The 280615-nt window shown below is 42.3% G+C and overlaps 1 protein-coding gene across 3 annotated transcripts; it reads right to left on the bottom strand.

Moving 5' to 3' along the window:
• Positions 1-39146: 39146 nt before the first annotated feature.
• ctdp1 (CTD (carboxy-terminal domain, RNA polymerase II, polypeptide A) phosphatase, subunit 1) lies at positions 39147-271272 on the bottom strand. 3 transcript variants are annotated; one of them, XM_078398633.1, is made up of 13 exons: positions 270773-271272; positions 239349-239432; positions 237157-237250; positions 232345-232473; positions 228887-229037; positions 221796-221886; positions 217104-217270; positions 215085-216203; positions 193119-193260; positions 188035-188265; positions 171753-171930; positions 102232-102449; positions 39147-39495 (listed from the first exon to the last, which is right to left on the bottom strand). In XM_078398633.1, the coding sequence occupies exons 1-13, from the start codon at positions 271270-271272 to the stop codon at positions 39360-39362; spliced, it is 3240 nt and encodes a 1079-aa protein (XP_078254759.1). In that variant the 3' UTR covers positions 39147-39359. The 3 variants fall into 3 exon arrangements, with proteins under 3 accessions (XP_078254759.1, XP_078254760.1, XP_078254761.1); XM_078398634.1 differs by lacking the exon at positions 39147-39495 and adding an exon at positions 71577-71754; XM_078398635.1 differs by lacking the exons at positions 39147-39495; positions 102232-102449 and adding an exon at positions 166292-166396 and having other exon boundaries at positions 270773-271209.
• Between the last annotated feature and the right edge of the window lie 9343 nt (positions 271273-280615).

The raw sequence follows: 280615 nt of genomic DNA, 5'->3' as shown, positions 1-280615 counted from the left end.
CACAGTTCCTTTCCTTTACATCTCTCCTGCATTCCACTCTACCACAAACTGTCCCTTTAGTTCTCCTTCTCTCCACTTGCCTTTTCACTTTAATACAAACTAAAGCTAGCTTCATTGTCAAATGTTCCAAGTTACGACAAAAGGTCTTCCATTTGGGACACAAACTCTGTTTCTCTCTCTCCTGGTTTTCTCTCCTTGAAGCACCCTTACTTCTGATTCTGTTCTTCTGATTCAGAAGATGGTTTAAAGTCAAGTGACACATTAACAGCCCATGGCTGCCTCGCAGCTCTTGTGTGATGGGCTCAATCCTGACCTCAAGCATCGTTTGCATGAGTTTGCATGTGTCAGTTTCCTCTGGGTGCTCCAGTTTTCTTCCACGTAGAGGCATAGAAAATTGCATCGGTGAAGATTTTCCAATGTTCTATAGATTCTAGATCAGTTCCTGCGGATTGGAGGGTAGCTAATGTTATCCCACTTTTTTAAGAAAGGCGAGAGAGAGAAAGCAGGGAATTATAGACCAGTTAGCCTGCCATCGGTGGTGGGGAAGATGCTGGAGTCGATTATCAAAGATGTAATAGCGGCGCATTTGGATTACAGTAACAGGATCGATCCAAGTCAGCATGGATTTACGAAGGGGATATTATGCTTGACAAATCTTCTGAACTTTTTTGAGGATGTAACAAGTAAAATGGACAAGGGGGAGCCAGTGGATGTAGTATACCTGGACTTTCAGAAAGCCTTTGATAAAGTCCCACACAGGAGATTAGTGGGCAAAATTAGAGCACAAGGTAGGGTATAGAAATTTGGTTGGCAGACAGGAAACAAAGAGTCGGGATTAACGGGTCCCTTTCAGAATGGCAGGCAGTGACTAGTGAGGTGCCGCAAGGCTCGGTGCTGGGACCGCAGCTATTTACAATATACATTAACGATTTAGATGAAGGAATTAAAAGTAACATTTGCGAATTTGCAGATGACACAAATTTTTGATTGTGAACTGTGAAGAGGATGCTGTGAGGATGCAGAGTGCTGGACAGGTTGGGTGAGTGGGCAGATGAATGGCAGATGCAGTATAATGTGGATAAATGTGAGGCAAGAATGGGAAGGCAGATTATTATCTGAATGGTGTCAGGTTAGGAAAAGGGGAAGTACAACGAGACCTGGGTGTCCTAGTACATCAGTCACTTAAAGTGACCATTCAGGTACAGTAGGCAGTGAAGAAAGTTAATGGCATGTTGGCCTTCATACCGAGAGGAGTTAAGTATAGGAGCAGAGGTCCTGCTGCAGTTTTATAGGGCTCTGGTGAGACCACACCTGGAATATTGTGTGCAGTTTTGGTCTCTTAATTTGAGGAAGTACATTCTTGCTATTGAGGGAGTGCAGCATAGGTTCACAAGGTTAATTCCCGGGATGGTGGGACTTCGTATGATGAACAAATAGAGCGGCTGGGCTTATATTCACTGGAATTTAGAAGGATGAGAGGGCATCTTATAGAAACATATAAAATTATCAAGAGATTGGAAACACTAGATGCAGGAAGCATGTTCCTGATGTTCGGGAAGACAAGAACCAGGGGCCATGGTTTAAGAATAAGGGGTAGGCCATTTAGAAATGAGATGAGGAAAAACTTTTCCACACTGAGAGTTGTGAATTGGTGGAATTCTCTGCCTCGGAAGGCAGTGGAGGCTGATTCACTGGATGCATTCAAAAGAGAGTTAGATACAGCTCTTAAGGCTAGCGGAATCAAGGGGTCTGGGGAGAAGGCAGGAATGGGGTACTGATTGTGGATGTTCACCCATGATCACATTGAATGGTGGTGCTGGCTCGAAGGGCCAAATGACCTACTCCTGCACCTATTGTCTATGTATCTATGTATCATAGAGTGATAGAGTACAGAAACAGGCCCTATGGTGACCAAGATGCCCCATTACGCTCGTCCCACCTGCCCTCATTTGGCCCATATCCCTCTAAACCTTTCCCATCCATGTATCTATCCAAATGCCTTTTAGATGTTGTTATAGTCCCTGCCTCAACTAACTCCTCTGGTAGCTTGTCCATATACTTACCACCCTGAAAAAGATGCTCCTCAAATTCCTATTAAATCTTTCATCCCTCATCTTAAACCCATGTCCTTAAGTTCCTGATTAACCTACTCTGGGTAAAAGAATCTGAGCATCTCTTGGTCATGATTCCCCTCATGATCTTATACACCTCTATAAGATCACCCCCTACCCTCCCGGATCAAAGGAGTAAAGTCCTAGTCTATCCAATCTCTCCCTGTGTCTCAGGCCCTCAGGTCTTGGCAACATCCTTGCACGATAACATGAACATGCTGCTTTGCAGGGCAATTGGCTGCTATAAATTGTCCTTAGTATATGTAGATGACAGGAGAACTGGGCAGTGGAAGTGAGGGGCAGCATGATCATTGATGGGGATGTGAGAGTAAAAATGCGATTTTGCTTGATGAACAGCATCAAAATGAGGTTGTTGAGGCTGGGACTATTCCAACATTTAAGAAAAAGTTGGATAGGTACATGGATAGGACAGGGTTGGAGGGATATGGACCAAGCGCAGGTAGGTGGGACTAGCATAGCTGGAACATGTTGGCCAGTGTGGGCAAGTTGGGCTGAAGGGCCTGTTTCCACACTGTTTCACTCTATGACTCTATAACTCTAAGTGATGAGCTGAAGGGCCTGATTCTGTAAAGCTCTATGACGAAGTGGCAAGGCTATATAAGTACAGTGGACAGACAGAGTTAATGACATAAGCAGGTGCAATAGTGGCATTTAAGAGGGTTTTTTTAGATAGGCACATGGATATGCAGGGCATGGAGGTAAATGAATCATGTGCAGACATTGTGTTCAACACAGATATAATGGGCTGAAGGGCCTGTTCCTGTGTTGTACTATTCTGTTGTATGTAGTCCTAAATCACACAAGAATCAGCTACTTCTACACTTCACTTCCATTAACCACAATGTGGCCGCATTTCAGCAGCATGGTGTAACTTGCCATACTACTTCAGTTCATGATGATGTTGTTGCTGTTTATTGATTCTTGGTCTGTGCATATTGTAGCGTTTTCCATAATACTGGAGACCACAGGCTGTAGGGTACTTTGGATTGCAAAATGCTTCCGAAAGCTGTGCTGTGATTTACCGTACTAACTGATCCCCAATGTAAGCGAACAGAAACAGATTCCTAGATACAAGGAACTGTAGATGTTGGTTTGCAAAAAAGGGTCACAAAGTGTTGGAATAACTCAATGGGTCAGATAGCATCCCTGGAGAAACTGTGTAGGTGACGTTTTGGGCTGGGGCTCTTCTTCAGACTGATTATCGAGGAGGGTAAAGAGAGCTGGAAAAAGTAAGGGGCAGGACGAATAATAGCACGTAATAGGAGAACACAGGCGAGAGGGTTTTACAATAAGCAGATGGTTGGACAAAGGTCAGAGATGTAAAAACAGAAGGAGAGAGTCAAAAGGATTGAAGAGTAGTCAATGGTGAAGCCAGGTGAAGGCATGGAGCTGGAGGGGGAGGGGGAGGGGGAGGGAGAGGGGAGTAACAGGTGCAAAACCAGGTGGGGCACAGAGAAGGGGCGGTGGGGGAAGGAGGGGGAGTTATTAGAGGTTACCTAAATTTGGAGAATTCAATGTTCATACCATTTAGTTGTGTGCTACCCAAGCGGAATATGAGGCGCTGTTCCTCCAGTTTGCATGTGGTCTCACTCTGGCAATGGAGAAGGCCGAGGTCAGAAAGGTCAATATGGGAATGGGAAGGGCAATTAAGATGGTTAGCAACCGGGAGATCCAGTAAGTCTTGGCAGACCGAACGCAAGTATTTGACTAAACAGTTTCCAAGTCTACGCTTAGTCTCGCCGATATAGAGGAGGACATATCTGCAACATAGGATGCAGTAGATGAGGTTAGAGGAGGTGCATGTGAACCTCTATCTCACCTGAAAGGACTGCTAGAATCCCTGGAGGGAGAGGATGGATAGGGATAAGTGTTCCATCTCTTGTGGTTGTAGGGGGATGTCCTTGGGAGAGGATAGTTTGGGTTGGAAGGAATGAGTGAACCAAGGAGTGGAGATGGGTAGATGTGACTGGTGGTTGGATCATGTTGGAGGTGACAGATATGTCGGAGGATGATGTGTTGGCTACGGAGGCTGGTGGGATGAAAGGTGAGGACCAGAGGAATTCTATCCTTGTTCCGTCTGGGGGGAGGGGAAGCAAGAGCAGGGCTACAGGACACAGAGGAGACACAGGTGTGGGATCCATCGATGACAATCACGTTTGGTTAAGAAAGAGGACAGCTTGGATGTGCTAGAATGGAAAGCCTCATCTTGGGAGCCTATACGGCAGAGACAGGGGAATTGAGAGTAGGGTGAAGCGCTTTGGCAAGAAGCAGGTGTAGATAACTGTATGAGTCAGTAGGTTTGTAGTGGACGTCAGTTGATAGTCTGTTCCCTATGATGAAGACTAAGAGATCAAGAAAGGCGGAGAGGTGTCAGAGATAGTCCAAGTGAATTTGAGGCCAGGGTGGAAGTTAATGGTGAAGTTAATGAAATCAATGAGTTCTGCACAGGTGCAGCAGGCAGCCTCAGTGCAATCGTTGATTTAATGGAGAAAGAGTTGGGGGATGGTGCTCCGCGTATGCCTGGAACAAGAGAAGAGTGTGAGACAGGGAGAGAGGTTGGAGAGACAGAGAAAGGCAGGCAGAGAGGAAATTGGAGAAATGAAAGTGAGAAGGAGAGAGGTGGCGAGAGAGAGGTAGGATGGAAGTAGAAAATGAGGTGAAAGTCACAGGAAGAAAGTCAGAAAGTGAGAGATGGGCTGAGAAGGGGAGGCAGGGAGGAGGTTGGTGGGGGAAAGGAGGGAGAGAATTAGGAGAGCCCAAAAGGAAGGCAATTTGAAGGGGAGTGGGAGGAGAGGAGTGCTGGGGAAGTGGGGGAGAAAGAGGGGAGACGGGGAGAAAGAGAGAATGTGGATAGAAAAGGAAGAGGGAATGAGGACGGATGGAGAAGAGGTAGGGGGAAAGGGAGTGATGAAGAGGGAGAGAGATGAAAAAGGGGAGGGGAGGGAAGAGGGGAAGGAGAAGGGATTGGTGTAGGAAGGTAGGAAAAGGTAGGAAGCAGAGATAAATGGGAAAGAGAAGTGGGGTGTAAAGGAAGAAAGAGAGAAAGAAAGGGGCCTGTTGAAACTGGCAGATTGTTCCATAATTTATCCATAAATACTCCAGGCACATTATCGCTGTGCTGAGTCATCCCACAAAGCTGCTTGCAGCAATCCATTTGATAAACTACACGGGGTGCAGTGGAAATTATGAAAGATGATGAGAGTTGATGATTGGGAGAAGGGAGAGGAGTTTTCCTTTGTTGTCTGGAGTCGAAAGCCTACTATTCTGAGGAGGAGGGAAATCAATTGCCAACGGAGTTCTGTAAAGACCAAAGGAAATACAAGGTCAAAGGAAGAAAATGTATTAAAGCAATTAATCACAAATAGTGAATTAAACTTAGCTAATGATGTTGGTTAAGCAACTCATAGAGGAATAAAGTTTAGTTCTGAATGTTCCCCGTTATTATTATCTCACAAATATGATGTGCAGATTGTTTGAATTATAACTCCAATGTTATTGAGCATATACTGCAGGTCATAAAACAATATATTTTTCTCTGCATTCTTAATATGTATGAAAATTGAGATAATGAAAATAGCTTAATATTAGTCATTGAAAGTGGTTGTAGTGGCAACTTTAGTCCATACGATAAAGTCGTTTCCGCTTACCACCTTTTCACGGAGGCTGTAGTGATAGATCTTGACGCAAACCGACAACAGAGAAATCTTCACGATGTTTCCATTTAATTAGTCATTTATTAAAGTAGTAATACAAACAGATTTGTATTTCTCCCGTCACAGATCTGGTAAGAACTGTATCTCGCCATAGTTTCTCCGCGTCTGTCCCTCCTTTCTCTGCGTTCCCAAATATACTCCTAATTCTGGCTCCTCTCAGTCCATTATGCCCATATATGTGCATTATGCACATATATGTATTCATCTCACGGCAATCCCCAAGTGTCCAAAAATAATACAACAAGATACAAAGTAATATAATCTGCTAAGACAGCTAGTAAACCCAAATGGCTCCTACACACCGGCCCCTAATTATTCTACGTATATAACAAAACAATTACTAATAAATGTTAAAAGTAGCCATAAAAACTTCACACATAATCAAAATAAAGCATGCACTATATGTTGGCATCTAATCTACTTTAGTGATTCTTCAATCTTAAAGGCCACCAGTCTTTGCTGTACTCAGATATCAGCTTCTAGAAGCAGACATATCTTCGTTATCGGTCTTTCCAAGATGTTGCTCTTAGTCTGAAGCCGAACTGTGCGCACAAGACCTTGTACATCTGGTATGGTCTCCAATATACTGCTCATTAGCCAGGAAGGGGCAGTGGAATCGGCCACCAGAACAATGTCACCGTTAGCAAAGCTTCTTTTCACCTTCAATCTTCTCCTCTTCCAGCCTAAGAAGCAATTTGCTGTTAGTCCTCTGGAGGCTTCATTTGCAGGATTTTCCTTTGTGCTAACATATCGCCATTGCGATACATCAGTAGCATCCTTTACAAAGGAGATTCTGTTTGCTACAAATGTTTGAAAGCGTTTGGTTTCAGTCAGAGAGTGGTGAAGGTGTGGAATTCTCTGCCTCAGAAGGCAGTGGAGGCCAGTTCGTTGGATGCTTTCAAGAGAGAGCTGGATAGAGCTCTTAAGGATAGCGGAGTGAGGGGGTATGGGGAGAAGGCAGGAACGGGGTACTGATTGAGAGTGATCAGCCATGATCGCATTGAATGGCGGTGCTGGCTCGAAGAGCTGAATGGCCTACTCCTGCACCTATTGTCTATTGTTTCTTTATTGATTTACTTGAGCACCTTTGTGCGATCGGTCCAGAAGATGGATTTGTCCAATTGAAGCTGTAATTCTTTTGGCAGCATTATGTCAACTCTGACAGCTAGGACTGCAGCTGTAAGCTCCATTCTGGGAATCATCATTTGTTTTAATGGAGCCACTCTGGATTTTCCCATTATGAATGCAATATGCACTTCTTTGCTATTGTTTTCCAGTCTTAGATATGAAACAGTACCGTAACCACTCTCGCTGACATCTGAAAAGCAGTGCAGCTGTGCATATCTGATTTAACCAAAGCTAGTGGGCTTCATGCACTGGTCCACTTTAAACTCCACAATCTTGCTGAGATCCGCTAGCCATCATGTCCATTGCTGAGAGTAGATTCGGGGTATGTTTTCATCCCATCCAAGTTTCTCCTTGCAGAGCTCCTGCATAAGCAGCTTGGCCAGCAGAGTAAATGGTGCCAGAAATCCTAAAGGGTCGTATATAGAGCCGACTACTGACAGAATGCCACATCTAGTGTACGGTCGTTCCTGTACAGTAATTCTGAACTTGAACACATCGGTTTCAACGCACCAGCGCAATCCTAGTGCTCTCTCCATTGGCAGATTGCCCTTGAACAAGTCCAATTCCTTGATCTCTTTGGTTCTGCTTTATTGAGGAATGGATGCCAAAACAGCACGGCTGTTGCTGATCCATTTTGACAGCATGAATCCTCCCATTTGGCAGATGGCAGTCAGGTCTTTTATCAACTGAACTGCTTCCTGTTCTGAAGGCATGGATTGTAAACAATCATCTACGTAGAAGTTGTTCTTTACCGTGTTTGTCATCTCTTCAGGAAAGCGTGCTTTGTTGTCCTCAGCAGTTTTTCTTAATGCAAAGTTTGCACAACTTGGTGATGACACGGCTCTGAAAAGATGTACCTTCATCCAGTATTCCACAAGATCTTGCTGCACATCACCATCGGGCCACCACAGAAATTGCAGATAGTCAATATGGCTCTCTGATACCTTGACCTGAAGAAACATTGCTTTGATATCAGCCATCAAAGCAACCGGTTCTTGTCTGAATCTGATGAGAACTCCAATGAGTGAGGTGGTTTGGTCTGGACCCTGCAGCAGTTGGCAGTTGAGTGATGTTCCTTTGAAGACTGTTCAGTTGATAAAAGACACAATCAAAGACCACCCTTAAAGTAGAAAAAAAAACTGCAGGTGCTGGTTTAAATTGAAGGTAGACACAAAATGCTGGAGTAACTCAGCGGGTCAGGCAGCATCTCAGGAGGGAAGGAATGGGTGACGTTTCGGGTCGAGACCCTTCTTCATACTGATGTCAGGGAAGGGGGCGGGCCCCCTCCGCTGACATCAGTCTGAAGAAGGGTCTCGACCCGAACCGTCACCCATTCCTTCTCTCCTGAGATGCTGCCTGACCTGCTGAGTTACTCCAGCATTTTGTGTCTACCACCCTTAAAGTTCCTTTCTTTGAGTGATACACCCTGTGGTGAGGGATGTACCAGAGTTCTCCATCACTTCTATTCAGCTGGACCACTGGTATCCTTTCAGCATAACCGTTGTCAATCATTTCTGTGAGGAAAGATGTCTATTCATCATAAAACTTCTCATTCTACACAAACTTGCGTTTCAAGCTCTGGATACATTGCTCTGCAATGCAACGGTTAATGAGTAGGTCAATGCCAGAGTCTATTTCAGGTCCAAGTTCTTCAAGTAACGCCATTGTTTCAGGTCTTCTTGTCTGGGAATGTTTAACTTTCTCATCAAGCTTTCTGCACTGAAGGTAGATGAACTTCCATGATCCAAAAATGCGTATGTTTGCAACACTGTGCTCCCCTTGCTCTTTGCTTGTTCTGGTACAATGGAGGAGATGCATGTTTCATCACCGGCCCCAATGTGCCCACATGTTTGAATTTGGAGAACAGTATCACTCGCACTTGGCCTTTCCTTCTATTCTGTTTGTTCTGGTTTCTTTTCTTTGTCCTTTTGTTCAATGTGAAGTATTTCAGGTTGATTTTCTTTGCATACATCACAAGCTAAACGACTCTTGCAGTCTTTTCTCATGTGACCTATTTTCAAACATCCAAAACAGATTCCCTTCTCCTTTAAGAAATCTCTCCTTTCTTTATGCTCTTTCCTCTTGGTCTGCCAACACTGCCCCAATGTGTGTCCACCTTTGTTAATGGACAAACAAGAACCTTGTGGCTTGGCAGTAAGTACATCGGCTTTCTTGCACCTGTACTTCGACAGGCCTTGCAGTCATTGCAAAACTGCTTCTGGTCGTTTGCGGCTTTTCTCTTGCCTTAGCGAGGGTAGGGCCATTGACAGTTGCAACTGGCTTAGCTTCCTGGATATTCCCAAAAAGTGGATCTGATAGTATCTTCACTTGTTTCTCTATGAAGTCTACCAGGAAATCTAGCTCGATATCCATGCTTTTCCTGTATCTTACCTGCCTTATCCCTCCACTTGGCTCTGAGCTTATAAGGCAGTTTTAGAAGGGTAGTCATATTGGAGGCGACTTTCATTTCCTGCATATAGGCGAGATGTTTCATTGCATTACAACAACCTCTAAGGCACAGTGAGAATGCTTGCAATGCTTTCACATCTTCCAATCTGATAGCTGGCCAGGCCAATGCCTTGGCTATATAAGCAGTGGCAACCTTGTGCTCATTGCCAAAATGCTCTTCAAGCAGCTTCCTTGCCTCAAGATAGCATCGGGTTGAAGGTAAGTGTTGACAGCTACGGACTAAGTCTCTTGCTTGACCTTTTGTATATTGCTCCAGAAATCTGTTACTGTTAGTCTTTCTTTCCACTCCTCTTTCAAATGCCCTGATGAAAATTTTATACTGCAAAGGATCACCATCATAAACAGGAATGTCTCTTGGTGGCAGAGTAGAAGAAAGATTTTGTTGAGCCAGAAGAACAGAGTTATCATTTTGCCTCTGCATTAGTTATACATATCATCTCGGCTTCCACCGTACTGTCCAGGGGGGGTAATGCCACATACCACCTTGGCTTCTGTCATACTGTCCAGGGAGGGTAAAGCAACCATGTCCCTGCACACCCTTTTGCTCATGAGTCTTTGCCTTTTGCCTTTGAAGAGGGTGTTGAGTTAGATGGATCATATCATAAGCTTTAGCAAACGGTCCCAGAGTTGTTTGTTTCGATCTAACAACCTGTGCCCTTGATCAGGCAAGTATTCAGCTACATGTGGCTCTACTTTAGCTGATGTTTCCTTTTGAGCAGTTCCTTTTCCCACATAAGAGTTCATCCCATCAGATACTATCAAGCTGGGTAAATTTAATCAAGTTCAATCGTACTTAATTTACATTTTTACTTGATTCATTGATGCGGAGAAGCTATGGCAAGATATAGTTCTTACACTATGTAGTGGCAACTTCAGTCCTTATGATAAAGTCCTTTATGTTTATCACCATTTCACGGAATGATAGATCTTGTCGCAAACCAACAGCAGAGAAATCTTCACAACGTTTCCATTTAAATAGTCATTTATTGAAGTAGTAATACAAACGGATTTGTATTTCTCCCGTCATAGATCTGGTAAGAACTGTATTTCGCCGTAGCTTCTCTGCATCTGCCCCTCCTATCTCTGCATTCCCAAATATACGCCTAATTCTGGCTCCTCCCAGTCCATTATGCCCATATATGCCCATATATGTATTCATCTCACGACAACCCCCAAGTGTCCAAAAATAACACAACGATACAAAATAATATTAAGGGCAGCACGGTGGCGCAGCGGTAGAGTTGCTGCCTTACAGCGAATGCAGCACCGGAGACTCAGGTTCGATCCTGACTACGGGCGCCGTCTGTACGGAGTTTGTACGTTCACGTGACCTGCGTGGGTTTTCTCCGAGATCTTCGGTTTCCTCCCACACTCCAAAGACGTACAGGTATGTAGGTTAATTGACTGGGTAAATGTAAAAATTGTCCCTAGTGTGTGTAGGATAGTGTTAATGTGCGGGGATCGCTGGACGGCGCAAAATCGGTGGGCCGAAGGGCCTGTTTCCGCGCTGTATCTCTAAATCTAAATCTAAAATATAATATAATATGCTAAGACAGGTAATAAACACAAATGGCTCCTACAGTAGTAATAAATATTTCATCCATGATTTGTGTTACTTTGGATTTTATGCCATTCTTTAATGAATGTACAGCTAATAGCGGTGGTTAAAAGAAAGTGCTTGTTAATTTAAGAATAATTTGCAAAGATTGTGCAAGGATCGCTCAGAAAAGATTTAAATGAAATGAAGAAACAAAGACCGGCAGATACTGGTTTATACTAACGATAGACACAAATTGCCGGAGAAACTCAATGGGTCAGGCAGCATCTCTGGAGAAAAAGGATGGGAGAAGTTTTGGTCAGTCTGAAGAAAGATCCTGTCCCAAAAGGTCACCCATCCTTTTTCTCCAGAGATGCTGCCTGACCCGCTGAGTTACTCCAGCACTTTGTGCCTATCTTCAAATGTAATGAATCCTGACTGCAGAATAAAATTGTATAATGACCTGTTAAATGAAGTATAATGTGGGAAAATGTGAAATTGTCCATTTTGGCAGAGAACTAAAAAGAAGAAGGTATTATCTAAATGATGAGAGTTTGCAGAGCTCAGAGGTGCAGAGGGATTTGCTAGTCCCAGACAAGATTAGGAAATTTAACAGATGGTTATCATTTATTGCTGGAGGAAATGAACACAAATGTACAGTAATAATGAGGGCATATTTGGAATACTGTGTACAGGCTAAGGTTCCTTATTTTACGGGAGGAATATAATGCATTAGAAGAGGTTCAGAGGAGGTTTACTAGATGCCAGCAATGGGATGTTTGGCTTAGAAGGGAAAGTTGTCTTATGTATTAATTGGAGTTTAGAAGAGTGAGAACCCATTTGATTGAAACATTTAAGGTTCCAGACACTCTTGACAGTGTGGATGAGGAGCAATACAGAATACAGAATACAGAATACAGAGCTTTATTTGTCATTCGGTACCGAGGTACCGAACAAAATTACGTTACCAGCAGTCACACAAAAAAAAAGAAGAAAAAAAAAAGAACACAAGACACATAACCCCAACACAAACATCCATCACAGTGACTCCAAACACCCCCTCACTGTGATGGAGGCAACAAAACTTCCGCTCTCTTCCCCACGCCCAAGTCCCCGCGGCCAAGCCGCACCGGGCGCTGAAACATCCCGCGGCCGAGCCGGGCGATGGAAGGCCCCGCGGCCGTACCGTGCGCAGCTAAGTCCCGCGGCCGAGCCGCACCGGGCGATGGAAGGCCCCGCGGCCGAGCCGCACCAGCGATGTAAAGTCCCGCGGCCGAGCCGTACCGGGCGATGGAAGGCCCCGTGGCCGAGCCGCACCGGGCACTGTTAAGTCCAGCGGCCGAGCCACACCGGGCGATGGAAGGCCCCGCGGGCGATGGAAGGCCCCGCGGCCGAGCCGCGCCCCGCGCCGCGAGGAAGAGACCTAAAAAAGAAAGGTTTCCCCCACCCCACCCCCCACCCCCCCACACCCCACACCCCCCCACACCCCACACCCCCCCCACACCCCCCACCCCCCCCCACACATACACAGCCAAAAAACAAAAACCATCCCAACACCGACACACAACAAAAAAAGGAAAAAAAGACGAACAGACTGCCAGCGAGCCGCAGCCGTTAGGCGCCGCCACAGGAACCACTCCTGCGTTATTGTTAGACGATCCTTTAATTAGCAAATGCTTTCTATTAATTATTTTTTGCTATTTTGCTTTCCATTCATTTAAGAATGGTCGTTAAATTTAAAGTAGTTCAGTATAGTTTATTGTCACATGTACATGTACAGTGAAGAACTTTTGTTACTAACCAGTCAGTGGAAAGACAATACATGATTACAATCAAGCTATTCACAGTGTACATTCACATGATAAGGGAATAACATTTAGCGCAAGATAAAGCCACTAAAGTCCGATCAAAGATAGCTGAGGGTCACCAATGACTGCTCAGGACTGCTCTCTAGCTGCGGTTGGATGGTTCAGTTAACACTAATAACCTAACAACCACAGATCCATCTTGCTAAGCTAACGATGGAGCCACGATCATCAGCTTCATTGTCTACATACCCTAATCCATGCTCCATCAGCATATTTGGTAGTTGTTTCTTCAACTTCAGTGTCCAGTTCTTTATCTTGATAAGAAACAGGCCTGGCATTAGGGTGCTGATGTTACTGGACTGCCAATCTAGAAGTCCGGAAAATTGATTTCTGGTATACACTGGCAATATTTCCTGTTCCCTCTTGATTTTGATGCAGTGTCTTGACCCAAAATGTTTACTTGCACATTTTGTCTCCACATATGCTGCTTGATCCACTGAGTTCTTCCAACATTCTGTTTTTTGTTCTAGATTCCAGCATTTGAAGTCTCCTTTGTCTTCTTGCTATAATCTTTGTCTTCACTCTTTTTAAGCAGATTATTTCCTCAGCAAATTGATTTTGTTTGTTGTACAATAGGCAGTTCTGTGTGTTCTATGTCATGGATCACCTCCAACTTCAGCCCATTGCCTGATGCAGCATACTCAACAAATAATCTATTCAATTAATAATTCTGCAATGAGAACCCTAAAGTGTTAAGCATAAAGTTCCAACTTGCCTTAAAAGTCTATCCGCTTCACTCGTCTCCACAAGGGAAGGAAATCCATTGTCATCACTTGCTCTGCACTGCACGTAACCCTGAAACTGAAAAGGCATTTTGTTCAAGCAGAATCAGAGATATACCATAAATGGTGTCCTTTGCCAGATAGGCACTCTCCCCATCAGGTGAATGAATTGAAAGAAGATAATATGGTCTCACAATATTTATATATTTCTAATAGAAGCGTACAACACAAGAACAGGCCCTTTGGCCCACAATGTCTGTGCCAAACTGGTTGCCAAGACAAACTCTTATATCCCTGCACATAATCCATTTCCCTCCATACCCTGCATATCCATATGCCTATCCAAAGGTTTTTTAAATGCCACCGTCGTATCTGCCTGAACCATTACCCCTGGCAGCGCGGTCCAGGCACCCACTACTCGCTGCATATAAAAACACCAGCCTGGCATGTTGTTAGTCCAACATGGAAAGAAGTTCCTCAGCTTTGTTTGGGGTAAAGATGAGTGGAAGATCTGAAACAATATCCATGATAGAACTAGGTTCAGAATAAGAGCAGGGGAAATAAACATTGGAACTATGTGCACCTGGTTGAAAAAATATATGAACCTTATATATCATCACATTCTTTCTTTTCAGATTCAGAATTTGATACAATCCATACCAGCTGAAATATTATGTAAAATTGCATAGAATTTACAGTACAGTAGTAAATTACATGTTACTGCGGGTGAACATATTCCACACTAACTTCTCTCACCCCCCACCCTCTAAACCTACCAGCAAATTGATTTCTCCTACTTGGTCCTAAATGGCTTTTCCTTAAATGCCATTTGTCTCAGCCGCTCCATGTGGTAAGCAGCTACCACATTCTACCTTCACTCTAAAAACGCCTCCTCATTTTTGGCAAGTACTTTCATCCCCTATTGTGGCCTCTACAATTACAGAAAGATCAAATGGGCAATTATTGGCTAGCATCTCACTCCTTTATCCAAAAGGAATTTTCAGTACAATGCTCATCAATCCTGTGGAACAAATTTTCTTTCTGGTAATTCCATACCTTTTCAAGGTCCCTCGGAAATAAACGATCTTCTCCCGTCCATCATAAATCTGATTAACCCTATGAAAATTGCCAATTAAACATTAGTGACCACATTGTATAGTCAAATATCTTTGTCAAGAGCCTCCGTTTAATATTATTCATTTCTTAAATTACAATATCTCAGATGTGAAAGCCTTGTTAAAGTACATACTTTATATTTTCACCTCCTTTCCTGTTTACCAGTTCTACTGCTACTTTACTATTCAATTAGCTGCATAAATACCTATCATCTTTTGTTAACCCTGTCAACCAGTTCTCTTAACTTTTCTCATCTTAACACTGTCCCTCTTCCATCTCAACATTGTACATTTTCCACAATCTTTAAAATTGGTTCCTTGTCAGTTTCAAATTTGATTTAACCTCTCTCCTAATTTACAGAATTCTACATTTTGGTGCACTTTGGTTTTTTTATTGGAATTTGTTTGATATGTATGCTTATGTTAAATGTTCTGAACCGTGATATATGGTTCGGCTAGACCATTTTACCTGTCCCTACATTAAGGCAAGGTCTCTTTCCATCCCATTGTAATTTGATTCTTTTTTTAACCAGTCTCACCCTTGACCTTTCTTTTCCCTTTTCAGTTATTAAACTCATTCTAATTATATTATAATCATTATACATCAAATCTTCCACTTCTTTAAGTGTCCAACAGCATTACCCTGAGCCAAGTCAAATTGTCCTCTCTGCAAGAACAGACGATAAATATATTGATCGTGTGAATATTCTTAAATACTCACAGAAACACTTCTCATTTCTCTCAAACATTACCTCTCATTTAATGTATTACTGAAAGTGAAAATCTATCATATTACCTTGCTGTTCATTTTCTAATTCTAATTCCTTTACATTACAGGTCAGTTAGTTGTGTTGTTTGATTTTCTTGTTGATCATCAGCAAAATCAATTTAATTCTCCATTCAATTTATGAACCTGTTACTTAACTTTCTATCAATGCAACTGTAAATTAAATGGCATTTGATGTCATTAATGCATAAATCAGTCAGTAGCATTTTTATTTATTTGAGGATGGGGACTTACAGGACAACTAATCATTGATTTCCCAAGCCTAGTTGCCTTTGGAAGGATTGATTGATTGGAGTAGGTACAGGATCAGGTTTAAGCTTATTATTGTCAAGTGTACTGAGATACAGTGAAATGCTTTGTTTCGCATGCTATCCAAACTAATTAGATACTCTATATACTAAAACTCTCGTTTGTTATCTTGTTTGTGACTGAACTTCAGACAAAATGTTACACGATAGCGCGACAATTTTAGGCCCACCTTACTCACCATTGTCACTTTAGTGATAATGCAAGTAGTTTTATTGAAATCGGTCTTATATTTTAAAAGTTATTCACATTTTAAAGTTTAAAGGGAGGGGGAGGGGAGGAGAGAGGGGGGAAGGCGGGAGTGAGGGAGAAGGGAGAGGGGAGGGGGTGGTTGAGGAGAGAGGGGAGGGGGGAGGACAGGGTGCTGCCCCAATGCAGGAGAGGTTTGGGCCCAACGGGTCCACTTTGTCTAGTATTATCTATAAATACAATCAAGCTAAACTCAAGCACAATAGGTAGAGCAAAGGGAGAGATGTGAAGTGCAGAATATAGTTCTCTGCATTATAGCACAACAGTTCCAGAGACAAAGTCCAATGTCCGCAGTGAGGGAGAGGAGAATTGGACTGTCCCCTTGTTTAAGGAAGAAGCATACTTGGAGAGTATATGAGAGTCAATTACATTGCTGTGTGCAAGGTCCATGATAGATAGACTAAGTAAAGGCAGCAGATTTATTTCCCTGAAGAATATTTGTGAACCAGATAGGATTTTACAACAATCCATTACCTTCAAGGTCACCATTACTGTTAGTGGATTTTAATTCCACATTTATTTAGTTAACCCAAACTTCACTTGATGGAATTTGAACTTGTGTATCTAAATCATTATTTCGATGAGTAAGAAGGAACTGCCTTTGGTTTAAACCGAAGATAGTCACAAGAAAACCTGAATAACTCAGCGTGTCAGACAGTATCACTGGAGAAAAGGAATAGGTGACGTTTCAGGTCGAGAAGGGTCTCAATCCGAAGAAGGGTCTCAACCCGAAACGTCACCTATTCCCTTTCTCCAGAGATACTGTCTGACCCGTTGACTTACTCCAGCTTTTGGTGTCTATCTTCATTATTCTATGAGTCAGTCATGAAACAGCTATCTTCTTAATTGCCTTGTCCACAATGGCACCAACAACCTGTGGAGCAGGTATTGCCCAGTGAGCCATGAATTGCCATGTTTTTGACGATAGCCACTGCCTTATCATAAATCCAGGGAAAACTCCAGTTTACCATTCTCCTCCCCCACCCTCATATTTTAAGAATTTGCCAGATTTGCACAGTAACTTTATGTTAAACTGTTTGCAGCATATTTACGTTAGCAAACCAAGTCACAATGTGGTCGTTGATGCTTCCATGCAATAAACTCCCCTCACCCAGAAATGCTTACCTCAGTCCCAGTTTCAAGGACAGGCATGGCCCTTCATAAGAGGAATTTCAAATGACACCCACTGGACACTACCTGAAGTGATTGCTAGATCCCATTGAGAGGTCCAGTTGAATGTTTAATTCTTGTTCCATAGGGTGGTGGTGTAATTGTGGACAGGATATAAGAAGATAGCAGGTACATGACTAACTCAGTTCAATATAAACCTAGATTACCCCAAAACAGCCAATCCCAATTGAAATCAGGCAAAACAGGCTCATTCATGACGAGTTCAGTTTTAGGAATTTACTTACTGTAATGTAGTGGTTGGAGGAACATTGTCTGTCCTCTTTACCACATATTTATAAAACAGGATCAATTCAATCTCTCCCTCATATCCTCCTTTTCCATTTCCTCTTCTACTCTCCCTTGAGCTTTAACCTCTCCTGATCTCACTCCCCCCCCTCAGCATATCCCCCTTCACAAATGTTAATCTCCATCTTCCTTCACCTGGTTCCAAACCCCTCACCCTTCAGCTTCCAATAACAATTCTGGACTTCAACCTAATCACCTTCCTAATGCCTATTTTCTCTCCTGATGAACCCAACTCGCCCACATCACCCAACAATGACCCAGCTACACTAGTCCCACTTGCCTGCGCTTGGTCCACATCCCCCAAAACCTGTCCTATCCATGTACCTGTCTAACTGTTTCTTAAACGATGGGAAAGTCCCAGCTTCAACTACCTCCTCTGGCAGCTTGTTCCATGCACCCACCACCATTTGTGTGAAAAAGTTACCCCTCGGATTCCTATTAAATCATTTTCCCTTCACTTTGTACCTATGTCCTCTGGTCCTCGATTCCCCTACTCTGGGCAAAAGACTCTGTGCATCTACCCGATCTATTCCTCTCAAGATTTTGTATACCTCTATAAGATCACCCCTCATCCTCCTGCGCTCCATAGAATAGAGACTCAGCCTACTCCAGCTCTCCCTATAGCTCAGACCCTCTAGTCCTGGCAATATCCTCGTAAATCTTTTCTGAACCCTTTCAAGCTTGACAATATCTTTCCTATAACATAGTGCCCAGAACTGAACACAATATTCTAAATGCGGTCTCACCAACATCTTATATAACTGCAACATGACCTCCCAACTTCTATACTCAATACTCTGACGGATGAAGGCCAAAGTGCCTTTTTGATCACCTTCTCTACCTGCGACTCGACCTTCAAGGAACCATGCACCTGTACTCCTAGATCCCTATGCTCTACAACACTACCCAGATGCCTACCATTTACTGTGTAGGTCCTGCCCATGTTTAATGTCCCAAAATGCAACACCTCACACTTCTCCGTATTAAATTCCGTCAACCATTTCTCCACCCACCTGGCCAATGGATCCAGATCCTGCTGCAATCGTTCACAACCATCTTCATTATCTGCAAAACCACTAACTTTTGTATCTTTAGCAAACTTGCTAATCTTGCCCTGTAGGCTCTCATCCCTGTGTTGTTTGGGATGAGCTCATTCAACCAGGCAAGGGCATAATGTGGAGCTCTCTCAATCTGCGGAATCAAATACGGCAGATGCCAGAAATCTGAGATAAATACTGTAGATTATGTACACACTCAATCGTTCACACTAGCATCTGTGGGGAAAGAAAATAGGTAACTAGTTCAAGTTCAGTCTGAGGAAGGGTCTCGACCCGAAACGTCACCCATTCCTTCTCTCCCGAGATGCTGCCTGACCTGCTGAGTTACTCCAGCATTTTGTGAATAAATCAACTAGTTCAAGTTGTTGACCATCCATTAGAATCTATCACAGATGGTCATAGACCTGTAACATTAACTGTTCCTTTCTCTCTAGGTACTGCCAGTGCTGTTGAGTTATTGTTTTAGCCCACCAAATCTGTGCGGACAAGTCCCACCAAGGGCAACACATTAAATAACAGAGATAAAATAGATTGCAGATGCAGGAATCTCGAGTAAAAAACAAACTGCTGGAGGGAATTGAGTGGGTCAGGCAGGATGTGTGGACAGAGGATGTTTTGGGTTGGGACTCTTCATCAGACATTTAATAACAGAATCATCAAGTGGACTAAAATATATACTGTCTGATGTGGTTCTAAGGTACCAATGCCTTTTAATGAATCATACTCTGTGTCAAGGACATAGTGTTTGAGATCAATACAAAGCTCCACTAATAATATGCATTAGAAAAGTACCAGGAAGCTGTCAATCATGAATCATAAATTAATTTTAGAGTTTATATTTTGTCTATAATCCAGTTAAATGTAATTCTCGTTGTTTATTGGATAGTGTGAATTTCTTAATCGCAGTCTCAAAACACATTAATAAATCTATAGTCAAAACTGATGGATTAGTTTATCTCATAGTCAAATGTTATCTTGCAGTCAAGGAAGTCAATTTATCAAGCTACATTGCAAAAGCTTCTTTGAAATTCACCTTGATGTCTTCAAAACATGTCATATATATACATATACATATACATATACATATACATATACATATACATATACATATACATATACATATATATATATATATATGTCAATTCTCTTCATAAATAGTAAGTGTGACCAGACCTGGGTTATAGAGGAGAAATCGTTAGTACCTTCACAGACACAATGAAGTCAGTGGTCTATAAATTGCCCAGGGGCAAATTTCCTTGTACTAAAACAAGGTTGCAGGGTTGCTTTAACATTGCATGTTAAAGTTTCATTAAGAGGGAGGGAGAATTTCAATTGTCAGAGATGTGATGGGTGGAAGGGGGATTGGGGCCAATGCTCCTGTTGGAGTTGGTGGGGCAGGGTGGGAAAGTAGGATTGGTTGGGGGAGGGAAGAGGGATCAAGATTAATGTTTGACTCAGAGGGCAAGAGGACGTGGGGGGTGGGGGGGAAAGGGATCAGAGTTGGTGCTACAGTCATTGTCAGTGGGGACGGGCTAGAGGCATTGGGGCTCAGGTTGAAATGTGACAGTGGTCTAGGGAACTATTTAGGGATGGATGTCCTCATTGGAAGCCTTCATGGATTATAGGGCCCCGAATTCAAAGGGTTGAACTGTTGCTGGGTAGGGGGTTGGGATCGATATTGGTAGGTGTGGGAACAGAGATATATTACTGCTGTGTGAGATAAGGATGGCGCAGTGGAGCAACGGTAGAGTTGCTGCCTTACAGCACCAGATACACGGGTTCGATACAGATTATGGGTGCTGTCTGTACGGAGTTAGCACCTTCTCCGGTGACCACGTGGGTTTTTTCCGGGTACTTCGTTTCCTTCCACACTCAAAAGATGTACAGGTTTGTAGGTTAATTGGCTTCTGTAAGTTGTAAAAAAATTGTCCCTAGTGTGTATAGGTTAGTGTACAGGTGATTGCCGGTCGGTGCGGACTCGATGGGTAGAAGGGCCTGTTTCTGCGCTGCATCTTTAAAGTCTAAAGTCTAATGAGATGGGGCTAGAGAAAGGTTCTAGACGTGTATAGCAGTTGGGAGGTCATGTTGCAGTTGTATAAGACATTGGTGAGGTCACATTCAGAGTACTGTGTTCAGTTCTGGGGACCATGTTATAGGAAAGATGTTGTCAAGTTGGAAAGTGTATAGAAAAGACTTACGAGGATGTTGCCAGGACTCAAGGGTCTGAGCTATAGGGCAAGGTTGAGCAGGTTGGGACTCTATTCCTTGGAGAGGATGAGTGATCTTATAGAGGTGTATAAAATCATATGAAAGAACCAGAGGACATAGGTTTAAGGTGAAGGGGAAAAGATTTATTTGGAATCTGAGAGGTGACTTATTCACACAAAGGGTAGTGGGTAAATGGAATGAGCTGCCAGAGGAGGTAGTTGAGGCAGGGACTCACAATGTTTAAAAAACAATTAGACTGGTACATGGATAGGACAGGTTTAGAGAGATTATGTGTCAAAGGTAGGCAGGTGGGACTAGTGTAGATGGGACATGTTGTGGTGTGGGTAAGATGGGCCAAAGAGCCTATTTCCACGCTGTATGACTCTATGAAACTATGACTATGAGTATGAGACTTAACTCATGGGGGAGGTGGTTTCATCTACTGATTAGATAAGTGAGACAACAAACAAAAAGAGGCGATTTGGCCCGCCGTCGATGTCTGCCTTTTTGAAGGATCTATCCAGTTATTTCAATATCATTCCAATATAATCAACTAAGCTATATCTTTTCCAATTGCTCTAATGTGAATTGGGAAAAAGAAAAGTAATTTTTAAATGTAGTTTATCCACTTCTAATGGTCCCGAACTGACTGACTTGCTAGGCTATTTTCAGAGGCTAATAAGACTTAATGGATCTGGAGATACAAGCAAAACCTAGTAAAGACATTTGATTTATTCTTCCAAAGAACACTGATGAACTAGATGGACTTATATGACAATCTGGTAGCTTCCTGGCCAACATTACTGATACTATTATTGCAGAGTTATTTAGTTAAATGAATTTAAATTCCCTAGGGGATGTGTGGGATTTGAACACATCTGCAGATGGATAGACCAGTTATTAACTTAATAATAGTGCAATCATACTATTCACAACTGTATATCTGGAACAGGCCAACATAACTTTGACTCCAATCGCTAAAATCAAAAGCAAGAGAAAGAAACCCAGAAGGGCGCGACTATTCCAGACATTGGGGTAGAACGCATAGAAAGGTGAACATCTAATTATTTGTATTATTAGATTGAAAGTCTGGAGCATGTAGATGATTGGGAACTTAAGAGCAAGAGAACTCCAATAACAATGGTTTTAGAGGTACATAAAAACAAACGGACTTGGTTATCCCCCTTATCCTAGATCCTGGTTTTGGTAGTCAGGAAAGATAGACACAACATTCTGGAGTAACAGCGGGCCAGGCAGCATCTCTGGAGAAAAGGAATAGATGACGTTTCAGGTTGAGACCCTTCTTCAGACTGGAATCAGCACCCACGTCTACCATTGAATAGACAATAGAGAATAGAAAATAGACAATAGGTGCAGGAGGAGGCCATTCGGTCCTTAGCGCCAGCACTGCCATTCACTGTGATCATGGCTGATCATCCACAATCAGCACCCCATTCATGCTTTCTCCCCATATCCCATGACTCTGCTATCTTTAAGAGCTCTATTTAACTCTCTCTTGAAAGCATCCAGGGAATTGCCCTCCACTGCCTTCTGATGTAGAGAATTCCACAGATTCACAACTCTCTGAGTGAAAATGTTCTTCCTTATCTCTGTTCTAAATGGCCTACCCCTTATTCTTAAACTGTGGCCCCTGGTTCTGGACTCCGCCAACACCGGGAACATGTTTCCTGGCTCTAGCATGTCCAATCCCTTAATAATCTCATATGTTTCAATAAGATCCCCTCTCATCCTTCTAAATTCCAGTGTATACAAGCCCAGTCGCTCCATTCTTTCGACATATGACAGTCCCACCATCCCGGGAATTAACCTCGTGAACCTACGCTGCACTCCCTCAATAGCAAGAATATCCTTCCTCAAATTTGGAGACCAAAACTGCACACAATACTTCAGATGCGGTCTCACTAGGGCCCTGTACAACTGCAGAAGGACCTCTTTGCTCTTACACTCAACTCCTCTTGTTATAAAGGCCAACATGCCATTAGCTTTCTTCACTGCCTGCTGTACCTGTATGCTTACTTTCAGTGACTGATGGACAAGGACACCCAGATCTCATTGTACTTCCCCTTTTCCTAACTTGACACCATTCAGATAATAATCTATCTTCCTGTTCTTGCCACCAAAGTGGATAACCTCACATTTATCCACATTGAATTAATAATCCTTGAATTACAGTCCCATAGACTGCAATCAGCGAAGATAGGAGACGAAACATCCTCCGGAATAATTCTCAACACCGGTGACCCGCATGGCTGCAATCTCCACCCCTTACTATGTCCTAGATACATATATATGGCCAATTTCAGCTCTAACTCCATTTACAAGTTTGCAATGATCTGTAGTGCACCAGATCTCAGAAATGGTGAGATGGGGTACAGGAAGGAGATAGAGAGCTTAGTAACATGCTGCAAGCCAACATCCCGTCAATGTCAGCAAAATGAAGGAGTTTGTCATTGATCTCAGGAAGTGGGGTGATGTACAGAAAGAGACCCTTTAGCCCACTGCCTCCCATTATCAAGCACTCATTTACACTGATCTTACTCCATTTTCCCCACATTTCAATCAAGTCATCCTAAAATTCTACCACTAACCTGCACACTAAAAGCAATTTACAGTGGCCGATAGATGCATCAATCTGCACCTATTTGTGAGGAAACAGAATATCCAACAGAAATCCATGTGGTCACAGGAGAACATGCAAACTCCACACAGAAAGGTCTGGATCAAATCAAGGTCACTGGATCTGTGTAAAGAATGGCTTTACTATTATATTACCTGACTCCACCACTGTGCTGTTCTATACATGCATGCAGTAATTCAAGGATTCAGGTGACTGGAGGAGACTCACTGTGATGGATGTTTCTTTTTTTTTGTTTTGTATTGGTTTGTGATTGTGTGTGTAATTGCTTATTTTTATTGCTCTTATTGTTGGACTGTAGGTGACAAAATCTCGTCCAAAAGACTTGTTTTTTTGGATGACAATAAAGGTTATTCTGATTCTGATTCTGATTCTGAGGTGCTGACTCCAGTCCGAAGAAGGGTCTTGACCCAAAACGTCATCTATTCCTTTTCTCCAGAGATTGGCAATGTTACACAAAATAAGTCATCTTGCTTTGCCCTTGCTTCTCGGGTGTTTATATTTCCCTCTCATTTGAAAATGATTTGCCTTCATGTATTTGAACAGCATGCTCCAAGAGTAATTAAAATCTTCAACAAGGCAACAAAGATATATGGAGGCTATGTGTTTGCACCTATGCTGGAAATGGGAAGCAATTGGTGGAGATGTATGTCAGGAGCTGAGAAATTTATGCAGGGAATATTAACACCTCACTAAAGCAGGAGCTAGTGCTGTTTAACTGCTTTTAGTGCTTCTTGATAACCTGCCTATGCAACTTCCTCGGGTGCCTAGATTGTTGAGACTGCAGTCGCAAATTTTCTTCCTCGTGGAGGTTTTTGATCAATTTCAATATCATTCCTTCTAACACCATATGTCATTCCGGCACATGGAACCTGGCCTTCATTTTGCGTCGTTGCCAAGAGCAATGCTAGATTTATTAGTGTCATTAGCACAAATTAGCATCCAAATAATATATGCTAAAAATGATCTGAATAATTGCAGCTGATTAAGCCTTGCCATTCATTCCCAGCAGGAAGTTAAGATATGGTTTATTAGAAACTGATCATAGTTGCAATTAGCTCAAAAGATGAAAATAAAAATTTGCCCAGAAGAGCATAGAGGTCTGTATCACATTTCAGATTTTACACTTGTGTGGGGAAAGATGACAAGCCAAGATAGCAGTTGCCAAGATGCTGGTGCATCTGGTTGTCTGCTCAGTTGCTAGCCCTGGGTTATGTTTTTTTTTATTTTTTAATATTTTTATTAAAAGTACGGTAAATTACAATAATACAACAGATATATCTTAATACATTTTTTATACCGCTTCATTTTTTTGAGCTTTAAGAAAAAGATAGAAGTAAAGAAGTAAAGAAAGAAAGTGCGCAAGAGTCGTGAAGTGCAAGAGAGTGTTGGGAAAAGAAAGCCCCTTGGAAAAGAAGTTAGAGAAGGAAGTAAAGTAAGAAAGTAAAAAAGAAAAAAAAAAAAGGGGTAGAAACAATCGCTCTATTATAACATTAAACTCCGCAGGAAGGGGACTACCAACCAAGTCTGTTTTGTTGTTTTACCTCCCGTTACCAGGTCCTGATACCATTTATTTATTTATTTCTTTGTAAAATTACTATTGCACCTCATGCTTGTAATAGGTCCAAAAACGTAGACCAGCCCTGGGTTATGTTAAAGGTAGTACACCAGCACAGAAGAACAATTATTGATGCTCAGCCAGGGCAATTAACAAATGGCTGGGTCAAGAAACGTAGCTTTAAAGTGCATCCAAAGAGGAAAGGGATGTAGTAAGTGCCATTAATACTGAGCCTAATACATAATTTTGACACTTTCATCACATTAGATGATAGAACAACACAGCATAGGAATAAGTGCTTTTGCCCATGATGTCTTTGCCAACCTTGATGCCAATCCCCACCAATCCCATCTGGTTGCACATGGTCCATATCTCTTCATTCTCCACCCATTTAAATGTCCGTCCAAATGCCTCTTAAACGCTGCTATCGTATCTGCTTCCACCCCTTCCCCCAACAGTGCACTCCTGATACTCACCTCCCTATAGGTGTAAAGTGACCTTGCCTCGCAGATCTCTCACAAACTTTCCCACTCTCACCTGAGACCTATGCCTTCTTTTCCATGCCATATTGAGGATGTTTCCACTCGTGGGAGAGTCTGGGACCAATGTCCAGAGCCTCAGAATAAAAGGACGTACCTTTAGAAAGGAGATGAGGAGGAATTTCTTCAGTCAGAAGGAGGCGAATCTGTGGAATTAATTGCCACAGAAGGCTGTGGACGCCAAGTCATTGGGTAATTTTAAGGCGGAGATTGATAGATTCTCGATTAGTAAGGCTATCAAGGGTTGTGGGGACCGTCAAAATAGGCCCTCACCTCTCCTCCACCATTACACTGAGCACCGGCTCACCACAGGGCTGTGTGTTGAGCCCCATCCTTTACTCCCTCTACACTCACGACTGCGCCCCCACCCATCCCACCAACACCATCATCAAGTTCGCGGATGACACGACTGTGGTTGGACTCATCTCAGAAGGAGATGAGACAGCCTATAGGGATGAAATCCAAAGGCTGGCAGCATGGTGTTCAATGAACAATCTGGTCCTGAACTCCTCCAAAACAAAGGAACTTATAATTGACTTTAGAAAAACCAGTGGAGATTACGACCCACTCTACATCAATGGGGTCTGTGTGGAAAGGGTACCAGCTTTCAGGTTCCTGGGTACGCACATCGCAGAGGATCTTACCTGGTCTACCAACACCATCACCACAGTAAAGAAGGCACAGCAGAGACTCCACTTCCTGAGGATCCTCAGGAAAACCAACCTGCAGGAGAAGCTCATGTTGTCCTTCTATCGCTGCTCCATCGAGAGTGTGCTGGCATACTGTATAACCACATGGTATGCCAGCTGCTCAGAAAAGGACAGGAAGGCCCTTCAGAGGGTCATCACGATGGCCCAGAAGATCATCGGCTGCTCACTGCCCTCCCTGGAGCACCTGTTCAGCCTATGCTGCCTCAGTAGAGCAGGCAAAATAATAAAAGATCCATCCCACCCCGGCCACCGTCTGTTTGTTCATCTGCCCTCTGGTCGACGTTTCAGGTCGATCAAATCCCGAACAAACAGACTTAAGAACAGTTTTTACCCCAGGGCCATACGAGAACTGAACACTACCTTTGCACTAGGCAACACCGTTAAAAAATCTTGTACTTAATATAATTGTATTTAATTGTATTTATGTATTTATTTGTTTTTGCATTTATTGCATATATGTTTGTACGCACCGTCAGGATTGGCTATTTTTTAAATTTCGTTGTACTCGTTGCAATGACAATAAATGAATATTATTATTATTATTATAAGGCAGGAGAATAGTGTGAGAAGGATAGATAGATCAGTCTTGATTGAACTTGATGGGCTGAATGGCCTAACTCTGGCTCTAGAACTTATGAACTTGTGAATTTATGAACTAGGTGTAGTGTCAACCTGGCATTGTATTGTTCCCAACACAAAATAATTTCACAAGTAAACCACGGAACAGTTTAAACAATATTAAAACAATTAATGATGATATTAATCTCTTCTATCCTTATGGCACAGAGTGGGGAAGTGATTCAATTAAACTATTTCAGAAACAAATTACTTTTTGAAAATTAAAAAAAAAAATTTAAAAATTGTAAGGAACAACATCATCTCATTAGGGGAACATGCTTACGTACTTTAATATTGGGCAATTTGGAATCTTATAAAGCTTCTTAATTCAAGCAACATGGGATTAATGGGGAAATGATCAACCTGCCCCTGTCAGATAGAATTAGCAGCAAAGGTTAAGTGTATTCTAAGACTCAAACCTTAGATATAAATGCAAATTTCTCACATAAGTATAAAGACATCCTATGGTTACAAATTAGTATCACCACAAAGGAAGACTTGAAGAAGGTTTTACGTGTTAAAAGCGTGTATTGTTGGAACGAGCAAGATGGCTACAGTTGCATTGAAATTGAACATGATCTCTTTAATTGAATCATAGTGAATATTGATGCATGCTTTGTGCCAAATAGTTCTAAGTGCCTCCAGCTGAAGTCAATTTCCGCTGCACCCTTTAGCCATGAAAGAACGTTCCACATTAATCTATGGTCATAAGATCATAAGTGATAAGAGTAGAATTAGGCCATTCGGCCCATCAAGTCTACTCCGCCATTCAATCATGGCTCATCTATCTCTCCCTCCTAACCCTATTCTCCTGCCTTCTCCCCATAACCTCTGACACCCGTACTGATCAAGAATCTATCTTGCCTTTAATATATCCACTGACGTTCCCTCCACAGCTTTCTGTGACAAAGAATTCCACAGATTCACCACCCTCTGACCAAAGATATTTCTCCTCATCTCCTTCCTAAAAGAACATCCTTTAATTCTGAGGCTCTCCCTCTCCCACTCTGGACTCTCCCGCTCCCACTCTGGTCTGGTAACTTGTTCTCTTCTCATACTAGCTGGCCAGTCATTCTGAACGTATCTTGACAATGGACAAGCCATTTGCTTAAGACTACTGCCTGAAGTGGTCTGTGAATGGATATGATTGATTGTCGATCCCTTGGGGTCATTTTATAATGTTAAAGGCATTTTTCTACACTCTTGAAAAGGGCAAGTAACTGATGGCACCATTGATCATCCTGCAGTATACAACAAAAAAACCCCAGTTTACCTAGCCTCAGCAAACCCGCTCCCACCCCACTCCGTCTTGGTGATCTTTGCCATACCCTTGGGAAGATAAACAACAAGCCCCCTAAACCAGACAGCATTCTGCCAAAGAAGTTGAAAACCAGACGAGAGGCCAACATTTCATGGTTAGGGAAATTAAAAAAAAATGGCAGAGACATTGGAAATCAGAAACAAAACCAGAAAATGTCAAGAGTGTTTTATTGTCATATGCCCCGAAATGGAACAATGGATTGCAGCAGGCCAGGCAACTTCCGGGGAAGGAGAATCAAAAGTTTTTTGTTTGCACACCAATGCTTCTACTTCCTTAGAAGACCTAGGAAGTTCGGCATGTTCTCAACAACTCTCACTAACTTCTGCAGATGTACCACAAAAAGCATTTTATCAGATGTATCACAGCGTGCTTTGGGAACAGCTCCGTCCAAGAATGCAAGATATTGCAGGGAATTGTGGATGCAGCACAGACCATCACACAAACCAGCCTCCCTTCTATTGACTCCCTTCCATTGGCTCCATTTATACCTCATGCTGCCTTGGGAAGGTCACCAGCATAATCATGGCCGAGTCGTACCCTAGCCACTCCCTCGTCTCCCCTCTCCTATCGGACAAAAGGTTTAGAAGTGTGAAAAATGAATTGTGAAGTGTAATTCAGGAACAGATTCTTCCCAGCTGTTATCAAACAACTGAACCATCCTACCAACAACTAGAAAGCAGTCCAGAGTTACTACTCTTTTATCAAGAACTCATGGGTATGATCCGGGTTTGTGAAAAAATTCCTGGTGATCCAGGGAATGCTGAAGCAATCTGCACCTTCACTAGGTTGAGGGGTAGGGATAGATCTGTCTGTGGGAATGACCACAGCATATCTATCCTCTCTAATTGAAATCTCCTGGACAGTATCCTTCACCTTTCTGGGGAAGTCCTACTGGAGCCATACAGTGGCTTTAGACCAGCTTGGGAAACTACTGATCGTATCTTGGTGGAGCAATAGACAATAAACAATAGACAATAGGTGCAGGAGTAGGCCATTCAGCCCTTCGAGCCAGCACTGCCATTCAATGCGATCATGGCTGATCACTCTCCATCAGTACCCCGTTCCTGCCTTCTCCCCATACCCCCTCACTCCGCTATCCTTAAGAGCTCTATCCAGCTCTCTCTTGAAAGCATCCAACGAACTGGCCTCCACTGCCTTCTGAGGCAGAGAATTCCACACCTTCACCACTCTCTGACTGAAAAAGTTCTTCCTCATCTCCGTTCTAAATGGCCTACCCCTTATTCTTAAACTGTGGCCCCTTGTTCTGGACTCCCCCAACATTGGGAACATGTTTCCTGCCTCTAATGTGTCCGATCCCCTAATTATCTTATATGTTTCAATAAGATCCCCCCTCATCCTTCTAAATTCCAGTGTATACAAGCCCAATCGCTCCAGCCTTTCAACATACGACAGTCCCGCCATTCCGGGAATTAACCTAGTGAACCTACGCTGCACGCCCTCTATAGCAAGAATATCCTTCCTCAAATTTGGAGACCAAAACTGCACACAGTACTCCAGGTGCGGTCTCACCAGGGCCCGGTACAACTGTAGAAGGACCTCTTTGCTCCTATACTCAACTCCTCTTGTTACGAAGGCCAACATTCCATTGGCTTTCTTCACTGCCTGCTGTACCTGCATGCTTCCTTTCATTGACTGATGCACTAGGACACCCAGATCTCGTTGAACTCCCCCTCCTCCTAACTTGACACCATTCAGATAATAATCTGCCTTTCTATTCTTACTTCCAAAGTGAATAACCTCACACTTATCTACATATCATATCATATCATATCATATCATATATATACAGCCGGAAACAGGCCTTTTCGGCCCTCCAAGTCCGTGCCGCCCAGTGATCCCCGTACATTAACACTATCCTACACCCACTAGGGACAATTTTTACATTTACCCAGCCAATTAACCTACATACCTGTACGTCTTTGGAGTGTGGGAGGAAACCGAAGATCTCGGAGAAAACCCACGCAGGTCACGGGGAGAACGTACAAACTCCTTACAGTGCAGCACCCGTAGTCAGGATCGAACCCGAGTCTCCGGCGCTGCATTCGCTGTAAAGCAGCAACTCTACCGCTGCGATACATTAAACTGCATCTGCCATGTATCCGCCCACTCACACAACCTGTCCAAGTCACCCTGCAGCCTTATTGCATCTTCCTCACAATTCACACTACCCCCCAGCTTAGTATCATCTGCAAATTTGCAGTTTGAGGCCTTCACTGTTCCCTCTTTGGTCTTTGATTCTAGAATCATGGAAACAGGCCCTCTGCCCATTGAGTCATGCATGTTATTCCCTAGAAACCCCAAGGACACTATTAGCCATAAAGTCCTTGGTGCCCGCTGATTGAGTTTGAGGTCACATTGTGATCCTCCTGCCATATGGCAGCCACGGCCCAAGGCAATAGTTCAGTCTTGGAGCCTTTGCCATCAATCTCGTATGTCTTCAGAGAGGTGCTGTGAGGGTATAAACATTTGTTTGGAACTTCAAATCTTCTTTTGCCTTCATTGTGGTGGGAATGGAGATCTTGTTTTGGGAAGAGTTCATCCGACCTGCCGCCAAAACGATCTGCCCAGTTCAGTTGATATTTAATGTCCATGAACCCAACACTGCCTATGGACAGGACACCAGCAATTGTGTGTGTTGGTCTTCCCAGGTGACTCTAGGGATTCAATGAAGACGGTGCTGCTGATAATGTTCCAACACGTCGTGATGTCTTTCTTTCAAAGTCCAGGTTGGGGGTGTGAGCTGACCAGAACATAGTTCATATATGGTGAGGGTGTGAGCAGAACAGGAGATGGTTCATACATGATGGGGTTGGGAGATATCCAGGAGGTTGATATCACACCTTTGTTTTCTCTGCGTTGATAATGTCCCAGGCATTTACAAACATGGTCTGTTTGACTTTCTTTGTGCATGTTACAATGGTACAATCATCAGCATACTCAAGTTTAGTGATTGATGTCCTGTTGGTTTTCAATCTGGACTGAAAACACCGATGCGCTATACAGAAAGGGCCAGAGCAGACTTTATCTGCTAAGGAGATTCAGGTCCTTTGGAGTGCAGGGGGCACTCCTAAGGACCTTCTACAACACGGTGGTTGCATCGGCCATTTTCTATGGAGTGGTCTGCTGGAGCAGCAGCATCTCAGTGGCGGAAGGGAAGAGACTCGACAAGCTGGTCAGGAAGGCCAGCTCTGTCCTGGGTTGCCCCCTCGACTCAGTGCAGGTGGTGGGAGAGAGGAGGATGATGGTAAAGCTAACATCGTTGCTGGACAACGACTCCCACCCCATGCAGGACATTGTCACTGCACTGAGTAGCTCCTTCAGTGACAGACTCCTTCACCCCAAGTGCGTGAAGGAGAGATATAGGAGGTCCTTCCTTCCCGCTGCTGTGAGACTGCACAACCAGCACTGCTCCCAGCAGACGAGTCAACAATAACAGCTAAGAACACACAGGAAACTGATGACAGTTTATGTATCTTTATTTATAATGAATTATCTCTTGCTCTCTTGCTATCCACTGGTCTGCTCACACCCTCACCATATATGGACTATCTCCTGGTCAGCCCACACCCCCAACCTGGACATTGAAAGAAAGACATCACGGCGTGTTGGAGCATTATCAGCAGCACCATCTTCATTGAATCCTTAGAGTCACCTGGGAAGACCAACACACAATTGCTGGTGTCCTGTCCATAGGCAGTGTTGGGTTCATCAACATTAAATACCAACTGAACTGGGCAGATCGTTTTGGCAACAGGTCGGATGAACTCTTCCCAAAACAAGATCTCCATTCCCACCACAATGAAGGCAAAAGAAGATTTGATGTTCCAAACAAATGGTATACCCTCAAAGCACTTCTCTGAAGACATACGAGATTGATATTATAAGTTGGGAAGTTCAAGCAATGAGCAAATCACTTCGGAAACTATGTAGAATTCTCACACTTTGACGAGTTTCACTGCTCTGAGGCACCTAAAGAAAGAGAGAAGATAAAAAAACACCTGACAAGTACATGACCAATGTGTGGTATATTTGTGCATGGATTCGCACCACAAGGATTAGGCCAATAGTGCCTGAAACCATGTTTAATCTGGATAAGAACAACATGGGAGAGAACGTAGTGATCCTCCAGCGCTTTTGCCAAGAACAAGATATATATTGAAGTCATTGCTCTTAATATTCATCAAAATCAACCAATAAAGCAAAAGGTGCTAATATATAACCATGCATTATTTGAATATTGTTTTACCCGGAAACTAGATATCATTAATGACATAAGGTATGTCATAAGCTCTGAATTATGATTAGTAATACATTCATAATGAATTAGTTATATCCTTGTAGCACTATTCCTATGACTAATTGACCAAAAGCACTTTAAACAGAGATACAAAATATGGTTAAGAAGCATTTAATTTATTCCATTGATGTAAGAGCATCTCACTGTTGATCAGATGTCATAGAGTTGGGTGTTTAAGAGCATTATAAAGACTGCATTGACTAAGTCTATAAAAAGGGAATGTGCGAGGAACACTGCTTCAATCAAAGGGTTTTAGAAATCTGGGTGGGAGAGTAAATTAAAGATTTCAAATGAGATTTACAACAAACACATGAGGGAATATACATTTCTTCATGGCCATTGCTTCTCAGATCAATGACATTGGCAGAAGCAAGGAAATGTGCTCACTCTGCTAGACTTTCAGGGATGCATGTCTTGGTTCGGGTCTGGACTTGAATAGGTCCCACAAGTGACAGAAGGTCAGCTGGTATATCCGATCTGGTTATAGATGTGACAACCATGAACCAGGCACTGAGGAAGGGAGCCACACAAGAATATTTGGCGACTCTGCTGCTTGAAGTAAGGGATGGTTGAAGGTCAGCCTCTGGGCCATTATGGGCTCCACCCTTCTGTGGTCATCTGTTGCCGGTCCTGCTTTGTTTTGGCCTTTTCCCACCTCCAGTTCCCTCCCCTCTAATTTCAATCTGAAGAAGGGTCTCGACCGGAAACATCACCCATCCTTTTTCTCCAGAGATGCTGCCTGACTCCCTGAGTTACTGCAGCACTTTGTGTCCATCCCTGGAAGTTTACATATGTCCAGCCTTTCCAATGGAGTTCGGGCAATATGGCAGTGGAGATGTGAAGCACCAGCAATTGATTCTCAGGCAGGGGTGTATCAATGATGACAAGTTTTTGTGGAGCATGGCAGGAACTGGTAGCCGAAGTAGCCACCGTTGAAATGACTCTATGAATCCTACTAATTCTCAACTTTTGCTTGTGCTGTGAAAATGGGTGAGGGAGTGAAATGAGGAGAAGATATCAAAATCATCCTGGTAGCTTGGATGTTTTTTGTTATGCACTACATAGGGCAGGTAATATCATTAATAGTGTTATTAGACTTTATGTGTGTTAGTCAATATTCCTCATCATTAAGTGATTCTTTGGTTGGCTTATTTTGAACTCATTGAAAGCATCACGTCCCATGTACCCACTATCCCTTCTTTGCTGATCTACACAACATTTCCATTTGACAAGGCCTCTATTTTCAAAGTTTTGTCTACATTTTCAGCTGTCTCGAAGGCTTGATCTCCCTCCCCCACAGGACCAGGCCTGCAACCTGCCAAAGTATCTGTACTCAGCCAATTCTGGTACATCCTTGATTTCATTGTCCCAGCCTGGTGACCCAGTAACTAAAGACCTGAATTCCCACCTCAAATCTCTCCGATCTGCTTGTTAAGACTGACCTTAATCCTCTGACCAAGTTTTTGTTGTCCCATGCTAACATCCCTTTGCATGCCTCTGGATCAGATTACTGTTACAATGATATAATTGTAAGTTATTGTCCTTTACCATCAATTTTCAATCTGAATGCATAAAGTGAGGCATCACACAACCGTGCCACAATATTGTTTTATCAAAGAGCTTATGGTGTTGCAAGGTCAAATTATAAAATGATATTTTAAGTCTGACCTGTTGAGTATTTTCAGCATTTTCTGTTTTTATTTCAAATTTGCAGTTTTGGCAATGTTTTCACTTTTCAATAAAATATCATTTACTAATTGTCAGTGTGTTTTGAACTAAATTTATGCTGATTAAATAGCTCATCAAATCTGGGTTCCCCTCAGGCAATCAGCAAGCCCTGCGAGCTTTACAAAGCTCGGCCTGCGTGGAATCCGGTCGAGCGTGGCAAATGTACGCAGACACAATGTCACCAGATTGAAGGCAGAATTGTTTTACATACTTGGAAACTCTGCCCTTGAAATTGAATGTGATATATATTTCATATTTAGCAATGATGGATTTGTCTCATTAATATACTCATTGTAGCATCATCTGTGCACCAATAAAATGCATGAAATGCATTTTGTTCAGGGTTAGATTTACTCTTCATTGTTCATTAGTTCTAATCTCCTGTGACATTGTAGTCCAACAGCGGTGCTATGCATTGGCACAGTTGCAATTCCTTCCCATCTGCGTGATGACACATGATGGCACAAAAACTCAGGATGTCAATTCCTTCCCTCACCCATATTATTATGCTTGTCACTATATCGTCCAACACCGAATTATTACAGGCATTCTTCTATTCCTAAATGTTTAATTTATGGTAATTTTAGCTATAACACCATTGACTCCATGGGGTACGTCTTTGGTTTACAAATCTCTCTCTCTGCCTATAGGAATATATTGTACCAAAATAATTACAATGCATTTTGCCCAGTCTTTTTCCATTCACTAAATCTCGCATGGTAAACCTTCCAGGAATCTTTGTTTATAAATTGAGGAATTATATCTTCTGACTGGGCATGCCTGCAAGCCCAACAGGAGGTGATTTTGCAATGCTATGTTTTTAGATAAACTCACAGCCAGGAATGGAAGAAATGGGAGCAGAAGGAAGTCATTTGGCCCCTTATGCCTGTTCTGTCATTCAATAAAATTGAGGCTGGTCTTTTACCCGAGTCCGATAACCTTCCAGCAGCCCATATACTTAAGGTGATATTGCTCTGACAGACACAACATACTTTTAAAACAAATCAAATTTAAAGCAGAACAGAAAGTTCAGGCCTACCCTGAGCAGTTGACGTTTAAGCATCGACCAATGATCTGACCTCAACCAACCCTCAATGAAGGTAGCGCATGTGGCAATAAATTTAGATTTAGTAACTCCATTGAATGTAAGATTCAGGACATCATGATGCAGCTCCATAGTACTTTGGTTAGGCTGCATTTGGAATATTGCATGCAGTTCTGGTCGCCCCATTACAGGAAGGTTGTGGAGGCTTTGGAGAGAATGCAGAGGAAGTTCACCAGAATTCTGGCTAGATTATTGGGTTTCAGCTACAGGGAGAGGCTGGATAGCCTTGAATTGTTTTCTCTGGAACATGGGAGGTTCAGGGGAGACTTGATATAAGTATAGAAAAATATGAGAGGCATAGGGTAGACAGTCAGTACTTTTTTCCCAGGGTGGAAATGTCCAACACTAGAGGGCATAGCTATAAGGTGAAAGGGGGAAATTTAATGGAGAGATGCGGGGCAAGGTATTTACACAGAGAGTGGTGGGGGCTGCAACGCAGGTGATGGTGAAGGCAGATACCTGTGTTTAAGAGATTTTTAAATCGGTACATGGAAGTGCAGGGAATAGAGGGATAGGGATCATGTACAGGCAGATGAGATCAGTTTATTTTGGCATCATGTTCGGCAGGAACATTGTAGGCCTGTGCTGCACTGTTCTATGTTCCATGTGTGGGGAAGGCCTGGTCTCACACACAATGTCCTGAGAGTCCAGCACTGGGTCAGGGACTTACAATTTCTGTATCCTCATGCCAGCTGTGAAGTGGCAGGAAATATGCAACTTGGCAGCTACCAATGCTTGGATCACTCATTGAAAGTACTGGTATCAGTACAATGGGTTGATTGCCCTCCTCCTCTGCGCTTCATTCAATAATTCTCTGCAAAAATAAAACCAGAATACGCAGATCTTCACAGAAAATGCAGATAAATAATTGGTTGTAAATAACTCCAATGAGGCATATCAAAGGGACCATGTTCACTCTGTGATGAAGAGCAAAAGGTAACTGCTGCAGATGCCAGAAACCTGAAATAAAATCCCAGACCAAGGGACAGCCCTTCTGGGAAATGTGAAGAGCTCTGCAATCGCCACCCTACATGCAGTGAGCTGCAGAATCCCACCACTCAAAATTATTTTCAGAGACAAATAATGTTCCTTTTAAATTCTCTCACATCCTTCCACTGTGAATTCACGATCCCTATGGATTCTGCTCGGGTTAATTAAGTCATTCCTGATTATCCTGTCAACCTCACATAATGTGAAACCTCCCAGCAGAAAACCGTCCAAATATCTGAAAGAATATTGATGAAAGTACAGAAAAAGCTTGCATTAAGAGCTTAGTGGATAAAAAGATGCACTAAGCTCAAGGCACTGGGGGTCTATTCAGCTCTTTTGTGTCTATGCTGGGTCTCAGTACATTCCAATTGCCCTTATTATTTCCCTGTAACTTACTCCGATCCCCTTTAACTCCACGTTGATTCTTCCAAGACCCTTGGGGAAACTTAAATAGCCAATTTTAGCCTACAGTGGATTCAAGGAACTGTAGATGCTGGTTTACAGACCCCTCCCCCTCCCCCAACATACTGGAGTAACTCAGCAGGTCAGGCAGTTCTCTGGAGAGAATAGGTAGGTTATGTTTCAGGTCAGGACCCTTCTTCAGACTGATTGTTACAGGAATAGACACAAAATGCTGGAGTAACTCAATGGGTCAGGCAGCATCGATGGAGAGTTACTCCAGCACTTTGTGCCAATCTTAGCCTACTCTTTGGGACGTTGGAGGAAACTGGAGCTGTACCACAGTGTCAACCTAAATTGACATTGTAAATAGAATAGAATACCAAATGCATCCTACGTATTACTGTAAATCTAATAGTAATCCACACGCGATGAATTGCTTCAATGATCAACAGTGATAACAATCTACAGAATAACGAGATTTGATAAATCTTAACAAGGTGTACCTTGTTAGGCAGAAAAGTTTAACATTATTTACACTTTTGAGTATTAGATGTACTTGAAAAGTACAGCTTTTGTGGACTTTTCAGTATCAATTAATTAATGCCAACATAAGGCTCTGATGACATTGTGAATTATGGACCTTGTAATGAAATATCATGTGGAAAGAAGTATCACGCATTCAGTGCCTGGTAAACAAAACCCTGCAGGTTGTATTTGTTAAATATCTTAAATATAAATTGAGTATATTGGAATCGTTTGTTAGAACCCAAACAACAATTAAAGCATTAGCAAGACTATTATATCTAATTTAAGGTTCATTTAAGACATAATATTCCTGGATGAATTGTGTCTGCATTCAGTTGGTGGTGAAATAACTATCAGAAATGAATGGGCCACCACACTTAAATGAGCAGGCTGTGCAAAGTAATCCCTTCATAATCTTTAGATTTGAAGACATGCCTCGAGAAATTCCCAAACTACAGAGGGTTAGGAAGTTAGCAGATAGTGTTGTTTTAGTTGTAGAGATGTAGCATGGAAACCGGCCCTTCGAGTCTACGCCGACCAACAATCACCTGTACACTGGCTCTACGTTATTCCACATGGCCACAGAATGTTCAAACTCCGTACAGACAGCACCTGTAGTCAGGATCGGATTCTGGTCACTGGCGCTGTAAGGCAGCAAATCTGCCAAGACACTTGGAATTGGAGGCCACCTGCCCCCCTCAGGCCTACCCTGCCATTCTATATGATTATGGCTGGTCTCAATTCCTCTTTTGGGCCAGTGGATGAAGAGTATGGGAGGGAGCTTGAGCAAAGAATTAAAACTGGCAATGGATGTTTGACTTGCATGGCCTGTACTGTAGGTTCTATAACAGTGTGAGTAATTTGCATTCACCAAACAGGTGAGAGTATTGGTCGGATGTATGCACCTCCCAATATTCAACTTTTATGGAATTAGTAACGTGGTTCGTGACATCACCACATCAGCTAACGAGTTGAAAGCAGGACATGTGCCAAACAGCCCTTTGTGTAGCAAACAAAGTCAAATTACTCAGAAAACTGAGTCTAAAGAGTGGAGAAAATCTACAGCAAGTTCCCCGCATAAAAGCAGGATAATTTCCACAGAAAAGTGCGGGAGTGAGAATAATTTCTGGACATAAAATCAATCTCAGTCACTTGCAGTAGTAGAGTGATGATCAAACATGATTAGCTGTGGGATAATCCAATCATCAATGTACTTTCTGGTCGATTGTATAATAACTCAGAAGATTTACTAAATCATCCCAGGAAGAAAGAAAAGTCACCTGCACAACATGTACAAAATAATTTTTTTAAATCTTTATTTAATGAAAGAATTTGTTTCAGTGTGTCAAATATGAAATTGAATATACAAAAACTTTACATTGGTTCTGCAAACAAAGAAAAAATTAAAATAAAATCCTTAACTAGGAAATCCTAGCTGCACTTCTCTGCACGAAACTGATAATGAATGGAGGGGAAAATAAAGCTTACGGTAATTGATGACCGCGTAGCATTCTGCACCAGAACCACTCGTTACACAGAGGTTTAGAATAAAAATCTACACAATGTTCTTCTGAAGAACCCAACTCGTCTGCAACTTAACTTTTCTTGCAAAACCATGAAATGCAACAAACTAGTTACTGAATCCAATCGTAGGTAACCTTTACCCACCCTCCCAGAAAATTGTTAGCTCGCGTTCATAGTTGCAAGTCGATAAACCCTTCACAAGAGGGTCAATGAAGAATTTCCTTGCTGTCAATAGATCACACAGTTTGTACTATCGTACAGAGGCTTTGATGATCCCTACATTCTTTGGCTTATTTCACCAGCCCGCTGTAATAGTACTACATTCCAGAAACATTCCCTCCCCACCCCCCACCAAACCCCTTTACCAGCCCCCCCTCCTATCTGAGCCCAACCCAACGTTTTTACATTTAAAAATGACGAGAAAAACCTATGAATCTTGTTCCCTTGTAAAAAGCATGAAGTTTCAATTTTGAAATCTGGTTACTGGTTCTGGCATAGGATTTTTAAGGGTGGCAACAAATTTTTTTACAACATTCCAGGGTCTTCAGAGTCCAAGACTTGGCGCTTTAAGTAATCTGGCTGCCCAGAGCGGCAACTTCAAATGAAATCGTTCAGCTCCGCTTCAAGCGCTGCTGCCATCTCGTCCGCTTCTGAACTGCTATCGTCTTCGTTGCTGGAGAGCTTGCTGGAATCGCTGGCAGCTCCCTCTTCCTCCAACTTACGTTTGCGGCCCCTTCAACAACAGAAAATATCGTATTACTGAGAGCGCCAAAATAAAATCACACCTGATTCTTTCACAGATAGAACACAAGGTGGTGGGCCATGCAGCTTCTCCAGAGGATACGGATAGGTGACATTTTGGGTCTGGGCACTTCTGTAGATACGGAAAAAAATAAATCTAGATTCTTTCAATGGATTCTTGAAATATGAGAGAGGGAGAGGAAGAATGTGAGGATGTGAGAAATATGGACGAGAGAGAAATGGAGAAGAGAGAGAAAGAGGAAAGAAAAAGAAAGGGAAAAGAGGAATTGAGAAGAGAGAAAGGGGAAGAGCGAGAAATTGAAGTGAGTGAAAGGGGAGGAGGGAGAAAGGGAGGAGTGAAAGGGGGAGAGAGAGAGAGATGTGAGAGAAAGGGGAGGAAAAGGAAAGGGGGGAAGAATGATGAAGAGGGAAGAAGGAGGGGAGAAGTAAGAGTAAGGGGAAGAGAGGGAGGAAGAGGAAATAGAAACACGGAAAAGCCTGTAATTGTTGAACAATAATTACATAACCATCTTACACACATAATAATTAAATGTAGATTATACTGATACTCTGAGGATTTTATTATTTACTTTCTGCATTGTGTTCTCCTTCCTCCCCACTCTCTCTTCATCTCTTATGCATTTACAGAGGAGCAAAAAGGAAGAGGAAAGGATGTAAAGAGGAGGACAGAGCGGGGAGGGGGAGTCTATGAGGAAAGAGAGCAAGAGTAGGGAAAGAGGGAGTGGGGAAAGAGCAAGTGGAGGGGGAGAGTGAGCAAGAGGGGGAAGAAAGGGGGGAGGACAGGGCAAAAGGGGGCGAGGGGGAAAGAGAGTGAGAGGGGTAACAGAACAAGATGGGACGCAGAGAGAGTGCGGTGAAGAGAACACTATGCAGAAAGTACATTATAAAATCCTCAAAGAGCATCAGTATAATCTACATTGAATTATTCTGTGTTTAAGATGATGTTATGCATTTGTAATTATTGCTTAATAAATGTACAACAGTTTTGTGAAAACCAAAGCAGCAGTGCAAGTTAACGAGTTGAATCCTCAGAAGCACGCAATTGGGAGACACCGAAACGTCCAAGATTATGTAACTTGTGTGTTCAATAATAGTTATACAAAATCTCTTCACAAGATCACATAGTTAGCAATTCCAACAGCATATTTCACCTGCAACACTGGTGGCAGGGAAACTGAAATAAATAATCATTTTTAAAGATATGTTTCTTGTATAAATATGCATTTAAATATATTGGATATATTTAAGGCTGAGGTAGATCAATATTTAAAAGACGGGAACTCATCATTATGGGGAACTGGCACAATGAGGCAGGCAAACATCATAATGAATGGCGGTAGAACACGAAGTGCTGGAGTAACTCAGCAGGTCAGGCAGAGGTCATGGATAGACGATGTTATTCAGTCTGAAGAAGGGTTCTGACCCAAAACCTTGCCTATTCATGTCTTCCCGAGATGCTGCCCAGCCCGCGGAGTTACTCCAGCATCTTCTGTTCTATGCAAGATTCCAGCATCTGCATTCCTTGTGTTTCATATTCAATGGTGGGATAGGCTTCAGGGGCCGAGTGGCCTACTCCTGCTGTCTTTCTCTTGTGTTTTATCCAATGCTGGATTTACAATGGGTCAGATTTTCCCGATTGTCTCCGGGTGCTGAGCGCTGCTGGCATTTCAGTGTGTGCCGGCTAGATGCAGGGGCTGTCTGCAGAAACCCTGCTGCACTCACAGAATGCCTTTGACAGGCGGGGAGACCTCCTTCCCTATTCCACCAGTCTCACTGGCTGTCAGCGTAACTGCTTGCACGTGTCTTGGACATTCACAAGCAGGCACGATCTGTTTATAGAAAATGTTTACATTGAGCACAAAAACACACTCACAATTTAAAATTAAAAAAATTGCAGATGCTGGAAATCTGAAATAAAGAAGAAAATGCTGGCTAAATTCAGCATGTCAGGCAACATCTGTGGGAAGAGACACTGCGAATGCGTCACTCAGCAATGAAAAGCTAATGGAAAATATGAAAGTCCACTTAAACAAATAAAAACTTTCTCCTGGGGATCAATCTTTCCTATCCACTTGAACAACCTGGTTATGCCTTGACCAAGTTTAACGTCACAAAGAATGAACAGGCCCTGCCTGAGAGCTGTGGAAGTTCATGTTGCCCTGTTAAGATTCACCAGCACAGCCGACGAGGTTTAGTTTAGTTTAGAGATATAGCATGGAAACAGACCCTACGCCCCCCCAGTCCGCGCCGACCAGCGATCCCCGCACACTAACAATATCCTACAAACATTAGGGACAATTTACAATTATCCTCAAGCCAATAAACCTACAAACCTGTACATCTTTGGTGTGGGAGGAAACCGGAGAACCCAGAGAAAACCCATGCAGGTCACGGGGAGAACCTACAAACTCCATATAGGCACCACCCGTAGCCAGGATCGAACCTGGGTCTCTGGCGCTGTGAGGCAGTAGCTCTACTGCTGCACCATTGTGGCGCTGTGGAAGCTGGGATTTCCATGAGGAAAGGTGGTCAAGTGATGGAGTGAATGCTGGGGTCTTGTTGACAATCTCTCCTACAGTGAGATTGTTACACCAAAGGTACTGGAAGAGAGAAGCAAAGAGTAGGAGTAAACGGGTCCTTTTCAGAATGGCAGGCAGTGGCGAGTGGAGTGCCGCAAGGCTCGGTGTTGGGGGCTCAACTGTTTACCATATATATTAATGATTTGGAAGAGGGAATTAGAAGCAACACTAGCAAGTTTGCGGATAACACAAAGCTGGCTGGCAGTGTGAACTGTGAAGAGGATGTTAGGAGGTTGCAGGGTGACCAGGACAGGTTGAGTGAGTGGGCAGAGGCGTGGCAGATGCAGTATAATATAGATAAATGTGAGGTTATCCTCTTTGGCGGCAAAAACAAGGAGGCAGATTATTATCTCAATGGTGTTAGGTTAGGTAAGGGGGAGGTGCAGCGAGACCTGAGTGTCCTTGTACACCAGTCACTGAAAGTTGGCGTGCAGGTAAAGCAGGCAGTTGCTAACAAGAAAGCTAACGGCATGTTGGCCTTCATAACAAGAGGATTTCAGTATAGGAGTAAAGAGGTTCTTCTGCAGTTGTATAGGGCCCTGGTAAGACCACATCTGGAGTATTGTGTACAGTTTTGGTCTCCTAATTTGAGGAAGGACATCCTTGTAATTGAGACAGTGCAGCGTAGGTTCACGAGATTGATCCCTGGGATGGCGGGACTGTCATATGAGGAAAGATTGAAAAGACTAGGCTTGTATTCACTGGAGTTTAGAAGGATGAGAGGGGATCTTATAGAAACATATAAAATTGTAAAAGGACTGGACAAGCTAGATGCAGGAAAAATTTTCCCAATGTTGAGGGAATCCAGAACCAGGGGCCACAGTCTTAGAATAAAGAGGAGGCCATTTAAAACTGAGGTGAGAAGGAACTTTTTCACCCAGAGAGTTGTGAATTTGTGGAATTCTCTGCCACAGAAGGCAGTGGAAGCCAAATCACTGGATGGATTTAAGAGAGAGAGTTAGATAGAGCTCTAGGGTCTAGTGGAATCAAGGGATATGGGGAGAAGGCAAGCACGGGTTATTGATTGTGGATGATCAGCCATGATCACAATGAATGGCGGTGCTGGCTCAAAGGGCCGAATGGCCTCCTCCTGCACCTATTTTCTATGTTTCTATGTTTTTTGTATGAAAAGATCTGGAAAAGTCAGTTTCTGGCTCAATTGGTTTTAAAGACAAATAGCAGAAAAACTTAGCATGTTAAGCAGCATCAATGGAACAAAAAACAGAGTTAATCTTTTCAGGCCCAGGGCTCCTGGTCACATTTGAACTATTCCTGTTTCCTTAGACCCTGTTTGACCTGCTGAGTGATTCCAGCATTTTCTGCTTTTCTAGTCAATTTGTTCATGCCGACTAAGATGCCCCATCTAAGCTAGTCCTTTTTGCCCAGGTTTAGCCTATATCACTCTCAACATTTCCGAACCATGTACCTATCCAAATGTCTTTTAAATGTTATTGTACTTACTTCACTACTTCCTCTGGCAACCCATTATATATAACCACCACGTTCTGTGTGAAAATGCTGCCCCTCAGGTTTCTATTAACTTTTTTCCCCTCTCACTGTAAACCTACTGTATACCCTCTAGTTCATGATTCCCCCATCCGTGAAAAAAAGACTGCATATTCGTCCTATCTATTCCCCTCATGATTTTATACACTTCTGTGAGATTACCCCTCAGCCTCCTCTTCAAGGAATAACTTCTTCGCCTTCCCAGCCACATCCTAAAGCTCAGGCCCTCAATTCCTGGCAACATCTTTGTTTTTTTAAAAAACTTTAATATCCTTTCTTTGTTAGCTTTTGTCATTGAAAAACAGTAGCAAAGTGGAAACAGAAAGCGGCTCCTACTGTCAATTGCATGTTGGCACGACAATAATTAGCCACATCAGAATCAACTTCTGAATAGATTGGTATCTCAACTCTTCTGCCCTAATCCAAGGGGATAAAATATTGTCCACTTTTCCTGTAAAGAGGAACATTACTTTGAGTTAACAAACACTGCGCACCTTGCTGGCATCACAATGCTACTGAAAATCTACTCATTAATCTCAGTCAAAAAACAAACACTGCCCTCAGCGGTTTGGTTCTGCCCAAAGGAATTCTTGCGGATATCTAGTAAGTACAAGTCTAGTCTATCCTTCAAAATAAAATTAAAGAAATCTGTGATGTTGGCAGTTCTATGGCACACGGAAGTGATTTTACTGCCTACCACAATAAATACAGGGCAAACTTAATGTTTAAAAAAGTTTTACAGAATAAAGATCAGAAACCCTCAACCACAACACATAACTCAGGAATACATCACCTGTCAAATGCCTGCAATTTTGGAAATACTATTTTTGTTATTTTGACATTTTGCAAGTGGTCTCTGGTTAATAACTAGGAGAATGGGAATGGGCTTTTCTGCTATCCAGTGAGATCATGGCTGATTGGTGACCCGAGTCCAAATAGCCACCTTTCCTTATCTCCTCTCACATCCTTGGTTATCAAAAGTCCATAAATGTCAGAAATGACATCAGCTGCTGTATGTGGAACAGATCCAAGCATCACCTACTCACTCAATGTAGAAGTGTTTCCCCATTCATTCCTAAAAAGCTCGACAATGCCACTAATTCCACAGTCCCAAAATAAATAGTTTCCCTCAAATGATCCCTTGAAGACTTCAAGCAAATCACCATTTGGGCTTCTAAACTCCAATAAAAAAAAGCCCTTGTCTGTGTATCATTCCTTGTAAGTTAATTGTTGGCGTCTGCATTTTTCCTGAAGTGTGGGGTCCGGAATGTGAGGTCATTTTATGCCTTGGGCATATAAGTAAAACTTATCCGAATACTTCAAGAGCCTAAGCACATGTATGTTCGAGACTGGACTTCAACACGAAGTGAATCACTGCGTTCTCTCAGGCTTGAGTTGGGTTCCCAAGCTCTGTCCAGAAATGCTCCCCGTTCTCCAGCTGTGGTTTAATCTTGCTGCCAACTTTATCTTTGTATCTGGTCCTCTTGATATAAAGGCCAACACTTCTCAAGGACTGGTGATTATTTCCCTACCTCTGTCCAAAGTCCCTTTGAATCACTGCTGCTTGCTTTTCACCATTTAGAAAGTCCTCTCATCCATCGTTTTTATGTCAGAATTGGGATCCCTCACACATTTAACAATCATTGAATCTATGAAATATTTGTGAAAGACTAAGCAGACTAGGCCTTTACTCGAAAGACACACAAAAGTGCAGATGTTGGAATCTTGATCAAAACATAAGGTGCTGGAGGAACTCAACAGGTCTGGCAGCATCTGGGGAAGGAATGGACATGCGACAGGTTGGGATCCTTCTTCAGTAGAGTTTTAAAGATGTGATTTTATTGGAACATTCAAAACTTTTATGGGGTTTCACCAGATAACATGCTGGAGGATCTTAGCATGTCGAGCCTCCTCTGTGGGTGGAAAGTTATGGCCAACATTTTGGGTCCTAAACAGAGTTTGACAGGTTCGATGAAAGGATGATACTTACCCTACTTGAGTGGAGGAGGGGAGGGGAGAGGGTCCACAATCAAACACTGTATGCAGTTTCAGAAATGTGGTTAACCACTCAGGAGTGAAAGGAAAAAGGGCCTCCACACTTAAGGGGTAAGATCGGCATAGTGGTTGCTGTACACTAACATGAAAGAGGGAACAACTGAATCACTGGATCACCTGGAAGGAATGAGGACAGAGGAAGCAAACAGACAGACAGACATTGCATCTTCGATAGAAGAAACAGGGCCCTTGGCCCAACTTGTCCTTTCCAATGAAGATCTCCCATCTTAGCTATTTCCAATTAACCACACTTGCTCCATATCCCTCTAAACCTCTGTTATCCATGTTTCTGTCCAAGTGTCTTTTAAATGCCGTTCTTCCACAAAGTGTGTGTAGGATATAGTGTTAATATGCGGGGATCGCTGGTCGGCACGGACCTGGTGGGCCGAAGGGCCTGTTTCCGCGCCAGATCTCTAAACTAAACTAAAAGTAGCCCAGAGGAGGCACGGTGGCACAGCGGTAGAGTTGTTGTCTTACAGCTTCAGAAACCCGGGTTCGATCCCGACTCCGGGTGCTGTCTGTATGGAGTTTGTACATTCTCCCCGTGACTGCGTGGGTTTCCTCCGAGATATTCGATTTCCTCCCACACTCCAAAGATGTACAGATGTGTAGTAGGCAGATTGGCTCGGTAGAAAATGTAAAATTGTCCCTAGTGTGTGTAGGGTAGTGTTAGTGTGCGGGGAACGCTGGTCGGCGCAGACTCAGTGGCCTGAAGGGCCTGTTTCCACGCTGTATGTCTAAACTAAACTAAACTAAAAAGTAAGTCTTCACTGCCCTTTTTCCAGCTTAATGGCATCTTTCGTATCAGAGTTACCAAAACTAAAGCAATTTCTCCAGGTGCAGCCTTACTAACGTCTTGCACAACTGTAACATAATGTCCCAACTTTTACACTCAATTCCCTGACCGATGAAGGCCAATGTGTCAAAAGTGTTCTTCACCACCCTTTCTATAGCATCTATTGTGCTTTATTAATTATTGGTTGATTGCCTGAAGGCAAAAAAATATTGTTTTTATAGGTGGCTCTGTTCAGAGATGCTGTCTTGCGGATACAATTACTATTTAAAATTACTATTAATAATCAAGATTGAAGAATGAAAGTTTGCAGGCAATACGTGCCAGAGATCCCTTCATCTCTCCCTGCTCTTTGCAACTTATGACTTTCATTTCTAGGTCCTGAGAAAAAGGTCATCGACTCAAAGCATTAGTTGTTTCTCTCACCACAGACACTACACGACCTGCTGAGTATTTCTGATATTTCCCGATTTTATTTCAGATTTTCAACATCTGCGGCATTTCAATGCTTGAACGTTGGAATTCTCTCCCCACGAGGTTCATGCTAAACTCAATCACTGTGTTCAAGGCAGAGTTTGATAAACTTTTGGAAAATCAGGAAATCTTTGGGATATGGGGTTAGTGCAGGAAAATGGCCATGAGATAAAGGATCAGGCACCTGCTTGATAGTGCCGCAGGCATGATGGGCTGAACGGCCTCCTTCTGTTTCACATTCTCATATTCTTAATGGAGTCAATCATTGTACCATCCACAAACTCTGATTGATGGCTTTTTATCATTAAATTCCTTTATAAGTAGATGTAAGATCATGTACGTGTAGTTCTGATATAATATACGTGTTGCCATAACATGAATTGGATATAAGCGATCAATGAATTAGGGAACACTATCAGCACTAGGCGGGCTGAATTGATTATAATGCAAATTCAATTGAGAACTAGAGAACCACTTAAAAGTTACGTAGGAAATTGACAAGCAGAAAATGAGGGAGAAAAAAACTGTTTCCATGTAACATCCCAGCAGTAATCTGACATCTTTGTCTCTTTAGAACACAGCCACTACTTTAACAACGAGTAAGCGTTGAAACTGACAAGAAATCACGTCTATTGACACTTGTGCAATGATACTCTATTAAAAATGTAACATATACCCTTCGGTATATTTGGCTAACAATAGCAAAACAGGTAATGCTAATGAACAGATCTTTATTTTTGAAAATCCTGCATAAAATATTGTGAGTCTGAAACTTTCTGGCCCCAGCCCCATTTCCCCCAGCCCCTATTCCCCCATTGACACAACTACTTTAAAACCCAATTTTTCTATAACATGAGGTTTCTTAGGAAAGCAAAGCTATCTGCAAATAATTCATAAGAGGTAGGTTTGAGAAGAGGGTGAAATGTAAATGGTCATCTTATACAAAAGACTTCAGAATTAAAATAAATAATAAATGCTTTGAAAAGAGAGGCAGTATTATTTTTTTCTAAAATAGAATAATAGCTATAAATACTAAAAATGCTGGGGATACATTTTCTTCCTGTTTTGATTTCAGAAGTTTTCTGTTTGTGTTTTATTAACTGAAGAAGAGTCTCGACCCGAAACGTCACCCATTCATTCCTTCTTTCCAGAGATGCTGCCTGTCCCGTTGACTTACTCCAGCTTTTTGTGTCTATCTTGTGTTTTATTAAATCTGCTAATCTATGGTAGAAACTCTGTGATGTTTGAGGACGCAGTAACTATGAAAGCATGCACTGTGTACCTGGACAAACTTTGACAGAAGTCAGAAGAAATCTACTTCCGTAACTGAAATGCATATCTCCAACAGACACATTTGTACAGCCCCATTTATAAACTCAGTATGATCCAAAAGTTGGAATTTTAAAATGGAGTTTTCATTGGTTTGTGAGAAATATGAGAGTGGGCACAGCAACTTGCGTACACAATCAGCACTAACAAGGATCACAAGACACTAATACAATCACAAATCTTCAATGAAATAGTACAGCAAAGTTATGTTAAGCCAGAACCCTCGGGACTCTCTCTGGCCAATTTTCCAGACTGTTGGATGTAATTTTAGTTTAGTTTAGAGATATTTACTGATACTCCAACATACTTTTGGCTTATTTAAAAAAAATGTTACCGAGTACCATTTCAGCAAACCTGGGAACACAGTCAACAGAACCAGGTGAGTTTAAAGTGTGTGTGGGAACTGGCGTTCTGGATGGGGTGCATGGTAGACATCACTTGGTGAACCAGATACTGAAAGGATGGATGGCAGATTATCAGAGTTTCACTGTACATTGCATTTTACGCACACCTGGGGCATCAGAGGGGACAGAGTTCTGATTCCGATCTGAGTGTTGGCTCTCTGGAGGTACAGCTCTCCCTCAGATCTGCGCTGAAGCATCGGCCTAGATTACGTACTCAAATCACTGGAATGTGACTTAAACCCACAATGTTCTGATTCAGAGGTGAGGTTCCTACGAGTGATTCAATCTGAAATTGTGGGGCGGTGTAATAAATACAAGTTGAGTTTTATTGTGCTCGAAAAAATCCTCCAACAATCCAGTTTAGGCTTTAGAGATACAGCGCGGAAACAGGCCATTCGACTCACTGAGTCCTTGCTGACCAGTGATCACCCTGTACACTAACACCTGAACACTATCCTACAGACTAGGGACAATCTATAAGCAAATTAACCTACAAATCTTTACGTCTTTGGAGTGTGGGAGGAAACTGGAATACCCTGAGAAAACCAATGCAGTCACAGGGAGAATGTACAAACTCCGTACAGATAGCATCCGTAGTCAGGATCGAACTCGGAACTCTTGCGCTGTAAGGTAGCAACTCGACTGTTATGCCACTGTACAACCCTAGTTCTTCAATATGTAATGCCTTGCAAATTGTGCACAGACGCCCTGATTAATTGTATCACATTTTACTGATTAAATAAGAGAACCATTTTAGGTAACAGTGAAGTTAGTAAAGTTCACTTCTACAAAATAGCAACTAGAATCCTTATGGCAAAGTCTATTACTGAACCCTTCTTACCTTGGAAAACAAGAATAACTTTCATTTGATTCCCAAAGGTATTATTATTTCTTTATTTCTTTAATATATGCTAATAATAGAATTTTCTAAAAATGCTGCAGTTTATTTTCTAGCTTTTGCAAATGCTGCAATGGTGTAAATCTGAAAGTGAGTCAAGGAATAATCCATTTCATACTGGTAATATTTATCCTTAACAAACACCATTGTTGTTTGGTGTTTGGGGACCTTAAGGCAGCACAGCACTGCACAGTAGAGCACTTGCGTTTGACCATTTGGTGTTTGTTTCAAAATGAATGTGTACAAAATGATGGCTGGGAACTAACTCCCAGTTATCTGCGGCAACTGTTTAAGTAACTGCGGCCCCAAACTACAGGTGCTTCACATCTAAAACAAAAACAGAAAATGCTAGAACAACTCAACAGGTTAAGCGGCCTTGGTGGGGAGTGAAATAGATGCTCCAGGCAAGGACGTATACAGCACCGGAACTGGCCCTTCAGCTCAATGGATCCATGCCAACCATCAAGCACTCACTGATAGTAATCACTCTCTATTCTGTTGATATTTGTAATGATTCTTCTTAGGATTCTACCAGTCACTCACGACCTCGACAATTTACAACACCCATTAATCTACCGACATGCATTTATTTGCGATGTGGGAGGAAACTGGAGCACCCAGAGAAAAATATAAGGAAGTGCACACCACAGACCCTGATATTAAGACTGCACCTGGGTCTCTGGAGCTGAGGCAGTAAACCATGATTTAAACAGCTACTTTTTGATGAAGATTCCTTGACGGATGCCGCTTGACTGCTGAGCATGTCTCCCCTTTTTGACTGGTTTGATTACCACCTTACAGTCCCCCTATGGACATAAGGGACTACAGATGCTGGAAACCATAGGAATCCAGCAGGCCAGGCAGCAACAGTGGAGGCAAATGGACACACAGCATTAGTCGGTAGACTGATGTCTGAAGATGGTGTCACGTAGCCTGAGTGAGGTAGAACAGCTTACACCAAAATAAATGGTCAAATGCAAGCTCTCTACAGTGCAGTACTGTGCTGCCTGAAGGTTCCCAATCCAGTAAATTCTGACATAACTCGCAGATGCCACAGGCTTAGTATCCAAAAAGCACATAAAACTGCCAGAAGTATCTCATATTGACAAGCTGCAGCTTCATAATGTTTTTCATTATTACAGACAATATGCACTGCCTTAATCCTTTGGAAAATGAAATACAACAGAATAAACTAGTGTTGCTTCTGATGTCTGAAACCAGCATTTGCCACCACATTTTTCCATAGACGTGCAGTTTAAGCATTATTTTTATCATAGCTCATGAATGCATGTCAACTCTGCCTTCCTATTGATGGAGGCAATTTTCTGAAGGATATCAATATAATGGTCGACACAGAACAATTCTAATTTTGTCTTTACAAAGATTACGGTAAAACTACCACTGAATGGGAGGCACATTCATAGAAAATATAAGGGAAAATGTAAAGAGATGTTAACTATGAACTGTACGCTGAAGGCAGTGAATGGATTCAGACCTGAAAATAACTGATTGTTTGTGAGGTCAAGTTGTTGAAATGGAGATAATTAGATAGTGCATGTTTGTTTATGGGGTCAGGAGTATTAAACAGAAGTGAGACAGATGGCACATTTTAGAACACTGTCACTCCTCTTACTCTGACTTGCAATATTCATTTTGCCAAGTTGCTATGCAACAGGAATATTTCAACCAAGATATCAACAAAGATATTTGTTGCATCTAGCTTGAGGACACCATTATGATAGTCAGGCTCTCTGTTCATTACCTTTATTTTGATTCTCAGCCTCATGGTTGGCAGTGACTTTCTCCCAATATTATTGGTATATTTCCTCCCCCAGCTTCCCTCCTAATGAAAACCAAATAGTTTATCTCTCTTTTCCAGTTTTAACAAAGGGTCATGGACCTGAAACATTGAACCTCTTCTCTTTCCACAGATGCTGCCTGACCTGCTGAGTGTTTCCAACATTTTCAGTTTTTAGCTCCAGGTCGGATTTCGGGCAAGTTCGAGATAACACACGTGCCGTCATCATTCAATTGCCGGCCTTGTCTGAAAATACATTCCATGTGAGAAATCAACTTTCATTTGCAGGCCTTGTCTGAGAATAAGTTCACCAACTCTGAGCCAGGTATCTTACACAGGATTGGAAAATGCTCATTGGCTTTCATTGCTGATGCCAAATATCTAAGCATAATAATCCGTATAAAGATTATAGTATATCATCCAAAATGCATGTTACTTAATGTATTAAGAAAGTAACAGCAAAGATGCAGTGTTTATGATGTTATTTATGATGATGATATTTATGAACTAAATAGTGTTTGGATTTTGATCTTTTGAAGAATTGGCTTATCCGAGACTGAATATAGAAACATGTGAAGTGATGAGCACTGAACCAGGCAGAATTAGTGGAAGTATTCAATCAAGTCAAATTGAGTTTACTGTCATATGCACGCATACAGTGAGGTACAGGCACAATGACAATCTTGCTTCAGTTTAGTTTAGTTTAGAGATACAACTTTGGAAACAGGCCCACCGAGTCCGCACCAACAAGCGATCCCTGTTACTCTAGCACACACTGCACAATAGGAAGAATTCACGATTTTTACCGAAGCCAATTAACCTACAAACCTGTATGTCTTTGGAGTGTGGGAGGAAATCGGAGCACCTGGGGAAAACACACGTGGTTATGGAGAGAACGTACAAACTCTGTACAGACAGATTGAACTGGCACTGTAAGGCAGCAACTCTACCGTTGTGCCACCCCAGCAGCATTGTAGACACATAGACTCAGGCAAACACACAAAAACAAATTATACATACATTATACCTAAAAATCCTAAAAGAAATAAGTGTGCAAAAGAAGCAAGACTTTAGTCAACAAGACAATTAAACAAAATCCATGGAATGCAAGAGGTGGACTTTAGTGTTCTATTGTTGAAATAGGATTAGGGTAGTGCACGTTGGTGCAAGAAAACTGACAGCTGTAGAAATATACTTGTTCCTCTGAATGAGAATTATTAAAAAATAATGGTCAACTAGAATACTGATGGTAAATAAGTTGGACTCTTATCCTAACATCCTGATATATGCAAGAGTAACATACTTTGATTGTTGGGAATCTAAACAGACCTTGCCTGAAATGGTCAGCAGATCAGGCTCCATAGGATGCTGATCCTGTCTGAAACGTAAGGATATTTTAATCCTTTAGATGGTAAGGTAAAGGACACCAAGAATGAGGTCATGAGGAAAGGTTTGTTTATAATCAGAAAAGTGCCATTAAGCTAATTGAAATGTCTTTTTTTAAATCAATTCTGAATGAAATTAATAAAGCAATCGAGACAAATTGCTCACAATGACAGAAGGTTCAAAGAGAAAGGAACACTTAAAATGTATGAGTGAATAGACAATTCAAGAGGAGCTGCTTCACATTAAAGTAAAATATAAGATTTTGAAGTGGTGAGCAATATAAACTGGTTCAATGGACAATGACCATATTAATTACGGGACATTTGAAGAAAAAACATCTTCCTTAGGTATGGAGTACATGAAGATTTTTCTTCATAGATTTAGATTAACAATAAAAAAATAATTGTAGTTCTGAAACCTATTTATTCCACCTCTTAAATGATTTGTATGGAAAGAGTGGAAACGATGAAGGATATTGCTGACTCTGATGCAACTCCATTATCCTAACAATTGCATACTGACGGAGTCAAGTGCTTTGTAAAGACTTCGATGTAGCAATGCTGATCCTTACTTAGTAGGATGTCACCCTGCCAGACCCTGTGCAATGTGTACTTGGACTTTATGTGGGCGCTCAATGAAGGTTGGAACATGCGGCAAAGAATAAATAGTTGGACATTATTAGATACACAACTGACTCCAAGGAAATGGCACCAATGGTAACGTGACATGTACACACAAGTACCAAGGCAATTTTCTGAGAAAATAATCATGAGCATGATTTACCCCGGTCACAGTTGCTCTTATGTGTGATCTGTGTGTGACAACTATATCTGATGGATCCAATTTCCAAGCTATGGACTGTCTCTGCATCACAGCTGTGCATGGGGATTCTGCCTACAATCACTAGCGAGAAATATACTTCACTTCCATCACTGGGCAAATCTTAGATTCAGTTGGGAAAAACCAGCCATGAAAGTACTGAATATTCTGAAGCAGTAGGTTAGCTTGGTGCATCAGGGCTAACAAATGGGCCATGCATGAATAAGTCACTAATCAGTCTGGCAACATAATGAGTTACATAATACCGATGAATTAGGAAATTTAAAAACACATTTCCTCTTTATTGCTAGAATCAATTTTACTTATTTTTTTACATTAATGCGGCTCAAGAGATTAGGATCCACTGGAATATTAGATTTGTTTAGTGAAGTTGATAAATAATTTGATTTACTTGATGTACAGCAAATGAATGTTGCTCAATTCTTTTAAACTAACACAGCCTATTACACACATTTTTAACCGCTGTACAAATCAATATTAATATTTAACAGAATCATTATGAAATTGCATAACATCAAATTTCATTTTACTCTGGTGGCATTCAGCATGAAATTTGTAATATCTTTATAACGATGAAAATGTAATGCTCAAAGGAGAAATTTAAATTAACTTTGCAATGCTGAAGAAATGTGTAACAAGTGTTATTTTTAAAGTATCCCTTTAATGGTCCTGCTTATCTCATGCCAAATCTGTCCTACTTACACTGCGCAGTAAATTTCGCAAACAAAAAAGAGAGAATGTGCCAAATTAGCCAAGTTGGCTGGAATGGAAATGGAATTTAGTGTGAGATGCTGACCTCCAAATGAGACAGCATGGGCATTCGATTGTCCAGGGCCGTCACAGAGCTGGGGGAATCAGGACCCATTGTATAATGAACTATCAGAAGTGGTGCATAGTACGTTAACTGCCTATTAAAGTACTCTGTCACGTCTCCGTGATTCAATGACTGGCTTGTTTTCTTTTCTAATATCCATCTGTAGTCTACTCTTGCGAGTGCTGACACGGAATCTTGGTGCTCCACATAACAAGCAGGGTCCCAACATAGACTACGGCTGCACAGTTTTAAGCCCAGTGCCATGGTATCAGGTCTTCTCTCCTCCATTTTTGCTCACCCCTGTGTTCTGTCCACATACATATTTTACAATGTCATTGTCTGAAAACAATTTGCATCAATGCTGATGATAACCATTGTGCAGCCATTCATCAACGCCACAGCACTAACACCTCCGTCTCTTACTGCACGGCCTCCATGGGGTCTGCTGCCTAATTTTCTTCCTTGTCCCAGTCCTCACCTCTGGAGAGATTTTGGTCCATCATCTTATTGACTGGTTTCACTGCACTCAATACTATGGCCCCTAGAGTCTATGTAATGCCCACCACATTCTGTGCATTGGGCCATGGTACTTTGACCCCTCATAAGCCACATCCACTTAACCTCTTCTGGAAATTTTCAATTTGTTCCACTCATGTGCATGCTTTTGTAAATGTCAAGAATATCTTCTATTGCATGCAATCAATCTGGTCCACTGAACAGGTAAGGAAGACATACTTGAGGGTAAGATTTGAATGCTAAGATCCACGTCAGTAAACATTTATAATACCATTTTATTTCACCTTCTTTGCAAATCTGTTTTTGTTGCAGCTCTTCTTTGTCAATGGTTGCTGTGAATTCTTCTTGGCAACTGAGCTGTCTGCACGTAACTTCACCCCAGCTCTCTCGGATGCCACTGCTTTTGTAAATCAGTCAGCCATTAGGACAATTTGCTTACATTTCCTCCATTCCAGATGTATCAAAGACGGTCACTTTAGCAAAATAACTTTGGATATTGGTGTACCCTCATCTCTTTGCTAATTAAACCCTTCCAGCGTTGCTATGTCCACATCTTCATAATTTGTCTCCCTCACTCATTTTCATCAGTCAAAGAAGCTAACTCCATAAGAAATCAGTACATGTTCTCCCTTTCACGTGGTTACATTCTAACTCTTCCACTCACTTTCTTGACTAATTTATCCCGGTCCCGGGGGTTAGGTTAGCAATCAACATCCAAAGGTCACATCTACCTTGACTATACCTCCTCAAAATCTGCTTCTGACAAGGACTTCATTCAATTCTCCCATTGTCTATGGCTCAGTCCTCTTAGTAAAACGGATACCGCCTTCTACATTGCTGTTTCCAAGATGTCTTCCTTAACCGCAGCTTCCCTGCTATCAAAGCTGAAAGGGATCTGTTACGTCTGTTCCATTTCCCCCACGTGCTCACACTCTCTCTTCACACTCAGCAAGGAGAGGATTTCCCATGTCCTCACCTTCCACCTCACTGGTCTCCACATTGAACAGATTTCTGCCACCTTCACCAAGACACTACTACCAGATACACTCCCCTATTCCCACTAAGCTTTACAAAAGGGCAGTCCCTTCAGCAACTCCCTAGTTCACTAACAAAATCCACATTTGCAAATTGGATGACTTGTTTTGCAGAATAGTCTGACCCTGAGCTTCCAGTTGCCAGTCACATCAATTCTACACCCATTCTGATCTCTTAACTGTTGCAATCAAGCCCAATATAACAGCAATTCATCTTCCAACCAGATGCATTACAGCCACAGCACTTAACACTAAATTCAATAATTCAAAAGCAGCCTTTCTGGTTTGTATCAAAATGATCTGATCTGAGGACATATCATCAACCAGTATTGTTAAATCTATTTTCACCCTCGACAAATGCTGCCTCCCCTTTTGAATATTTTGTTCTTATCTCTAAAATTAAATTGCACACATCCAAGACTTTGCGCTACAATCTCCCAAGGAACAGAAAATCAAGATCACACCACAAACGTTGACTGAGCTACAAAGAATATTTTGTAGCATCTTTAAAGAGCTGTATTTTCAAGGTTTGACCTTTTATCAGCAAGATTTTTGATATTATATCACAAAAAAATGACAGAAAAATATTTACTAAGATAAACCAAAGAACTAAATTCAACACTTAGCACAAGTGTTGGATAAAAAGTAAAACAGTTACACATTACTTCACTGTTTCCCCAAACACAATTACTTACACTACGCAAACTTTAATTACTGAAGAACTCTCTTAGCAGAATTTTTCATCAGCTTGCATGGAAATGTTGCGGGAAGGCAGAGAAAACGGAATATTAATTACACCCACAACAGAACTAATTCCGATGGGCTCTGTTTGATATGCCCACATCAGAATAATGTTGGGACTAACGCCCACGGCAACAAGAATAATACAAACTGCAAAAGCTAGAAAACACATGGCTGTAATTATCTCTGAAGAATAGCACACATTAAAACAAAACCAGTTCATCAATAATGCAGCAGTTAAATTTAAATTCTGCGTTCGGCCAAATGGGAGCCAAATTCAAGGATGCGTTGTGCCTGTTTTATCAAACTTCCACGAGGGCAAGAGGAAAATGTGGGGTGCAATGCTGAGGAGCAGGGCAATTAGCTGTCGTTGCATTTGACGCAAGCTCCATTCACTGACATCCCTTCATCGGCATGCCAAAGATGGATTACGTCATGGAACATGGCCATTTGGTTACAGGCTAGGATGGGTTAAACCCAGGCTGCAGGGTTTATGTGTAGGAAAGAACTGCAGATGCTGGTTTGCACAGGATAGAAACCAAAACGCTGGAGTAATGCAGTGGGACGTTTCAGGTCAAGACCCTTTTTCAGACCGAGAGCCAGAGGAGAGGGAAACTAGATGTATGAAAAGAGCCGGCTCCGATGATCTGATTTATTCCATACCTTTTCATATTTCTAGTTTCCCTCTCCCCAATAGTATTAAGAAGGATCTCGATCCGAAATGTTACCTACTCCTTTTCTCCAGAGATGCTGACTGACCCGCTGATCCAGCATTTTGTGCCTATCTGCAGGGCTTGTTCATTGTTCAATAGAAACCAGCTACAATATCTCAACTGAAGTGGCTGTCACTGGCAAGCCCCACATTTACTGCCTGTGCCAACCTGCCCTAGAGATCATGGTGGTGAATCAATGGCCTTCTTGAGTCATCATAATGCTTCTAGTGAAGATGCCCCCCCCCCCCCCCCCCCAGTGCTGCTGAGGAAAGGCAGCTAGATGAGGTGAAAGTCCAAGGCAAAAGGTTTGAAAGGATCAGGTCCATCAAGCAATTGAAAGATGAGATATTGAAACCGAGTCACTGGTAGGCCATGAGCAATTGTGGAACAACTTGAACCTTGACCAAATACTCAAACTCTCACTAACTGTGCATTAAAGCAGGATTTGCTACATATTTGTTCTTAAACAACTTGGTAGATTTGATTTGGTATTACTTCACCATGATGTCTTTGACTGGATTCGAGAGATATGAAGTTCCTTTCCATTCAAAGAATTTTTGAGCCCAAATCAGCATCAATAGCAAGTACATTGGTTAAAACTTTTCAGAGGTTGGAAAGTTTATCTCAGGAACACTGCTTTGAATAATCATTGTTGCTCTGAATCTTCTACCTGTCAACCTTCATCTTGCTACAGATCTTAGCATTGCACCCTATTTGCTTTCTTAGAAAACACTGCCTTTTTTTTGGTTGGAAATAAAGGCTAGGGTGTCAGCTCTAATATGTAAGGCACAATAATTAACAATATAAAAACTGCAAATAGGGCTACTTCCACGATGGGAATTATGAAGTTAACAAGCAGATCTGTCTTGAACAAAGACACAAATATCAGAGTACAACAAGAATTAGATATGTTTCTTGTAATTAATATAAAATTAATAAAGGCCAACAGCTTTTGGAAGATTAAAATTAATATTTAATAGCATCAAAAGTTGCAACAAAATTAATTTATTTCTGTGGCTTCATTAGTTTAATTGGTCTAGTTTTGTTTTAGATCATCTTTACTACGCGGCATCACAAAACAAGGATGTCCATGGTTACTTGAAGGCAAATGCCGTTTATCAATCTCACAGATTATTTCTCAAACTGGAACAATCGCAACAAAATATTATTTTAAATTAAATCTTGGAAAGATTGTAACTCCTCTTGATCCATTATTAAATTAACACATTCTCTTTACCTACTACAGCTTTTTTTAAACTAGCACAGAGGATCAGCAGCCTAAACGGGGAACCTTTCCATTTTGAGGGAAATTGCAAGTTTATGTACTCTGCTTCAGTTTGTTCATTTATTAATTGAAAGAATACTGGTGAGAGATCGATATAATATTCATTAATGTCAAGACGCTGAGGGGGGTCAGGGCATCTTCATCAACAATATTTAGTTTTGCTCTCGAGCTGTCCGATTAATGCAGTTTTGTCTTAAGCATTCAACATGTTTGCAGAATCCTTCTGATGATTCATCATGGTGCCAGAGATATTGGGTTGTGGCTTAAAATCCACTAGAATGGCTAAATCTGCTCTTCTCCTGCTTGTGTCATTTGAACAGGAGACTCATGCTGTTTGGCAAGGTTATGCTTTAGTTACGTCCCTGAGGATGGTTACAGTGCCACTGCTAAAAGATTGTTTAGGTCAAGAATTTGTGACAATCTGATGGGCGCAACACAATTATACTTGGGGTGTTTCTTTAATTTCCATTTGTGCAGAGTGACCACATCTACCTTGGCCAGTATTCCAGATACGCCAAAGAACCGGGGGGGGGGGGGGGGGGGAGGTGTGCAACATGTCAGGGCAACCAAGACCCAGTCCGTCCTCTCTGCTGGACATAACAGGGCAAGAGGAGCAGCAGAATTTGTTGCATTCCTTGCCAGAAATTGTTTTCAGTCAAAGACCATCTGGCCTTGATCTGACTGGTCTTCGTGAAAGCTTGCTGTGTATGTCGGCTGCTGTGTTTTCTATACTATAAAGATGATTACAATTCAAAAGGTTCTTAACATTGACAAACGATAACTTCCTAAAGTCCTGATGTTATGAAGGGCACTATAGAATTACAAGCCTTCCTTTTCCCAAAGTGCCAACACTCAAAGTAGACTCAATAATGTAAGTGAGAACAAAGTTCAAAACAGTTTCATTCTAAAAGAGAGATTTTGAACAATCTTTCAGTAACCGATGGCCCACTGTGGTTTTCCAGCATTAGCTTGCTATTCCTTTTATCTCCATCATTCAAAGAGAAATGAAGCAATACAACACTTTGTTAGCCACATTTGACAAAACACCGTGCATTCTATGGAATTTATACATATTCTTAAGTCATTCCAAAGAAATAACACTTTCTATATATACACATGCCATTTGGAAATTTTGTTTTCACAGCCTACAATTTAAATCTGGCAATATATATAATGATTGCGGTGCTTTTAATCAGCTAAACCTTTCTTGTTGTATTATCAAGTCCATATTTTGCATCTGATAGTGATGAGCTGCAATAAACCAACACAATCGATATAATTGTTCTGAATTCTTCCTGGTCTGAGCTGAACATCAAGCAGAGCAACTTTTTTTATCTGCCTCATTGCAGAAAGGAGGAAAGTATGGAAAAAGATTTTATAATTTAATTTTAGCTTCAAATATTTTTTCTTACATTAGTGATTGGCTACAATAACAACGCGGGCAAATGGAACATTTTCTCCACGTGACCAATGCTTCTTCTTGGCTGAAACTGCCAATTCTGTGATGAGGTGTTTTGATGATTAATGTCATAGATTTGCATCAAGGAAAAAACTAAGATTAAATTATTCAAATTCAGTTTATTTCAGAAAATCTGTCAGCCAACAAAGATAAGATATTCTCTTCACCTTCTAACAAAAAGTGCTGGCTGTTCACCTTCTCAGGTATAAACTCAGATTCTTCTATCCGTAGATGCTGCCTGACCTGCTGAGTGTTTCCAGCCATTTCTTCTTTTATCTTAAAATTCCAGCATCTGCTGTTTTTTTCTTTGCTCAGGAGGAGAAAAGTCAGTGAAATGAAACCTTGTGATTATCTCTAAACCCCACCAACTCCATGAAAGATGATCTCAACATTTTCTTACATAAACTACTGGAAACTAATCAAGAGGAGTAACAAGTTCTAACAAAGATGGGAATAGGACATTTAGCTTCTGCCATTCTATATGATTTTGGCTACATTATGATGTGGCTCTAAATAAGTGTCTGCACTCTACCTCGTAGTCACTTAACACCCATCAGTTGACAATATTTAGATTAGTTTAGTTTTAGTTTGGTTTATTATTGTCATGTGTACTGAGATACAGATAAAAGCTTCTGTTTGCGTGCAATCCAGTCTATCCACAATATCTATCAGGTTCTGATTTACAATTGATGTTTGACCCAACACCAGGTTCTGTATTATAAGAAAATAACTGCAGATGCTGGTACAAATCGATTTATTCACAAAATGCTGGAGTAACTCAGCAGGTCAGGCAGCATCTCGGGAGAGAAGGAATGGGTGACGTTTCGGGTCGAGACCCTTCTTCAGACTTCTTCTGAAGAAGGGTCTCGACCCGAAACGTCACCCATTCCTTCTCTCCCGAGATGCTGCCTGACCTGCTGAGTTACTCCAGCATTTTGTGAATAAACCAGGTTCTGTATAATTTATATTCAGATTAGTTCATTATAATTTATGCCAGCGTACAGTAATCATACATTCATTAATAAATATAACAATGAGTGCAAAACAGCAGAATGGTGTAAGACTGACGTGCAGTCTGAAAACCCTACAATTTCACAATAACCGAACGAGGTGAAGTTAAGATAGGAGTATCACCTTTGGGAAGGGGGTGTGAAAGAGGTGATTGGTGCAGGAGACTAATGACAGTGGGGAAGAAGCTGTTCTTAAGTCTGGACGTTCGAGCTTACAAGTTCCTGTATCTTCTCCCAAAAGGTAGAAGAGAGAAAAGTGGCCATGGTGATAGGAATCCTTGACAATACTTCCAGCCTTCCTGATGTGAAGATGGACTTGATGGAAGGAAGTGACAAGCTTATGATGGATTGGACTGGTTTACCACTCTCTGCAAGTTCATGTGGTCAGGAGCAGAGTAGGTGCCATATAGAGATGCATCCTATCAGAATAATTCCTATCGTGCATCTGTAAAGGTTCAAGAGAATCCTCGTGGACGTGGCAAATCTTCTCAGAGGCCTAAAGAGACCAGTTTAGCCTGCTCGTGATACGGGTGGCTAGGGGCATGAAGCTTTCCACCATCTCTCCAGTAGCTCGGTTGACGACGACAGAGTTGTGTTCACCCCCTCGCTTCCTTGAGTCAACAACCAACTCTTTCTTCTTGCTGCCATGAAGGGTTAGGCTGTCCTTTGCTCGGGCACTGGAATGTAAAAGAGAGTCTACCATCCTATGTTTTGGAAAATGTAAATTGGATCCCAACACAATAGAAAGTGGAGAAAGTTTATGTGCAAAACATGTATTGCTAATTTACCTCCATGTATGTTATACAATTTGAATTGACATTAATGTCAATGATACAACTCAAAAATTACAACAAATATTCTAGATTGACCACATTCATACTGGATTGATAATCTTATTTCTAGCAAGGTGAAAACATCACTTTCACTGCCCAAAAATACAGGCAAGATAAATTCTTGATTTTACATTTTTTTAATCTAACATTATATATAAAGCCTCAGGAATTAGTTCTCTATGCTGAATGTGCATAACTAAATCATACTGAAATAATTTCTTAGTGGTAACACTAACCTTTCAATTCACTGTCAAAATTGGTATACAATGTTTTCTCATATCAAAATCCCACTATAATATTACTTGAAATGAATTCTTCTTTCTTGACAACTCCTTACACATATAATTAACTATGCAAGGTTCTAATAGCAGGTTAGATGCGCTAAACCAATATGGAGCATAAACTACCATAGGCATAACAGGAGGTATAACCGTGTCTTTAATAAACTTGTGCAATATGGTGTGGTAGCACAATGGTTAAGTTACTGGACTGGCACCTGGAGCCCTGGTCTATTGGTCCGGAAACATGAGTTCAAATCTCACCTAGCAGCTGGAGAATTCAGTTAATTAAATAAAGGGTTATGTCATTTTTTTGTACTTCAGTGACACCTTGATTTATCAGACCAAACCCAATATCAACAGCTTTTTAGAGAGCTTGACTTCTAATAAAAATCTGAAGCTTCATTCTCCAGGTAACTCAGTTCTTTATTAATATTGCAGAAAATATTAATATTGAACATCTGGAGTTTTATCAGGTCCAACATAATCGTATGATTGTAGAAACGTCACTCTGCCTCCACAAACTCGGCATGAGATCAAAATATCAATAAAAAAGCAGTTTAGAAATATTTTGCTTCCAAACATTTTAAAATCAATTTTGGTCAATGACTGAAGTTTTTTTATAACCTTGAAGGGTGAATTTTCGTAGTTCTACCTGGGCTATGGAGTCAGAAAGGATTCTTTTTTTATGGTTAATGTGCAGGCCACAGTTTAAAAGAAATATGGGATATGCGTGCCAATGGTAATGGTTTCTCTTTAATAATTGCATTTGAGAAGGTTCTGATGAGTCGCCATCTTGTCCCGCTGCAGAGCTTCCTGTGAAGGTGTTTCCAAAGTGCTGTTGGGGAGGGCATTCCGGGATTTAGATCCACTGATGATGAAACATTGCAAGATGTTTCCAACTCAGGCTGAACCTGGAGAATGTGTGCTGGTGATGTTCCCTTTCACTTACTGTGCTTGTTACTCTTGGCGGTAGAAGTCATGCGTTTGGGAGGAGGCAATCCATCTGCACTTATTAACATGCAAATATATTGTAGTATAGCCCATAGCACAATCAAGGCAAATCAAGTCAAGTGCAGTTTATTGTCATATACACAAGTATGGTGATGTAGAGGCACAATGAAAATCTTGCTTGCAGAGGCACGGTGGCGCAGCGGTAGAGTTGCTGCTTTACAGCGAATGCAGTGCCGGAGACTCAGGTTCGATCCTGACTATGGGTGCTGCACTGTACGGAGTTTATACGTTCTCTCCGTAACCTGCGTGGGTTTTCTCCGAGATCTTCGGTTTCCTCCCACACTCCAAAGACGTACAGGTTTGTAGGTTAAAATTGGCTGGGCAACCGTAAAAAAATTGTCCCTAGTGGGTGTAGGATAGTGTTAATGTGCGGGGATCGCTGGGCATCGCGGACCCGGTGGGCCGAAGGGCCTGTTTCTGCGCTGTATCTCTAACTCTAACTCATCACAGACGTATAGACTCACATAAACACACAAAAACAAATGATACATAAATGACACATACCATTGTGAAATGAAGGAGACTATGCACAAAAATAAGACATTAGTGCAAAATCATAATTAGAAAAAAACCCAAGTCTGTTGTAAAGCACGAGATGGACCGTGGTGTTGTTCCTTTGTTGGAGCATCTGCCCTGCTTTTTTACAACCTTTACTTCCTTTCATAATTTTAGTGCCATGCCATTAGAAATCACCATGAATCCTCCAACTTTCATCTGCATTCCCTGCCACCCCTCACAAAAAACAAATTCTTAATTGTAGTTTGTTTCAAGGAAAGAAAATCTTGAAGCCATAATGTTGAAAGTTTCAAATGATGGTGTTTGCCATTCTGCTTTGTAAGACACACTGTGCAGCACTACCATACATGTTCTATCACTTTCCTGCCTCATCATGGCTGAAGGATCAAAGCATAGGTCTTTTAATATTAGCATTATGTCTGTAATTACAAACATGTTCGCACATTACTCCAACCTAAATGATCCCTGCAACCTTTTGAATAAATGTTAGTTTGCCTTTATACAGGTGGTGGTGATAATCTGGAATGAGCTGCGAGAGGTGATGGTAGGCAGATAGAATTACAATGTATAAAAGGCATTTGGACAGCTACTTACATCGGAAAGGCATAAAAGATAAGGACCGAATGCAGTCAAATGAAATTAGGGTGTATAGGCACGGCCGTTTTCATGCTGCGTGATCCTATGAAGTAAATGTTCTTAATTTATATCACTTTCTATCGTTTCTAAGATTCTCCTCAATACTTTATCTATTGATATTTATTAATCTTTTTCCAATAAGCGAGCACAATTTCTTATGGATTTTTGGCTTAATGGTTTCATGAAAACTACTTCCAAACAGTATCATCAGTTAGAGTGCTCAATTACTCAAACCCAGGCATGTTTACCTGTGGGATATCTGATATATAATTCTAGCCAGGTATTTATTGTTAATGGGTCTGTAGAGAGTTACTTACACAGGCAACTAGACTCTAATCACTTCCTATTATTTTATGTTAACCGTTTTTGACCAAATAATGCATTAAATTGCTGCAAAATGCATGAGTTAATACCTCATGTAAGTAATTTTCACATTTCGACAGTAACAACCGCACTAATCAGGGAAATAGTTGAAAAGGCTCGGGTACTATTCTAATGACTTTGCATTTTTGAACTTAACTTTTCTTAAATACTAATGTGTTCAGTTGCTACAAGATGGCAGAAGTCAATAGTATCTTTTTGTGGGTATGTTGCACGGTTCTTTATTGATGACCATTCTAATCAGAGCATAGCTGCACATTCAATAACGTGTGAGGTGACCATCAAACATTTCCACTTAAATAACTATAAAGAATCCTTCGGGCTGAGCACATTTGGAGGAAATACAATTGGCATGAAATACAATCGTTTGCCAATTCTGCACTGTCTACTTTACAAGAAGATAGATCGGAGTTGGCCATTCAGCTTCATTAGTTTGCTACACTATTCAATAAAGTTACTGACAATCCTCCAAGGCAGGTATAGTTTTTCACCTAATCCCATTACCACAGTGCTCATTAAAGGATCATTGTAAGTGCGGGATAGGTACAACAACTAAACATCCACAGTCCTCTGGGAGAGAGACTTCAAAGATTCATAACTAATTGAGTACTGACCAGTTACCCTGAAACTAATGGCATCGTGCCACCACCCACAGTCTTCAAATCATCCTAGATGTAGACTTTGCACCAAGAGCCAGTCCCACTGTGTCATTTCCTCTCTGAATCTAACGCATTGCAATGGTATTACTTTTCAAGCTTCTAAATATCTAGAGAGCAGAAACCAATCTTCCTTAGTTTCACTTCCGTGGGAGAACACCCTTGTTTCAGAAAAGAATCCAACAAAATGAGATTTCAAAAAAGACACATTTTGGAAAGAACTCTTCTTCCAGAGAAATCATGAATTGAATTGAATACTTTATTGTCACATGTGACAAGTCACAGTGAAATTCCTTGCTTGCAAGGTATGCAACCGTCGCCACACAAAGAGCGCTGACAAAGTTACAAAGTATCCCGCGCCAGGTCCACCCTTGATCTCTCCTCCCCCCCTCACGGCGGTTCCCCTACGTCGGGCCCTGCTTTGTTCTCCCCCGTTCCTGACCGTCCCCCCTCACCAGGTCCTCATTTGTTTTTCCCCCCTCCCCCTCCCTCACGGCGGTCCCCCCATGCCAGGTCCCCCTTTGATCCCGGCAGCACGTCCTCTGGCTTGATAAAATTCCTGAGTGTTTAATAATATGAACATGATTCTATTCCCAAGACAGTAATGGATATATATGTATGTTCATCATCCAAATCCATTCTCTTTGATAAAGAAAATGAAAAAGGTGCACAAATGAAAATCTTATCTGACCCTGTGAGAAATTTTACTGTGGAGGTGAGGAGATCTTGGAAATTTGGAGCCGAGATAAAACGCAAAATGGTGAAGGGGATTATTCTTTCAACATGCTGCTTTTTCCACACTCAAAGCACAATTTTTAATTATTTCGAATACACAAGTCAGAAAATACATGTGCTGATTGAACAAACATCAGGAATAGCAGAACTGATTATCCAGTCCGATTTTGGAAGGATGTAAATACTTTGGAAAGGGTGCAGAAGAATTTTATCAAATAACATCTGGATTAGAGAGCATTAGCTATAGGAAGAAGTTGGGCAGACTTGGATTGTTTTCTCAGAACAGCAAAGGTTGAAGGTGGAAATATATAAAATTATGTGTGCTGTTAATAGACAGTCAGAACCTTGTTCCAGAATGGAAATATCAAAAACTAGAGGGCATAGTTTTAAGCATAGTTTTAAGATGAGGCAAGGCTGAAAGGAGATGTGCGTGACAGGTTTTTTTACACAGAGGGTAGCGAGTGCCTGGAAGGCATTGCCGGGAGTGGTCTTGGAGGAAGATATGGTAGTGGTATTTAAGTCTTTTGGATAAATAGATGGATTTGCAGGGAATGGAAGCATATGGAATATGTGCAGCAGCCACGATTTGGTCTTGGCATCTTGTTCAGCACAGACATTATGGGCTGACAGGCTTATTTGCGTGCTGTACTATTATTCTATGTTCTTTTACTATTGGGAACTTAGTATCAGAAGTTGAACCACAATTCTTTCCCGATTTTTGTCAATTACTACATTCCAGAATCCTTCAATATTTTGGGGTTATTAAAGCAATATAAAAGCAAATCTAAATTTGAACTGCGGAGTTTTCTGAGTTTTATGGTTAAAATAAACACTATGCCTTTTTATTGGAAATTATTTGAATTGTGATAATACAAACTTAGAGAAAAAAGTCAATTTTAAACCCAGGTTTTTTACATAATAAATTGTGCATTGCTCCAGGAGGAATTATGAAGAACAAGCTATTTTTTTTTACCCTCTAGAGTTGGCATTTTTTAAACTAGAGTCAAATATAATATTTAGAAAAGAGAAAGGTTAGAAATGTGTCTTAAATGGACTCAATTAAACTCTTGAGCATTGCATTAGGTCTTTGTTCAATTGGTCAGGCAATAGGGGATAAATTAGCTCAGTGAATGAGCTAAAAAGAACTCAAAGTTTTCAGCTAACTTCCATGTCTTGTGTCAATAGACAATAGACAATAGGTGCAGGAGTAGGCCATTCAGCCCTTCGAGCCAGCACCGCCATTCAATGCGATCATGGCTGATCACTCTCAATCAGTACCCCGTTCCTGCCTTCTCCCCATACCCCCTCACTCCGCTATCCTTAAGAGCTCTATCCAGCTCTCTCTTGAAAGCATCCAACGAACTGGCCTCCACTGCCTTCTGAGGCAGAGAATTCCACACCTTCACCACTCTCTGACTGATGATGTATTCAAGAAAATCGAGGGGTTATGAGAGTGGGTAGAAAATCTAGCTTTAACAGTAGCATGATGCTGAATAGTAATGAGTGATAGGTGGATAAAGGTGAGGGGGGTTTGACTGGTAGATAGGAGGAAAAGGTGAAAAAGATTAGATATGAAAAGGGTGAAAGGTAAGGAAAGCAGTGAATTATAAAGCAGAGAGAGGGGTGTAGGTGGAAGGGGACAAGAACTGGGGGAAAGAGGTGTGGGATAGTGGGATAAATAGGTGTGCAATAAGGTGGGGGCGGGGGAATTTGGGGCACAGGAAATTGAGAAACTGATGAAGGGATGTTACAAAATTGGAGGATTTAATATTCATATTGTTGGCTTGTTGTTTTAAATCAGATTGTTTGTGCACAGCCAAACTGCAGCTTTTTGGGTAGTATATATATCAGTATTTTGAAATATAAACTGGAATTTATAAAACAGCAGATTATACCTGCAGGGAAATAACGATTTTATATTTATATCCAAAATCGGCATCCAAGATTTCTTCAATCAAAAAAATATTCAATTAGGAATCGCCATGTTCGACCAACATTGTGGTTCAAAAACAATTGCTGCAAACATTAACTTAGCTTCAACTGGAAGAAATTCCATTTCATGCAGAACATTAAGCTTATGTATTTGTCCCATGACTCAGTGTTCTCAGATGGAAGTCTGAATTTACCTTTTCAGTTTAATTTTTGAATCATATCTGAAATGTGCCTGTTCATTAACACATATTCTGTCTCTTCAATGAAAGTATTCACAAAAAAAATCTGAATACCAGAAAATAGCTAGCGATATTTTTCTTTTGAGAGAAGAGAGCCTGCAATAATTAATAAAATGTTTGGCAAGCAGTGTTATATTATTAATATGCACAGAAAGCTGGAGTAACTCAGTAGGACCCAAGAAGTCCGACGAAGGGTCTCGACCCGAAATGTCACCCATTCCTTCTCTCCAGAGATGCTGCCTGTCTCACCGAGTTACTCCAGCACTTTGTGAATATCTATAATTAATTACATGTGCAATAATGAATTTACATTACAAAATTGGAGGTGGAAATATTAAAAGGCACAACATCTCGGATGACCTGTCCTGAGCCCGTAAGGTGCCTCCATGCCTCCAGTGCGCCAGTGCCTCTACTTTCTTGGACATTTAAAGAGATGTCTTTTAACAAATCTCTTAACAAATCTCCACAGATGCACTGTAGACAGTAATCAAGAGGCTACAGAGAGCTCTTGTTGAGTCTCATTGTCTGTACTCGTTCTCACCTAACAAACAGCTAACAATGGCCTGCTTGCTTTATCATTTTTACTTTTTGCATATCTTTCATTCATTTGTTCTATATCTCTCTACATCACCATCTATATCTCTCGTTTCCCTTTCTCCTGACTCTCAGTCTGAAGAAGGGTCTCAACCCGAAACGTCACCCATTCTTCTCCAGAGATGTTGCCTGACCCACTGAGTTACTCCAGCTTTTTGTGTCTATCTTCGGTTTAAACCGGCATCGGCAGTTCCTTCCGACACAATTAGGCTGCAGAGAGTGGTGGACTCAGGCCGGTTCATCCTACAGCAACTTTCCTACAACCATCAGGCTCATGAACTGACCTGCCCTATCCTAATCCTACCCCGACAACGAACACCGCAAACCACCTCTGGCACTGCCATGGACTTTGTTTTCTAATGGTGTATTTTTGCACTATTGTATTTTTGTTTTGAACAGTCTTTTTTTTTTTGACCGTCTTGTAAATTTATGTGGCCTGTGATGATGTTACAAGTAAGATTTTCATTATATTTATACCTCACAATAAATTTGACATGACATGACATCTATTTTTAGTGGACCACATTAGAGCATAAGGAATAAATGCTAGAGTGGGACACATGTCCGCTCAGGCCTGCTCGACCATTCAATAAGATCAAACATCCATCTTTCTGTAAGTCTCTCCATATTAGAGTAATGGAGTGATACAGTGTGGAAACTTGTCCACACCAGCTAACATGTCCCAGCTATACTAGTCCCACCTCTCTGCGCTCGGTCCATATCCCTCCAAACTGGTCATATTCCTCACATTCCCTTTTATTCCAACCTGCTCTTCATCCTCCTTAACCGGTAGCTTTGTGCAGGGGTCATCTGCCAGAAATGTTAACTCTGTTTCTCGCTCGTTCAATACCTTCTGACCAGGTGGACATATCTAGCACATCCTGTCTTTAAACCCTTAAGCACTGACTCTCCAAAAGTCCACAAATGTATCGATCACATCAATGAGGATAATTAAGCAACTGATGATTTACAGCCCTCTGCTTCATGGTTAAAGAAATTTCTCTTCACCTCATCCCAAAGGCAACCAGCACCATCTTTCTTTCTTGCAGTAGAAAGTTATGAAAGAAGCATACAGGCACCTTCACCACCGACAGTCAATGCGATACCTTCCTCTTACATGATGCCTCCTATGCTGCAATGTATACCAAGGTACTTCATACGGTATAATCTAATAAAATTACTGAGTGGGAACAATGTAAGGAGATGTTAGAGCAGATGACCAGTGCTCGGTCAATGAGGTAGGTTTTGAGGAAAGAGAGAGAAATAGAGAAGGACAAAAATATAGAGATGAATAACGAGATGGGGGGGAGAAGAAGAAGAGGGAGTATGAGACAAAGAAAAACACATAGGGAAGGATTTAGGGAGTGAATCCCAGTGCTGAATGCACGGCGGTACAGCAGTAGAGTTGCTGCCTTACACCACTTGCAGCGCCGGAGACCTGGGTTAAATCCTGACTGCGGGTGCTGTATGTACGGAGTTTGTACGTTCTACATGTGACCTGCGTGGAATTTCTCTGAGATCTTTGTTTTCCTCCCACAGTCCAAAAACATACAGGTATGTAGGTAAACTGGCTTGGTAAATGTAAAAATTGTCCCTAGTGTGTGTAGGATAGTGTTAATATGCGGGGATCGCTGGTTGGTGCGGACTCGGTGGTCTGAAGGATCTGTTTCCGTGTTGTATCTCTAAACTAAACTAAACTAAACTGAAGCTCTAGCTAACTGAAAGCATTTTCACCAAAGTCCCCACAGGTTACTCTGCTATTTACGGGTCAGCTAATTTGCTTTAATACAGCCGATGGGATTTCAGCTGAGAAATCAGTGCCATTATGAGGAAATGCTGCCGATATGGAGGCACCTTCATTTTGATGAACTCAAAACAGTAGTATAATATTCCCCTGGGATGATCTGCAGAACAGGGATTTTGATGGAAAACAAATTTTCCGCTCCTGGGTTTATGGAAGTTGGATGCAACAACTTATGCAAGTTGGATGCAACACCTTTTGTACCCTGTGCTCAGTTGCACCATCCACACTCAATTGTACACTGGTCTCCAAAACACGATCAGGAAAGTTGAATCAATTTCCAGCATTTTCAGGAATCTACTTTGCACCCCACCATATCTTCCATTCAATTAAGTCAGGAACTGTGGGAGTAGCGACTTAAGTTTAGCCATGAAGTTTGAAGGCCACTTTGTCTGTCATTAATATAACTAATGGACTTGGAACTTGGACAGGTAAAATTCTTCCACTTCTCCTGGGTGTTTGCAGTGGAAAAGAACGTACTAAAGATAGTTTTGTTTTGGAACAAGTGTTTTATCAATTGTTGGTATCATTCCTGGTCTTATGATGCTGCTGTGATAGATAATTGCTTGATAATTCAACTGATTAGGTCACTTTTTACCTCAGGTTATTGTTGACTCTAAGAATTCCTATTTGATAAATGATAAATGAAAATTTATGAGATATTTCAAAATGTCAATGAAATTATCCCAGGGTTTCATGATTATTAGAAATGGCAGAGCTTCAGGTCATTTGGCTGATCAAAGGCAAAACATTGTCCATATGCATGTCTCTTGTTCATGACTGGTGGTAAAAAATCATGTTGCTTTTAGAAGTTACTGGAAGCAGTTTTTAGGCCGTTATAGTGGCACAACGATTGGTGTTGTTACCTCACAACTTCAGGGACATAGGTTCAACCCTGACATTGGGTGCTGTCTGTGAGGAGCTTGCATCTCCCTGTGATAGCATCGATTTCCCCGGGGTGCTTCAGTTTCCTTCCACATCCTAAAGAGGTAGATTAATAAGGTACAGATGCACCGTAGAAAGCATTTTATCAGTGTAAGAATAACTGCAGATGCTGGTACAAATCGAAGATATTTATTCATCCTGATAAAATGCTTTCACAAAATGCTGGAGTAACTCAGCAGGTCAGGCAGCATCACAGGAGAGAAGGAATGGGTGACGTTTCGGGTCGAGACCCTTCTTCAGTCTGAAGAAAGCATTTTGTCAGGATGCATCACACCTGGTTTGGAAACAGCTCAATCAAAGACCACAAGTAATTGCAGAGACTTGCATACGTAGCTCAATCAGGCAAACCAGCCTTCCTTCCATTGACTCCATCTCCACCACGCTGCCTCGGCACGGCCACCAACATGTTCAAGGAATAGTCTCCATCCCGGTCACTCCCTCTTCTCCCCTTTCCAATCAGGCAAGATGAACAGAAGTTTAAAAAAGCATTCCTCCAGATTTAGCGTCAGCTTCTTACCAGGTGTTATCAGGCAACAGAACTGCTCTCTACAGCTGGAGAGTGGTCCTGACCATCCATTTACCTCATTGGAGACCTATGAACTATCTTTAATCAGACTTTATTGGACTATATATTGCACCAAATATTGTACCCTCTATCCTTTATCTGTGCACCATAGACAGCTTGATTATAATCATGTATAATCTTTTCTTTGACTGGACTGAACACAAACAATAAGCTTTTCACTGTACCTCAGTACAGGTGACAATAATAAACTAAACAAAACTAATCTTAACTTAATCTGTAGGAAGGAATTGCAGATGCCGGTTTATACTGGTCTGAAGGAGGGTTCCGACTCAAAAAATCACCTATTCTTTTCCACCAGAGATGCTGCCTGACCCTCTGAGTTACTCCAGCATTTTGTGTCTATCTTCGGTATAATCAGTCTGAAAAAGGGTTCCGACCCGAAATGTCACCTATTCTTTTTCTCCAGGGAAGCTGACAGACCCTCTGAATTACTCCAGCATTTTGTGTCTCATCTGCATTAAAACATTTTGTAAAAAATCAATGGAAAGTTGATGGGTGTGTGTCGGAGAGAAAGTTGCAGCAAGGATACAGGGAAAACATGGAGAGAGAGATTGAGACTGATGGGATTGGTCTGTACAGTGAACTGCGTGGATCGGCTGGACTTGTTGTAATAAATAAATAACTTGGTTTAAAATACAAAGGAACAACAATGGAAATAAATTCTAACCATGTACTATAGAAGGGGATGGGGGGGGGGGGGGGGCATGAATATGAAATAATCACAAATAAATCCAACAGGGAATTCAGAACAGTCTGCTCTGCCCAGAGAATGTGGAACTGACTCCCACACAAAATAGTTAAAGAGATTAGCACAAACACAGTCAAGAGGAAACAACATGAGAGAGAAATGACAGTAGGATATGCTGATAGGTTTAGGCAAGATAAGTGGGAGCAGGTTTCTGTGGAGCATAAACACAGGCATGCGTCCAGTTTCATTGAATAATCAAGTAACAAAAACAGGCCAAGATTGGTCAATTGAGACTTAAATTATTTACCATTACATTAACCATTCATCATCTTCCTGATTCTGCATTGAAACTTATTTTCATCAATTTAATATTTAAAAGGGGCTGGACCTTTCATATAGACCAAAACTATTGACATTTGGCATAAGGGATGAATTTTGCTGATTCATTTGTTTTCATCAGAAATTGCATTCCTCCCATCTCTCCCTTTCATCTTCACTTGGAGGGAATAACCTCACAGGTTTCTCCATCTCCCAATGAACAAAAACCGTACTTGCTGTAAACTAAAAAAAACCCAAAGAAAAGCTGAAGTACTCAGCAGATCAAACAGCTCTGTGAAGAAAGAGGCAAAGTTCACATTTCAGGACAACTCTGTTTTCCTCTCCACTGATGGACTGTTTTTCCTCCAAAGAAGCACTGTGTTTCCTTTCTACTGAAGCACTGTTTTCCCCTCCACCGTGCACTGTTTTCACCTGTACTGAAGAATTGTTTTCACCTCCACTGAAGTATTGTTTTGGCCTCCACTGACAGACATTTTTCACCTCCACTGAAACAGTTTTTTCAAGCACTGTTTTCCCATCCACTGAAGCACGTTTAATCTCCACTGAAGCAGTTTTCTCTCCACTAATGCTGTTTTCCCCTTCACTGAAGCAGTTTTTCCCTTCACTGAAACACTGTTTTCCCCTCTACCGAAGCACTGTTTTCCTATCCACCAAAGCACTGTTTTAATCTCCACTGAAGCACTGTTTCCCCCTCTACTGAAGCATTGTTTCCCCTCTACTGAAACACTGCTTTCCCCTCCACTGATGGGCTGTTTTCTCCTCCATTAATGGGCTGTTTTCCCCTGCTCTGATGCAGCCTGACCCGCTCAGTACCTCCAACATATTTTTTGTTTCTATGTCCTGCAGCTCTCTTTCAGTTTCTGAACTGGGAGATGGTCCTGCATTTGACAAGCGAGCCTGGCAAACTATTAAGTAACAATGGGTATTTGCTTGCATCATGAATAATATAATTAAAAAACCTATTTGGATAAATGGATTCACTGTGCAATTTTCGGAACTTGCTGACAAGGTGCTGATATGTGAGGAATTCAAAATTTAAAAGCCTTAAAGAGGCTTCGATTGGGCACGACCAAATACCTCACCGCCCTGGCGCAGGGGAAGCAATTGAAATCAGGATGGCTATTCACACCTCTTAATGAATTTCAACTTCTGACTTTTAACAATTAAATATTAAAAGTGGGACAATTGGTTGAAATATTTGAAGGCGTGAGTGGAAAGATAGTGTGATTGCTTAACGTAGATTGCTCAATGACAGCAAATCAACCATTAAAGAAGAGCACCTCATATTTCGCTTGGGCAGCTTACACCTAACCCCATTGACTTCTCTAACTTCAAGTAACCTTTGCTTTCCCTCTCTCTCCATCCCTCCCCCTTCCCGGTTCTCTGACCAGTCTGACTGAACCCGATTACATTTTATCTCTGTTTGGTTTGTTGTCACCTTCTCTGAGCTAACAATGATCTATTCTGCATATTACTTGAGCTTCATCCCCTTTGATGTCTCATTCTCACATCTTATACTTCCTTATCTCTGTGTCTCCCTCTCCCCTGACTTTCAGTCTAAAGAAGGGTCTCGACCCGAAACGTCACCAATTCCTTCTATCCAGATGCTGCCTGTCCTGCTGAGTCACTCCAGCATTTTGTGTCTATCTTTGGTGTAAACCAGCACCTGCAGTTCCTTCCTACACATAAAATGATAGATGCATTAAATGAGCAACAACACACATTGAACATCCATAGGGCTAGAGAAATCACAGATTACATCAGCACACACACATTGCATTGCATACTGCTACGGTTCTATCGTCCCGAACATTACCATTGAACTCACTGTACCCATGACAACAAAACATCTCTATCCACAGTGGCGTCACTGCCTCAAAGCGCCAGACAGCTGGGTTCAATGACATCGCGTGCTCTCCGTGCGGAATTTGCACATTTCCTCCAGGTGCTCTGGTTTCCTCCCACACCCCAAAAATATGCGAGTTTGTAGGTTATTAGTCCTCTGTAAAATTGCCCCTGATGCATTGGAGGGGATGAGAAAGTGGTATAACATAGAACTGGTGTTATCCCACTAGTTGGTGGCCGTGGACTGGGTGGTCTGAAGGGCCTGTTTCCATGCTGTATCTCTAAATTGTCTCTATGGTCCACATGCTATACCCATATCCAGAGGGTTAAAACAGGAATTGCTCATACAACCTGCCAATGGTAGGTACAAAAGTTTCTATTTTATACTCTATGCTTTGCAGGATATGAACACACTCGTAATTCTTGAATAGATATGGAGCCCCGATCAGCTATGATATCACCCAATGGCAAAAAGATAAAGGCTTGAAGAGCTTTAAGCAACCTTCATTGGTTCCCATGTTCATGAGGGACTTAACATTGCAGTAAGACTCTACTCGTCCAAGTTTCATGGGTCAGGATGCTCAACATATTCATAATTTCAGTTGTAGGAAATAACTGCAGATGCTGGTTTAAACCGTAGACACAAAAAGCTGGAGTAACTCAGCGGGACAGGCAGCATCTGTGGAGAGAAGGAATGGGTGACGTTTTGAGTCAAGACCCTTCTTCAGACTTCTTGGGTCCCGCTGAGTTACTCCAGCTTTTTGTGTATATTAATAATATTAACACTGCTTGCCAGACATTTTATTATATAATGAATTGAAAATGTAGTGATGATTTGGATGTAAGCAAAACAACAACAACAAAATACTCCACAATATTTCAATCCATATCACAAACTATGAGAGAAAGAGCAGAAAGGAGGTGAGGGCAGCATAGATCAGATAGGGTCATATTGAATGGTGAGGCAGGCTTCGGGGACTTGGTGCCCTGCTGCTGCTCCTATTTTGAAAATCCTTCCCTCAGCAACTTTCCCTTGCTTTTTCTTTTAGGATGTTCCTTAAACATTGAAAATCCTTCCCTCAGCAACTTCCCCTTGCTTCTTTATTTAGGATGCTCCTTAAAACTCATCACTCAGCAATCTTTTGGTCACGAGTCCTGGTGTGGCTTTTTTCTAACTTGTCTGATGGCGCTTCTGTGAAGAACTTCGGGGATCTTAGCCCTGAATAAAGTAATAGCAGTGAAACGGTTACGCTAAAATGCCACTCAGCAGAACCAAAGAGAGCAATTTTCTTGCTGAATCATTTCAAGAAGAAATTATATTCTGCCCCGAAATGTCCTTTCATTATAAATGCAGGTCATTTATGTCGCCTTTATAAAGTTGCCGTATAAAGTAATGTCTCATTATTAGTCCGAATAAAGAACTAGTACTTTAAATTTGATATTGCAGCTGAACTATTTAAAATGTGATCTTTATGACTTCATGTTATTATTGCAAAGATTTAATGGAAAGTCGACTGTATGTATCCTTGATGATTAAAAATTCCAACTTTTAACATAAAGTAAGAACTGGGAGGAGAGACATTTGTGCCTACTCTGTTAATCGTTCAAGTTCAAGTCTGTTGGCATATGCATTGTATATGGCGTACGGTGAGGTACAGATAGAAAAAAAATCTTGCTTGCAACAGCATCACAGGCATATAGACTGTGAATACACCAAGACAAATTGTACATAACTTCTAAAACAAAGATGGCGCAAAAACAAGATATTCGTGCAAAAACATAATTAAGAAGAAGCACACAACTCCATGCTGGTGCAGTTGTGAAGACCATGGCTGAATACTAGAATTTGAATAATTTTCACTTCCATGTCACAGTCATTTCCCAGCATTATTCCCATATCCCATGATTCCCTTAACATTCCGTTAATGATCACAGCATTCTGCAGCATTCTAGATTGGCGAGTTCCATGGAATCACCATGTGAGGAAACGTTTCCAATCTCATTCTCAAATGACCCACCTTTTATTCTGAGACTGTGACATCTGGCGCTGCACTCCTCAGTTAGCAGAGGCATCCTTCCCGCGTACAGCCTGCAATAATATGGTCAAGTTTCTAAATGCGCTGCAGTTAACAAGAACCTCAATTGTTTTGGGTGTGTGTGCCATTGAAAGGTCAGCATTAATTGGCTGCCCCTAACTGCCCTCGAGAAGGTGAATGTCACACCCTGACCCAAGAAGTCCACATTCTCATTGCTCGGTAGTATTGACGAACTAATGCACAGCAGGAAGTGGAAGCCTTTGCTTTTAGGATCACTTTACATTTTTGCCCTTTCTCTTTATCTGTTGAATGACTTTCCTCACCACCAATGTCAGAGTTGATGGTTTAATCTGTAAATACTGGCAGCTGTGTTTAAATTACCGTAGGATTTGCGAAACGATTCTCCACTGATGCATCTTCGACACCAGTGGACCTCAAGTTTCACAGGATGACCACCATAAATTGCAGGCTTTAATTATATCAAGGTAATTTAATTAAGAAGTTCATTAAACAAAAAGTTCAAGAAAACATAAAATGTACTCTTAAAATGCACGCTACTTCTCTGCAGTCCCCAAGAAATCTAAAACTCTTAAAAGTCTGGCCTGTGATGTACGGGTGTCAGGGGTTATGGGGAGAAAGCAGGAGAATAGGGTTGATGAGCCATGAATGAATGGCAGAGTAGATTTCATAGGCCAAATGGCCTAATCTGCTCCTATAACGTATGAACCTAATCACATTAATGTTTCTGGCAGGGGCAGGGGCAGGGGCAGGGGAGGGGGAGGACCTGAAGTGTCACATGTCCATTCCCCCCAGAGATGCTGCCTGACCCACTGAGGTTATTCCCACACTTAGCATTTTACTCAGGAGAGGGATCACGTCGAGTGTGTGAACAATGGTGCAGCAGTTGGTAGTGTTGCCTCACACCACCAGGTGTCCGCGTTCAATCCTGCCCTTGGGTGCCAACCGTGAGGATTGACACAAAATGCTGGAGCAACTCAGTGGGACAGGCAATCTCCGGAGATGCTGCCTGTCCCGCTGAGTTACTCCAGCATTTTGTGTCTATCTTCGATATAAATCAGCATCTGCAGTTCTTTCCTACATATTTTGTCTGCTATCTGTGAGGAATTTATACTTTTTCTCCAGCGCTGTGTAGGATTCTTCGGGTGTTCTGCTTTCTTCCCACATCCCAAAGACATGTTAGGTGGGGTTACTGGCCATTGTAAATTGCCCCAGAGTATTTTAATAGTAAAAAAAAGGGGGAGTTGATGGTCATGTGTTAGAGAATATATTGTAGGTTGCAATGATGTCAGGAGATGGGGAATGGGACAAGTAGGATTGCTCCCCAGAAAACTGCATGGACTAGTGTTCCATACAACAACGTTGTACTCTGCAGAATAAAAATACCTGGCAAATATACTTCCTTGGTGTAAAGCACTGCCTCTAATGGGTTTGGTGGAATTTGTTCTTGCAACAAACATGTCAGTCATAATGCTGTAATAATAACATAATGCCATGAAAATAAGATAATGCCATGAAAATAACCATGCAATTTTAATCACAACACAGCTATTTACCTGCATCTTCTCTAAAAATATAAAAGTGTATATTTCAGAGGAATAGTTTGTATCCCCTAATGAAATCCTACTTGCCTAGAACAGTTATGGGGTTTCTGATTGGATGTAATGGGTCTGAGTACATCGATCTTTGCTACTAATAATCACACCAATAGCCCCAGAGAAGGGGACAAGGATTTTTCTTTTATCTTTTCTGCAGGATCTGGACATTGCTAGCAAGGGCACCATTTATTACCCATCCTTAAGTGATGAGCTTTGAATGGCTACACTCCTTCAGGTGAAGTCCAACCACAAAATGCATGATCTTGTATTTAGTCATGGAGAAATATACCATGGAAACATGCCCTTCAGTCCACCGAGTAGTCCATGCAAACCATCAGCCCTCCCTTTACATTCATTCTGCTTTAGTCCCTTTTTTCATTCTCCCCACAGTTGGCTGGAGTCTAATATTTTCCACCACTCTCATAATTAATCCCTCAGCAAATAATGACGTCCTCATTTTCATGCGTAACACTGGTTGCATTATTTGCGTGGTTTAAGTACTGAAAATGTGTAACATTATGGAATGGGTAAGCAGGAAATTACCATGCAGGTCAAGAATACCATTGGAGTTTGGAGAGATTTGTCAGGATTTAGGAAATAAATATTTAGTTACAAGAAAAAGTTAAATTGGCATGAAGGTATATCTGAGTAGGCTCCAACGTGAACAGGCTGCAAATATCTATCTGGAAATTTTATAATGGGCATTCAAGTGGCGACATATTACATCAGGATACTCTGATTTCATGTAAATTCAACACTAAAATTAATTTCTATGCAACAGCTGTGAATTTCAAAATGAAGCATCATTGCATGCTTGTCAACAGAAGAGAATCATAGCTGTGTTGCATTGCTTGCTTTTACAGAAAGGATTATGGTTGAATTACTGAAAATCAAATGAGGACTATGCTCAAAATATTTTCCACCTCCACCAAAATGTGCGGGAAATGATAAAACAGAGCTGTTAAAACCGTTTGCATTCACGTAGTTGTCTTAGTGCGATACAGATTGGCTGTTGGCGAGCAAACAAATTATTTTGGCAAACCCATTCCAAAGAAAGAATTACTTGATTGCTCAATATTCAAATCCGATTGATGCACAAGTCAAGGAGCACATGCATTCTTCGTGATTTTATTTAATGTATGAAAAATGTCCAAACCCATCTCTGCACCGTCCAGTATAATAAAAGGAAATTAGAAACATGAAACATACAGCTTGGAAGCAGGCACTTCAGCCCACCGAGTACACACCGACCATCAAGCACCCAATTCTTTTCACCCATTATATTCTCTCCAACCCCCAACTCCCTCTCCATCCCCAATTCTACCCCTCACCAACACTCCTACAATTTTGGGGCAATTTACAATGGTCAATTAACCAAACAACCCATACATCATGGAGTCATACTGCACGGAAAATTGCACTTCGACCCACCAGGTCTGCACCAACTCTCAACCACTCATTTATACTAATTTAACACTAATTCCATTTTATTTTTTTCACCTTCTCATTAACTCCCTCCAGATTCTACCACCCATCCACAGTTTAGGGGCAATTTACAGCGATCAATGAACCTATCAACCTAGGTTATAGGTTTCAGGATGTGGAAGACTGGAGCATGCAACAGTTACAGGGAGAATGTGCAAATGGAGACCAGGGTTGAATCTGGGGTTCCTGAGCTCTACTAGAGTCATAGGCTGACAGCGTGGAAACAGGCCCTTTAGCCCAACCTCCCCACACCAGCTGCACTAGACCCACCTGCCCGTGTTTGGACCATATCCCTCTAAACCAGTCCTATCCATGTGCCTGTCTTAACAGTTTCTTAAATGTTGGGATCGTCCCAGTCTCAACTACCTCCTCTGGCAGCTTGTTCCATACAACCACCACCCTTTGTGTGAAGCAGTTAGCCCTCAGATTCCTATGAAATCTTTTCCCCTTCACCTTAAACCTATGTCCTCTGGTCCTCAATTCATCTACTCTGGGCAAGATGCACTCTGTGCATCTATCCGATCTATTCCTCTCATGATTTTGTACACCTCTATAAGATCACAACTCATCCTCCTGCGATCCAAGGAATAGAGCCCCAGCCTGCTCAACACCTCCCTATAACTCACACCCTCGAATCCTGGCAACATCCTCGTAGATCTTCTCAGTCCCCATTCCAGCTTCACAACAACATGACCTCCCAACTTCCATACTCAATACTCTGACTGATGAAGGCCAATGTACCAAAAGCCTTTTTGACCACCCAATCTACTTGCGACTCTATCTTCAAGGAACCATGCACCTGTAGTCCTAGATCCCTCTGCTCAACAACACTCCCCAGAGCCCCACCATTCACTGTGTAGGTCCTGCCCATTGTTAGACTTCCTAAAATGCAACTCCTCAGATTTCTCTGTATTAAATTCCATCAACTATTCCTCAGCCCCCTGGTCAATCGATCAAGATCCCACTGCAATTTTTCAAAACCATCTTCATGATCTGCAAAACCACCCATTTTTGTATTATCAGCAAACTTGCTAATCTTGCCATGTTCGCATCCAAATCATTGATATAGATGACAAACAGTAACGGGCCCAGAACCAAACCTTGAGACACACCACTGGTCACAGGCCTCCAGTCCGTGAAGCACCCTTCCACCATCACACTCTGCTTCCTTCCATGAAGCCAATTTCTATCCATACTAGCTGCGTCATTATGCTGCTCACTAAATTTTGAAATACTAATGGATTTTCCCTGTTGGGGAATAAACCTCGATATCCTGCCTGATTGGGAATCCCAATTATTATACCAAATACCCTCTTGAGAAACCATTAGACCATTACCAAAATTGTTCAAATCCCAGGAGACCTGTGTAACTTTAAAGAGGGCATTTATCCACAAGACTAGTCATCACACTACTATAATTAGCTGTAGTTGTACAGCACTTGTAACAGAGGTAAAGCATTTATGGCACTTCACAGGAGGGTTGTGGATCAAAATCGAACACCAAGCAACATGAGGTATTAACAAGACAGCATCAGTAATGCCAAGAGATTTAGGGAGGGAATTCCAGGGTTTAGGTGCTTGACAGCCGAAGGCAATTGTGGGGCAATTCAGTTTGGAGGCGAGCACAAGGACAAAACTGGAAAGGTACAAGTACCGGGGCAGCAAAGTTACAGAGATAGAGAGGGGCAGGCTGTGGAGAATTTGAAATCAAAGATTACAATTTTATGACCAAGCCATTGCTCATCCAGGGGCCAGTGTAGATCAATGAATGCAGGGCTGATTGGTGAATAGAGCTTGTGCAAGTTGGGACACAAATATGCTCAATTTAATGAAGGGTTGAACAGGGGTTTCCTACATGAATGGAATCAATTATCAGGGATATAAAAACAGGAACTACATTGGTACATTGGTACATTGTTGAGCCTTTACAAATCTTTGGTGATAGATCGTTCACAAGTAAATAATAATCCAGTAATGTTCACAGAGCATCACATTACCGAAAAGCTCAGTAAAGGAAAAAATAATAATAAATGGCTGACTGAAAAACATGAGTAGAATTCATTATTGGGATTAACAAAAATATCCTACTGACTAAATGCAAAAAAACACTTCTATTTACATTTACCAGCACTCAGCAGCAAGCAATGGCTAAAAGACCAGACAATCACCATGTTCTTCGAATCTAACAGCATCAAATCCATCATCCGCCACAATTCTCACCTTCTTGACTTGAATTTTTTTTTCACTGAAATCAGTCTACTTGCCAATAACACTTCAAACTCAATAATTTGCCACGTCTCGAGAGAAAACTCAACTTATCCATAAAGACAGTCTTTAAAACACCTTAAAGGAGTCATGTGATTTCCCCGCTGTCACAAGGATGCTACCATTCTCGGAAATGCAACAATAACCGTACTTTCAAAGTCAGTGGAGAAGATTCAAAGGTAACTTTAAAAGGCCCACAAAGTGGCAGAGGAACTCAGCGGATCCAGCAGCCTCTGTGGAAAGAATGGATAAGTGATGTTTTAGGTTGAGACCCTTCCTCAGACTTCCACAGATGCTGCCTAACCCACTGAATTACTCCGGCACTTTGCATTTCATTCAAGACCTGCAGCTCCTTGTGTCTCCAGGGAAATACTTGCGGAGGATGTACCTGCAGAACATTGGGGAGAGAACAAGCGGAGCTGCAGTAGTTGAAGAGTCCTCTCAAAGAGCTTCTTGGCAAAATGCTTCCAACCGCATCCTTCAAAATGTTTGTTGAATCCTTCTGCAATCCAAATGGGATCTAATAATGGCAGTAGTTACCAAGGCACATTCCTTGCATATGCACATACTTGGCCAATAAATGTATTCATTCATTCAGTTTTTAATTAGATTTACACTGTACCTATACCTCACCATACTTGTGAACTTGACAATAAACTTGATTCGAGCTGTGCATTGCTTGGGGCTTTGAAAGGTTTCACCAGTTTTCACTTCACGATTGTCTTTGGGCCCCAACACAAATTACAAAGACTAGCAGTGGAACCAAGGAACTGCAGAAGCTAGTTTACACAAATGGACACAAAGTACTGGAGTAACTCAGCGGGTTAAGCAGCATCTCTGGAGTACATGGAAAGACGATGTTTTGGGTTGGGAACCTTCTTTAGACTGAGTCTGAAGAAGAGTCCCGACCCGAAATGTCACCTATTCATGTTGCCTGACCCGCTGAGTTACTCCTGCAAAGACTATCTCCTGATAAAACCATGCAGCAACACTTTTGACAAAGGGGCTTTGACCTGAATCATTACCAGGTTTCTAATTTTACACATGCTGCTTGACGGGATTTATTCTTCCAGCATTTCTATTTACGCAAATCTTTTCAAAGGCAGTTTTCTGGGGCAGCATTCAGCCCAAAGCTGGGAACCCAACCATAAAACTGCAGCAAAATAGTGTAGCCCTTGCCTAAAACCTCACAAAGCCCACACGTGTGCTGATTTGGGGGGGAGGGAGTTGATAAGAATGTTTGAGTGATTCGATTACATCGGAGTGGTATTAAAGGGGTTGCTCCGAGGGCCAGTACAGACTCGATGGACCAAATGACCTCTTAATGTGTTGAAAGAGAAAACGAGAAATAAGCACATGATACCTGTGGCCTCAGGCACACCTGAATTGCACAGTGATGGGTTCAAGAGGGAAATGGCTGTGAGTGGGGTGTGCAACAATTCCTCACTGCGCCATTAAAGGTGTGGATGAATTTCTAACTCACGACTAAGTTCAGGACATAATCAAACTCACCTCAGGACATTGCAGATGAAGAAAGGGATGCTATAAGTGCGAGCTCACATCACGTGGTTTATTTATTTGAGTAACATTTGAGCTATTTTTACATATTCTTATTTGTCACCTCTTTAATTATCAGAGCTTATTTCAATGTCGTCACAAAAGCTGAAAGTGCTGGTCATTAGGGAGTGATGGATTTGGACTACCACTGTCATCCCTTTTCCTATGATTACCAAAAGGTAATTTAGAATGATTGCAGAGCTTCAATCAAACAATCTACATAACCAGAGAAGCCCAGTCACAAGTCAGAAACGGAGAGTCAGGAACAAATCCTGCAATTAATATTAATAAGTAACATCAATGCGACCAGCTTACGATATATTCAGAATTTGAATGTCCCCCCCAAGATGAGACAATGCAAACTACAATTTAGTAAAGCATTCCAAGGCACTTTAAAGGAATATTAGTGGATAACACTTGATGCCAAGCAGACTGAATTCCAGTTCACAATCCATTTCTGCTCACGATCAGCAGCACAAAGGATTGAGATCTTTTTCATCCTATTGACTCCCAGCCAACAAGAGCCCCAGGGAGTCCACCATGCTGCACTTGGGAAAAGGCTCCAGGTTTCTTGACCAAGAAGAACCAGGATTGGATTGATGAGAATGACTGGGAGACTGAGAAATGAATAAACCACAAAAGTAAGGCATGCCAACATTCCAAGCTCCTCACTCGAAGCAAATGAGACAGTCTGACCCACTGAGAGCCAAGGGTGGAGGTGGATTTATCAAGGACAGAGAGACAGTATTTGGTTGCTGGAAAGGGACAATTTGAAGACGTCAAGTGCAATGCTGTCCTTGATCTGACCGTTCACGACTCCAACTCACAGCAGCCTATTTATTTCAGTCGCTGCCATTTCTGGTCCTCAAAAAGACCATGTTACAATTAAAAATACAAATGAGTGCAAACGGTATCCTTGCTGAAATTCTACAAGTTGGCAACAAAGAATTTCAGTCACGAATCCCCAATCACATTGTCCACATCTGGGAAGAGGAAGACATCTTTGAAGACCAGTGGACCTCAGAGATGCTATCACTGGAGAAGTGACCAGTCCGACTATGGTAACCAGAGAGAGGGTCTGTCACAGGAAAGTCATTGCCAGAGTCTACCTTGAACACTTAAAGAGTGGCTGCCCTTACTATAGTGTAGATTCGGCCCATTTAGGGTCACAGTGGACATGATCTTCACCACGCAATAACTCTGAGATAAATGCAGGCCCAGCACCAACTATTCCAAGTGACACTTGCCGACCTTTACAAAAACATTTAACTCCATCAACTGGGAAGGGCTGTTGAGTATTACTCAAATTTTCTGATAAATTCACCTCCATCTTATACCTGCTCCAAGATGGCATGCAGCTATGATATTAACCAAATAGTCTACAATGGGTTTTCAAGGATGTGCTCAAATCCTTGAAAATAATTGCGACATTTCCATTTAACTCCTGGAAATCCCTGACCGATGACTTTTCAATGAGAAAAAGGAGTTTTCCCAAAGGTATTGAGAAGCCCCTGTGTCAGGAGAACACAGAGGCCCTACGTAAGTGGTAGAAATAATCACAAACTAATAACCCAGTGAGCCATCCATGGAACAGTCCACAGTTCCCACATTGGCCTCATCTATCACTTTGGAACTCATAACATGGAGTGGAAGCAAAACATCCTCAATCCCAAATAGCTGCCAAAGAAGAAAAAATCTGTAGTACACGTGTCGTCCAATACAAACCCCAAGGTCCTTTGCACGTATTTCAGTATCTTCTACAAATATCGATTGCTTAATTGTTTTCTGCTCACAACACTGCACCTCCTAGTCAACGTTAATGACCGTCTTTACGCCTCTGCTCCAGCATGATATTTATATTGCACCTGGACCCAACACAAACACTTATACACCTTTTGAAATTTGACCTAAACCAAATCTAATCAAGATAATTTGGATCTGCTGGTCTTGCGTCAGATGGCCCAGTTCTTCCTCTTCCCCACAGTCCTCCATATATACTCATACCATCTGAAAATAACATTTGAAACTACTGGCATAATAGACAACTCTGTTATACAGCAAGGAAACCATTTGGTGCACTGTGCCTGGCCTGACTCTTCAAAGGATTCTCCAATTGGTCCCATTCAGAAGTGTTTCATCATTGCAATTTTCAAGCTCTTATCCCTTTTCAATGTCATTAACTGAATCTGCTTCCACTGTACTTTAAGGCAATGCATGGCGTGACCCCAACTTAGAACAGAAAATGTTGGAAACGCTCAGCAAGTCAGACAACATCTATGGAGAAAGAAATAGAGTTAACATTTCAGGCTGACTAGTTTTTTCGTTATTTTATAAAATCCACCTGACCGGCTTACAACTGTTTTTTTCTGTTTTCATTCCAGAATTCCATATTTTGCTGCTTAAGTATGTTACCCTGATGACCCTCAAATGCATTCACCAATTATTTTTTACATCTGTGTCTCCTGCTAACTGGGCTACCCATCAGCTAAAACTACTTCTCATTATTCATTCTGTCAAAACCTTTGTTCCCTTAGGTTTTCCTGCATGGACAACAACTGGGGTTGTTAATCTCTACAAAAGAAATGTAGCAACATGTCAACAAATTTAGGTTACAGAGTTCTCAAGATGGCAGTGAGCAACTATGCTCCCAACAGAAAACAAAAATCCAAAGACTCCATGATCCGAAAAAGATTGCTTTGTGCATTCCCAATTCCTGAATCCATACTTCATAAAAGATTCCGCATGGCAGTTACACTCAAAGATGTAAAGCAAGACTTCCCTCTCAAGAGAAAGCTGTTAAAACAAAGCTGAGTCAAGTCACAAAGTCAAGTCAAGTCAATTTATTTGTATAGCACATTTAAAAACAACCCACGTTGACCAAAGTGCTGCACATCTGACTAGGAAAAAAAGAAACATACAGTGGCAGGCAGCCAAACACAACGGCGCGGCCATCTTGAACAAAATGTTAATTCAATCACCCACAGTCCAACAATAAAAGCACTAAACAGGCACCCAAATTACCCAACCCCAAAAACACCCCAAAACACAGTCCAACAATAGAAGCATTAAATAGGCATTCAAATCACACACCCCAAAACCCCCAAAAACACAGTCCAACAATAAAAGCATCAAACAGGCACTCAAACCACCCAACCCCAAAAACACACAAAAACAAAGACTACGTCCCCAATTTTAACATATCAAGAGAGAGATCATTCTTACATCTCAGCTACTTCTCACGAACACCAATAGTTCATAAAATCAACTAGGTTATAATCTGGGGATCAGACACAAATCTATAACTTTCTGGCTAATGCATCATTAGAATTGTGGTTTATACTTGTGGCTTTGGAGGATATAAACGATCAGCAATTCTGAAAAGCTGCTTGAATATCTACATTATTAATTCAAACTTGCAATGCAACACTTTTTCTCTCAACAGCTGAAAGGACAATATTGAAAAATCACTTAATCTTTGATAATAAATGGCTTGAAATGAATGTTATTAAAACAAGCTCTTTGCTTTCGAAGTCAAAAGAGTCACATTCATTACAATGGGAGATTTAATACAATAAAACATCCTGTGTTAGTGAACAAAAACAATGCTAAGCCAAATTTTTTTTATTACTGGACGCGAACAAAAGCTTAGTTAAGACAATAGGTTTCAATAGAGTCTTTAAGGAGAGACTGAGAGAGGAGGATTGATTAAAACAGAAACTAGAGAGATGCAGAGAGAGCAAAATGGGGAAGAGAGAGAGAGAGCGGGGAGGGGGAGGGGGAGAGAGAGAGAGAGAGTGGGAGGGTGGGGGGAGAGGCAGAGACAGAGAGAGAGACAGAGACAGAGAGAGAGACAGAGAGAGACAGAGAGAGAGACAGAGAGAGAGACAGAGACAGAGCGAGAGAGAGAGAGAGAGAGAGCGAGAGAGAGAGAGAGAGAGAGAGACAGAGACAGACAGAGGCAGAGAGAGAGAGAGAGAGAGAGAGAGAGAGAGAGAGAGAGAGAGAGAGAGAGAGAGAGAGAGAGAGAGAGAGAGAGAGAGAGAGAGGAGAAACTGAGAAAGATAAAGAGGAAGACAAAGAGAGTGACTGTGAGAGAGGACAAGCGGATGTGATTTCCACAGATCTCAATCTAGACTGGTAGAATTAAAAATTGAATCAAAAGAAATTGGAGATTTCAGGCAAATGGGAGGAACACTGATTTTGCAGAGTGCTATGGGACAGAAAAGATAAAAGGAAAGGAACTAAATTGCTAATGTTGATGTTAATAAAGTGAACACCTCATCCAACAGGGTTGTTTCATTTCTATCAGTCTTTTCCCAGCATTTACTTTTTTCAGATGATATAATGGTCATAGAGACATAGAAAATAGGTGCAGGAGGAGGCCATTTGGCCCTTCGAGCCAGCACCGCCATTCATTGTGATCATCCACAATCTGTTACCCGTGCCTGCCTTCTCCCCATATCCCTTGATCCCGCTAGCCCCTAAAGCTCTGTTTTACTCTCTTTTTAATTCATCCAGTGAATTGGCCTCTATTCCTTCTGTGGCAGAGAATTCCATAAATTCACAACTCTCTGGGTGAAAAAGTTTTTTTCTCATCTCAGTTTTAAATGGCCTCCTCTTTATTCTTAGACTGTGGACCCTGGTTCAGGACTCCCCCAACATTGGGAACATTTTTCCTGCATCTAGCTTGTCTAGTCCTTTAATAATTTTATACATCTCCATATTCATCCTTCTAAACTCCAGTGAATACAAGCCCAGTCTTTTCAATCTTCCCTCATATGACAGTCCCGCCATCCCGGGGATTAACCTCGTGAACATATGCTGCACTGCCTCAATAGCAAGGATGTCCTTCCTCAAATTAGGAGACCAAAACTGCACACAATACTCCAGATATGCCCTCACCAGCACCCTGTACAACTACAGAAGAACCTCTTTACTCCTATGCTCAAATCCTGTCGTTATGAAGGCCAACATGCCATTAGCATAGATAAAATTATGAGAGGCGTAAATAGGGAAGACATTCAGAACATTTTTCTCAGATGGAAAAATCAAATACTAAAGGGCATAGCTATAAGGGGAGAATGGCAAGGTATAAAGGAGTGCGGAGCAAGTTTTTACAGATCGTGGTGAGTGCCTTGAACATGTTGCCGGGGTGGTGGTTGAGGCCCATACAATAGTGGCACTTAAAAGACTTTTGGATAGGCATATGGATATGCAGGGAATGGAGGGAATAGGCTCATGAACAAGTAGATACAGCATGGAAAGAGGCCCTTCAGCCCACCAAGTTCGCACAGACCAGCGATTACCCATACACCAGTTCTATCGTACACACTAGGGACAATTCACAGACGCAATTAACCTACAAATCTGCACGTCTCTGGAATGCGGGAGGAAAGCAGAGCACCTGGAGAATACCCACGCAGTCACAGGGAGGAGGTACAAACTCTGTACAGACAGCACCTGCAGTCAAGATCGAAGCCGGATCTCTGCCGTGGTAAGGCAGCAACTCTACCGCTGCACCACTGTGCCGTCCTTTTGATGGTCTTGACATCACAGACATTGTGGCCGAAGGGCCTGTTCTTGTGCTGTATTATTCTATGTTCTATGTGACGTGGTTGTCAGCAACTTGGAATCAAATGGCTCCTGGTTGACTCCAAGGACTTTAGAATAAGTCAAGGCTAGCACATTCAGTGCAGTACAAAGGGGTTGCTGCACTGTTCGAAGTGCTGTGATTTGTATACCATGTTAAACCTCACTTTCTCAGGTGGACTCAAGATCCATTACCCCATTTTGATGAAACGCAGGAGAGTTTGTCACCAGGGTCCCAAATAATATATGCCTCTCTTTCAAAAGTTAACTGGTGATCACCAGATCACTGGTAGGATTTTGTGCTTTCAAATTGTTTGCCTTGTTTCCTGCAGTTCAATAGATCCACAATGGCAACACAGGTGCTTGTATTCTACAAAAGGAGAATCTTACAGGAAGTTTCAGAAATAGCAAAGGAACAGAACTCTGGGGCAACCCCCCCAAAGAGGAGCAAAGGCAAGACACAAACGGCCTTCTCCCGCACAATGATTCAATAAAGAACACTGAATATGCTGTTTGTTAAAGGCGCTATATGAATTCAAATCCACCTTTCTTACCTTAAGAGAATGCTTTTGCAGAACACTGATTGGCAGTGGAGAATTTAACACACAGGCCTGTTGGTTCAAACCTTTGCTGGTGTAAATGTCAAACTCTAATTTGTTTGTCCGAAATGGTTTGTTTTTGTCTTGTTCAGATTGAATTGAGAAAGGGGATCAAGTGAATAAACAACTGGTATTGACAAAGATATGAAAACATAAGAAACAGGGGCAGGAGGAGAAGATGACCCTTCAATAAGATTTTCCATAAAGTCTGCCATTCAATAAGATATTTGCTGATCTGATCTTGGACTCAGCTTCACAACACGACATTGGAATGCTTTAAAGCGTTAAAACTGCTTTACATACGCCTGCAACTCTTGACATAAGTTACTTTACTTTAAAATGTAATTTCCCCCAATCTTAGACGCCTCTTGAGTTTGAAAATCTGGTTCATGCTTGAAGGTATTTAATGATTCGGCTTCTCAGAGGAAGACCATTCCACAGAATGGTAGCTTTCAGGAAATAGATTCTCCTCATCTCTGTCCCAAATGGGTGACCCAACAAGGAAAACTAACTTCTCAGCATCTTTGTAAAACCTCTCTGAAGTATTTGTACATTTCATAAGATCATTTTTCATGTCATGCATTCGACATAAGGTGGGATCTGCCATGCGTGCGATATTAGTAGTTAAGTCCTACTTAATAACTGAAATGTCTGAAGAAGGGTCTCGACCCGAAACGTCACCAATTCCTTCTCTCCAGAGATGCCTGTCCCGCTGAGTTACTCCAGCATTTTGTGTCTACCTTCAACTGAAATATCACATTTTTCAGCAAAAACGGTTAAAAGACGTTGGCCAAGGTCTCCTGAAACGAGTGAGATGACTCATGTTAGACCATTCCGCACTTGTTTTGAAAATGAAACACTTCTTTCCACTGACTCATTCCACTGCCCATTATTGTAGTGAGTGCACTGTGAATATTTACAAGCTATCGCTTCTGTGATTGACTTAAGCATGAAGAGAATTGCACACAAAGATAGAAACTTCAGCAAATGGGCACTTCATTTCTCAGTCCTATAGTTATTAACTGCATCCAAAGGGCACGATACACATTTGTGATAGTGGCTCAATCATGATATTTCTGTTATTAAGTGGGACTTATCTATTAATGTTGCAACCTGGCAGTTCCCTCCTTATGCTCAATACACGCCATGAAAGGTGATCCTACAGATCATATCAATTCTGAGGAGAGGTTTCACAAAGATGCTGAGAGTTTGGTTCTTCTCGTTGGGTCACCCATTTGGAACAGAGGTGAGGAGAATTTCTTTCCTGAAAGCTACGATTCTGTGGAATAGTCTTCCCCAGAATCATTGAATACCTTCAAGTCTGAACCAGATTTTCAAACTAAAAAGGAGTCTAAGATCAGGGGAAACTGTATTTTAAGTAAAGCCCCGTACTTATTAAATAAAGTGTTGCAGGCTTATGTAAAGCAGTTTTAACAAAATAAAGCAGTCCAATGTCGTGATGTGGAGCTGTGGGCAAGATCAGATCAACACCTCACCTTTGAGACCGAAGATTATGTTTTTAGGTTTTTGCCAGGAACTTGATCACAAAATATAGACATGGCCAACAGTGCAGAGCTGAAAATGTTTAATGACCCATTTAGCAGGAAGCTGATCTCACTTAATCACGTGTACTTTGAATAATGGATTTCTTTCTTAAAGGGATGAACAGTGATAACTGGATTAATAAATCAATGCAAACATTGCTCTCCAAGTTACAATGAAACCAAAGTCCTAAAGAGAAATATTTGGGTTTCAGTGCTTCATGCTAATTGCAATTGCTGAAATACTGCCCGAGTTTATTCATCTCCAACACATCAAAGTTACTGAGCTTTACATGTTGGCCGGTGTGGGCAAGTTGGGCCAAAGGGCCCGTTTCCACACTGTATCACTCTATGACTCCATAACAAGATCCTACCACAGGTGGATAGGACTTATATTTCCAACACACCAGGACTATCTCAATGCAGTTCTAACAGTCTCTCTCAATCTGGATTTGTCAATGACCACTGTCCGCAGAAGACTTCATGAACAGAAATACAGAGGCTACACTGCAAGATGCAAACCACCGGCTTGCCGCAAAAATAGGATGGCTGGGTTACAGTTTGCCAGGAAGTACTTAAAAGAGCAACCACAATTCTGGAAAAAGGTATTGTGGACAGATGAGACGAAGATTAATTTATATCAGAGTGATGGCAAGAGCAAAGTATGGAGGAGAGAAGGAACTGCCCAAGATCCAAAGCATACCACCTCATCTGTGAAACACGGTGGTGGGGGTGTTATGGCCTGGGCATGTATGGCTGCTGAAGGTACTGCCTCACTTATCTTCATTGATGATACAACTGCTGATGGTAGTAGCATCATGAATTCCGAAGTGTATAGACACATCCTATCATACCTTCGATTTGTACCAGCATCTGCAGTTATTTTCTTACACTTTCTGACACATCCTATCTGCTCAAGTTCAAACAAATGCCTCAAAACTCATTGGCCGGCGGTTCACTCTACAGCAAGACAATGATCCCAAACACACTGCGAAAGCAACAAAGCAGTTTTTCAAAGCTAAAAAATGGTCAATTCTTGAATGGCCAAGTCAATCACCCAATCTGAACCCAATTGAGCATGCCTTTTATATGCTGAAGAGAAAACTGAAGGTGGACTAGCCCCCAAAGCAAGCATAAGCTAAAGATGGCTGCAATACAGGCCTGGCAGAGCATCACCAGAGAAGACACCCAGCAACTGGTGATGTCCATGAATCGCAGACTTCAAGCAGTCATTGCATGCAAAGGATATGCAACAAAATAATAAACATGACCACTTTCATTTACATGACATTGCTGTGTCCCAAACATTATGGTGCCATGAAATGGTGGGACTGTTATAAACACTGCTGTAATTTCTACATGGTGAAACCAAAATGTTTCAAAATATCCTTTATTAAAATCTGACAATGTGCACTTTAACCACGTGTGATTTTTTCTATTACAAATCTCAAATTGTGGAGTACAGAGGCAAATAAATAAATGATGGGTCTTTGTCCCAAACATTATGGAGGGCTCTGAATGTATTCTGCCCACAATTGGCTTCCCTTCCCTGTTCAGTTTGCTTTGTATCCCCCAGTTTCTTAACCTTTCTTATAATTTCTATATTTAATCTCAACAGCCAGCCCATTCACTTTCAATTCACTCCTGCATTTCAGTGCAATTTATTCGTGTTTGGAGGTTTTCTGAGAAAAGGTAAGACTGTATTTGAATCAGAGGTTCCAATTCAATAGGATTTCATTGACTGCAAAGCTCTTTGAGACTTCAAGGTTATGAAATATGTTATTTAAGTATTTTCTTCTTCATTGAAAGGCCATGAACTTTTTAATTTGTTCTCTCATGGAAGATATTATTTTTTATTATTTAGATGAATTTTTACTTCCAATTGGATTTTTAATCAAAGCAATATAATTCACTACTTCTGACTTAAAATCATTCGACTGTTCACATTATTTTAAGCAGCAGGGGTTGGCAATTATTCTGCTATGCCACCTTTTCAGAATTTGTTTTATATTTTATTATGTCAGAAACAGAGGCCATTTGGAACATTCATGCAATCCCATGAAGCTACTTACCTCTTTATAACCTATTCACTCACATCTCTATCAGCTCCATCCTGATTCTGCTACTACTCACACACATTAATTTTGGGTCAATTAACCCATGAATCCAAATGACTTTGGGTTGTGGGAGGAAACTAGAATACCTTGGGAAACCCATTGGGTCACAGAAAGAAAGTGCAAACTCCACACATACAGTGCCAGAGGTAAGGATCGAACCTGGGGTGCTGGGGTTGTGAGGCAGAAGCTTTCCCTGCTGGGCCACAGTTACACTTTTGGTTTCTTTAATGTTGTAGGTTGGTCGCGTCCCCCAAGAAACAAATAAAAAAACAGAAAGGGAAAATCTCGCTTTGTTCCTCTGTCTTCTTCAGTGGTACCCGACTTGCCTCTGATCTGCTTTCCTGGTTCAGGGGCAACTAGTGATGGACAATAAATTCCAGCACTGATACAGACATCCTGTGTACAAGTAAATAAAAATAACCAAACAGTCATGCATAAGTGATGCTCAAAAATGAAATCCTCTAATCTACTGCAGTGTTGGATCATGTTGATAGTTGTTTTATGTACAGTAACAAGAGACCCACATGCAGATATTAGTGTGTAGCCCATGTACCAATCTGTTAAGGTGAATACTGCACACAGGAGCACAATTTTGCCCATGGTAACCACTTTGAAAAACAGAATTTTTGGTAACTTGGTATGGAAACAGTCCAGAAGTAGCATCAGAAATTGAGACTGATGAGGAGCGGCAGAGCGGTGGTGGAGGGCACCGCCACATCGTCTGGCCAGGCCGACCCCTGCAACTCTAACCCAGCGCCGTCAGCAAAGACAACAGGCCTTTATGGCCAAGTTAAGACTATAACATTTTTAACAACTCTGTATCTAGGTACGTGTGACAATAAAGTACCATTGTACCATGGTACACTTTCAGGGAGTGATGGACTTAGAAACATAGAAACCTAGAAAAATAGGTGGAGTAGGCCATTCAGCCCTTTGAGCCAGCACCGCCATTCAATATGATCATGGCTGATCATCTAAAATCAGTACCCCGTTCCTGCTTTCTCCCTATATCCCTTGATTCCTTTAGCCCTAAGAGCTAAATCTAACTCTCTTGAAAACATCCAGTGAATTGGCCTCCACTGCCTTCTGTGGCAGAGAATTCCACAGATTCACAATTCACTGGGTGAAAAGGTTTTTCCTCAGTCCTAAATGGCCTACCCCTTATTCTTAAACTGTGACCCCTGGTTCTGGACTCCCCCAACATCTGGACCATTTTTCCTGCATCTAGCCTGTCCAATCCTTTAAGAATTTTATGTTTCAATAAGATCCCCTCTCACCCTTCTAAATTCCAGTGAATACGAGCCCTGTCGATTCACATTTGTCACAGATGTCACATTTAATTCCTTTGTCTAAATCGTTAATATATATTGTAAATAACTGGGGTCCCAGCACCTTGCGGCACCCCACTAGTCACTGCCTGCCATTCTGAAAAGGACTCGTTAATTCCTACTCTTTGCTTCCTGTCTGCCAACCAGTTCTCTATCCATGTCAATACACTACCCCCAATACCATGTGCTCTAATTTTGCCCACTAATCTCCTATGTGGGACCTTATCAAAGGCTTTCTGAAAGTCCAGGTACACTACATCCACTGGCTCTCCCTTGTCCATTTTCCTAGTTACAGCCTCAAAAAATTCCAGAAGATTAGTCAAGCATGATTTCCCCATCATAAATCCATGCTGACTTTGACCAATCCTGTCATTGCTTTCCAAATGCACTACGATAACATCTTTAACAATCGACTCAAGCATCTTCCCCCCTACTGATGTAGGTTAACTGGTCTATAATTCCCCGTTTTCTCTCTCCCTCCTTTCTTAAAAAGTGGGGTTACATTGGATCAGTTCCTGTGTACTGGAGGGTAGCCAGAGTTGAGAGAACATTGGAAAATGATCACCAATGCATCCATGATTTCTATGGCTACCTCCTCGAATACTCTGGGATGAAGACCATTAGGCCCTGGGGATTTATCTGCCTTCAGTCCCAACAGTTTACCTAACACCATTCCCTGACTAATGTGGACTCCCTTCAGTTCCTCCCTCCCACTAGATCCTCCATCCCCTAGTATTTCTGGGAGTTTGTTTGTGTCTTCTTTAATGAAGGCAGAACCAAAGTACTTGTTTAACTGTTCTGCCATTTCTTTGTTTCCCATTATAAATTCACCTGTCTCTGATCGTAAGGGACCTACATTTGTCTTCACTAATCTTTTCCTTTTTACATATCTAAAGAAGCTTTTAGAATCAGTTTTTATATTCCCCACAAGCTTTCTTTCATGACCCCAAGATACCTCTGTACAACAATGCTGTTAAGGATCGTGCCATTAATTGTATATTTTCCCTTACATTGACCTCTTTAAGTGCAACACCTAACACGTGCTCAGATTGAACTCCATCTGATATTTCTCCACCCACTTCTGCAGCTGATCTATATACCTATGTATACCTTGACAGCCTTCCTCACAGTCCATGACCCCAGCAATCTTGGTGACATCTGCAAACCTACTAACCAGTCTGTTTATATGTACATTCAAGTCTTACATACAGTAAACCCTCACTATAATGGACCATGGGGTGGAGGGGGGATGGTGCCCATTACTGCCGATTGTTTGCTGTAAGGGATTATCATTGTATGTAGTAGAAACAAATAACTGAACTGCAGATGCTGATCAATACACAAAAGGACATAAAGTGCTGGAGAAACTCGGCAGGTCAGGCAGCATCTCTGGAGAACATGGATAGATGATGTTTCAGATCAGAACCCTTCTTCAGATTGATTCAGTCTGCTGAATTACTCCGGCTCTTTGTGTCGTTTTGCCTTAAAACTAGGCGCTGATGCCGCGGGTCACACCAGCGAGCTCTTAACCAGCTGTCGCATGGACAGTTTGACACGGCTGTTGTTGTGGCTCACGTTGTAGCCCCCACCGACAGCGCATTCTTCAACCATCACCGCAGACACGACACGGTCGGTCACCGTGGGGGCTCCCTCCCCTCTCACCAGCTGCTGCTTCTTCCTGCCGGCCGTCCCTTTGTCCACTCCCCCTCCACAGTCGCCTCCTCCTGCTTCTCCCTTCGCACCGTCCACTCTGCCGCTCCCTTCTCTAACGCCGCTACCTCCTCCTTGTCTCCTGCAGTTGCCGACATCTTCCAAGGTAGAGTATGTCGGTGACTCTGGGGTAGAAGGCGGAGGAGGTGGCGGTGGTGGTGGGGGGGGGTTTCAATGATCTGAATCCTTTCTAGAGTAAGGGCATAAGAAATGTGAGATGCAATTGGTGATCTGATCTTAGCCTCTGCTCCACTTTCTTGCATGTTCAAAACAACACTTGACACTCCTACTGACCAAAAATCTACCCTTGATTGTTCTCTGAGATTCAGAATTCTCACCTCCATCCTCACCTCAATCCTAAAATGGGTGACATCAGGTTCTGACACTTTTTCTCCTTAAACTCCCCATTAAACTGCTTCAATTTTGTCATCAATTTGTTTTATACTAGTTAATGACATTACAATTAAACGATAAAAAAGAAACCATCAACAACTACTTTCACATCCACATCTCTGAGAGAGCTTATTCGACTTCTCATTAATGTTGCTCATTGGCAATAGTTAATTAAAGTAAAGCCATGGTATTCTGAACACGAGCATAACAATTAAATGCTTGCAACACAAATGGCGTATCTGTCAGTGTTCGCTGTCATTTCGAAGTGGAGGAACGTGCTTCAAAGATCATTGATGAAAGTGGAAGAATTAGAAGTCAGCCATCAGACACTTTGAGTCTGTTCTGCCATGCAAAAAGAGCATGTTCATCTTTTAGTAGAAACAAGAAAATGCAGACGCTGGCTTGCAAAGAAAGAGCTGGATTAACTCAGCGGGTTAGGGAGCACCTCTGCTCATCTCTACCTTAGTGCCATATTCCTGCAGTAATAAAGTCATAAGGAATAGGGCCATTCGGCCCAGCAAGTCTACTTCACCATTCAATCATGGCTGATCTATCTCTCCCTCCTCACCCCATTCTCCTGCCTTCTCCCCATAACCTCTGACACCCGTACTAATCAAAAATCTATCTCTGCCTTAAAAATATCCACTGATCCCACATGACTGTTCCCAGGTATGGCATGATTTGTCTGGAGAGCACGCAAAACAATTTTTTTTGCACATCATAATAATAAATTGCCACCAATACATCCGTAAATTCTTTTAATATCCAAATATCTACCGATCTCTGTCCAGATTACAAGACGTTTATGGGAACCATTGTTCGAGGAAAGCAGCGAATGAGGAGACTTCACTGCTGAAAGCAAAATCTAGGTTAATTAGTTAAAACAGCACACAAAACTGCCAAACTGAATATTAAACAAGGGTAAAAAATTCATTTGTTCATATTCTTTGCCACTAAAATTTATTTCTCTGAAAATCTGAACAAAAACAATCTACTTTTTTTCCAGTCCTAATTATGAAGAGTGAGATATTTTTACCAGCAACAAACACAGTTGGATTATGGAGACACAATAGGCTGCAGATGCAGGAACCTTGAGCAAAACACAAACAGCTGGAGGAACACCAGAGCAAAAACAAACTGTAACTCAATAACTTTGAGTTCCTCCACGAGTTTGATTGTTACAGTTGGATTACTGGATTGGATCATTCTTTTATAAAGAATGAAAGAGACTTCAATGTGAGGATAGAGAGAACATAAAATCTTTGATCATTGCAGTGATACCTCAGTTGATGAGAATGTTTTGAGTACATGTAACTTTATGGGAGTTACTGACAGTGAGAAATCGGAGACAATAAACTTCCATTGTCCTTGTCTAAGAATAGTAAAGTATAGTACAATTTAAGAAGAGTCATAATGATTGAAAACGAGATCTAAAGTACTCACAGTACATCATTAAGTAAACATTTAAATAATATTTGCACAAAATATTCAATTTGCCGTATAACAAAATTCATATCATGTTTCTTTCCAACAAAAATATTGGAAATATTGTATGCAAATACTTTATCAAATATACCTGAAACTATAGCAATATTTTTGCATGCACTATTAAATCTAAGCCTCTTACGGTGCACTTAGAAACATCCCACATGACCAAGATCAAAGAAGAAAATGCTGAGAATGCCAGGCAGTATTAGAATGTGAGGGAGGGGGGGAGAGAAAGTGAGGAGGGGATTCAGTTGGAGAGAGCTGGGGGGGGGGGGAGGGGGGAAGAGCTGAGATTAGGAGAGAGCTGGGGATAGGAGAGAGCTGCAGTAGAAAGCTAGGGGAGGAGAGATTGAGGATGGAGAAGGGAGCAGCGGGGGAGGGAGTGGAGCAAGAGCAAGCTGAGAGGGTGAGGAGTGTGGAGATTTGGGCAGGAGAGAGCAGGGGAGAGGAGGAAGGAAGTGGGGCCTGAGGTAGCAGGGTGGGGAGGAAGGAGTAGGTTGGGGGAGGGGGAAGCAGATTGGGGAGAGGGGAAAGTGAAAGGAAGAAAATGAGAGAAGGATATATTGCTGGGGCATTGACAATCTCGCTGTATTTTTGTTGTAAACCAGTAATGGGCTTAATGGAAGGAAGTAGATGGTGATGGTGGAAGGTTGTTTTCCAGACTGGAGGCCTGTGGTGTGGTGGTGTGGCTCAGGGATCGGTGCTCAGCCCATTGCTGGTTGTGATTCGATGGGAATGTGCAAGGCATGATTAATAAATTTGCAAATGAAAAGTGGGTGGTAACATATAGCGAAGATGCTTATCAAAAATTGCTGCAGGATTTTGATCAGTTGGATAAGTGGGCTGAGGTTAATGAAGTTTAATGCAGATAAGTGTGAGGTATTGCATTTTGGGAAGTCAATCCAGGAGGGACCTTCACAGTGAATGGTAGGGCCCTGTTGTGGAGCAGAAGAATTGAGGAGGGCAGGTACGTACTTCCCTGAGAGTAGCGTCATAGGTAGATGGGGTGGTCAAGAAGGCTTTTGGTACATTGGCCTACATCAGTCAAAGTATCGAGTATGGAAGTTTGGATATAATGTTATACAACAATGTATAAAACGTTTGTTAGGCTGCATTTGGAGTACAGTGTTGTGTTCAGTTTTGGTCACCCAGTTATAGGAAGGATATCGTTAAGTCGGATGGAGTGCAGAGAAGATTTACGAGGATCTTTATAGATTGAGAGCCTGAGCTATAGGGAGAGGGTTGGGAAATCTAGGACATGGGAGTTCCTTGTTCAGAAGGTTGAGGGGTGATATTATAGTGTAGTGGTGATCTTATCGACCTGCCAGATGAGGCAGATACTATAACATCATTTAAAACACATTTGTACAGGTATATGGAAAGGTAGGTTTCAAGGGATATGGGCCAAACACGGGCAGTTGGGACTGGTGTAGATAAGACACCTTGATCGGGCATTGGCAAGGGGTCTGTTTTCCATGCCATATGATTCTAGTTCCCAATTGAAATTGCATGATAAGCAATTCAGCCAACAAGCTGCAAATTATGTTCCCTCAGCCATCAATCGGGTTATATCCAACTTGCAGTATGGAAACATGCCTTATCACAGAACTACCTGCAATGCCTTTTAGTTACACAGGCTAACCGATTGTATTACTAAAATCTCATAGTGTTAGTCAAACCGACATAATAATGGTTCAACAATTAAAACGGCTATTTCCAGTCAACATCAATAAACACAAGCAGGAAGCATTGAACCATTTGGTCCAGGTCCGTGTGGCTTCTCCATCTGTAACCATGGATCGAATGTATTTTGAAAGTGATTCATCTCGAGAAAAAATTAAGCACTTTACAGCCTTGGACTTGGATGCAGGAAGCAGGCCATTCTGTGCGAAGATTCTGAAAGAGCTTTTCATTTAAACTCACTTTAGTGTAATATTAAAAAAGGTCAAATATTTACCCACCATCCAGGTAACCACTACTCCCCTTAAAAATATCCATTCAAAACTGATACTCGATGTTTATGAACTCCAGAAGTAGTGATTTAACAAGCCGCAGATTTAATGACAGAAAATATATTGGCGAGGGAATACGCAATTTTAAAAGTAAATATGTGTTCCAGAAAGTCTCATCCAAGAAAGATTGCTGGATTCTCTGAAGTTTGTTGCCATGGTTTTCTGCTATCTGCTAGGCAACAGCTAAGTATAGGCCTCAAACTCAAAGCTTTCATGTCGAAACTTTGATAATACTTAATCTTTGTGCAATCCAGGAAAGAATGAAATAAAAGCTGAATTCTTATTCCAGCTGCAGCATAACATCATGATTTTTTTCCCTCATTTACTGATTCAAGTCTTGATGTCAAACCCAGACCTGTTGCCCAACCCCAATTCTAATGAATTGAATATAGACTTGCATCATCAGTTTGGTCGGCATGCGTGCCTTTACTTCATGGCTTCCTTCCCACCTTAGTCTCCTGGAACGTTACAGCACAGGAGGCCATCACTTGGGCTATTGTGTTTTTATTGATCCGTTGAAAGCAAATTTCCAAATTACATAGAAAGCCATTCGATCCATTAAGTTTATGCCAGCTCTCAGAGCGTTCCCCCGCTAATTTTCCCTTTACACTATTCCCCCACTTTCCCCATTAACTCTCCCCTAGATTCTACAAATTACCTACAACTAATATCAATTGACAGTAGGCCAAATAACCGACCAACCTGCATGTCATTGAAATATGGGAGAAAAACAGAGCTCCCAAGGAAACCACCTGTCCAAAGAAAGAACGTGTAAATTCCACACAGCGTTGGAGGTCAAATGAATGAATCTCAGCCACTGGAGCGGTGAGACAATTAGTCCCACGTCTCTTTGTTTACAACTCAGCAAATCCCCCTGCCTCAAGTGTGTTTTGATTTTATATGCACGAAACACTGAAAGATGCAATACATGCATGTTCAACAGCATTCTGAAGTCCACTCCCACTGACTTTAAAGAAAAGGGGATCAGTGGGCCAGCGATACCTCGTCATTGGCATCGTACGTATCTCAGGGGATGAATTTCTGCCCTGACAATTCAGGCAGTGCACAGAAATTCCACTCAGCAAACATTTACAGAACAAAAGCTTGGAGCTATTAGTGACTGGAATCAAAACCCTTCAAAGTCAACGTGAAACAAAACCTCTGGGAATTGCTTGAGCGGCAGGTTTGATGGAAGCTTTTAAGGAACTCATGGGAAGCATTGAAGTCCAAAGCAGAACAAAGGCAAATTTAAACTTCCAGCATATGGCTGGATTAGTGGTAATATATGCTTCCAGATGTAAGAACAAGGCACAGCCTACCTGACAGCTCTGCCCGTCAAGCTTCCTTCACTGGACGATGACTTGGGCCTTGTTTCCACTTCGGCCGTCAGATTTTCTGTCACTCTGTGTTCGGCACTCAGCTGCTGTGGCTGCTGCACGTCCACCTCCTCCTGGGGCTGTTCCTGGTGCTCCTTCAACTTCTCTTCTTTCTCACTCTCACTTTCATTATCACTGTCTTCTCCTAAGATGTCGTCAACCTGCCAAACGGGGTTGCATTATTAAATGAAGTCAACTGAAAATCCACACACTTTAAATAGCTACAGATAAGAGGCTGGAGGAACTGCAGACGTTGGAATCTTCTGCGAAAAAGTGCTGGAGAAACAGCAGGTTAGGGAGCATCTGTGGAGGGAATGAATGAGCAATGTTTCAGGTTGGGACCCTTCTCCAGACGAGCTGGAGATGTTGGAAATCTGAGATTAAATTAAAACAGAAAATGCTGGAAACACTCAGCGGGTCATTCAGCATCTGTGGAAAGGGAACTCGAGTTAATATTTTGGGTCTGTGACCCTTTGTTAGAATGTCGCATGTGTTAATGCACCAGCCACCTCCAGTTGTCACCACATATTTTTATATTCCTTTCCCCTTATCTACACATCTAGTTTACCCTTGTATCCATCTGCAATGCGCGCCTCAACCTCTCCAAGTGAAAAGGAAATGGTGACAGGTTGTTAGAGCTCTTCTCATACCTTCACTCTGTCCTAAGATATCTTACACCCGATAAAATACTTTTGTAGCGACTAGAGCAGTGAATTCTATGCTTTCATCACTCTGGGAGAAAATAATTTGATTCTTCTAATTTGCCATTGGGATTATTAATCCTATTCCTCTTATACTTTTGGCCGCTATTTCCAAACTCTCCTCTGCGCTGCAAGCTACTTCTCCATGTACTTCCAATCAAACTGCTTCAGAATTTCTAAAGACCTTCATCAGGTCAACTCTCTTAGAACAGCCTTTCCTCATAGCTGTCCCTTCTGAAACTTGGGTAAAAGGGGTTGTTGCACCTGCAGTGTCAAGCACCAGGCCTCCCTGTTCTGCATGAAGAATAAATTCACTTTGCAACAAACTCAACATGCCAGGATTTGAAGCTGAAACTTTGTGTGGTACGGTGGTGCAGCAGTAGAGTTGCTGCCTTACAGCTCTTGCAGAACCAGAGACCCGGGAACGATCCAGACTACGGGTGATGTCTGTACGGAGTTTGTACATTCTCCCCGTGACCTACGTGGGTTTTCTCTGAGATCTTCGGTTTCCCCCCACATTCCAAAGATACAGGTTGTAGGATAATTGGCTTGGTATAAGTGTAAATTGTCCCTAGTGTGTGTTAATGTGCGGGAATCGTTGGTTGGTGTGGACTAGGTGGGCCAAAGGGACTGTTTCCATGCTGTATCTCTAAACTAAACTAAAATCTCCAAAATTGCAATCAAGAGTCAAGAATCAAGCTGTTTATAGTTTGACATCATTTGAATGCTTTCAATGAGGAATTAATTTCTTCCTGATCTTCCCTTTCCTTGGTGCCAAACAATCATCAATGTCGATCGACCCACATACAGTCAAATTATATCGGGCATATCTTCTGGTGCCCCGATAATTTGTTGGCTTTGGTCTGCATCCCAGGGTACTTAAGGATGTGGCTCTAGAAATCGTGGATGCATTGGTGATCATTTTCCAATGTTCTATAGATTCAGGATCAGTTCCCATGGATTGGAGGGTAGCTAATGTCATCCCACGTTTTAAAAAAGGAGGGAGAGAAAACGGGAAATTATAGACCAGTTAGCCTGACATCAGTGGTGAGGAAGATGCTGGAGTCAATTATAAAAGAAGAAATTGCAGAACATTTGGATAGCAGTAACAGGATCGTTCCGAGTCAGCATGGATTTGCGAAGGGGAAATCATGCTTGACTAATCTTCTGGAATTTTTTGAGGATGTAACTAGGAAAATGGACAAGGGAGAGCCAGTGATGTAGTGTATCTGGACTTTCAGAAAGCCTTTGATAAGTTCCCACATAGGAAATTAGTGGGCAAAATTGGAGCACATGGTATTGGAGGTAGGGTACTGACATGGATAGAAAATTGGTTGGCAGACAGGAAATAAAGAGTAGGGATTAACGGGATCCTTTCAGAATGGCAGGCAGTGACTAGTGGGGTACCGCAAGGTTCGGTGCTGGGACCGCAGCTATTTACAATATATATTAATGACTTAGATGAAGGGATTAAAAGTAACATTAGCAAATTTGCAGATGACACAAAGCTGGGAGGCAGTGTGAACTGTGAGGAGGATGCTATGACGATGCAGGGTGACTTGGACAAGTTGTGTGATTGGGCAGATGCAGTTTAATGTGGATAAATGGGAGGTTATCCACTTTGGTGGTAAGAACAGGAAGGCAGATTATTATCTGAATGGTGTCAAGTTAGGAAATGGGGAAGTACAACGAGATCTGGGTATCCTAGTTCATCAGACACTTAAAATAAGCATGCAGGTACAGCAGGCAATGAAGAAAGCTAATGGCATAGTGGCCTTTATGACAAGAGGAGTTGAGTATAGGAGCAAAGAGGTCCTTCTGCAGTTGTACAGGACCCTAGTGAGACTGCACCTGGAGTACTGTGTGCAGTTTTGGTCTCCAAATTTGAGGAAGGACATGCTTGCTATTGAGGGAGTGCAGCGTAGGTTCACTAGATTAATCCCCGGAATGGCGGGACTGTCATATGTTGAAAGACTGGAGCGACTAGGCTTGTATACACTGGATTTTAGAAGGGTGAGAGGGGATCTCATTGAAACATATAAGATTATGAAGGGATTGGACACGCTAGAGGCAGGAAACATGTTCCCAATGTTGGGGGAGTCCAGAACCAGGAGCCACAGTTTAAGAATAAGGGGTAGGCCATTTAGAACAGAGATGAGGAAAACCTTTTTCACTCAGAGTTGTAAATCTATGGGATTCTCCGCCTCAGAAGGCAGCGGAGGCCAATTCTCTGGATGCTTTCAAGAGAGAGTTAGATAGAGCTCTTAATGATAGCGGAGTCAGGGGGTATGGGGAGAGGGCAGGAATGGGGCACTGATTGTGAATGATCAGCCATGATCACATTGAATGGCGGTGCTGGCTCGAAGAGCTGAATGGCCTACACCTGCACCTATTAGACCACCTTGTTATTCATACGTGATCTGTGGTGCAGCCTTCTGTTGGCAGTCTGTTCCTGGAGGAAAGGCCGGTGCTACTCGGTGCAATGCAGGAGCTCTCTGTACATTACCAACTGTACTCCCAGACTCTCAAAGCTTTTGTTTGACGTGACTATCTGAAAATGCCCATCTTTGACATCCAGTAACATTTGTAGATTGATTGATTGAATTCAATGAAAGACAGCGTGAAAACAGGCCACAACTATCCTTTGGCTCCTTCCTCCAAGATAATTGGTAATAATGTGTAGGCAAAGGAGATTAATTTAACTTGGCTTCATGTTTGGTACAGACATTGTGGACTAAAGGGCTTTTCTCAAAGACATCATCCTTTTATTTTTGTAGTTATTGGAAATCTCCCTTCACATCTGCTCCTCTAATTCTCACTGTTCTTTTCCTGCTTCTAAGTTCCACCCATATGGCTTCACTGGAAGATCCCCAAGTAGATCTTCTCTGAGCACTGTAGTTATGTCCTTCCTGATTATAAAGGAACCTCGCCTCTCCCCTCTTACCTGCATCACGATCATGCCTGTGGCATCTATACCCTGGAATATTGGACTGCCAGCCCTGCCCTTCTCTCAATCATCTTTCTGTTGTGACTATAATATCCTAAGTCCCTCGAGCCAATCCACGCCCTGAGTTCATCCGCCAAACTTGTTAAGCCTCTAGCGTTGAAATAAATAACTTAAACATCTGGTCTTTCCTCTCTCATTACCATGCACCTGACTGCCCTGTCTGCTAATCTTGTTCTCTTTGCCCTCAATCGTTGACCCCAACCTCTCATCTGCTTCCTTTCTGCTCCCCCACATGAATATAGTGTAATCCATCCTGGGTAACGATAGCAAATCTCCCTCCCAGGATATTGATCTCCTCCAGTACAGTTGTGAGAGACTATAATTTATACACTGCTTCTACATTACAACTCAGAATAGATAAGAAAAGCCTCAGTGAAATCTACCACTCAGTAAAGCCAATTAGCTCTTCCATTACTATCTGTAATAACCAGCTGGGCACCAGCTAGCAAATCATCTTAGTTGTTCTTAGAAACATAATAAAAATCTCAGTTGTACCTTAATTGTACCATTACTGAAATTTGTGCCTTAGAAATCCAAAATGTCACACATTGGGGAAAAAAACAGAGGAGTGAAACAGATTATCTGGTGATCATCATATTGTTGCTTGTCAGAGCTTTCCCACTGTTCTCTGCAGGTTTCCTACATGTGTCTAAAATGTTCTTTTCAGCAGAACTAACAAAGTGACATCCTCAAAGGCATTGTTTAACTGCAAGTCACTTCTATTAATTCAAAGGTCACCCTATGTAAGCCCAGAAGTTGACAAAGCCTTCCAAAACTCTGCCGTAACAACTGTAAATCTGGGAATTCCAACTTCGACACGGGCCAGTTTTACCATGTTACTTTATTCTGCAATGCCTGTGCACTAGAGCTGGAAAAAGAGGTGGCTTGGGGCTGTGTCCTGGGTCTAGCCACCTTCACTGTTTCATCAATGTCCCTCCTTCCTTCGCTTACGATTGAACAATGTTCAATTCAATTTTGCAACTCCTCAGCAAATGAAGGAACACATACCTACATGCAGCAAAACCTACACAACCCATCAAGCATAGGCTGATGTCTCCAAGTTAGATATGGGGCAGCTAAGGTGCCAGGCAATGTTGCTCTTCACAAGAGAGAGTAACCAGTTAGCCATTCAATGGCATTACAATTGCTGAGTTCATACCATCTGTGTCCTAGAAGGTCACATCTTTAACCAGGAACTGAAATGTCCAGCCATGTCACCACATTATTTCTGGTCAGAAGCAGGGTATCCTGTAGCGAGTAACTTGTCTCCTACCACTCCAAATTCTTTCCATCATCTACAAAGCACACAAGAGTTGTGGGATGGAACAGCCTCTACCTGCCTGGATGCAAAAAGTTCTAACAACATTCAAGAAGCGTGACACAATCCATGGCAAAACCGGCAATCTGACTGGCTCCTCATCCCTGTTCCCTAAATATCCATTCCCTCCATCAAAACACTCAGCGGCTGCAGTGTGCCCAATCTAAAACAATGCATTAGGCTATTCCAACAACAGCTCCCAAACCGGTGACCTCTATCAAAATTGTACGGCATGGTGGCGCAGGAGGTAGAGTTGCTGCCTTACAGTGACAGAGTTCAATCCTGACTACGGATGCTGTCTGAATGGAGTTTGTATGTTTTCCCTGTGACCACGTGGGTTTTCTCCGGGTGCTCCAGTTTCCTCCCACACATACAGGTTTGTAGTTTGTAATTGGCTTCGGTAAAATTGCCATGCTGATCGGCATGGACTCAGTGGGCCGATGGGCCTATTTCTGCGCTATATCTCTAGAATCTAAAGTCTAAAATGAGGATAATGACAGCACCACCAACTGTATATAGACACAACATGCTGGAGTAACTCAGAGGGACAGGCAGCATCTCTGGATAGAAGGAATGGGTGACGTTTCGAGTCGAGACCCTTCTTCAGAATCTTCAGAAAGGGTCTTGACCCAAAACGTCACCCATTCCTTCTATCCAGAAATGATGCCTGTCCTGCTGAGTTACTCCAGCATTTTGTGTCTATCTTCGGTTTAAACCAGCATCTGCAGTTCCTTCCTACACACCACCAACTTCATGCTCCCCGTCAAATCGTACACCATCCTGACTTGAAAATATTACCAATCTTCATCATCACTGGGTCTAGATCCTGGAGCTCCCTCCTGCACAGCACTGTAGGAGCACCTTCACCAGAAAGACAGCAGTGGTTTAAGGCTCAGGATTACCACCACCGTCTCAGATGGGTCATAAATAGTAGATGTGCCAGTGATGCCCAGATCCCCCAAAATGAATCAATTTTAATAAAAATGTTCTGTATGAAGAACATCATATTATTTCTGGCAAACACTGATAACATTTTTCAGCAAATGAAACCAATTGCCAAGATAGATTATTGCCTTTGTGGTATCTTTATCAAGACCATGCTGGTGAAAAAGGAAGAGAATGGAAAGGTCTCACCCTACCCACTTAATACGCATCTGCACTCCACTGGGCCTGAGGTGCCATCTATTGAAAGAACTGTAGAATCAAGACCCCCATAACATTCTGAAGAGTATAAAATTTTAACCTAGTGCCTTGGGCAATAGTATCCTAGGACATTACTAAAGTGGCCTGGGCCTCCTCCATTGCCAGAGTTAAACTTACCTAATTTTAGGTAAGTTATATGAACACTCCCCCTCCCTCCAATAAAAGTTGGTTAACCAGTTCCACAGTTCGTTAGGATGTATCCCTGTTAGGATTACATCGTCCATAGCCAAAAATTGGCCTATCACCCCGCCTGACCTGTAGCCAGCCCTGATTTGTCCTGGTCTTTTCTTGCTTCAGTCCACCCCCCCCCCCCCCACAATCATTCTGAGGAAGGGTCCCGACCCAAAACATCACCTATCCATTTTCTCCAAAGATGTTGTCTGACCCGCTGAGTTACTCCAGCATTTTGTGTCGATCTCTGGTATAAAGCAGCATCTGCAGTTCCTTTTTATTACATAGTATCCTAGGACATACAGATTACTTGCTTGTTTAGTTTGTTGCTCCTTTTGGGATTATGCTGTCTTCTTCTTGGCTGCTATGTTTCTGACAGGAATTTTGACTTTTTGCTTTGAAAGCCCTTGCAGTAGTGAAAGGTGCCAAATAAATACAAATCAGAAAAATACCACAAAAATCCTGATTTCAACAGCACAGACACACACAAGGACCAAGCATTCTCTGTAGGGAGTTAATTATTGAATGGTTAATTAGATATACCCAATATTAGGTTTACACAACTCAGTGCCTCCAGCATCAATATTTCCTTAGGGTTCTACATTACACTGCAATTACATTGGACTTGTATTGTCCGAGCTGGAGTTGTCCAGAGCACTTATGTTTAAATTAGACATCATGAAGCTTGTACTGATCAAAATAACCAGTCATCTTTTCATTTGAAACCAGCAAGATTCACACAGGAGCAAAGAAGTTTACAGTAAACTAACGAGTACAGGGAGTGTCCTCACAGCTGGCTATCTGACACAGCAGAGAGCAGGAACCGATGTGGAGGTTTAGCAGTGGGCAATGTATTGACTGTTAAAAGTCCATGTCCTACTCACTACAAGTTAGTGTATGGCCATCCAGTCCATTTGTACTGTTTCTGCTGGGGACAAATATAAATATGTTTGCATATCCTCTGAGAAACAGAGGAGAAGACGGCAGGGGAAGGGAAAAGACATTCTGACCTTCCATCACCGTGAGGAGGGGACTGGAGGAGACTCACTGTGATGGATGTATCTTTTTTTAGTGCGTTGGGTGGGGTTGTGTAATTTGTTTGTTTTATTGCTTTTATTATTGGACTGTGGGTGACTAAATTTTGTCCAAAAGGATGACAAATAAAGATATCTTGAATCTTGAATCTTGAAAGTAACCTGACTAGAGTTCTTTTTAAGCACTCGCATGTCATGTTTGAACTGTATAAACTATTATTTAAGGACTTTAGAACATAAGTAATAAAATAAGTAGGCTACACGGCTCCTCAAATCTGCATCACCATTCAACTTCTGATCTTCCATCTCAAGAATCGTTTGGTTCTCATTTGATTACTTTAATAACTAGAAATCTATCAAACTCCATTCTGAATGCAATCACAATTTGAGCCTCAACAACTTCCCCTTCCTGCAACTCCCCACTAGGGCATAGAGTTCCAAAGATTCACTGTCTTCCCTCTCACTTAAGAAGATTCAGTCCTAAATGGCCTATCACCCTTTTTTAGTGTGATCCATAGTTATGACTTCTTAGCCAGAGGAAACATCCTCCTCACTTGCACCCTGTCAAGCCTCCCAAGCATATTGCACGCTTCAAATAAAGTCACCGTTCAAATTGAGTGAATAGTGGTCTACTGACACAAGTTCCTTTCTCCAGGAGTCAGTCCATACTGCTCTACATTCTGTGAGGTTAAGAGGCGAGTATTTCTCTCAGTGGGGATCTGGAACTCAATGATACTTTGTTGTCACATGTACCTAGGTACAGTGGAATGCTTTATTTTACATACAACCTGGTATAATCAGCAGACCTCACCTCGGCCGTAGACAAGTGGGGCCATGTTTTGGTGCCGACAAAGTCACTGAACAGCCCTATCTACTTCCTGCCACTGCATGTGGCAGCAAACCTACTGGTTCCCGTTGAACCTCAGTATCCCCCCCGCCGGGTCCCCCTACGTTCTTGGCGGCCTTCCGCGCATTCCGACGGCCCTCCTCGCTCTCGACAGTCCCCTCCTCGCTCTCCGATGCCCCTTCTCTCTCACTCTGATGGCCCGTATCTCACTCTCTTCGCTGGCCCTCCTCATTCTTCGACGGCCCTCCTCGCTCTTCAATGGCCACCCTTGCTCTCCGAAGGCCACTTCGCTTTCCGACCACCCACCTTGCTTTGTTGGTTGCTCGCAGATCCCTCCCCGCTCTCGCGGCACGGATTCCGTCGACGTCCGCAGTGGGTGAGCCGGGCCTACCCGACGACTGGAGGGCTTGGCCCCGCTCGCCGGGAACTCATTACGTGACTGTATGGTGGAGGCAGAATCTCCCATCATACTAAAAAAGTACCCAGAAGGGAGCACATAAACAGCCATTTTCTGCAAGGCTAGAGACCACGAGCTAGCTCATGTGATTAAACGAAAACCTATAAGTGTGGACCAAATAGCTTCCTTCTGTGGTGTACATTTCTAAGATTTTCAGGTCCCGGATTGGAGTCACAGCTATCCTAGACTCCATAAGTTTTCACTGCCTTGAAGGATATTAATAATGTAGTCATGTGTTTAAAAATATCAGCAATATTTTCAAGGTGATCTGCACCAAGGCAAATCTTTTATACATTCTAGTCGGCAAAAATGAATGGAAAATAATTTTGACTTCAAATCTAAAATCAACTCTGTTATTCTCCCCACTCATAGCCATTCAATTTGGTTGTCTGTTAGAGTTTATTACAATCCAAATTTGACATTTAAAAGCCAGCCTGTGAGATGTGCAAGCTTTATGAGAATCTCTCGGAATAGCAAAGGTGACGTTTTGTGCAGTCACTGAATTTCTCCCTGGAGTCCGACTCAGTTTTAACAGGTTTATTTCAAAAGTTTTCTACATGCAATGTGATTGAACAAAGGAAAATGAATGCCTGTTGCAATATGTTTATTAGTAACACTGAAAATTAGGCTCAGGACAAGGACATTCGGCCCTTCACCATTTATAATGGCTGATCTTCTATCTCAATACCAAATTCAAGCTCTGACCCCATATTGTTTCATATTGTTTGTATCTAGAAATCTATCTCCTTAAATATATTTTGTGACGTTGGCCTCCATAGCCTTCTGTGGTGGAGGATTCCCCAGCTTCACCACCATCGGACGATAGACATTTTACGTTTTACTTCTAAATATTATGCCCTGTCTTCTGAGATGCACTAGTGTAAAGCAAAAAATAAAAATACATAGCATCTATCCAGCACCTTCATACATTCGCAATGTGCCTTGTGGCTAATGGTCAATATTACATTACATTCATTTATATATTACCTTTGAGGCAGCAAACATTTCCTGGGGCTCTTCTAAGAACAGTATCAAACAAAAAATAATTGATACTGGGATACTTAAAAAACAGTTGACCAATGATTTGGGCAAAGATTGGATTTTAATGAGAAATAGTGAAGAAATGGCAGAGAAATGAAGAGGGTTAGAGAATGAATTCCAAGATTTTAAATGTTAAAGGTATTGAAAAACCCCCTGCAGATGCAGGAAATCCGACCCCCCCCCCCTCAGAAAATGCTAAAAATGCTCAACTGGTCATGTAAAAAAACACACAAAGTGCCGGAGTAACTCAGAGGGTCAGGCAGCATCTCTGGAGAACATAGGCAGGCGATGTTTTGCATTGGGACCCTTCTTCAAACACAATCTGGTTATGTAATGCTTCAGGCATGGAACACAGAAACAAGTCCTTCAGTCTACCCCATCTACCACACAACTATTTATACGAATCCTACACTAACCCCATTATAATCAAATTCCTACTAAAATCCCTTCTCAAATACTATCTCATATACATACGTGGGGCAATTACAACAGCCAATGAATTAACCTACCAACCTGAACACCTTTGGGATGTAGGAGGAAACTGGAGAAACTGGAGGAAAGCCAGGTGGTCACAGGAAGAATAAGCCATCTCCACACAAACAGCACCGGAGGTCAGTATTGAACTAAAGTCGCTGGCAACAACTCTACTAGTTGCACCACTCTGCTGTCCCAACTGTGACTCAGTTGTTTGCATTCTTAGCTTCAAGTCAAAGACTTGGACACCACTATTTAAGTTACAGCGCAGCAGAGGACATGTTGTAAAGTCTTTTTAAAGAACTGTTAAATCTTCATTGTTTAATCTGCGCAATCTTCAGCCATTGTAAAATGCACAAATCAAAATGTTTTTTGCAGTCTTATAAGAATAAGACTGCAAAAAACATTTTGATTTGTGCATTTTACAATGGCTGAAGATTGCGCAGATTAAACAATGAAGATTTAACAGTTCTTTAAAAAGACCTTATGTGGGTCTATGTGCTTCTGATGCAAGCACGATTTTCTTTGTACCTGCACCTCACTGTAGTTGTACAGATGGCAATAAAATCGACTTGACGACTTGAAATGCTTCGGTTTCCTCCCATATCCCAAAGGTGAACAGGTTGGTAGGTTAATTGACCACGATAAATTTTCCCTGGTATGTAGATGAGGTGGAATCTGAGGTGAAGTTGGTAGGAAGAAATGGAGATCAAAATGGGCCACTGAAATCTTTTTTAGGGGGGGTAGAGATTCTGACCTCTTGAGGTAAATATTTATAAACGCATGAGAAGTTTTTCCCTGCTTGACAATAAACGATCAATAAAAACGCAACTCTATCTCATTGTACAGCAAAGTACTGCTAACCTTTGTAACCCAACATCAATGTGTATCCGAACTTACAATCTGCAACCAGCTTCCATCAGTGTAATACAACCTGATGTTCCTATGGCTCTCTTGGCTGCACTTTCAAATCTTAGTCAAATCTTAGCCAGAAATCGGGGATGCAAAGGAACTTGGGAGTGTTGGTACAGGATTCCCAAAAAGTTAATTTGCAAGTCAAAGTAAGGAAGGCAAACGCAATGTTAGCATTTATTTCAAGAGGGCTAGAATACAAAAACGGGATGTAATGCTGAGGCTCTATAAGGTGCTGATCAGGCCGCATTTGGTGTATTGTGAGCAATTTTGTGCACCATATCAGAGGAAGGATGTGCTGGTTCTGGAGAGGGACCATAGGAGGTTTACAAGAATTATCCCAGGAATGTGTGGGCTACCATATCGGCCTGTACTCAATGGAGTTTAGTTAGGTTGAGGGGGGAGGGACCTCATTGAAACTTACCAAATTGTGAAAGGCTTGGATAGAGTGGATGTGAAGAGGAAGTTTCAACTGGTGGGAGAGTCTAGGACCAGAGGTCATAGCCTCAGAATTAAAGGACGTTCCTTTAGGAAGGAGATGAGGAGGAATTTCTTTAGTCAGAGGGTGGTGAATCTGTGGAATAATTTGCCACAGAAGGCTGTGGAGACCAAGTCAATGGATATTTTTAAGGCAGAGATAGATTATTGATTAGTACGGGTTAAGGGTTATTAGTACGTTGTCAAGAGTTATGGGAAGAAGGCAGGAGAATGGGGTTAGGGGGGAGAGATAGATAAGCCATGAATGAATGACAAAGTAGACTTGATGGGCCGAATGGCCTAATTCTGCTCCTATCACTTATGACTTAAACAAAGTTTATGCTGACACTCCACTGTTATGCTGAGGATCTGCTGCACTGTCTTCTCAAACCCATTTGCTGATTCTGGCCATGCGGAGATTCACTCTGCTAATTTGCAGTAAAAAATCTTTACAGAACACTATTAACACTTGTACTTCAGTCACCAAGCATTCAGCCGGCGTGTCTTTAAAATAAACAACATTAAAATGTCTTCTCATTCATTTAAACTATTGCCCTGGTGAATTGTCCCATTAAGTAATCTGCTGTGGCGTTTCTTTAGAAGTCTAGCTTCTTAGCTTTAGTTTAATGATCTATAAATAATATGCACTCTTGTAATAAATCAGTTTGCATTCTTTTAACAAATGCAGATAATCATTGCACTTGAGTAAATAAATGGCTTCATAATTTGAAATTAAATCATAATTTAATACTTGGCTTCAATTTTATTCATATGGCATTTAATTATTTCCATAACATTAAACTCCAAATCTAATAAAGCTCATAGATATGTCTTAAGGTTAATTCACAAAATAACCAGGAAAAATATGAGGAGGCAATTGGAATGGAAGCTCCACATTGCACTAACGGAAAGAGATTCAACATTAGGTTTCAAAAAGGACAGAAAAGCATTTGGTCTACCAGGCAATGAATGGGACTAAGAAGCGGAGTAGGACTAAATTGATACCCCTTCAAATAATTGGTGAGCGGCACAGTGGCGCAGCGGTAGAGTTGCTGTCTTACAGTGCTCTCAGCGCGAGACCTGGGTTCGATCGTGACTACGGGTGCTGTCTGTTCGGAGTTTGCACGTTCTCCCCGTGACCTGCGTTGGTTTGTTCCGAGATCTTCGGTTTCCTCCCACATTCCAAAGACGTACAGTAATGAATTAATTAAGACATAGGTTAATTGGCTTGGCATATGTGTAAGTTGTCCCTAGTGTGTGCTGGATAGTGTTAATGTGTAGGGATCATTTGTCGGTGCAGACTCAGTGGGCCGAAGGGCCGGTTTCCACGCTGTATCTCTAAACTGCAAAACTTGCTACAATTCGATAAGTCAGATCAAACTAAAAAAAACAATCTGAAGAAGGGTCTCGACCATTTCTTCTCTCCAGAGATGCTGCCTGTCCCGCTGAGTTACTCTAGCATTTTGTATCTACCTTCAATCAAACTAATAATACAATGAGACAACCCAGCTCTTGACTTACTTATTTTACTCGCACTAATAACAGTTTGCACTTATATAGACTCTTAATGCAGTAAAAACATCACCCAGAAGGGTTAAGAACAAAGTTGAGACTGAACAATAAACAAAGTTTGATCTAAAGTACTAAAGGGAGCTGGGAAAAGTGGAACGATGGAGAGATTGAATGAAAGAGAATTCTCGAACTTGCAGTCATGTCTAATTAATTATGGCATTGATTGTGAACTAACTGTTTACCCTTGCACAAATTCACCAGCTAGATAAAACTTTATTGGTTTGGCATTTCGAGGAAAAATCATACTAAAAAAAAGGAAAATTAATTTCAATGCTGCTAAACCTTGGGTTCACCTACTAAAATATTGCTTCTGAGTCATTCAGAATTATTTGAGCTCTCCCTTTTAAATTATAGCAGAATGAACACATTGGTAGCTATCTAATATTTTCAGCAATACTTTTCTCTGAAGTCCAATAAGAGCAGATTGTCCATATAGGTGACAAGTACAAATTCTATTATTCTGAGATGAGGAATAATATTCCACATTCCACAAGATAAAGGCAAAATGTAAGTATCACCATCCAGATATATTTTTGTCTATAAAATGACAAATCCAAGAATTTCAGTAACAAATCCCACGGAGTTAAAGACGATCTGTTACCCCACTGCTACAGTTGTTGAATCACTGCTGAAAAAATCAGGAGACCAACTGCATTCTTCTGCCAGTTTAAGATTGTGAACAAGGAGTAAATTGCACATTTGAAGGATTTTTTTTGTTGCAAGATCTCAAGATCAAAGGCACAGACAATAGTTGAACTCACATTGAGATGCCAATTTATTTCTCTGAATATTTACAAGCTCTAAGTTGCATGCTTTTAATTAATTAATGTTAAGGGCAAACAGTAGTTCATGGCCCACAAGAAACAATAGCTTTATCAATACTTTCCATTTGTCAGCTGAAACACTCACAGGGAAGTTACCTTTATTGAGAAGTGAGAATGGGATTGCTTCTCTCCATTCAAATTAATATGCAAAAAAAATATTGATTGGATGTGAACACAATTCATAGGCCTCCAATCTGGAAGATAACCCTCCAGCAGCACTCTCTGCTTCCTATCACAAAGCCAATCCTGTATCTAATTAATAAAAAAAGACAAAGGCTGGATAAACTTAGCGGGTCAGTATGGATAGGTGACATTTCAGGTTGAACTGTTCTCTGGTCTGAAGCAGAATCCCATCCTGAAATGTCACCTATCCATGTTTTCCAGAAATGCTACCTGATCTTCTGAGTTACTCCAGCACTTTTTGTCTTTTCTTTTGTAAACCAGCATCTACAGTTCCTTATTTCTGTATCGTTAGGTTGTCCTTGGATTCCATGTGGTTTAACCTTCTAGAGCAGCCCACCAAGTGGAACCTTATCAAAGCCTTGTTGAAGTCCACATAAAGTATATCCACGTGCCTGCCATGGTTAACCTTCTTAAACAAACTCAAGGACATTCATGAGACATGATCTCCCATGCACAATAGCATACAGTTCTTTCCTGCACATCCTTAATCAACCCCTGACTTTCCAATGCACATATATCTTATCCCTCAGAATACTCCTCAGTAACTTTCCAAGTTCCCAGGTTTTTCATTACAGACCTTGTTAAAGAAATACACAACAATAATGTGTAACAGTCATCTGGCAACTCATTTACATCTAACGATGATTCATATATCTCAGCCAGTACTCCTACAATTCCTTATCTAGCCTCTCACAGTGCAATGGATAATTATGATTAGGCTTGGGAGATTTATACATCTTGGGAGAATACAGTTTTTATTCCAGTCAACATCTCCTCGGCAGGAATACAACCTGTCTGCAAGACATCTCCATTAACTTCCCCATGTTCCATAGTCTTTCCAAGTGTCCCTTTGCCCGCAAACACCTGCTACCAACAACTTTAGCAAATTCCTGTCTAAGAGCATCAAACTTGGTAGGCGATTAAAATGAGAACCTCATTTTCTCAAAGCTGTAGCATCAGTTCTTAAATTAAAGCACTGAATGCAAATATCATAATTATGATCATTAAGCCAAATATGAGATAATTAAGGTTTTGTTCATTTTTACCACAGAATAATTTATATAATAGCTTCTTTTAGCGTTAAAATTTAATTGTGTGTCGACACCACAGGATTCTGGCCAACACTGAGGGGACTTCTCCTGCAGCCAACCGATAAATTAGACTAAATTCACCGGGGAAAGATATTTGGATTTTAAAATATGCTGGAAAAACAATATCAATACAGTATTCTATTTCTTGCATAGCCTGAAGTAATAATGGGATATAGAACACTACAGTGCAGGAACAGACCCCCCCCCATCCACAATATCTGAACCAACCATAACGCCAAACTAAACTAATCCGATCTGCCCACACATGGCCCATATACTATCATTCCCTGCCTGTTCTTTGCCTGAATAAAGGCCTCTTAAATGTTGCTATCCTAAATTATTCTGATAATCCGAGTTCTTTACCTTCAGCCTGAATAAAATATGTATACTGGATGAGTACAACAGATTTATTCCACAGTGAGGTTCTTCCTGTGAGAATCTCCAGATACAATGCTAGTGTCTGAAAAGATCTCAACTGGGGAGAGGGAAAGAACAACATTTCACGATTGTTTACTTTTTATACAGAAAGGAAAAAGTGGTGTAACAGACAAAATCAAGGACCAATTACAATTCTAATACAATTCCCATGGTTACACAGAAAACAAAACCATTAATACAAGACACATGCTTAGAAAACAAAACCATTAATATAGGACACATGCTTTCGAGGAAACAAATCAATTTACCTAGAGTGGATTCAAAACTTTTCCTACTTTCACACGCACCCATATAAGGAGTTGTTATTGAGAAAGAAACTTTTCATCTACTACATACGAGCAATCTCGCAGCTGCACGACCTTGCTCTAACTGTTTCAATACACAAGCTATCAGACAAGGGAGTCATTTAAGAACAAAGAACCCCTATGAGCCTGTCTACTCCCTATCACTCCTAAAAGGACAAACACATTCCATCCCAATGATAACATTTCTGCCACAAGCATCCATCTTACTGCTTTCTGCTGAAAATAAGCATTCATTTTATATTAGCTAAAGCAACAACAAAAGAAACCATCTTCAACCATCTACAACAAAATATCAATATCTCTAATTAACTATATCAGCTAACAGCATAGATTCTCATTCCCTCCTTTTATCATTCTATGATAACTATCAAAGCTTAAAACAATAAATCACATTAAACACCTCAAGAGTGAAACAATGCCTTCATATTCCCTCATGTGGATAGAAAACAAACTACGTACAACCAAACTTCTAAGTACAATCAAATCTAAACCTTGTTTATTTCTACAGAAAGAAAACTACATCAATACCAGACCATCATTAACACTTCTAAACAATGACCCCTGACACCAGAAAAACTACTCCCTGCTACAATATCTCTTACATGAACTGCTTCTTGCCTGCATCGCCTTAACCCTTTCAGTTCCAAAACTCCACATAGGCATCATTCTTCTGGTATCGCCCTCCAAAGGCCACATATTCTACTACACCTATTCCATTAAGTTGGTCATCCTCAAACCCACTTCATCTTCCCCTTCATCTCTAACTCCTAATCAAACAACCTTCCTAGTCGTCCAAACTCTTCCTACACACTATCACCATCCTCAGCCTCCTTATCACACAATTCAGTTTGTCTTACGACTAACATTCTTGAAGTACCAATACTCTCTAACACCATCTGCATTCTTTTCAATAGGCATTTCAGAATAGCCAACCCTACAAAAATACAAACAATTAAAATTCCCAGATACAATGCTATATTAATCAACTTGTCCGACCAGCCTCTGAAACCCCAATCACCCCAACTATTCGACTCCTTCATGTTATCCATTTGCTCCCTTATCTTTGCAATAAAACAAGTAATATTCTCTGTCTGATCCCTAACTCCCATCATACACCTACCTTTCACTATAGCACAGACACCACCTTCTCGAGCCAACAAATAATCTAGGGCATATCTGTTCTGCATAGTAAAGAGCCTAAGTTCAGTCAGTCCCTGGGTAATCATGTCGAGGGCCTCTGTGGTTGCATTACCCAAGATAGTGAAACCACAAATGAGGTAATTGCAGCCAAATAAGTGAAGCCGAGACTAAAGAAGCTCGCCCATCCGTATCCCACAGAGCTCCCATGTGTTTCCAGAGATGTGGGATCCTTCCACTTTGAACAAAATTCTTCCGAAACAGCTTTAGGGACACCTTTGACGAGACACCACTGGGAGGGACAGGGTATTATCATAGGAATTAGGGTTCCTATCGCCACCTGTCTCGGGAATGGTGGATTCAGGACATTAGTGGCTGTACCATTAAAGAAAAAGAAGAGATTTGAGTCCGTTAAAAATAAGGTGCCATGACATATCGAATACATGTTTAATTCACCTCCCTCTATTCGCGCATCTCTGCCACCTCTTTCTTTAGTCATCTGGGTAAGTGGGAACGTATAGTTTCCTACCACCACATGCATTCTAGTGCAGACTCCACAGACTAGTTGGATTCCCATAGCAAGAGGAACACAGGTATAGTGGTGACATTTACACTTCCCTTGGCCATCTTTGACCTGACAGGTCCTGTTATCACAAAACGACATCAAGCATGTGATGTTGCTCGGGTTATCAACATATACGCATCCCTCCTTTTCCTGGTAGAAACAATTCCCATATGACCTGAGGTCATCGTTGGGTGTGAATTTGCACGGTTTGGTGATATCTCCGACCAAACATACGTCCTGTGAATGTGAATTATCCTTTGGTAATGGGAGACAAATAGCAGGCGGGGCAGTAAAGGGTTCATAAACGAGGTGGATAGGTTTAGGCGCCTTTATTTTTGCTTTCTCCCTCCAATTATCACATGTAAGGTACTTTAGAGGGTCCCATTCAGTGGACGTTCCAGGTATCCACCAGTCTCTGTGTAAAACAACTTGCCTCATAAATCACCTTTCTACTTTCCCCCTCTTACCTTAATGCTATACCCTCTAGCATTTTGACATTTACAACCTGGAAAAAATGGTCTGACCATCTACTCTATGTCTCTTATAGTTTTATAAACTTCTATCAGCACGCTCCTCTGCCTCCAATGCTCCAAAGAAGACAATCCAAGTTTGTTCAACCTCTTCTTATAATTAATATTATCTAATCTAGGCAACAGCTGGTAAACCTCATCTGCACTCTCTCCAAAACTTCCACATGCTTCCTGAAATGTGGTGACTATAACATTCATGGAGTTAGAATTAGTAGATCATTGTAACATAGAAGGCTCCTCTGCCCAGAAAGTCCGTTAGCTCCCTACAGATTAATCTGTGAAATCCTGTCCTCCCACTCCTTCTCTGAAAGTTATTTTCCCTCAGGTTAATTGGCCAGGCCATTTATCCAGTCTCCCTATTGACCAACCCACTGCATTATTTAACTTATTGCTAAATAAATGTTCACTCTTCAGGTAATTGTGGTTTTCACAAGTCATTTAAAACATTACAGATTGTCCTAAATTAACAACCCCAAAATGTGCTTGGAGTCTTTAAAAGTTGTAATATCAGACCACATCTGCAGAATTTTCTGCCACGTAAACAGCAACACTCAGAGCAAATCTAATGGTTGGTTGAGCATGCTGTTTCTGCCACCTGAACACTTCATCATTCCATCAAGTCCCAGGCTGAGATTTTACCTACTACTCTGTGCAAACATGCTCAGTTAAGACTTGGCTGCATGTGCATTAACGTGCTCCAATCCATAAATACCACCCCCACCTACCCCAAGGCTATCTTTATGCTAACATTGGCTCCTTTAAAAACATCACCCTGGCTTTAAAGTCTTCCCCCACTCCAGCCTAATCCTGATTTTACACCCCAACACACTCTCATCCCTGCCAGGCCTGTTTGCCTCCCAAGATTTCCAATTCCAGCATTTTCTATTTTCATGACAGAAATCAGTATATTTTCTGCAATAAAAGAGCCTTTCTTCAAAAGAAGAAATATCTAAAACCAATGACTTTTTTAATGTGTCCTCCATTCATTTTTTTAGCTTAGTTTATTATTGTCACGTGCACTGAGGTACAGTGAAAAGCTTTCAGTTTGTGTGATATCCAGTCAAAATTAAGATTATTCATAAGGCTATACATATTCAAATCTACTCTGATGGTTAAGAAACTTTATCACCTGTCAGAGCAGGCCCAACTTCAGCTTACAGTTATATCCCTGCTGGTTATTTTGCTAAGAGCAGACACTATGAACTGGCATGTAATTGGAATATGCCAAAAATGATAAATCCCCAAAGTATGGAAATAAGGATGATGGTCCCTCATGAAAAGTTGAATCACAACAAAAAATATAATGACACAGTATTACAAGCAAAGCATCCAAAGAAAATGTGCAAACAAATGAACACTTGCCAATAAAACAAAATATAATCTCGGAGCTTTAAATGGCAGTTGAACTTTCCCAGCATGTATCTGTCATAATCTTAAACAGAAGCGGGATGAGAAATATAATATAGCCTTCTGCAGATCCCACACATGTCATTTGTTGACTAATTTGAAGTAACTATTTGGAGCAGGGGGAAAAAAGGAAGAGAATTTCCTGCAAATCATTATTAGCACAGGCAAAATTAAAACCAACTTGTAATGTAGTTCATTATGGTTGGCATCATGAGAGTTACAAAACGTTGCGTGTGATATGATAAAGCTGTAGGCATTAGGGCAACTGTTTCCAGGCCAAGATCATCACTGGTTATCTTCCCCAGATACCATTTCAATCCAAACTATTGTTCCCTTACAGCAAATAACAATGTACTTTACAAACAGGCTACTTGACAATTGAAAACAATGTTAGTGTAGCCTTTATAAAATTATTTTCACTCAGAAGGAAAGAAATGTTCTCATCTGATTACTTAGAAAATTATTGAAGTGACAAGGGGGAGGGGGGAAGAGATGGTGTATTATTGTTAGAACTGATTATCAGGATGTTGCCATGTGGATGGCAACTGATTATCAGGATGTGGCCATTGCAGGTTAGCATGTAAGACACCCATAACTGACATTGCTTTGGGGTCAATTGCATTTCAACTTGGGTAAGAACTGCAGGTTGGGCGCAACATTCCAAGAAGACTTATGATGCTGTTTTCATTCCCAGTTCCACAGGGTAATCCCCCTGGTGCACTAGTTTCCACCAAAAATGTATTGCCACTGTAAATTACCCACTGTGAGGTGTGAGAATAACGACAGATTTTTGGTGGGTATATGAGGTAGAGGGAGAGTAAATTACAGGGAATTGATGAGCTTCCTGCAAAAGCAGGCATACACTTCATGAGCCGAATGGCCTAAAATATAGTAATAGGCTGGGACAAGGAACCTATGGAAAATTCCTTCCCTGCAAGGACACTTTGGTCATTTGAATGCCAAGATATATACTTTTCTTTCGATAAGCATGCAAAGAAGCATTGCTTCAAATAACAAGAGTTGCAAAGAATAATTTAGTCTAAATATTTAATAATATTGATACCGTCAGTTCAAAGGATAGGCCAAGACGATAGATCTTTTTGCTGATGTATTTTCTTGCAAAAAGAAATAAGCTGCCCAGCTATTGGCCTATTTACTATCAGGTAGCAATCCACAGGAGTTGAGCCCATCTAGTATTGTGTTCACATGAAAGCTCAAGAAACAGGAATAGGAGTAGGCCATTTGGCCTCTTGAGTCTCCTTCACCATTACACAGGAGGTTGATCTTGTCTCATTTGCTATTTTTATGCTCTTTCTTCATATCCCTTGATTCCACTCTGATCAATCTGTTTTGAAAGCAATCAACAACTGAACAGCTACAATCTGCTGGGGTAGATAATTCCAAAAAGCCACCCTTTAGGTGAAGATATTTCTCCGCACCTCAATCTTAAATGGTATAGTCCTCATATTGAATCCGCAAATTCATTCATCTTGTATCTGTACTGTTAAGCCATCAATTAATTTGTTTTTATGTCTCAAGGAGATTACCTCTCTTTCTTCTAAACACTTCTGGTATTGGAGGTAGGGTACTGACATGGATAGAAAGTTGGTTGACAGACAGAAAGCAAAGAGTGGGGATAAATGGGTCCCTTTCAGAATGGCAGGCAGTGACTAGTGGGGTACCGCAAGGTTCGGTGTTGGGACCGCAGCTATTTACAATATACATCAATGACTTGGATGAAGGGATTAAAAGTACCATTAGCAAATTTGCCGATGATACAAAGCTAGGTGGCAGTGTGAACTGTGAGGAAGATGCTATGAGGTTGCAGGGTGACTTGGACAGGTTGTGTGAGTGGGCGGATGCATGGCAGATGCAGTTTAATGTAGATAAGTGTGAGGTTATCCACTTTGGTGGTAAGAATAGGAAGGCAGATTATTATCTGAATGGTGTCAAGTTAGGAAAAGGGGATGTACAACGTGATCTGGGTGTCTTAGTGCATCAGTCACTGAAAGGAAGCATGCAGGTACAGCAGGCAGTGAAGAAAGCCAATGGAATGTTGGCCTTCATAACAAGAGGAGTTGAGTATAGGAGCAAAGAGGTCCTTCTGCAGTTGTACAGGGCCCTAGTGAGACCGCACCTGGAGTACTGTGTGCAGTTTTGGTCTCCAAATTTGAGGAAGGATATTCTTGCTATTGAGGGCGTGCAGCGTAGGTTTACTAGGTTAATTCCCGGAATGGCGGGACTGTCATATGTTGAAAGACTGGAGCGACTAGGTTTGTATACACTGGAATTTAGAAGGATGAGAGGGGATCTTATCGAAACGTATAAAATTATTAAGGGGTTGGACACGTTAGAGGCAGGAAACATGTTCCCAATGTTGGGGGAGTCCAGAACCAGGGGCCACAGTTTAAGAATAAGGGGTAGGCCATTTAGAACAGAGATGAGGAAAAACTTTTTTAGTCAGAGAGTTGTGAATCTGTGGAATTCTCTGCCTCAGAGGGCAGTGGAGGCCAATTCTCTGAATACATTCAAGAGAGAGCTAGATTGTGCTCTTAAGGATAGCGGAGTCAGGGGGTATGGGGAGAAGGCAGGAATGGGGTACTGATTGAGAATGATCAGCCATGATCACATTGAATGGTGGTGCTGGCTCGAAGGGCCGAATGGCCTTCTCCTGCACCTATTTTCTATTGTCTATTGACTACAGCACCAGGCCTGGAACAGGTTCAGTGCATCTTCACTGCATATTCTCTCCAGCAAATACTATGTAACATTTTGGTCTTTTGTTTAGGTACATGACCAAAATTGTACAAAATATTCCAAGTATGGTTCTCACCAAGACCATATATAATTGCAATAAAACAACTAAGAAAGTTCTAGTTATCAACTCCAGGAAGGATGGTGGAGTACATGCCCCAATCAGCATCATTGGTGCAGAAGTGGAAAGTTTCAAATTCTTTGGCACAGAACGCCTCTACTTCTTGAGGAGACTGAAGACATTTGGCATGTCTCCAGTGATTCATACAAAGTTCTACAGATGCACCTTAGAAAGCACACTGCCGGGTTGCATCACAACTTGGTTTGGAAATAGCACTGCCAAGACTGCACAAAATTCCAGTTGTAGATGAAGTCCAGTCTAGCTCATCACAGAGACCAGACATCCCACACTGACTCAATCTACACTTCACGCTGCCTCGGAAAAGAAGCCAACATAATGAAAGACTTGCCCCCCCCCAGAGTCATTCTGTCCTCTCCCTGCTCCAATCTAGCAGAAAGTACAGAAGCTTGAAAGCATGCACCATCAGACTTGGGAACAGCTGCTTCCTCCTTGTAATCAGACTAATGAACGGTCGGTCCTCTCATAGGCCATGGATGCAGTTCCAATATCTCAACCTACCTCATTGCGGCCCTTGCACATTTTTTATTTGTACTTTCTCCGTAATTGTAAAGCTACAACATCATATTCTGCACTCTGGCACTTTTCCCTTTGCACTATCTGTTGTACTTGTGTAATTACGTGTAATGGCTTGTTTGTACTCATGTATAATATGATTTGACTGGTTAAACACAGACAATGTTTCCCATTGTATCTTAGGACACATGACAATAAGAAACCAATACCAAAAATATGTTCTTTTGCTCAAAGCTCTCTTACTCCAAAGGCCAACATATCATTTGCCTTCAAACTGCCTGCAGCACCTGCTTTCAGTGACATGAGCAGAAGAACACTTCACTCCAGTCAAACATGATTCCTTGCAATACCTGGAAAAACAAAGCGTTCATTCCATCTTCATATCTTTCAGCTCAGCTGTCACTCATCCAACAATTCAACTTCCCACTCCTCTTGAACCAATTTTCTGTTACTCTTTCCACAGCTCCTGTGCCCTATAGCACAATCCCAATCTACACACCCACATTTTTACTTTGCTTTGAAGTGTCTATTTATTCTGTGCAGGTATGATATCTGAAGCAAGCCTATGCTTCAACCAAGCCTATGATTGATTTCAGTCCACAAGCTAAAAATGGATTTTGCCCAACAATATTTGTCAGTAAATCGAGAACTACCTCTGAAAACTCACAAGGATCAGTCACCCAAGCAATGCAAATGTATCTCACACACGTAGTGCAGGTCGGTCTCAATGCGGAAGTAATTTTTCATACTTTCAGCTTGCCAAAACCTGTGTGGGTGGTTTCACACTACTTTGAAGTGTTTACCCTATCGTGCTGAGGTGACAGTCAGTCAAATGAATTAGGGCACAAGATGAAAACCATATTCAGAAAACCAGCTGAGCAGATTAACCACCAAAGGTAAGAGAGAGGAGTGGCTAAAGTGGATTTGCAAAGATTAGTATTGGTATTACTTCATTATTGCCATGTGTACCAAGATACAATGAAAATCTTTGTTTGTGCGCTATCCTGTCAAATCATTCTATACACGAGTACAATCAAGCCATTCATAAGTACAACAGGTAGTTCAAACAGAAAAATAACCAGAGTGCAGAATATAGTGTTAAAGCATTATAGTGTTACAGTTACAGAGAAAAAGTTCAACATTTGTAATGAAGTAGGTTGGAAGATCGGAACTACACCCATGTTTATGTGGGAATGGTCCTGTAGTCTGATACAGTGGGGAAGTAGCTCTTCTGAATCTGGGAATACGTACTTCCAAGCTTTTGCAACTTCTGTCCATTGGCAGAGGGGAGAAGCGAGAATGACCCAGGTTGAAAAAGGTTCTTGAGTATGTTGCTGCTGTCCCAAGGCAGCATGAGTTGTAGATGGAGCTGATGGTGGGAAGGATGATCTGTGTGATGGATTGGGCTATATCCATAACTCCCTGTGATTTCTTGTAGTCGTGGGCAGAGCTGTGCCAAACCAAGTCGTGATGCATCCCAATTAGATGCTTTTCATGGCATATCTGTAGAAGTTGGTCTGAGTTGTTGGAGACTTGCCAAACCTTCAACTTCTGAGGAAGATGAGGCATGGATGTGCTTTTTTGGCCATAGCTTCGATGTGCTTGGTCCAGGAACTTGAAGCTCTCAACCATCTCAACTTCGGCACAAAATAAAGTGTTGGAGAAACTCAACCGATCAGGCGGCATCTGTGGTGGAAAGGGATAGCTGACTTTTTGGGTCAAGACCTTCTTCAATCTGAAGAAGGATCCCCACACAACATGTCATCAGTTTATTCCCTCCACAAATGCTTCCAGAACTGCTGAGTTCTTCCTGTACTTAGTTTTTTGTTTAAGATTCCAGCATCTGCAGTTTCTTTTGTCTCCACTTTGGCATAGTTGATGCTGAGTGGGTGATAAATCCAACTCGCTTCCTGAAGTCAATAACTAGCTCCTTCGTCTTGCTGACATTGAGGGAGAGTTTCACAAAATGCTGGAGTAACTCAGCAGGTCAGGCAGCATCTAGGAGAGGGAATGGGTGACGTTTCGGGTCGAGACCCTTCTTCAGACTAATGTCAGGGGGGGGACGACAAAGAAAGGATATAGGTGGAGACAGGAAGACAGTGGGAGAACTGGGAAGGGGGAGGGGAAGAGAGGGACAGAGGAACTAGTTAAAGTTGGAGAAGTCAATGTTCATACCGCTGGGCTGTAGGCTGCCCAAGCGAAATATGAGAGAGAGTTTGTTGCCTTGACACCATATTACTGAGCTCTCTATCTTCTTCCTGTACTGAAGTTGTCATTGTTTGGGATCCAGCTCGGTGATGACGCAAGTGATCTGCAAACTTGTAAATGGAGATGGTGCAAGAATCCGGCCACACTGTCGTGAGCATATAGTGAGTCGAGTCAAGTGTCAAAAATTGAATACTTTATTGTCACAAGTGACAAGTCTCAGTGAAATTCTTTGCTCAAGAGTGTTTAATTGTCACATGTACTGACAACAGAACAATGTGATTCTTGCTTAACAGCAGCTTAACATGCACATGAATGTATTACACACAGAAATATAATAGTAAAAAATAAATTAATAACTATAATACCATTTCCAAAAAAAGAAAGTCTGTGGTGCAGCCAGAGACACCATCCATAGAAGTTTCTTGTTATTGCGGTTGGTGCTGTGTAGTGTTTCAGAGTTTATGACATTTACTAGGCTCAAGAAGGCATCTAATATCATCAAAGACTCACGTCACCCTAGCTACACTCTCATTCCGATGCTACCATCGAGAAGGTGGTACAGGAGCCTGAAAATTCACAACAACCATCAGGCTCTTGAAAACCACACAACATTAACAACTACCTCAACAACTGTGACCTAATATGGACTTTTTTTGGGCTGCAGTACGTACTTCAATTTTGCCTTTTATGATCTGGTTACCTAATTTTACTGATTATTAATTTATTGCATTATTAATTATTGTACATTTATTTTCAGTGTTTTTACATTAATGGGCCTGTAAAGCTGCAGCAAGTAAGAAATTCATTTTTCCGTTGCCGGTACATGTGACAATTACACTTTCATGAATTTTGAGACTCTTAATTTCTTACTAAACCTTCAGCTGACTTCACCTGATGCATTTAATCCAACGTTCCCTCAGTTTTATTTAGACAGTATTACCCATTGGCTTTTATATTTCTATGTGTTGAGGGGATTAAACCCAAAAGCCAATTGGATCCTAGGGTTTCTCGGCCTTAACTATTGTTGTTAACTTCCATTAAATTGTTGCCCTTCCCCAATGCACTGAACCACCTTCTATTCAAAGAGTGACCCCTGTTGCTATGTTTTCAAATGACTAATAACAGGAAATTCCACACATTATAAAATAGAGCTGGTGCTATTCAGACGTGAAAGCAGATGACAAATAAACCTAGACATAAGAGACGGCAGATGCTGGAATTTCGAGTAATAATCAAACTGCTGCAGCAATTCAGCAAGTTGGGCAACATCTAAAGGGGGGAGGGCGGGGAATGGACAGACCGAGTTTCCGGTTGGGAACCTTCTTCAGACACACATTTTGACTGCTCCACTGGCAAATCTCCTCAAGGTATGCCTTCATTGAAGAAGTTCTCTTCTTCTCTCCGACAGTTCTGCAATACTGTCTCACAGTGCTCCCCCTCAGTGCTAGCCTCTTCTCGCCTCTTGTTCCCTTCCACCCCTCTCCACCTCTATCTTTCAAAACTGAAAAAGGGTTCTGACCTGAAATGTCACCTCAATGTCAATTATACTTTTTTGTCACATCTACCTGGGGACAGTGAAATTCTTTGCAAGAGCCGACAAAGTTACAAAAGTTCTAATTGGAGTACCGATGATCCCTCTTTATTCTCAGAGCCCCCCCCCACTGCTGGGTCCCTTTTTGTTCTCGGCGCCTCACCCCCCCACCCTTTTTGTTAGTGTTGAAGGGGGCAGTACTCCATTGCAGATATCAGGCAAAGTCCATGCACAAAAATCTTCCCAGATGGCGATGGCGCTAGAGATGTTGCCTTACTCGCTGAATTACTCCAGCATTTTGTGTCCATCAGCTGTATAATCCAGCAATTGCAGTTCCTTCCAAAATATTGGTGATTGTTTAGTTTAGTTTAGTTTAAAGATACAGCATTAAAACATGCCCTTTGGGCCAACTAGAACATACTGACAATCTATCACCATTTCACACTAGTTCCATGTTACCCCACTTTTTCACTCACTCCATACACACTAGGAGCAATTTGCAGAGGCCAATTAAGAAGGGTCTCGACCCAAAACGTCACCTATTCCTTTCTTCAGAGATGCTGCCTGACCCGCTGAGTTACTCCAGCATTTTGTTGGAAGTCTAACTTAGGTTTAAACCAGCATCTGCAGTTCCTTCCTAAACAACCTACAAACCCGCATGTCTTTTGAAAATGGGAGGAAACTGGAGCAGCCGGAGAAAATAGTATGTGCAAACTCCACAAAGTCAGCATCCAAGATCGGGTTCAAAGCTGGGTCTCTGCTCTACGAGCAGCCTCACCGTGCCGTCTGTGCTTGTTATTCTGAATTTGTATGCAACCTTTAAGAAGCTGTGTCTAAAGTTAACAAAAAGGAAGTGGGGATTGTAAGATGGTTTCTGTATTGGTAGGTGAGAACAAAACATTCATTTGTTGGCACAACAAAGACATAGAAAAAAGAAAAGTAAAAGAGAGAAAGAATGAGGGTGAGAAAGAAAATGCAAAAAGAAAAAGAACAAAAAGAGAGAGAAAAGTAAAATAGAAAAACCCCCTGAAAATACGACTTAAGGAGTCTTTCAATTCTACAGCCCATCATCACAACCTCAGTATAACCCAAGAGTACTCTACAGCCAAGAAAATACTTTTAAATTGTAGTCAGATAGCAACTGTTAAGTTCTGTTTTCAAAAATATATCTAACAGAATCAGAATCATTTAATTGCCTTTTCTTTGATTAATTATAAATATATCAAGGTCTTCACTGTATCTTGAGCAAAAACAACAATTATTAAAGTTTAAAATAAGGCTAAACTTTAGTAATTGCCGAATTAATATTATTCCAAATATACATTATTGGAAAATAACTTGTCTGTAAACTATTACTTTTATTTCTGTTGGAACACGCAGTGGGGAACAACAACTGTTAAAACATTTTTTTTCCCTCCATCAGCTCATTGACTATTCATCATCAACATTAACATTTCAAACATCTCAACACTGTTGTGATTATGACCACAAATGAGATCAACACTTCCACCAGACAGAGGAATGAGGATTTGCCTTGGGGGGACTTTCCAATAAACTCACGGGTGATTTAGAACAAGAGCTTCATTCATTTCCAAGGCATTCTGATGTTCTACTGCAGCCAAACTCAGAAAAATAAATCTTTGGACAAGTAGGCATCAAAGTTCCTCATCTCCTATTCTTCAAAGCACTGAACATCAAATATAAATAATGAAGCTCAGGCAATGATGGAAAGGCCGGTAAGAATACATTTGATTTTTATAAGCAAAACCCTTGAAGAACTTATGTTCACTGAAGATAGGTAGTTAGTTTTCACAGAATTTTATTCATGGGTTTTTACAAGTTGATCTTCAAATTATTTCTCGGAAGACCATCTCTGGCATTTATTACCCATCCCCAGTTATCCGGAGAAGATGGTGGTGGGTCACTTCCTTGAGCCGCCGGCTGTTGGATATGACCCTATTGCTTGCCAAGTCGGCTATTAGAAGTCACTCACCATGGCATGTTTCTGGAATCACATGTAGGACAGATCAAGTAAGGACAATGCCATTTCTTCTCTGAATGACAACCCAATGAGCTAGGTTACAAAAACAATCCAGTAGATTTGCAGTTACTTTATTGGTTTTTACTCTCAGCTTCCCTTTCTGAAACTAAATTCAAATTATCATTGTAGCTCATCAGTTCAAGAAACTAAATAACATACCCAGACTCATAACTGTTCATTACCCTGCCTGGACCATTTTCTCAATGCAAAAATAAAAGACAAATACAGATTTAAAATTACTCAAATGTTGAAAATCAACAGGGATGAACAGGACAGCCAACTTAAATAGAATTACACTCACAATGGAATTTATCTCAGATGTAATCAATGGAAAAGGAGGAGGCCACTCAGGCCCTCAAGCCTATTCTTCCATTCAATAAGATCAAAGCTGTTTTTATCAAATGCACTCAACTCTACCAACTTGCCTTTACTTAAATGGTGCTTACGCCTGTGTTTAAAAAAACTTTGATTTCATATTAACAGCTGACTCTAGCACTGTCTGCATGGAGTCTCCCTGTGATTCCGTGAGTTTCTCCGGGTGCATCGGTTTCCACCCATATTCCAAATATGGACTGGTTGGTAGGTTAATTAGCCAGTGTAATTGGTCCCCTGTGTAGGTGGGTGTAGGAGCATCACAGGTTGTTGATGGGAAAAGGTTGCAAAGAAATAAGTAAAGGCATGGCATTGAATTCTCTGAGAGCTGGGATAGACGTGGTGGACCTTAGGGACTCCTTTTATATCACGAGATCAATATGAGAATTTTTACTCCAGACCTGTGGAAATGCTTCCCAAAGTCAATCTTGAAAGGCCTGGCTTTACGTAATGGATGCCATCCTCTCAAACTTCAACCAGAGTAAAATTTTTCTCTACCTACCCCATCAATTCTTCGCTCTTACTTTTTGAATTACTGAATTTACACAATTTAACCTCAGAATTGCCCATTAAAAAAAGGCGATATTTAGCCCTCATGATGATTGTTCTCCCATTTTTGATTGTGAACCATCGTTGATGTCAGAGCAGTGATATTTCTGACCCAGTAAGGGTTGTGACTCGTTAAGCCAATCTGTCATTCGCAGAGCATTTTAAGTGGAAAAACGGGTTTAGACATAGCGCGCAAGAGAGCGCATTTAGACGAAACTCGCCAACAAACCAAGGAAAGTGACATCTGAATAAAGGGAACGATCAGAAGCACGTTCCTGCCAGTCAGCCATCTCTGCTTTGGGTAATTAACATATTGTTTTGATAGCTCATAAGTTGATACTATCTGAAGGCGAGCTCCTAGGTACCCAATTTATGACCACTGCATTCCTTTGTAACCAAGATAAGCAGACATACTGAAAGAGCTTGCCCAGTAAATATTATATCTTATTTTGGTAATGCTATTTTTAACTTCCTTATTTACTGTACTTATTTTATTTTAAGAAGTTCAGATTGCAACAACGACACGCAACTAATCTGCTAACTTGCCAGAACAATGAGCAATTCATCTTGACGTCTTATTTTCGGTCTAATTTATGCAAATTACTGGGAAGCTTATTTTATGTGAGAATGATAAATTGCCATCGAATGAGACCGGAATGAATTTACATCAAATGAGGGAATTATTAACTGTGTCCACCGAGCTATTGACAACGTCAACATTAAAACACACAGAACAGTCCTGCGAGGCAGTACAACGTCTAATCAGAGTAATTAAATAGCGTGAGAATCAGGCTTCCTCGGTGGGTGCTGGTAATTCATTCTGTATCAGGATGCTACCTACAGCTCTCATTGTTATTCCAATTAGGATCCACTGTTACATTGGCAATATCTTTCTGCCAACATTAAACAGTTACATGAGCCGATTTCAAACAATATCTGGTAGCAGGTTGGGTTTAACAAGTTGCCTGCGATACGGTTACACTGGATATGGGGCAGATGGTATTGGTAGTGGTTTATTATTGTCACTTGCAGTGATGGAAATAGATTTTAGGAACTAGGGGTGCTCTAAGACTGTGAGGCTGAGAAGGAAGGGGGGGGGAGATTTGTTTATGTGCGGTCATACGCATGTAAGAGTACAAGAATGCATAACTTGTTTATTGTGTATTTATAATATAGTTTATTGTGTATTATATGTCATAGCTGCTTTCTGGCATCTCTCTCTGTTTACATTACAAAATGTTCCATAATGGTATATAATCTCCATTTTTTTCTGTCACCTCCTCTTTCTTTCTGCATGCCGTTTCTTCAGCACGCCTTCTGCCACTAAGAAGCCATGTCCTCACATATTCTTCGGGATTGAATTTTGACAGAGGAGATCCCACCAACTTAATAAATAGAAGAGTTGAGAGATGATCAGTTTGAAGTCTTGCACATTGTGGTGACATGCAGAAATTCATGCCACTGAAGCTTCTTTCACATTCTGCTGTTGATACCGGAATTGTATTTACAGCTGTTACCAGCTGCTGAAAATATCTTCCCTTTAGATTCCTTGAATTCTCTGAAGGCTCTGACACAAAGCCGACCATTTAAGCCAAATTGTTCTGCCATTTCTTCTACATCATTATCCCCAAAGGTAAAAAGTGAATCTTCTGCAATATTGTTAATATCTAAATATTTCGACTTGTTAATTAACTTTTTACATTTATCATTGGAAGCTGTTGTAAATTCAAGCAGCCTGGATTTCATATTATTGACCAAACTCCTCAAAAACTGTTGTCTATGTATAATAGGTACTTTACCAGCTCTCAAATTTATTCCATTAAATATCATCTGGCTTGTTGCTTTCTCCACTTGAGTATAAAATTTTCCTGGCTTCTCTATTTGACATTCAAGAACCGTGATAGTTCGTTTAATTTCCTCATGTGCTTTACTAAGTGTACAATTTCGGTTCTGCAGTTCAAGTGACAGTTCAGACAACTCTAGCAAACTGTCCATCAACAAGCCCAAATTATTTACGAAAGCCGATGACTCTAATACTTTTTTCAGCCCCTCGTACTTTGCTCTCTCTGCACTAGATCTTGAAGCATCACAGCGTGCTTTTCCAAAATGCTCCCAAATAACCCATTTCAGCTGGTCAGCTGAAACCCTTTTCCATCACTGGTTCCAGTCCAGTCTGAAGGGAGGACGTGGTCACAGGGAGAATGTGCAAACAGACAGCACTGGAGGTCAGGTCAGGTCAGGTATGGAGCTGTGAGACATGCGTGATACTTCCAGTGCCATCTTGTTGCCTATGAAGTACAAAATAATTGACGAGATTAGGAAAATTAATTTATACAGCCTCTTGCAAATTTATTCAGAATCTAGGTATATTTTCAAATTGCAAATTGGGTAATTGCATAAAATAATAATTTATAAGGATCAAGCAGATGAGTGGAATTAGACTCCTTAGTTGTTGCAGAAAACACAATGGCCATACACTTGTCCAGTTGCTGAACACTTTATTCCCATACTGACCTTTCTGTCCTGGGCCTCCTCCACTGTCAGAGTGAGGCCCAATGGAAATTGGAAGAACAGCATCTCGTATTTTACTTGTACATTGGTGCAAAAAGACTGGCTTTGAGATGAGTACTATCAATAGAAAGCCTCACATCAGCCATTCTTCATTGAAATTATAAAGGTGACATTCAGATATTCTGCCATAATTCAACAAACAGGAAAAAAGCACCTTCATCATCAGTGTACAGTTTGAGCAAGCAGCTCTATTGTCTCATGTATTTCTGTATACGATTAAATGACTTTTACCTAACCTGCTCAACAATTCATTTCAATGAATGGATCTATTACATTCTGTATTTTAACTTCCAAAAAGTGTTTTAACTGATTTACGTTGGTCTGATTAAACACACATGATCATACTTATATGCATACACACTCAGCTGTTTTTTTCCTTCAACAAAATGCGTCAAAACTATGTAGCATTACAGCCATGGGCAATTGAAGGACTATCATCTTCCACATCACTGCTGGATATTTCTCTTAATGGTTATTTAATAACACATCATAATTATTTGATATAATTAAAATATCATTCTGGTTATGTCCTTTTTAAACCTGTTGATAAACAGCTGAGAAAGTTTCCCAATTGAAAGGTTTGCTGTGCAGGACAGCACGTTCAATACATTTCCTAAAGTACAAATATTTTCACACTGTTATTAATCATGTTTATGTGCCTTTGCACATGTAATTCACCGATGCATGTACAAGATGTGTAGTAAAATAACTGCAGATACTGGTACAAATCGAAGGTATCACAAAATGCTGGAGTAACTCAGCAGGTCAGGCAGCATCTCTGGAGAGGGAATGGGTGACGTCTCGGGTCGAGACCCAAAAAGTCACCCATTCCCTCCCTCCTAGATGCATGTACAAGTGTACCGATGTGCCAAAAAGATTGAACTAAAAATCAAAAGTAATTTCAGAGGTATTTCAACCTTAGTTAATATTTTTGACACAAAATATTTTGGCGTAATAATGATTTTAAAGCTATGATAAAACCAACATATTTGCATTGCAAGTTATTTCGGACCCTTTTTTAACATTAGGTGGAACCCAAGGAGATTTTTTTTTAGTGTTGAATCAATCAAGATCATTTAGGTTCCAAATTGCAGGCTGCCCCTCACTTTGAATGGAGCTTGGCATTGATTTCAGTCACAACGATTTTTAAGTTTGGGCTCCCTGCTGCAGTATAGAAGAGTTGCAGCACTCTACAAGTTACTATATTTCAAAAATAACAACAGCTAATTGCATTTGTGTCGCATTTTTAATGCTGTAATCTGGGCAAGATAATTCACAGTAGAATACCCAAAACAATTGGTACGACAGTAGGGCATTTGATCAAAAGTGATCATTTTAAATAGTGCCTCAAAAGTAGGGAGTTGGAGAGGTGAGGTGCTTGAGTAAGGGAGTTCTTAAACTTAGGACCTTACCAGGTAATGGCGCAACTGCAAGTGGTGAAGGGATTAAAAGTATGAATAATCAGGAGGATTGAATTGAACGGTTTTGAGTACCTTGGATGACAACAGGAATGGTAACGGTTACATAGATAGAGGAATGTCTATATAGTTCTGGAATGTTTTCAACAAATGGAAAGTGAGATTTTGAAATTGAAACATTGCCTAATCAACAATGAATGTACATCAGCAAGCACGGAATGAAGAGTGAAAGCATGACTACAAGGTAGGTTATATGCATGAGAGTTTGATTGCATACACCTTACCTTGGTTCATAGTGAGAACAAAGGAAGCTATTCCAGTATTATCAGAGAATATCTGGTCAGGCAATAGGTGGTTAGTTAGTAATAAGGAGGCAGAATCTACCAAGCTTAAAAATGGTGCAGATGAGAAGGTTAAAAGTCACCTTAAGATCCAATGCGATTCCCCACAAAATGGCCGACTGAAGGTGATTAAGAAAGATTTTACTGCAGATTTCACTGCAGTGACTATCTTTTTGGGAGGGCGTAGAAGTGAATTATCCTAATTTTACTGGGAGAACTTGGTGCAATGTGTTTCCTCTGCCCTTTAAATAGATTGTTTACTGAGTAAATTGACTATGTTGTTCAGTTAATCGTACGTGCAATCCTGCCTCCAGTTCATTGGGTGACAATATAATGGCAAAAAGGCAATGTCAGCAGAAGTCTGCAGGTGTTCTTCTCGTATGATATTTACCCACCAACCAGCATCACTAAAGGATTTATCTCTCTCATACGGTGGCAAGGCTATTTGTCAATTGGCAGCTATTATTGGCTCCATTTAAACTGCCTATGAAACTCCTCGGTTCCAAAGATGCTTCCATGACTGCAATTTCAACTTTATAATATGGTGACCTAATAACCCTAGTTAAATGTAACAACTGGACTAATGAAGCTCCAGACGTTATCCTGTACCCACCGCTCAACTTGCAGCTCACCGTACAAGTCTGTTTTTTTAATAACTTTCCATCTGAGGCCAGGGGGAATGTAACATAATTTAAACATTTAAAAGTTAGATATAATTTTGCTTCACCCCCGTTCTTCGCTAAAGTGACACCAACTGGAAAATATGGAATGGAATCTATTTATGGAATCTATTTTTATTACATTGATAAAGTTAAGCATCCTGGAGGGAAGGAGGTTGCTGGGCTCCATCGGAAGATGATACCATTTTCTTAAATAATAGTCAACGGTAACCCAAGAACTGATGAATGGGATATTTCATAACATTCTGATGGCGTGACAATGTCCATGTTTCTTGTACCCATGATCAAGGGAATAAGAAAAGAATTGATCTGAAAGTTAACTCCCCTTTTACATAGTTGCGGCCCGACCCACTGAGTGTTTTCCATATTTTCATTTTTTTGGAGGAAAATCCAAAGGAAAATCCAAACATTCTAGGCGTTCATAAAATCAAAGACCCACACCACCGTGGCCATGCTCTCATTTCACTCCTGCCATCGGGAAAAAGGTCTTCTTCTTGCGTATGGCGTGCCCAGCCTAAAGTTGTAGGTCAAGGGTAGAGATCCAGATCAGGGCACTCCGAGCTTTGCATTGGTGAGCCGAATGCTGAGGTGAAAGGCAGTGACAGTTGTCTTAGATGGTTGGGGCGAAGTCGCCAGGAGGTGAAGTACTCCTCCATCCCCTTCAAGTCTTGGGTTAGCACTCTGCTGATATCCTCAAGGGCAGCTCCCTGGTAGGCAAGGGCAAGGTCATCTGCATATGCCTGGACGAGGTAGCTGGCATGTCACTCACATAGATGTTGAAGAGTAGGGGACCAAGGGAAAAAGGTATAGGTGCCTGAAAATTGTAACATCCGCATTCAGGAGCAGCTTCTTTCCCAACAACCATCAGGCTATTAAACACTACATCCTCCAAATAGACTCCGAACTGACATTATGTTTGCACTATTATTGTCTATTAATTTTTCTATAAATACTGAACATTTATTGTTGTTATTTATTATGGGATTTGCAGAGTACTATATTTACATATCTGTTGTGCTGCTGCAAGTAAGAATTTCATTTTTCCATTCCAGGACATATAACAATAAAACACCCTTGACTCTTAATGCTGCTTATAGAAAATGATAAATAATCTTAACAAAATAATTTTATATGTGATGTCAGACCAAGAGATCAAATACAGGTCAGTGAGCGCAGCAGGTTAGGCACACAGCAGGGGTGTATTTATGGGTGAGGGGGTGTGGTGGAGTTTGGGATACATGTATCAGAATTTTGGACGAGCTCAACCCATGTAAAAGGACGCAAAGTGCTAGAGTAACTCAGCCGGTCAGGCAGCATATCTGGAGAACATGGATAGGTGACATTGCAGGTCGAGACCCTTCTTCAGACTAGACAGAGTTACTCCAGCACTTTGAGTCCTTTTGTATATTAACCAGTATCTGCAGTTCTTTGTTTCAACTCATGTAAAGTGGAACTCTGACGCAGACATGCCTAATAAAATCCTGTCACTGTGAATATTGCAATCTTTAACGGTTTCTTCTGCATGTAGAAAATTAAAATTAACAGCATGACATTCTTTACAGAATAGACTTTATTGATTGTCAGCTTGAAACATACATTTTATGTATCAGCTCAATACGAGGGACCAATGATTAGCAAGGACAACAAAAATATCTCCTGGGTTGGGTCTTGAACTATTTATAGACTCGTGATTTATTTTCCATCAATCCATCAGTTCGAGTGGTTCAACACAAGCATAAATCACGCAAATGAATCTCCTCAAGAGCGCAGAGGCAGAGGGAGGCTTTGACTGTTTGCTAGATTCTGACAACTTGATCATTAGTGAAGAACGTTTGCTCTCTGCCATAGCTAGAAAATGTGGGTAGTTGCCACAGGCTTCTCCAGGCACACGACAAGAACTGTGTGCTGGAGTGAAAACAGCTGGCCAGCTGCTCCTCCACGACACACCGCACCTGGAGTACTGTGTGCAGTTTTGGTCTCCAAATTTGAGGAAGGATATTCTTGCTATTGAGGGCGTGCAGCATAGGTTTACTAGGTTAATTCCCGGAATGGCGGGACTGTCATATGTTAAAAGACTGGAGCGACTAGGCTTGTATACACTGGAATTTAGAAGGATGAAATGAGATCTTATCGAAACGTATAAGATTATTAAAGGGTTGGACATGTTAGAGGCAGGAAACATGTTCCCAATGTTGGGGGAGTCCAGTTTAAGAATAAGGGGTAGGCCATTTAGAATTGAGATGATGAAACACTTTTTCAGTCAGAGAGTTGTGAATCTGGGGAATTCTCTGCCTCAGAAGGCAGTGGAGGCCAATTCTCTGAATGCATTCAAGAGAGAGCTAGATAGAGCTAAGGATAGCGGAGTCAGGGAGTATGGGGAGAAGGCAGAAACGGGGTACTGATTGAGAATGATCAGCCCTGATCACATTGAATGGCGGTGCTGGCTCGAAGGGCCGAATGGGCTCCTCCTGCACCTATTGTCTATTGTCTAATGCAAAAGAGAACAAGAGGATAAAATGTGTATTGAACGTGCAGGAGGGAAGAAGGCAGAAATAGCGCGAGAGGGTGCAAGGCAAAACATGGGAGAGTACATGAAAGAGAGAATGCAAAAGAGAGAACAGGCAGGAGAAGATTGGGGGCAAGAAAGCAATGCAAATGATCATAGAAAGCACTGCACCACGTACTTTAATTGACCTTGCTGGTTCACATATTGCTACACACACAGTCCAGCTTTTCATCCTCACTAATTCTGGACTCTTGCACCAGCAATGTATAGAAAATCCACCCAGGTTTAATGGGAAGAATAAGATACATTGTTCAATGGTTCAATGAGTCAAAGGTGCTTTATTGGTCACATATGCAACTGCACAGTGAAATTCTTTTTGCATGTACACACTTGTGGGTGCCGCCATATTTTGGAACCATTTCCACAGACTAACGTCCAGTCCGTCCACGTAGCAGCAGGGATACCTGAAAGTACAGTCTACCTTGTTCAAGATCCACAGGACAATACGTATGTGCCTTCTGCAAATTAAATCCCCAGACAAACATGTAATTCAAAAGTGTACACCCTGTAATTGTTACCTCGCACTCCATCTCTCTCCCTTGTCAGAAGATGCTTTTTAGAAAATACCTCTTTGAGCTGCTTTCAGCTACCTGTTCGTATCACTTCTTAACTCCTTGGTGTCAAATGGTGCTTAATATTGTTCCCATGATATACCTGGAGATTTAGCTATGTTACAGAAATATAAAATACCCAAACCGCTAACGTCAAGGAGTGAACATTACCCCCAAACCACGGAGCCAGGGAAAGACATAGTGGAGTCTATGAAAATGGGACTTCAGAATTAAAATCGTGTAACATGTTGCCCAAGCACAATGGAGGGAACTTTGCTTAGTAATTGCCCTCTGACCAATCTGGATGGACGTAATGAATGGAAGCCCAAATACGGCTATGTTACATTCTTGTCAAGAACATCCCTTTTCAAAAGAAATGCAGTAGTAGAGTTTGCAGTTATGTAGGTTAATTGGCTGGGTAAATGTTAAAAAAAAAAATTGTCCCTAGTGGGTGTAGGATAGTGTTAATGTACGGGGATCACTGGGCGGCACGGACTTGGTGGGCCGAAAAGGCCTGTTTCCGGCTGTATATATATGATATGATATGATAGAACACAGAATTTAGAATACAGGAGAGTACAGCACAAGCACAGGCCCTTCAGCAGGAGGTGGAGGTGGAGGGGTAGGTGATGATTGACGCAGAAAAGGCAGCCAGTGAGAGGGGAGGAAGCCCTACGGTGACCGAGTGCGTCCTGTTATTGGCAGCAGCCTGAAGAAAGAGCGAACGGCCAGGGCTACAAGGTGAGCCACAACAATGACCGTGTCAACCATACTGTGTGGCAGCTGGTAAAGGGCTCGCTGGTGAGACCAACGGCATCAGTACCAAGCTTTAAGGTGAACAGAGAACTGCAGATGATGGTTAAGGACACAAAGTGCTCGAGTAATTCAGCCTGACGTCACCTATCCATGTTTTCCAGTGAAGCTGCCTGACCCACTGAGCTACTCCAGCACTTTGTGTCCTTAATCATCATCTGCAGTTCTCTGTTCATACCGTACTCGTTTACAGTGTACAGTCAGCTATAATGGATACCATTCCCCCTATGGTCCATTATAATGACGTCCATTATAATTTACTGTACTTCTATCAGGAATATCTGATACAATACATCACTGAATGGGCCACTTGGATCAACTTGTCCACACCAACTAAGATGACTATACTAATCCCATTGTTCTCTCATCTTAAGACTCCTCTACCCTTGGGAAAAGACTATGACACTCTGTTCTATTTATGCCCCACTTTATTCATAAAGGTCACTTCTCACCTTCCTGTACTCCTGTGACAACAACCCCAGCCTATCCAGTCTCTCCTTGTAACTCCAGGTCACCATCCTCAGTGTTGTGCTGTCTCTTTGGGAGTTCACAGCTCTGATCAAATATTGGAGCCATTTACTGAAACAAATAACTTGTATTTATACAGAAATTTTCATGAATGGCTACAGTGGTGAGGCACTACCTCACAGTAAGTATCAGGCAACTGAACGGTCCTCTCATCAGCTAGACTGCAGTCCTGACCATCTACCTCATTGGAGACCTTTGAACTATCTTTAATCAGACTTCAATGTTACATCTTGCATTAAATTTTGTACACTTTAACTGTGCACTGTGGACGGCTTGCTTGTATTCATGTATAGTCTTTTCTTTGATTAGATAGCACGCAAACGTTTCACTGTACCTCGGACACTAATAAACGAAACTAAAACTAAGTTCCATCGACCTGGGTTTGATCCTGACTTCTGTTCCCATATAAAACAGTACACAAGGTGCTGGAGTAACGCAGTGGGTCAGGCAATATCTTTGGAGAACATGCATAGGTGATGTTTCCATGTTCTCCAGAGATGCTGCCTGGTCCAATGAGTAACTCTAGCACTTTGTGTTCACTTTTGTAAACCAGCATCTCTTGATCCTGGTTTCTGTGTTTTTCTGCTCCAATGTAGTGTTTGCACATTCTGTGATCACGTGGGTTTCTCTCGGGTGCTTTGGCTTCTACACACATGCCAAAGTCATAAATTCTAATAAAAGGCTCCCAGACCTGAAATATTATCTGTTTTCCTTTTCATGGAGGCTGCCTGAGCTGCTGTGCATTTCCAGTATTTCCCGTTTTTAATCAACAAGGATATGTTGGTTGGTGGGCCAAAATACTTACCTTGGTGTGCAGGTGAGTGGTAGAATCTGTGGGGGGGGGTTTGATGGGAATGCAGGGAGAATACATCACAGGAACATTTAAGAGGGAGAGTGGGATTGCTCTGTGAGCTAGAATTGACTTGAGGGACTGAAAGGGTCTCCTTCTCTGTTGTAAGGAAATATGCAAAGCACTTGCGCAAAAAAGCAACTAAACTCCCATCAATGTCAAGTATTCCCAAGCAAGCAGCTCAAAACCTGATACTAAGTACAAAGCTGAGCTCAGTTTCTCCATCACTGCATTTGTACCACAAGCGATTCATTAACTTTATACAACCACATTTGAAGGTATCAATTAATCTTCCAAGCTAAGTGTATAAAAATAGCGACAAATTCCACGTTAAATTTAACCTCTTTTCCAAATATAAAACACCTTGAATAATATATGGTTCAAATCACCGCTCATTAATAACCTTCCTGATCCTGCGGATTGATTTTGGGAAACCCACAAAATCTTGTTCTGTGTGGAAGATTGTTAATTTGATTCATTTTTCTTTGCTGAGTGGGATAGCTTGTACCTGGATTTGGATCAATGGTGCTTTATTGTCACATGTGTAAATGCCCAATGAAATTCTTTTCTTACGAACAGTCCAGTAGAGTATTGCCATACCTAAGCACATCCCGATTAGCAAAATGTACAGAAGTAGTCCACTGAGCCCACATGCAAGATGCACCATGTTTTCACACCATTTTCAACGTCCAGTCCACGCTCTAGTTCTTATGAGCGATTCCGTTCCAGACAAGCCCCAGGCTGCTACAAGCCTCCAGCTATTGCCTTCCTTGGACTTGTGGATCAACCTTGCCCTTCCACCTTTGTGCCAGAATTATGCTGTCTCCTTCAGAGTTCAAAGTTATACTCAGACACTGAAACTATGGACAAAAATAAGGAACATGTTTATACAGCGCTTCGTGTAACTCGATGCAATGGTGGCACAATGGTTAACAATATAGACTAATAAGCCGGAGACCCGAGTTCAAATTCTACCAGCGCAGCTATGAAATGCTAATTCAATTATCTAGAATTTGTGAAATGACAACTAATCTTGCGCTTGCCTTTTTGATGGCTATGTCGAACAGTCCTTGTTCCAACCTTGTACACTGGCACCATCCCCAACTCTTTCTTCGCTACATTGGCAACTGGATCAGGGCTACCTCCTGCACCCTTGCACTTGTTGATTTAATTACATTTACCACTAACCTACTCTACCCTTAAAATCGATTTATTCACAAAATGCTGGAGTAACTCAGCAGGTCAGGCAGCATCTCGGGAGAGAAGGAATGGGTGACGTTTTGGGTCGAGACCCTTCTTCAGACTGATGTCAGGGGGGCGGGACAAAGGAAGGATATAGGTGGAGACAGGAAGATAGAGGGAGATCAGGGAAGGAGGAGGGGAAGGGAGGGACAGAGGAACTATCTAAAGTTGGAGAAGTCGATGTTCATACCACTGGGCTGCAAACTGCCCAGGCGAAATATGAGGTGCTGTTCCTCCAATTTCCGGTGGGCCTCACTGTGGCACTGAAGGAGGCCCATGACAGAAAGGTCAGACTGGGAATGGGAGGGGGAGTTGAAGTGCTCGGCGACCGGGAGATCAGTTTGGTTAATGCGGACCGAGCGCAGGTGTTCAGCGAAGCGATCGCCGAGCCTGCGCTTGGTTTCGCCGATGTAAATAAGTTGACATCAAGTTGAAATAAGTTGGTCCTTGGATGGAGTTGAGGGGGGAGGTAAAGGGACCGGTGTTGCATCTCGTGCGGTTGCTGGGGAAAGTGCCCAGGGTTGGGGTGGTTTGGGTAGGAAGGGACGAGTGGACCAGGGAGTTACGGAGGGAACGGTCTCTGCGGAACGCAGAGAGGGGAGGGGATGGGAAGATATGGCCAGTGGTGGGGTCCCGTTGTAGGTGACGGAAATGTTGGTGGATGATATGTTGGATCCGATGGCTGGTGGGGTGGAAGGTGAGAACGAGGGGGATTCTGTCCTTGTTGCGAGTGGGGGGAGGGGGAGCAAGAGCGGAGCTGCGGGATGTAGAAGAGACCCTAGTGAGAGCCTCATCTATAATGGAGGAGGGGAAGCCCCGTTTTCTGAAGAACGAGGACATCTTCGAAGCCCTAGTGTGAAACACCTCATCCCGGGCGCAGATGCGGCGTAGACGGAGGAATTGGGAGTAGGGGATAGACTTTTTGCAGGGGACTGGGTGGGAAGAAGTGTAGTCCAGATAGCTGTGCGAGTCAGTGGGTTTATAGTAAATGTCCGTCACTAGTCTGTCTCCTGTGATGGAGATGGTGAGGTCCAGAAACGGGAGGGAGATGTCAGAGATAGTCCAGGTATATTTAAGGGCAGGATGGAAATTGGAGGTGAAGTGTATGAAGTCAGTGAGTTCTGCATGGGTGCAAGAGGTAGCACCAATGCAGTCGTCGATGTAGCGGAGGTAGAGTTCGGGGATGGGGCCAGTGTACGTCTGGAACAGGGATTGTTCGACGTACCCGACAAAGAGGCAGGCATAGCTAGGGCCCATGCGATTGCCCATAGCTACGCCTCTGGTTTGGAGGAAGTGGGAGGAGTCAAAGGAGAAGTTGTTGAGGGTAAGAACCAGCTCTGCTAGGCGGAGGAGAGTGTTGGTCGATGGGGATTGGTTGGTTCTACGGTCGAGGAAGAAACGGAGGGCTTCGAGACCATCCTTGTGGGGGATGGAAGTGTAGAGTGACTGGACATCCATGGTGAAGATGAGGGAGTGGGGGCCTGGGAACCGGAAGTTATCAAGGATATGGAGAGCGTGTGCGGTGTCTTGGACGTGGGTGGGGAGGGATTTAACCAGGGGGGATAGGATGGAGTTGAGGTAGGTAGAGATAAGTTCGGTGGGGCATGAGCAGGCACAGGCAATGGGTCTGCCGGGACAGTTATGTTTGTGGATTTTGGGTAGGAGGTAGAATCGGGTCGTGCGGGGCTGGGGAACTATGAGATTGGAGGCACTGAGGGGTAGATCGCCGGAGATGATGAGGTCCGTGATGGTGCTGCTGATAAAGGTCTGGTGTTTATCGGTGGGGTCATGGTCCAGGGATTAGTAGGAAGAGGTGTCTGATAGTTGTCGTCTGGCCTCGGTCCGGTAGAGGTCAGCACGCCAGACTACCACAGCCCCTCCCTTGTCAGCGGGTTTAATGATTAAGTCCAGGTTGTTGCGGAGTGAGTGGAGGGCTGCACGTTCAGGAGGGGAGAGGTTGGAGTTAGTCAGGGGAGTGGAGAATTTGAGGCGGTTGATGTCACGCCGGCAGTTGGAGATAAAAAGTTCTAGTGAGGGTAATTGGCCAAACGGGGGGGTCCAAGAGGAGGGGTCCATTGGAGACGGGAGAAGGGGTCATCAGTGGGGGGTGGGGACTTCTTCCCTTGGAAAAAGGCTCGGAGGCGGAGGCGGCGGAAGAAGAGCTCCACGTCATGGCGGACGCGGAACTCGTTGATGTGGGGCGGAGGGGAACAAAGGTAAGGCCTCTGCTGAGGACCGACCATTCGGTATCTGAATGGGGGAGGTCAGGGGGGATGGTGAACACCCGGCAATGGTGGGGGTTGGGGTCGGATGGAGGCAGGGGGGCAGGTGGAGGGGGGGGGGAATGTATGGTAGGGGGGTGGTGGGTTAGCAGGGCAGAGGGGGGCATGAGGACCGATGTGGGGAGTACTGGGGGTCGCCTGGCTGGAGGGGGAAGGGGGAGACCCAGTGGAACCCCAGCAGTGTTGAGGGGCTCTGCTTGGTGGGGGCTGTGGGCCCAGCGCGGTGTCTGTGGGCCGGGTGGAGCTACAGCCTGTTGTTGGTCCCGGGGGCCGGGTACAGCGACGGCTGCGACCTGCTGCTGGGCGGTGGGGGTCGAAACGGTCGCTGGGGGAGGCCCGCGGGGACCTGGAGCCCGGGTAATTGGCGGTCGGCCCGGTCAGCGGATGGCCGGGGAGGGCGTGGGCGGCGGTGAAGGGGTCGGGAAGGACGTGGGCGGCAGCGGCGATGCAGAGGCCTCGGTCGTCGGCAGCAGCGGACCAAGGGAGGCGGTGGAGGTCGGCGGCGGCAGCCTCAGGTAAGCCTCGGCAATCGGCGGCCCCGGGGAGGCGGTGGAGGTCGGTGTCGGCGGTGGAAGCCTCAGGGACCCCGGGGAGGCGGTGGAGGTCGGCGGTGGTCGCAGCGGACCCGGGGAGGCGGTGGTGACGGCCTCAGGTAGGCCTCGGCAGTCGGCGGCCCTACCCTTAAAATCGTCTGGACCATCTCCGACACCTCTCTCCCCTTTCTTGATCTCTCTGTCGACATCACAGTGAGCAGACGATCAACGTACATCAACTACATACCCACCGACCCCCATGGTTTTCCAGACTACATCTCCTTCCATCCTGCCTCCTGCAAAGATGCTATCCACTACTCCCAATTTCTCCGTCTCCGCCGCACCTGTTCCCGAGATGAGGCTTTCCCTTCTTCACACTGATGGAGTAGAGGGGGTGAAAACTAGAAAAGGGAGGTGAGGGCAGGGCAATGCCTGGCAAATGATTCTGGTTACAGGTGAGGAAAGAATGAAGGGTAGATGGGGGAGATAGCGACAAAAGGAGGCGAAAGGGTGTCAGATCAGAAAAGGAGGAGTGAAATGTAAAGCGGGAGTACAAATGGCTTAAGATCTTACCTGAAAGATGACAGCTCTGATAGTGCATCTCTCCATTGGCACTGCACCAAGTGTCAGCCTCAGGTTTAGTGCCAAAATCTTTGGGGTTAGGCTTATCCTTCTAAATACCAAATCATGACTGGACATTAAGGATGAGGGTGAAGTTTCAGACTCGTGTTTAAGTTTGTGAGGGGAAATGCCAAGGGTAAAACAGGGAGAAATCTGGTTACGAATGTGTAGGAAGGAACTGCAGATGCTGGTTTAAACTGAAGATAGACACAAAATATTGGAGAAACTCAGCAGTACAGGCAACATCTCTGGAGAGAAGGAAGGGGTGATGATTCTGGTCGACCCTTCTTCACATAATCTGGAATGCACTGTTTGAACGGCTGATATAAGCAGATTCAATAGACACTTCAAAAAGGAACAAGCTAAATATTTGAAAGCAGAGAAACTTTCAGTGGGCTGTAAGTAGAGCAGGGAAACTAATTAGACCTGTTTTCAAAAATTGATGGTTGAGCGACCCAAGATCCTCCTTCCCCACTTCATGGCTCTATACTTGTTTAACTCATGCTCTATTGCCGCATTTCATAAGTAACCGAGAATACTCCTATCTGGCCAACGAATATACTGAACGATTAGATAACTGGAGTAGCACACTGGCGTAGCATGCAGAAGGGCTGCCTCCAGCTCCGACAAGCTGGGTTCAATCCTGACTGCCAGTGTTGTCCATGTGGAGTTTGAACATTCTCCCTCTGATCGCATGGATTTCCTCCCACATCCCAAAGATGCACAGGCATGTAGATTAATTGGCCACTGGAAATTGCCCCCAGTGAACAGGTGGGTTACAGGTGAATCAAGTGGGGGGGGGGGGGGGGGAGGGGGTTGGGGCGGCGTGGTAAGATGGTGCACATGGACACAGTACATTGACGGGTAGTGTGACTCCAACCTGCAGCTGGGGAGAGGAGTGAAGAAAGCCATGCACAATACTCCTGTGACTGACTACATGATGCAAGTTTGTGAATTGATTCCAACAAACTCTTATGATCTGCCTCCTCATGTTGGCATCCTACTGTACCAATAATAAGCAAAAAGCACAGCCAGGCTTTCAACATCATCAATGCAAGTAAAATAAAAGTAGGTTGTGGTTTCTGGTTGAGACACTCCAACAGAAAATGCAAAACCTGACATTTCAAAACCTTGCAGAAGCAGCTCAATTGTAGCTTTCCAGCTTTAATACAGTAAAATTGCAAATGGCCAAGCAAAATTCTGTTTTGACCCACTCCAACTCAAATCAAAGAGGGAAAATGGAAAAGCAGGACAAGGGAATTGTGAGGAAAGGCATCAATTGATACAGAATCATTCCCAGCCTCCGGAATCTGTGATATTTTTCAAATGTGCTCACAGTTGAATGTATGGAATAATTTGACTGGATAGTATGTAAAACAAAGTTTTTCACTGTATCTCAGTACACCTGACAATAATAAACCAAAATGTTGCAGCTAATTTGCTCACAACCTGCTCCCATAAAGAGCAAAGTTATCTAAAAAATAGGTGTCAGAGTTTACGGGGAGAAGGCTGGAGAATAAGGGAGATATAGATCAGCCTTGATTGAATGGCAGAGTAGACTAGATGTGCCGAATGGCCTAACTCTGCTCCTATCACTTAAATAGCTAGTATATGCATTGGCCAGACATTAAGCAAGAATTGCTCACTTTACAATCGATGAAAATGGTATTCATGGTACGAGGACTTACTCAAAATAGCTCGGCGCAATTAAGGTTATAAGCTCTGGTACTGCCTTCTGTGATCATGTCACAATGTACCCAATTCCTGCATTTGTCATATCTAATTTGGATTAGGATCCAATGGTCAAACTTCAGCTTCAGTCTAGTTCTAATTTCTTTGTTTCTCACACCTTCACATTCTTCCACTCTCACTTAAAAGTTTGTACAATCGATCATTAAAAAACCAACCCCAATCTTCCACTTGGATCTGCCAGCTCTCACCCAGTAACTGTGTGCACATTACTCCATCACAGGAAATAGACTAATGACCGACGATCCTGGTGAACCCTCTGGGATATTTTACCACATTATAAGCCTCATTATTTAATTTGCAAATGCACACACTGTCACAAGAAAATTGCAAATGCTGCAATTCCCAGCAGCTCCAAAATAACAGACAATTTAGCTTCAATTTAATTCTTGGGTGCCATGACAATGAATGTTTCAGGATGAAATCCATCCTTTTGTTTTTAAAGGATTGCTGTGATGCTGCATTTTCCCACTAAAATGCCTACAAATCTCTGGATTCCAGCACTCCACCTGTCAGGTCATTGCAAATGGTCAGCCATTCACAGTTGCCAAATGATATCCAGAGCAAATACCCACATACACCTGTCGCAATGCCAGCAAAACGTTCGTCTTGAATTGTCTTCCAGGACAAAGACAATTCAAACTTCAGCTTAGCGTTGCCAAACAAGAAATTGTCATGATACAACAAATGTGATGCCAATCAAGCTGCAAGTTTGAAGAGTTAAAAAAATTGCTGGAAGAACTCAGCAAGATCTGTGGAAGGAAAAAGATGGTCAATGTTTCTGGGTGAGACCCTACGTTGGGACTAAGAGTGTATAGGGAGGATAACCAGTGTAAAGAAATGAGAGGGAGGGTGAGACGGAAGATGATAGGTCATGGGTGCAACTAGATTGGGCGGGAAGGGAACTGTTATACAGATGCAGTTGCAGTTAGATGGGTTGGGTGTGGGGGAGACAGGGGTGGTGCTGAGTCAAAATGGCAGGTGACGAGTGAAAGTAGATGCGGGGGGGAATGATGGACAAATTGTGCCAGGTGGGGGTAGGGATATGTTAAGACAGAGGCAGGTAGGTGACAGGTGAAAACAGGTAAGGAGGATAAAGATTAGGCAGGTGAGGTCGTGTGGAGAAGGGGAGGATAGAGACAGAAGATAGTAGCTGGTAGGTTTTAGATAGTAGTAGCAGTTCGCTAGAAGGTTTTAGAAAATTGCTATCTTCCATAAAAACAAAGCCTTAATACTGTAGAGATGCGAGCAACAGAGAAAATTAAAGTTTCTGTAAAAAATATATCTTCGTGCATTGTAAAGCAGCAATACGAGGTGAGGACAAACAACAATCAAAAATCAGTTTTGACATTAGGGGAATGTGGAATCAAATGCCTCCATTTGCTAATGATTAACAACCTCCTTGGTGGCATTAAATTTCCAGAGTTTGCAGAGAATAGAAGATAGCAGTCATCAACAGGTTTGGTTACTGTCGAGGTGCCAACTAGTTATTATAATATTTTGTAAAAATAGTTATTAAAAAACTTCAAGGGATTAAAGAGAACCAGGGCAGGACAGGGAAATGGAATCCAAGTGGAAAATCTGCCATGATCTTAATCAACCGTGAAGCAGGTTTGAAGGGATGTGTAGCTTCTCTTATGTCTTAAGATCTTATGAATATCTCAACATTGTCAACCACGTTGGGAGCTAAATAATCTGTACTTAACCTCCAAATTTAAATGCAAACAGATATGCAGACCCACCCCATTAATATTTCCCTACTAACATTTCTTAATAAAAACAAAACTGTGGTTGTAATACTATATTCTGCACTCTGGCCATTTTTCTCCCTCCACTACCTTTCGTATTGTACCTAAGTATGGTATAATTTGACTGGATAGCACACAAAAACAAAGCTTTTTTTACTGTATCTCGGTATACACGACAGGAATATGCTAATACCAATATTAAAATCAGTTTTGTAAATATTTTTAAACTCATATTGAAATCCAGATTTTTTTTTAAGGAATTGAAAGTGGAGTTGATTACTTTGCATCCCACTGCATGTATTCAATTTTAGACACTTGCAAGTTAGAATGTAAAACACACGCACGCACAGATTATAAATCTTTTGGTTTTAGTATCAGAAAACATATATGCTTGATCACTTAAACTTTTCATGATTTCAAATCCAACTCTGAAATTAAAATTGTGGCATCAACTGCTTTGCACAGAACTTCTGAAACAAATCATTACACAGAAATTTGCTGCAAACACATGTCAGGGATCCTTTGTCAGTTCAATAGCAGAATCCAGACTTGAAATGTTACCTGTATTGCTTTCCATGGATGTTACATTTCGATTTTTAAAATTTATTTAGAGATACAGCGCGGAAACAGGCCCTTCGGCCCACCGGGTCCGCGCCGCCCAGCGATCCCCGCACATTAACACTATCCTACACACCCTAGGGACAATTTTTACATTTGCCCAGCCAATTAACCTACATACCTGTACGTCTTTGGAGTGTGGGAGGAAACCGAAGATCTCGGAGAAAATCCACGCAGGTCACGGGGAGAACGTACAAACTCCGTACAGACGGCGCCCGTAGTCGGGATCGAACCTGTCTCTGGCGCTGCATTCGCTGTAAGGCAGCAATTCTACCGCTGCGCCACCGTGCCACCTGCTGGATGTTTTCAAGCTGCCTACACGAGCATGTCCCATTTGCCTGCATTTGGCCTAGTCATCTTAACCTTTCCTATCCATGCACCAGTCCAACTGTCCCACAATTAATCTTTAGCATGTTTATGGAACGTCAACACCAGGTGGAAACACAAGCATTCAAGGAGAGAACATGCAAACTCCAAAAAAGGTAGCATCTAACATCACAGTTGAATCCAAGTTCCCATCACTAAATGCTGTGTCAACATCTCTCTCACTTCTACCCCTTTCCTATGAGAAACTATAAATTATGCCCTTTAGGTCACAGAGTTTTACAGCATGGAAAAAGACTCGCCGCGTCCATGGTGAACAAGGTGCCTGCCTGAGCTTATCCTATTTGCCAGTGTTTAGTTCATATCCTCTAAACATTTTCCATCCATGTACTTGTCAAATGTATCTGACAGTTCCATCTACCCACCACCCTGTGTGCAAAACATTTGCCCCTCAGCTCCCCTTTAAATCTTTCCGTCTCGTCGTAAACTGCTGCCCTCTAGTTTTAGACTCCCTTACTTTGGGAATAAGACTGTGATCATCCAAGTTATCTGTGCTTTTATATACCCCTCATCTTTGCTTCAGAGAATACAGTCCGACCTATCCATTCTCTCTTTATAAATCAAACTCTCCAGTCCTGGCAATATTCTCGTGAATTTTCTCTAGACCCTCTCCACCGTAATCATATTCTGCCTATTATACGGCGACCAGAACTACACATAATACTCCAACTGTGGTCTTACAAGGTCTTATACAGATGCAATATGACGCCCCACCTTATCTGTTCAAAGCTCTGATCAATGAAGGCAAGTATGCCATATGCCTTCTTCACCATCCTGTTTAAATGTCTCACAAATTTCAGGGAACTATGCACTTGCACTACTTGGTCTCTCCATTCTGCAACACTACCCAGGATCTTGCGAGTCACTGTATCTGTCCTGGTCTGGTTTAACTTCCCATCTACCTTTTCTTTGCCCATTTTCTCAGTTGATCTAGATCCTGTTGCAACCTTCTTCAGTGTCCACTACATTGCCAAAGTTGGTGTCATTCACAAACTTACTAATCCTGCCACCTGCATTCGCATCCAAGCCGTAAATATACGTGGGAAACAACAGGGACCCAGCATCAATCTCTGCAGCACATCATTGGTCACTGGCCTCTAATTTTTAGAAACAACCCACCACTTCCACCTTCCGACTCCTTCCACAAGGCCAATTTTGTATCCAATTTGTTAATTCACACAGGATCCCATGTGATCTAACCTTGCAAATCAGCCTACCAAAGGTCTACCTTGTCAAAGATCTTGTTAAAATCTACAAGGACAATCTCTACCACCCTGCCTCTTCAAAAACCCTCCAATCAAATTTGTGAGACTTGATTTCCCACTGATAAAATCATGCTGTCTATTTTTAATCAAATTTCCTTTCCAAATGCAGTTTGGTTCTCTCTCTCAGAATGTACTCTGGTAACATTTCCACCATAGATGCCAGGTTTACCAATCTGCAGCTCCCAGGCTTATCCTTGCAGGCCTTCCTAAATAAAGTCACAACAATAGTCACTCTCTAGTCTTCCGGCACCTCATTTGTGGCAAATGAAGAGAGAAACATCTCTGAGGGAGACACATGAAACTGCAGTTGCTGGAATCTTGAGCAAACAAAAAGTGTTAGAGGAACTCAGCGGGTCAGGCAGAAAAATCTCAGGTCTACAGCAATTTCTTCCCTTGCTTCCCACAATGTCCCAGGATACACATGACCCAGCTCTGGGGATTCATTATCTTTTTATGTGCCTCAAGATTGCGAACACATCCTCTTTTGTAATGTCTATATATTTCAGGACATCGGTCCTCTTCACAGAACTCTTATGCTTCTATAATCTTCTCCACAGTACACAGTGACGAGAACTATTCTCTAAATATCTCGCCCATCTCATGTGACTTCACACATAGATGACCATACTGATCCTTAATGGGATCAATTCTCTATCTAGTTATCTAGTTTTTGGTCATAAAATACACCCTTTTAGGATCCTCCTTTAAATTCTCCTTAGGATATCTCACAGCCCCTTTTTCCCCTCTTGATTTCCTTCTTTAGTGTACATATAAATCCTTTAAACTCTTCAAGGGATTTGCTTGATCATAGCTTCCTATACCCACACATACCCCTTCATTTTCCTGACCAGAGCCTCAATATGCCTTGTGTAGGAAGGCAATTTGTATGCAGTTGCTAGATTCCATCATCGCAGAGAACACAAATGTTTTTTGGGCCATCTCTTTCTGTTGATTGGACAATAGACAATAGGTTAAGTAGGCCATTCGGCCCTTCGAGCCAGCACTGCCATTCAATTTGATCATGGCTGATCATTCAAAATCAATACCCCGTTCCTGCCTTCTCCCCAACCCCACAGATTGGAGACACAAGGAACTGCAGATGCTGGTTTATTCCGAAGATAAACACAATTCAATGCATCAGGTAGCAAATATGGAGAAAAGGAACAGGTGATATTTCGGGTTGGAACACAATTTATTTGCAGATTGCACAAATTACCATTCTGAAGAAGGCTCCGAACTGAAACACCGCCTGTTCCTTTTCTTCAGAGATGCTGCTTGACCGGGTTACTTAATCCTACCAATCTTGCCCTTCACTCCAACAGGAACAAGTTGGGCCTGAACTTTCTCTATCTCATTTTTAAAAGCCTCCCACTTGCCAGACGTCCTTATACCCTGTTGAACGCCTCTCCTAATCAATCTCTACACGTTCCAGTCTAATACCATTAGTTAGCCATGTCCCAATTTAGGATTTGCAATGGGGACCAGTTCCATGTTTTTCTATAACTATTTAACGATTTAAAAATTATTAGAATAGTGGCCACACATCCCAAAGTGCTTCCCCACTGACACTTCAGCCACTTGTCGAGCCTCTTTTCTTAAGAAGAGGCAGAGTATTGCTGCCTCTCCAGTACTGCATCTTCTTAATGTTTGGGAAAACCTTCCTGGACACACTGAACAAATTCTGTCGGATCTAGTCCCAGTCGATGCTAGGGAAATTAAAATCACCTAATATTATAGCCCTATTATTCCTACATCTATCTGTGATCTCCCCACATGTTTGATCCAAATTCCCACTGGCTACAGAGGGATCTACTATGAAATCCTATCTAAGTGTGCACAAACTTATTATTTCTAAATTCTACCCACTCGCTGCTGGTTTACCTGCCTGGCATTGACAGGCACATGAACAGGCAGGGAATGGAAGGATATAGACCCTGCACAGGTAGTTGGGACTAGCTTAATTTGGCATCACTGTTGGTGCAGATATTGAGAGCTGAGAAACCTATTCTATGCAGTCTCATGGACGCTCCGCTCCCCATGCAATATTCTCTCTCAGTACGGATGTGATGTTTCCATCTAATTAATATTGCAACTGCCCCATCTGTTACCCCCACCTCTCTCACGCCTGTACTATCTAAATCCTGGAACAATGAGCTGCCAGTGCTGCCATCTCAACCATGTTTCAGTAATAGCTGTAATATTTCATGTACCTATCCGTGTCCTGAGTTCATCTGATGTGCTTCTCAGGAGTTTTGCATTAAAATAAATGTAGTTTAGCCTGTCAATCTTTCCTTGCTCACTGTCCTGCCTATGGGACCTGCTCATTTCAACTTCTATATTTGCCTCAACTTCCTTATCTGCGACGTCACTACGATGGGTCCATACGCTCCTAAAAAAAACATCTGAGTAGCTCCAGCAATTTTCCCCACCAGAATATTAGTCCCCCTCCAGTTCAACCAATCCCTCTTAGAAACATAGAAAATAGGCGCAGGAGTACGCCATTTGGCCCTTCGAGCCAGCATCACTGTTCAATATGATCATGGCGGATCATCCTAAATCAGTACCCCATTCCTGCTTTCTCCCCATATCCCTTGATTCCGTTAGCTCTAAGAGCTATATCTAACTCTCTCTTGAATATGTCAATTCAATCACCTCTGATTAGTTTGTGTAATCATATGGTAAGCATGTTAACTGTCATTTCTCAGTGAACCAATGAAACCGCTGAATTCCCTGACACTTTGGATAAACCTGTGATTTCTATAAAAAGCTAAAATCTTACTCTTTGTTCCAATGCTTTTACTATAGGCTTGCCACAAACCAACACTAGGAAATATTAAGAATATCTAGAAGTGCATCTCCATCAGTCTGAGGTCACAAGCAAATTACTCAAAGGTAGCAAAATCTTGGTTAGTGATAAAACATCCAATGGACTGTTTTATTCCATTCAGTTAAGTGTACAAATTCCAAGATTCGTTTTTCCTTGATAACTTTCAGAAGTGGGTATGAAACAACACAGGCTGCATGTCTAAACACAAATATCACCAACAAACACTACAGAATGTTTACTAGCATTAAATAACAAGGTTATCTACAAATGCACACTGTTCATATGCTTGCATCCAGAGTGTGAATTAAATCAGGCTCTTCCCTTTCCTTGACAGCAGGGAGTCTCACTGTGACAATCTACTGCTCACACTTCAGATACTTCAGCTTTTCTGGCTCTGTGTGCTGTGCATCATCTGTATCTATCGGTCAATGAATACTCTTAAACACTCTTGCAACTCCCAGTGCGGCAACAAATACCATTGGTCAAAGATTGGGAATGGGTAAAAATAATTATGGAAAACATCAATTTCACAAAGCACTCTGGTGATCCTCATCACCAACTCTAACACATGGGCGGCACGGTAGCGCAGCGGTAGAGTTGCTGCTTTACAGCGAATGCAGCACCGGAGACTCAGGTTCGATCCTGACTATGGGTGCTGCACTGTAAGGAGTTTGTACGTTCTCCCCGTGACCTGCGTGGGTTTTCTCCGAGATCTTCGGTTTCCTCCCACACTCCAAAGACGTACAGGTATGTAGGTTAATTGGCTGGGTAAATTTTTTTTTAAAAATTGTCCCTAGTGGGTGTAGGATAGTGTTAATGTGCGGGGATCACTGGGCGGCACGGACTTGGAGGGCCGAAAAGGCCTGTTTCCGGCTGTATATATATGATATGATATGATATGATATGATGAGTGTGTGGATTCATAAGTGATAAGAGCAGAATTAGGCCATTTGGCCCGTCAAATATACTCCGCCATTCAATCATGGCTATTTTTTCTTTTCCTGTCAACCCCATTCTCCTCCCCATAAACCCTGACAACCGTTCTACTCAAGAATCTCTGCCATAAAATTTCTATCTGGTGAGCTTAGATGATTTTACAATATACTTGAAAGGTCATACTGAAATCTACTTGCGATTTATCCACATTGGCTTTCTGATCAGCTGTGTGAGTGTACAAAAGTCTCACCTACTCCCCTCCAATCTAACGTGTAAACAGGAAAACACAATTTCATAGAGTTTTGAAATAATGAAAAACTTGGGTTGTAATTAAAGAGATCCTATTAAAAACTCAAAAAAGCTCACAAAAAGAACATGCTAATGTACAATCATGTCTAGGTCGTTGCCAGGTTACAACTGGATTCCATTCCTGAGAAATGATTGTGACCCAAACAGTTCACAAGTCAGAAATGAGATTTCCTTACAATATATTTTAATTAAAAATCTAGGCCAAACAAAGGCATTTAAATCAACCGTTCTGATTTCTCTGCAAAATGCAATGATATTGCCACAAACCGAGTTCCCACATGGCAGAAGATGACTGAAGTCTTGCAGCAGCCAGCACATCCATCCCGCCTGTCTCCAAAACGCTTGTTTGGATGTGAGGTCCGTACATAAATCAGTCATTCGTAACCAGGGAGGGCTGGCCGATGTGGTCAACTTTTGTCCGAAGGGCCTGTTTCCACATTGTATCACTTTATGACCTGTATTCATGTTCTACATCATCATATATTATAGATAATTGCTTCCCCAGATCTAGATTAAAAACACATTTTTTCCCATTATGTACTTTTCTTCTGCATCTGAGAGCAGTTTATTATTACGACAATCAAGTTAGTTTGACCCTCACACTGAAAGATTACATTGAATTGGGTTTTCAAATGCTCATAAGACTTTAGACATGCAACGTAGAAACAGACCTTTCAGCCCACCGAGTCAGTGCCGACCAGTGATCAACCCGTACACTAACACTATTCTGCACACAATTTACAATTTACAGAAGCCAAATTTTTTCCAGGTGAGACAGAGGTTCACCTGCACCTCCTCCAACCTCATCTATTGCATCCGCTGCTCTAGATGTCAACTCATCTATATCGGCGAAACCAAGCGCAGGCTCGGCGATCGCTTCGCTGAACACCTGCGCTCGGTCCGCATTAACGCCACTGATCTCCCGGTGGCCCAGCACTTCAACTCCCCCTCCCATTCCCAGTCTGACCTCTCTGTCATGGGCCTCCTCCAGTGCCATAGTGAGGCCCGCCGGAAATTGGAGGAGCAGCACCTCATATTTCGCCTGGGCAGTTTGCGGCCCGGTGGTATGAACGTCGACTTCTCCAACTTCAGATAGCTCCTCTGTCCCTCCCTTCCCCTCCTCCTTCCCAGATCTCCCTCTATCTTCCTGTCTCCACCTATATCCTTCCTTTGTCCCACCCCCGACATCAGTCTGAAGAAGGGTCTCGACCCGAAACGTCACCCATTCCTTCTCTCCCGAGATGCTGCCTGACCTGCTGAGTTACTCCAGCATTTTGTGAATAAACCTACAAACCTGTACAGCTTTGCTTCCCTCATATTCCAATAAAGCTGTCATGCTCTCAGACCTATTACCTTCCTCATTTTATCTGCTCCTCAACTACTTTTGTGAGTGTATAATCTCAATTCAGTCCAAATTATTCAATTTTTAATCCCTCCTTAGATTAAGAAAGGGGACAATTCCAGAAATCCGAACTTCAATCTTATCATGGCCCAGTGGGCAGAATTCACCTCTCTGTCAGAAGGTCATGAATTCATTCCCACACAGACTCATAAACCAGGCTGACTATCCAATAGTGTTGTAATTTGGACATATCATATTAAACCAAGATCCAACTGCTCTCTCAGCTGGATATTAAAAAAATCTGATTGCATTTAAAGAGGATCAGGAGCATCATTAAATATATATCCTAAGGCACATTTATTTCTTAATCAACATCCAAAACAGAACCTCTATCATTTTTACACTGTTGTTTTTGTAAGCTTTCAGTGCAAAGAATGAGAGCTCTATTTGCAACCTGACTTCATAAAGTGATAATGTAGTGGCCAAATAATTGGAGATGATAGGGTAGTCTCTGTGTCAATGAAGTTCAGTAACCACAGCTGTAAGTGACTGCGAGTGAGCCTCGACACACACTTTGAGTGCCCTCTACACACAGCCCTCTATAATGTTTGGGACAAAGATCCATCATTTATTTATTTGCCTCTGTACTCCACAATTTGAGATTTGTAATAGAAAAAATGACACGTGGGTAAAGTGCACAGTCAGATTTCAATAAAGGCCATTTTTATACATTTTGGTTTCACCATGTAGAAATTACAGCAGAGTTTGTACACCGATCAGCCAAAACATTATGACTACTGACAGGCAAAGTGAGTAACATTGGTTATCTTGTTACAATGGCACCTGTCAAGGGGTGGGATGTATTAGGCAGTAAGTGAACAGTCAGTTCTTGAAGTTGATGTGTTGGATGCAGGAGAAATGGGCAGGAGTAAAGATCTCAGCGACTTTGACAAGGGCCAAATTGTTATGGCCAGTCGACTGGGTCAGAGCATCTCTGAAACGGCAACGCTTGTGGTGTGCTCACAGTCAGCAGTGGAGAATACCTACCGACAGTGGTCCAAGGAGGGACAAACCACAAACCGACGCCTGGGTGTTGGGCGCCCAAGGCTCATCGATGTGCGAGGTCAACGAAGGCTATCCCGTCTGCTCCGAACCGACAGAACGCCTACTGTGGCACAAGTCACTGAAAATTTTAATGGTGGTCACGGGAGGAATGTGTCACAATACACAGTGCATTACACCCTGCTGCGTATGGGCCTGCACACGGAGGACCAACAGCATATTAGGCAGGTGGTCATAATGTTTTTGCTCATCAGGTCATAATGTTTTGGCTGATCGGTGTACATACTCCCCCCATTTCAGGGCACCATAATGTTTGGGACACATGGCTTCACAGGTGTTTGTAATTGCTCAGGTGCATAATAACTGCCTCCTTCATGCAGGTATAAGAGAGCTCGCAGCACCTAGCCTTTCCCTCAGTCATTCCATCACATTTGGAAACTTATATTGCTGTTTATCATCATGAGGACCAAAGTTGTGCCAATGAAAGTCAAAGAAGCCATTATGAGACTGAGAAACAAGAATAAAACTGTTAGAGACATCAGCCAAACCTTAGGCTTATCAAAATAAACTGTTTGGAACATCATTAAGAAGAGAGCACTGGTGAGCTTACAAATCGCAAAGGGACTGGCAGGCCAAGGAAGACCTCCACAGCTGATGACAGAAGAATTCTCTCTATAATTTAAAAAAATCCCAAACAGCTGTCCTTCAGAACAGAAACATTCTTCAGGAGTCAGATGTGGATTTTTCAATTACCACTGTCCGCAGAAGACTTCATGAACAGAAATACAGAGGCTACACTGCAAGATGCAAACCACTGGTTAGCCGCAAAAATAGAATGGCCGGATTACAGTTTGCCAAGAAGTACTTAAATGAGCAACCACAGTTCTGGAGAAAAGGCTTGTGGACAGATGAGACGAAGATTAACTTATATCAGAGTGATGGCAAGAGCAAAGTATGGAGGAGAGAAGGAACTGCTCAAGATCCAAAGCATATCTGTGAAACACAGTGGTGGGGGTGTTATGGCCTGGGCATGTATGGCTGCTGAAGGTACTGACTCACTTATCTTCATTGATGATACAACTGCTGATGGTAGTAGCATAATGAATTCTGAAGTGTATAGACACATCCTATCTGCTCAAGTTCAAACAAATGCCTCAAAACTCATTGGTCGGCGGTTCATTCTACAGCAAGACAATGATCCCAAACATACTGCTAAAGCAACAAAGGAGTTTTTCAAAGCTAAAAAATGGTCAATTCTTGAGAGGCCAAGTCAATCACCTGATCGGAACCCAATTGAGTATGCCTTTTATATGCTGAAGAGAAAACTGAAGGGGATTAGCCCCCAAAACAAGCATTAACTAAAGATGGCTGCAATACAGGCCTGGCAGAGCATCACCAGAGAAGACACCCAGCAACTGGTGAGGTCCATGAATCACAGACTTCAAGCAGTCATTGCATGCAAAGGATGTGCAACAAAATACTAAACATGACTACTTTCATTTGCATGACATTGCTGTGTCCTAAACATTATGGTGCCCTGAAATGGGGAGACTATGTATAAACACTGCTGTCATTTCTACATGACAGACAATAGACAATAGGTGCAGGAGTAGGCCATTCAGCCCTTCAAGCCAGCACCACCATTCAATGCGATCATGGCTGATCACTCTCAATCAGTACCCCGTTCCTGCCTTCTCCCCATACCCCCTCACTCCGCTACCCTTAAGAGCTCTATCCAGCTCTCTCTTGAAAGCATCCAACGAACTGGCCTCCACTGCCTTCTGAGGCAGAGAATTCCACACCTTCACCACTCTCTGACTGAAAAAGTTCTTCCTCGATGAAACCAAAATGTATGAAAATGGCCATTATTAAAATCTGATAATATGCACTTTAACCACACGTGATTTTTTCTATTACAAATCTCAAATTGTGGAGTACAGAGGCAAATAAATAAATGATGGGTCTTTGTCCCAAACATTATGGAGCGCACTGTGTATGCTCCATTCAAACTGGAACAAATAGACTCATTAAAACTGGAGCAATATCAAGCCAAATTTAATAGCGAATGGCACAAAAATGGAAAATCTTGTTCCTAATCAACATAAGATACAAAGTGTAAGCCCACAGATACCAGTAAACAGCGGTTTCATTCGCTCGCACAAATTTGGCAATGGCTCTCATGCCCATTAAGGAAAATATTTAAGAGCTACATGATTTATTAAAGGGAACAGATGTTGTAAAACCTTCCCAACACTTGTCCAATACTATTAGAAAACTAAATATGCACGCAAATGAAAGCATGGATAATCATGAAATATCACCACTTAGTTTGAAACAGGAACATTAAGGAAATTGTGGATGTCCAGACAAGATTTATCAATTAATTTACAGATTTGAATAACTGGAAATTATGCACAAATCAAGAATAAGTGGGAGCTCTTGGAATATAGATGAGAACTATAACTGGCACCGTTTGGTACATGTTTGATTAGCAATTCCTTAGAAATGGAAAATGTACAGATACATTCATGGTTGGACTGTGGTAATGAACAATAATCTACATTTTGAAAACAAGAATTAGGCATACTGAGATCCAAACAATAGCTCAAGACCTCATTTTGCCTCTCATTACAATGTGACACAATGAATTATGCATGATTTAGCAAACTAAGCAAATCACTTTGAAATGTTTGGGCAGGTAGTGACAAATGTATGAAAGTCTGCGGTCCAAAACCTCCAGTACTTTTCCAATGTTTATATACAGTAGCCATTGCATAAAATCGCAGTAAACAAACAAAAGGAAGGAATCACCCTTTTAACAATCAAATGCACAGTTGCTTAAGTGGTTAGAATTTTCACATTGGTACACTGAGCTTGAATTTCTGAAGGCAATTAAGATTGTGATTTGGTTGTTTTTTGGTTTATGATTGTTAGCTTAATCTGGGGCTACCTGTTAAAAGAATGGTGACAAACACCATTCTCAATGCTGACTATTTAGCACACCACACCCCGAATCTATGAGCCAGAGGGTGAGGGATGAGTTAGCATGTCAAACGAATTCATCATCAGCAATATCTAACTGTCTCCAGGAACAGGTCTTAAGGGGCTGTCCCACTTAAGCAATTTTTTAGGCGACTGCCAAAGTCGTAGCAGATCGGCAAAATTTTCTTTTACCCTACGACAATGACCACGACAATGCCGAGTCAGGTCGATACAAGTTACTTTTCTTGTGAAACTAGCACCTGGCTAAGAGATTACACCGTCTTCGGAAACATCGCGAAATTCCCACGCTTATCAACGCTTCTCCGGCGTCCTAATTTTCGCTGAAATCACTGACAAGTCTTTAATTACTTGAGAGTTTTGAAATATAACATCTTGCCCAGGTTACTTGAAAACCAAGCTTCACGGTAACAAGGCATAAACTGGATTGACTTCCAGTTTACTAATAGCAATATTAAGAAATTTAATTTTAAACGTGGTTAAATGGACTTTTGTGCGGAGTGTAGACATTCTTTGAAAATGTACGGGAGATGCATATCTGGTTTCTGGGTTGCATATCAGGGTTGGGAGCCTACTTTAAAAGTAATCGCTGATGGCCATAAGCATCGCGAAATTCCCACACTTACCTGACCGTCAAACTGTCGCCTCCAATCTACCCGTCAAATGTCCTAACGGTAAATAAATTGGTTAAACATAAGTATTTTATGGTATCTTCAAATGACTTTACTTAATTTAATATTACGTGCTACTAAATGCATCTGCAACAACCTAGCAAACCTGGGGACAGCATGCGACAGCGGCCGCAATAAGCTACGATACCTGGCGACAAGCCAGCTGTTGCCGAGAAATTTCTATCTGGAAATTTTTTCAGCGACGCGCCGAGATCCGCTACAATTCTTTGAAGACTCCTCACGATCATGCCTGCGACACCCCGGCGAACGTTCGGCGACAGCCTAGTCGCAGGCAGTCGCCTTAAAATCGCCTAAGTGGGACAGGCCCTTAAGAAGCTTCACAGACAACATCTTCTCAGGCTGCTTTATGGAACTGAAGGACAGACTGGGACGATATTTTTGAAGCATCCCCATTATTTGACAAAGCCTCCAATTGAATTCTGGGGGGGGTGTTATCAGTACCCTGGGCTTTTGCACATTTCAGTTGAGAGATGACAGAAGAAAGTTCTGCAGAGGAAAAGGGTGCTGACAGGTGCCCATCAGCGCCTGGAGCTTTCCAAAGATTATTGGTTTTCTGTTTGACAGAACGAGTATGGTTCTTGTTCGCGTCTTTGGAGTGGCCATTGGTGTGGAACTTGTGGGCGATGGAATTGGCCGTGACAGGGCAATGCTTTGGGTGGTTCTTCGACCGGTAAGGCGATTGAAGGTCTTCCACGCCACCCTACTGGAGTGTGTGGACTGTCTCTTCCCACCTCCAATGGCTCAACTCCAATGGCTATGGAAAGTTGTCTTGGCTAGCAGTCCACTTCTGGAGTAGGTGAGTGCAGTTGTCAATGTACCAGATCGCGTTGGATCAAGTTCCAGTAAGCTACATATCCCTTTCCCCAATCTCAGGGACACCAAAGTGCTGTATAATCAATGACGTTTTTGTGAAGCTTGGTCCTTATTGTAAAGTTTGACTTTTTAAAATTCTTAGAGGAATTATGCCTCGGGTACTATGGGATACTTTGTTCTATGAGTTCTGCAACAATTAAAAAAATGTCTTTTTACTAGACTTGACAAAAGTCATTATTTTAAAATGTCGGAACTTAAAACATCAGTTGCAATATTGGAAACTATTTTCAATTGGAGGCTTTGTCAACTTTGTCAACTCAATGGGTCACCCCTACCCTACAACCCATTTCCTACATACCTCGGGGTGAAACTAGATCAACACCTTGTCGCCTCCAGGGATGTTCTCCAGGGTTCCAACACTCTGTGTCTTTTTTTGTAAACCAGCATTGCAGTTTCTTGTTTCTACCAATCTAGATTTGTTCCCTTTTATCATCATTAAAGATAATGAAGAGCAGTCACTTGTGTAAATGAGGAAACAGGAGAAAATGAAAGATTACACTCATGGCTTTCTAACAGTGTGTTGCCAATCTCCTAAATGGTTCAGGCATGAAATGGATAACTTGGACAGATGGGGTGAGGATGATGAATACAACAGGCCTACGCACCTTCAGATAATCAACGTTCCTTTCCAACATGAGGTACTTTTCCAGTATATATAATTTTAAGACATCGGCAGAATGGTAAGAATAAGAGGATTCTCCTCATTGATACCACTTTAATCCCCATGAATGTCAAGCATATTTCTAAATGAAACAGTGAAGTGATAGGTCACAGCTTGGTTTTAGTTTTCCCAAATCAATGGTGTACATTTGGGAAGAATTCTATCAAAACTTAAGAGGCCACTTACACTGGTGCCACTGTAAACTTAGTAAGAGTTAAGATGAACAGCAATTCCTTCTACCATTGGAAGTGGAGACCAGCACTGCATGAAACTAAATGCCAATAATCTAACTGACAACACATCAAGATTCAACTGTTTTAATAGCTCGAATGCTGAGATACATCATGATTAGTAAATCCAATGCAATTCAGATCACCTTGCGAAATTAACTGACACCCACAGGATACAATCCGCAATGAGTTCTGGTGGCAGCTTTGTTACCAAGAATAGTGTTGAGGCTTTGGAGGGAACAGAAAACCTGCTGACAAACTAATGTAGCGCTCATGAGCTGGTATAAAATTAGTCCAGTAACCTGGGTGTATATGGGACCTTTTATGGAGGAGGGCGAATGCCGAGATGAGGGATAAGTGGGGGTAGTCTGAACGGGTGATCAAACGGCATAAACAGTATGGTGAGGGTTTAGGAGGAGGTTCAAAGAAAGAGGGAATTATACAAATTGCAGGAGTTAGAAAATGGAGGACATGAATCAGGACAAAACCAGAAAGGGACCCTAATCTGGAATTGACAGAGCCAAGAAGCTGATACACTCAGTCTGGAAGTGGGAAAGGTGTGGTTCTCCATTTCAGCAATAGCTGCTATGTAAAGCAGATGTTACGGTAGAGTCAGAAGCTCAGCTCTGGGTCAACGTTTGTACAAGTCAAGTCAAGTCAAGTCAAGTCAAATTTATTTGTCACATACACATACTCGATGTGCAGTGAAATGAAAGTGGCAATGCCTGCGGGTTGTGCACAAAAATAATTACAGTTACAGCATATAAATAAAGTTAATAAGTTACTAAACATAGCACAAAAAGATCTCTTCCGTGAGGGATGGAAGTAGAATCGATGGAAAGGGTACGGTATTTGCTGAGGGTAGAGGGCAATGACAATTGGCTTTTGTTGGTCAAGAAGCCTTGATGAATCACAGCTTTCATTTCTAGCACCATTTAAAAAATTGTATGGTTGATGAAATGTTCTACCATTTAAAAATAATGAATGAGAACCTTATACGCGTGGGAGTGTTGCATCAAAGTCTTTGCAAATATATTTTCTACAGCACAACTTTGGTAGCATGATTCATTATAATCATGAGCTGTGCAATTTAAGCTGTTGAAGCTATTCTATAATATAAAAGTAAATATTTTGCTTTCACAAGGTGCCTGAAGTAATTATTGAACTTGAGCTATACAACTGTGGAGTGGGCGCACAGTAGCGGAGCAAACAGAGCTGCTGCCTTACAGCTCAGACACCGGGTTCAATCCTGACCTCTGGTGTAGTCTGTGTGGAGTTTATATAATGTGCCAGTTATTGTTCAGTTTAGTTTATTGTCACTTGTTCAGAAGTACAGTTTTATTATATGCTATCTAGTCAGCGGAAAGACTATACATGATTACAATCAAGCTGTCCACAATGTACATACAGAGGATAAATGGAACAATATTTTGTGTAAGATAAAGTCCAGTAAAGTCCGATTAAAGACAGTCAGAGGCTCTCCAATGAGGTAGATGGTAGGTCAGGACCGCACTCTAGTTGGTGATGGGATGGTTCAGTTGGCTGATTACAGCTGGGAAGAAACTGTCCATGAACCTGGAAGTATGCGTTTTCAAACTTCTGTACCTCTTGCCTGATGGGAGAGGGGAGAAGAGGTGAGACTGGTCCTTGATTATGCTGGTGGCCTTGCCATGGAAACGTAAAGTGTAGATGGAGTCAATGGAAGGTAGGTTGGTTTACACGATGGTCTGGGGTGCGACCACAACTCTCTGCAATTTCTTGCGGTCTTGGGTAGAGCTGTTCCCAAACCATGCTGTGATGCATCCCGATAAAATCCTTTCTATGGCACATCTGTAGAAGTTGGTTAAAGTTGTTGGGGACATGCCAAACCTCCTAAGCCTTCTAAGGAAGTAGAGGCATAGACAATGGACAATAGGTGCAGGAGGAGGCCATTCGGCCCTTCAAGCCAGCACCGCCATTCAATGTGATCATGGCTGATCATTCTCAATCAGTACCCCGTTCCTGCCTTCTCCCCATATCCCCTGACTCCGCTATCCTTAAGAGCTCTATCCAGCTCTCTCTTGAATGCATTCAGAGAATTGGCCTCCACTGCCTTCTGAGGCAGAGAATTCCACAGGTTCACAACTCTCTGACTGAAAAAGTTTTTCCTCATCTCAGTTCTAAATGGCCTACCCCTTATTCTTAAACTGTGGCCCCTTAAGCATCGGTGTGCTTTGTTGACCATTGCAAAGTTGCGAGCTTCTTCCACTCTGGTTTTCTCCCATGACCCAAAGATGTGCAGGTTCATAGATTCATTGAGTTTACAGGATGAAAATAGGTCCTTCTGCCCATCGTCCATGACAACCAGGATCCCAATCTATACTAACATCATTTGCCTGCATTTGTCCCATATAGCTCTAAACCTTTCTAATCCATATACCTGTCCAAATGTATTTTAATTACTGTAATTGCATAGGTGAACCGGCACTATAAATTGTCAAGTACATAGGTAAGACGTAGAATCCAGAGGGCGAGTTGATGGCAATGTGGGGAAAATAAAAGGGGATTAGTGTAAATAGGTGTTTGATGCTCAGCATGCAGGCTTCCCAACATTTGATTTTACAAATTAATAATTCTGATGTCCAAAATTCAGAATTTTACATCACAATTCATAATATGGCGCGTAATGCAACATTTTAGCAAAAAAAAAGTATGCACACCAAATGAGCGTACGTGTTGTGCCACATTCATGTGTGAAAAACGACCATTATTTCTAACAGTCTGTAGTTCTTGGACTACATGTACAATGTCAGGCCTATCATGAGTATATTCTGCTATTTCGAAAGGTTATTGAACAAAAAAACTTTTTACACCACAAAGAAAAAATTGTTTTGTTGTGTTTTATCTATTTTGCTTTTTCCTTACACATCCCAATTCTCTTGGTATTGAATAAAAGAACAATGGTCATAAAAGTCCCTTCCTCCACTCCCCCACCCCCACCGACCCCCACTCCCACCCGAACCCCCATTCACCCACCCCATCCCCTCAACATCAACAGGCCTCATGCTACGCGGCCAGGTGAGCGGCAAGCGGCGGGGCGGGGCAAGGCGAGCGGCGGGGCGAGGCCAGGTGGAGCGAGAGGCAGGGCGAGTGGCGAGGCATATGTTTTACGGTTAAAATGTGAGGCAAAATCAGAATGGCGGAAATGAAATAGGAAAGCGGAAACTTTCCGCCAAATTCGGAAGGGTTGGGAGGTCTGTGCATGATGTCATGGACTGATGAACATGTTTCTGTGCTATACGCTCTAACAATTCAAAGCCTCCAAAACCCATTATATGAGGACTGACTGCTGAAAAGATTGCAAACACGATGGTTGAAAAGGAGGTTAAACTAAAGAGTAACATATAAAATTACGGAATTGTTATACGTGAGAAATCTTCCTTCTTAATTCTGACAAGGTTCTGTGCATTGCCCTGGCCTTAACCTTTTATGTTACAAATATTAAAACTAAATGAAAAATGCTGGGAATGTTCAGCGGATAAGGCAACGTCTAAAGTCAAGGATACAGGAGCAGGCTGGGAATTGAGGGATGAGGAATAGGCCCTACGGCCCACAATGTCTGTGTCGGCCTAGTTCCAACTTACACTGCCCGCCTGTCCATTTTTATACATTTTGGTTTCACCATATAGAAATTACAGGAGTGTTTATACATAGTTCCCCCCATTTCAGGGCACCATAATGTTTGGGACACACGGCTTCACAGAATTTTGTGATTGCTCAAGAGCGTAATAACTGCCTCCTTAATGCAGGTATAAGAGAGCTCGCAGCACCTAGTCTTTCCTCCAGTCTTTCCATCATCTTTGGAAACTTTTATTGCTGATTATCAACATGAGGAACAAAGTTGTGCCATTGAAAGTCAAAGAAGCCATTATGAGACTGAGAAACAAGAATAAAACTGTTAGAGACATCAGCCAAACCTTAGACTTTCCAAAATCAACTGTTTGGAACATCATTAAGAAGAAAGAGAGCACTGGTGAACTTACTAATCGCAAAGGGACTGGCAGGCCAAGGACGACCTCCACAGCTGATGACAGAGGAATTCTCTCTATAATAAAGAAAAATCCCCAAAGACCTGTCCGACAGATCAGAAACACTCTTCAGGAGTCAGGTGTGGATTTGTCAATGACCACAGAAGACTTCATGAACAGAAATACAGAGGCTACACTGCAAGATGCAAACCACTGGTTAGCAGCAAAAATAGGATGGCCGGATTACAGTTTGCCAAAAAGTACTTAAAAGAGCAACCACAGTTCTGGAAAAAAAGGTCTTGTGGACAGATGAGACGAAGAATAACTTATATCAGAGTGATGGCTAAAGCAAAGTATGGAGGAGACAAGGAACTGCACAAGATCCAAAGCATACTACCTCATCTGTGATACACGGTGGTGGGGGTGTTATGGTCTGGGCATGTATGGTTGCTGAAGGTACTGACTCACTTATCTTCATTGATGATACAACTGCTGATGGTAGTAGCATAATGAATTCCGAAGTGTTCAGACACATCCTATCTGCTCGTTCAAACAAATTTCTCAAAACCAAAGATACTAGAGGAACAAGATAGACCACTCGACCCTAAAAACCGTAGCACGTCATGGCGCCATTTTAGTAGGCAGAAACTTGCAGAAACACTTAAAAAGAAAAATAACAAAAATCTGTGAATTGATACATGAGATATATTCTGCATATTAATGGCATCATCACACATACTGCTCCCCAAAACACTGATTACACTGCGAGAGGCATAGCGAAAGGCGGGTTTTGCCTACTAAAATGGCGGACGTTCCGCTCATTTGCATACTACACTTCAGTATAGGCGATTTCAACGGAGTGGTCCATCTTGTTCCTCTAGTATCTTTGCTCAAAACTCATTGGCCGGCGGTTCATTCTACAGCAAGACAATGATCCCAAACATACTGCTAAAGCAACAAAGGAGTTTTTCAAAGTTAAAAAATACCGATCACCCGATCTGAACCCAATTGAGCATGCCTTTTATATGCTGAGGAGAGAACTGAAGGGGACTAGCCCCCAAAACAAGCATAAGCTAAAGATGGCTGCATTACAGGCCTGCCAGAGCATCACTAGTGATGTTCATGAATCGCAGACTTCCATCAGTCATTGCATGCAAAGGATATGCAACAAAATACTAAACCTGACTACTTTCATTTGCATGACATTGCTGTGTCCCAAACATTATGGTTCCCTGAAATGGGGGGGACTATGTATAAACACTGCTGTAATTTCTACACGGTGAAAGCAAAATGTATAAAAATGGCCTTTATTAAAATCTGACAATGTGCACTTTAACCACGTGATTTTTTTCTATTACAAATCTCAAATTGTGGAGTACAAAGGCAAATAAATAAATGATGGGTCTTTGTCCCAAACATTAGCATTGTACTGTAGCATTTGGCTCATTCCTCATAGTTTTTATGATTACAGCTTCGCATAAGGTTCTTCCCTAGGTTTAACCACATTGCAGTATAAGTGGATAAATGTGAGGTTATCCACTTTGGTGGCAAGAACAGGAAAGCAGACTATTATCTGAATGGTGGCCGATTAGGAAAAGGGAAGATGCAACGAGACCTGGGTGTCGTGGTACACCAGTCATTGAAAGTAGGCATGCAGGTGCAGCAGGCAGTGAAGAAAGCGAATGGTATGTTGGCATTCATAGCGAGGGGATTTGAGTATAGGAGCAGGGAGGTTCTGCTGCAGTTGTACAGGGCATTGGTGAGACCACACCTGGAGTATTGCGTACAGTTTTGGTCTCCTAAGCTGAGGAAAGACATTCTTGCCATAGAGGGAGTACAGAGAAGGTTCACCAGATTGATTCCTGGGATGGCAGGACTTTCATATGAAGAAAGACTGGATAGACTCGGCTTGTACTCGCTGGAATTTAGAAGATTGAGGGGGAATCTTATAGAAACTTACAAAATTCTTAAGGGGTTGGACAGGCTAGATGCAGGAAGATTGTTCCCGATGTTGGGGAAGTCCAGAACAAGGGGTCACAGTTTACGGATAAGGGAGAAGTCTTTTAGGACCGAGATGAGAACGTTTTTTTTCACACAGAGAGTGGTGAATCTGTGGAATTCTCTGCCACAGAAGGTAGTTGAGGCCAGTTCATTGGCTATATTTAAGAGGGAGTTAGATGTGGCCCTTGTGGCTAAAGGGATCAGGGGGTATGGAGAGAAGGCAGGTACAGGATACTGAGTTGGATGATCAGCCATGATCATATTGAATGGCGGTGCAGGCTCGAAGGGCCGAATGGCCTATTCCTGCACCTATTTTCTATGTTTCTGTTTTCTATGTAACCACTTTCCTCATTCAATTACTGCATTCCTCATCTACTGAGTTATCCATTAAGATAGCACTTGAGAGGTGCGAGATGACTCCAGCCAAGTAGCTGACTTTAAACCATGACCTGAGCCTCCATCTGTCACTGAGCAACATCATGGGCACGTCTGAAATATCTGAACACAATTCACTCAGAAACTTAAGCTCAAGGGACTTAGTTCTAATAGATTTCTGAGGACCAGAAATTCATCCATATTTTGGTAAGAACACAGCATTGTCACTTCAGTACATTATTCCTTATCTGTTACATTGATTCCATTGACCATAGCAATCAGTGACATATTTGTACTTTCAGCCTTTGATGATTTGTGACTTAAATAGTCCAGGCAACAATTAATCGCTCCCTTTAAAAAGGTCCCAAATTTTACAAGTGTTGTTACAAGATCAATTCCATTTTTACCACATATTGATATTGATCCTAAGTACAATTTTTCTTTAAACAGAACATCTGCAAAATGTGATGGTGTCAGCTGTGCCTCAACGGGAGCACTTGCGTCCGAGTCAGAAGGTTGAGAGTTCAAATCCGGGTCTCGATAGAAAGGGGCTACTGTTGGAATCAAGGATCAGTTTTGACTCACCTCTTTGTCCATGCTTTCCAAGTCCTCCTTGCAAAGCGTGTAGAGAGGCATCGTCTCGGACATGCTGGGCTGGCGTTTCCGCCCTGCGGGGCGCGATGGGCCAGGCTTTTCATCGCTCGGACTGGAGTTCGGAAGCTCATCTTCATCCAAGATGTGGTGCTGGTGAGGCTGTACAACCCTGCCACAAAACAGAACACACAACCCAACTCAACCTCCTTTAAGGCACATATTCTGCTTAGTAAGATCCTGATTTGCTTTGTTGTGATGAGAGCAAAGGTCAAATCTTTTTTGAATACAAAAACATTTCCAGTTTTAATGACTTTGGTCACAAACGTAACTTTTAAAAAATCCTGGCGTGAAATATTTAACAAGAACCAATATATTTCTTTTAATAATTTACAGTAGCGTGGACCTAATTTAATTGGGATTTAATTGAGTGGGGATATAGAGAAGCTGAAGTCCATAAAATTTGTTTGGGGAATTTATTTTTTAAAAAGATTCATCCTCCCAGAGCCAAGAGATTAAAAACATATTACTGTAAAGCTACTACAGCTCAATTTACCATGTTTAATATGCACTGTTAGAAATCTACAATGTTAAATCTAAAAGTTCTCTAAAGCCTATTCAAACTTCTTTGGAAAATCTTCTGACTATCTTACAAAATGAAAATGGCCATCAAATGTACTATGCTAATCAGGTCATGGGATAAAAGGTTCTAAGGAGACTGAGTAATTACATTAAAGTTCTTGCTTATGCCAGTGGTGAAGGGGGAGATGTTACCAAGATCCAGTTAAGGAGATGTTCTTTCACTGGGATCTTAAAAGTAGAAAGCGATGGTGAAGAACTCAGGAAGATAATTCCAGATGTTTGAGCAGGTTTGGTGGCTGAAAGTAAAGACCCTAATAGATGGAGAAGGCAGGGTTTGGTCAAGTTCAGTTTTAAAGATACAGAATGGAAACAGACCCTTCGGTCCATGCTGACCATAAATCACCAGTTCACGTGAGTTCTATGTTATCCCACTTTCCCCATTCACTCCCTACATGCAAAGGGCAATTTACAGCAACCAATTAACCTACAAATCTGCACGTCTTTGGGATGTGGGAGGAAACCAGAGCACCCAGAGGAAGAAGGATTCCGACCTGAAATGCCACCCATCCCTTTTCTCCAGAGATGCTGCCTGACCCACTGAGTTATTCCAGCACTTTGTGTCTATCTTCCATATAAAGCAGCTTCTGCAGTTTCTTCCTACACACCCGGAGGAAATCCACATGGTCAGTTTGGAAAGCATACAAACTCCACATAGATAGCACCCAGGTCAGGATCGAACCTGGGTCTCTGGCGCTGTTAGGCAACAACTCCACGGTGCCACCCAGTGGTACGCCATGAAGTGTGGTAGGTAATTTTGGTTAAAGTAACAGAGATACAGTGGGGTCAAAACTATGCAAAAAAATGTTATATTTGTGATATTGCACAATTGACGCATTTACTGCTTTAAATTGGCATTTTTGACTGATATACATTATTGAACCATGGTTAGAATATTAGAGCATTGTGGCTGGTATGAACAGTTATAAAATATTCCCTTATGATCCAAGAGAAATGAGAACCACCTGCTGAAAATGATACATCCACTTTAATCTAAAACACACTGTTGGAAAGACTATAAAGTTATTGAAATATATTTACTCCATTTAAAATGATGAATCATGTTGAGCTGTTCTATCATTTGGTTTTATGACAAAGGACTCAAAACCAATTCTTCCTCTTATCCCTGTTTTTCCATTCATTTAATTACAACCAAACTCCATCAAATGGATCCCCACCATTCCAAGTTACACCATCTGCATTACAGTGACTTGAATACAGGCAGATCTCAGGCACTGGGCTGCATTGATATTGATTGAAATTGGAAAAGGGGCTTTAAAAACAAACACCAACTAGCCAAAGTCAATACCAGCTTGTTATTGTGCAAAGTCATTTGGCAAATTATTTGTCATATATCTGAACACCTCACCTGGAAAGGGTTAAAATAAAAACCAGGACAAATACTGGCATGAGGAGGGGGGTCTTGAAGAGAGGCTGGGGAAGGACTGACCAGTCTCACTAGAGAAATAGTCGTGACGCCATTGAGATGTGACAAATTCTGGGTGAACCAGCAACAATGGCAATTTTACGCGAGTCAACTCCTGATTTCTACCATGCCAAGAAGTGATCCATAACTCCACTCATGGGGGAACTAGTTCATATTTGTAGCTTCAGTTCCAACCTCCGCCCGCACTCCCCTCCTCCCCTCCCCAACCTCCCACTCACCTCACTAACCCCAGGTTCTCCAAACACTGGAAATATTCACCCTCACTATCAGTCACCCTTGATATACTCACATTAAAATATTCCCAAGACATCCAAGGTATGTGCGTCACATTGTTTCTCCTCCAGCACTGTTTTATGCATACATACTACTCATTATTTTTTGCTCTGCAAGACTTTATGAATCGAATGAAAGACAGAAATGTTGAATTGGACTGTGCTCCAGAACACTGCGCTTGGTGTCAAGCACTGAAGCCGTACACAATTTCCTAACGATTACAGTAACCATCAGTGTTTGCTAATTTTATTTTGTTAGTGTATAGTAAAGTCACATAGAACTGAACCATTATTAAACACTCTTGACTCTCTGGAGTTACAAAAAAACAGTTTCTAATGACTATCATTATTGTCTACTGCCGGACTCTGACGTGAGAGGACGCTGGCGCTATTTGTTCGCCGCTTCTCCGTCAGGATAGTTTGTCTGTTTGTTTTTATGTCTTGACTGTTTTTGTAAAGCGTCTTTGAGCATTTGGAAAAGCGCTATAAAAAATAAATGTTTATTATTATTATTATTATTATTATCATGGGACTACTTGTTCAGTGGAGGAAATGTTATGGTCTGGGAATACTTAGTGCTCTTCCAACATGCAGGATGTACACTCACTCAAGTACTGTTGACTATCTAACTCTAAGAGTCAAGAGTGGGAAGAGAAATGGTCAACATTTTGGGAAAGGGTTGCAGATCCAATAACTTCTCTAACCACTGACCCATGACTCACAGGCCTGTAATTACCCCCCTTATCCCTGTTGCTCTACTTGAAAAAAATGTTCAAAGGCTGGAAAATTTTATTAAACATATTTTAATTTCCAACACACTAATTTTCTTGCATGTTTGACAGTCTTTTCATTTCCCTCTCTGGTCAAATTGATGTATAATTTATTTTTGTTTGTTGCCATAGAATCATACAGCATGGAAACAGGCCCTTCGGCCCAACTTGAGCACACCAACCAATATGTTCCATTTGCAGTAGTCCCACCTGCCTGCGTTTGGCCAACATCCCTCTAAACCTATCCTATCCATGTACTTATCTGAATGTTTCTTAAATGTTGTGTTAGCACCTGCCTCAACTACCTTTATACACTCACCATCCATTGTGTAAAAAGGTTACCCCTTGGATTCCTATTAAATCTTTCCCCCCCTCACCTTAACCTATGCCCTCTGGTTCTCATTTCCCCTGCTCTGGGCAAGAGACTTTGTGTGTTTATCCGAAGATAGACACAAAAAAACTGGAGTAACACAGCGGGACAGGCAGCATCTCTGGAGAGAAGGAATTTTGGGTTGAGACCCTTCATCACACTTGTTTACCCAATTTATTCCTCTCATGATTTTGTACAGTTCTATAACATCAATGTGACTGAGATACTGCTGCAAACAAGATTTTTACTGTTTCCATACCTCGCCGTGCGTGTGCAAATGACTATAAACTTGACTTAATCTCAAAATGCACCAACAAAAATCACTACACACATGCATTATGGCTAATTACTACCATAGGAAGAAGTCTTGTGAATCTCTACTCTGGTAATGTTTTACAGTCTGCATTGTGTCGACAATGAACAATTTTTTGCAGAAAAGTCACAGTGATAAGCAATGAATCACTCCATGCGCGGCTGAAAAAGTGCACCTCACAGTTTAGCTACCCACCCACAGTCAGCCATCACCTGCCCTATGTGCAGAAGAGTCTGCATCTCGCACATTAATATCATCAGCCGTCTGGGAGCCCACAAATTCTGAGTGGTAATAAGGCATTCTTGATCCCAAGAAGAAGGAGACTTCGACCTCGTAATCTGCAGAAAAATAGGTCTGGCATTCACTTCAATGACGGAATTTTGTCTGACTCAAATCATGTTATAATCTATTGGAATAAATAGGTAAAAATATCACATACACGCATTCTTTAAAAGTTCATTTTAAACAATCACCCCTCAATGAAAATTAGCTAACTGAACATTATAAACATCATAACTGCACTGCACCATCAATGCACTCAAACAACTCAAGGCAATTCACTACTGATTAAACAAACGTGACCAGTCTATTTAAGGTGGCATCAGGACAGCTGATCAAAGTCTTCAGCCAAGATAGGTAAAACACAGTCTGACAAGTTGACAGATGACACAAATATTGATGGAGTTGCAGAGTGAAGAAGGCCTTAAATAATTTACAAATACGGGCAAAGAAATGGCCAATGGAGCTGAATCCATATAAGTATGAGATGTTGCATTTGGGGGGGGGGGGGGGGTCAAATGTAGTATGAAAATATACAGATAATGGCAGGACACAACAATATTAATAGACAATAGACAATAGGTGCAGGAGTAGGCCATTCAGCCCTTCGAGCCAGCACCGCCATTCAATGCGATCATGGCTGATCACTCTCAATCAGTACCCCATTCCTGCCTTCTCCCCATACCCCCTCACTCCGCTATCCTTAAGAGCTCTATCCAGCTCTCTCTTGAAAGCATCCAACGAACTGGCCTCCACTGCCTTCTGACATATACATAAAGATCTTGGGGTCCAAGTTTATAGCTCCCTGAATGTAGTAATGCAAGTAGATAGAATGGCAAAGAAGGCATATGATATACTTGCCTTCATTGGTAAGACCATAGAGTCAGGAAGTCATGTGACAACATTATAAAACTTTGGAGTTTGGACTTTGGCTTCATTTGAGTATTGTGTACAGCTCTGGTCACCCCGATACAGGAAGGATATGGAGGCTTTGGAGAGGTTGCAGAATATATTTACCAGGATGCTACCTGGATTAGAGAATATTTGCTATCAGGAGAGGTTGGACAAACTTGGACTGTTTTCTCTGAAGCGTGGAGGTTGAGGAGAGACCTGAAAGAAGTTCATAAAGTTATGAGGCATAAATAGGGTAGACAGTCAGAAGCTCTTTTCCAGAGTTGGAAATGTCAAATATGATAGGGTACTGCCTTAAAGGTACGAGAACAAAATGTTTAAAAGAGATGTCCAGGGCAAATTTTCATTTTACACGGAGCCTGGATCATGCTGCCAAGGAAGGTGCTGAAGGCAGCTACAATAGTGGCATTTAAGGGAATTTTAGATGGGTACATGACAATGAAGAGAATGGAAAGATGCGGATCACGTGCAGGCAGAAGCAACTAGTTTCAACTGGCATCATATATGGTGCAGACATCATATGCCAAAGGCCTGTTCCTGTGGTGCACTGCTCTATCATGTACACTCATTCATTTTTCACCCTCTTCAAGCAGATCACCTAGAATGAATAAACAAGATGTAATCTAATGTAAATCGAAGTGGTTTTATTCATTTACACTGCAATTATCCTTTTTATTATTGCTCACAGGACTTGGATGTTAATTCACGGCCAGCACTTAGTACCAAATCCTGCTGTCTCCAACAGAGAAGGAAGTAAGATCTGGTCATGTAATTCCGCACACATATCTTGATGGAAACTGTAGTTACTGCATAAGCACAGCATTCTGTGCACTGACACCAGAGTGCTGCTTTACTGGATTTTTTACCAGCTTTTGTGATGTTTTGAGGAGAGCAGAGCAACTGTTAACACCACTGCCCCCTCCATCGACTCCTTTAAGTCCAGGCTCAAAACCTATTTCTACTCCCTAGCATTTGAGGCTCATTGAGGAGGCGCTGTGAACTGTTTTGTATGTGCTGTTATGTTTGCGTGCTACTGTATGTTTTATTTTTTCCTTAGTACCTAATCAGATGTACAGCACTTTGGTCAACGTGGGTTGTTTTTAAATGTGCTATACAAATAAAATTGACTTGACTTGACTTGACTAGGTCTGGCAAGACAGGCATCTGGTACCCACCAGTCAAGAGAAGAACAATAGATAGCACAGTGGAGCAATAGGATAGCTCAGTGGCATTACAGGAAAGTAGGGCGGAAACAGCGAATGCAGCCCCGGAAACCCAGGTTCGATCCCGACTCCGGGTGCTGTCTATACGGAGTTTGTACGTTCTCCCCGTGATCACATGGGTTTTCTCTGAAATCTTCGGTTTCCTCCCACACTCCAAAGACGTACAGGTATGTAGGTTAATTGGCTTGGTGGGGCTCAAAGTCAGTCTCAAGCAGGCCTCCAGCTCCTTGATGTTAGGCCGCAGAGCGACCGGAGATACGATCCAGAAAACAATCACAATCTCCGGCAAGGTAAGAGATTGAAAAAAAGTTTCAATTCTGAACATATTCATAGACAATTCCAAAGATTCACAATCCTCAGAGGGAAAAGGTAAATTAAATTCCTCCTTTTCTCCGTCTGACATGGGTGAACTCACATTCTGAAGTTCAATTCCATACTTCTCGATTCCCTCAAAGGTTGAAACATTCCCTCAGCATCTGCCATGTCAGCACCCTTGGGGTCTCATGTGTTTCAGCATATCATCTACTCTCTGGCAGATATATGAACCTGAACTACTTCATAACAGGCCAAAGTAAGTTGCTGTGACACTGGTTTCTCTATCAATACTGACCACTATTAATTGAGAAACATTTACCACAACAAAGCATTTTTTAATGAACATTTTTTATTGTTTGTACTGCATATAAAGCTACAATCTGCTTACGTTACAGAGATTTATTTGTCATCCAGGCAATTAAAGTGTATTTTAAGGCAATGATTCATTCCTGTCTTGCTTCTCAAGTGATGACATGCCAGAGCTCACAATCATTTTACGCATCAATCTGATGCCCCTAATTATAATCATTGTCAAATCATGCACTCATGGTATTCCACAAGAATGAATTCGACAGATTAAACACGTATGCAAAATGTGAAGATAGACACAAAATGCTGGAATAACTCAGTGGGACAGGCAGCATCTCTGGATAGAAGGAATGGGTGACGTTTCGGGTCGTGACCCTTCTGCAAACCGGACACTTTATGCAAAATGTGAGATCCCTGGAATATTTTTCCACACATCCTGGGGATATCGCAACTGTTTTCTTGTCTGCTTCCATTGAGCTGAAGAGCACATAATCCAGGATTGGGCAAATTGTGCTGGCACAGGGTGGCATGGCAGATAGCAAGCTTCAGGATCAGGAGAAATACTAAAACTTAAACCAGCAACAACAAAACAAATCTCAAAATTAACAGTAGTTGAAGTTGTGACAGAGTCTGCAAACCTACTAGTTTTTTTGCAATGAAAACACATCAAAGTCTATTGTGATTGTGATGACTTATGAAATTGTTTATTTGTCACGTGTACAAGTGTTTCAATGCTAGAAACAAAATATTATACTGCTTTCAAATGGCTTATGTCTACATTGAGATGTGCACATTGATGTAGGAGTTATAATGCAGAGTTTAACACAACTACCACCCTTTTTCACACAAAGGGCGGTGGATGTATGGAACAAGCTGCTAGAGGAGGTAGTTGAGGCTGGGACTACACCAACGTTTAAGAAACAGTTAGACAGGTACATGGATAGGACAGGTTTCGAGAGATATGGACCAAACAAAGACAGGTGGGACTAGTGTAGCTGCAACATGTTGGGCTAAAGGGCCTGTTTCCACACTGTATCACTCTATGACTCTCTATGACTATAACTAGCAATAATATTTCATAGAACACAAAGTGCTGGAGAAACTCAGCAGGTCAGGCAGCATCTCCAGAGGTCATGGATAGATGACGGTTTAGTGTGGCAACCCTTCCTTAATTGTTCTGGGAACATTTGTTCTGGGCCAGAATTTGTAATCACTCCCTAACTAGTGATTAGAGATCACCGGAGATGCAAAGCACCTGCAAATCGCCCTCTTTAATCTCAATTAAAAACAGGAGCCCGCTGTCAAACATCACCTTGAATTGAAAGAAATTGCTGCACTACAACAGGAATTAAACTCTCTAAACTGCATCAGGGTTGGCACTCAATGGTGTGTGCACACCATTAATAACAACATTTATATTCTCGCTATACTACCTAACCTCATTTGGCCTGAAAGGGAAAAAGTTCATGCCTGCAGATACTAAGGTTCTCACGTCTAACTTTTCATGCCCCAGAATCTGCTGTCGTTGTACAGTGGGTACAGCTCCCCCACTGGAAGGGGCAATTTGGATTTGGTTTAATTCCTCACTGTGGGGTCTGGCAGAATATTTGACAATGTAGTTGGTTTAAGATCAGAGATGGGGAAGAGGGAGAAGATACTCCTTAGACCTAAAAAACCCAGAAATTTAACAGCGTGCTAAACCACATCCCCCTGACACAGCTGTCTGTCATATGGACACAAAATGCTAGGGAAACTCAGCGGGACAGGCAGCATCTCTGGAGAGAAGGAATGGGTGACATTTCGAGCTGAGACCCTTCTTCAGACTGAAGGGTCTCAACCCGACACGTCACCCACTCTCTCCAGAAATGCTGAGTTACTCCAGCATTTTGTGTCTACCTTCGATTTAAACCAGCATCTGCAGTTCTTTCCTACACAGCTGTCTGTCATTTCTGGTTTTATTTTCTTTAAGTTTCCCAGAAAGTTAAAAGCAGATTAAAATCAAGCTTAAAAGATCAAAGCCATAAACAGATGGATTTGAGACAATTGTTAGTCCTCTGCAGTCTAGCTTGGTGACCATTGAGCTCCATGTGACCAAGAATAATGCTGTGCATTGATCTGGTGTGTAACATTTCTCCACTCATTGTACTTTTCTTTAGAAGATATCCTGCTTTTGCCAGCAGAAACAGATATACACCAGACTTGAATTTGGAAATGCGCCAAAACATGCAAAAATAAGTTTGCCGTGCAGTTGCATATGTGACAAATAAAGCATCATTGAACCATTGATTAGATCTGTTTCCATTCCTCTGTATATATTTTATAAAACTTGTTTTGAGTAACCCGCCTTTGTTATGCAGAAATCTTTGCCATGAGACACTTTGTTAAAACTCTAACCCACTTTCAAATAATCACAGTCGATGGAAGTTATTATGTTTAGCTCCCAGATTTTCATAAACGCCACATGGTTGATGAATCCCCTCTTAGTAAGAAAGTTGGCCCAACAGAGTTTCAGCTGACCTTTGAAATAGCCTATTCAAGTGCAGTTTAAGGGAAAATGTGAATAAGCAATAAATCCTTACCCACTCTGGAGTGGGTAAATCCTTGGAAAAAAGAGGGAGTGGAAATGGGGATTTTATTTGAAATTGAAGAATTCAAAGTACAATGTAGGAGATCAAGGAATGGGAGGGGGAGTTAAAATGGTTAACCATCGGGAGAACTAGCTTGGTTTGGAGGATAGTGTGCCAGTGTTTGGCGAATTAGTCATCTCGTCTATGCTTGGCATCACCTCCTTTACGTTAGTGAGACCATTGGTGGCCTGCTAAATTTCCTAGTTGCTAACTATTTTAATTCCCCCCCCTCCCATACCAACCTTTTCTGTCCTCCGTCTCCTCCACTGTCAGTGTGAGGTACCACACAAACTGGAGGAACAGTACCTCATATTCTACATGGGTAGCTTACTACCCAATAGTATAAACATTGAATTATCCAATTTCAAGTAATACCCCCTATCTCCCTCTTTCAGGTGCTCTTCCACCCCAATGCTTCCACTATCTCTAATCCCCACCCCCATCATCCTGTTCCTTTCCCCTTCATCTCCCATCCACAAGTTCCTCATTTCCCTTTTATTTCTCCGCTCACCCTCCCCACTGACTCCTTCCATCCGAATTCCTCCATCTGGCTTTACATTTCACTCCTCTTTTCTCCTCATCTGACACCCTTTCGTCTCCTTTGTTACTTACTCCACTCATCTGCCAATCCGGTCCCTGTCACCTGTATCCATCTATCACTTGCTAGGCTGTGTTCTGCCCCCACCCCCATTACAATCAGTCAGCACAAGGGTCCCGACCCAAAACGTTGCCTGTCCATTACCTCCGCAGATGTTGTCTGACCTGCTCAGTTTCCCCTGCACCTTATTTACAGAAATAATTGAAAGGGAATGGTCAGAGACAGGTGAGGTATTTGCCAAGATCACCCAGTGACCAGCAAGCTTTCTGGACACATAATTCCTGGAACATGGATATGTACAGCACAGACATAGGTCGTTGTCCATGCCGACCATGATGTTTATCTGAGGTAATTCCATTTGTTTGCATTAAGTCCACATCCCTCCATACCTTTCATATCTAACTACCTAAACAACTACCTTTTAAATATTGTAATTGTGCCAGTCCTCACTCCTTCCTCTGGCAGTCCATTCCAGATATTCACAATTATCTGTGCAAAACTCCTCCCCCTCAAATCTCCTTTAAAATGTCTTCCCTCTCACCCTAAACATATGCCCTAAAGTTCTAGAAAAAGATTCTCACCTTCTAAACTTCTCACAATTTTATAGTCATAGGTTCATGTAGCGTGGAAACAGGCCCAACTTGCCCTCGTCAACCAACATGCCCCAATTACACTAGTCCCACCTGCACGCCTTTGGCCCGCATCCCTCTAAACCTATCCTATCCATTTACCTATCTAAATGTTTCCTAAATGTTGCAATAGTACCTGACTCAACAACCTCCTCCGGCAGCTCATTCTATACACCCACCACCTTTTGCGTAAAAAAGTTAACCCTCAGGTTCCTATTAAATCTTTTCCCCCTCACCTTAAATATCCTCTGGTTCTCAATTCCCCTACTCCGGGCAAAAGTCTGTGCATTTACCTAATCTATTCCTCTCATGATTTTGTACACCTCTATAAGATCACCCCTCATCCTCCTGAGCTCCAAGGAATAAAGTCCTAGCCTACTCATCCTCTCCCTATAGCACAGACCCTCGAGTTCTGGCAACATCCTGCACCCTTTCCAGCTTGACAATATCTTTTCTATAACATGGTGACCAAACATGTTGTAAATCTCAGCCTCCAATGTTCCAGTGAGAATAAACTCAAGTCTATTCAATCTCTCCTGATAATTATGGGTCTCCATTCCATGCAATGATTGGCAAAACACTCCCGAGGATGTCCCAAATAAGTTGAAGCCTCAGTTTTAATTTAATCAAGTCAATAAAAGGGTCCTTTCCTGTCCTTTGTCTCCTCCACTGTCAGTGTGAGGAGACGGGTGTGTAGGAATAAACGGGTCCTTTTCAGAATGGCAGGCAGTGGCGAGTGGAGTGCTGCAAGGCTCAGTGCTGGGGCCGCAACTATTTATAATATATATGAATGATTTGGATGATGGAATTAGAAGTTACACTAGCTAGCTTGCAGATGACACAAAGCTGGGTGGCAGTGTGAACTGCGAAGAGGATGTTAGGAGGTTGCAGGGTGACTTGGACAGGTTGAGATGCATGGCAGATGCAATATAATGTAGATAAATGTGAGGTTATCCACTTTGGCGGCAAAAACAAAGAGGCAGATTATTATCTCAATGGTGCCGATTAGGTAAAGGGGAAGTGCAACGAGACCTTGGTGTCCTTGTACACCAGTCATTGAAACTAAGCGTGCAGGTACAGCAGGCAGTGAAGAAAGCAAATGGCATGTTGGCCTTCATAACGAGAGGATTTGAGTATAGGAGCACGGAGGTCCTTCTGCAGTTGTATAGGGCCCTGGTGAGACCACATCTGGAGTATTGTGTGCAGTTTTAGTCTCCTAATTTGAGGAAGGACATTCTTGCTATTGAGGCAGTGCAGCGTACGTTCACAAGGTTAATCCCCGGGATGGCGGGACTGTCATATGAGGAAAGTTTGGAAAGACTAGGCTTGTATTCACTGGAATTTAGAAGGATGAGAGGGGATCTTATAGACACATATAAAATTATAAAAGGACTGGACAAGCTAGATGCAGGAAAAATGTTCCCAATGTTGGGGGAGTCCAGAACCAGGGGCCACAGTCTAAGAATAAAGGGCAGACCATTTAAAACTGAGACGAGAAAAAACTTTTTCACCGAAAGAGTTGTGAATTTGCCACAGAAGGCAATGGAGGCAAATTCACTGGATGAATTTAAAAGAACGTTAGATAGAGCTCTTGGGACGAGCGGGAATCAAGGGGTATGGGGAGAAGGCAGGCTACTGATTGTGGATGATCAGCCATGATCACAATGAATGGCGGTGCTGGCTTGAAGGGCCAAATGGCCTCATCCTGCACCTATTTTCTATGTCTCTATGTTTAATATCTAGGAATCATGCAGAATGTCTGTTTGACTTTGTGAAGAATAAAATGTATGGATCACCCAGAAATCTCGCTCTGGTACTTCCACTGTAGATTAAAGACCCAATTTGGCAAAGAGATGACAAGGGAAAAAATAGATAAACTAAACTAGAGAATTAATTGAAGTTAAGAGAACAAGCTTGACAATTTCACTTTGGAAAAAAGATGAAGCAGAACAAACTGATTACTGCAGAAGGTTGATTACAATCCACAGGGGCTAAAGCAGCTACAAGAGCATGCCTTCAAAACCATGGCTGTTGAAACTTGCAAGATGAGTAACACATCATTTACTTCCCCATAAACATGCTACTTGAGAGTCAGAATTTCTCAGAGATTAAAAGCACTTCCAAACTATACAATGATCATTGCGACAAATAAGGTCACAACACACAGTTAATCAACCTAACAGTTTACAAATATACAAAGCTCCCAAGATAGCAATAAGAGCAGCAATATTGATTCTTCCATCACTGGTGGGCCGGATTAGTTTAAGAATATAAAATACCAGCCCTATTCCTGTGAGGCTGAACGATTTTTCTGCACGTCGTTCATGACTTTGAGCTCCCCTTTCCATATTACTCCTATGCTGATCTGTATACAAATCCTTAGTTGAGAACAGACTCTGCCATGTTGAACTGCTATCTACCTCTGATGTCCCTCAGATTATCCTTCCGGACTTTGCTGGCTTTACCTTGCACTAAACGTTATTCCCTTATCATACACTCGAACCGACAAGACCTCAACGGCGGACCAGGCGGGCGAAGTTATCTTGAACTCAACGGCTGTGAAGGCGGATGAAGGCTGCAACAGATCTATCAGCTCCAATCATCTTGGTTCCCTCGCCTTGATTTGTGAAGGACCGTGTGCTTTTTGGAGTGCAACATCAGGTACATGGTAAAAAAACACACGCACAGGTGTCTTCATTCTTTGGAACGTAGACCATCATCCTCGACCTCGAGGGATAGCCACGACGACGACTGTAAATGGATTGATTGCAATCATGTATTGTCTTTCTGCTGCAACTTTTCACTGAACAATAAACTAAACTGAAACTGAAACTAAATGTTAAATAACTCATTCCATCATCAACAATTTATTCACTGTTCTCTTTGCTAATATAGAAGCCAACATCTGATCTAATTGCCAACACAGGTCATGCATCAAGGTCAAAAAGAAAATGTGTGAAGCTGTCACCAGGGGAACCAATTTCAAAATTCCTGGAAGATCATAGGCAGCGAAGTTTGTGCACATTCCACAGTTCTTCTTATCCTAGGCATCTGAATTTATTTTTAAAAAGTCCTCTGTCCAGTCCAACCTGAAAATGAAATGCAAGTTCCTGGGCATATCCACCAGGCGATTCCTGTCACGATGTGCCCACAAACATAATTTTAGGTTAGCCACATCAGGGTTGATGTCATTCCCTGTGCAACATTTCACAGGCAATTAGATCAAGTTCTAGAAGATAGACACAAAATGCTGTAGCTCAGGCAGCATCTCCAGAAAGAAGGAATGGGTGACGTTTCGGGTAGAGACCCTTTTTCAGACCCCGAAACGTCTCCTTTTGCTTCTCTCCAGAAATGCTGCCTGTTCTGCTGAGTTACTCCAGCATTTTGTGTTTATTTTTGGTGCAAACCAGAATCTGCAATTCCTTCCTATCCACAGATCAAGTTGCCATTAGACTGCCCCTCACTGGTTTCTCCTGGGGTAATGTGTCCTTCAGTGTGATGTTGGAGTGAGATTCCACACAAGCAAGTCTGATACTTGCCATTGATTCTCTGGCCCATGACTTCACCAACACCTCCATGGTGCCACCACTTCAATTGACAGAAGTCATGACATCCATCTCTTCCTCATGCCCTCAAATGAATTCCACGGCTCTTTCCCTTGTCACATCAGAGTGCCAATCCCTCCGCTGGTCACTTCCACACAATCCTCAACTCTTCCCCATCTCCTCCCTCAACCCCAAATACTCATAAACTCTCTCCCTGCAGCTACCTATCTTGCTCACCTACCAAACACTCTGTTCCAATTATGATCACCGGCCCTCTCTTTCATTCCCCAACCCCCCCTCCCCCACTGCCTCTCCTTCCATTCTAGCTGATCTGCAGTCCAGGCAGATTATTTTTGATCAGAGAAATGTGGTAGGGTGGCAATTTCTTATGAATGAAAGCACACCAATAACACTATTTGGCATGCCTCCAATTACTCTTCTGAATTTCTACAGATGCACCATATAAAGCGTCCCATTGGGATGCACCAGAGCTTGTGACTCTTCTGCCCAAGACCACAAGAAACTGCAGAGTTGTGGAGGCAGCCTAGCTCATCATGCAAACTAGTACCTCCTCCCCCCAACCCCCACCATCAACTCTAGCTACACATCATGCTGCCTTGGGAAAGCAATCATCATAATCAAGGACCACTCACACCCAGATCGTTCCGTGTTCTTCCTTTTCCTGTCGGGCAGAAGATACAAAGACTTGAAAGCACGCACCACCAGATTTAAGAACAGTTCCTCCCCTGCTGATATCAGACTCCTGAACAAACCACGCATATGCTATGGATGTATTCCACGTCTTCCTTGTTGCGGCCCCTGCACTTATTTATCTGCACTTTCTCTGTAGCTGCAATTGCATTCTGTACTGTTTATTTTCTCTTTTGTACTATCTGATTGAAATTGCAAACGGCATGTTCTGCCTGGATAGCATGCAAAACAAAGCTTTTTTTGTACCTCAATAAATTTGACAATAATAAACTAACACCTATAGCAAAGCCCGTCTCGTGAGCTTATGGGGATGCACTAATTCTCGGTCATAATACTTGTAAATAGGGAAAATGGGAATTGCTCCCTGTTAAGTGAATGTTTCTTTCCTAACCCTCCAATGACACCCAATTTGAGGATTCAGCAAAATAAAAGCATTACTGGCAATGACATTCAGCATTTGAGGACAAGGGCCATTTGCATCCAATTCAAATTAATTACACTGGCTGCAATGAATAAAGTAATTTACTCGTAGTTCAAGAAACAAAAGAGAGTTCCTTTAATTAATCCACTAATTAGTGATTGGAAATGCAAACTGAATATTAATAGTTTGCAAATAATGTTATACAGTTCAAATTCACATTTTCCAGTGATCTTTTAAAAAACATTTTAAAATAAAGATTTATATTTCCGAACCATTTAGTGTTCAACCAAATCTATGCATGTAAATCAACAGATTCTTTAACAACATCATTCATCCTTCAAAAGGTCACAGAGAACTCCAGGTCAACCCCAGATGAGCAGATGGACAAATAGACTTGCTTCGAACCTTCTAGCAAATCATCAAGCTTCGTTGTTTCAATTTCTGGTTCAAAGCCAATTGTTCCACACATTATAAACCCTCACCACAACATGGCTGAGACTGAGAATGCAACGTGTAGAACAACACTTCCAACTTTTCAATTACATCCTGTAACATTTTGCAAAGACTACTTCTTCATTTTGAGCAAATGTTCAGAGGAAATATTAGACTGCAATGCAACAAATGATATTTGTGAGATTGGCAGTGAGGATTTGTTGGCTGTCGATAAGCAGAGGAAAACATAAACCTGTCAGCTCCTCAAAGTCTTTGAAATAACCCTTCAGAAAATTCCTTTACAAAATGTTCCATCAACGTAATCACTCTCCTCTATTCCTTTCACTGATGTGCTGGCAGCAACTGATAGCACTAATTCTGTTTGCACTGTGACCTTGCCATTTACAACATACAATTTAACTGAGTGGACAGCCGAGACAGCTGGAGTTTTCTGGGACCATTACCTGAACGACGATTGTTCGCCATGAACCGGCAACTTCACAGGAGCTGCTGGGGGTTGGATGTACGCGGATTGCCTGTTTCCCTGCGAGTCCTTCCGGATTAGTTTCCCAGTGTTGGGATCGTAAATGCGGACATCGGGCCCAGGCTGTGCCTTAGGATGAATGGGAGTTGGATGAAACAACGGTGTTTGAAAACCGCCTTGAAGTTCAGGGAAACTAGCAGGGCTGTTGGGTCTGTGGACAAGGCAGAGACAGGAGTATTAATAAATGATGATAAACCTACTACATCAATTTTTTGGGGGTTTGTTTAGTTTAATTTAGAGATCAGCTGGAAATAGGCCCTTCGGCCCATCGAGTCCGAGCCGACCAGCGATCCCCTACACCAGCACTAGCCTACACACTAAGGACAATTTACAATCTTTACCAAAGCCAATTAAACTACAAACCTGTACATTTTTGGTGTGGGAGGAAACCGGAGTACCCGGGAAAAATCCAGGTAGTTGTGGGGCGAACGTACCAACATCGTACAGGCAGCACCCGTAGTCAGGATCAAACTTGGATCTCTGGCGCTGTAAAGAAGCAACTCTCTCACTGCGCTGCCTCTGAGAAATAGCTCAGGGTTTGGGGGAAAGTTTTGATTGTGACCATGACAGCGACTTGGTAGTGAGAGGGACAAGACTGACAGCCCAACACTCCAGGGTTTCAATGTTTCCGACATGATAGAGAGGGAGGCGTTACATTACTAATCATAAGAATGTCAGCTGCACTCAGAGAGGACCTACAGAAGGGTACGTCCACTGACGCAATATGGGTAGAGTTAAAAAATAAGGAAGGTGCAATCACTCTTTTGGGCTTGTACTACAATCCTCACAATAGCCAGCAGGAGTTAGAAGAGAGATGTGGATAGATGTAAAAGATGCAAAGCAACAAGGCTGTCATAGTGGGTGACTTTAATTTCCCCAATTAATCATGGGATTACCTGAGTGCAAGAGGTTTGGATGGGGCAGGTGTCTCTCAGAGGGTTGTTTGAAACAGTATGTGGATAGTCCAGCCGGGGAAGAGACCGTACTGGATCTTGTACCATGAAACAAGCCTGGCCGGGTGACTGACATTTCAGTGGCAGAACATTTTAGCAACAGTGATCACAAATCCTTAAGTTTAAAAGAAAGCCACAAAGTGCTGGAGTAACTCAGCGCTTCGGACAGCATCTCTGGAGAAAATATATATGTGATGTTTCGGGTCCGGACCCTTCTTCAGACGGATTGTGGGAAGGGAGGGGAAGAAAGCTGGAAGAGAGGAGAGGCAGGACAGTTTGTGGCAGGAGATGGGTGAAAACAGGTGAGGAGGGAGGGGGAGGGGGGTTAATAGGCAGATGGTTACACAAAGGCCAGAAATGAAAAAAGGTGTGAAGTTGAAGAGTCGAGAATTGTGAAGCCAGAGGAAGGAATGCCGATGGAGGGAAGGGAGAGGGGAGAAATTGGGCAAGAGGAGGTGGGACCCAAAGGGAGTGGGGAGGTGATCCCTCTACCAATCACATCTTCCTATCTCCACCCCTTTCCACCAACATCGAGACCGTTCCCTCCACAACTTCTTGGTTCATTTATCCCCTCCACCCAAACCACTCCCTCCCCAGGTACTTTCCCCAGCAACCACAGGGGATGTAACACCTGTCCCTATATCTCCTCCTTCGCCTGCATCCAGGGGCCTCAGCTCTCCTTTCAGGTGAGACTGAGGTTCACCCGTAACTTCTCTAACCTCATCTACGGCATCCGGTATTACTGATGAGGCTTCCTGTACATCGGCGGGACCAAGCGCAAACACAGCGACCGTTTTGCCAAAGACACGTGTGCTCAGTCAACCAAGGCTTACTGGATCTCCCGGCTGCTAACTAATTTAATTCCCCTTTCCATTCCCATATTGACCTTTCAGTCTTGAGCCTCCTCCATTGCCAGAATGAGGCCACATGCAAAATGGAGGAACAGCACCTGATATTCCGCTAAGGTAGCTTCCAACCCAACAGAATGAACATCGAATTCTCCAATTTTACATAACCCTAACATCTCTCACTCCCCTCCCCAATCTCTCCCACACCCCACTTTCCGCCCCCCTCCCATTGTCCCCTGTGCCCCACGCGGACTCGCACCTATTTCTCCCCTCACCCTCACCTTCCACCCACATTCATTCCTCTGGCTTCACAATTCGCAGCTCTTCAATCCTTTTGTCTCACACATTGTTTATTCATCACTGGCCTTTGTCCACCACTTTCCTATCAAAACTCCCCCTCACATGAGAGGAATAAGTAGGATACCAGAATCTTCTTCTCAGGGTGGAAGTGACAAAACAGGAGGACATAGTTTTAAGGTGAGAAGGCAGGTTTTTCTTTACAGTGGTAGGCACTTGGTGGCGGTGGAAAGAGACACAACAGCGGTGATTAAGAAGGTTTAGATAGGCACATAAATATTTGGTAATGTAGACAACAGTGGCACAGCAGTAGAGTTGCTGCCTTACAATGCCAGAAGTCCAGGTTCGATCCTGACTTTGGGTGCTGTCTGTATGTAGTTTGCACATTCTCCCTGTGATTGCTTGATTTCCTCCCACATTCCAAAGACATGCAGGTTTGTCAGTTGATTGGCTTCTGTAAATTGTTCCTAGTGTGTTGGATAAAACTAGTGCATGAAATGAATTGAATTGCATTGAATTGAATAAATTTTATTAACCAAGTATGTATACATACAAGGAATTTGCTTTGGTGCTTTGCACGGAAAGTAACAACACGACATACAGTAAACAATTAAGAACAAAACATTATAACTTAAACATGCGAAGAATTAAATAAAATACCAGAGCAAAAGGAGGCTACAGACTTTTGGTTATTGAGTAGAGCTACTGCTCGTGGAAAAAAGCTGTTTTTATGTCTGGCTGTGGCGGCTTTGACAGTCCGGAGTCGCCTTACAGAGGGAAGTGCTTCAAAGAGTTTGTGGCCAGGGTGAGAGGGGTCAGAGATGATCTTACCCGCTCGCTTCCTGGCCCTTGCAGTGTACAGTTCGTCAATGGGGGGGGGGGAAGGTTGCAGCCAACAACCTTCTCGGCTGATCGAATGATGCGCTGCAGCCTCCGGATGTCATGCTTGGTGGCTGAGCCAAACCAGACCATGATGGAGAAGGTGAGGACAGACCCTATGATGGCAGTATGAAACTGGACCATCATTGCCTGTGGCAGATTGTGTTTTTTCAGCAGCTGCAGGAAGTACATCCTCTGCCGAGCCTTTTTGACTGTGGAGTCGCTGGTGGCCTCCCATTTAAGGTCCCTGGAGATGATGGTTCCAAGGAACTTAAATGACTCCACAGATGTAACTGCAGTGTTGTTAATGGCGAGTGGGGGGAGGGGAAGGGGAGCTTTCCTAAAGTGTACAATCAATTCCACTGTCTAAAGAGCATTGAGCTCCCGCTCATTGGTCCGAAAGGTCTGTTTTCATGCTGTATCTCTAAAACAACAACTAGGGAATTGGATCATGTGCAGGCAATTGGGATTAGTTTAACTTGGTGTCTTGTTCGGCACAGGCACAGTGGGCTGAAGGGCTTGTTCCTGTGCTGTACTGTTTTATGTTCAATGTATCTAAATTCAAATTTTATTCACACCTCACTGAGATGATTAAAGCTAAGCTGTGAGCTTGGTTTGAATAATACCTCCAATGTTTCTGTACTCTCTTTTAGAAATATCTGACACCATGTCAAAAAAAAGAGCTCATTAATATCAGAAGATGCTATTTGGAGCTCGAGAACTTGCCAAATGACTTAAAAGGCTACAGTAATAACATATCTGAGGAAGCATAATTGAGGCAGTGATATACAGCAAAAGTTATCAATTTTTAATCTCTAATAGATATAAATGCTTTCTTACCACCAGCCAATCTGTATGAAGCCTTTGAATTACTAAGTATTATTAGACGCCATACTTTAAATGAAAAGCCCATTCAAATAGCTCATCACCTATGCTAGCAGCTTCCATCGGTTCCTGAGCGATGATGGCATCGTCATCTTTCTCGATTGCTCCAAGGCCTGCAATATCAGACACTCTGTCCAATGAACAGCCTTGGTCCAGCTGCAATTTTACCCAGATATAAATTGGGAGGACAGGTGTCATCTTCACTCATACCCTCCCGTCATCACTTACCTAGATTATCTTTAATATCAACACCTTATTCAAACCATGCATCCTGTGTCCCAGACTCATAAAAAAAACCATTCCTTGCTCCTAAATCAGCCACGCTCGTGTTATAATATCACATCTGCTTTAATCTTCTCCAGATAAAGAGCAATACAATATCTGAGACCTGGGTACGACCTTGACGTTGGGTGCTGCCTGTGTGGAATTTGCTCATTCTCCCTGTGACTGCATAGGTTTCCTCTGGCTGCTCCACTTTCCTCCCACATCCCAAAGAAGTGCAAATTTGTAGGTTAATTGGTCTCTATAAATTACCCCAAGTGTGTCAGGAGCAGGTGCTAAAGTGGGATAACATAGAACTAGTGTAAACAGGTGATTGGTAGTGAGCGTGGACTCGGTGGGCTGAAGGATCTGTTTCCGTGCTGTATCTTTCTTTCAAATCAATCAATAATATTTACTAATCCATCATTCCCTTGACTAGCACACACAATCCAGGCCATCCATCCTACCATTCACATCTTGGTTCTTTGTCTGCCCCAGTTCAAAACTTGCATGCAAAGTGTTTCACTGTGTTTTTCTCTCTCTTGTTCTGTAGCCCATGCAGTTTGCAATTTCTGGGAGAAGCTTGCCTTTTTCCAATGATGATCCCTTGTCCTATCTCACTTCCTTCACTCGACCAAGTTTCTATGTTTCTATGACCACCAGCAACCACAAAACCTTGATCCAACTGGAGTCCAAGCTGGACCTCCATCCCTAAAGATCCTACAAAAACATAATTGCCCTCCCTGAAACCAGACTCACCATCAGCCCTTTCCAATACCTCCCATGCTCAGCATCCTCCTTGAACTCTTGGAGGCATGTAAAGCATTCTCACGTTTTTTTCCTACATTAAAAGTGCTTATAAAATGCTTGTTGTTGGTTACCTTTGAGTTTTGACATATTCTTCTTTCAGTGGGAATAACTTTTCCTCAACTCTTTCCCAACGTTCTAGAGAGCACCATAACCAGTCCGGGTTTACCACATGAAGATGCTTCGAAGCTAACGCTTGTCGAACCTTCTCAGTTCCTGTGAGGAGAAGAATGTCTTTTTAGTGCCAAAATGTTCTTAAACATAAGTAGTCAATACAAATGGTGCATTAATAGCGGTAACCTTGTAAATTTGAAGTGTCCTTTTTGTTATGGTGCCAGGGGTGTAACAGACATCCACCAGCTCACTGCTAATGCAAGGCACGGGTTAATTAACCCAGACACCATCATATGATAACTTCTACAAGCCATACCAAAGAAATATAAGATGGTTCAGACCTCACCAAAGCTACAGATAGAAAAGTTGTAATAGCTTCCTCAAGCTACCAAGAAATGGGCCATTTTATATCAATAGGGCTAAACTTAAAGTTATTCAAAGTGACTTTTTTTTCCTCTTTTCTTCAAGCCTTCTGATTTTAGTATGATGCTTCTTTTGGAATTTTACATTTAAAAAAGTTCATCCAACTCTTCTTAAACTTTCTTTCAACATTTGTCTATCTGGATGTGCCCATATGTCAGTGAAAATCAATGGACTGCAAAGGGTAGTAAAAGAAAATAACTGCAGATGCTGGTACAAATCGAAGGTATTTATTCACAAAATGCTGGAGTAACTCAGCAGGTCAGGCAGCATCTCGGGAGAGAAGGAATGGGCGACGTTTCGGGTCGAGACCCTTCTTCAGACTGATGTCAGGGGGGCGGGACAAAGGAAGACTGCAAAGGGTGTTCAGGTAGTGCTCCATCTTTACAATGTCCTGGTTTATTGTGAATTGTAGCTCTAGACACTGCATCTTTGGACAAAGATATTGTTCCTGGATGGAGTGCTGCGTAGATTTTCCAAAATAACACCTGAACTAGAAAGGTTAAACTGAGAAGTGATGATGCAAACAGTTCACAAAACCCCAGATGCAGGCCTCATCAAGACCCTATTTACTCCTGTACTTGAATTCTCTTGGAACAAAAATTCAATTTACTTTCCCTATGGCTTGATACAGCAACAGGCTGGTTTTCAACCAGGTTCCTTTAAGCATCAATCTTATTCCACCTCTCATCGTTTTTACCCAGAGTAGGGGAATCAAGAACCACAGGACATAGCTTTAAGGTGAGAGGGGAACCTGAGGGCAACTTTTTCACACAGAAGGTGGTGGGTATGTGGAACGAGCTTCCGGAAACAGGCCCGTTGGCCCAACTTGCCCACACTGACCAACATGTCCCATCTTCTCTAGTCCCACTTGCCTGCGTTTGTCCCATGTCCCTCCAAACCCATCACAGTATATTTTGGCCCATATCCCTCTACACCAATCCTATAGGTAAACCTATACCTAGTATCCTAGTTGTAGTTAGGAACTGCAGATTCTGGTTTAAACCGAAGATAGACACAAATGCTGGAGTAACTCAGCGAGACAGGCAGCATCTTTGGAGAGAAGGAATGGGTGACGTTTCGGGTCGAGACCCTTCTTCAGACCTGAAACGTCTGAGTCTGACGAAGGGTCTCGACCCGAAACATCAGCCATTCCTTCTCTCCAGAGATGCTGCCTGTCCCGCTGAGTTACTCCAGCATTTTGTGTCTATCCTAGTATCCTAGGGATTTGAGGCAAGTACCATAACAACATCTAAAAGACATCTGGACAGGTACACAGATCGGAAATGTTTAGAGGGTTATGGGCCAAATGCAGGCAAGTAGAACTAGCATAGATCTTGGTCAGCAGGGACAAGTTAAGCTGAAGAGCCTGATTCCTTGCAGCATAACTCTGTTACTCTCTCGTTTAAAAATACTCTGCTCTTCTATTTCTTACACCAATGTGCAGCACATTTTTTCCATATTATATTACATTGGCGTGGTCTTGCCCACACGCCTGTCTCGTCCATATCCCCATGGAACATCCTTATGTCACCCTCCCTACAATCCCAGCTAGTTTTGTGTCAGCAAAAAGTTGAGAAGTACGATATTTGGTCCCCTCACCCAAACACGAGCACTGGAGGAAGCTGGTTGGCTCTTTGAGTCTTTTAATGTGCTGGGGACTGTTGTGCAGTTTTTATTACCAAGTTTTATCATGCACCGTTCAACACCTCTGATTTAAAATAAAACTGTCAATATCAAACTTAAAATTAATACATCAACTGTCATTTGCAGAAGCAAGGTCCACATTTCCTTTGCCTCTTGACTTTACTTCTGCGAATCCTTGCTCCTTTTTGCCCATCTCTTGGACCCCGGCCCTAGATTTTCCTGTGTTGACCCTAATATTCCTCTAGCAATCTCAAAACATTAAGCGACCCATATCATCCCAATTTCAAAGGAAAAAATCACTGCATAACATCTGATTGTAATTCAATCCTTGGACCGAGAGTAGTGCAATACCCTTTTGTAAGTGAGGGGCAGAAATAAGATAATTGTGTCCAAACTGAGGGACAGCAGTGTCCTCGCCTCAAAAGGGGAATTAACAACAGGAAAGGAAAGTCCCCAACAATAGTGGCAGCGACAACTGGGATTCAGACACAGCACACAGATCAGAGAAATAACTGACAATTATATGGCAATTCTTTCCGAACACAGCATAGCTAAGTTGCATCACAGGAACATTAAATGTACACTGCCACTAAGCCACTGAAAATGGTCAGGCAAATGTCCAAATGCCTGGTCAGGAATAAGGAGCCATAAAGAGGAAGAGAGATTGATAAAGGGGTTTAGGGAGAGAATTCCAGAGCTTCAGGTCTTGGCAGCTGAAGACATGTCTGCCAATGTAGGGCAATGAAAATGGGTGGGAATCAAAAATATAGAACTGGAGAAATGGTGCTGAAGATCCTGGGGCCGATGAAGAAAGATGAGCCTGTGGAGAGATGGGAAACATGGCGGCATAGATCAATGGGGAGCCAGTGTAGATCAAGAAGCAGAGGAGTCAATGGGGCACCAATAGTTAGCACATAACCCACCGAGTTTTCGATAACCTCACGCCAACAGGATAGAGGGAGGCAGACCAGTCAAAAGTCCATTGAAATACTCAGGTTTTACCATGACATTGATGTAGATCAAGGTTTCAGCAGAGATGTTAAAGAAGGGAAGAAATCAGGCTGGAAGATAGTGCCCTCATGGTCTTCAACTCTTCCTAGGTGTAATCCATCCAAAGTAAAAATGCCCCCCTTAATGGCTCATAAATCATCACCACTTCCATGGCCTGGTTCATTAACTTGAATGCACAAGAACGAAGGAGGCTGCAGAAAGTGGTAGACATTGTTTGGTCTATCACTGGCATTGACCTCCCCATCAAAGGGATCTATAGGCAATGCTGCCTCAAAAAGACAGCAAATATCATAAAAGACCCACACCACCATGGCTACGCTCTCATTTTGCTGCTACCATCAGGAGGAAGGTACAGAAGCCTGAGAACCATGATGTCAAGGTTTAAAGATATCTTCTTCCCATCAACTATCAGGCTCTTGAACCACATCGCACAACCCTATCTCTTCAAAAATCTAATATGGACTTTTGAAATGCTGCCGTTTAAAATGTAGAAACAATGAACTGCAGATGGTGGTTTTATACAAAAACAGACACAAAGTGCTGGAGTAACTCAGCAGGTCAGGCAACCTCACTGGAGAACATGGATAGGTGACATCTTAACCCAAACACATCGCTGGGTGAAAATCTTTTTCTTCAGATCCCCTGAAACCTTTTTACTCTTCACCATAAATTGATGCCTTGAGGTTTTAGATGTCTCAGTTAGGGGAAAGGTCTCTCATCATCCCCCTAAACCCCTCATATTTTGTATGCTACCATCAGATCCCCATTCAGTTTCTTCCAATCTAAGGGAAACAAACCCCCCTGTTCTCATCACTGAAACGCTCCATCTCATGTAATTGCCTGGTAAATCTTTTCTGCATCATTTCCTGTAAGATAATGTACTTTTTTATAAAGTGGTGACAAGAATTGCACACAATATTCCAGCAATGGCCTCACCAACATTTTATGAAGCTGTACCATGACCTCCCTGACCTTATATTCCATGCCGTAGCTAATGAAAGCCAAGACCCTGTATGCCTTGTTCACTTCCTTATCTATCTGTGCTGCCAACTTTAGAGATCTATGGACTTGTACACAAAGGTCTCCCTGCTTCTCAAAACTCCTTAGGGCTTCACCATTCATGGTCAATGCCCTACCCTGAGTGGTTCTGCCAAAATGCATCATCTCACACATGGCAGGATTAAATTCCATCTATCATTGCTCCATTCAATTTACCAGCTGGTAAATGTGTTCAGTAGCCCAGGACTAGCCTCATCACTATCAACACCACTGCCAATTTCTGTGTCATCTACCAACTATATTCTCCTACATTCGATTCAAGTCGCTGATGAATATGGCACGTAATAAGAGACTTATACCAATTGTTGCCAGCATTTTGTTTTTATTTCAGATTCTTCTCCAGTTTAAAAAAAATGTTTCAGTCTATTTCTTGCTTTGTCTCACCTGCAGTGTTTTCCAGTATATTCTGTTTTAACAACGGGTACTAATCACACTGAAGAGTCAGGAAGCAAAGAAAAATGTTAAATGTGTCTTCCAAGCATGAATCGTGATTGATGTAAAAGTTAGTAAGATCACCAGGTTGGATTATTCTCTTGTTATCACTGCAAAATTTCTTCTCTTCTGATGTATTTGAGGAAGACAGCATCAATTTAATGTTCTGTCAATATCCTGTTCTTTCATTACCAAAGAAGGATTGCTTCTCACTCAGAAGAACAAGGCATCAGTACACGTTTATCACAACACAACGTAACGGGTTTATTCTGCACCAGTCAACGGCATTATTCACAAGCCACCAGTTTAGTGATCCATGTATTGGGTGATGTCATTGAAAAATAACAAAATTATATTGGAAATTAACAATCCATTACAACATCCATGAATTAAAATTACATCTCCAATGGTGGGTTGAAATCCCAATAAAGGCATGTCTAGCACCAATTCACCAGCCAAGCTGTTCATTCATTTCTTTAAGATTACTCACAAAACAGTGAAAAGAAAAAAAAAAGCAATATTCTCCCAACAACCTACATCGCCTGAGATGGGGTACACAATCAGCTCATTGGTTTTATGGATATCAAGAGCCAGGTTGTTGTGCTGGCACCATTTTCTCAAGCAGTTGATCTCTCTTCGACACTTTGACTCATCATTTCTGTTGCCTAACCAACAACCTCTAAAAAGCTTTTCCTTTTGCAAATCTTTATATAATCAGACCTATTTTATATATGCGATACACACTTAGCTGCCCCCAACATCTGCACTATTGAGGCTTCTCCCCCCCATCTCAGCACTGAGGATCTCATCTCTTTATTTCATACCACTTGCTCTTCCATCCTGGATTCTGTTGCTCCTCTTAAAATGAAAAAGCCTAAGCCCAAAGGTCAGCCTTGGCTCAATGACACCACCAGAGCCCTAAGAAGGGAGTGCAGAAAATCAGAACGGAGGAGGAAATATGATAAGCGTCAAATTTCCTTCGAAATTCTGAGAAACAATCTTCTCAAATATCAGGAAGCAGTAAAGTCTGCGAGAGCACAATACTTTTCTGACCTTATTTCCAAAAACTCTCATAATTCCAAGGTCCTATTTAGCACTATTACCTCTGTCATATGTCCTGCCCACAGTACCAGCTTAGTTGGGTCCCCTGCTAAGTGCGAAGAATTCTCCAAATTTTTCACTAGCAAAGTTGAGAACATTAGAATGAATATTTCCCCTCCCACCCGTGACCTAGCTGTCTCACTGGTCTGTTCATCTAGTGCACTGTTTCCAACCCGTCACTCTATCCTCCCTTGCAAAGCTTGTCTCCACTATGAAACCTGCAACCTGCCCCCTTGACGCTGTCCCCACTGCCCTTCTGAAGGATGTCATTGCAATAGCCGGTCCCAGCATCCTCTATCATCAACAGTTCTTTGGCCACTGGCACTGTTCCAACCTGTTTCAAGCATGCGGTGGTCCAGCCCCTCCTGAAAAAAACCTAACCTAGACCCCACCTTGCCTAGCAACTACAAACCCATTTCCAAACTGCCATTCCTGTCAAAAGTCCTTGAAAAGGTAATTGTACATCAACTACTGCCTTACCTACACAAAATACCACCCTGGAAAGTTTCCAGTCAGGTTTCAGGGCCCACCACAGCACAGAGCGACTGTGCAATCTTGCTCCTTCTCAACCTCAGCGCAGCGTTCGATACAGTGGACCACACCATCCTTATTGACTGTCTCTGGTACGGGGTTGGCGTTAATGGCACTGCCCTGAGCTGGTTCGTTTCCTACCTCAAAAATAGGAGTTTCTCCATCAACATAGGCAGTTATTCCTCTTCCCCAGCTAGCCTCTCCTGCGGGGTTCCACAAGGCTCTATCCTAGGCCCCATTCTCTTCTCTCTGTACATGCTCCCCCTCGGCCAAATCATTCAAAGGCACGGCATTTCTTTCCACTGCTATGCGGGTGACACACAGCTTTATCTCCCCCTGAAACCCAACAACCGGTCAAATTTAATCAGCCTCATGCACTGCCTTGATGACATAAAATGTTGGATGGCACAGAACTTCCTTCAACTAAACGAGAACAAGTCTGAGGTCATCCTATTCGGCCTCGGCCTCGGCCTCGGCCCCCCCCCCCCCCCCCCCCCAAATCGATAACAGGCAGTCTTGGAAGCCTATCCTCCCTAGTCAAACCGCATGTCAAAAACCTTGGCGTGATATTTGACTCTGCATTAAAGTTTGACAAGCAAGTCAACGCTGTGGTAAAAGCCAGTTTCTTCCAGCTTCGTACCATAGCTAAAATCAAACCATTCCTCCAATTTGATGACATTGAAAAAATCATCATCGCATTCATTTCCTCCCACCTAGACTACTGCAACTCCCTATACACTGGGATCAGCCAAACATCCCTGTCCCGCCTGCAATTGGTCCAAAGCGAGACTCCTGACGGGTACCCATAAAAGGGACCACATCACCCCGATTCGGGCCTCTCTCCACTGGCTCCCAGTACAGTACAGAATCAACTTCAAGCTCCTCCTATTCACATACAAAGCCCTAAACGGGCTTGCCCCACCCTATATCAAAAATCTTCTAACCCACCACTCTATCTCCAGGTCCCTCAGGTCGGCCGACTTGGGGCTACTGACTATCCCGCGGTCTAGGCTTAAGCTCAGGGGTGACTGCGTTTGGCGGTTGCAGCTCCTAGACTGTGGAACAGCATCCCTCTCCCCATCAGAACTGCCCCCTCCGTCGACTCCTTCAAGTCCAAACTCAAAACCTATTTCTACTCCCTAGCGTTTGAGGCCCCCTGAGGGGGCGCTGTGAACTGTTTATGTATGTGCTGTTATGTTTGTGTGCCATTGTTTGTTCGTTTTCTTAGTACCTGAACTGATGTACAGCACTTTGGTCAACGTGGGTTGTTTTTAAATGTGCTATACAAATAAAATTGACTCGACTTGACTTAATTCCTTTAAAGTGCAGAGGTGATGACTGTTTTAACACCTGTGTGTCACAAGATGACTATCAACTAAGTTCTGCAAAGGTAAGTCTAAGTTTGAATCTAACACTTAAGTGCAGAAGAAAAGAACCGGGACTCGAGCCGGAAATTAAATAAAAATGGTGCACTTTCTTCCAAATAAGCATTTACCACTATGATCAAAAACAAAAGACTCCTCTCCTGCGTTCTTAAAGTTCAAAATTGTCTTCTGTATATTTTAATGTTTTAGAGTATCATGAAAAGAAAAATAACTAGTGCAAATTGAATCAAACCAGCTTAGATGTACTTGCTAATGTCAGGTGATGTCAGATCTCTGACACCCTCCACATATCATTCTGTTTCCCTTCTCGTATTTGAACTTTAATTAGAGCAACAAATTCGTTTTTCGTTCCAGTCGCCTTCATTTCTTCAAGGAGCAATGGGAGCTTTAAATCTTATAAATGACTCAATGTATTGGTGCTGAAGACCACATGTTACTGTCAACAAGCTCTTTGCAGCCTAACAGTTCACAGTGAACAGTTCAGGAGATGATGAAGTTTGCTCTCATTCTTGAAAATCTTCAAAAGGAATATAATTCTTCAGCATAGAAATTAAGCAGATACAAAAAAAACAAAAATATTCTGTCAAACTGTGCTTTGTTAGAATTCCAATTTGGAATTGGGCACAAACTTTATTGAGCAAAAAACAAAGTTGGTGGAGGAAGTCAAGCAAAATATATATTTTTTTTTTAACTGCTGGAGGAGCTCAATGGATCAGGCAGCCTCTGTGGAAGGAAATGAGCAGTTGATGTTTTGGGCCAAGCCCTTCATGTTGACTGAAAATTTAGAGGAGATACAACTGGAATAAAGAGGTAGGGGTGGGGCAAGAGCTTGCACGAGATAGGTGGATTCATGTACCAATCAATCCCTCCTCCCCGGGTCCAACTCTGTTTGCCAGCTTGTGTCGCTCTCCTCTCCCGCACATCTTTTTACCTCTTTTCTATTCTTTCAGTCCAGGTGAAGAGTCTCAACCCAAAACCATCTGCTGTCCATTTCCCTCCTTCAGCTAGTGCCTCACCTCTTGAGATCTTCAAGCATTTTGCTTTTTGCTTCTTGTTTAACATTCTTATCCCAGCAGTCAATCGAGTGAAGTTTGGCTGCACTCCCTCACACATATCCTTTGTTAGGGTGACCAAAATTGTACACTGTTTGTTTGAGGGTGATCTCACCAAAACCCACGTAAGGTCTTCACTTACTCTTGGATTCAATCTCGATGGGCTGTTGGGTTTCTTCTGGCTGCTCCAGTTTCCTCCAATATCCCAACAAGACATGGGTTGGTAGGTTAATTGGCTATGCTAAATTGCAACTCGTGTAGGTGGATGGTAGAATTGATGTGAGTTTGGGGAGAACACATTTCAGGGAAAATTAGTGGGGCATGGGATTGCTCGGTGGGTATAGAATCAAATGGACCGAATGGACCTCTGTCACAGGGAAATGAGCAAAAGTGAAGAATATTTCCTAAATTTTGCAAATTATGAGGAAAAGCATTTTCTCTCCATCTCATCTCTTAACAGCATTGATGTGCAGAGGAATTGTGAGGTTTGAGTTCATTGCTCCCAGAAACGTACAAGTAGATAGAGCAGTAAAGGCGACGTATTGTACGCTTGCCTTCGTTGGTTGGGGCATTGAGTACAAGAGTCAGGAAAGCATGTTACAGCGTTGTAAAACTTTGCTTAGGCCACAAATGGAGTACCACGTGCAGTCTCCCCATTGTAGGAATGATATGGAGGTTTCAAAGAGGGTGCAGAACAGGTTTACCAGAATGCTGTCTGGAATAGAGAATATTAATATAAGGAGGTTAGACAAACTTGGATTGCTTTCTCTGACATGTCAGTATCTGAGGGGAGGCCTGATAGAAGTATATAAAATTATGAGAGGCATAAATAGGCTAGATAGAACCTTTTTCCCCAGGATGGAAATGTCTAGAAGTGAGAGGGGAAAAGTTTAAAGTGAGAGGGGAAAAGTTTAATGGAGATGTGCTGGTCAAGTTTAAAAAAAACTGAGCTTGGTACATGCCTGGAACATGCTACTAAGGTGGTGCTGGAAGCAGATCGTGTTTTTTAGAGGCTTTGAGCTAAGCACATGGACATGCCAGGAATGGAGGAATGTGGATGACGTGTGGGCAGAGGAAATTAGTTTAGGCACACACAAAACGCTGGAGTAACTTAGCGGGGACAGGCAGCATCTCTGGAGAGAGGGAATGGGTGGCGTTTGAGGTCGAGGCTGAAGAAGGGTCTCGATCCTGATCGACACAGACATTATGTGGTGGAGCTTGTTCCAGTGCTTGTTCCAGTGCTATGTTCATATTTTTCCCCATGTGGTGGCATCAAGGCATTACCCATTAGAACTGGAGATTAGAACCAACGAGATTCAGAGAGGCCATGATCTGCAATGTAACATCATTCCCCTATCTACTGCCAATGTCTGATCTACTGAAAGTTTCCAGCACTTTGTTTTTCTTTTAGATACCCAAAAACGACAAGATTTTATTTTGATTCACTAATTGCAACATTAACATTTTCTACCAATGTAATGGGTGATAAGTGAGTGATAATTAAAGGTTTTATTTCCCTATTGCTTACTCTTATCTAATAAATGTCACACATTGGGATATTAATATTTTTATAATTGGCGATTCAAAAATTGTTAATTAAGAGGCAGGCTGTTTAATCTTGTAACTTTTGTTTGAAGGGTAGCCTCAAATAAGAGCGTGACTCTTGCTTTCTCCAGTGCATGAAATCTAGAGATTAGAAATGCAAAGATATGCATCATCCTCCTCCTTGACAGGTTCCACATATCACCTGTCTGCCCCAGTCATACCCCTCCATCTTACCCTCTCTACATCCTCAGTGTTGATGCAGGGTCTCAACCCGAAACCTCAATTATCCTTTTGCCTCCACAGACACTGCTCAACCCACTGACTTTCTCCAGTGTTTCGTGTTTTGCTCTGGACTATAGCACCTGCAGTCTCTCGTCCCCACGTCATGTTATGGTATGGTCGTATATGACCCATTCAAACTGATGAGAACCAACTCAAAGGTAGACATCAAATGCTGGAGTAACTCAGCGGGTCAGGCAGCATCTCTGGAGAGATGGAATGGGTGACGTTTCGGGTCGAGACCGTCCTTCAGACTTCTTCAGAACCAACTCAATTCAGGTAAGAGGTCCCGAGTCTGAAATATAACACTATTCTACTATCTATAGCCGATGTCTGACCTACTAAATATTTCTAATTTGTCTGGTCTGTTTTAAGGGGCGGTATAGTACCACAATGGTAAAGCTGCTGCTTCAGTATGCCGGAGACCCGGGTTCGATCCTGACTATGAGTGCTGTCTGTACGGAGTTTGTACATTCTCCTTGGGAGTTTCCCAGTTGCTCCGGTTTCCTCCCACATTTCCAAAGACTTGCAGGTTTGTAGGTTAATTGGCTTCTGTAAATTGCCCCTAGTGCGTATGATGTGAAAGTGGGATATACTAGAGCTAGTGTACGGATGGATGATTGCTGGTTGGTGTGGTCACAGTGAGCCGAAGGGCCTGTTTCCACACGGTGGCTCTAAGCTCAACCCATCAACCACAAGATATTTTTGATTCACTAATTAGAACTTTAACATTTTCCACCAACATAACTGGTGAAATGAAAATTATAATTAGTGCCATTCTTTCTCTAGTGCTTATCCTTCCTCTGACAAATGTCACACATTGGAATATTAATATTTTATAAATGGCAATTCAATAGTTGATAATAAAGTGGTAATTAAAAGGCAGTCTGGTTCAAACTTGTAACTCTTTTGAAAGTAGCCTCAAATAAGTGTATGGCTCTTGCTTTCTCGGTTTACAGCAGTTGAAGAAATCTAGAGATTAGAAATGAAAAGGTAATAATAATAATAATAATAATAATGCATTTTATTTATATAGCGCTTTTCATATGCTCAAAGACGCTTTACAGAGATTTTGAGAACATAGGTAAATGAATAAATAGATAAATAAGTAAATAAATAAATGAACAGAGAAAGGAGACAGAAGGTGAGGTGACCTTCAGTGATTGAAGGCAGTACTGAACAGGTGAGACAAAAGATATGCACTCTTCTCAACTGGTCCCACCTACCATCTGCCTGCCCCTTTCTTACCCCTTCATCTTATCTCTTTGTACTAGTTATCTCCCCTCTCCATTGAGTGCTGATGCAGGGTCTCAAAATGAAATGTCAACTCTCCCTTTGCCTCTGCAGATGCTTTTCAACCCTTTGCCATACTACGGTATCTGCGGTCTCTCTGGTCTCCATTTGTTCACACACTGCATTAAAAAAAGCTGCTATAAAGGATGATGCTCAAATTAAGGTAACGCTCAAGAGACAATATTCTCTTTTCTTAAAAAGAGAAAGCAGAGTTTTGACAAGAGGTAATTTCCATTGTGAATGCTTTACTGTGCAGATAAAGAGACGGTAATCTTGGAGAACAAGAATCCCATAGTGGACTCATCAACCACTTAGAACCCAGACGAATGGCATGGAGGTACGTTATCCTCAACCCCAAAGGACTGTCCAAGAAGGAAGAGCATGGACGAGATTAAAGTTAGAGGCCATTAATTTATGAATGCAATAGAATATTCAGAAAAATTACCACCCAGAGTACTTATCATGGAGAACTTGCTCCTAGTTACCACAACTGAATACACTTCACTACTTAGCCTTGACACCTCTGGTGTTGGGGAATTTAAAGATTCACAATTCTGAGTAAACAACTTTCTTCTTGTCTCAGTCCGAATTTTTTTTTTTAAATCAGAGGGTCTGAATAGTGTGGAAGTTATCTACAATAAGGGACTACTATTTAAAATGTAGAAACAATGAACCGCAGATGCTGTTTTACAAAAAAAAGATACAAAGTGCTGGAGTAACTCAGTGGCATCAGGCAGCATCTCTGGAGAACATGGATAAGTGAGAGGGTCCCGACCCAAAACGTCACTTATCCGTGTTCTCTAGAGATGTTGCTTGACCCACTGAATTACTCTTGCGCTGTGTGTCTTTTATTGATGCTATTTCACGGTAAAAGATGTTGCCCTTTTAAATTTTTCACTGCATCTTTCAGGGTTATGAGATGTTGGAGCTGTCTTCCCGAAGGCCAGTGTGAGTAGAGGCTTTGAATAAATTTTAAGGCAGAAATAAATGGTAAGCAAAGCAGGGGTGATAGATTCCCAAGGAGTAGAGGTTACAGTTGAATCAGCCACACTTTTATTGAAAGGCGTAGCTGACCCCTCATTCTGTAACTATGCTCTGCCATTCCAGCATTGGAGGAAACATCCTCAGCATCCACCCTTTCAGGCACCTTTAGAATCCAATATGTTTCAACAAGATTATCTCTCATTCTTTTAAACCCTAGTAAAGGCCCAATCTTAATTAACAATGTATGAAGTTATTTTTCTTTGAAAGAACATTGAACACCAGATATTTCTGTTCCTGAGGAGTAGATAATACTTATTCTTGCCTTGGGAAGCTTGGATCTAAGAGTAAAAGTACCTTGACTTAAGTACCCTGCAGTACACTGCCCTTGCTCCACCTTTTCACTGCACATCAGCTGTTGCAATCAAAGCCACGGGTGAAGGAAATGCTGGCCTGTTTTGCACATCTGCTTTCAACAGAACGCACTGGCCCATATGTAGTATATATGACAGATGACAGAGTCTAAAGAAAGGTCCCGACCACAAACCTCACCCATCCTTTTCCTCCAGAGATGCTGCCTGACCCGCTGAGTTACTCCAGCACTCTGTTGTCTATCTTCAGCGTGTCTCTTACTACATTTTTACTTGTGAGTGTTACTACCTCTCCCTTTGTGTGGTCTGTCATCCTCTCCCTTTGTGTGGTCTGACATTCTCATAGAGTAATTGAAAAGCTTCTATATTACAGAATATAAAAATTCTTCGATATTACAGATGGCTGTGTGCTGAAGGTACTCTATTCCATAAGTGTCAAAATTCAATAATATACAGGGAATGGCTGAGAGAGCTGGTCATCCAACGAGAGAGCTGGTTCCACTGGTTGCTGCTACATACTGTATATTTATCCCGGGTTATTAGAGCAACTTGCAGCTAAACATATTTGCTCTCCGAATGGCTTAGAGAATACAGCTACAGCTAAGCTAGGGAGATAAAATGGTCCATAACTCGGCTGCTGGTATCTGCTAAATTATCTGTTGGATTCAGCAGTAAAGTGCATGAATACGTTTTTACAACGCATTTATCTCAATGGGGATGAAATCATTGTGGCCTTTTGATTCTGCAATGAGATTAGCGTGCTGTTTTAAACTGCAAATGGATGCATCTGATGTGCTTTTTAGCCCTGCCTGCAATCCAGAAAGCTAATGGCTTTCCATCATGCATGTTAATTTATATATCAAGAAAGGTTTGTGGGCTGGAATTGAAGTATTAAAAATGTACGAAAGGATTTCCGGTCTCCCACAAACATAAATTCTGCCAGTTGTTTGGAACATACATTAGGTGGACCAGCAATTACAAAGTGATATAGAGAACAAGAGAGGTTGCAGATGCTGGAATTTGGAGTAAAAAATAAAACAAACTGCTGGAAGAACTCTGTACGAAGGAACTGCAGATGTTGGTTAAAACTGAAGATAGACACAAAAAGCTGGAGTAATTCAGTGGGACCGGCAGCATCTCTGGAGAGAAGGAATAGGTGATGTTTCGGGTCGAGACCCTTCTTCAGATCTGAAGTGTCCATAACTCGGCTGCTGGTATCTGTTAAATTATCTATTGGATTCAGTAATGTGCATGAATACAAGTTCTTACAGAGCTTTTATCTCGATAGGGATGAAATCATTGTGGCCTTTTGATTCTGCAATGAGATTAACGTGCTGAAGGATCTCAACCCGAAAAGTCACCCATTCCTTCTCTCCAGAGATGCTGCCTGTCCCGCTGAGTTACTCTAGCTTTTTGTGTCTTTCTGCTGGAAGACCTCAACAGGTTGAATAGAAACCGTGGAGGAAAGTAATTCCTGACATTTTAGGCCAGGAATCTGCATTAGGACTGACTGTGCAGGCAGGAGATATCCACCATAAAGATGGAAAGAGTGAGACGAGGACTAGTAATGAAAGAGACTCACATTTAGGCTCCATGCAGAGATAATGCCATAGCCAGGCAGCATTAAGACGATTAGCTAATTGTCAACAAGCTTGGCAATCGTCCTGTTGTTAGTGTAGGAAAAAAAACTGCAGATGCTAGTATAAATCGAAGGTAGACAAAAAATGCTGGAGTAACTCTGTTGTTAGTGATTGAGATTTATTTTATGCACATGAATTGTATGCGACCATACTCTATTCACTGCATTTTTTTCCAGACAAATCAACTGCTGTTGTTGGGAGAACTTGCTGCAGTTGAAATTTCCTCCACTGCTTGGATAGACTTGGTTTTCCAAGCAGATGCACTTCTACCATCCCTTGTTTTCCCATCTCTGCACCCTGGACCACACTGTTCCATCCAGCACGGACCTGGACACAGTCTTCCACCAGTACATAAGCTCCCAGAACATTGTAGAGGGACAAGGCCTCTCTCATTGCAAGGATGTGGATGCAGTGATTAATTCAGGAATAACAGGGCCCTTACCCCAGACCTCCAGCTTCATCTATGTTTGCGAACATAGGAAACAGAAACTTGCAGTCCCTCAATGAGATTGCCACTCATTCTTCTGAGCTCTAGGGAGTGTAGATTCAATTTTCTAACTAATCAGTTCCCCTCCACTAAGTCAATCATCCACCTCGCAAAACATGTTCTTACCCTGAACAATTTTATCTTTTGATTCAAACTCCACTACATGTGTTCTAGAGTCTGAAGATAAGGACCCAAAATGTCACTCTCCATGTCTCCAGAGAAGCTGCCTGACCCATTGAGTTACTCTAGCACTTTGTACTCTATGCAAGATTCCAGCATTTGCAGTTCCTTGCGTCTTCTTCTCATTTAATTTGTCTTGTTTTCTACAAATCAAAAAGGTATAGCCAGAGGGACTCCCATGGCCCCTCGCTATGCCTGTCTGTCTATACACTGGCTGTCTGACCCGCCAAGTTCCTCCGGCAGTTTTTATACTCCAGTTTCCTAACTCTCTCTTCATGGATCAAAACCCTCATACTCTATTTCAATTTGTTAAACCTTCACTGCATTTTTTCCACCACAAGTACATATTTCCTTATGTAGATCATACCCGTACACAACACTCCAGGTGCAGCTTTGCCAGGACTCCATGCAATTCCTGTCAGACGTCTTTACTCTGATAATAAAATCTTCTTTCAATAAATAATAAATATAGCATTTGTCTTCCTAATTGCAGATGAGCACTGCTGGGAATAAGTACCAGGAGTTTAGTAGCAGCCAGAGTCAACGTCAGAAAAATCATGGGTCAGGAAGGTGAGTAGGCCCTCGCCCGGGGGGGGGGGTTTGGGGTTTAGGGCGGAGCCTGGGCTAGAATGCAAGTTGGGTTCTGGAATCTTATTCCGACAAGCTAAATCTCAGAGCTCAATAGTGCATACCCTTTCAACTCAGCGCGTTCACTAGAAAATTAAAAATACTTTGTTGTATCATGTAAATAAAAGTGTACAGGGGTAAAAATAATAGCAATAACTAATAGTCTGGAAACTCTTCTAGCCTCCACCTCCACCTCCAACCCTGGCAGCACGTTCCAGGCCTTCACCACCATATATGTCCTGCACATTTCTTTTAAATATTGCCCCTCTCACCTTAAATTTATGCCCTCCAGTATTTGATATTTCCATCCTGGGGAAAAGCTTCTGACTATTTGCCCTATCTCTGCCTCTACTAATGTTATTTACTTCTATCTCTCCTCTCAACCTCCACTCTATCTACTTGTGTTGCCATTTTCAGGGAGTTATGGACTTGGACCCCAAGATCCCTCTGTACATCAATGTTGTTAAGGGTCTTGCAATAATTGTATATTTTCCACCTTACATTCAACCACCAAAGTGCAACACCTCACAATGGAGTAAGAAGGAAAAAAAGTAATAAATAATAGATAGACGTTTATAAAATCACAAGGGGTATAGATAGGAAAAGATAGTTGGAGAATTTATTCCCACATCAGGGGAGTCTAGAACTAGAGGGCATAGGTTTAAGGTGAGAGGTGAATAATTGAAAGGAGATCGAAATGTTAATTTTTTCATACAGAAGGTGCTTATATCTGGAATAAACTGCCAGAGGAATTGAAAGAGCTAGATACATCTTAAAAGGCATTTGAACAGGTACTTGAACAGTAAAGGCATTAGAGGGATACAGCCTTATGCAGGCAAATCGGATTGGCGTAGACAGGCATCAAGTGGACAAGATGGGCTGAGTGGACCCTTTTCAGAGCTATGCTTTTCTATGACACTACGAGTCAGACCGCACAAAGGGAGAGGTAGTAACACTCACAAATAAAAATGAAGAGACAAGCTGAAGATAGACACAAAATGCTGGTCAGGCACCACCTCTGGAGGAAATGGATAGGTGACGTTTCGGGTTGGGACTCTTCTTCAGACCCGACCCCAAACATCACCCATCTATTTTTTCCAGAGACGCTACCTGATCCACTGAGTTACTTCAGCATTTTTTGTCTATCTTTGGTATGTACTATCATCTGCAATTCCTTTTTATTACATAAGGGAGAAACTGCCCTGGACCAAAGGGAAAGAGACATACAAAGAAAGCACTGCTAAGGATTCTAGAGATATAGATTTTAAAAAATGGACTCATAGAAACATAGAAAATAGGTGCAGGAGGAGGCCATTTGGCCTTTTGAGCCAGCACCACCATTCATTGTGATTATGGCTGATCATCCACAATCAGTAACCTGTGCCTGCCTTCTCCCCATATCTCTTGATTCCACTAGCCCCTAGAGCTTTATCTAACTCTCTTTTAAATTCATCCAGTGAATTGGCCTCCACCGCCTTCTGTGGCAGAGAATTCCACAAATTAACAACTCTCTGGGTGAAAAAGTTTCTTCTCACCTCAGTTTTAAATTGCCTCCCCTTTATTCTTAGATTGTGGCCCCTGGTTCTGGACTCCTCCAACATTGAGAACATTTTTCCTGCATCTAGCTTGTCCAGTCCTTTTATAATTTTATAAATCTCTATAAGATCCCCTCTCATCCTTCTGAACTCCAGTGAATACAAGCCCAGTCTTTTTAATCTTTCCTCATATGACAGTCCCGCCATCCCGGGGATTAACCTCGTGAACCTACGCTGCACTGCCTCAATAGCAAGGATGTCCTTCCTCAAATTAGGAGACCAAAACTGCACACAATACTCCAGATGTGGTCTCACTAGGGCCCTATACAACTGCAGAAGGACCTCTTTACTCCTTTACTTAAATCCTCTCGTTAAGGTCAACGTGCCATTAGCTTCCTTCACTACCTGCTGTACCTGCATACTTACTTTCAATGACTGGTGTACAAGGACACCCATGTCTCGTTGCACTTCCCCTTTACCTAATCTGACACCATTGAGATAATAATCTGCCTCCTTGCCAAAGTGGATAACCTCACATTTATCTACATTATACTGCATCGACTCACAAGCTACTTTGAAACTAATACTGCCCCTTAATTGGTTTTGCAACCAAACCCTGACTGCCTGTTCCAAATGACTGGATAGATCTGCTGCAGGTTACCTGAATGAATGAAATTCTCACATTTTCTTAATGAATTTGTTTCTTGTAAAATTTTCAGAAGGCATTGTTAAGCTATTTCCTGCGGAGATAGTCACACAGCTGGACCCTATGGGAACAGGAATACAGCAGGATTCCTGGCAGACTGCAAATAAAAACATTGGACAGCTGTGCCTCCATCCAATCATCCATTCCCCTCAGCTGACTGGGTCCCAATATATGGATTCCCCATGCACCAAAGATGGACACAAAATGCTGGAGTAACTCAGCGGAACAGGTAGCAAGCCTGGATAGAAGAAATGGGTGATGTTTTGGGTCAAGACCCTTCTTCTCAACCCGAAACGTCATCCAATCCTTCTCTCCAGAGATGCTGTCTGTTCCGCTGAGCTACTCCAGTATTTTATGTCTATCTTCCGTGTAAAGCAGCATCTGCAGTTCCTTCCTACATGTTCCCCATGCACCGACTATATCCCATCCACCTCAATATCTGCCTGTAAGAGCCAACATGCTATATCTCCCCATCTCCAAAATGTTAACCAAATACCTGAATTACAGAAGCAGCCCTTTAAATCCACACCAACCCTTCCCAGCCCTCCTCATCTCACCTTAGATCACAAACCCCCTTCTCCCCTATTTGTTGATTTTTTCCTTAACTGGTTCTTCAAATACCCTTTGTGCTAACTCACTCGGCCTTCAAACCAGCTTCTACCCTGAATTTTTTCCTTATTTCCATATTTGTGAACAATTAACTAACTCTTCTGACACATAGTTCTGCTTCCACATCTGTGCAAAATCAAAGAAAATAAGGGAGTGAAGCCAGTGAGTAAGAAACAGAACACAAGACGCAATTCAATAAAAAGAAAGGATGGTTTGCTATTTATGTAGAGGGATGTGGTTACCACTGGCAATGCCAGCATTTATTTCCCTCTCTAACTGCCTTAGAGATGGAGAACTGCTTTCTGCAATCAGTGAAGTCCTACAAGGTGAAGGTGCTGTAGGTTAGAGTGCTCCAGGATTAGGATCTTGCGACAATGATGAACCACTGTATATTTCCACATCAGAATAACGCACGATTTGGAAGGGAAGTTGCAGCTGGTATTGTTTCTCTGTGCCCAATGCCATTGTTCATCTTGGTGACAGATGTCATGGGTTTGGGAGGTGCTGGGAAGGTAGCTAGGTGATACTGCAGCTAGAGTGCAATAGAAGGACTAAACGCCTAGGATGATGAATGGGATACCAATCATGTGGGCTGCTTTGGCTTGAATAATATCAAGTTTTGAGGGTTAATGGAGTTGAACTCATCCAGGCAGGTGGTGGAAAGACTTTGAGATGTCAGGAGACAAATCACTCACTGCAGGTTACTCAGCCTCTGACCTGCTCTTGATGCAACAGTATTTATGTGGTTGATTCTCATTAGCCCCCATTGCCGATAGTTTGTACTGCATCATATTCTTTTTGCAGCCAATTTTATTTATTCATTGGATGTGGACATAATTGTGAGGACGAACATTTATAAGCAAATCCTCATTACCCTTTGGCTTGTTAAGTCATAGCAGAAGACAGTGGATCATCCACATTGGTGGCAGCACACATAAAATCGATCAGATAAAGGCAGCAGACATACTTCCCTGAAAGATGCACTCAGATGGAATTCTGCCATCTCATTTCCACTTTTACCGATTGCAGAATTACTTAAATGGCTTGACTTTAAAGTGGGTGAGGCCTTGGTGAGATATGAACCTATGTCTTTGCATCAATAGTGTAAAGCTCTGTATACATCAAACAACTTCACCACCGTATGACTGTACATGTGCCTTGCAATAGTTAAAATCACTGAACGCTGCCCACATTACATTCCCAAGTCTTCTTGACTATTTGCAGGCTTGTGCTCTCCAACTTGTAGAAGACCGTACCCTTGTAGTCCAACTTGTGTATTTTTAGATAACGAAGCATCAATGCACAATATGTTTCTTTCATTTAGGAACATACAATCAATTCACAGTTTTGAGGCATGTGATTAAGTGCAACGAGGTATTTAATTTTTGACCCTTGTCCTTTAAAAAAAAAAAAAAAAAGCACACAGATTTCTCTTTACAATTTAAAATGCTCAGTAGAACCCATTGTCCAAGTGAGGAGGAGGATGAAGGGACGATGCCAGAGCATGGCGAGAGGGAGGGGAGGCGGGTTAGAGAGGCCCCCCGTCAGTTCTCTGCTCTTACCTCCACTCACTCTGCACGTTCCTGAAGACATTTTGGAACTGCAGCGTTCTCACGAGACTTGCCCACAATGGAGACCCAGGAGGCGATATCGAGACCTGGTGGCACTGTAATTTCAAATAGGAATGTCCAGTGGGCCATCAGGTCTGTTTGTACATGGAGCATCTCAAAAGATATTTAGTAATAATTAATTGTAAAAATAATGCATTTCCAGATCAAAGACGAGGGATCTATTTTCACACAGTGCCTCAAATGAATTGCCATGAAAACTTTGGTGTAATGTCCCTACCCAAAAGTATTGACACTGCTTTCGCCAGTTCCCCACTGTCCAAAATTTAGTGTTCCACAAAAGTTAATTTAAATTCACCTTGCCCACTCTGCTTGTCCTTCCAGCTCCGCCTGTGCATCCTGAACCTTTCTTGTGTAAACTCCCCCACGATTCCCCCTAAACTGCCATTTCACAAACTTTCTTTTCTCCCAATGTCTCAAACAATGACAAAGATGTGCTGTTTCTCTCCTTGTGTTTCTCATCCTGTGCTCCCCCCATTTCACGTTTCTTACCTCTATATTTTTCCCCACTCGAACAAAACTCTTACACACATACATAGCATTTTCAATCGTCCATCTATTTGCTGAGCTCGTCTATTGTTGTTCTTAAAGAAAAGACTATCAGGTGTGATCTTAAAAAGCCTTGCTGGCTTGCCAATCTCCAGCATCCATGAGCTTCACCTCTTTCAAATTCTCCTGCCTTTTTCCAAACTCGCAGCTTGGAGCATGTTCTCGATGATCCCTTCTTGGGTTAAGCTTCGAGTCCAACCACATTACGAAATTCCAACACTCAAACCCTTCCAACCTTTTGCCCCACCTAGTTCTGCAGCGACATCCAGAACAGCAATCTTCCTGTCATTCTACATTCCTCAAATCCCTGCCTCTTGTACACCCTCACCATTGATCTCAATTCTTTCCACTGGCTGGGCCTAAAGCTTTGCAATCTTCTCCTTTTCACCAGACACCCTTTAAAAAAACAGACCTAGTGACCATGCCACCCATTTCAATATCTTTCTCTGGGCTTTGCTTCAACCTCTCTCTCACTGCCCCCTTGTGAAATGGTTTGGAAGGTTTTCTCTTGCTGATGCATTACAGACAACACACTATTGTAAGTTTGCAAACACTAACCAGTGAAGTAAGTGACAGGAACAGATGGTGCATCTTTAGACACACAAACTACATTGAAAATCTGAAGTGTTAGGACAGGAATGAAATTAATTTCCAAAACTTGCTGCCCACATAAATGAGGAGCCTTGTCATGTAACAAGGTACAGAATTAGGAGCCGAAACTAGTAAGCAGTGCATTCCTAATGCTATTAACCATTAGAAAAGAGCAGCCTAACCCAACATGTAGTGCTTAAAAGAACTAATCTTCATTCCTCCTCCATTAAAAATAAAGCTCAACAAGGTAGACCATAGTGCACTTACCAGGACGAGCAGCAACTAAGTGAGTTGTCCTGTTGGGATCTTTGGGATTCAAAGATAAGGTTTTGCTAACCTTGGCTCCAAGGGCTGTGGCATGATACCACTCTCTTGTCTTTTCCATGGGGTAGTTTGTTGGGTAGAGTCCACTGAATATTATCCTTGTGCCTTTAAGTGCCTTGCTCTTCAGTTCTGGAACAATCTTCCTCAGATCAGGCACTTGTCTTTCCTTTTCGAGGTACTTCTTATACTGGGCATAATACTCAGTGTGAACTTGGACCAGGACCATTTCCAAATGAATCAAATGGTCATCCTCATCTTGGTCCTCCTCCTCCTCCTCATCCACATCCATGCTTTGATCCAGGGACTCGCCCATAGTCACACCGGACTGTTCGCTGTTCTGAGACTCAGTCTCAGCTTCTTTCTTGTCGGTGCAGCCGTTTCCCACATCACCAAGCGTGTCTTGGCCAGCATCTGCTTCGGGCTCCTGATCGGCGCCCTTACCCCGCGGATCGGTCTCCAGTAAATCGAGCACCTTTTCCTTCTCCGAGTGGTTACGTTTTGCCCCTGCGCCCCCCTTTCGCTGTTTCCTCGTCTTCTTTGTCACATTCTTCTCACCGTCCAAGCTGGGGGTGGGTGAGGGAGAGTTGGAGCCATGTTTTCCCTCCTCTGGCTCACTCTCACTGTCACTGGACAGGTCAAAGTCAAGCTCACTGCTAACTGCTACTAAATCACTTTCGCCTTCCTTGGCAGACTGTCCCAAGCTGCTCTCTACTGGTGTAACTCCACACTCTGACGACGGTTCAGACTCTTTTGTTTTATCAAAAGCATCAGTACAATCAGTTTTTGTGTGGGGAAGGTTGGCGTCACATAAAGGTATCCTTTCATGTACTTTTTTATGTAAAGCGTTTGCACTGGAATCACATTCTAAAGATTCAGCACATTTTAATGATTCATCCTTAAAAATACTTTTGTTCCCATTCTGCTTCTTGGAACACTCCACCAGACCATTACTCTCCTCTGTTGTCTCCGTTCCCTCACCACACCTGTTGCTTGTGCTGACAGCACCAGTTGAAATGGGCACTGGCTGCTCCAATCCTTCTGTGTGCTTCGAAGAGTGGTTTACTGTAGAACAGAGCATGAAAAGAAACAAAGTTAGAAACACTTACAAGATTACCAAAAGCATTGCCCAAATCAAAAGTAAAAACACACTTTGTGCTTCAAATCAATCCAACCTTGCCCAATTCTGTTCTACTGGGAATGCAAGAGACCGCAAATGCTAGAATCTGGGGCAAAAACAGAGACAGCCAATATCATCAAGGACGGGACAAAAATAGAGACAGCCAATATCATCAAGGACACACCACCTTGGCCATGCTCTTATTCTGCTCCTCCCATCAGGTAGAAGGTACAGACATCTGAAAACCATGACCATCAGGTTCAAAAATAGCTTCTCCCCAACAACGATCAGGCTCTTGAACATTACACAACACTAACCTCTGCATCTATGAACTTCTATGGCTTGTGTTTTTGGCAGCACTACAGACCCATTTTAACACTATTATTATTATGCTCATCAATTATCAATTATTATTTAATTTTTTAATTATAAGTTGCTCTTGGAAAAGATGGATGTAATGGCCTTTTTTGATTAATTTGAGAATGTAACATTACAAACATGGCCAGCATTTGTGACCCATTCTCTAAATATCCGAGGACCCAGCAATGGTATAATTCTCAAGGCTAATAAGAGTCAAGTAATTGCTGAGGGTCCAGAAACACATCGTGGTCACACCAGTAAAACCATTGGATTTCATAATGCATATTAAAGAGGGTCTTTATTACAACCCAGAATGCCATAACGATTGATAATGGCTTTTAAATTCTAGAATTTATTAAATGATTTAAAATTCCATTGTGAAATTTAAATTCCAATAACTTGACTATAATCCTCATTTACCTAAAGGGGACATTTTTTAAATATGCTACCATTGCAGCATGCTACGTTCGTTGATTAAGACTCACCCCTCTTTTTCACTGGTGCATCTTTTGATCCTGGTGGGGCATTGATATCTCCTGTTCCTTGAAAATAAGTGTACTTTTTCACCACTATTAAGTTCGGTGCAAACTTCCAGACATCTTCCCGATCATCAATGATGCAAACCATCGAATCGCCACATGGAAAAAGGTTTCTAAATTGACGAAAAATAAAAAAAGAAACCGAAAGTATAAATCAAAGACTTGAAATGCTGGCAATGTGAAATGAAGCACAGAAGATGCTGGGGATTGTCTGCTGGTCAGGTAGTATCTGTGGGAAAGGGAGGCAGATCTAATGCTTCAGGTCTTTTATTCACAAAATGCTGGAGTAACTCAGCAGGTCAGGCAGCATCTCAGGAGAGAAGGAATGGGCGACCCGAAACGTCGCCCATTCCTTCTCTCCTGAGATGCTGCCTGACCTGCTGAGTTACTCCAGCATTTTGTGAATAAATACCTTCGATTTGTACCAGCATCTGCAGTTATTTTCTTACACTAATGCTTCAGGTCAATGGGCTTTAATTGGAATGACGCTAAATATAGTCACAAAATGTTGGAGTAACTCAGCGGATCAGGCAGCATCTCTGGAGAAAAGGAATAGGTGACGTTTCGGGTCGAGACCCTTCTTCGGATCTGAAACGTCACCTATTCCTTTTCTCCAGAGATATTGCCTGACCTGATGAGTTACTCCAGCATTTTGTGTCTATCTATGGTTTAAACCAGCATCAGCAATTCCTTCCTACACAAGCTGAAGTGCTATCTCTGTTCATCCTTCCATAGATTTTGCCAGACCATCCGAGTATTTCCAACCAAAGCATGAATGCTGGTTTGTAATTTGAAAAGTTTCAATCCTCCACTGACATCCTCATCCACTTTTATAAAATGTTAATTAAAGTAGGCAGCTGAGAATTGACTGACATTTTGAGGGGCATTACTCAATATTTTCTGTAATACTTGGAAGCTCCACGCATGCTGAGTAAATTTGCTTCTGGTTCACTTATGGTGAGCAGAAAACAAGAGGAAATGTCTGCAGTTTCCATTTTCACTTTCCGCCAATTAGTTGTGACCTTCGGCCAGCTTATCTATACCACTCCATTGGAGTAAATGTTGCTCCTATTGTTAATTTCATATTAATTTTTGACACATTTAATTTTACCTACATTAATTACGGTGCAACGGCTACAAAATTACTACAATAGACAATAGGTGCAGGAGTAGGCCATTCAGCCCTTCGAGCCAGCACCGCCATTCAATGCGATCATGGCTGATCACTCTCAATCAGTACCCCGTTCCTGCCTTCTCCCCATACCCCCTCACTCAGCTCTACACATAGCTTTAAAAATCAGCAGCAATTGCTCAGTTGTCAGCACTCTGGCCACGAGAAGTTTTTGATTTCAGATTCCACTATAGAGAATTAAATATAAACATGAGTGCATTGAATCATACAGCACTGAAACATGCCACTCGGGCCAACTTGTCCAAACCATATAGAAAGAGCGCTTTGATCTGGAGGAGCTATATTTCAGATGGGGCATCAAATTGAGGCACCCATTTACCTTTACAGATGACCGTAAGTAACTTGAGAGACTATTTCAAAGAAGAGCAGAGGAATTATCCTGACCAGTATTAACAAAAAAAACCCAGATCATCTGGTAATTGGCATGTTGCTGTTTGGGCAAGTGTGTTTGGTGTCAATTGGCTGCCATATTTCTTATACAATAGCAGTAACTAATCGTCAAAAGGTACTCAAGCGCTTTGAGATGCTTTGAAATGGATATGGCCAGTGTTATCAGCGATTCATAGATGAGCTCTAAGCTCTGAATGACTTTTCAGCACCAACTGCACTTCCTTTTATTCCCTTAATATATACAAATCTATAATATAATCAGAAACTGAGCCTCCAAATCACCCCTTTTGTGGGGAATTCCAAAGACTCGCTTCCTTGTGTGTGAAGACTTTTTTACATCTCAGTGTTGAATAGCCAATTCCTTATTTTGAGACTTCAACCTCAGATTCCGGACACTCCAGCCAAGAGATGCTATCAAGCAACTGAACCATCCTCCCACAACTAGAGAGCAGTCCTGAACAACTATCTACCTCATTGGTGACCCTCGGCTATCTTTGATCAGACTTTACTGGCTTTATCTGGCACTGAACGTTATTCCCATATTATGTATCTGTACACAGTGAATGGCTCTATTGTAATCATGGATTGTCTTTCCACTGACGGGTTAGCACGCAACAAAAGCGTTTTACAAGACAATAAACTAAACTGAAACTGAACTCTAAATCTACCTTTAGATTGCTGCATGTTTCAATGAGAACACCAGATTTACGGGCATAGGTTGTGGTAGACAGTCAGACATTTTTTCCAGAATGGGAATATCTAACACTAGAGGGCATAGCTTTAAGGTGAGAGGGACATAGTTTAAAGGAGATGTGCAGAGCAAGTTTTTTTTTTTACACACCTAGACGATGGTGAATGTGTGGAATGATAGTGGCCTTTAAGAGAGTTTTGGATTTGGGCATGGATATGCTGGGAATGGCGGGATATGGTTTGTGCAGGCAGATAAGAGTTGGTCTAGGCTTCATGTTCAGCACAGACATTGTGGACCGAAGGGCCTATCTTGAGCTGTACTGTTCTTTTCAGGCCATACCACGAATTATATATTTTCAGTTTTTGGCTTTTATAAATTTGGCTTCTCGGTTATGAAGGGACACTGGAGAGGCTAAGTCTCTTTTTGCTGGGATGGAAGTAGTTAAGTGGAGAGATGATTGAGCTATACAAAATTATGAGGTATATACATTAGGTAGACTGCAGACTACTATTCTATTTTTCACAGGTGAATACAACTAAAAGACATAGAATTAGAGTAAGGGATAAAAGATTTAGAGGGAAGATAGACCCAAAAAGCTGGAGTAACTTAGCGGGATCGGCAGCATCGAGACACTCGACCCTAAACGTCACCCATTCCTTCTCTCCAGAGATGCTGCCTGTCCCACTGAGTTACTCCAGTTTCTTGTGTCTATCTTCGGTTTAAACCAGCATCTGCAGTTCCTTCCTACAGTAAAGATATAGAGGGGATCGGAGGAATATACTGACTGTGAAAGTGGTGGAAGCAGAGTGGCTGACAGCATTCAAGTAGTATCTGGATGAGCATGAAAATTGCCGAGACATTGCTTGAAGTGTTGGAAGATGGGATAGATACAATCGGGTGCCTACTGGTCAGGTGGATCGAAAGGCCTGTTTCCATACTATACGACTCTGATTGTTTGCTGCACCTACTCACCACCTTTTGATTATTTTAGTGCAAGCACATCCAGTTCTTTCCAAATACAAGCAGCTTTCAATCTTTTCTCTCTTCAAAAGAATGCTCTGCTTTGTAATTTTTATGAACAATCTCCTTCTACACCATTACTATTCCAAAGGAGCCAAAGCCATTAATGATAAATGGATGATTGCCAAGGGGCTGACTGTCAAACTGCTTGAGGCATGAGGCACTCATGAAAGGAGCTGTACACATCGTACTTGTCAACACATCACTCAGCAACCACACCCTACAGCGACCAGCTGAACAGGAATAAACATTGAGACTTGCTGCTACCTTCTGTAGTCCCGGTGCTTCTTGAGGTTTGTCGTTGAGCTTCCAAATATCGCTGTAGATTTTCAAACAGCCATAAAGTCACGCAGCATGGATACAAGTCCTTCACACGCCATATCCACGCCGATCTTTATGACCATCAGCACCCACATTAAATGCCTCACCTATTTATGTTCATCTATATGCCCCTTAGACGTAATAATATTTGAATCCTCTTCCTCCTCCGGCACTCCAAATATCAACCACTCTGTGTGTGAAAAGCCTATCCTCCAAAAACTCATTTCTGCAAGACTTCAACTCATTTACTTTGGATATTTCATGTAAGCGAACACTGTGCCACTATCCTATGCTCCCATTGGGAATCTCCCAGGAGAATCAGAGTAGTTGATCATATGTATCTTGTTACTGTCCCCGCTTGGAGTTGGAATAGGAAGATGTGATGAATCCAGGCAGGCCAGTTCATGCACTAAAGTTGAGCGAAGCAGACTTCCTCCCCACTGTGGCTACATGACAGTCCACTAGTGCCGTCTCCAAGAACCAATGAACCTGTGTTGGTGTGAAACATATCTTCTAAGACCCTTCAGTTTGGGGGGGAATGGGATTATCTTTTATTTTGAAAAAAAGGTAATGGAAAATATGTACTGGGATTGTGTGAGACCAAAGTGGTTGTGTCTCTGTACGTTTCTCAATAGCATCAGCAGCAGGGAAGTAGTGTTAGGGTTATATTGAGGGGTGAGAATGGTGACCATGGATACATCAGAATAATGGAATGTATGGAGAAAGATGGTTATATTTTTCGTGCTCAGAGCAATTCTGAATCAGTTTCTAGCCAATGAGACCTGTAACGTTCTGACCTCAAAACATGACAAAAATCACAAACCCATTCACAAAGCATGTCAACAATACTGCAGCCGAACTTTCTCATTTCTGACAAATCTAAACGTTTTGTAGAAAATGTTCTGGAACGAGAACTGCAACTACCGGATGTGGTTGTTGCAATGATTGCAAGTTAATAGCTGTGCATTCTGCACCAAATACGTGCATGTGCATACAGAGTCATTAGACACAGCACAGTACTCACCGCAGATTGCCGGTCTTAGAATATGGATCGATGCACTCATCTCTTGACAAAATTCGATGTGAAAAAAGTCTCTTTTCTGGATCCAGAAAGCCTTTAGTTAAAAATAAAGCAAAACAGGAAAAAAAAGTTGGTTATTAAATGGGAGGTAAACATGGGTGGAAGTGAAGTCACAAGAAACAAAGTTTCAAGTACCCCAAGCAGTCAATCATAAAGTTACAATGCCACTGGTGCAGGAGATCCGAGATTAAATCAGCAAATTAAATATCAGCATTATCAGATCAGGCACCGTCAGTGGAGAAGGAAAGAAATAGGTCATCATGCCTTTCGTACTCAGCTACAGAGAACAAGAACATTCTCCTAACTACTGCCTTCCCTATTCTCACAACTTTATTTTTGATTCCCAACTTGAATGGTCCCAGTTCCATGGTGCCGTGATCACTCATCAACCCTACTGTCTCTGCTCTTAACCACATAAACTGCAAGAACCTCGCACGTACGGACAAAAGCTACCTTCCAGATCCTTGTGCCGCACAGCTCCAGTGACCTGAAATCTTGGTCACTGATACTGTCTGTGTGCAATCTGCACATTGTCCTTTTAATGGGGAGGTTTCTTCTGGGAGCTCTGGCCTTTTTCCAAAGGTGCGCTGATGGGAGGTTCATTGGCTGCATTATATTACCTCTGTCAACACTTCACACTGCCTCAGGAAAGCAGCCAACGTAACCAAAGACCTTTTGCACCCCAATCATTCCTTTTCCTCCCCTCTATTGTCAGGCACAAGATGCAAAGCTCAAAGGCGCGCACCACCAGACTCAGCAACAGCTTCTTCTTCTCTGTTAACACGCTTCTGAATGGCTGTTCCAGAAGCTAGGGTACAGTCCGATTTCCTCTGCCGCACTGCGGACATTGTCTCTGGAACTGTTGCGCTATAATGCGGAGGACAGTACGATGACATGACTGGTAGAGCTGCTGCCTCACAAGGCCAGAGACCCAGGTTCAACTGTGATCTTGGGTGCTGCTTGTGTGGAGTTTTCACGTTCGCACCGTGACCACGTGGGTTTCTTCTGGATGTTCCGTTTTCCTCCCACATCCCAAAGACGTGCAGGTTTGCAGGTTAATTAGCCCTCTGTAAATAGTGTGTAGGATGTGGATGCAAAAGTAGGATAACATAGAACTAGTGTGCAAACGGATGATTGATGGTCGGCGTGGACCCAGTGGGCCAAGGGCCCTATTTGCATGCTGTATCTCTGATCCAAACTATACTATACTATATTCTACACTCTATATTTTTTCCTTCGCTCAACATATTATACATTAGTTTGGCTTGATTGTATTTATGTATATTATCCAATTTGATTTTATAGCATTTAAAAGGAAAACTTTCAACTACTCAGTACACGTACCAATAATAAACCTAAACTCATCGTAGGTGGGCAAGAAAATAACAGGGAGTGTTTAATCGACATGCGAGGGAGAACATGTTGCAGGGAAATGTATGGGAATGGGATTGAAGGAATTGTTTTCCTGAAAGTTTGCATGGATTCGATGGGATGGATGACATGTTGTAAGAGAATGAGATATCAGATATCAGCCTTAATCAGTCATTCTTCTCTGCCTCTCAAATGACACATTCTACAGTTCATTTCCCAACAATCCTCTTTTACCTTCTGCCCTCACCCTCTTTTATCATTTAACGCCCCTCTTCCACATAAACGTTTGTTCTCTCCTCTGTTCAGCTCATTCCCTGCATCCTTTAACTGGTTTTATCGCTACTTTATTCCCAGTGGTATCCACTGGGTCTCAACTTGAAAAAGAGAGCTCTGGTTCTCTCTCTCTCTCTCCACAGATTGCGCCTGATCTGCTGACCAATACTCCCATTTCTTGACTTTATTTTGGATTCCCAGAGTCTGCAGTGTTTTGCTTTTGCACTGTTGGAGATCTTGTGCTTCCCATGTGTGTGCACGCACGCATGCACGCACACACAGTCAGCAGGATGTAACGATAAAAGGACAACTCAAAATTGAGCTCAATGAAAGGGTGGCATCGCAAAGAAGAAAATTACTTTTTTGGTTAATGCGGAAAAACAACCCAGCTTGCTGCTGTGTTCCTGAAACTGAGAATTGAAGTTTTTCAATTGATCCAAAATTTAATTTTAAGCCTTCACAAGATTCAGTGGGAAATTCAGAAATCTTGTGCATTAAAATAGAAAAATCTGTCCAAATGCTGGTGTAACAAGGACTTTGCCAGCAGAAAACATCTGCAATGTTACATGAAAAACAAATTCCAAACAGCATCAAAGAAGAAATTGGCCATTCTCTGCACCTTTAGAGATGCAGACATTATAATGTTAATTATTAAATTTAAAATGCTGAAGTCGACTATCAAATGTACCCAAGTACCCAACGAATAGTTGCTTGGTTATTAATTATTAGAGGATTGCAAAATTTGAGACATCTAATAATTAAGGAGCAATGCAACTCAGATTAATTGCCTCAGCATAATATCTGCAAACAAGATAATGGAGATGAATTTAATGAGTATATACTTTTCTGACAAATTAAAGTCCAAAGCACTTTTAAATAAAAGCATGAAGCCAAAACCAACAAAATACATCAGATGTCAGAATTGTGCAGCATAAACAGAAAATAGAGATGTCAGACTGCACCTCTATTTCAAGATCCTGCCCTTTAGTCAGAACATGAAAATATTTTTTAGGACCCATTGATTCCAGGAGGGGAGAAAGAAAAGGATGGGGGGGGGGGAGGATAAACTTAGCCATGGAAGGAAAAAGAGCATTTTAATGAACAGCTGAATTGTTCTCAGCACCAGCCACATCCAAGCAGTGCAGGCAGCACTTGTTGCCTACCCCTAATTGTCCTCGCAGGTGGGGGTGAGCAGTCACCTTTGTCCAATGCAGGTCATACCTGCAGTGCTGTTTGAGTCTGCCCAGGATTAGATTCACACCCAGATGGGAGCCATCGAAGGCTGTGTGTCCTGGGATGAGCAACTCAAGTTTTCCACAAAGCAAAAGTCCGGAGTGTGATGGAGTACTCCCCCTACTTGCCCAAGTCATTCCCTCCACCACTGGGGTATTGTAACTGTCCTGTTGTCCACCTTCAATATGCACTGTACCTTCCTTCACCCCCACCCCCCTTTAACACCCTGCTCACCTGTTACCAAGGACAGAGGTAGCAGGTACACAGGAACACCAACTTGGATTGTGTTCTCTAGGGAGTCAGAGGTACGGGGAAACCTGATAGATGTGTATAAAATTATGAGAGGCATAGATCAGATGGACATCCTGAACTGGAGGTATATTTGCTGTTTCTTCGCAATCACTGGATCTAATCCTAGATAACCTATCGAACAGCATATGGACACAAAAAGCTGGAGTAAATCAGCGGGTCAGACAGCATCTCTGGAGAAGAGGAGTAGGTGACGTTTCAGGTCGAGACCCTTCTTCAGCACTGCAGGAATAATCTGCAGTGGACAAAGGCAACTGCTCAGCCTCACCTGCAAGGACAATTAGGGATGAGCAACAGGTGCTGCCTGTTCTCTATTGGTTGTCTGCCACTTTTGCTATTACATACTGACTACACTCCAAAGCAGTTTGTGTTGATAAACAAAAATAAGTATTTTCTCCATTCCCTTCCGATCTACACCACTGTTATTTGTTCTACTTCATTGCCCCACATAGTTTTATCTCACTCTACCTGACTGGGAATGCAGATGCCCAAAGGTTCCAGAGATGGCTGAGACAGTGGCGCAACTGGTAGAATCTCTGCTTCACAGCGCTAGAAATCCGAGCGCAATTCTGATCTCCAGAGCTGTATGTGTAGAGTTTACATATTGTTCCAATGATCTTGTCTGATAACAGCAAAGAAGATGCTCTTCAATCTGGTAGTATAAGCTTTTGTATCTTCTGCCTGACGGGGGAGGGGAGAAGAGAGAGAACCAGTATGCCTATGGTCCTTGATCAAGTTGGCTGCTTCCATAGCAGCATGAAGTATAGACGGTGTGTGTATATCTACCTAAATGAACATAGAACAGCATCGCACAGGAACAGGCCCTTCGGCCCACAATGTAGTGCCAAACATGATGCCAAGACCAACTCTTAACTGCCTCCATATATTCCATATCACACCATGCTCTGCATAACCATGTGCCTATCCAAAAGTCACAAATGCCATTATCGTACCTATCTCAACCACCATCCCTCGCAGTGCGTACCAGACACTCACCAACTTCTGTTACAAAAACTTGCCCCGTACATCTCCCCTCCCACAAAAAAATAATTTTCAAAACCAGAGGACAGAATGAAGATGACGGGCTAAAGAATAAGAGGTAACAAGAGCATTTTTCTGTTTAAAAAAAAGCAGGATATGGAATAGATCAGCAGGAATAGATTTTTTTAGATTTAGAGATACAGCACAGAAACAGGCCCTTCGGCCCACCGGGTCCGCGCCGCCCAGCGATCCCAATACACTAACACTATCCTACACCCACTAGGGACAATTTTTACATTTGCCCAGCCAATTAGCCTACAAACCTGTATGTCTTTGGAGTGTGGGAGGAAACCGAAGATCTCGGAGAAAACCCACACAGGTCACGGGGAGAACGTACAAACTCCGTACAGTACAGCACCCGTAGTCAGGATCGAACCCGAGTCTCCGGCGCTGCATTCGCTGTAAGGCAGCAACTCTACCGCTGTGCCACCGTGCCGCCATGGCAGTAAAGATTCAAGCATGGTGCTCGAGAGGGAACTGGACATAAGCCATTTGTAAGCCATGGGAAAAGAATGCAACAGCCAGGAGACCCGCTGTCTCACAGTGACAGAGACCAGGTTCAATGTTTACCTCAAGTGTTGTGTATGTGGAGTCTAGGCATTCTTCATGACCACGTGGACACTCCCCGGGTGATCAGAATTCCTCTCGTATTCCAAGGATAAATTAATTGACCGCTGTGTATTGTTCCCCCCCCATCCTTCGCATATCAGGGAATGGGAGAATCCAGGAGCAGTTGATGGGAATGTGGGGAGAATCAAAAATCAGATTTATGTTGAAATTGTGTCAATGGGTGTTAGATGGCTGAAGGCCATGTTTTGTTGCTGCATCTCTCTCTGACTCCAAATACTTGAATGGAACAAAATTGGAGGGCACTGAAAAGGGAAAGGGTTCGTCAGACCCGCTAGGCTGACGTGACATAGAGCTGTTCCAGTTTTAAGGGGCTGAATGACCTTCTTCTCTGATGGTAATTATTTTGTGATTCCTTCAGGTTGTTTATAAAGGAAAAAAATGAACGCGTTCGCTGCCATTTCTTTTTATTTCATGGAATGGCTAGAGGAGTTGCAAGTTCCAGGTTGATACTGCCGTCCTGTGTTCATTTGCAGCAGTACAATTAATTCCAAACATCAAAAACAAAATCCCCTTAATCAGATTAAATTTACATGTACGTATACAAGCAAGGCAAAATTGCTGAAAATCTGAGTTAAAAATTACAATTACTGGAAATATCCAGCTGGTCAGATAGCATCTGTGACAAGGGAAATAGGATTAACTTGTCAGGTCATTGATCTAACATCAGTTCTCAGAGTCTGTTTCTCTATAAAAGAAAAATACTTGATTGAACAAAAAACATTGCTAAAGAGGCAGAGGCAACAGCTGTTCCTGCAGTGCTTCTGGTTTGTAGTAGTTTGAAAAGGGCTGCAGTGCAAGGAGTCATACTGCATGTGTCATTTATATCCCGTTCTTTCTAGCCAGTCTCTAAAAAGAAAAGTGGCCAAACTGGGATTGTGATAGGTAGTGAAAGAACTGTTTGATGACTTCCTCAACAATCTATCCATTGCAGCTGTGCTTGATGGCCATGGAAGGAGTGACCATGGCACAGTCCCCATGGAGAAGGGATGGCACAGCTGTAGAGTTGCTTCCTTACAGCGCCAGAGACCTGGGTTAGATGGATGCTGACTGTGCGGAGTTTGTACGTTCTCCCTGTAACCTGTATGGGTTTTCTCTGGGAAACTCCAGTTTCCTCCCACACTCCAAAGACGTACAGGTTAGTGGGTTAATTGGCTTGGTATAAATGTAAATTGGCTCTAGTGTGTAGGATAGTGTTAGTGTGTGGGGATCGTTGGTTGGTGCAGACTCAGTGGGCCTGTTTCCACTTTGTAACTCTAAGCTAAACTAAACAAAGTCCAGTCTTCACACCCACAATACTTTCCACTTCCAAGACATCCAAGAACACTGTGGACCATCCTCAGAAATGTATTCCATCACAATCCACAACCTAAGTAGCCTGCTATCAAGTCAAGGGCCCAACTCTAGTTTAATAAAGTGTAGAGGGCATGCTGGGAAAAACAACGCTACACATCAATAAAAAAAGATGTAAAATTGTTGTTAAGAATCTAAAGCACGGTATAGAGAGAGCTAAGTAATTCACAAATATGGGGAGAATGCAGGAGGGATAGATCAGCCACGATTGAATGGCGGAGTAGGCTTGATGGGCCTAACTCTGCTCCTATCACTATGACCTTATGAACTAACATAGAATGGAGAAAGGCAACAAAGAAGCAACCAAAGAATCAACTGGAAGACACAAAGTGCTGCTGTAACTCAGCAGATCAAGTAGCATCTCTGGAGAACATGGTTAGGTGATGTTTCGGGTCGGAACCTTTCTTCATACTGTAGGTCCAGACCTGAAACATCACCTATCCATGTTCTCCAGAGATGCTTGATGTCTGACCCACTGTTACTCCAGTACTTTGTATCTTTTTTGTAAACCAGCATCTGCAGTTCTTTGTGTCTCCAATCAACAGAAAGAAATGGCCCCAAGAATATTTGTGTTTGCAGCAAAGGTGGAATCTAGCAACTGAGTATAAACGGCAAGACTAAAAACCAACCAGTTTCACTGAAGCCCACCATTGGAGGGAATATGCCTTCCTCAACTAGTCTGGCCAATCCAACCCAAATCTCCACTACCCTCGGATATGGCCCAGCAACCTATCAGAAGGCAGTCTGCAATTATCCTGTGAACAAGTTAAGGATTTCAAAGTTTTGGCAGTTGGTTAACCTGCCGTTGCCTACTTTGCCTTGCATACCTGCAATAGTATGAGCGTAGAGTCTGCTGCCAAAGGTGAATACGTGCAGCTCGTAGAGTTTAGCTATTTTCTCCAGGAACTCTTTACAATGTGGCCTCAGGCGCGTGTGTAGCATTGGCTCTCCTCTGCCGAGCTGGAAGTGAAATATTCCCTGCAGGTGGTAATAAAAATCAGCAGAGTTACAATTCCAAAAGAACTGGCAAGTCCACCATCAATTTTCAATTCATGCCTAAATCACAGCACTAAATCAATAGACAATAGGTGCAGGAGTAGGCCATTCAGCCCTTCGAGCCAGCACCGCCATTCAATGCGATCATGGCTGATCACTCTCAATCAGTACCCCGTTCCTGCCTTCTCCCCATACCCCCTCACTCTGCTATCCTTAAGAGCTCTATCCAGCTCTCTCTTGAAAGCATTCAACGAACTGGCCTCCACTGCCTTCTGAGGCAGAGAATTCCACACCTTCACCACTCTCTGACTGAAAAAGTTCTTCCTCATCTCCGTTCTAAATGGCCTACCCCTTATTCTTAAATTGTGGCCCCTTGTTCTGGACTCCCCCAACATTGGGAACATGTTTCCTGCCTCTAATGTGTCCAATCCCCTAATTATCTTATATGTTTCAATAAGATCCCCCCTCATCCTTCTAAATTCCAGTGTATACAAGCCCAATCGCTCCGGCCTTTCAACATACGACAGTCCCGCCATTCCGGGAATTAACCTAGTGAACCTACGCTGCACGCCCTCCATAGCAAGAATATCCTTCCTCAAATTTGGAGACCAAAACTGCACACAGTACTCCAGGTGAGGTCTCACCAGGGCCCGGTACAACTGTAGAAGGCACGGTAGCGCAGCGGTAGAGTTGCTGCTTTACAGCGAATGCAGCGCCGGAGACTCAGGTTCGATCCTGACTACGGGTGCTGCACTGTAAGGAGTTTGTACGTTCTCCCCGTGACCTGCGTGGGTTTTCTCCGAGATCTTCGGTTTCCTCCCACATTCCAAAGACGTACAGGTATGTAGGTTAATTGGCTGGGTAAAATGTAAGTGTAAAAATTGTCCCTAGTGGGTGTAGGATAGTGTTAATGTACGGGGATCGCTGGGCGGCACGGACTTGGAGGGCCGAAAAGGCCTTTTTCCGGCTGTATATATATGATATGATATGATGACCTCTTTGCTCCTATACTCAACTCCTCTTGTTATGAAGGCCAACATTCCATTGGCTTTCTTCACTGCCTGCTGTACCTGCATGCTTCCTTTCATTGACTGATGCACTAGGACACCCAGATCTCGTTGAACTCCCCCTCCTCCTAACTTGACACCATTCAGATAATAATCTGCCTTTCTATTCTTACTTCCAAAGTGAATAACCTCACACTTATCTACATTAAACTGCATCTGCCATGTATCCGCCCACTCACACAACCTGTCCAAGTCACCCTGCAGCCTTATTGCATCTTCCTCACAATTCACACTACCCCCCAGCTTAGTATCATCTGCAAATTTGCTAATGGTACTTTTAATCCCTTCGTCTAAGTCATTAATGTATATCGTAATAGCTGGGGTCCCAGCACCGAACCTTGCGGTACCCCACTGGTCACTGCCTGCCATTCCGAAAGGGACCCATTTATCCCCACTCTTTGCTTTCTGTCCGTCAACCAATTTTCTATCCATGTCAGTACCCTACCCCCAATACCATGTGCCCTAATTTTGCCCACTAATCTCCTATGTGGGACCTTGTCGAAGGCTTTCTGAAAGTCGAGGTACACCACATCCACTGACTCTCCCCTGTCAATTTTCCTAGTTACATCCTCAAAAAATTCCAGTAGATTTGTCAAGCATGATTTCCCCTTCATAAATCCATGCTGACTCAGAATGATCCTGTTACTGCTATCCAAATGCTCAGCAATTTCGTCTTTTATAATTGACTCCAGCATCTTCCCCACCACTGATGTCAGACTAACTGGTCTATAATTACCCGTTTTCTCTCTCCCTCCTTTCTTAAAAAGTGGGATAACATTTGCTATCCTCCAATCCACAGGAACTGATCCTGAATCTATAGAACATTGAAAAACCGATCACGCCTGCTAAGCAGCCCATAAAACTGTGTAGATGGCAAGGATGGTGCTGGCCACAGAGCTTCTAACTAGCTTGGCGCCCATGAAGATGTTTGTCAAGGTGACGAGCAAGGGATTCACAGAGAAACCTTGACATACGTTGGGCACTTCAAAGCAACACGAGCAATGAGAGGTGACACAGGGCTCTTCAAGGACACACCACACCCAGGAGAATACAGGCACCTTGCATTTTATGTGTGCTTGGTTTACATGTTTTTAGAATAACACATTTCTTTAATTACTAACAAAGTATAATCCTATTTTCAGAATAACAAGCTCAAATTTATGCCTGGCACCAAATGTCAACATAGTCGCGTGTGATGCCTGACATATGCTTGATTTACAAGCTTTTTGATTTATTCGCTGCCTTTCAAATGCATAACCCCCACGTAAAACGCACGGTGGCCGTATGGTAATTGTTGTAATACATTCAACAATATGGCATATTTGCTCGTAGTCAGCTCCCACAACCTGCATCATGACTATGACCGGATTTTCCATCCTTGGATGTAGGATAAATATTGGCCAGGATACCCTGCTGCACCTTTTCCCAAAGTGCCACAGAATCTTTGGCATCCTCCTACATGTTCTCTGAGTTAATACCCCACCAATGATGCAGCACTCCCTCAGTACCGCACTGTCATCAGCCCAGAGTTTCGTACTTAAGCCTCTAACTAACACCTAATATTCCACAGTGGTGCAGCTGGTAGTGTTACTGCCTCACTGCACTAGGACCGCAAGGTGGATTGGAATACATACTTAGAATTTGAAAAGTTCATTCAAAAGTCTGACCACAGCAGGGAGGAAGCTGTTCTTCATTCCAGTGATACATGCTTTTAAAGAGCAGCACAGTGACACAGCTGGTAGACCTACGGTCTCAAAGCATCGGGGACCTAGGGTTCAATCCTGACCTAGGGGGGATGTATGTGCAGAATGTGGAGTTTGCATGTTCTTCCTATGACCATGCGAGTTTCCTCTGGGTGCTCTGGTTAACTCTCACATCCAAAAGAATTGCAGGTTTATAGGTTAATTTGCCTCTGTAAAATTGTCCCTAGTGTTGAGGGAGTAAATGAGAAAGTGGGATAACATAGAACTAGTGTGAACAGGTGCCGCATGAACTCGGTGGGCCAAAGTACCCATTTCCAAGCTGCATCTCTAAACTAAACTAAACTTTAGTAGCATCTGCCTGACGGGAGAGGGGAGAAGAATGACCGGGTTTGAGTGGTCCTTGATCATACAGCCTTTCTGCTGAAGGTGATCTTGCAGTGCTGCTACGGAAGGACTTCCAGGACTAACACACAGTGACAATGAAGGAATGGTGATAAATCAGCAAGAGCTCCAGCTCACCTTGTTGGGTACTTTTTGGTACAACTGCTCTGTTGTGTGGATTAAAGTCTGATCCAGGTCCACCATCAACACTAACTTTTGGTTCTTGTGCAGCCACTGCTGATCCTCCCGACCCAATTGCTCAGCTTGCTGTATGTTGGTGGTGGGGAAGAGGAGATAAAAGGAAGAAATAAAATTACACATCCATACACATCTGTTAATTTATCATGTACAGAGAAACTTTACAACACAGAAAATGGCTAATCTCCGAATCCTTGTCGGACTCGGTCCTCAATTTAAGCCTCGTCCAACTCTGTTGAACTACACCAGCATGGTCTTGTATTCCTTTGTCCCTCGAGGGCCACCTGGCTTTCACTTTAAATGCATTCGGGAAATCCCTCGACCACTCTGTGTTTACAAAATTCAGTGTCTCATTATTCTCTGGGTAAAGAAACTCCTCCAGAGTTTATGACTTAACACCAAAGGCCTTCGTAGACATATTTTCTCTAGTTTGTCCTGCACAACTCCTTTATAAATTTAAAAGGACATTTCAGAGACAATTTCCTCCGCATCTCCTTGATTCATTCACCCCTCCGCACCCAAGACACTTTCCCCCGCAACCACAGGATATGTAATGCCCGCCCCTATACCTCCTCTCGCCTTTGCACCCAGGGACCTCAGTAGCCCTTCCAGGTGAGAGAGGTTCAGTTAAACCTCTTCTAACCCATCCATTGCATTCAGCGCTCCCGACGTGACCTCCTCCACATTGGCAAGATCAATTGCAGACTCGTCAATGTTTTGCCAGACACTTGCGTCCTGTACCCCATGGCCTGCTGGAGAATCCGTTTGCGAACCATTTTAACTCCTTCCCATACCAACCTCTCTGTCCCTGTCCCTTCCCCTCCTCCATCACCAGTGTAAGAGCACACACACACTGGAAGAACATCACTTCACCTCCCACTTAGGTAGCCTATAACTCAACAGTATGAACGCTGAATTCTCTAATTTCAAGTAATACCAGCTTGCCCCCGTCTTGCTCCTCTTTCCCCCCATCCCAGTAAGCACACATGCTGCCTGACCCACTTCATCCCTCCAGCACTGTTTTTTTTACTGCCCAGTTCAGTTCATGCAGAATTTAGTGCAGTACATCAACTTTTCCTACTCTTTGAATTATAAATATCCATGGTGCTGAATGAGATCAATTGGAACATTGCCTGTGTCAGCTCGATATTCTTTTCAGGAGGCCAGCACAGTGTGATCAAGATCAAGTGATTGTTGGGAACTTGAGTGTCAGAAGAACCAGCAAAGTATAGAACAGTACACCACAGGAACACATCCTTCAGACCACAATATCCATGCCAAACTCGAATTTAATCTCCTCTACCTGCAAATGATCCATATCCCTCCATTTTCTGCATATCCACATGCCTATCTAGAAGCTTATTAAAAGCTTACCTGCCTCCACCACTGTCCTTGGCAGTATGTTCTAGGTACCCACCACTCTATGTGTAAAAGGAAAACTTGACCCGCACATTTTCCTTAAACTTTGGCCCTCTCACCATAAACCCATTCCCTCTAATCTTTGACATTTCCATCTTGTCTACCTTTTCTATGCCTCTCATAACTTAACACATCTTCTATCACATCTCCCCTCAGTCTCCAACGTTCCAGAGAAAACAATCCAAGTTTGTCTCAGCCTGTGACACTCCAGAGACAATAATCCAAGTTGATCAAAACAGATCAACTCTGACTGACCAGGAAGATATTTCATGTCAAACATGAAATATTAAAGAATTTAAGACCAAATTAAACCACGTGATATTAGAAAAATAGGAATCAGGATTGGCCTTGCACCATTTTTAACCTGTACAACAATTCAGCAAGATCTGGATGTAGTTGGCATGTTTTGTAAATTTGAGGATGTCACCAAAATTAGTGGTAAAGTGGAATAAGAAGGTTATCTAAAATTACAACAGGATCTAGATCAACTGAGAAAGTAAGCGAGAATTGACAGTTGGAATTGAACTTAAATAATTGACGTGTTGCATTTGGCAAATTAAACCAGGGAGGACTTGCTCAATAAATGGCCCTGCAGAAAGGTATGGAATAGAGACATCAGGAGGTAAAGGTATATAGTTCCCTACCAGTGGCGACACAGGTAGAAAGGATAGAGAAGAAGGTGTTTGGCATGCTCAACTTCATGAGTTAGGACACCGAATACAACAGTTGGATGTCATATTACAACTGTACAAGTCATTGGTGAGACCATACTTGGATATTGTGTGCAGTTCTAGATTCACAAGGATGTTGCCAAGACTGGAGGGCTAGTGTTATGAAGGGGTGAGAAGATAGATTGAGGCTTTTTTTTTCCTGGAGCGTAGGAAGCCAAGTGGTGCCCTTCTTGAGGCATATAAAATCACGACAGGCATAGATAAGCAGAATGATTGGTCTTTTTCCCCAGGGTAAAGAAGCATAAAACTAGAATATAAAATTTAAAGTGAGAGGAGATTTAGTTTTAGAGATACAGCATGGAAATAGGCTCTTTGGTTACCGAGCCCACGCCATCCATTGATCACCCGTTCACACTTTCTCATCCACTCCCTACCACACTGGGGGTATTTTACAGAGGCCAATTAAACAACAAGCCCGTACATCTGTGAGATGTAGCAGGAAGAACGTGCAAGCTCCACACAGACATCAACCAAGGTCAGGATCAAACCCAGGTCTCGGATGTTAGGAAGGCAACTTGGTCTGCATGGATAGGTTGAGCCAAAGGGCCTGTTTCTATGTGGTAAGACACTATGAACCCAAAATCCTTTGTTAATCTGAATCTTGACATTATCAAATACCCTTGCTCACTTAAATCAGTCTCAAAGTTCCAATTGAATCAGGAATAACAACAAAAAATTGGTAATCTATTTGTGAGTGTTGGGCGAATCAAGGTGCTCTCTGATTCACATCTAAACAACCCACCTTTTATTTAAACACATTGATTACTTGCTCTGGCTATCACACTGCTGGGAACAGTTCCCACAAAACTCCCTCTCCCACACAAGGATGATGAAGGGTGATCTTATAGGTGTATATACGAGGGGAATAGAGAGGGTGGATGCCCAAAGTCTTTTACCCAGAGTAGGGGAAATCAAGAAACAGAGGACAAAGGTTAAAGGTGAGGGGAAAGATTTAATAGGAACCTGAAGGGGAACATTTTCACACAGTGGGTATATGCAACGAGCTGCCAGAGGAGGTAGTTAAAGCAGGAACTAGGGAAAATGAGGGAAGTAGATTAGACTATGGTGCCTTCCATCACGGTGAGGAATCTGCTGTGGTAGATGTTTATTTTAACTTTTATGTACTTGTGTGTCTTGTTCCTTTTTTAAAAAGTATGGCTGTATGGTAATACGAATATTACTATACCTTAATTGGTACATGTGACAATTAAAGACCTTTGAAACCTTTGAAACTATAGAAACATTTAAAAGACATTGGGACAGGTACATGGATAGGAAAGGTTTAGAAGGATATGGGCCAAATGTGGGCAGGTGGAATTAGTGTAGATGGGGCATCTTGATCGGCAATTGGGCCAGGGGGCCTGTTTCCATGATGTCTATCAATGGGAGTACAACCCAAGTTTTGCTACCGATCTTTGTAACATATCCTGTTAAACACCAGGTGCCCTTTCCAATAAATTCATCTGCAGAATGATGCAGGAAAGAAAGGCACAAGGTCACAACACATCGAGAAACTCTGAAGCAGTGAGTACAAAAAATTACAATGATTAGCAGTAATACAACTAAATGTAAATTTTGTCGAAAACCAATAAAAGCAAAAAAAGATTGTTTGCAAGTGACATGACAAATAAACATGGCAATAAATGTAAAATCAGAAACATCGATCAGAACAGCCTCCAAACTGTACAATTATCAAGCGACAGCACCATCTACCGACAATAGATCAGATACTCACTCGTGAGAGCCACCTGCTGGACTCAGGAACAGCGACAAAATTCCCGAAACACCAATCACCACATACTCCACTTGAAGTGCAGGTATGCTTTAACATGGAAAAGATGACAACCAACTTGGCACAAGCAGCACGCACAGACAACAAAGTGTCAGTGAGCACATTACCTGCTTTTAGTGATATTGATTACTGATTCAGGAATTAAAACATTGGTGCCAAGACAATGGAACAAATACCCCAGCAAACTTTGAAAAATGCTACCAGATCAATTATACCCACCTGAGAAAGTGAATGTTATAGCAACATGTTAACAAAAGTACTTTTGATCATACAGGATCTCCGTCATTTCTGAATAATAAGGAAATCGAGGTATATGGAGTACATGGAGTTAGTGCAGAAAAGCAGTGTGGAGCTGCCTTACAGCGCCAGACACCTGGTTCGATCCTGACTAAGGGTGCTGTCTGTATGGAGTTTGTACGTTCTCCCTGTGACCTGCGTGGGTTTTCTCTGCGTGCGCCAGATTCCTCCCACACTCCAAAAGCGTACAGGTTTGTAGGCTAATTGGCTTTGTAAAATTGTAAATTGTCCCTAATGTGTGTAGGATAATGTTAGTGTGCGGGGATCGCTGGTCTGTGCGGACTTGGTGGGCTGAATGGCCTGTTTCCGTTCTGTATCTCTAAATTAAACTAAAAATAAAATCTGCCATGATCTCCACAATATTATTGAAAAGCAGATCAAGCAATTGAAGACTGTTCAAAAAGAGGCAGGCAGTTAGCAAGGGCCAAGAGGATGTCCTGAGAGGGAGACAAACCAGGGAGAGGGAACCACTGTTATACAACCCAAACACAGTTTTAATTCTGCTTGACTTACCTCAGAGCTCACCATCAGCTCTGGAACACTGTGAACCATGGAAACTGATGCTGTGACTACTGGTATGATCTGCTTCCCATTCCTCTTCTGTATCCTGAAGGTAAGAATTTGAAACAAAGTAAGAATCATCATCAAGACGACTTGGGCCAGAGGAGAAATGTTTGTTTTCTGCCCCAATGTTCTCAGCCCTCCTTTATGATGGTTCCTGCGAGATCCAATTTCTGGGGCATTGGTTCCACTTATTGATGAATACCATGACAACCACGTGTTACTGGACGGGTCCTATTAAAAGGGCGGAGAGGGTGAGGGGCATTAAACCAGACATCATCCCTGGCTTACATTGGTGCATCTGGTCCACACCAGGTTCATCCCACCTTACTCACCTCACCATACAAATTCCTTCTTTTCCTTCCCACCTCATGTGCCTATCCAGCTTCTGTTATGTTATGTGTAAGGTTGACACAAAATGCTGGAGTAACTCAGCGGGACAGGCAGCATCTCGGGAGAGAAGGAATGGGTGACGTTTCACGGCGAGACCCTTCTTCAGACTGTCCCGCTGACTTACTCTAGTATTTTGTGTCTAGCTTCGATATAAACCAGCATCAGCAGTTCTTCCTACACATTTTATTATGTGTAATTTTATTATTTGCCTCAAAACACTCCTTCAATAGCTGATTCCACATTCTAATCGCTCTCTGCGTGAAGACGTTTCCACAATCGCTTCATTCGCCGCGAGTACTATTAATGTGCACAGTTTTGATCCCCTTATTTGAGAGGGATGGTCTTATTGAAACCTAAAGATCCTGAGGGGTTGTGACTGGGCAGATTCTCCAGTGGGAGAATCCCAAATAAAGTGACATCATTAGTAGATTTCGGGGATGCAGGGATATATATATCGTGATATCTTCGTATGACCGATGGTGAATTTCTGGAATTTTCCACTCCGGAGGCTTGAGGCGGTTAGATAATTTGAGGAATTTAATTTAATGATGAAACAGATACATTTTAGTAAAGATTAAGAATTATGGGGACCAGGCACAATGGAGAAAATGAGCTCCAGTGTAGATCAGACACAATCATACTAAACTGCAGGGCAGACTTGATGGGTCAATTGGACTGCTCCTGCGCCTATTTTCTTGTGTTCTTATGCACATACACGAACTTTTTCCATTTTCCACATCCTCTGTGAGTAAAGACGTCAAATCCCTTCACACGTTATCAGCCTCTTTCATTATTAGGGAGTATATTACCATGTTGATCCTAAGTATAAACTTCTGTAAGTGAAGGCCTTTCCCTTTCTAGAGAAAACCCCCTGATCTTTGAGACTCTCCCGGAAGCTTGATGTTCCTTACAAATCATTTCTGCACCCTCGTGTATTCTAGTGTCCTGTCTGTAAATTGGAGACAAATTTGCAAGAACCAAACTCTGTCATGGAATAAAATCCCAATAACCCACCACCCTCAGGACTTTGATTTGCTGAACCAGCAGATGTTTTTGACAAATGGATGCTATTCTCATTAATACCCAAATACACAAAGTTTTACTTCACCCCTTTTATATAATACTAATGTAATAAAGTTTCCTGGCAAGTTTAAAGGGAGCAGGAAATATAACTGCATTCTGGCCCCTTCTAGCCGCTAATCTACCTACATTTCTAACAGCTGGGGGTTCTGGATCCAAACCTCGGCTCCAGCCACATATCTAGCCCAGAGTCAGGACCCTGGTCGACTGGCCTCACACCCCTCTGGCACGAGTCTCCTGGCTCACATTCTGGACTACTGAGCGAACCAGATGCTGGATGACAATGATTCCCGACAATCGGATGACAAATTGGCAGAGTTGTACTGTATATACAATCTGCAACACTCCTTACAATCCCATGAACACCATAAAGATAACTAGACATGCTGAGGCAGAGATGGCTTTATGTAGGAATTGTGAAATGGGACTGGTACCCTCTTTCAAATAAAGGGATGAGAAAACTAACTAACTGAGAAACCATGGAGCAATTGTTTACCCATTTCCAACCCCTTCAGTAATGTCAGTTTGGCTCTCGTTGCCCAAGCTGCAGATTCCTTTGCAATCTGCCAGTGATGATACCTGATGCCTCCTTTGAAAAACTATCTGGTGACATCTCACTACAGTGTACATTTTGTATTAAGAGCAAGTGGATGCAAGGATAAAGAACTTACTGAGTCAAGTCTTGACCGCATGCTGCACAGAGACCTTTCATAATGACAGGATGATTGCATCCCTCCAGTCGCACGAACACAGCTCTGAAAAAGATCAAGAAAAAGAAGCAATTAGCAAGTACCCACACTCACAGTTTCTTTAACAGAAAGTACTAATGGGATTGACAGATGTAAATAAAAAAAACTCAGGTGCAATAGACACGAAGGCAGAGATACATAGATTCTTGATTAGTACAGGTGTCAGGGGTTCTCGGGAGAAGGCCGGAGAATGGGGTTAGGAGGGAGGGATAGTTCAGCCATGATTGAAAGGCGGAGTAGACTTGATGGGCCGATTGGCCTAATTCTGCTCCTATCACTTATAGACATGAAACAAAAGCAAAAAATGGGACAAAGACAGCATCTGCAAAAGGAGAAGTACAGTTAATGTTAAAGTAGAGTTAAGTTTAGGTAACTTCTACATACACTGCCTCCTCCCCATTCCCTTGCTTTTACCCCCTTCCTCCATGAAAAGATGGTTAATCTAAACTCCAAGCATTGTTTTGCCCGACCCTTCTCTGACTGACCCCTTTATTCATGTCGAAGGTATTTATTCACAAAATGCTGGAGTAACTCAGCGGGTCAAGCAGCATCTCAGGAGATTACACCCCTTTATTCATGTAATCGAATGATAGAATAAGCCTGGGAGGTTGAAAGGGATCCTGACATCTTCCTGCTCCCCTAATTGCAGGGACCCGGATAGCCAGCTGCCTCACTTTCCAGCATGGATCATCGATCATGTAAACTCCACGAGCTGGCAATGAACTAACTTCCAGTTTAAAAACAACTATCTTAGATATCCATAACTGGCAACAGCTGTATTTCCTCTCAAAAGATGTTGGAACCTCCTTCGAGATCGGACATCCATCAGAAGCCTGCGGGTCTATATCCCAGCTGCAAATGGCAACACCACTAGTCCTGTGAAATGACTTAGTGATTATTCCCCTTATTCTCAGCTGGAGACTGCAAAATAACTGCGATTGATTTTAGGCACTGTTTGCATTATATCACAATTCTCCAGTCACCTGCGGCCTGCTAGAAAAATCATAGTGTTTATAATCAGGAGACAATGCTGCAACTATGGACAGCGATTCTGTGTGCTGGTTGAGACTGTCAGCAACGGCTCGATGGGTAAAACAATTGAGGGCTGCAGTCCATGTTAACACACCAGCTCAATGCTGAGTGTTCGTGTAGAGTCGCAGGTGCTATGCTTCAGATAGAGCAATAAAGCCAGACCCTTGCTTGCTCTGGTAAAAGATCCCACAGCACTACATTGAAGAGCAGCTCCAGATCTTTCTACACTGAACTGGCCAATATTTCTCCCTCAATAACTTAATTACAGCAGTTTGTATTAGCTTTGCAACATTGACTATACTGGCTGTGAAATGCCTTGTGACATGAATGCCATGACAGGCAGTGCACCTGGGGAGAGACACGAGTGTGCAAGTCTAAAGCGTGAGAATATACAGTGCTTTCCATAATATTTGGGACAAATTTGCATCATTTATTTGCCTCTATACTCCACAATTTGAGATTTGTAATAGAACAAATCACATGTGGTTAAAGTGCACATTGTCAGATTTTAATAAAGGCCATTTTTATTCATTTTGGTTTCACATGTAAAAATTACAGCAGTGTTTATACATAGTCCCCCCATTTCAGGGCACAATAATCATCATATCATATCATATATATACAACCGGAAACAGGCCTTTTCGGCCCACCAAGTCCGTGCCGCCCAGCGATCCCCGTACACTAACACTATCCTACATCCACTAGGGACAATTTTTACATTTACCCAGCCAATTAACCTACATACCTGTACGTCTTTGGAGTGTGGGAGGAAACCGAAGATCTCGGAGAAAACCCACGCAGGTCACGGGGAGAACGTACAAACTCCTTACAGTGCAGCACCCATAGTCAGGATCGAACCCGAGTCTCCGACGCTGCATTCGCTGTAAAGCAGCAACTCTACCGCTGCGCTACCGTGCCGCCCTGGGACACAGCAATATCATGCAAATGAAAGTAGTCATGTTTTGTATTTTGTTGCATATCCTTTGCAAGCAATGACTGGTTGAAGTCTGTGATTCATGGACATCACCAATTGCTGGGTGTCTTCTCTGGTGATGCTCTTCCAGGCCTGTATTGCTTTTGCTTGTTTTGGGGCTAGTCCCCTTCAGTTTTCTCTTCAGCATATAAAAAGCATGTTCAATTGGGTTCAGATCAGGTGATTGACTTGGCCACTCAAGCATTGACCATTTTTAACTTTGAAAAACTCCTTTGTTGCTTTAGCAGTATGTTTGGGATCATTGTCTTGCTGTAGAATGAACCACCGGCCAATGAGCTTTGAGGCATTTGTTTGAACTTGAGCAGATTGGATGTATCTTTTCACTTCAGAATTCATTATGCTACTACCATCAGCAGTTGTGTCATCAATGAAGATAAGTGAGCCAGTACCTTCAGCACCAAACATGCCCAGGCCATTACACCGTGTTTCACAGATGAGGTGGTATGCTTTGGATCTTGGGCAATTCCTTCTCTCCTCCATACTTTGCTCTTGCCATCACTCTGATATAATTTAATCTTCATCTCATCTGTACACAAGGCCTTTTTCCAGAACTGTGGTTGCTCTTTCAAGTACTTCTTGGCAAACAGTAACCTGGCCATCCTATTTTTGCTGCTAACCAGTGGTTTGTATCTTGCAGTGTAGCCTCTGTATATCTGTTCATGAACTCTTCTACGGACAGTGGTCATTGACAAATCCACACCCAACTCCTGAAGAGTGTTTCTGATCTGTCGGACAGGTGTTTGGGGATTTTTTTTTTATTATCGAGAGATTCTTCTTTCATCAGCTGTGGAGGTCTTCCTTGCCTGCAGTCCCTTTGCGATTAGTAAGCTCACCAGTGCTCTTTCTTCTTTATGATGTTCCAAACAGTTGATTTTGGTAATTCTAAGGTTTGGCTGAGGTCTCAGTTTTATTCTTGTTTCTCAGTCTCTGAATGGCTTCTTTGACTTTCACTGGCACAACTTTGTTCATTGATAAACAGCAAAAAACGTTTCCAAAGGTGATGGAAAGGCTGGAGGAAAGACGACGTGCTGAGAGCTCTCTTATACCTGCACTAATAAGGCATTTAAACACACCTGAGCAATTACCAATACCTGTGAAACCATGTGTCCCAAACATTATGGTGCCCTGAAATAGGGGTACTATGTATAAACACAGCTGTAATTTCTACATGGTGAAACCAAAATGTATAAAAATACCCTTTAATAAAATCTGACAATGTGCATTTTAACCACATGTAATTTTTTCTATTACAAATCTCAAATTGTGGAGTACAAAGGCAAATAAATAAATGATGGGTATTTGTTCCAAACATTATGGAGGGCACTGTAGAAGCAAGGAACTGTAAATGCTGTGTTACAAAAAGGATGCAAAATGCTGGAGCAACTCTGCAGGTCAAGCTGCATCTCCGGAGAACATGGATAGGCGACGTTTTAGGTCAGGACACTTCTTCAGACATTTTCAGATCAAGTCTAAAGAAGGGTCTCGACCCGGAAAGTCAAGTATCGCTGTTATAAAGAGCGAGAGGATGGCAAAGGAGGAGGCAGCAAATCTAGGCAAAAAAATAGATAGATGGGTACGTGTATAAATTGTACAGGGTTACACTGCAATAGGGCTGGGGCCGATATCCTCACAAGAAGGAATGCTAAAGGAGGTTTAAATTAACTCGACAACAGTCATGGAACCTTGGAATTCATGAAGGTGAGAAAATAACTGGAAATTGAAGCTAGATAAATAACAAACAAAATAAATAGACTGGGAAGAGTACAGCAAGCATCAAAAGAAATGAAAATAGAGAAAAGCTTTAAAGGGCAAAATTACAAGATACTAATTTTAAATGCATGTTGTATTCGCAAGATAGATCAATTAATGGCACAAGTGAAAGGGTGTATTCTTATTGCCTGTACAGAAACATGGCTGCAAAGCGAATGGAGCTCAACACTGAATATTCAAGGGTATTTGACATTTAGGAAGGTCAGACCAAAAAGTTAAAGGAGGTGGAGCAGTGCTATTAGTATGGGATGAGATCAGTACAGAGGTGAGAAATAATTTGGCTCAGCAGATCATAATATAGAATTAGAATCAGTTTGAGTGGAGCAGAGACATAAAAAGGGCAGCAAACATTGCTGGAGGTTACTGTTTGGCCACCAAATCGTAGTTGTTATAATAGGCAAAGCAGATATCAGAAAATACAACTAGGTTTAATGTAGTAGTCAGGGAGGCATTTCATTCACAGTGAGTCTGGACAATTAATGGAAATGATATAAGATCAGGGACAAATGGAATGTGTACAAGATGGTTTGCGAGATGAATTATGTTTTTGGAATCACTTGAGGAAAGGCTTTAGATCTCACACTGCACAAATGAAAATTGGGTAATTAATTACTCTGTCTTCAAGGGTCTGTAAGGAAGTGGGACAATCATCTGATTATGTTTTACATCGGGTCTGAAAGTGATGTTGTTCAATCCAACACTAACCTTAAATGGAAACAAACTTAACTATAAAGATAGTAGAGGACGAGGCGGCTGTGCACATTTGGAAAACTTCATTAAAAAGATATGACCAAAATTTGAAGAACTGCATGATTTTCAAAATAAATATATTTTAGAAGCAACAGAAACACAACTGGTCCATCTAGGGATGATAGGAAAAATTAAAAGGTTGTATTAAATCAAAGGAAGAGGCTTGCACAGATGCTCAAAATCAAAGTAGGCCTAAACACTTCAAATACTTTAGCATACAGCAAGGACATCCAAGGAACTGATTATGGGAACATAGAATCTGAAACTAAACTGGCATGAAATATTAAAACTGGAGTCCATGAGTATCTTTTAACGTGTAAAAACGTAATTAAAACAAGTACTGGTCACAGATGGTCTGCGACAAGAAAATTAAAATGAGGTAGGATGAGAGGTAGGAAATGGATGAGGAATTAAATCAATTGTGTGTTTCCATTGTATTTTGAGAATCTGGGGATAAAACGGAGTAGCAATTGTTGCCATCAACCTTCAGGATGGCGGAGGCGGTGGGCAGAAGAAAAGAATGAAGCCAGTAAGCAGGCTAAAGGCTTACTTCCCACGCTCTCTAAGCATTCGGAGGTACCCTGAGTGGGCTTGGATGGTGGACGCCCTGAAGGAGCCCAGGGTTCCATTGGATTGGGTGCTGCTCCAAGTGGCCAGGAGAGCTGTACGGACGCAGCCCGCAGTGGCATGGAGCAACGGTCGAGAACATCGACATATCGTCTGACCATGCCGACCACTGCAGCTCCGACCCAGTGCTGCTGCCAGGACAATGGGTCTTTATGGCCAAGTTAAGACATTTTTCTCCAAACGCATCTCATGATTTTGTACACCTCTATAAGATCACCTCTCATCCTCCTGTACTCCAAGGAATAGAGTCCCAGCCTGCTCAACCTCTCCCAATAACTCAAACACTCGACTCCTGGCAACATTCTTGTAAATCCTGCACCCTTTCCAACTTGATAACATCGTTCCCATAACATGGAGCCCAGAACTGAACACAATATTCTAAATGTGGCCTCACCAACGTCTCATATAACTGCAACATGACCTTCCAACTTCTATACTCAATACTCTGACTGATGAAAGCCAATGTGGCAAAAGCTTTTTTTTACACCCTATCTATCTGTGATGCCCCCTTTAAGGAACTATGCATCTGAACTGCTAGATCCCTCTGCTCTACATCACTCCCCAAAGCCCTACCGTTCACTGTGTAGACCCTGCCCATGTTAGAGTTTCCAAAATGGCACACCTCACTATTCTCTGTATTAAATTACATCAACCATTCCTTAGCCCATCTAGATGGTCAAGATCTTGGTGCAATTTTTGACAACCATCTTCACTATCTACAATATCACCCGCTTTTTTTATCATCAGTAAACTTGCTAATCTTGTCATGTATGTTCTCATCCAAATATAGAAGACAAACAGTAATGGGTCCATCTCCGAACCCCAAGGCACAGCATTAGTCACAGGCCTCCAGTCTGAGAAGCAACCTTCCACAATCACCCTCTGCTTCCTTCCACAAAGCCAATTTTTAATCTATTCAGCTATCGCTCCATGGATCCCATGCAATCAAACCTTCCAGACCAGCCTACCATGTGGAACCTTGTCAAACGCTTTACTGACATCCATATATACAACATCTACTGCTCTGTCCTCATAACCTTTTTGGTCACATCTTCAAAAAACTCAAATCAGATTTGTGAGACATGACCTACCATGTGCAAGACCATGCTGACTATCCCTAATCAACCCTTGTCCATCTAAACGCATGTCTATTCTATCCCTCGGAATACTCTTAAGTAACTTTCCAACTACAGATGTTATCCTCACTGGTCTATAATTCCCAGTCATTTCCCCACAACTCTTCTTGAATAGAGGCACAACATTTACCTCCCTCCAGTCTTCTGGCACCTCTCCTGTATTTCATACTTCGTATAATTGTGCCTAATGTATAGTACGATTATCATGGAACTGTATACAAAAAGAAATGTCACTGTACTTAGGTACATATGACCATAAAATACCATTGAACCACAGAAGACACAAAGATTGACAGACATATGGGAGCACCAAAGTTCCAGTAACATTGAGGAACTGAAGAAGTTAATGTAAGAGAAAACATATTACTAGATTAGTTGACAAGATTTAAAGCCAACAAGTCGCAAGGACCAGATGTTCTACATTGAGTAACTTTGAAAATTATGGATTTAGAGATAAGCAAGTGTTCTGGTCATTATCTTCCAAAATTATATCTATAGATTCTGCATTGGTTCCTGTGGATTGGAAGATAGTAAATGGGACCCCATTGATTATGAAAAAGAGCACGCAGGAAACACTAAACAACCACATTAATCTCTAATGCCAATCCATCCAATGGAGTCGAATCTAACACGCAAGTCACCAGAATTATGGAAATGACTTTCTTGAAACACTGCTTATAAAGACAAATATTGTATAAAAAATAAGTAAGTATTCGAGTTAATGTGGGTAGATTAAACATATTAGATTTTTTTATCATTTTGGTAATTATTTTATGTAACTATTTTAAGGTTATTTTAGGTAAAAATAAAAGTTAAAAAATAAATAAAATACATGAAAATCAGTGATGAGGCTTATTTTGAGTTTGACATCTGATCATGAAGAAATTAGCCAGTGTTAATTAACCCTCTAAATCACTGTTCTAAATGCTGTCTCAAGATTTTCTTCTTCTGCCTGCATATGTCAGCACACCTAGAACTTTTTTTTACCAAAACCACCTCTTAACAATCCAGATGACCAATAAAAGAGTAATCAAATGCTCCATCTGGCACAGATGGCCTCCACCCTCCCTGATATAGTCCAGTAATTTAACCACTAGCCTCACAAACCCAATGCTTTTCAAATAAAAACTGCACCACAGCCATCAGGCCTTGTACCATCGGTAAATGTGGCCTCTGTTGTTAAGTTGCCCTGTGGCTCCAAGCTCCTCCAGATGGAAAGGAGAAAATTGGGACATTTTCAGAGCGAGCACAGAATTTAGTTGAAAAACTGCAGAGCAGAACTTCTAAAGGTTTCTCTTTTAGAAACATAGAAAATAGGTGCAGGAGTAGGCCATTCGGCCCTTCGAGCCTGCACCACCATTCAATATGATCATGGCTGACCATCCAGCTCAGTAACCTGTACCTACCTTCTCTCCATACCCCCTGATCCCTTTAGCCACAAGGGCCACATCTAACTCCCTCTTAAATATAGCCAATGAACTGGCCTCAACTACCTTCTGTGGCAGAGAATTCCAGACTCACCAGAAATGTTTTCTCATCTCAGTCCTAAAAGACTTCCCCATTATCCTTAAGCTGTGACCCCTAGTTATGGACTTCCCCAACATCGGGAACAATTTTCCCGCATCTAGCCTCTCCAACCCCTTAAGAATTTTATATGTTTCTATAAGATCCCCCCTCAGTCTTCTAAATTCCAGCGAGTATAAGCCTAGTCTATCCAGTCTTTCTTCATATGAAAGTCCTGCCATCCCAGGGATCAATCTGGTGAACCTTCTCTGTACTCCCTCTAAGGCTAGAATACTCCCTCTAAGGCTAGTTATTTAATAATGATCTGGAATACTAAAAGCTAGTTTTGGTAAAGTAAAAATGTTGGAGTGCTGACAAATGCAGGGAGAGGAAGAAAAATCTTAGTGTAAGAATACGTATTTATAGAACAGCAGAGTACAGTGCCCTACCAGGGGCTCAAACACACTGGATAAGGTGTACACCAATGTAAAGGACGCCTACAGAGCTCTCCCCTGCCCACCCCTGGGACAATCCGATCACCTCTCACTGTTTCTACTGCCCGCATACAAACCCCTCATCCGCAAGACCAAACCCACAATAAAGACGGTCAAAATATGGCCCGAGGATGCCACCCTACAACTCCAGGACTGCTTTGATCGCACCGACTGGGACCTGTTTGCACAACAGGCCACCTACGGTTCAGAGGTAGACTTGGAGGAATACGCATCCACTGTGCTCTCCTACATCAACTGCTGTGTGGAGAATGTCACGGAGGACAAGGAGATAAGGATGTTCCCAAACCGGAAACCCTGGATGAACAAGGAGGTACAGAACCTGCTGAGGGCACGCAACATTGCCTTTAAATCTGGTGACTCTTCAGCATACAGTGTTGCCAGATCACACCTGAACAAAGGTATTAAAAGGGCCAAAGACACCCATAGGCAACGGGTGGAAGACCACTTCAACACCACGGACACCAGAAGCATGTGGCAGGGTGTCAGGGACATCACTGGCTACAAGAGCAGCCCTGCCTGCCCCCACAGCGATATGGCACTGACCAACGAGCTTAACACCTTCTTTGCCCGCTTTGAAACTGGCAAAACCACCTTGAGTGAAAGAACCCCAGCCGAGGCGGAGGGACAGGTCTTGCAACTGAGCACACAGGAGGTACAACGCGCTCTGCAAACGGTCAACCCACGCAAGGCTGCAGGACCGGATGGAGTTCAAGGAAGGGTACTGAAGGACTGTGCTGAACAGCTGGCTGAGGTATTCACCAGGATCTTTAACCTGTCATTATCTCTGGCTACGGTCCCCAAGTGCCTGAAGTCGGCTATCATAGTTCCGGTGCCGAAAAAAGCAAAGATCTCTAACCTGAACGACTACCGCCCGGTTGCCCTAACGCCGATAGTCATGAAGTGCTTTGAGAGGCTGGTCCTCTCACACATCAAATCCAGCATCCCTGACTCACTGGACCCACATCAATTTGCATACAGGGCAAATAGATCCACAGAGGACGCCATCTCTCTGGCTCTTCACACTGTCCTGACTCACCTAGAGAGACAGGGCACGTACGTGAGGATGCTATTCATAGACTATAGCTCCGCCTTCAACACGGTCATCCCCACCAAGCTCATCACCAAACTCCACCAGCTAGGCCTCAGCTCGTCATTATGTGACTGGATCCTGGACTTCCTGCTGGAACGACCGCAGGCAGTGAGAATGGGCCCGCACCTGTCCTCCACTATCACCCTGAGTACCGGCACACCACAGGGCTGTGTTCTGAGCCCCATGCTCTACTCCCTCTTCACACACGACTGTGTTCCTGCATTCGACACCAACACCATTGTCAAGTTTGCAGATGACACAACGGTGATCGGGCTGATCACCAACGGGGATGAAACAAACTATAGAGCGGAGGTGCAGAACCTGGCGGACTGGTGCTCGGATAACAACCTGTCCCTAAATACCACCAAGACCAAGGAGCTGATCATCAACTTCCGTAGGTCACATAACGGGGAATATGCCCCGATCTCTATCAATGGGGACAGTGCGGAGAGAGTGTCCAGCTTCAAGTTTCTGGGCACTCACATTTCAGAGGACCTAACATGGTCCAATAACACTGCTGCGCTGGTCAAGAAGGCACAACAAAGACTGTTCTACTTAAGAACACTGAAAAAGTCTGGTCTACCCCAACAGCTGCTGACGACCTTCTACCGCTGCACCATCGAGAGCATCCTAACACATGGCATCCCGGTGTGGTACCTCAGCTGCACGGAGGCAGAAAGGAAAGCTCTACAGCGGGTAGTCCATAGAGCTCAGAGGGCCATCGGAACACTGCTACCAGACTTAGAGGGCATCTACAACACACGATGCCTCAGAAAAGCCACCAGCATCCACAAAGACTCTTCACACCCCTGCAACAGTCTGTTCGAACTCCTTCCATCGGGCAGACGATACAAGGCCTTCTACGCCCGCACCTCCAGACTCAGGAACAGCTTCATCCCCAGGGCCATAGCTGCTATGAACCGGTCCTGCTGAGCCGGATGGCCACAACGCATAGATCAACTTGCACTTTACCCTGTCCAAAACTGTTACAACTGTTTCGTTTCGTTGGGTTGCTGCTGTCTAAATTACTTAAATTATTGCATCGTATGGGAGGCGCATTCCCAATCTCGTTGTACCCCTGGGTACAATGACAATAAAGATATATTGTATTGTATTGTATTGTATTGTACTTTAAAGGATAAATCTGATGGACTGCTTTCATTTAAAACAAATCAAGAAATATGACAAAAGATTAAATCAAGTCCCTATCAACAGAAATCAAACAAGTTACAAATTGAATTAAATTTGCACCAAGCTCCACGCAGTTACTCCTTCAAATTCTAAAGGAGATAAGGATCCAAATTTAGGTTTTGTGTAAAACAGTTTTAAAAAACACACTCTACTGACTGCTTTCTTGATCAGCTAAGGATCTAAAGGCAACTGGATGGCAGGTGTCAGGATAAAATAAATAGCAATGAAGTAAAGATAAAAATTTGCATTTACAAAAGGTCTTTGACAATTTGAAAAATTCCCCAGAACATTTCACAGCCTCCACTTGAAGCGCAGGTACTCCTTTAATGTGGAAAAGACGACAGCCAATTTGACACAACGAGCAAAGTGTTAATGAGCACATTACCCGCTTTCAGTATATACTGATTACTGATTCAACAATGAAAACATTGGCCTGAGGACAATAGAACAAACTCCCATGCCGTCATTGAAAAATGCTCTTAGATCAATTATTCCTACCTGAGAAAGTGGATGTGAACAAAGGTATTTCTGTACAGGATTTTAGACATTTTCGAATATTAAGTAAACTGAGGGGAATGGAGTTAGTTCAGAAAAGCAGCGTGGAATATAAAATCAGCCATGATTTCCACAATCTTATTGAAAGGTGATAAAGCACTTGGGGCTGAATGGCCTGCTCTTGCTTATATTTATGTTTTTACATCAGGTTGACCCTCATTTTTGGATAGGCAGTCGGATGTTCTCTCTGTTTAAACTTGTCACATTATGCAACTAATTGTACTTGCCAACAAAAACTTTTCAGCTCCTCCTCTGTAGATGCACATCACGTTTGAGTCAGAACCTCAAGCTTTAATGTTAAATCCACATTTTTCATTTCTGCAGGTAGATTTCACAATCTTTGAAAAGTTCAATAAGTTTTTAGAAACATAAACGGGCAGGTTTTGAAGCAAGTGATTTGTAGACTCACAACAATCCATTCGCTCAATTAACCAGGCTTTCCTGTATTAATTCTCAATGGAGAGATGCCCTTGAGGGCATATTTTTGAAAATTATAGGTTGTTGGACTGGAGGTGTAAACCACTTAAACATGGTTTACATTTGACAAATTAGTACAAAATATATAACATCAAGGTGACCAGACCAAGACTGACAGATCAAAGAATATAATACATTTACAAAGCATAGTTTACTCATCAAATATTTATAGTGCTGCACAGGACCGGCAGGAAACCAAATATACCACACAGGGTTTAACCCAAACCGTGGTCAAAGAAATAGGTTTTGAGGGCCATCCTAAAAGAGCAATAAGGAGGCAACAGATCGCCCAATGTAAATTTTGTTCTTAATTGAACCTTGAGAAGTCCTTGAATCCTTTAAAACAAGGCGCAAACATTGATGATCACAGGTTTGCCAGTAATTATTATGCCAGCAAAATAAAATAACATCTGATATTTTACTTCATCAACATAATTTGAGCACTGAACAAGAAGCCTTTATTCAACCATTTACTGGAATCAAACATGGCGTGGTACCTGATTTACATCAAGCCTGGAATTTATAAATAGAATCACAGAATTCAAAGCGATATGATAAATACCTATCAAACACTGGTTTAGCCACAAATGGAGTCGCACTCAATTCTGGTCGAAATATCAGAAAATAGGTGCAGGTGTTGGTCACTGAGCTGTTTGAATCTGCTCCACCATACATAATCATAAGATGTAGGAGCAGAATTAGGCCATTCAACCCATCGTGTGTGCTCTGCCATTTGATCATGGCTGATCTAATTTCTTGTTCAACCCCTTTCTCTTGCCTCCCCGTAACCTTTGACGCCCTTCCTAACCATTCTACCCAAACCTAGACGATTCCTTATCTCAATCCCATAGTCTTACTCTCTCTCCATATCCTTGTCATTTCAGTATAGAAATTTATTTCTCCTGCTTAAATATATTCAGCGACTTGATCTCCAGATCCTGTGGTAGTGAATTCCACACATTCATTCTCTCTCATTGCACTTAAATCCCTTGCCCATTAAACTGAGACTTTGGCCCCTTGTTCATGATACACCCTGTTCAAAGAAAACATCCAATCTGACTAGTCCTGTCAGAATTTATTATGTTTGAATTAGATTCCCTCTAATTCTAGTGAACACAGAGTGAAAATCTTTTCTCATTAGGCAGATGCCCTCGCCCAGGAATCAATTTGATGAACCTTCGCTGCACTCCCTCTCATCAATCTTCCAGATAGATGTTCAAGGCAGAGGGTAGAAAACATATTTAGTAGAATGGCCCTGGAAGTGAGGTAATTCAGATACATTAGTAGACCGGAGAAACTAGGATTAGTCTCCTCGTGGTAGTTAAGGGATGTTTTGATGGAAGTTCCTTCACAAAAGATTACGGTGAATAAAGAGAAATTATTTGCATCAGGGTAAGGGACAACACCCAGAATTACAGCAATGGGCAGAATAATCAGGCTCAAGTGGAAAATCAGCCTCAAGTAGTGAGTTACCATGATACAAAACTTCCTGACTGAAAGCATGGTTGCCTCCAAGTGGAAATTGGATGGGCACACAAGGATAAAGTACAGTAGTGTTCTAAGGAAAGGAGGGAGATAGGATGGACTGGGTTGTTTTTAAAAAGAACCACAGCTCAACAGGCAAAATGGCATCCTTCCACACTACAACGCTATGCTAACCCACTGGCTTGAAGATAGACACAAAAAACTGGAGTAACTAAGTGGGTCAGACAGCATCTCTGGAGAAAAGGAATAGGTGATGTTTCAGGTCAAGACCGTTCTTCAGACTGAGAGTTAGGGAAAAAGGAAATGACAGATGTAGATGGTGATATAGAGAGATATAGAACAAATAAATGAAAGATATGCAAAAAGTAACGATGATCAAGGAAAGGTGGGCCCCACGATGGTCCATTGTTTGCTGTGGGCTAGGTGTTGAGTTATACAGACAGTGAAACTAGTAGGATGAGTAGGGTGGGGGAGGCACAGGGAGAGAAGGAATGCACCGGTTACTATATGACTATCTATATCTCTCGTTTCCCTTTCTCATGACTCTCAGTCTGAAGAAGGGTCTCAACCCAAAACGTCACCTATTCCTTTTCTCCAGAGATGCTGCCTGACCCGCTGAGTTACTCTAGCTTTTTGTGTCTATCTTTGGTTTAAACCAGCATCTGGAGCTACTTCCTATGCATTTTGACTGGCTCAAAGCACTGCTTTTGTTGAATAATGTTTTGTAAAGCAAACTCATTCTATTGAATAAACTTAAATCTGCAAACTCATAACTAAGAACATTATTCATCATTCCAAATTTATAAAACGATAATGATAAACATTCTGGAGAGAGGAAAAATCCTTTCAAATTTAAAAATACGCAGGACGTGTAACTAAGTGGATAAGTGCCAACTGAAAATGCAATCTCGCCTTTCTCCATTATTCAAGTTCCATTTCAGTGCTCGGACATTTTCCATAGTCTTCAGAAATCTGACTTAAATGAAAAGGCACCCAGCCAAGCTCTCTTCCAGCCCCACCCAGGTTAGGTTTATAAACAAGTCCTGAGAAAACAGTTGCAAAGGAACAGTGGGCCCAGATTTTCTGTCCAGAAACAACCAATCCACTCTTTCCAGCACACGGAACAGCAAGCAGTGTTTAAAGACAGGCCAACTGTGTTAGTATCAGAAGCAGTTGGTATCTGTTCTTGTCTTATATTCAACTAGAACATTGCATTCAAACAACCTGAAGGAGGTGGCAGGCAAAAGACATCCTGTCCTCCTGATTCAACAGTCTAAAATCAATCATTTAGTCCATTCGGGTATCTGATTTCAATTCTAATTACATTTTATTGCGTTTTGAATGCAGTGTTACTGCAATTTGGGCAGCGGAAATTCGCCCTTACATTTACGTCCTATTATTATTACCTTGCTCTCTGCTAAGGAAAAAAAAGATCCTCAATGTTTAATTTGTCAAGGTGGCTGATACTTTTTAAAAAATAAACTACGATTACATCGGGAGGCACAGTGCTAGAGTTATATAAGAAAATAACTGCAGATGCTGGTACAAATCGATTTATTCACAAAATGCTGGAGTAACTCAGCAGGTCAGGCAGCATCTCGGGAGAGAAGGAATGGGTGACGTTTCAGGTCGAGACCCTTCTTCAGACTGATGTCGGGGGTGGGACAAAGGAAGGATATAGGTGGAGACAGGAAGATAGAGGGAGATCTGGGAAGGAGGAGGGGAAGGGAGGGACAGAGGAGCTATCTGAAGTTGGAGAAGTCGACGTTCATACCACCGGGCCGCAAACTGCCCAGGCGAAATATGAGGTGCTGCTCCTCCAATTTCCGGCGGGCCTCACTATGGCACTGCAGGAGGCCCATGACAGAGAGGTCAGACTGGAAATGGGAGGGGGAGTTAAAGTGCTGGGCCACCGGGAGATCAGTTGCGTTAATGTGGACCGAGCGCAGGTGTTCAGCGAAGCGATCGCCGAGCCTGCGCTTGGTTTCGCCGATATAGATAAGTTGACATCTAGAGCAGCGGATGCAATAGATGAGGTTGGAGGAGGTGCAGGTGAACCTCTGTCTCACCTGGAAAGAATGTTTGGGTCCTTTGATGGAGTTGAGGGGGGAGGTAAAGGGACAGGTGTTGCATCTCGTGCGGTTGCAAGGGAAAGTGCCCGGGGTTAGGGTGGTTTGGGTAGGAAGGGACGAGTGGACCAGGGAGTTGCAGAGGGAACGGTCTCTGCGGAACGCAGAGAGGGGAGGGGATGGGAAGATATGGCCAGTGGTGGGGTCCTGTTGTAGGTGACGGAAATGTTGGTGGATGATATGTTGGATCCGCTGGCTGGTGGGGTGGAAGGTGAGAACGAGGGGGATCCTGTCCTTGTTGCGAGTGGGGGGATGGGGAGCAAGAGCAGAGCTGCGGGATGTAGAAGAGACCCTAGTGAGAGCCTCATCTATAATGGAGGAGGGGAAGCCCCGTTTTCTGAAAAACGAGGACATCTCGGAAGCCCTATTCTGAAACACCTCATCCCGGGCGCAGATGCGACGTAGACGGAGGAATTGGGAGTAGGGGATAGACTTTTTGCAGGGGACCGGGTGGGAAGAAGTGTAGTCCAGATAGCTGTGCGAGTCGGTGGGCTTGTAATAAATGTCCGTCACTAGTTTTTCTCCTGTGATGGAGATGGTGAGGTCCAGAAACGGGAGGGAGATGTCAGAGATAGTCCAGGTATATTTAAGGGCAGAATGGAAATTGGTTGGTTAGAGTTAGTGCTAGAGTTGCTGCCTTACAGTGTCAGAGACCCTGGTTCTATCAAGATTCAAGATAGCTTTATTTGTCATCCAAATTGGACGAAATTCAGTCACCCACAGTCCAACAACAAAAGCGCTAAATAGGCATTAAAATTACACAACCCCAAAAACACACAAAAAAAGAAACATCCATCAAAGAAACATCCATCACAGTGAGTCTCCTCCAGTCCTCTCCTCACTTTATTGGAAGGCCACAATGTCTTTCCCTTCTCCTGCCGTCTTCTCCCGCAGTCAGGCTGTTGTGGTTGCAGGCCGCGCCGGACGGTCCGCAGCGGGCCGAGCCTAAGGCGAGTTGCAGCCGCTCCCGCAGCCTCTGAAGACGGCCGGCTCCGCCGATGATAAGTCCGATCCGGGGCGGGCGAACACGCTGCTGCTGCCGCTGTTGCTGCACGTCGGGGCGGTCGTGGCTCCCGACATTGAAGCCCCCGCCAAGCAGAGAAATATCCCACGGCCTATCTTAGGCCGCGCCGGACGGTGAAATGTCCGCGACCCAAGCCCCGCGATCCGGGGCGGGCGAACACGCTGCCGCTGCCGGAGCTCCCGATGTCGGCATCCACGCGGCCCGAGCCTAAGGCGAGTCGCAGCCGCTCCCGCAGCCTCCGAGGACGGCCGGCTCCGCTGATGGTTAGTCCGATCTGCGGACTCTGCGAACCGGAGCCCTGGAGGCCGCCAGCTCCAGGAGTTGGGCCGATGGTAGGCCGCAGCAGGAACGGAGACACGACCCAGAAAACAAAGGTCGGGTCTCCGTTCGGAAGGGACACATATTTACAATTTTACAGTTCCCCCCCCTCCCCCCCACATACACACATAGTACACAAACACAAAAACACGACATCACAACTACAATTAAGACAAAAAAAACAACAAAAACACAAAGACAAATGGACCGCAGGTAAGCCGCAGCTGCTATGGCAGCGCCGCCATTTTCAATCCTGACTACAGGTGCGGTCTGTATGGAGTTTGTACATTCTCCCTGTGACCATGTGGGGTATTCTCCAAGTGCTCCGGTTACCTCCAACACCCCAAAGGTGTACAGGTTGTAAACTTTTGTTTTGGTTTAAAAAAATGTAAATTGGCCCTAGTGCGTAGGATTGTGTTAGTGTACAGGGTGATGGCTGATTGGCACAGACTCGGTGGCTGAAGGGCCTGTTTCCACGCTGTTTCTCTAAAGTCTAATGTAAAGTCTAACATCTCCCTTCTGCTTTCTTTATCGCTAAGAAAACGACTAATTCTTGACGGGCTTTTCTTCAAAGCCAGATCTTTCAAACCCAGGGAATATCCTTACCAGTATTGCTTTTCAATTCACATGAGAATTAAAAACTGCAGTTGCTGGATATCTTAAATACAAATAGAAATGGCTGAAAGCACTCAGATGGTCAATTGATGTTTTATTCCTTATTTTTCAATAAGATCTGAAAAGCTGTTACAAAGCCGAATGAAAATGGAATTTTCCCCAAATCCATTTGTTTCTTCTTTGCTCTGCAATGCTCTCTCTCCCCAAAGCAATGATATTCTTACCAAGCTTCCATATGCCAGTATCATTGTCTTCAAGTTCCCTGTGTGCTAACCCTCACTGGCATCCAGTTCAGCAGCAGCTCAGGTTTTCAATTTCTCATTCAACTATGATCCCTCCCTCTCATGCTCTCCAACCTTCTGCAAGATATACAACCTCTTCCAATTCTGATGCCAGCAGTTATAACAGGTCCATAGAAATCAGAGAAATACATCACATCAGCAGGACCTGCTGAGTCTTTGCCTACCGTCAACACCAATGGTTGCATTAACATTAAATCTATGCTAACCTATTTTAATCTTCCCACATTCCTATCAATTCCCAACATCCCACCAACTACTTACACACCATGGCCAATTAACCTACCAACTCGCAACATGGGAAGGAACTGAATCAACTGGAAACTGAATCAACACACCCAATTAAAGAAGGACACAAAGTGCTGGAGTAACTCATCATCTCTGGAGAACATGGATAGTTGATGTTTCGGGTCGAAAGCTGAAAAGGGGGGTTTTCTGATGGGCGAATTGTTGGACAAAGACCAGAGATGAAAAGACAGGTGTGAGCCCAAAAAGGATAAAGAGCTGCGAATATTGAAACTTGAAGGTAGAAAAGTTGCAAATTGTGTAGCCACTGGAAGAGGGGGAGGGAGTGGTGGAACGTCAGCCAGGGTTCAGGGGAGGGGAGTGGGGGGAAAAGGAGGGGGTTGGCACAGAAATGGGAGGGGAAAGATGTGGGTTAGTTACCTAAAATTGAAGAACTCACCATTTGTACTGTTGGGTTGTAAGCTACCCAAACGGACTCAATTAAAAGGTGCATTTTGTTGAAGACCTCAAACATTGTACGATAAACAAGTGTGGTCACAGTTGTAATATGGAGAAAATTAGGTCAGAGTTAGGTGGGACAGCAATTGGCCTTCGCGTCCCTGAATTAAGGGGGTAAAAAAAAAATCACTCAGTAGTTAATCCGCATTATAATTCTACAATCCTTCCTGACAGCACGTGTTTATGCCAGTCTCTGTCTCCACGTTCGCTGTGTCTCTGTAAGTCTGCATAACACACGTTTAGTGTGCCTGGCCCAAATCCCTCAAAACCTTTCCTTTCCATATACCTGTCTCGAGTGTTTTTTAAATGTCATAATTGTACTCACTTCTACCATTTCCACTGGCAGCTCGTTCCATATACACAACACCCTCTGTGTGAAACAAATTGCCCATCAGGTCATTTAAAATATTTTCCCTCCCACCTCAGAGCAATTCACATTTTCCCCCAGGGTAGGAAAGTCCTGAGCTCCAAGAAAAAAAGGCCCATCTCTTCATAACTCAAAACCTCCAGTGCTGGTAACATTTTTTTTACACCTTTCCAGTTTGATGACATCCTTCCTGTAGCAGGGAGACCAGAGGTGTGCACAGTATTCCAAATGTGGCCTACTAACATATTGTACAGCCGTAAAATGATGCCCAACTACTGCACTCAATACCCTGACTGATGAGGGCAAGTGTGCCAAACGGCTTCTCATCATTTTCATGGTACTCTTGGTTTCCGCACCCCTAGGGCTCTCTGTTCTACAAACTCTCAGAGGCCCTACCATTTTGCAACACCTCGCATTTATCCGAATTAAGCTCCGTCTGCCATCCCTTAGCCCATTAGCCCAATTGATTAAGATCCTCGTAACTATAAATAACCTACTTTATTGTCCACTATACCACCAATTTTAATCTAATGCACAAAACGGTCAAACATGGCACCTATATTCACATCCAAATCATTAATATAAGTAACAAACACTGCATTGATCCTTGCGGCATGCCATTTGTTACAGGCCTCCAGTCTGAAAATCAATTCTCTTCCACCACCCCGTCTGCTACCTTTGAGCCCGTTTTGTATCCAATTGGCTAGTTTGCTTTGGCTAGATTGGCTAGATCTCGTGACACACACACACAAGAGTTCCCCTTCCGGAGTTCAACTTTTGAACTGGCAGCTGGTACAAAAGCTGACACAAAGGTTCTCGTGGCCAGACAAGAGCCATCACGGTGCCACACGACTGGAACTACTGATGTTGGATCAGATTTAGTTTGCTCCGCCAATAAACTGGAGTTCTGGTAAACATTTCATATTAGGAGAGTAACAGCACAAGATCTCCACAGCTGGCCTCAAGCTGCATTGGCCCCATCACTGTGTGCAGTAACTGTACGCAAGATTGGGAAATAATGACTTTTAATCTACCGTTTGCAACTGCGCAGAAGCCATCCTTCAAGTGCACAGTAATACTGATGTTAGTTTAAGATACTGAACCTGCTTACCCCCTGCGTGACCTTTCATATCATACAAATCAATTAGCCGCAGTCACTGATGAGAAGCTTACAACAATGCAAGGGTGCTGGAACCAATCCAGACACTGGGGAGACACCACTTCACTGAGCAATGGGGATCTCAGTGCCAGCTGTGGCTCACATGAATGCACTCCTGCCTCAGAGTCAGTGGGTTTCAGACAAGTCCAAGAATTAAAGGCAAATCTTTCAAGAGTGAAGTTGTGGATGTCCATTTCACAAGAGACAACTGAAGCTAGTTAGTAAAAATAAACTGCAGATTCTGGTTTATACCAAAGATATAATGTTGGAGTAACTCAGCGAGTCAGACAGCAACTCTGGAGAAAGTCTGAAGACGGCTCCCAACCCGAAACATCACCTCTGCATTTTCTCCAGAGATGTTTCCTAGCTCGTTGAGTTACTTCAGCATTTTGTCTATGTTTGAAGCTAGTTAATGTTCCCTTTAAATCAAATATTGGGTTTTTTTTAAACTCAAAGATCCTTGAATGTCAGGAGTGTCAAGTGTCAAGAATGTTTTATTATAATATATGTCCTGAAACAGAACAATGAAATTCTTATTTCCAGCAGCACCAGAGATATATGTAAACACTATACTCTGTAAACACCATAATGAACAACAAAAAAGTTCAGTATATATTCAAAAAATTCAAACAATAATAGTACAAAGACAAAAAAAAAACAACCCAAGTCTATGTAGTTTAGAGCTTATTTGGAGTTTGTAGTGTTTAATAGCAGGATGGCTGCTGGGAAGAAACTGCCCCTGAACCTGACATTATAGTTTTCAGGCTTCTTTCTGATGGCATAAGAGAAATGTGGCCAGGATGATGTGGGCCTCTGATGTTACTGGCTGCCTTTATGAGGCAGTAACTCCGGTGGATCCCTTCGATGGTGGGAAGGTCAGTATCCATGATGGACGAGGCAATGTTTATTACTTTTTTGCAATCTTCTTCGTGCCTGGGCGTTTGAGTTGCTGAACCAGGCCGTGAGGCAACCAATCAATATGCTCTCTACTGTATGCGTATAGAAGTTCAAGAGAGTATTTGTTGACATACCGAATCTCCTCAGTCTTTTAAGGAAGTAGTGGCATTGAAGTAGAGGTCTGAAGAAGGGTCTCGACCCAAAACGTCACCCATTTCTTCCCTCTAGAGATGCTGCCTGTCCTGCCGAGTTACGCCAGCATTTTGTGACTACCTTTGATTTAAACCAGCAACGGCAGTTCTTTCCTACACATAGCGGCATTGAAGGGCTTTCTTTATGATTGCTGGGTCCAGGACAGATTTTCAGAAATATGCACGCCCAGGAATTTGAAGTTTTAGACCACCATCCCATCATTCAAGATAGGTTTGTGGATCCTCAGCCATTCTCTTCTAAAGTCAAACACATGTGACAGGAGTCAAAGCCTACAACAAACAAGATATCAATGAATGGGGAAAAAACAGGTTAGAGGGGATGAATGACCTCCTGCTCAAGGAGACACCAGAGCCTATAGTGCTGCACAGAAGGTGGCATGGTCTACTGTAAAACGCCAATGATCCATTTTTCGATGCTTTATAAATTCCGATGGTTTGGCATCTGGCTTACCAAGTCCTGCTCTCTGTGGAATCCATGGGCTCCTGGACTCTGTTGAAACCTAGCTGGTTCAGTTTCCCAGGCTTCCTTGAAATTTAACTGGTTCACTGGGAAATGTATAATAATAATAATAATAATAATAATAATGTATTTTATTTATATAGCGCTTTTCATATACTCAAAGACGCTTTACAGAGATTTAGAGAACATAGGGAAATTAATAAATAGATAAATAAGTAAATAAATAAACGAACAGAGAAAGGAGACAGAAGGTGAGGTGACCTTCAGTGGTTGAAGGCAGTACTGAACAGGTGAGACTTCAGCGATGTTTTGAATGTGGTGAGTGTGGAGGAGTCTCTAACGTTTTGGGGTAGTGAGTTCCATAGGGTGGGAACAGCGATGGAGAAAGCCCTGTCCCCCCAGGATCTGAGTTTGGTCCGGATGTGGGGGGATAGGAGATTGGCAGCAGCAGAGCGGAGGGTGCAGGTGGGAGTGTGCCTGTGGAGGAGGTCGGTCAGGTAGGATGGGGCCAGGTTATGGAGGGCTTTGTAGGTTATGAGGAGGATTTTGTACTGGATTCTCTGGGGGATGGGGAGCCAGTGGAGTTTATAAAGGACAGGGGTGATATGGTCACGGATCGGGGTGTGGGTGAGTAGACGGGCAGCGGAGTTTTGAATGTATTGAAGTTTACTGATGATTTTTGAGGGTGCGCCATAGAGGAGGCTGTTGCAGTAGTCCAGACAGGAGGTGATGAAGGCGTGGATGAGGGTTTCTGCAGGTGTGGAGGAGAGGGATGGACGGAGACGGGCAATGTTTTTGAGGTGGAAGAAGGCTGTCTTTGTGATGTGTTTGATGTGTTTGTCGAAGGAGAGGGCTTGATCAAAGATGATTCCAAGATTCCGGATGTGAGGTGAGGTGGATACTGGGAGACCATCAATGTTGAGGATGAAGTTTTGGGTGGATTTGGTGAGCGTTTTTGGACCAATGATGATGATTTCAGATGTGTTGTAATTGAGTTTGAGGAAATTTGATTGAAGCCAAGATTTTATTTCAGTGATGCAGTTTGTCAGTGTAGAGTGTGTGGTGGGGGAGATTGACTTGGTGGAGATGAGGAGCTGGATATCATCGGCGAAGCAGTGGAAGTTGAGACCATGACGGCGGATTAATTGACCAAGGGGAACAGGTAGAGGATGAAGAGGAGGGGGCCAAGGACTGAGCCTTGGGGGACACCTTGGGGGAGGGGAGCGGTGGGGGATTTACAGTTGTTAATGGAGATGAACTATTTTAACTATTTTAATACTATTTTAAAGCCAAAGTCATCTAGCACAGAAACAGGCACTTCAGCGCAACTTGTCCATATGGACCAAGATGCTCATCTAAGCTAGTCTCATTTGCCTACGTTTAACTCAATGTCCTTCCAAACCTTTCCAGTCCATAACTACGTAGCATCTTTAAAACAAGTTAATTAAGTGTATTGGAGTTTAAAAACAAGTGAACTAAACGTTTGTTGCAGTGTTGATTGCAATAACATCGAAACACCAACTAAACTCCGAACTACAAACTGTCTGGGTTGCACTAGGAAATTTGGGCATTGTTTTGTTTTTGCACTATATATATATTTTTAACATATGGGATTTTTTTGCCTGTTTATAATGTATTATCAATAGATAAAATAATATTGTGTTTACAAACTATTATATTGTGTTTCCAAACCTGTTGCGCTGCCTTTGCAAGTAAGAATTCCATTGTTCCGTTCCAGTTTATAGACAATAAAGCACTCTTGACAAAATAGTCCAAAAAATTGCCTGTCCAATAGCACCAAAGTCCCAAACATGCTGCATGAACAGAGTTTTAACTGGATTAGGCAATGTGTTAAATTGAGCTCTCTCAGCAAGACACAAAATATCCCATGGCATTTTTTTTTCAAAGTGTAGTTTGGAAAATCTCACCAATGTCCCAGCCTCTCAATCATTTTAACATTTACATATTCTGTGGTGTGGCTGCAAGTAAGAATGTCATTGTTCTATCTGGGACATATGTCAATAAAACAGTCTAGACTCTTGATATTATTAAAGCAGAAGATCTGGTCTTGTCTTGTAAGATCTTGCTGCATATCAAAAGGCTGCTAAATCTGCTCCTACAGTGACTAGCCTTCGAATGGTCCTCAATGGCTACAAAGTACTTTGGGATGTCTTTGAAAGAGAGATGAAAGGCACAATATTGAAAGGTAAGACTTTATTTAAAAATACTGTTGCTAAATTCCTTTGACCTCGCCCTAACTCATTGGGAACCCTGATGCAAAGGGTTTGGCATGCTGAATCTCAGCAAAGTCAACTCACCCGATTATACTTGTGCAAATGCAACTCAGCAAAGGTCTTGAATGAAAGCTGTGACCAAGACATTTTCTGCTTCACTTCAGCAAGTCTTCACTACTGCTGATGATAACCCTGACAATCATAGATACATGGAAAATAGGTTCAATGTGATCATGGCTGATCATCCACAATCAGTACCCCGTTCCTGCCTTCTCCCCCTACCCCTTGATTTCGCTAGCCTTAAGAGCTCCATCTAACTCTCTTTTGAATGCAAACAGTGTATCGGCCTCCACTGCCTTCTGAGGCAGAGAATTCCACAAATTCACAACTCTCTGGGTGTGACTTACTGACTAAAAAATGGGATAATATGTTCTGGGAAAAATATCAAAATTATTTTATATTGACTGGACAAACATCTTGGAGAACATTATCTGTTAAGTCTCTCAGGAATATCCTCTGGTCGTGCAGGGAGGCAAGGAGGTATCTCTTCACTCAGAGGCCTATGTCCTTTGGAGTTCTCAACTCCAGCGAGCTGTGGATGCTCAGTAATCAAGTGTATTCAGAGTCGAAAAGATAAATACGATTTATCGGATACTAAAGAAATAAAGGTTACTGAGGATCATGTGGTGCAATGGACTAGAAGCACAGGATCAGGATCTTATTGAATGGCTCACAACCCCAATGGGCAACTCTTTGAGAAATTAAGAAATTAAGGTGAACAAAACAACTATTTGTATGAGAATGCATAAGACATGATTCGTAAGTTAGCAGATGACATTAAAGTAGGTGGTATTGTAGACAGTGAAGATGATTAGCAAGAATTGCAGCATGATTTTGTTCAACTGGGCAAGTGGGCCTTGAAATGGCTAGTGGAGTTTAATTCAGGTGAGTGTGAGGTTTTACATTTTGGGAAGTAAAACCAGGGCAGGACCTTCACAGTGAATTGCAGGGCCCTGGAGCGAGTTGTAGAGTCGAGGGATCCAGGAATACAAGTACATAATTCCCTGAAAATGTCATCGCAGGTAGAAAAGGAAGGCATTTGGGACACTGGTCCTGGCCTTCATCAGTCAGGAAATGGAGTACTGAAGTTGGGGCATTAGTGAGGCTACACTTTTGTGTATTATATATGTTGGAGTATTGTAAGATAAGAAGATAACTGCAGATGTTGGTACAAATCAAAGGTTTTTATTCACAAAATGCTGGAGTAACTCAGCAGGTCAGGCAGCATCTCAGGAGAGAAGGAATGGGAGTATTGTGTTCAGTTTGGACACCCTGATAGAGGAATTATGCCATTAGGCTGGAAAGAGTGGAGAGAAGATTTATGAGGATGTTGTCAGCATTCAAGAGCCTGAGCTAGAGTCATAGAGTCACAGGGCATGGGAATAGGGCCTTCGGCTCAACTTGCCCATGCTGATCATGATGCCCCATCTACAATAATCCCTCCGCCGAGTTTGGCCCATATCCCTCTTAACCTTTCCCATACATGATGTACCTGTCCAAATGTCTTTTAAAATAGAGTTTGGGCAGGCTAGGAATTTATTCCTTGGAGTGCATGAGTCCAAAGGGTAATCGGAGAGATGAATAAAATCACGACAATAATGAATAAATAAATAAAATAAATAATGAATAAATAAATAAAATAGACAGAGAGCGTGCATGGAGTCTTTTTTCCCCAGGGTAGCAGAATCAAAAACTAGAGGGCAAGAGGTTTAAGGCTAAAGGGAAAAGTTTGAAAATGAACCCGTAGGGTAACTTTTTCCACACCGAGTGTAGCGAGTATATAGAATGAGTTGCCGAGGGAATTAGTTGAAGCCAGTACAATAACAAAGATATTTAGACAAGTACATGGATAGAAAAGATTTTGAGGGATATGGACCAAACGCAGGCAAATGGAACTAATTTAGATGGAACATGTTGGTCGGCATGGACGGGTTAGGCCGAAGGGCTTGCTTCTGTGTTTTATGACTCTATAACCGTGAATAATTTTGCACTCTTTTGACATATTCGACAGGTTTCTAGCCATGTTTTATTTGAAAGACAATCATTTCACATTGATTTCTGTGTACATGGGGCAGAAATTAGCAAGCAAATGCTAATAACCTCACTCAACCACAGGGCACTTAAAACAATAGACTCTCTAAACGTCGAGCCAGTCAAACAGGAGCAAAATCCAACCCCATACACAAAGTGGTAGAATGCCATTTGCAGCACTTACTCTGCACATATCAATCGTTGGATTTCCCACATCGCAGCTGCAACCACTTCTCAAACGTACAACATGCTGCAAAGTCCTTTGCTGCGTTCTCCATGTGCAAAAGACCCTCAAGAAATTTGTGAATTAAAAAAATAGAAAATCCCGAAAATACCAATTAGATTAGGCATCTGTGGTGGAAGGAACAGAGTTGACAATTGGGGTTAATTACCCATCATCAAATTTCATCAGAAACCAGTTCTGACCCAAAATATTAACGCCTATTCTCTCTCACCAGATGCTGCCTCACTACGTACTTCAATCATTTTCTATGCTTATTTTGGATTTCTAGTATCTGCAGTTTTTTTGCTTGTCAACAAAAGAAATGCATGTATTTTTTCAGTACAATAGGCGTAATAAAATTTCGATAAGATTTAAGCTTAGTCAATTAATATAATGGGAAACAGCTGCATGTAGCTGTACCTGCCAGTTCATTTCCAACCCAATTATGTTCCTCTATCACTTTTTCACTACATCATGAGATATCCAGCACACATGCAAGAACATCGGTCAAGAGCTACTGGAGGCAGAAACTTTGTCCCAATCTCCACATGCCCTTGACCAGCTGTCCACTGCTTCTGTTGCAGTTTCATACATGCAGGCCCACAACTTGATTCCATGCAGACTCAAAGGGCCTCTTTCCTTGCTGTATGGCTCTATTTTTATCCTACAAGGTCTATGATGGAGTAAATTAGTGTTTGGGTTTAATTTTCTTGGTCCCTGTAACCAAAGACACAAGCCAAAGATGTTGGGGCAAGAGATGCAACAAGAAGGAAAACCAAGAAGTTTCCCACAGCATTACATTGCATTGCCAATAGATAGTGGGAGCAGATTCAATCAGAACTTGAAAAGGAAACTTGAAATAGAAACATAGGAAAGAAAAATGAAGTTAGAATAATTGGAGAATAACCGTACCACATTCAATAGAGCAAAAATATGTAAAGTGTTTCTAAAAACCATTATCAGGAAAATGTTGACATCTAGTCTCATAAAGGGGCAAGAGGGCAGGTGACCAAATGTTTGGTCAATAAAGAGAGCAGATTAAATGAAGTGGTTTGGGATGGAAAAATCCAAAGCTTCGACGTACATCGGAATGACCAAGAGGTCTAAGTTGGAGCAGCACAGAGATCCCAGACAGTTGTAGGACTGGAAAAGTTTACAGAAATAGAGAGGGGAGAGACAGAGGGATATTAAAATACAAAATGAGAATTTTCCCATCAAATTAACCAGAAACCAAAGAGTTGGCACCGGCATAAAGAGTTTAGTAGTCTCAGAGCTGAATCAAAAACAATTCCATATCTGTACACACATATCTGTACACACCATCAGAAAGCACTTCTGGCTTAATTTATGCATTTAGCACTTATGATGAAGGATAAATTGGCAGATGCAGCTTATGTCTTGGATCGCAACATAAACATCAGTTTCAAAGTAAAGCTGTGGGAAATATTGTTGAAATTCACATCATGTCAAAAGATCATTTACATTTATCATTGAGATACAAATGTGCAGCGGGACACCTCTTTTCAAATTCTCCTTCTGAATTGTGTTACATTGCATGCTATGGGTCATCTGCTAACATAACTATCAAATAAATAATGTTGGTTATTCCACTGTACCTTTCAGTTTCTGAAGGACAAGTATGTAAAGTCAGATCTTGCAATAGAGGTCCATCATTGATTTTCCGGCACCTCCTTCAATCCAGATAAAATAACGAGAGTGCACTTGAAATCCCCGCGAAAGTCCCCTCAAAAATATGGTGTCAGGGCCAGGTCAGGCGGCCAATCGCGACCTCATTGTGACGTTGGCGGCCGATCAGTGGGTCAAATTTTCCCCCTGCAGCCGGGGCTCCGGAACTCCAGCCCAGCTAGAGCCCTTGGATGCGTTGCTGTAGCCGACCTCCGAGGCGAACTCTCAGCCACCCTCCCACCCCCGCCGGTGACCATTCCGGTACAGTTGGACTCCGCTCAGAGACCATGACCTCTGTCAGTTTGGAAAACGGATAATCCAGCTAGGCTCTGGAACCAAGGTGCGAAAAAAAAAAAAACGAAATCGGTGGTTGACCTGTATATAACACAGCATTCATAAGGATATTCCCTGGGACTGAGATAGGGACAGTATGAGAGGGCCATGGGCACATATGGGCAAGAGGGATTGAAGGAAGCCAGACCCAAAAGGATTGAATTGGGCTTTAGTGAAAACTTTAATATTTTGATAGTTTTAGCAAGATGCATGTGAGGGCCCAAAGAATTGTTGTTTATGCAAAGTAAGAGCAGTCGGAGTTAAACTTTCTGTAATAAAATACTGTACAAAGCCACTAACTGCTTATTTTTCTGCATTATGTAGTGATCGAGAACAATAATATTAGCAAACATAATAAACAGGATAGTAAACTGCACCAGCGACACTGATTACTTCCAAATGGTATGAACAACATAACTTGCATAAACCACACACGCATCCCAAAAGAACATGGAAGCACCAATGCATTTAATGAGCTGTAGTGTCCACTTAAAGAACAAGTTGTAAAAAAATCATAAAGAAAAATAATGGGGCTGTGAGATATTTATTGCTTTAATGAATTGTCAGGTTGTGGCATTCACAGCAAGGCCCAAGATGATTGCCTGTCTCTAACAGCCCTTGAGCTGATTGGCCTGCCCACTATTCATAGGGCAGTTAAGATTAACCATGCTGCTGTGAATTTGGCATCATAAAGAGGCCAGACCTGGTAAAATTTCCTGCTCTCAACAATGCAAGTAAACTGCAGGGTGGCTGAGCAGACAGTGCAGCTGCCTTACAGCCAGAGCAAGACTGGTTCAAAACTGACCCTGGGCCTTCTCACAGTGGATTCTGCATATTCTCCCTGGGACCACATGGACTTGTGGTTTTTCTCCCCACATCCCGAAAGAAGTGCAGATAGGTTATCTGGGAACTGAAATTACCCCGAGTGTAGGTCAGTGGCAGGAGAGTAGGAGACGGAGGTTGCTCAATGAGTAAAAGGGAACTGAATGGGGGAAATAGAACTGATGAGAACGTGATGAAGAAGGACCCCGACTCTAAATGCTTTCTCTCCATTTCTGTTCCGCTGTTTGTTTTTGCTCAGAACGTCAGTATCTGCGATCCCTTGCATCTCCAGCATTTCCTAAACTATTCCAATGTGCATGTCCCCATTGACTTCAAAATCTACTGAGGCTGCAAAATGTGCTACGTAACTTTGCAGTTCCATTTGTTCCTCAGAGAGGCAGCAAGAAACAATGGCCCCATGTATTACAATGCCACTTGAAAGGAGATCGACCAGTGGGATGGCTAGGTTTTGCATGGCACCCTTAATGCTGTGAAGAAATTTATAAAGTGGAATATTAAACGATAGCAAAACGGAACATCATCCAACTTGTAACTCCACAGATGATTGGCTAATCGCAAGTTTATTACATAAAACTCTGAACCAACTGATTTACAAACCAATTAAGTATTTATTAAACAAAAGGACACAAAGTGCTGGAGTAACGCAACAGGTCAGGCAGACCCGAAACCATGGAAACCCAAAACATCACCTATCTGTGTTCTCCAGAGATGTTGCATGACCTGCTGAGTTACTCCAGCACTTTGTGTCCTTTTGTGACTTAACCTAAAGTTCGTTGTTTCCATGTATTTCATAAACATTTGGTATATCCTTTACCACTGTCTGGATAATGCAGTCGAAGGGTATTTTTCCATTTATAGTGCCAAATACTACTTCCAACTTCACAATGACAGAAAGACTTACATTTATATCGTACTTCTTCACATCCCTTCAAAATATCCCAAAGAACTTGTGGTACTTCTGAAATCAGCGGTCAATCACTGATGCCAAATGGCAGAGTGCATAATTCCACCAAAACAACACTCAGGTGATCTCTTTCCACCGAAACACTGATTCAGGGGTAAATGTGGGTTAGTGCCAGAGGATATGATTTAATTTATATATACAACTAAGATGGTCTTGAGTTAAACAACTGCTGGAATGCAGCACTTCCCAGTGTGGTCAGCCTTGGGTTTTGTGCCCTAATATCTCCAAAAGGACACAAACCCACAACCCTCAAATATGACTCCAGAAAAAGTGTGATGTATCACAAAACCACGCAAATCAATGACTGCACGTTCAACAGAAAGCAATTTCATGCCACACTGATGATGTCGCAACCAGTATATAACGCCAATCAATTCAACAGTTTAAATGTTTCTGAGGAGTCCAATTCTCTGTTTAAAAGTTTAATTTCGACATTAATGAGAGAGAGACCAATCCCTGGAGCTTTTTTTCAACACTTGGCTGACAGCAACTGAAGCAACCACACCCTTACAAAAAACTCAATTCCCTGAAGAGAGTGACAGGAACTTAAGAGTTTACATCGACTCTGCCAGCATCATCAGTAACGGTCTCGGCCTAATAGTGGCTCCACGGGAGAAACATACTTTGCTGTCACAACCACAACTGTTTAAATCCACAAAGAGTTGGCAGTCCCGAGTTGCGTATCAGACACTGGTGGTACAAATGCGATTATTCGTCATTCAATTGCCTAGAAATGTTTTCAAAACAAAACTTTTTTTTTTTAGTTTTCACGACTGTAACGCGAAGAGTTAAAACAACAAGTGGAAATTCTTCTGATGATGTGTTTCGGACTTGAAACATCAGCTTTCTCGTATTATATATGCTACCTAACTTACTCAAAGTTTGTAACAGTTTCTGTTTTGTTTAACTTGAAACTAAATTCCATTCAAATACGCGAGCTTCAATAACACGAGTTTGCAAATCACTTCGCTAATACACACTCACAACAAAGACAACTTGTCGCTGATATGCACGTTATATCCCAACAGTTGGAGCATTAAGTTGACAACTTGAAGGAGCCAAGAGAAAACTCACAAACACGGCAGCCTTCAGTGCTAACCGCTGGTAGAAACAGCAGCCACTGCAGAGCGGCATCTACAGATATCGCATCTTTGAAATTATTTGGAAGGAAAAAGTAGGTAAGGATCCATTCTAAGGATAATCACGCGTGTTTAATTTCACTTCATCCGTTTCATCAGAGATGCATCTTAACGAAATGCATGTCATCAAATCCAAAACTAATACGCTTACTTAGTTACATACACACCCAGCCACAACCCAGGTCAAGCCCTCCCACGGAAGAAACATCTGTGCAATCAGCATGCGTTTTTTGTCAAAATATTTTGCTTCTTGCAGAGCCCCGTAAATGGGTCTTTCTCTCTCCGCGCACACCACACCACTCCATCCCCACTTGTAACCCAACTGAGCCGTTTCGCAGCCCCGCCGCGCTGTGTTCAATTCCCGGGCCGCGTTCCATTCCCATGTCAAGGCGCTATATTCAATTCCCGGGCCACGTTCCATTCCCTGGCAATGTAACGCGTTGTTGTGTCACGCGCTCCAACTCCTCTCCTCTCCTCTCCTTACCCGCTGGGCACCACTTGGCCCGGTTGCCAGCAAAGCTCCTTCACCACCCCAGCCCGGTCCGACTTCACCCGCTTCTCCTGCGGCCGGGGCCGGGGCCTTTCGCGCTCGGCGCCGCCGTCCGGCTCCACGGGGAGGCAGTGAGCCAGCACCGAGCCGATCTGCACGGGGAAGCCGACTTTCACGCTCCATTCTAGCAGCCTCAACGGCACAGTGCCCGGGGCCGACACTTCCAGCACGGCCGCGGCTACAGCTGCAGGCGTCGGGTCCCGGTCTTGATCTCCTTCTCGGTCCCGGTCCGACTCCCCCGCCTCCGCCGCCATCTTCTCGCCGCTGGGAACAAGGACGAAGAGATGATTTCTCTGCGTTTTGTGTTTTGCAGATCCTCGGGCTACAAGCAGAGCAACACTCAGAGGCAAAAGTGCAAGGAAAGGTTCACTCTTCCCGCCTGTAAACAGGAAATAATACACCCGGAGCCTGCACAGGGAACTTCCGGTACACATGCAAGGATCTCTTACAGCACGTCTTCCGACCTCACTGTCCCGGTGCTCAAATACACACAGATATATGTGTGTAAAGACATGTGTGTGTGTGTAAACTCTTATTTTGCAGCCTAACCTTGCAATTGCAGAGGATTTTTTTTCACCAACATAGGTTTGACAACGCTGCATAATGATACAAACTGATGTAGTATTCGGGGAGAACTAGTCCGATGGTGTGAAATGCACAGTAATCCTCGCCAAAGCAAAAAAATAGAAAACAGTGACAATTGTCAGGCCCGAATCAGTTAAAGGCCAAAAAGGGATGGTGGTCAAATTGCAGCCGGGTCAGGCCGCCACTTGGTCAGTGACTATGGCTCAGTGATGCAGCAGGTCCGAGAGTCAAAACTCCACCCGAGAAGCGAGAGTGCAAAAATGCAGACTTGCATCCGTGGGATATTGAGAGAGCGAGTGCTGCACTGTCAGATATGCCGTGTTACGGGAAGGACAGTTACACTGCTATAAAGGAAAACAGTAAAGGGTAAAGGTTTCGCCAAAACAGGCGAAACTCCAGTTTAATGTCGATGTCCTAACAAGCAAGATAGTTCTTGCCACGACTGAAAAACAAACTCTATGTAGGAAGAAACAAAAACATCAAATGAGGCTTAAAAATGCGCTCTAAGCATTTATTCTTCGTCGGAGGTAGGATGGCAAACAAGGAGCGAGGTCAAGCAGTGAACGCTATAAGTAAGAATCATTGACTGCAGGTGGCAAGCTAATTGCCTTTTCACATTCCTAGTGCTCCGTTTTAACTGTTGGGGGAAACGTGAAGTAGAAGTTGATTTTAATTTTAGTGAAGGGTAATGAGAATGGCATGCAATTTATCTTCAAGGAGGTGTCCTGGAGAAAATAATATTTTGGTTGCCTTTTTCCCATTTTCACTCATTTGGCCTTTAATGCTAAAAATTACATTACCCACAAAGGATGGGATATGGAAATGTGAGAATTAAAAATAATATTGGGGACTTTAATGTAACTTCAAAGATCTGATAAATCGAAAAGCAGCAACTCATTGTTTAGAAGACATATTGATATTGGTTTATTATTATCACGTGTACTGAGATATAGTGGAGAAAAATATTTTGTATGCTACCTCGGCAAATCATACAACAGGTGATGCAAAAAGAGAAAATGAACCAAGTGCAGAATATAGTTTTACACCATAGAAAAAGTGCAGCTAAAAGAAATGGGTGATTGGGAATTTCTACTTAGCATATGTGGTCCATTCAAGGGATAAAAGTTGATCTTGAATCAGGAGGTACATGTTAAGCTTTTTTTGTATTGTCTACCCAACAGGAGAGGAGATAAGAGAGAATGTCCAAGGTGCAAGTGGTCCTTGATTATGTTTGATGCGCTTTCCGTATAAAATGGAATTGATGGATTGGGGGATGGTCTAGTTTATAGATGGATTGGCTGTATGCACAACTCTCTGCAATTTATTGCAGTGTTGGGCATAGCAGTTGCTCTACGAGGCACTGGATATGATCTTGTATCTTGTGGCCATCACTTCCGAACTAGGGACAATTTTTACCACTATCCTACACCCACTAGGGACAATTTTTACATTTACCAAGCCAATGAACCTACAAAACTGTACGTATGTGGAGTGTGGAAGGAAACAGAAGACCTCGGAGAATCACGGGGAGAATGTACAAACTCCGTACAGACAGCACCTGTAGTCAGGATCGAACCCGGGTCTCCAGCGCTGCGTTCGCTGTAAGGCATCAACTCTACCACTGTGCCACCGTTTCCAAGGTACATTTGTAGACATTGAAAAGAGTCATGGAGACATACTAAATTTCCTAAGTCTTAAGAAGTAGAGGCATTGGTGTGCTTTATTGGCCATGGCATCAAAAAAGCTGGTGATATTATGCCTAGTAATTTGAAGCTCTCAACCAATCCCGCTGCAACACCATCTATACAAACTGGGCTGTGTACATCCACCCCGCTTCCTGAAGTTGTTGACCAGCTCTTTAATTTTGCTGTGGGAGCAAGTCGGTCATATTAGCCAGAAGGCCTGTGCAAAAACAATTTCTAATTGCTGCTGAAGAAGAAATTATGCTAGCTGACCTTAAAATATAAAGATTGTATATGTGAGGACTGGGGAAAGGTGCTATTCAGTGACAAAAAGCCATTTGCTGGTAGCTCACAGCCAAAGTAGATACGAGTTAGATCAGCTGGAGAGCAGGTGAGAAAATACCACATCGACCAGTTTGTCAAACATCCTGTAAAGATCATGTCCTGGGGTTGTGTCAGCTACAATGATTTTGGTCTGCTTCACCTAGTTGACAGAATTATGAGATTGTCGCAATATATCAATGTATCGCAGAGAGGAGTGGTGCCAGAGATGGCAAAGACCTGTGCAGATGGATCTGGAATATTCCAGCAAGACCTTGCACAATGCCACACATCAAAGATGGTAACTCAATTTTTCCAGCAGAAGGGGATAGGAGTCTTGGACTGGCCTAGTAACTCGCCTGACCTGAATCCAATTGACAATTTGTGGTCAATTATCAAGGAGACACTGAGAGGGCTGTACCGTGAGACAGAAGCACAAGGTGGCAATAATTCAGCTGTGGTATCGAGATGAAAAATTAGAGATGAAACTGTCTGAATCCTAGTGTTTCCATGCAAATCATGTCAAGAACTTGATAAAGAACTGTAATGGACATATAATGTACTAAATACATAATGGTGCGACGATAATGAATAGAGGGTAGTCCTGAAACGTGTTTGGACTTATATCCGAGTGTATGCTTGATTCAATTATTTTGCACAAGGATGTAGTATAATTTTACTGGATTGTACGTAAAACAAAGTATCTCACTGTCTAGGTATATGTGACAGCTGTCCAAACAGCTGTCCGACAGATCAGAAACATTCTTCAGGAGTCAGGTCTGGACACGTCAATGACCACTGTCCGCAGAAGACTTCATGAACAGCAATATAGAGGCTACACTGCAAGATGCAAACCACTTTTTAGCCGCAAAAATAGGATGGCCAGGTTATAGTTTGCCAAGTAGTACTTAAAAGAGCAATCACAGTTCTGGACAAAGGTCTTGTGGACAGATGAGACGAAGATTATATCAGAGTAATGGCAAGAGCAAAGTTTAGAGGAGAGAAGGAACTGCCCAAGATCCAAAGCATACCACCTCATCTGTGAAACACAGTGGTGGGGGTGTTATGGCCTGGGCATGTATGGCTGCTGAAGGTACTGGCTCATTTATCTTCATTGATGATATAACTGCTGATGGTAGTAGCATAATGAATTCTGAAGTGTATAGACACATCCTATCTGCTCAAGTTCAAACAAATGCCTCAAAACTCATTGGCTGGCGGTTCGTTCTACAGCAAGACAATGATCCCAAGCATACTGCGAAAGAAACAAAGGAGTTTTTCAAAGCTCAAAAATGGTCAATTCCTGAGTGGCCAAGTCAATCACCCGATCTGAACCCAATTGAGCATGCCTTTTATATGCTGAAGAGAAAACTGAAGAGGACTAGCCCCCAAAGCAAGCTGAAGGTAAAGATGGCTGCAAACCAGGCCTGGCAGAGCATCACCAGAAAAGACACCCAGTAACTTTGATGTCCATGAATCGCAGACTTCTAGCAGTCATTGTATGCAAAGGATATACAACAAAATATTAAACATAACTACTTTCATTTACATGACATTGCTGTGTCTCAAACATTATGGTGCACTGAAATGGGGGGACTATGTATAAACACTGCTGTAATTTCTACATGGTGAAACCAAAATGTATAAAAATGGCCTTTATTAAAATCTGACAATGTGCACTTTAACCACATGTGATTTTTTCCTATTACAAATCTCAAATTGTGGAGTACAGAGGCAAATAAATAAATTATGTGCCTTTGTCCCAAACATTATGGAGGACACTGTATCAACAATGACACTCAACAAGGCGACTTTGAAGCTAGTACAACTTGGGTGGAGGAGGGATGGAGAGAGAGGGAATGCAAGGATTACTTGAAGTTAGAGAAATCAATACTCATACCACTGAGTTGTAAGCTGTCCAACCGAAATGTGAGATGCTGTTCAAAAGCCTCTTAAATGCCACTATCGTATCTGCTTCAACCACCAACCCAGGCAGTGCTTTCCAGGCACTCACCACCCAAGAAAGCCAATGGAATGTTGGCCTTCGTAACAAGAGGAGTTGAGTATAGGAGCAAAGAGGTCCTTCTGCAGTTGTACAGGGCCCTAGTGAGACTGCACCTGGAGTACTGTGTGTAGTTTTGGTCTCCAAATTTGAGGAAGGATATTCTTGCTATTGAGGGCGTGCAGCGTAGGTTTACTAGGTTAATTCCCGGAATGGCGGGGCTGTCATATGTTGAAAGACTGGAGCGACTAGGCTTGTATACACTGGAATTTAGAAGGATGAGAGCGGATCTTATCGAAACGTATAAGATTATTAAGGGGTTGGACACGTTAGAGGCAGGAAACATGTTCCCAATGTTGGGGGAGTCCAGAACAAGGGGCCACTGTTTAAGAATAAGGGGTAGGCCATTTAGAACTGAGATGAGGAAAAACTTTTTCAGTCAGATAGTTGTGAATCTGTGGAATTCTCTGCCTCAGAAGGCAGTGGAGGCCAATTCTCTGAATGCATTCAAGAGAGAGCTAGATAGAGCTCTTAAGGATAGCGGAGTCAGGGTGTATGGGGAGAAGGCAGGAACGGGGTACTGATTGATAATGATCAGCCATGATCACATTGAATGGCGGTGCTGGCTCGAAGGGCTGAATGGCCTACTCCTGCACCTATTGTCTATTGTCTCTGTGGAAAAAAAGTTGCCCCCTCACATCTCCTTTAAACAATGCCCCTCTAATCTTAAACCCATGCCCTTTAGTATTTGATCTTTCCATCCTGGGATAAGTTCAGATTGTCTACCTTATCTATGCCCCTCATAATTTTATATACTTCTATCAATCTCCCCACAATTCTAAAGGGTAATAGAATCTGGAGAGAATTGATGACAATTTGGGGAGACTAAAGTGGGATTGGTTTAGGATTAGTAAGGGTGGTTGATGGCCGACATAGAGCCAGTGGGCTGAAGGGCCTGCTTGAGTGTTCTGTGCCTCTCTGACAGGAGAGTAACTGGGGAAGTTCCAATGATGGTTCTACAGTATTGGAATGATAGCAGAATGGAACAGCTACACCTATCTAAACTGGCGGAGCAACTCATCCCTGGAAAATGAAAGCTCATGGACTAATATGATTCTATATTTAACAAAGTGGAAGTTTAATGTAGATGCTCTTAATTTGAAGATAAGGTTAGAAGTAGGGTTCATCGATGTATAACTGTCCAGGAAAAAAACCTAGTAGGGAATTCAGGAGAAACCTGTTTGCCCAGAGAATGGTTGGAATGTGAAGCTTTCCAGTTCGTTGAGTCAGCAGATTGAACAGGAATGAAAATATGCAGGGAATTGAAGATGCATGTGTATGCATCTTTAATTCTAAAGGACAAAAGTGCATAGTATTGTGTGGATGATTATTAAAAGCCCATGTTCCTGCTTAACGTCCTTCCTCCTCCCACACATGCTTGGAGCAATTGAGGGAAATTACTTAAATGTGTATGCTTAAAACAAAGTTGGATAGGAGAAAGAGAATTAACAGGGCAATCTTATGGAGTCATGGTGATACAATGTGGAAACAGGCCAGTCGGTCCAATCTGCCCACACCGGCCAGCATGTCCCAGCTCCACTAGTTCCACCTGCCTGTGTTTGGTCCATATCCCCCCCAAACTTGGCCTATCTTGTTGAAATAATACACCCAGCATGGACCTTCTGTGCTAGGTGACTTGATTATTTGCTGTAATCCATCCACTATGCATTCCATTCATCCACTATGCATTGAATTTTGGAGAGAATACAAAGTGGTGACTCTACTGTATAGCAATTTTTTCACTATCAGCTAGGGCTTATTTGGAAGCCACCAGATTCATTTTCCCCGCTTAAAAGGGAAGTAGATTGTCTGCACTTTGCTCCAGCAATCTTCCTGTTGCATGGACCACATTTATATTGCCTACTATTTTTGCTATCATCAATCAAGACAACAAAGAGCATCTCCAACCACCAATCTATCCTGCACTTACAGGGGAAGGCATGTTGGATTGGTCCAACTGGTGCTGTTCACTGCTACTCCCAGGACTGGAGGGAATTCTGTGCACTCTTTGCAGTTGTTCAGATCGCATAACAATTAATTGGGTGAAAGCTTTTCCTGCTCACAATATTGTGGGGGTTTTTCATACAGGCTTTATCTCACACACATTCAGTTACTTGTCTCCTTGTAACTGATAGCCACACTCACTTGGCCTAAGTGCAGTGCGGTCTCTTGGAGAGCTGTTATGATAGGCAAGACACATTAATAATCCAAAGATAGACGGAAAGTGCTGGTGTAACTCAGCGGATCAGGCAGAAAAAGAATGGGTGACATTTTGGGTCGGGACCTAACCCCAAATGTCTCCCATCCTTTTTCTGCCTGACCCGCTGAGTTACTCCAGCACGTTGTGACTATCTTTCGTATAAACCAGAATCTGCAGTTCTTTGTTTCTGCACACTAATAAGCTTACTGTTTCCCTTTCCACCTCAACAGCAATTCAAAGAAAAATCATGTCCTATCTAAGTGTGGCTTTTTTTCGCATCAAGAAGAGTAAAATCCCTGGCAAATCATACAGATATTCAATGAGCTCTCAGCAGATTTACAATTGGCTTGCGATTTAATCACTGTAGCTCATTCTCGGGAGCTCACAAGCAAATAATTAAGTTGCTTCTCATGGCCATTTATTGACAAAAGTAGCCAACACCCACTTCCTTATCTTTTCGCCTAAATCCATGGATATTTATGGAGTGCATTGAGTAATCTGGGAGCTGCACTGAGTAACCGCTGCTCATTCACTCACAATATGACACAGACACCGAAATTGCTACTGTATAAAGAGTACAATGAGGAGCAACCAGGCCAACATTAGATGTTACATTTTAGGTAAATGTAATTGTCCCAGCAGAATGTTTCTATATTTGCCTTGTGTAGGAAGGAACTGCAGATGCTGGTTTGCGATAGACACAAAATGCTGGAGTAATTCAGCGGGACAGGCAGCATATCGGGAGAGAAGGAATGGGTGACATTCCGGGTCGAGACCCAAAACGTCATCCATTCCTTCTCTCCAGATGCCTGTCCTGCTGAGTTACTCCAGCATTTTGTGTCTATCTTCCATATTTACCTTATTCAATCCTGCTGTCATGAGATGATCCAGGCCTATGGTATGCTTTCCTTCATCGGTCGGGGTATTGAATATAAGAGTCAGGAGGTCATGTTGCAGTTTTATAAACCTTTGAGTAAAACTGCATTTGGTGGAAGGCATGCAATTCAGGTCTCCCCTTTCCAGGAAGAAATACGGGGGCTTTGGAGCGGGTGCAGCAGAGGTTTACCAGGATGTTGTTTTGATTAGAGGGTTTTGGCTATGAGAGATTGGACAAGCTTGAGGCAGACACAACGTGTTGGAGTAAACTCAGTGGGTCAAGCAGCATTTCTGTAGAAAATAGATGGACAACATTTACCAAACTTTACCTATCTATATTCTACAGAGATGCTGCCTGACTCGCTAAGTTAATCCAGCACCTTGTGTCTATCATTGGTGCTGAGAGTAGATCCCATAGAAATGTACAAAATTATGAGTAGTATAGATAGGGTAAACAGTTAGAATCTTTTTCCCAGGGTGGAAATGTCAAAGATTAGAGAGCAGTGATTTTAAATCGGGGGGGGGGGGGAGTTTGAAGAAGACGTGCAGGGAAGGTTTTCGACACAAAGAGTGGTGGGTGCCTGGAACATGCTGTCAGGGGTGGTGGTGGAAGCAGTTATGAAATTGGTATTTAAAGGCTTTTAGACTGGCACATGAATATACAGGGAATTGAGGTATAAGGATCACATGCAGGCAAAAGAGATTAGTTTAACATGGCATCATGTGCTGCATAAGCACCATAGACTGAAGGACCCGTTGCTATGCTGTTCTATTTTAAAGATAGACACAAAGTGCTGGAGTTTCAGTGAGCCAGGCAGCATCGCTGAAGATAAAAAGGATGGGTGGCATTTTGGTTCAGGACCCTTCCTCAGACCTTTTCTATGTCCTATTTAAGTCAGTTTGTCCAATGTTACTATTCATGTAGTAGGGCCAAGGTACAGTTACCCATTGGAAGGGCTAGTATCAAGGTCAAAGGGTCAACACCCGATCGATGTGGCTTGATCAGCGAATTCAATAGGATTGAAATTTGAAAGTTACCACTGTAATTAAGGAGGCGGGGAATTGGGCAAGGAGGGAGATGCAGTGGTGAAGAGGCGCAGTGATGTAGCTCGTAGAACCATTGCCTGACAGCTCCAGCAAATTGGGACCAATCGGACCTGCAGGCTGTCTGTATGGTGTTCGCAATATCTCTCTGTGACCATTTGGTTTTCTCCGGGTGTTCCAGTTAACTCCCAATCCCAACGACGCATGGACAAAATCAATAATGAACCATATAATATGAAGACCCTCACAAAACCCTCCACAGCCCTAATAAGACTTTATGCAGCAAATCAGTACTTGAGAGCTGGGAATTAGATAATCAGGAGAAGAAAATTTGCCAATTTCAACAGTTTACTAAATATCTCAAAACTTGCAAGAAAATTCTGCGACATCAATTTGCATGTACAACAGATAGACACAAAAGCGTTGGAGTAACTCAGCGGGTTGAGCAATACCTCTGGAGAAAAAAGTATAGGTGACATTTTGCGTCAGGACTTCTTCAGACTGCATGTATAACATCGTTGTTTGCTGTGTCGGATAAAAGCAAAACAGGTCCCAGGATTCCTGTGGCAAAATTCAATCGGTCCTTGAAACAGAATACAATGCACACAATCATTATTGCTGCAGTTACACTGATACCAAACAATGGAGACGTACTTACCCTGTAAAGGGAAATTTTCATAACTTTGGAGGAACAGCTGCCAACCATTTAATTCATCGACATCCACCGGGTGGCGCCAGCAATGGCTGCGGTGGATGTTTATGTTGACTCTATGTAGTTGTTTGTCTTGGGGCTTTATTTTAGTATGGCTGGATGGTAATTCGAATATCACTGTACCTTAATTGGAATATGTAACAATAAACTGACCTTGAGTTTGACCTGGATCTAATTAGCTAATCCATGTTTAATCATGATCCATTAACTTATGTTGGTCAATTCTCACCACCATAAAATGTCTAGGTTAAAAGACATCATGACATCCAGATTGTCACTAAAAAAAAGATTAATT

Source organism: Rhinoraja longicauda, chromosome 4 (genome assembly GCF_053455715.1).
Source record: "Rhinoraja longicauda isolate Sanriku21f chromosome 4, sRhiLon1.1, whole genome shotgun sequence".
Lineage (NCBI taxonomy): Eukaryota > Metazoa > Chordata > Chondrichthyes > Rajiformes > Arhynchobatidae > Rhinoraja > Rhinoraja longicauda.
This window is presented reverse-complemented; position numbering and strand designations above follow the sequence as displayed.

Coding starts and splice junctions, on each gene's coding strand:
- ctdp1 (XM_078398633.1), bottom strand. CDS start 271,272: ATGTGTACCGGAAGTTCCCTGTGCAGGCTCCGGGTGTATTATTTCCTG. Junction 232,474..237,156: donor AGCTGATGGTGAGCTCTGAG/GTAAGTCAAGCA, acceptor ACCAACATACAG/CAAGCTGAGCAATTGGGTCG. Junction 229,038..232,344: donor ACCAAAAAGTACCCAACAAG/GTGAGCTGGAGC, acceptor TACCACCTGCAG/GGAATATTTCACTTCCAGCT.